Genomic DNA, 234,106 nt, shown 5'->3' with positions numbered 1-234,106 from the left:
GCGCTGTGAATTGTGCAAGACTGTTGAATCTCAGATCTGTACCTCTGAAACAAATAATGCAATATATGTTAAGAAAAAAAAAAAAGAAAAAGAAGAAGAAGAAGGTAGCAGGAGGGGAAGAATGAAGGGGGGGAAATCGGAGGGGTAGACGAACCGTGAGAGACGATGGACTCTGAAAAACAAACTGAGGGTTCTAGAGGGGAGGGGGGTGGGAGGATGGGTTAGCCTGGTGGTGGGTATTAAGGAGGGCACATTCTGCATGGAGCACTGGGTGTTATGCACAGACAATGAATCATGGAACACTACATCTAAAACTAATGATGTAATGTATGGGGATTAACATAAGAATTAAAAAAATAAAATAAAATAAAATAAATGCAGGAGCAGAGATGAGAATCCAGCTGTCTTCAATTAATCCAGAGATTTGCAAAAATGTGAAACACTCATTCTCACTAGTTTGTTTTGGAAGCTAGCTGTTTTTCATAAAAATATGTTATTTATATTAACATGCAAGAGTTACACCATTGTTATTTTAAAATGAATTAATATATGTACACTTTAAAAATTTCTCAGTTTTAACCTCTAATATGGAAATATTGCTAGACATAATCCACATAAACAAAAGCTCTCTGGGCTCATCAGTAATCTTTAGGAGTTCACAGGGGTCCTGAGACCCAAATGGTTGAGAACTGTTTGGCTAGATTATTTTGCAGTAACAAAATTGTCTTGAATCTCAGTGGCTACACAGAACAAATGTTTATTTCCCTCTCAGGCACAGACAATGAGGCAACTCTCCAAACACAGCTGTCCTCCATGTGCTGACTCAGCAACCAGGTTACTCCAGCTTGTGGTTCTGCTGTCTCCACATATGGCCTCCACCATGGCAGTTCTAGAAGAGAAAGCTGGAAGATGGCACATCGGCTCCTAACTCTTCTGCTGGGCGTCACGTCCATTCACAACCCACTCAGCAGAACTGGTCACAGGGCCTCACCCAACTGCAAATGGGCTGGGAAATGTGAGACAGTTTGTGAATACTTCGTGGTCAGCAAAAGGCTCCAGGCACCATGGAACCAAGACCTTATGGTGAGAAACTGAAGCTCCGTTGGAAGAAATGATAAGGCACATGTGGAGAGATGAAGCATGACGCAAGAAAAGGCAAGGGAGACCTGTAGGGGCAGATGGTGTAGGCTGGCCTCATAAGCCAACGGTGAAGGTTGTGGTCTTTCTCAGAGCAATGGAAGGCATTGGACCATTGGACGGTGACGGCCATCAGCTGTATCTGTTGATGGCCCACCATAGCTGCGGCAGGAAGTGAATGAAGGGGCCCGGAAGTGGAAGCAGCTAGGCTGGGCTGACAGATGGGACTGTCAGGGGAAAAACAAAGGCCTTGATTTGTGGCCCTTGACAATTTATGTTGTGTAAATAACATAACCAATGGCCAATTTGGTTGGCCAAATTCCACCATGGCCAATTTCAAACTTACCAATTGATGCCACTGGATGCAGAGTCTGGAGGAGACACGCACGATCAACTCTTATGAGACTGCAGAGTTGGGCTCAGTGACACTGAGATAATAAGGCGAGTTAGGAGGCTAGTCCAGAAAAAAGATGATGATAGGCTAAACTTTCCTGTCCTTGGAACACACAGCTGGAGCTAACCCAGCATCCTCTGCATGTCTGTGGCTGAAACCCCCTGCTCCACGCCAAGCACAACCACCACCACCACCGAATATCACCAAGATTTTCCGACTGTTGCTATGACACATGAGGGTGAGGGATGTAGCTGTCTCTCTCGCATTCATCCACAGTCTTGCCTCCAGTATGAAAGTATGGGCCTCCATCCTTGAAGAATCAGCAAAGAAATATCTCCTCCCCCTTTAGCTCATCTTCCCAGAGCCATGTTTGCATACACCCTCAGATATTCTGGCATAACATTCCTCCCCAACTGTTCCAAGGAGGGGGCAGCCCAGAAAGCTTCCAGAAAGGCCCTACTTGGGTTTTTAGCCTCCCCCGATTTACATGAAAAGACTCACAAGAATCAAAATAATTACGGTCTACAACTACAGGTTACAAAAAAACACTTTTGCACATTTGTGAACGGGATGAAAACCATTGGCTGGCTGGCTGGCTTAGAATGGAACCAGATGACTGTCTAACCAGGCCGGGGGATGGAGTGAGGGTCCGTACCCCAGGGCTCCCTCACTGAGTTACAGTTACCTGAGGCTTAAAGCAGCAGTTAAATGTGCCCCTTATCTCACCCAGCCTTGGGTTTAGTTAGCTCACCCAGGCTCTTTTTCCTTCTCCCTTCCCCTCTGCTCCTTTCCAGAGCAAAATGAGAGCTCGTGTGTACCGGAAGTGGCACCTGCTAGTGACGTAGCTCTGCCTCTCAACACAACAGGTGTCCCTCACAATCTAGCTCCCAGAGTCTACCTGGCTTTTTTTTTCTCCAGAGGGCCATATGGATTTTTTATTTGAAGAGCTTGCCTGGCTCAGATAATAATCTCCACCTCCTCCTTCCTTCCTGACCTTTCTCCCTTCCTCCTTTTCTTCCCTTCCCTTTTCCTTCCCTCCTTCCTCACTCCCACTTTCTCTTTCCTCCTTCCTTTTCTCTTCATATAAAGCCACAGACTGAAGTCTTCCTCAGCAGCCTCACCCATCCCTCCTGCTGGTTCTAGAAGTTCCTGGCCCTTAGTCAGAGTGACGCTGCTGCCTGGGTCTGAGGTTCCCTCCTCCAATCTTGACCTGCTGGACAAACCTCCCACCAGGAGCTAGAAACATCAACCAGATTCAGCCATAATATCTGCATCTCCGTGAAAGGTTTTACATAACCCAAATCACCAGACTCTGAAGGATTCAAAGAAGGGCAGCCAAGGTTGATGTGGTAGGCAGATGGGCAAGAAAATGCCACAAAAACCTGGATGCCACCAAATGCTAACATTCTCTCTTGAGACAAATTACAAGTATGAGACTGAAACATGGACATGTAATTTTCTATTTTGGAAATTTCCATTTTTATTCCTAAGTTAACTGAAATCACTAACTAAACAGAAGACCCAAATGCCAAAGAGGGTATACCTCTTTATTTCACTAGAGTTGCTTAATCCAAACATTCCTACCTATGCAGACACAAGTCCCAAGTAACTAGATGGAGAGATTGACTTCTTATATAGCTAAGTAAGAGCATTCTTTAAACAGATGATCTCTTATCACCATCATTTGATGAAATATAGGACACTTTAACATTAAATATTTCAATGAGTTCAGCATGATGAAAACACACTACATTGTCCTTTCTCACCTCGCAAAAGACTGGTGAAGAATTACAGTCCACTTAACAGCACCCGAGAAGCCAAATCTCAGCACTTCCCACACCATCCAAGAGAAAGAGACTATACTTGGTAGTTCTCCCCATTGGACTTACAGAGAAATGAAATCTCAGAGGGGCTAAACCACTTGTTCAAAATCACACAGCTAATAATGTCAGAGCTAAAATTCAAACCCAAGATGCAACTCTTTGTACGAAAAAAAGGGGTAACATTTTCCCAGCCCCAATATTGAATCAATTTTACTATGTCTATTCTTCCTGCTATATGACTCTCTGCCTATCCTATTGTGTTTTTGATCTCCCCAGCAAGCCTCCTACCAGGTAAAGAATTTCTGGAATAGACTGAGTCCCCCTTGTAAATGGAGTCCCCCTTATAAATTGTTAGCTTCTTGATTACAAATCAACCTCAGCAGAGTTCGGTTATCATAAGCCTATTTCCCTAGGCCTCTGAGGCACTGTTGGGGAAATGAAGAATAGGTTATGGGGTTTTTAGACTTGAAAAACCTGCTTTTCCTGCCCTAGAACTCAGAGACAATGAACAGGCTGACAAGCACTAACAGGGCTGTAGGGAACTGCTCTGGCCGGGTTGTGACCGAGTGGGATGGGTCCTCCACCTGCCAGCCAGGTGGGTCTCCAGCCAGGTGACCCGGGTACCGACTGTGTGACCTTGGGCATGTCACTACACCCTCAGCCCAGCTGCAGCCTCTTCATCTGTGAATGGCAAAGATTTGAATAGAATGATCTTGAGGGCTTCCTCCAGGTTGATAAAAACAACAGTAACCAAGGACATTCACAGAACATGATCCGCTGCTAACCATAGGGTCAGGCATTTCTCCCCTTTAAGCTACATACAATCTGGGCACCAAGCAAGGCTTCATTGTTTTTCCAGTACCCAGCCATTCACCTCAAGACAAATACTGGGCCAGTCAAAGCTATTTCCCTTTGAGGAGTTCTCACGTGTGGCTGAAATGTAATTCATGTAGCTCCATCATGCGCGGTATTCTACAGCAAGCACTCACTAAGTAGTAAAATTACCGTAGGTTTATATCTATTGCTCAATCACCTCTATTTATTTAAAAACGTGGACTGAGGTCCTCTTCCCCCTCTGGTGTCCCGTAGAGGTGACTCACAGCCCATCAGAAGAGTACCAGTGGGAGTGGACTCTGGATGTCCCAGTGACAGAACAAGGCTGAGTGGGCTTTACTGCAGCAGAGGAGGGGGGAGGGGCTCCAGGGTCTCACTAGTTGTATCACTTTGGCCTCTAACTTCCTGTCTCCAGAGGGGCCCAGGAGGGGCAGATGCCATTCATTCCATGGCCTCCATCCTCTTCTTCCTCACTCTCCCTTCCCTGTGGAAATTTCCCCATCTTCCTGCTCCCCCGTATACGTGTGGCTTAGGGGGAGGAGGGGACAGGCCAAGTTTATCCCTCACACACAGACCACGAGCATTGGAGCAGTGAATAGATCTTGGGAAGGGAAAGAGGGATGGGGAAAGAAGAATCAGTTTTCACTATACGCCCTTTTGTACAGTTTGAATGTTATACCGAGAGGGCATGAAATGCCTGTTCAATTAAATAAGTTGTTTTTTTTAAAAAGAATGATTCTTAAAATCATCCCACGGCAGGGGAAAAAAATCATCCCACAGGGGCCTAATTCTTTTTTTTTCTTTCCTGTTGGGGAACTCAGTGCTGCCCAATCCTTAGAGAAATCTTTTTTAAAAATTTCTTTTAATGTATATCAGACATCATTGCCAAATTTCTAATTAAAATTGTCTTTTCTTGGGGCACCTGGTGGCTCAGCTGGTTAAGCGCCTGACTCTTGATTTTAGCTCAGGTGGTGATCTCAGGGGTGTGAGACCGAGCCCCACGTTGGGTTCCTCCCTGAGCAGGGAGTCTGCTTTAGATTTTCTCCCTCTCCCTTTGCCCTTTTCCCCACTTGTGCTCTCCTCTCTGCCCCCCCATTTAAATAAATCTTTTTTAAAAATGTTCTTTCTGGGGCACCTGGGTGGCTCAGTCAGTTAAATATCTGCCTTCAGCCTCAGGTCATGATCCCAGGGTCCTGGGATCGAGTTCCGCATAAGGCTCCCCACTCATGTTCTCTCTCTCTCAAATAAATAAGCAAAATCTTTTTTTTTTTTAATTGTTATTTCTGTGTCCATCTAAAGCCGCTTTTAGTGGTCTGCCTTGGAGCCACTGAGCACGTCGAGGAGAAGGGAGTTTGTAGTGTTGAGAAGAGGGCAGGATTTAAAGTCAGGCCAACTTTCCTTCCAGTCCTGGCTCTACCACTTACTGACTTGAGTGGGACTCATATTCTCTAAGCTCCGTTTCTCCATCTCTCTGAAATAAAATCAAATTACCTGCCTTCCCATGAATCACAACAGTTAAGAACATACGCTTTGGAGTTAGTTCACTTCCTGCCACTGTCACACCCCAGCTGTCTCACATCTCAGCCTCTGCTTCCTCAACCGTAAAATGGGGCTAATAATAGTATTAGCCTGATGAAGTTGTGAATTTTAAATGAGATGATGTATGGAGAGTCCTCAGCAGGGTAACCTACATAGGGCAATAGTCACTAAATTGTTGCTCTTTCTATCATGATGATTTTGTGAGAATAATGTAAGATGAGGTGCCTGGTGCTCAAAAATATACATGCGGATTTTTTTTAAGTTTATTTATTTATTTTTATTATTTTTTTTTTAGTAATCTCTATACCCAACATGGGGCTCCAACTAGCGACCCCGAGATCAAGAGTCAAACATGTGTATTTTTAACATTACTTTTCCTCTAGGTTCTTTCTCTCTGTGGAGAAATTCCCTGTGGGGAATTCCCTGCTGCCTGGCCTTTGTAACTGCTCTCTGTATCAGCTAACGCACTCCTTTTTGTCTGCCCATTACGAAGCTCTCAGGTGAAGAATTCAACTGGAATGGCAAAAAAGGGAGGACTCAAACCTTCTCTAAAGTGGGAAGATTCTGTAAAGTTTCACCCATCCTTCCTTCCATCCATCCATCCATCCATCCATCTATCCATCCACCCACTGAAAATGCTAGGACCTGAGATTGCAGGACTGGTCACAGATATGGTCCTTCCCCTCGGGGGGCTTCTAGTGAGATGTGAGGAAGGCATGAACTCAAGCCTGTGTTGGTCTGGAGTTTCTTTGCCTTCCCAGACCAGAAGGCTTATAAGAAACCTGCATTTGTGCTCCACCAAGTCCCCCCTAAGTTTGGGCTAAATGTACCCAGGAAAATTCCAACTGGATAAATTACAGTTCTACAGACAACTGTGGGAGGGGCAGCCCCTTTAATGCCATATATTTAAGAATCAACCTTAAGCTGTGGTAAATTATGCAATTCCCCCCAGAGTTTATGTAACATACAGCAATTTGTTGGTTTTTCAGGCTTTGTGGGCCTGAATGAAGGTACCAAAGAAAAAGTTTACAACTTTTCAGGCTTCCTTTACTCCAGGCGGATGCTCACCCTGAAGGGATACTTGAGATTGCATGTGGCCAAGCAGGTGAATGGGTTTGGAAACAGCAAAGTGCCGTCTGAGTACAGGGCATCCTGGCCACCATTGCAGCTGCTGCTGAGGGTGGGAAGGAGCCCAGAGTTTCTTGAGGCTTTAGTGTGGATTTGTACGACTGGAACTAGATGGAGTTACATCCCACCCGTCCATTCAATCAATCAAGAGTGATAGAGCAGCCCGCAACTGCCAGGCGCTGGGACACAGCCCTGAACAGGAGAGACAAGGCTCTCTAGCCAGAAAGAAGTGGGGCTGTAAGGAATTGCTCAGGGCATGCTGACACAGCAGAGGGCTTGGGCCGGGGATGTCCAGAGGTACTCACAGTGGCCTTGGAGAAGGTCTGCTATGCTGTGCTGTCCTCATTGCTCACAGAGCTGGGCAGAAGGGCCGCAGGAGGGAACGAGGGACCCAGGGAGTCAGGAAATGCGGGGTCCAGTCCCAACATTTGAGGCCACATTGTACTGCTCTGTATTTCAGACTTTTCAGTCATTAAAGGAAGGATTTTGAAAAAAGAAAAACGGATGTCTAAGGACCATCTGGTTCCAATGGAAGCTTGGATTCAGGAGTCAGGGACTAGGCTACACCATGTGGGTCCTCACCGCTCGGAGAGTGCTGAGCTGGCTCTTGCACACCTGTGTGTGTACGCACACACACCCGCACATGCATGCACACAGATGTCATTGCTCCCAAAGCGAGGACACTGGGATCACTTGCTTCCAGTCATGTCTTCCCTCCCAGGCTCAGATACCAGCTGGGGCTCTCCTTGGCCCTGAAAATTCAGCTAAAATTGTATAACGTCTGCCACATACACATCCCCAATTCCCATGACCTGTGGAAGTCAAAAGCCCTCTTGAATATTTCTGAGAATGCAGGGGAGCCGTGGGGTGATGTTCCCTTTGCCAGCTCTCTGGCTTCTGAGCTTGAAGGCACTGGTTAGGGGACCTCCCCCGCTTTCCAAGTTTATCTTTGCCACGCAGGCACCAAATCCTCACACACATGCCTATGAATGATTCCCTCACCTGCACCCCAGGGTAAGGGATTGCATCATATTCATTTTCCTACTCTTAGCACCAGCCTACCCCTGGAATCTGGTAGGCGTTCAACAGTATTTGATGAATAAATTGAAGGAAGAAAGGAATGGTGTGAAGGGTGCCCTTGAGATTACTTTGAATGGCAGGTCAAGGCCAACTCAGGAGAAAAATGTGTTAGAGGCAATAAAAGTTGCTTCTCATTCAGGGTCATTCCTGCCCTGCCTGCTTCTGATGCCTTTCTGGGTCCCAGTCCAATCCCAGTCCGACCACAGACTGCTGAGATATTAACTGACAATGACACTGTTAATTCATAAAAGTTCAACACATTTCCATTTGCTCCCTGTCCCAGCCTGTTTACTTTAGGAGGCTTCCTCTCTCTCTGCCCTCCCCTTCCAACGCAGTCAAGTAATGCCAATATAAAAGGTCACCCCCACTCGGGCTAACCCAGACCTAGCCAGACCCAGAACAGAACTGACTCCCCAGCTCTGTAGCTGGGCTCCCTTCACCCTTTGTACAGAACTCGCTTCCAGAAATGATCACTCTGCACGCTTCTGTTTGTTTCTCCAGCTCACCCTCTGGATCGTGAGCATTTTTTGTGATTCCTTCCCTAACTCCAGTGCCTAGCTCAATGCTTGAAATATAGGAAGACCTTGTAAATGTTTGCAAAATGAACAAATAATGAAAACAAAAAGAGTATGGGTGCAGCCATTTTGAGAGTCAATGAGCCAAAATAGCAGAAATGCTTATAGCAAACAAAAGGCAGGGGGGAGTAAAAAATTTTTAACAAAGAAAAAGGTGGAATGTTCATTCAGCATTATTGAACAGATAAGTCATTTGGCAGAGCATGCTGAGGGAGGACCAGGTTTTCTAAACCCCAGCTCAATGTTTTTTCATACTGCATTATCATCTCTGTCACATTATTTTTGTTTGTGTTTTGTAGCCTTTTGGGAATTACAACATCGGCTCACTGTTTGCTGGGTTTCACAATTCTCCCTTCCCATCAAGCACATACCATGAGGCACATACAATAACTGCTTTTTATATATCCAGGAATTTAAATTATATTTTGTTTTGCAAACTTCATGATACCCCTTTGAGATAACTGGAAACACCTGGGGGTGTTGTGAAACCAGGCCTGAGAATGGCCATTTCCCAATGTGCTCAGCAGGGCTCCCACGGTGAAGAAAGAACACACAGTCCCAAGCTTGCTTGCAGCCTTCTTCTTCTTCTTCTTTTTTTTTTTTTTTTTAAGATTTTATTTATTTATTTGACAGAGAGAGAGAGAACACAAGCAGGGGGAACGGCAGGCAGAGGGAGAGGGAGAAGCAGGCTCCCCAAAGAGCAGGGAACCTGATGTGGGGCTCGATCCCAGGACCCTGGGATCATGACCTGAGCCAACGCAGATGCTTAACTGACTGAGCCACCCAGGCGCCCCCAAGATAGTTTATTTTAGACAAAAACAAAACTTTGCTTGAATTATTCTGCCATAATTTTCATTTCACAGTGCAATCCACTAATGAGCTAATACTCAGAGTTTATAACAAATGGAAATTCTTCCTTTTTTTCTTTTTAAAGATTTTATTTTTAAGTAATCTCTACATCCAACATGGGGCTCGAACTCACAACCCAGAGATACAAGAGTCACATGCTCCACTGAGCCAGCCAAGCAGCCCGAAATTATTTCTGTATTACAGAATTAATGGGTACAGTAAATATATCAAACTGCCATTTCCTCTTGAATGAAACACTGCACCTAAATCTTTGGATTGTCATGATTGCTCTACGTATTTTCCTACATCATCTCTAGACTATGAGCTTTTCGAAGACAGAGATGCTGTGTAGGTTATCCGTTAGAGTGACCAACTATCCTGGTTTGCCCAGGATTGGGGGTTTTTCTGGGATATAGGACTTCTGGTTATAAAACCAAAACAATCCCAAACAAACTGGATTGGGTTGGTCACTCTGTGTGGAAAAAATTCCCCCAAAAACCCTTTAATATTCCTTGTGCTTGATATGTAATAAGTGCTCAATAAATGTTTAGTTGAACTTGTCCTAAAAACTGTAAACTTGGGCGCCTGGGTCGCTCAGTCATTAGGCATCTGCCTTCGGCTCGGGTCATGATCCCAGGGTCCTGGGATTGAGCCCCGAATCGGGCTCCCTGCTCCGCGGGGGGCCTGCTTCTCCCTCTCCCACTCCCCCTGCTTGTGTTCCCTCTCTCACTGTGTCTCTCTCTGTCAAATAAATAAATAAAATCTTTAAAAAAAAAACCAAAACTGTGAACTTGTACTGAATGTTTTCCCATTTGTGTATAGAACTGAAGTACCTTCTAAATCAAAGAAGGATTAGTATTTTTTAAAACATAACAGTTGACCAGAGGTTATGTAGCTGGGCATCTTCCCAGGCAATAGCACTGCAAGAAATCTCTTTTGTCCCTGTCAATGGAACTTTCTTTCATCTTCTTCCCTTTGACCCCACCCGTACCAATTCCATCACAGCCCCCATCTGCACCTGCTGACTTGGGAAGCCCTTGTCATTGCCAAGGACACTACTCAGTTAGGGGAGACAGCTGGTTTCTTGAGCTCAAGGAGTTCCAATGTATATTGTCTGTCAAGCAAATGCAGCACAGTTGTGTGTTTGGCACAGGGGAGGAGCCAGGGGGATACGGGAAAGACTGAGGACTTGAGGGAAGAAAGGAGAATTCTCTGATCTGTTACTGGCTTCATCCAGGAAAAATATTAGTATATGTGGTACCAGAATTCTGTGATCCCAGCTCAGAAACTTCTCCACAACAGAGGCAATCCCATGGAATGATTAAGAGCCTGGGCTCCAAAATCAGAGTCCTAGGTTAAAACCTGGCTCCATATTTGCTGAATTTCTCTGGGCTTCAGTTCCTTATCTGTAAATGATAACAAGAGTACTCACCTCATAGGCTTATTGTAAAGAGTAAATGAGCTGATGGATGTAAAGTGCTTTGTGCAGTTCCTGGCACATAGGAAGTACTGGATGTGAGTGCCAACCATAATTATCCTGTCACTCAAGGTCAAGAGAAAAAGTTGGTACAAGGAAAGAGCATGGACTTTGGAGTCAGACCTGGAAATATTTCACTTTAGATCCATATGATTGTGGTCTCTTTGTGCTTCAGTTTACATATTTGTAAGGTAGAACTCCACTTTGAAGGATTGCTATGAAAATTAGATGGGACATAGTAAGTATGGTGCCCAGCACATGGTGATCAGTGAAGATAATTGGTAAGATTCTTTCTGTCTTCAACTCATCTTCTCCAACACAAGTCTAAGAGACCCAGCGGACTTTCTGTCTTCCAGTGCACCCCACACTCCCATGCCTAGGTTTCTACTATCTCAGTTCTAAAAACTGCCCCTGAAATGTTAAAAGCCTGCCTAGCACTCAAGATCCAGCTAGAACCCACCCGTTCAAATGTCCTTTCCTCTCACCAAGTAGAGAAGGTAGCTCCTTCCTCAGCCAAGTGTCCCCTCATTTAATCCATTCCAGTGAGTCAAGTTGCATGGCCTTCAATAAAGTCAGCATTCCACAGTTCTTATAAAATGTTGACATGGAGAAAAATAATGACGACCGTGAGTTTCATAAACCAATTCACATAGCCTTTCTCCTCTTTGAAAGTAGTACTAAAATATTCTTCATTTTATACATGGTGATAATAAATGATAGTTGCTATTTTTCGATGTCTTTGCTTGGCAAAAGAAAAAGGAGGCAGCCCTATATTAATCACAAAAATGTTTCTCATTTTGTTTGTTTGTTTTGCTATTTTACTGATAGGCAAAACCCAAAAAGTCTTTAGGAACTACTTGACAGTGTACAAATGAGAGAGGAGGGGGAAAGGAGATGGAGAAGGAGAGATGGAAGAGGGTTGGTCAGAATCTGCAGTCTCCAAGGGGCCACTTTCTGCTGGTTGAATGGGGGCCCCAGTGATCCTGTCTAGGTGCTAACTAGGCACCCACATAAAACAGGCTACAGTTAAGAGTAGATTCATTTGTTAGAATCAACGAGTGATCATCTGTATCTAATTCCAAGGTGTAATGGGTAAGATTCGCTCCACTGGTTTTATTTTTTTAATAATTAAAAAAATTGTTTTTAAGCAATCTCTATGCACCCAATGTGGAGCTCGAACCCATCACCCCGAGATCAAAGAGTTGCATGCTCGAGCGACTGAGCCAGCCAGGCACCCCTCCACTGGTTTTAAAGCAACGACTTTGAAACTGCATCAGAAATGCCTGAAAAGTTAGTGACACTCGGGAGTCCTGGGCCCACCTCCAGAGACTCTGAGTCAGTCCACCTGGGGCATCTGCATTTTATTTATTTATTTATTTATTATTATTTTTTTAAAGATTTTATTTATTTATTTGACAGAGACAGAGATAGCGAGAGCAGGAACACAAGCAGCGGGAGTGGGAGAGGGAGAAGCAGGCTTCCTGCAGAGCAGGGAGCCCGATGTGGGACTCGGATCCCAGGACCCTGGGATCATGACCTGAGCCGAAGGCAGACGCTTAACGACTGAGCCACCCAGGCGCCCGGCATCTGCATTTTAAACCAGCCTCCTCGGAATTGCTGATGCTGGTGGTCCTTAGGCCAGCCAGCCAAATTCTGACCATTCTGTGCTCTCCTTTATATCCAAAGGCTCACCCACCCCAAGCTTGCATCTTTTCCAGCCTCTGTCCTGATACTGCATCTGCTTTCACATAAGAGGAACTCCCGGGCGTCCGTAACACTTTTTCTCTTAGAACCTTAGTAATGAAAAGTCTCTAATGGTCCAAGATGGGTAAGTTGCCCTGAATCAAAGTGAGGTCTTATTTCAGTTTGGGCAGCCTATTTAAAATTCACAAGTATTGTGAGCGACTGTAGGTGCCGACAAAGCAGCAGGCCCTCAACCTCCCCCGTCGCTGCTTCTAATCCACTTCCGGTGAGAGGGAAATGCTTGTCCTCTGCCATACTGATGCTGTGTGAGAAGAATGTTCTGTTTCTTAGAGCAGGTGCTTAGCAGTTTGTGCACGATCAATTATCTGAATTCAGTACCCCAGGTTTCCGGATGCCAGGGGAAAGAAAATGTGGCTAAGAGAAGCTACCTCTGGTGGATTTAGAAAAAGCAGAGAGAGAAGCTAATGGGGAAACTGGCTCTTTTGTTTTCTCAAAATCACTAATTGCACTCACTTCACCTTCAGCATTGTAACACCTTCAGCACCTTGTAACATTTATCCATTTTCTTGTTTTAGTCACCACTTAGTGTTGCTGTCAGATTTTAATCATCTTTTTGCAAAACTCCTGACCAATATTCATGCAAATACCCCAAAAGAAAGGGAAAATAAGCTTTCCTGAGCCCCCCTCTGGCAGCCCGCATCCAGGTGTTTGTCTAGAATCATAAAGACTTTTGAAAGGACTTTACAGGTGTAAAAAGCTCTCAAAGAGATTGATTTACAAAATGCCAACTTCGGTCCAACCTCACTCTTCAAAAACTTGAGTTTCTGGAGGAGTGAATTTTAGGGGCCTAGGAACAAAGCCTTGTAAGCTTAGGAAGGAGAGGTGAAGCGAAGAATTTCTTTGCTTTACACACAGAATAATTGAAAAAGGAGGCATGTGAGTGAGGAGTGTGGGGGAAGGGTGTTCATTCCTGTGTTGAAAGAACAGAAAGGGACCATATTTTGCTCTTAATCTTTTTTTTGGTGCAAGGCAGATGGGCTGTGGAGTGACACTAAATAAATCCTTGAATAAATGAATCGCTCAGCTCTGGGGTGGGGGTGGTGTGGAGGGAACGAGGGGGGTTGGGGGGAAGGATGGTAGGAAGCGGCTCGTACATATGGAGCAGATAACTTTTTAAGGAAAGAGGGATTAAAGCAAGAACCTCAGGGCATTTAATAACTGTGGCATTTTATTCTTGCTTTATGTGGATTATTGGGGATTATCTGCTAAAAGCAAGAGCCCAGTCTGGTGTTACTGTTTGACTCACCCTTCGTTTCCTCTCATTTAAAATCTTCTGTCTCCTTCATGATTTTCGTTTGGTTAAAGACAGACAACTCTGGAGTGTAAAAGAAGTTTTCCTGATAAATGAAAGGCTCTACACAACCAACCTTCCCTAAAGAGCAGAAATGGGTTTTGCTGTCAAATGCAACCTTCATAAAATCGAAAAGCCCAATTAGAAGCATTACAAAGTAGATCCAAACACGACTTCTGCAGCCAATTGCAGGGGCCGGAAGCTCAGTAGAGCCAGTTGGTGGCAGAGCATGGCTCCAGCCCAGGCCTCCATGGGCACACCCCAGCGTTGTCTTTGCACCACGTGATCTCTGCGGGTTCTCAGGGACTCGTGCCTTATGAACCAGGCAAATGCTTATGCCTTGCCTCAACTATTACAAATCACCTGAGGGAGAAACTGTACTTCAAAAAGAAAAGTCTTTCCTTGGGCTTCATGGAGCCAGAAAGCAAGGAAATGCTAAAGCAAAGCACGGCAGAGCACAGTTTAGCCTCTTGAAGTTCAGCTGGGGGATTTTAGACGTTCGGAATCATCTGAGAAAGTTAGAAAGAAGTGGTAGTCCTAGCAGTCGCGGGAATTACGACCTCATGGAGCCATGGGCTTTGGAGCCAATTCCAAAGTGGGGATTCTAGTCCTGGTTCAGTTACTTATTTATAGTCTGACTTGAGACAAAGTAGTTAAATTCTTTAAGGCTCAGTATCTTTATTTATGTAACAGGAATAACAACATTTCTCTCACAGACTTGTTATGAGTACGCATGACATAATACACTGAAATCTGTTTCCTTTGGTATTTATATGCTCAGTAAATATTACTTTCATTTTCCTGCTGCCTCTGCCTTCCTCCCACCTACCCCCAGACTCCTTCGCCCAACCAAAACTTCTCACTGCTGCTGTGCCTACGTGCCTCAGGGATTTATTTCATAATCAGAGGGGGATAATTTGGTGAAACCTGCTAATATTGAAGAAATCTCTTAACGAACATACTGGCAAGGCCTGCAAGCTCTGAGGGCAACTGTTCCAGGTGGTGACCATAATTTGCACCTGATATGAAGGATTTCGCCACCAGAGAAACTGCCTCACAGTTTTGGTCCAGGTCCAGCTGGAAACAAGGGAAGGCGGGTCCCCAGCGAGAATGCAGTCAGAGGGTAGAGAGCCAGTAAAGAGAGAGCAGCAGATGAGGCAATGGGGAGGCGGGGGAGTTGAGTCCGGGAGAAATCCAGGCCAAGGGGTGAGCCAAGGGAGACAACACATTGACTTTGGAGGCAGAGTGAAGCCAGGGGAGGGGAGAGACTCTAAAGGCCCAGGAATTCTGTTGCAGGGACCTGAGGGCAGCAATCCTGACAGAAGGGTGATTTGAAGCTATGTTTACATAGCACTCAGTAATGATAAAGCTAATTCCTACACTGAAACCCGCAAAATGGAGGCTATCCCAGTGACCTGGCCCAAGTCACAGATCTAAACCTAAGTCAGCCTCCATTTACAGGAAACACCTCACTGCCAAGGAAACCTAACATACACCAATCAGAGAGTCGACTCTGCTTTAGCTAGCTCACCTTACCCTAGATATTAAGACCTGCTAGCCTTATAAGGAAATTCCTGTCTCCTAGCCAATCATGCTGTTTCCTGGTTGCCTCTTGCCCCAAAATCTCTCTGGGAACGAGCGCTCCACTGCTTGTGAGTTGTTTTCCCTTAAATGAAGGACATCAAATTCCTTACTGAATTGTTTCTGTTTTGTCATTTCGCAGTATAAAAATGGGGGGGGGGGGATGTATTAGACCTAACAAAGATTATGAGCGAAGGAATGAAGGAGTCTAAGGAAGGAGAGTGGCTGAAGCTTCTCCTCCTGAGCTTTCCCTGGACATGAAGGGACAAGATGGAGACTCTGGAAAATGAGCCAGACCAGTAGGAGGGAGGTGGGGCTGGGGATGAGGACTGGAGCACACAGAGAAATTTGGCCTAAGAATCCGTATTTTTTTAAAGCTTCCCCAAGGATTCAATTTGGGAGCTCCTCCATTAGTGGTGTCCTGTTTTGCATGACAGTGCACCAGCAGAACCATCTGCCCGAGCTCCTTTCCTTCTCTCATTGTTATGTAAAGCCCATGTCTCTGCTCCCTTCGTTTTCTTTCCACAGGGACATTAACAAGGCACTAGGGGCACAATTCCTAAGGATCTATAAAAAGGTTTCATACTTAAAAAAAATAAATAAACAGCTGGCTGTAAAAAAGGAAATGAAAAATTAACACATGTTTAAATGCCTGCAAAATTCAAGTACTCAAATATAACTCCGTTCATATTTTGTTATACATGAATTATAGTCAAATATTCAAACTCTGCTCCTCAGATTCTTCTTCTGCGTAATGAGTATCTAATAATAGCACCTTTCTCCTAGGGATTTTTTTAAATCCTCACTTGACACTGGTGGGCAGAAATGGGATGTTACATGTAAGGCACTGTACAGGGCCCCGCGACCCAGCATACCAGCTTAATTTATTAACGATGTTGTTAGTGATAATGAAGATGATGCTGGGACGATGAAAGCAGACTTTTCCCATGAAATATGCTGAAGAACTCTCAGTGTACTAAGCATTTGTGACATTGATATTCCGCTCTCCGAAATACAGAACTGCAGAACAGCAGGCCAAAGCCAAACTGTGGCTCTCTATAAATAGACTCCCACCTTTCTGTTCTGGTCTGGCTGATGAGGATGTGGCACGGGGCTTTCAAAATCCCAAAGTGGGCCAAGCACTTTCACATCCATAATCTTCTTTCCTCCTCAAAGCTGCCCTGTGAGCGAGGCAGCGAGGGCATGGCAATGGAAAGGAGAGCTCTGGAGGACTCTGGTTTGAGCTCTGTGATTTTGAACAAGTCCTTTAATCTTTTTAGGCTTGGTTTGCTCACAGGGAATCGAGAGAGAATTCCTGCTTTGGGAAATCCACAGTCTTGCGGGAATCAAAAGGGAAATTGGATGTTAAAGTGCTAAACCACATGCCCTCATATAAATATCTGATCTGCCCTTATTTTGGGAGATCAGGAAACTAACATTGACAGAAATGACCTGACATGTGCACAGTCTCTCAGCTTACAAGAGGGAAAGGCAGGACAGGAAATTGGGTCAGTGTGCCTTCCCTCACACATCACAGCTTCCTGAGCCGCTAACATTCCCTGCAGGCCCTTCACCGCAGAGGCAAAGTAAGGAAGGACTCAGGTCACACAGACCCTTGCGGGCAGGGGTTTGCAAAGCAGACTTGGCCGAGAGACCACCGCCCCCTGGTTCTGTGGGTCAGGCCACCACCTCTCCGTGGGAAGTGTGGCTTCCTGGGTCAGCCTCTCGCCAAGCCAAAGCCCTTTGGGGATATTTAACTCTTTGCTACAGCCCAATTTATACTAGGGTCATGGGACGTGTGGGGCCTATGGTTCCTGCTGATGCACCGGCAGACGTTATGAGTTGGATAATGAATATATTTCTGCCTGAATTCAAGACAACAATAGCTACCATTTCTTGAGTGTTTCATATGTGTACTTTACCCACATTCCCTCATTCAATTCTCACTATAGCTCTCTCAGGACGTAAGCTCTATTATTATCTCCATCCTTCAGGTGAGAAAATTGGGGCCCTTAAGGGTTAGGTTAACTTCCAAGGTCGTGCAACCATGTCTGTCAAAAGACAGGCAAGAAAGGAAGCAGTTGGATCTTCAATACCAAAGCATCTTTGGCAATGTTGTGGACAACAAAAGCCAAGTCCCTTTTCCCTTATAATTTGTTGAATAACCTACACAGATTCTCTTTAGTAGGTCTGAGTGGGACAAGGTGGTTCCTGTTGATTGACAAGGATTTTAGCATGAATATTTAATGGGCAGGGCAGCCAGTACACTTGGCTAATGTAATATTTCAGGCTCCACTTTCATACTGAAGGGATTTGCCCTCCCTTAATGCATGTCTACATCCTGTCCCAGTCCTTCCAACAGCATTTTTCCACACAGATAATGCCAGTTCAGGGAGCCTCTGTTTCCCAGCTCTCAGTTTAAGATAGCACTTACTCTTATCTTGAGATAAGGATTTTTGTGATGACAGAAAGCCACTGGGCATTGTCTTGATTTTTATCATTTCCAGTCCAGGCCCTCCATGCCTTCTTGGTTACAACCCATTGACAGAATCAGCTTGGCTGATGTCATTCAGATGAATTGTTCACACCTTTACCATTCTATCTCTATCTCTATCTCTACTCTATCTCCATCATATCTATCTCTATCTCCATCTCTATCCCATCTCTCTCTGTCTCTCTGTCTCTATCTCTTCTTTCAGCCAAGCCAATCAGAGGAACAAAGGACTCTGTCATCAAGGTATACACTCTCCTTTGCTGTGTTTCTGAAAATTCTTGAAGAGCAATTGCATACAACTAACATTATACTTTTAGTGAAAGATGAAATACTTTCCTTCCTAGATCAGGAGATAGGCAAGGATATTTTCTCTTACCCTCTCTGTAAGGCAAATAAATGAATGCATTCAGATTGGAAAGAAATAGGTAAAACTGTCTTCATTCACATGACACAACATTGTATGTAGAAAATCCCAAAGAATCTACAACAAACTACTAGAATTGATAAACAGGTTTGAGTTAGGTCCCAAGATACAAGAGCTATACACAAAAGCCAATTATATTTCTATATATGCGCACCCAGCAATCCAAAAATAAAATGAAGAAAACAGTTGCTTTCACGATAACATAAAAATATATGTAGCAATAAATGTAATTTAAAGGTGGAAGGCATACACTAAAAATGACAATACATAGATGAGACACATTGAAGAAGATCTAAATAAATGGAAAGACACCTCAGGTCCATGCACTGGATGACTCAATATTGTTAAGGTGACAATTCTCCCCAACTTGATTTATAAATTCAATACATCCCTATCAAAATCCCAGCCTTTTTTGTTTATATTGACAAATTGATCCTAAAGTTTATATGGAAATGCAGAGGAACTAGAATAACCAAAAAAATTGCTAAGAGAACTTCAAGCACTCACTAAGAAAGCTTACTATAAAACCACAGTAGCCACAGTGTTCAAGACAGGATAGTATTGCCTCAAGGACAGGCATATAGATCAATGGAACAGAACTGAGAGTCCAGAAATAAAGCCCACATTGACGGTGAACTGATTTTCAACAGAAGTACAAAAACAATTCAATGAGCAAACTGTAACCTTTCCAATATGTCCTGCTGGAACTGAATATCCATATGAGGGATATCCCTCCCTACAACTGGATATCCATATATAGAAAAATGAACTTACCTCACAAATACACAGACTATTTTAAAGACCTCAGTATAGGATCATAAACCTAAGTGTAGTAGTTAAAATTATAGAACTTCTAGAAGAAAATATAGGAGACAATCTTTGTGAGTTTGGATGAGGCAAAGTTTTCTTAGATACAATGCCAAAAGCAAAATCACCAAAATGAAAAACTTCACCACTTCAAAGAAACACCATTAATCTGACAAGGCCCTTGTATCTAGAATATAAAAGAACTCCTATAACTCAACATTAAAAAAATAATAAAATCAGAAAATGAGCATGACATTTGAATGGACATTTCTCCAAAGATACACAGCTGGTGAATACCCACATGAAGAACGGCTCTGCATCAACAGTCATTAGGAAAATGCAAATTAACACCACAATAAGGTACCAATTTACATCTGCTAGAATGATGATTAAAAAAGAGAAATAATAGCAAGTATTGGTGAGGAAGTGGAAAAATTGGAACCCTCACACGCAGCTGGTGGGAATGTAAAATGGTGCCGTCACCTTGGAAAACAATTTGGCAGTTCTTCAAAATGTCAAACATAGAGGTGTCATTCTGACCCAGCAATTCCAGTCTTAAATATCTACCCAAGATAAATGAAAATATATACCCACACTAAAACTTGCACATGAATGTTTATAGCAGCATTACTCATAAATAGCCAAAAAGTAGAAACAACCCAAATGTCCATCAGCTGGATGAATGGCTAAACAAAATGTGATCTATCCATGCAATGCCACATTATCATTAATAAAAAAGAATGAAGTACTGAGATATGTTACGATGTGGATGAACTTCCAAACCATCATGCTAAGTGAATGCAGCCAGTCACAAAAGACCACATACTGTATAATCCCTATTATAGGAAATGTCCAGACTAGGCAAGTCTTCAGAGACAGAAAGATTCATGATTGCCAGAGGCTACAGGGAAGAGAGAATGGAGAACAACTGCTAATGAGTACAATGTTGCCTTTGAGGATGATGAAAATGTTCTAAAATAAGAATATGGTGATATTGCACAACCCTGTAAGTATACTAAAAGCCATTGAATTGTACACTTTAAAGGGGTGAACTTTATGATATGTGAATTATATCTCAATAAACCTTAAAAAAACAAATAACAACAACAAAAGACACTATTAAGAAAATGAAAAGAAAAGACACAGACTGGGAAAAGATACTTGCAAATCACATATATGGACAAGAGCTTGTATCCAGAATGTATGAAGAACATTTGTAACTCAATAATAAGACAAATGACCCAATTATAAAATGAGAAAAAGATTTAAGTAGACATTTCACTAAGAAAAATATACAAATGGTTAAAAAGAACGTGCAAAGATGCTCAACAGCATTAGTTATCAGGGAAATGCAAATTAAAACTACAGTGAGATACCACTTCATATCCCGTAGAAGGGCTGCTATCAAAAAGACAGAGAATGTTCAGTGTTGGGAAGAATGTATAGAAATCAGAACACTCATACTTTACTGCTGGAAATGTAAAAATGATACAGCCAATTAGGAAAACAGATTGGCAGTTTCTTAAAAAGTTTAACATTAAGTTACCATATGATCCAGCAATTCCACTCCTAAGAATCTAGAGAAATGAAAACATAAAGTTACACAAACACATGTTTAGGAATCACAGCCCCAAACTGGAAATAATCCAGATATCTAACAACTGAGGAAGAGATAAACGTAAGGTTTGTACTACACAAAAAAATTTTCTTCTTTTCTACCATAGATAATCTTTTACTTAAATGGGATATTATTTCACAAATAAATAAACTTCTGAAATATTGTTTGGAGAAAACTCTCCCTGGTCTAAGGCACTGATTGTCTTCATCCTAGACCATTTTTTTCAAGGATGATTGTTAAACAAACAGGTGTGGAAGATTGAGATAGTGCCTCTCTGTGGAGCAGAGGGATGATTTGTTTGATGTCCAGTTTAATCAAGATAATGGCTCTCTCTAGGGCAAATGTCGAGTGGGTTTGCTTACAGCCCGTTACAAAAAACTGGGGTTTCCTAAGCTTAGAATTCCTCATCTTTGCTGTAAACCCATGGCATGTGCATCCATTCGGCCCCACTTGCAGCATACCCGTGGGACTTGACGGGCAGAGGGAATGAGCACAAACTTGAAGCTGCCTGTTGGGCCGCAAGGAATGAAGTCCTTTCTCCCTTATCCGGGAGTCTCATGTTCTCAGTCATGAAATTGTGGCAGGCTTCTTCTTCTTCTTTTTTTTTTTTTTTAAGATTTTACTTATTTGAGAGAGAGAGAGAGAGCTCGAATGGGGGAGGGGCAGAGAGAGAGAGACAAACAGACTCCCCGCTGAGCAGGGAACCCTATGCCCACCCGGTGGGCTCGATCCCAGGACCCTGAGATTATGACCTGAGTGGAGTCAGATGCCACCCAAGTGCCCTAAGACCTTTCATAGTCTTAGCATACAAACTACAGCTTTGATGAATCTCAAAAATATTGCAAGTGAAAGAAGCCAGATACAAAAGACTACCTATCACAGGATTCCATTTACATGAAATAGCCAGAAGAGGTAAATCTATAGAGACAGAAAGTAGATCAGTGATTCCTTCGAGCTGGGAATGGGAGCGGACTGACTGCAAGTGAACATGAGGAAACTGTGTGGATAATAGAAATATTCTTAAGCTGATTTGTGGTGATATTTACACAGTCTCTACCTTTACTAAAAATCATTAAACTATGTACACTTACAACAGGTGAATTTTTATGGTATGTAAGTTATACTTCAATAGCTATTGAACACACACAGTAAAATGCTATTTCACACTCAGAGAATCACAAAATTAAGAAGACTGGCCACCGTGTGGATCGGCCAGGATGGAGAGCAACACTCATGCAATCCTGGTTGAAGTGTAAAATGGTGCACCCACTTAAAAAAACCATTTAGCAATTTCTTGAAAAGTTAACACACATCAAACTTATGAGCCAGTAATTCTGCTGCCTAGGTATTTACCCATAAGAAATGAAAATATCTGTCTATAAAAGGGGACAAGTGTAGGCTGCCCCAAGATGTGTCTCTTTGGCATGAAGATTATTTTGAGTTAAAAAGCCATCAAAACCCAGCAGATTCAGGAAAAGCCCTTTACCTCTCCTACAATTGCCTAAAAAGAATTTAGATAGAGGACCTGCTCCAGGAAGAGAGCTATCACCATAGATAACTATATCATACTATGAAGTAGTATAACTATAGATAGGGAGGAACCTAGGAAGACCTGTCTGATCAAAGTGCTTCAAATCCCATTATTTCTGAGTGGCCCACTCAGAAACATTTGTTTACCAAACCTTTACTCGTTTTCATCTTCCTGTGAATTGCAGTCCTTCCCTTTGAAGTCCCAGAACCCTACCCCTTTCTCCTTAGTTCAGGATAACATACATACCTCACTTTGCCCTCCTTTGGAATTTCTGTGTCTGTGCAGATTCCCCATAAATACTCAATTAAATTTGATTTTCTCCTTCACAGGAGAAATGTGAAATGTCCATTTGATTCTCAGTTCAGTCAGAAGGACCTTGAAGGAAATAGGAAATTCTCGTTCCCCAACAACATATACTGGATGTTTATGGCAGCTTTGTTTATAATTACTCAAGATTGGAAACCTAACCAAATGTTCATCAACTGATAAAGGAATAAACAAATGATGGTGTATTCATACAATGGAATACGATTTGCCCCATCCCCCACCTCCACAAGTTACTGATTTGTGCAACAACATGGACGAGTCCCACAGCCATGACACTGAGCAGAAGAAACCAGACACAAAGAACATAGGAAGAAGTATAATTCTGTTTAGGTGAAGTTCTGGAACACGTAAAATCAATCTATAGTAATAGAAATCAAATTAGTGGTTGTGAGGCATGACGAGGAAAGGAAGGGACACATGGAAACTTTTGGGGGACCCACAAGTGTTTGATATCTTGATATACACTTGTCAAAAGTCAACCTGTGTGCTTAACATGTGTAAATTTTGTTCTAAGTAAATTGTACCTTAATAAGGTAAAAAAAAAAAAGTTAGCTTATTATCTTCCCTTGAAATTGCCTCTCTCTATCATGGATAATAACATGTTAACCATCCTTCCAAACTTTGAAGATTTTGTTGACCTTTCCTTCTTCTTTATCTTCCAAATCCAGTTAGCCATAGGTCCAGTAGGTTTTCCTTTGCAGTCTTTCCATTCATTACCACCTTCTCCCCCATCCTGTATGCCTATTGTTTTCATCAGACAAAAGCAGAGGCAGAGTGGGGGAAGGAGAGAGAGAGAGAAGTAGAAGGAGGGAGAAGAGGAAAACTTATAATAATGAATTCCTTGTTTGTTTTTTGTGGGAGGTAGGATTTAAACTTAGGCTCTATGTCATGTTTCTGTTCTTTGCAACAAATGTTGAGGCAGAATGTTGTGCTGGTTAATAGCTTCAACTCTGCAGCCAGAATGACTAGCCTCCAATGAATCCCTGCTCTACCACTTACTGTGTGACTCTAGGCAAGTTGCTTCATCATTCTGAACCTCAGTTTCCCCGTTATCCCTATACTACTGCTACTAATGAAACAACCACCCCTTTCTACTCTGTAAGCATTTTTATTGCCATTCCATAATTGAATATTTAAAAAAGACAAACAAAAAGAACAATGTGTTGGATGCTATAATAGAAGTAGTGACAGAATGCTGTGGGAGGATTGAAGAAGTGCACCACACAATTAGAAGAACTTTCAAGTTTGAAAGCATAGTCCCCAACACTGCCTTCATCAACTCCATGTTTGTCACTGTTAGGTTCTATAATTGGCTCTAAAGACTCAGAACTCACGGAAAGCGATCAGAGTTTAATTACAGGGAAAGGATACAGATAAAAATCAACTACAAGAAGAAACACATAAGGCAGAGTGTGAATTTGAAGCTTCCATTGTCCCCTTCCCAGAGAGTCAGGCTGTTACCCTCCCAGCATCAGTGAATGACAATGTTTACAAGGAATTGCCAACAGGGAGGCTTCCCTGAGCTTCAGTGACCAGAGTTTTCACTGGTGCTTCATTACATAGGCATGGCTGATTGATTACTATAAGAGTGAACTCAGTCTCCAGGTCCAATGACACTACATGACCCAAAACCCTGATCCTAAGTACATTGTTGGTCTTTCTTGTGTAGACAGTCCCTGCCCTAAACAAAGACACTCCTACCAGATATGACAGAGTGCATCCCAGAAGCTGAGAGCAAAGATCGGACCTTCTCTTTGGATAAAGCCAAATTTCTTAGTACACAGGACCTAACCCAGATTTGAAAGCCAGCTATGGTTTATGATTAGGGTTGAGATAAATTAAAGTTTTTGGAAGAATCTGGCAAAAGCCACACTGGATTGATTTGTTACTATTATTTTTATGTGTTTTTAAAAGGAATCACATTCTTGTATATTTAAATAGTAATGGCAATAATTCTTACTCCTAGACTTTTGTGTTATCTTGGCCACCTCTTTCCTCTTTTTCCCTGTTACCTCCTTATGAATATTTAATGTCTTCCTAAAATTTGGAAGTTTTTAAGGGTTGTAAGAAAAGCTGAACTGAAGTTTAAACACACATTTTACTTGGAAGAAAGTAACAGAGTGGCCAAAATCAAGTGTGGGAGTTTATCTGTTTTTATTTTATTTTATTATTATTTTTTTTAAAGATTTTTATTTATTTGACAGAGAGAGACACAGCGAGAGAGGGAACACAAGCAGGGGGAGTGGGAGAGGGAGAAGCGGGCTTCCTGCCGAGCAGGGAGCCCGATGCGGGGCTCGATCGCAGGACCTGGGACCATGACCTGAGCCGAAGGCAGACACTTAACGACTGAGCCACCCAGGCACCCCGAGTTTATCTGTTTTTAATAATCTATGCTTTATAGTCTATATTGCTGTAGATAATTGAGAGTTGTCCAAGACTGGTTTTTGTAAATGCTTAATTTTACTTGATTTTTACAAGACAGTCATTTAACAAACGAAGTTTCCAAATAATTCCTCATTTCAGCAATAATAGGCAAGAAAAGAAGATCAAATCCATGAACTATTTACTTAGATGAACAGAAATACCCTTTTTTGAAATAATGGATATGCAAGATTTAGCCATTAAAGGGTTAGGGTGAAATGAAAATCCTCTCAATAATAGTTGAAATCTGAGAAAATCTTTCAAGGAAATTAAACACTTGATCAAAAAGAGGAAAGGGTTATTGGTGAGAGCTGAAATTAAACAGCAGAACTGTTTGAGAAGAGGCCTCACTTATAAGAAGCAGGCAGTTAACAATATCCTCTCAGGGATCTGTGTTTCCTCAAGACCTCTCTTTGGGGAAATGCAATAGTTTCATTTTCTTTTCATTAAGATAGGAAACAGTGCCTCACCTTTGGAAAATGTGAAGACAACTTTAACATTTTGAAAAAATCAAAATCAAGAAAGAAGAATTTAGAAGTCTGTTTCCAGTATAATCTAAGAGTAAGAACCACCCCAAATTGGGGGTCTAGGGCACCATAAAAGCATACTTCCTTCAAATTTTATTTTGTGAACAGAATTAAAAAAAAAAAGCAAAATGATAGTGATTCACACTTTGTTCACAAAACTAGCTAGGCACTTCTAACATTTGAACACTTTTTGGCTCATAAGAATGTACAAATCTGGGGCACCTGGGTGGCGCGGTCAGTTAAAGTGTCTGACCCTTGGTTTTGGCTTGGGTCTGATCTCAGGGTCATGAGATGGAGCCACATATCGGGCTCCACGCTCAGCTGGGAGTCTGCTTCAGTTTCTCCCTCTCCCTCTGCCCACCCCCGCTCAGCTCTCTTTCAAATAAACAAATCAATCTTTTAAAAAATGTGCAAATCCCTAAAATGAGTTGGGTATTTGAATCCTGTCTTTGTTAGCCACTCATCACATGACCCCGAGGAAAAAGGACCACTTTCCCATGCTGTATTCGTCTATTGGAAAAAAGAGCATGAGACTACTTTCTAGTGAAAAAGTTATTGTTATCATCACCTACCGTCATCATCCTTAGTACAAGTACCATATAGTAAGTGCCAACTGTGTGCTTTCCATAGTTCCTTTATTTAATTCTCATAAAAGCACTAAAGGTTTAAACATGATTATTCTCACTTTATAGATAAAAACCTGGCACTCGGAGAATTCAGTTAGTAAGCAACCCAGTTAAATTAAAACCCGGTTCTGTGGGGCTCTAAATGTCCCCACTCTTTATCCCTTCCCCCGTGGGTCAATAGTGGAATATTTCCTCTGAGCAATTCTATCTGTACTGCTGCCAGTGTTCAGGACTGGCACTCATCATACTTGTGCTCACAGTCAGCTCACTACCTGGAAGGACAAGGGCTCTGCCATGTCTGTGGGCTTCAGGTTAACGGAAGATGGGTCCCCACAACTCAATGGGGAATGGGCAGTGTGAAGCAGTTCAGCTTAACCTGGCTGTGAAGAGAATTCTGATGCATCTGGGCCTGAGCAGCAGGCTGACCAATCCCTGAGTTGAGCTAAATGAACTTTTTGGTCCTGGGCCACTTCTCTCTCACACTTCACCCCAACACCACATGTCAATAATAGGTGCCTGATACTGCCCAATATTCAAAATTCTTTCTAATGTTATTTCAAAACCAACGTGCCTTCTATTACAGCATACTGCCTTTCAGGTAAATGCACAAGCAAAAAATATTTCACTGATATCTTCAGTCAGAACTTTGTTTGCATGAGACAAAACCCCAATTTGTGTCTAAGAAAATGGTTAAATCTATTGACTCACAGAGCTAAATCGTGGGACAGGCAGGACGAAGCTGACCTGAGGAAAGACTGGATCCAGAGACTCCAGCATCACCAGGTTGTCTCTCTGTCTCTTCATGGAAGGCACTGGTGGCTCCAGGCTCACACCCTCAGGGGGCCCAACCAGAAAGGAGAAAGTATGTGTGAATCTCTATAGCTCCTCTTTGAAAAGTCCTGGCAACTTGGATCATATAGATCGTGTGTCCAATATCTGGAAGCAATCACTGGGGCCACGGAGGCAGTCATAAAAGATGGCTGCTCCCATTTAGACCATTAGGTTAGAGTGCAGAGAGGAGGAGTGGTGCCCCCAAAGAAGCGGGTGATATCAATACAGACACCAGGAGAATTATCGGCAGCTTCCTCAGTCCTAGTCTACCACAGGGTCATATGCGGAGCAGGGGCTAGGTTCTAACATCAGCCTGAAGCTAAAACATCACACATCTCAAAATCATCCTTGAAAAAAATCTCTAAAATGGGAATGCAACCCTAATTCTTAGTCACACTAAAGATTAAAAAACACCCAGCTTGATTAAAGGAAAGAACAAAATAAATGTCTACAAACTGATATTTGGGCATTCAAATGAGCTTGCTTTTAAGACAGTAATCACACCTGTTCCCAAGAATGGGAGATAAAGAGAAAATTCTAAAAGTCCCCCTATTTATCCACAGGGCGCACTTGGTTCTTTTTAAATATGAAGCTTCTGTTACCTTCATGCATCTCAGTAAAATAATTTGTTGTGACAATTGAGAGGTCTGTGGAAGTACAGAGCACAGGATCTGATCATAGAAGGTACTCGGTAAATGTCTGCCGGAATCAAGTGCCAATCTTCCTCGAAAGTAAAGAGAAGTTTCTTTGTTCGGACTGGCATCTTGCGTTGTGGCCCCTCTACACCACGACAATGGCCTGCTACTTTGGGCTTGGTCTTCTGTCAATGGAATCATCCGCTACAGGAGCTTCTCACAACATGGGTTTTGTGCCAGGAGAGGTAGCTTGAGGGGTATAACCTGTGCTGGGATGGCCTGAGGAGCCTGAGTTCTCTGCTGAAATTAGCCGTGAAACTTTAATCAAATCCTTTCAGTTCTCCGGGTCTCGGTTTCCTCTCTGGCAAAACTGGGATTCTAATACCTCTCTGCCAATAAAGCTGTTGGAGGGATATTAAGTTAGATAGCATCCAGCTAACAAGCAAGCTCATATGAAGCACTGGCATAATGAATTTCTTTCCTTTCTGGGAAGGGATTGAATTGTGCCAGACCTCAGGACACCAATACCCAAAGAGAGTCTGGAACGCCCACGGGCAATCTGGCATGAAATGGTTAAAGCAGCAACTTCTGTCTCAAAAAGAGAAAGGTGGCATGCAGTTCTTCACTGCCCCTTTTTAAGGCAGAGTTAGCTTCTCCCTGTTTCTATCAAGTGGCCAAATGATCATTTTCAAATATATGGAATTGTGCCTCATGAGAAAAAAATCACTTTTGATTTGGATTTCTGTGTGTGCATGAGATGTGATGTTGGTGAAGAGACCCCGACATCCTACTGAGCTAGGAAAGTGTGTGGTTTTTAAAAGCATTCTGGACATATATTCATTTGTACTTGACCACTTGTCCTAGCAATCATTTTTTAATGTTTCACTGCTGGCAGTTGAATTTCTTCCTTTCCTGACGCTGGGATTAGACTCTTTAACCTCTCCTAATTGATGGCTCTACAATAGTTTACTATTGTTCATTATACCGCAGCTCAAGTAAACATATTTAATGCATGTTATGATTATGAGGACCCCTTTTGGCCCAGAGAAACCCAGATGTGGCACAAATATTCATAACACATGGCCTCCGGAAAATACCTGGCTTGGAGATCTAAGCCAACGTGGAATTAATTTGATGTAATTCAGTCTCTTGGAAACATTGTCTAATATAATTGCCTTAACATTATATTACTGACTGGTTAATGTGGATAGAAATGATTTTTTTTTTGATAAGCATAAATTAGTCTTGTGCTGATTTTGCAGAGGAGATTAGGTTATTCATTTCATTTTTAATGGCCTTCCGGGACTCCAGTTCAATTGTTGGTGAAGTACAGTTGCTGCCCAGTAAATCGACACCCGGGCTTAATGAGTATCTTGGGGTAATCATTCCAACATGACATAGACCTAAGCAGCAACCCTCATTTTTAAAAACAGAAATCATGTGATATTTATTTTCTTGGGCCATGAATTCCCTGGCATTGCACCTCATCTGGGAGATACATACTGTCTACAACAAATGGAACATTCGTGATCATTACGTATATTAAAACACCCACACACTAGCGAAAGGTACAGCATAGGTCCCCAAATTGTACCTAGAAGATGGCTTAGCACATACCCATCAGTTATTCCACTCGATTACAGACCCAGTGAGTCTGCATACACTAGAATATAGGCCAAGAGCATGCATATAGAGTGATAACTTTAATACATAGAAGACATGAAATTTGCCTAGGCTGAGACCTGGCCATTCATATGCTAGGTCCTACCACCTCCTTGCCTTATTCATGTTTCCAAGCAGAGCAACAGCAAGTGACTCATAATTTATTTGTTTGCCAGGGTGAGAGTGAGCGGTGGAGCATTCCAGAAGAGAGACCAGTAGACACAGAGACCTAGAGATGAGAGAGAGCATGGAATACTCACAGAAATAAGTCCAGGAGAGCTGGGAGTGCAGACTGAGGAGACGAGAAGGAGCAGGGCAGCATATAGAGAAGAGGACAAGGCTGCAGGGGTTTTGCCTCGTTCTAAGGGCAGTGGGAAGCACCTGAGGAGCATTAAGTAAGGAAGTCACATAATCAGATCTACATGAGCATAAGTGTTTTTTCTAGCTGCAGGACAGAGAATAGATTGTTAGGGGGTCAGGAGTGTATCCAGGGAACCCTTTGCAATAATCCAGGCAGAGAGCTAGGTTTCCATGAGTGGGAGTGAGAAGTAAGGGAAGATTTGGTGATGGGTGACTGACTTGATGTGGGAGTTGGAGGCAAAGGAGGCCAGAAGAACTCCCAGGTTTTCGACTTGGGCTACCACTGAGTACCTGGGGCCATTTATGGAGCAGGGCAACACCGGAGGAGTGGCAGGGTTTTCATCTGTTTTGTTCTTGCTTGTTTTCTTTGCAGGGTAGGAAATGTGAACCTGAGTTCAGTTTCAAGCCCGCTGGGTTTGAAGTGTCCCAAGCAGAGACTGGTTGAGGAGTCATGGGGGGCTGGGAGGGGCTTGGTGGTGGCCAGGGTCAGAGAGCAGGGCTGAGCAGGAAGTCCTGATGTGAGAGCCATTGGAATAAAAATGGCATCTTGAAGCTTCAGGAGTGAGTTGAAATCTTCTGAGGGGAGAGAATTTCAAAGAAAGAAAGGAGGCTTTCCAGCGTTTACCCTTAAGGAGAGGCTGACAAAGGGGATAGAGAAGGAATGGTCAAGAGAGTTGGGAAGAAACCAGGAGAATGTGGTAACTTGCAAACCTAGAAAAAAAGATTTCGAGAATATTATCCTGTTTCCCTGCCTCTGGCCTGAAAGGCCGGAAGTTCCCCTAAGTATAGCATGTCTGCTTCAGACTTCTGGATCTGACCCTGGTCTTACTCCTCCCACAAAGCCAGAGATGCAACAGTTGAACAAAAAACACTTACTGCAATTAGTATTTGAAAGCTCTACTATGGCCTCTGTGGAGGGCAGAATGAGGTAGAAGAAGTAGGTCCTGTGCGCAAGGAACTCACTACCTTGCAGAAGAGTCAAGAAATATTTTCATATAGAAATAATTCACAGGGCAGGGCCATGTGAGTGTTCACTTCCATAAGGCTCATACACTGAATGTTGTAAGAGTTTAAAGGAAGCAGCAACTGTTCTGGCCTGAGAGAGTCAGAGGAAATGGGGATTTGAACTAGCAAGGGCCACGTCCTTAAGGTCTGAGCAAGCTGGCATTTCAGGCAGACAGAAATTGCCCGAGCACAGAGCACCAAGGTGGCAAATCAGACCCGGCGGTGGGTCCTCTGCCAGGGCTCCCTGTTGCTGTCGGGGGACTCCCCACAGGCTTCCCGGCTCTGCTGGTGGCCCAGACACACTCTCACCCCTGCTCCTCCTGCTTGTATCTCTTCACACATATACACTCACACATAGCAAGCTGTTCCTAGCTTCCATGTCTTTGTTCGTGCTGTCCCCTCTGCTTTGAATACTCACCTTTCCCTCCGTCTGCCCCTGGGGCTGAGGCAGACCTAAGCTCTCACTGGGGGGCTCATCTGCACTCCACCTTGCCTCCCATACCCCCGCCCCCCGCCTGTTCCCTAGTAGCAGGAGCAAACACATTTCCATGAAGACCCCTAACGACACTCAGCTCTAAATGTCTAATTGTTCCTGTGGCTGTCGCCCCTCCCCCAAACGGACAGTTTCCCCAAGGCAGGAGTTGGCTTTCTTGTTTTTGTATTTTAACATTAACTCCAGCATCTAACCCAGACAATGCATTTCTGTTGACAATGTTAATAAAACAAATGAACTACAGATGCTCCGCTTTGCTGTGTTACATTCGACTTCACTGACAGTCAACCTTATACTCCTTCCGTAATGCAATAAAATGCAATAAAACATTAGAGGTATGGAAACACAAAGTAGCCAGGGGCAAACTTGAACACCACGGGGAGGGAAAGCATTAGATAACAGGCCCTGGCTTCTGGGAGCTCTCCTGCTTAGTTACTGCGAGCATGCTCAGAGGCTCAGAGCGGTTCTAGCTGATCAAATTTGCAAAGTGCCAAGTATTAATGAGAGCGTGAGAGCAATTTACAAGCATGAGAAATCCATTTTAAAACAAAAAGGAAAGGAGTAAAGTATAAAAAACCGTAATAGCTAATTTTTTGTGGGGACTTACTACGTGCAACCTATTCTTGTTTAAGTTCTCAGACCGGAAAAATTGGTGTCAGTGGGGAAAGGTATATGTGTGTGTTTCTGAAGGTGAGGGTACCAACATAAAGTCAAGTTCAAGTCATTAAAAAGAAATTATTACCAGTTTCTGTCATTATTTTTAAACGGAAAGATAGGAGGATGATAAAAGTAAAGAGCAAAAAATACTGAATGTTAGGCAATCTTCTGAGTCATATTTTATATTTATATTTTATTTCATCAGGTCAGCATGACCACTTGGGATGTACCTGTATCATTATCCTCCTTTTGAGAAGAAGAAACCTGAGGTTTGGAGAGGTTCAGTAACTTGCCCAAGTCCCTGGGTCATAAGTGGGTGTCAGGGCTGGGATTTGAACCTAGACCTCAGTCCTTTGAACCTAGACCTCTATTTTTTAAAAAATAGAACTGACATATAACTGTGAAAGTTAAAGGTATAGAACATGTTGGTTTGATACACATATATTGCAATATGATCACCCCCACAGCATCAGCTAACACCTCTATCACATCACATAATTATCATTTCTTTTTTGTGGTTAGAATAATTAAGATTTAATCTCTTAACAACTTTGAAGCTTATCATACAATATTTTTTGTCTGTAATTAAATACATTATAATTTGCCAACTGAATTATCCTGATAATCATTTCTATTAGAGGTCACAGCAAGAAAATCATTAAATAAACATAAGAAACTCATTAATAGGAGAGTTACTACAGATCAAAACAAAGATTTATTTTTATTGGTAATGTTATCAAACATTTAAGAAATAATACAAATCTTATACAAACTCAGAAAGTGTAAGAGGAGAGAATACCACATACATTATGAAGCCAGGATATCTTTGACACAAAAACTGGACAAAGATATTAAAGAAAAAATTTACAGACCAAACATTTCTCTGGAACATAGACACAAATGTCTTAAAACAACATTCACAAATCCAACTAGTAACAGCAACCAAAACAGTAGTGTTGACTTAATCACTACGCTGTGCATCACGTCTCCTCAACTTATCCACTGGTTGTAAGTTTGTACCCTTGAACAACATCTTCTCAATTCCCGCCCCCCAACCCCTGATAACCACCAGTCTACTCCCTGAGTTTGGCTTTCTTAGATTCCATATATAAGTGATGTAATGCAGAATTTATCTTTCTCAGTCTGACTTATCTCACTTACCATAAGGTCTATCCATGTTGTTGCAAATGGCAGGATTTCCTTCTTTCTCATGGCTGGATGCTATTCCATTAGATATTCATAAACCATTTCTTCTTTGTCCATTCATCCATTGACAGACACTTAGGTTGTTTCCATATCTTGGCAATTGTGAATAATACTTCAATAAACATGAGAGTGCAGATATCTTTTCTTTTCAATAACATGTTTTTATTTTCTTTGGATATATATATACCCAGAAGTGGAATTGCTGGATCATGTGGTAGTTGTGTTTTTAATCTTTTGAAGAACCTCCATACTATTTCCCATAGTGGCTGAACCAATTAATTCCCACCAACAGTGCACAAGGAATCCCTCTTCTCTACACCTTCAGAACACTTGCTATCTCTTGTATTCTTGATGATAGCTATTCTAATGGGTGTGAAGTAATATCTCACTGTTGATTTTGATTTGCGTTTCCCTGATTGTTAATGATGTTAAGCATCTTTTCATGTACCTGTTGGCCATTTGAATGTCTTCTTTGGAAAAATATCTATTCGGTTCCTCTGCCCATTTTAAAAATCTGTTTGTCTGGTTTTTGTTATTGAGTTGAATGAGTTCTTTATATATTTTGGATATTAACTCCTTATCCAATATATGGTTTGCAAATATTTTCTCCCATTCCAGAGGTTGCTTTTTTATTTTGTTGATGGTTTCCTCTGCTGTGCAGAAGCTTTTTAGTTTGATGTAGTCCCACTTGTTTTTTTGCATATGTTGCTTGCGCTTTTGGTGTCATATCCAAAAATCATTGTCAAGACTACTATCAAGGAGCTTAGTCCTTATGTTGTCTTCTAGGAGTTTTACAGTATCAGATCTTATGCTTAAGTTTTTAATCAATTCTGTTAATTTTTGGGAGTGGCGTAAGAGAGGGATCCAATTTCATTTTTCTGCATGTGGTTATCCAGTTTTTCCACATGTGGTTATCCGATTTTTCCAACACCATTTATGTAAGAGACTATTCTTTTTCCATTGAGTATTCTTGCCTCCCTTGTCAAATATTAGTTGACCATATATGCAGGAATTTATTTCTGGGCTCTCTATTCTGTTCCATTGGTTAGTGTGTCTATTTTTGTGACAGTATCATACCATTTTAATTACTATAGCTTTATAGCATAGTTTGCAATCAGGAAGCATAATACCTCCATCTTTCTTAAGATTGCTTTGGCTATTTGGGGTCTTCTGTGGTTTCATAAAAATTTTAGAATTACATGGAATTTTGATAGGACTTGTATTGAATTTGTAAACAGCTTTGGGTAAACTAGGCGTTTAAACAATATTAATTCTTCTGATTTATGATCACGGGATATCTTTCCATTTGTGTCTTCAATTTCTTTCTTCAAAGTCTTATACTTTTTAGTGTACAGGTCTTTCACTTCCTTGGTTAAATTTTTTCCTAAGTATTTTATTAGTTTTGATGCTATTATGAATGGGATTGTTTTATTTTTTTCAGATATTTCCTTGTTTAGGCCTGTGCCAGTTCTGAAAACCATGTTCTCTCCATTATGCCAGACTATACATAATCATAACTTTCCTCCCAATCACCCTCTTCTTTTTTCTATCAGAGCCACAGGAACGCCTATAGTTCTTTTTACTTTTCAAAGAAAACTGCCTTTTTAAACTGTGAACATCACACTGCCCTTTTATTTCTTTTACTTTTCTTTCTTTCCTTTTGTAACAAGATGTTAAAGTTTATGAAAAAGATTTATGAAATAGAAGAGAGAATCACTAAATTCTTAAAAACCCTCAAATCTGAGTGTCCCACCATGGCTCATGGAGATACTTTCACTACTAAGCCCTAAATGAGAGAAATAAAAACAATTTGCTGAGTTTTCCATAAACTAAATGCATTCTCTTTATTCAAAGATTCTTTTCTTACTATTCATCTAGTATTAAAATATCTTTCTTTTAAGAAATGATAATGACAGCAACTGGTAATTTCTTTTTAATGTCATGACTTGGCAACTCTCTGTTTGCCCTTCCTCCCACTTCCTACTCCCCCCTCACCCCCCATAATTTTACTGCTCTGGAAACTGCTGCCCTAACACATGCCTTTTTTTTTTTTTTATAGTGTCAACACATTTGCCTATTTTTCTTCTAGATCCTCCCGTTCTTGTTACTGCTTCTGAAATCTGATCAAATATAATAAAATCTCTAAATGTCTTTGTAATTGTGACTATAGCCTGAGCAGGCAGGCATTTTGCAGACAGGAGATGTTGACAATACAGCTGCTCTCTGAAATATCTTCTCTGAAAAGAGTGAAAATGCTGCCTGCTGAGGTGTCTCACACCAAACATGATTCCGAAGTATACCCGTCACGATAATGAAAGCCAAACTGATGCCATTAATGTATTAGCTCTTTTGTGGAAAGTGACTTTCCAATGCCAGAAAAGTGTACCGAGCCGAAATGAAGTGAATTTATTCTCGTACCTATGCAAAGAACTTTAAAGAATGACAACAAAAGGATTTCTCTCTAAGTTTATTTAGTAAGTTACTTGAAAGAAGAAACTTAGGTACGGGCATTCATTGCTATAGTGTAATTTTAGAACCCAAAAGAGCTTCCATCCCCCAACTATCTTCCTGCCAACCTATTACAAAGCACAGCTCGGGGAAACTGCCAACAGCAAGACTCCAGCTGGTTTTGCCTTTGCAGAGGTGACTTTCTTCTGACATGATCTAGGGGACCCAGGTTTCCTGTCCCTGGACTCTCAACCACTCTCTCTGCTCTTCCCCAGCGGCGCCCCTCCCCCACTCTGCGGCAACCTACTCCATCGGACCTTCGTGACTATTTATAGTAGAATGAGAGAAAATGGCCAGAAAATAGATACACACTTGGTAACTACTCCAACATCGAATTGTTTGACCCTTGATTTATGTCCCACCTAACACCTCTTATCCCTTCCCCAGGGTCAAGCTTTTTTCAATCATTTCCAGCTCCTTTACCCAGTGAACTCAAACCTTCCTCTGCCAGACCCAAGGGAGAGTCCCTTTGCCCGGGAAAGCAATCTTGTCACTTACGTCTCAGCTCCCTCCCCGCCCCCCGCCCCACCCAATCCCTTAGTGCAGGCCATTTCAACTTGGTTTTCTCCAACCAGTGGTACGCCCGGAGCAGCTCATGCTGTCCTAGAGAGCTGATTGTAACATTTGCAGGAATTTTGCAAGCCAGGTGTTAAATAGTTATTATTAAAAATTAAGTTATGTAAACTTACAATTAAGAAAATTATATAAAAACAAAGGTACTAAATAATCAAAACTTGTCACTTCTTAATTATTTTACTACATTGTGCTATTTTCTATGCCCTTATGGTTATTGACGTCTATTGGATCTGTATGGTGGGAATACTATGGAAGAGTGTGCCACTGGGCCTCTCTTCCCAAGCCTGAGTTCAGGAACATCACGTTGATAGCTTGAAGTCTGTCCTAGTGGGATTATTTACGCCACTGCTGCAAATCGGGGTTCTTCCCATCGCAACCCCTAAAGCCCTTGTGAGGTATTTACCAGCACCTGGCTGTGCAACATGACCGGAAAAGCCAGATACTCCCTCTACAGTGTCTGAAGAAAACCATGGAGCCCCACAGATCGGTGTTGGTATAAATTCAGAGTAATCGATTTCACACACGTCCTCAGCACTGCTCTGCCATCTTGCTGTGTTTCCCGGGTCAGTTTTCTCCTCCATACTCCAAATGGGTTTTTTCCTTACCTTCTCCACTTCCCTCCAACATCTAACCCTCACCCCCCTTCCTCCTTCCTCTCTGGAGACAACTTAAATTCCTACTTCACAGAAAAAAACAGAAGCCATCCAAGGAGTGCTCCCTCAAATTCCTGGCTCCGAATCTATGAGGGAACCTGTGTCCGCACCCTGCCTTCTCCTGTTACAATGAAATAGGAGACCTTCTTTCCCCTTGAGCCCTGGTCCCAGGCTCTTCTGCTTCTCCAGGAACTTCCCTCTCTCCATTATGCTCCATCCTCTGTATCTGGTACCTTCCCTCACCGTGGTCTCCTCTCCATCCAATATTTTGACTTCCATAGTTCTCTCTATCTAAGCAAACAAGCCTTCTCAATTCCATGTCCTCCTACAGCTACTGCCTTACCTCTTCCCTTCCCTTCATAGTTAGACTTGAAAACACTTATTCAAACTCTTCTACTTCCTTTTCTCGCTCTCGCTGCTCAACCTGTTGCAAATTGGTTTCCTGCTCAGTTCCACTGAAACGCTATTGCTAAGGCCACCAGGGTCCTCCAAGTCACTAAGTCAGATGGAAAGTTCTCAGTCTTTATCTTAATCTCTACCACATTTTGGGCGCCTGGGTGGCTCAGTCGTTAAGCGTCTGCCTTCGGCTCAGGTCATGATCCCAGGGTCCTGGGATCAAGCCCCGCATCGGGCTCCCTGCTCTGCGGGAAGCCTGCTTCTCCCTCTCCCACTCCCCCTGCTGTGTTCCTGCTCTCGCTATCTCTCTCTGTCAAATAAATAAATAAAATCTTTAAAAAAAAAAAATCTCTACCACATTTTAATCACTCTGTTTTTGAAAGTCCCTCTTCCTTTGGTCTCCAGAACATCACTCTCCACTGCTTTTCTTCCTACTTCTAGGGCCACTCCTTCTCGTTCCTCTTTGCATTTCCTTTCCTCCTCTGGTTTTCCTAGAAAACCAAATTTCCTTGATGAAAGCTGGCACTGATTTTTCTGTATTACTCTCCTCCTTACTGTGATTATCAGCAGCAGCAAACCAGCCACCAGCCTTTCCAGATACAAATTTGATAGGACAAGGGGAAAAAATTCTCAGATGTGTTTATATTATGAGAAAGAGGTTGGGGCGCCTGGCAGCTCAGTTGGAAGAGCATGTGACTCTTGATCTCAGGCTGGTGAGTTCAAGCCCCACATTGGGTATAGAGATTACTATAAATAAATAAATAAATAAATAAATAAACAAACTTTAAAAAAAAGTGGAAGCAAGGAAGGAAACTAACATTTATTGATATTTATTATTAATGGCAGGCATTATGTTAGATGTTACACAAATTCATATATTATTCTATTTATCTTCATGATTATACTGCAAGGCAAATATTATCAATCCCATTTTACAGATGATGAAATTGTTTAAGTAGCTCACAAGCTAGTAAGTAGCAGAGATTAAATTTAAACCCACTTCGGACTCCTAGGACAGTGCTCTTTCTGGAAATGGCATACCCTATCAGATCTGCTCTTGGCTTATAGTGATTATGTGGAAAACAATTAAATGCTTCTTTTGGGTGTGCTAACTTTGGGGGAAAATGTCCTATAGTTGTTTGGAAGCAATGGGTTGGTAGCTTGATTGGATGGCCTCCAGACAAGACTTCCCAGCACAGCAATAACTCACAAAGCACTCCACAGGCAGGTTATGGTTTTCAGCTCTGCAGGCTGAGAGACTCTATTCTTGCCCATGCACCCTGTAACAGTGTCTAGGGGACAGCTCATACCACTGAACTCAAAAGACTGGTATATAAAGAAGAAAGCCAATTTACATAACCATAAAAATTTTGGTCTTCATTTACTAATATGAGCCTATGGAAATATCTCTATGAGAATTTTTTTTTTCTTTTTAGAGAGGGAGAGAGAGTGGCGGGGAGGAGCAGAAGGAGAGAGAAATAATCTTAAGCAGGTTCCACACCCAGCAAGGAGCCCGATGGGGGCTCAGTCTCACAACCCTGAGATCATGACCAAAGCTGAAATCAAAAGTCAGACGCTTAACCGACTGAAACACCAAGGCATCCCTCTTTATGGGAAATAAATTTTTTGATCAGCAGGTTACTGAGTAAGAAACTGAGTAAGAAATCAGAGCCAGGTGAGTTACATTGATTATCATTCTTGTTGGGGCAATTGATCTATCATCTTGCTAATAGAAAGAAGGGTGGGGATGGGGCGCTTGGGTGGCTCAGTCGGTTAAGCGTCTGCCTTCGGCTCAGGTCATGATCCCAGGGTCCTCGGATGGAGTCCCGCATGGAGCTCCTTGCTCAGCAGGGAGCCTGCTTCTCTCTCTGCCTGCCACTCCCCCTGCTTGTGCTCTCTCTCTCTTTCTGACAAATAAATAAATAAATAAATTCTTAAAAAAAAAACACAGAAAATAGCACAAACACCAGCTGTGGCTACAAGTTCTCACAGAAGGGTCCTCTTCTCCTCCCCAACCCCTCAGAACAGGTCTATTTTCCTTTTTTACTCTAGCAGTGATCGTGGGGGAGTTGCTTCTGGGTTATCCTACCCTAAAGTCTAGCCTAGCCTAGAGTCTCAACTTTGCTGGGAGAGGGCTTCCCATTAGACTCCTTAGCTTGGGTGTCCCATAAGCCAAAACTATGAAAACTGCCCCTCAGTTTTTCCCTTTTTAGCATACACTCTCAGAGTAAAAGTAGCTTCATTTCTTTTCTTTTTTTTTTTAAAGATTTTATTTATTTGTTTGACAGAGAGAGAGACAGCGAGAGAGGGAACACAAGCAGGGGGAGTGGGAGAGGGAGAAGCAGGCTCCCGCCGAGCATGGAGCCCGATGCGGGGCTCGATCCCAGGACCCTGGGATCATGACCTGAGCCAAAGGCAGCTGCTTAACTGACTGGGCCACCCAGGTGCCCCAAGTAGCTTCATTTCTAAGCTACACCCAGGATTCCTACCTTCATCCAGATTTTGGCCTGATGACATCTTATTGAATGTTAAGATGCTTTTAAGAAGGTATTTTAAAACATATTTCATCCAGCATTTTTAGTTGTTTTTAGCAGGGGGCTTAGTTCAAATAACATGTCCTCCTATTACTAACAATAACATATAAGTGCTCAAAAAGATGGTCACTAATATTTTGTCCAGATGGACAAGGACCAGATCTACTAAGATATGCTTGGTCAAGCCTGAGTGCCACACAACTGGGACTTGTTCAACAGAGTCTCTGAAAGTGTGCTCTTGCACTGTCTGCATCCTTTGCCAGAAATAACAGATTCTGGACCCCATCCTAGGCCTCCTGATTAGAATTGGGGGGAGTCAAATCAGATCTGCATTTTTATAAGCTCTGTAGGTAATTCTTATGTGCACCGAAGTTCAGAACAATTGAACTAAGGCATGGTTACAAATTAGATCTCATACATTCCCAGAAATCCTTCTTTTCTACAGCCTTCCCGCCTGGAATATGCATTAGCATATATTTTTTTTATTATTTTTTTAAGCATTCATTTATAAGAAAGAGATTATTTCTCAGTACATCTTTTCATTTTCTTCATATTTATAATACATATTCATAACAGATTCTTAGTAGCATACTTAAATTACCATAAGGAGTGTATAAAACTTTAAAAATCCTAAGAATGCTTGACAGCATAACCTTCATAAAAATCTAGGAACTGGAAATCCAATTATCAGTTGAATGGGGAATTTAGACCACCAACTGTAATTTAAATCACAAACCTAGTATTCCTAACCAGCATAAGCCCTTATACAGTTGCAACAAAATACGTAAAAACAAAAATAACACAAAACAAAGGCACTTTCTTGATAGATGAAAGCATTATAGAGTATATGGATTATATTTTTCTATAATGGCATTTTTCTTTGTTTATTTAATACCACGAATATACCCCTAATTTCTTTATTTGAGGTCTTATAAAAAATTTATATTCCAATAACCTCTGATTCCCGTATAAGTTCAACTTTGGAAAGAACTACAAAAGACGGTAATTTATTACAGCCTAAAAATATCCTTATTAGCACATACTTTTTTTCTTAGCATTTAGAAATTCCTATGGATGGATACGTGATAAAATAGCATAGGAATATTAATGGTAGGATCTGGGAAGCAGTGTATGGGTGTTCACTATAACATTCTTTCAACTTTTTTTGTGTTTGAAAGGTTTCATGACTCAATTTTTGTGATAAAAGGGATCAATAGCCACATATATGGCTAAGGCCTCTATCTTGGTCAGTAACAACTCTACCACATGCCCTGCCACACTGCTCCCTGATCCTAGGGCATCCTTCTCCTCCCTTGTTCCCCTGACTAAAGTCTACACTTTAAGACTCTATTCAAAGATAGGGACTTTTCTGATACCCCCACCCCAGCCCATGGTCTGGTCACGGCCTCCTTCTTCTGTACTGCAGTGTATACACACCACACTTGTAGCTCTTATTAGTTTGTTAGTTAGTTTACATGGCCTAGATCCCTATGTCACTGTAAGCTTGCAGAGGGCATGGACTGTGTTGTTTCATCCCTATGTTCCCAGGGCCCAGGCCAGGTCTGGACTCAACTCTTTTCCCTACTTTCATTTTTCTTTTATCTTCTGATACCATATTGTTTACTCTGAACCAATTATCTACAGGTTATGCTGTTAACACAATTTGTCTATAGCTAAGTGGGTTTTTATTTTCCTTTGCTTTTAAAAAAATTAATTTAGATTTGGAACAATCTGAATTTTGTTGCTTTCTCTCTATCTAGAGATTATTTCAAAGTTTAGCTGTCAGTGACAAAGCTTTGTCTACATTTTGTCTTTATATTCTGAAGACCAGAGTTTCATGAAAGATAACTTGTTTGTTTGTTGTTGTTTTTGGGTTTTTTTTTTTTTGAAAGGTAACTTTTTATTTTTTTTTTTCCTTTTCTTCTTTGAACAGTAATTAGGCACAAAGGACATCTGAATGATCCCCTCAAATATTAACATTTATGCTTATAATTTAGTATGAAAAAAATTGCCCTGTCTAGAAAATAAAGTGAAGTCTCAGGTTTGTCCTATAAAGTTTTACAGTACATAAAAAGTGACAGCAAAAAACCCTTGAGATTTAAAATTTTCTTTATTTTTGCTATTTTCCTAAATGCTTGTTTAATGCAAAAACTCTCCTATATATTTGGTTGAACAATATAAAACTACTGATTGTCTACTATTTTTGACTTACAAAAAAATGGCAATTTCATATTGTTCAACCTAAAAGTTCCCTCATTTAATCACATATAATCTTGGTCTCTTTGAGAAATACTTTCCATTGTTCTGTTTGTTTTATCTGTCTTTTCTTGGACACTTTCTATGTGGTAAAGTGTTCATGGCTATCAAATGTATTTTTTGTTCTTAGTGGTAAAACGAACAAGTTATTTCTGTTTCTCCTTTACATTTATAAAATGATTTTTTTAATGTAAGCCATATGCGGTCGTGTAGATTAAATTCTAAGAGATTACTTTTGTTTTAAAACCTTTCTTCTTTAAACAGTTCTCTTATTTTTGCTTCCTTCTCTATGCTTGAATGAGGGACATCTGTTTCTGTTTTCAGTCTTCTTTTGTTACATGACAAAGTAGAATATCAAAGTTCTCCTTCTTCAATAAGAAAAGAATGCTTTAATTTTGTTTTTTATTTCCTTTTATTTATTTTCACTGCTTGAAGAATTACAAATATTATATGAAAAGAATGAACTGTTCCCTGAAAAAATCTAAACAATAAGAAGTACAAAGTGAAAGCACCTCTCTCATCTGCCCTGTTCCTACTTCCTAGGCGTAGCCACTGATAATAGTTGGGGTGTATCCTTCGAGACTTTTTCCTATGCACATACATTTATGTGCATATATGAACATATATATGCATATGTCTGTATCATAGAAAAGGGACCATACTAAACAGATTATTATGCAACTTGATTTTTAACCCACTAATAAATCATGAATACATTTCCAGGTTACTACACATAGATCCATTTTTATTGACTACCATTTTATGAGTGTGGCATAATTTATTCAATCACCCACCCCATTGATGGAGATTTAGATAATTTCCAATATTTTGCTATAACATTAAAGGCTGCAATGAACATTGACATACATGACGCGATTCTTTCTGTGGCATAGATTCCAAGAGATGGATTTAACCGAGTCAACAGTCTCTGTTAAACCTTTCAGAGGTGCTGCCAAGTTGCTCTCCAAAAAGGACATTGTACCAATTTACACTGCTTCCAACACTGTATAAGAGAACTCTTTTCCCCTGCACTTGCTTTTATTAGAAATTACCAGTCTTGGAGCGCCTGGTGGCTCAGTCGTTAAGCGTCTGCCTTCGGCTCAGGTCATGATCCCGGGGTCCTGGGATCGAGCCCCGCATTGGGCTCCCTGCTCCGCGGGAAGCCTGCTTCTCCCTCTCCCACTCCCCCTGCTTGTGTTCCCTCCCTCGCTGTGTCTCTCTCTGTCAAATAAATAAAATCTTTAAAAAAGAAAAAAAGAAATTACCAGTCTTTAACATTTTTACTAATCTGATAGGCACAACCTGATATCTCTTTGTAATTTTTCTGTATTGTTTTCCTAATCACTGGTGAGATTAAGTGTTTTTAAAGAATCATTTGTATTCTTTCCTTTATAAATTGCCTGTTCATATCCTATATGAGTTATCTATTGCTGTATAACAAATTAGCACAAATTTAATGGCTTAAAACCCACACATTTATCATCTCCCAGTTTCTGTGGATCTGGGCATGTCTTAGCAGAGTCCTCTCCTTCAAGGTTTCTCACAAGGCTATGGTTTCATTGGTAGGTTTATCTGAGGAAGGATCCACTTCTAAGCTCATGTGGTTGTTCGTGGAATTCAGTTTCTTGAAGGCTGCTGGACTGAGAGCCTCAGTTCCTGTTTGCTATTGGCCAGAAGCCATTCTCATTTCCTTGTCATGTGGGTCTGTCCAACATGGCAGCTTGACTGATCAAAGCATGCAATCTAAGAGGCAATAGAGGGAGTCAGCTAGCAAGATGGAAGTCACAGTCTTATGTAACCTAATCACAGAAGTGACATCTCATCATCACTGCTGTATTTTACTGGTTAATAGCAAGTCATAGGTCTGCCCACACTCAGGAGTTCACACAAGGGGTATAAATATCAGGAGATAGAGATTACTAGAGACCATTTTAGAGTCTTCCTGCCACATGTCCTTTGCCCATTTTTCAATTGGGTTGTCTTTTTTTAATTTTCTTTTTTTAAGATTTTATTTATTTGAGAGAGAGAGAAAAGAGAGAGAGCACAAGCAAGGAGGAGGGGCAGAGGGAGAGGGAGAAGCAGATCATGCTCCCCTTCCCGCCGCCCCCCCCCCAGCTGAGCAGGAAGCCTGAAGCCAGGCTCAATCCCAGGGCCCCGGGATCATGACCTGAGCCGAAGGCAGATGCTTAACCAACTGAGCCACCCAGACACCCTATTTATTGATTTTTCAGAGCCCTTTATATACTATAGAAATAATTGTGTGGTGGTGGTGTATGTGTCTGAGCATAAGTGTGTGGAGATGATAGATAGATAGATGATAGATAGATAGATAGATAGATAGATAGATAGATAGATAGACAGATAGGAAGGAGAGAGAGAATTTTCTCCAAATGTTTAGGTATTTAATTTTTATGTAGTTGGTCTTGTAAATCTTTTCTTTTATAACATCTTTTATTTCTTCTTTAAGGTCATATTGTTGCTAACAGTTTTTAAAAATGATCTTTTCTACTTTTTTCTATTATTATGTAATCTCTACACCCAATGTGAGGCTCAAACTCATGACCCCAAGATCAAGAGTTGCATGCCCTACCAACTGAGTCGGTCGGATGCCCCCATATCTTTTCTACTTTTTACTTTTGTAAAGATATATTTTGATCATTAAGTCAAATGGAATTGATTTTTTCATGATATGCAAAGCCAACATCTACTTTTGCCAAAAGAATGTCAATTTACCTAGCACCATTTACCAAACAGTCCATTTATTTGATTTTTAAGAATTAACTGCTTTTTAAAGGGTTTATATATATATATACATGCCTAACTTATTCATATTATAGGAAGATACACTAATAGTTTCTGAAATAAAGTTTGTGTTTTGCTTTCTGAGATATCCTTTAAGGTTAGTCTAAGTGCTTTTAACCAACTGACTAGAGATATGTTGGAGGGATAATGGGTCTGGGTTATCCTGTCTGATAGTTACAATTGTGAACCTGGGGTGAGTTACTTCCCATTTTTTGCCCAACTATGTTTAGCACTGTGCTTGGTCCATACTTAGTGCTCAATAAACAGCAAATGGTGCTTACTAGTGCTACATGCCCCTCTGCTTCTACTTGATCTCTCCCTTTCCTGTGCATTCATGGATTTGAGGAATATCCAATACATATGTTCCAACAATTGCCCATTTTTTTACATGATGACAAAATGCCAAGTTGAAATATAAAACCTCAACCAAGCCAGGAAGTTAGAATAAGGTAAATACCAAGAATCTTGACCCGAAATGAAGTTCTTTTGAATGATTACTCAAACCCAAACCTGTGTAGGGATAGTTAACTTAATTACCAGAGAGCAGGGTCTACCATTTTGCACAATTCTGGGAAACACACCACGCCCATTCTCTTCTATGCAGAGGAGTATATTTGGAGTTGTACATCACAGGGGCCCTTTGAGCATAGGTCTGAGATAAAGTTCCATTTGTGAGAATTGTAAAATTGCAATGATGTGTTTTCATAATTTTGTTCTAACAGATTACGTTGTGCTTTGAACATTATTGAACAATGCCACATTCCTGGAGAAGCAGTTATACCTGACTGGTTAATAGTTGGGGCCTCAGGAGCCAGTGTGCTAAGTTTGGAACCCTCCTCTATCACTTATTATCTATGTGATCCTGGGCAAATTACTTGCCTCCTTATACCCCAGTATCCTTTTCTGTAAAATCAAGAAAAATCTATTTATCTATCATCTATTTTTTTATCTATCAATTGGGGGAACTATCATATAACAAAAGAGAGTACAGACACAACACAATTCCTTGCCTCAAAGGCTTACAATCTTTTCAGAAGACACTCATGCAAAGACAATTACAAGATGGTATGGTAATTGTTGAAAGAGAGGTCTCTGCAAAGTTCAATTAGAGCATGGAAAAGAGTGCCTAAGTCTAAATACCATCCACATGCTAATGACTTCAAGTTTCACATTTCTAATCTTGACCTCTCTCTTGCTCCAGGCATATACAAAAAACTATTTGATATTTTCTCTTTGATGCCTCGAAGGCATAAATTCAACACAGTATAAACAGAACTATTGATTTTTTACCCCAAACCTGCCCCTCCCCCCAGCTTCCTTGTCTTAGTAAATGGCACCACCAACCATTCAAGCCAAAACTTGGAGCAAGCTCTGGGAAAGGAGTCAAGGAATCAAGAAATTAAGAAGAAGGGCTGGACCTAAGGAATATTTAATAGATTTTTATCTCCAGGCTAATCTATCAGCAAATGCTTTGATCTTACTTTCAGGATATCTTTCCAGTCTGTCTGCTTTGCTCCTTCTCCATGGCTACCATTCTCAGCCAGACCTCCTCCTTCTCCCACTGGACTGCTGGCATGACTCTTCCTGCTTATGCTTCTATAGTCTACTCTCTGCTTATGCTTCTATAGTCTACTCTCCGTCAGCAGCCTCATCTTGGTCCACAATTCCCCTCAGTGCTGCTCTCCCACTACACTGGCATCTTTTTATTTTTTGAAACAGGCTAAGTTCCAGGACCTTTTCACTTCTGACTGGACTGCCCTTCCATAGCTCATCAATATGGCCAGCTCATTCTCATCCTACAGATCTGCCCTCAAAGCTTTTTCAGGCTACCCTACCTAAAGTTGCTGTTTCTGCATCAAAACACTCTGTATCATGTCAATCTATTCATTTCCTTCATAGCATTTATCACAATGTGAACTTAATTATGTGTTTGCTTGCTTATTTATGTTCTTCCCCCTCTCCTCTCAACTAGAGTGGAAGCTTCATGAAAACTTGGGCTTTTATTTTTTTAAGACTTTATTATTTTTTTTAAGATTTTACTTTTTTTAAGTAATCTGTACACCCAATGTGGGGCTCAAACTTACAATCCTGAGATCAAAAGTCCCACACTCTACCGACTGAGCCAACCAGGCGCCCCCTGGGCTTTTAATGTCTTGTTCACAGCACCTAGAACAGTGCCTGGCACATAGTAGGTGCTAAATAAATATTTATTGAGTGAATAAAGTAGAAACTGCCCATGGGTTTTCAATGAGATTTTCACAGAGAAAGTAGCTTCTGGTCAGGACATGAAGGTCAGGACATGTGTGATGGATAGTTTGGGAACAGAGAATGTTGGCATTTTTACACTATGCTAAGGAGGTTAGATTTTATCCTTTGTATGACTGGAGCCACTGATTAGCTTTGAACAGTGAATCCTTGTGTATTAGTTCTCTATTGATAGCACAGCAAATGACCACAATTTAAAACGACACCTGAAAGTTAGATGTCCGACACAGGTCTCACTGGGCTGAAATAAAGGTGCCAGCAGGGCTGTGTTTCTTCTTGGAGGTTCCAGGGAAGAATCTGTTCTCAAGGTCATTCATGTTATTGGCCAGAATTTAGCCCTTTATGGTTAAGGGACTAACCTCTCCATTTCCCTGCCGTTGTTATGGGGGGGGGGGGACACCCTTAACCCCTAGAGGTGCCTGCTCTCAGAGCCAGTAACAGCATGTCAAATCCTTCTCTTGCTTGATATCTCTCTGATTTCCCCTTTGGTCATATCTCTCTTCTTTCTCTTCCAATCTATATCTCTCTGACCCCAGCTGGAGAAAGTTCTCTACTTTTGAGGGCTGATGTGATAAGATTGGGCCCACATGGATACTCCAGGACAAACTCCCTATCATGAAGTTTAAAACCTTAATTGCTTGCCGTGTAGTATGACATTCAGAGGTTCCAGGGATTAGGGCACTTTTCAGAGTTGACAGGGGGAGCACTCTACCTCCACATTTTGTGATCACATTTTTTTGCTAGCTTCCTCAGCAGGCTGTGTGAGGTAATCTCACTAAAATAGAATGGGGTAAGACTAGTAATCAAGTGGCTATTCCAGCTCAGTGATGATGAAGAACTAAAAAAAAAGATAAGAAGGGCTGAACATAAGGAATATTTAATAGATTTTATCTGCAGGCTTTGGTAACTGATTAGATGTAGGGGTTGTGGCCAGACGGACTCAGAAATGTCTCTCCGGTAGTGCCATTTGGTGGGATGGGCTTAAGGGAATGATGATAGATTTCCTGAGGCATTGAAGATACTCTTGCATTTTTCTGATGAGTCATTTAGATTAACAAATTACTCAAATGATTATGTTGATAATGTTCAACATAGTATCCTTTATGGGGATTCTTGGCATATTAAGTAGAAATTATTTACTTTAAAACATGATTAACAGTATTTATTCACTCCTTTCCAAACTTTAACATTTCAAGTGCTAACAGCCCTAAGTTTCTCTTTGTAAAGTCTGTAAAAAAATTTTTTTCTAGATATTTATAAATGGTGTTGTATAATGCTTTATTTCTGTCCTCTTTAAGAGGACAAATAATTGCAATAGCACAGAAATAACTGAAAGGCACCATAGGTGATACAAGAGGAGAAGGCACAGTGGTTCCTAGCCTTGATCTTTGTCCTGGTCTTCAAGGGTCATGACCGGTTTGCATTACACAATCGCTGGTTTATCAGAACATACTTAAAGCTGGCTGCTGCATTTCAAGGAAAAGGAAGACAAATCTAGGGAAGGATTGGAAGCTTGATATGGAAGTGACGTTTATCTGGGAAGTTAGAATGTAGGCTCTAACACAGGTTTATGTGTTTGTTTTTAAGAATAGCAACATTTTACTGAACATTTACTCTAAACAAACATCTCCCTTAATCTTTATAATAAACCAGAGAAGTAGAGATTTTATTAATCCCATGTTGCAGAAGAGGAAACTAAGTCTAAGGTAAGTTACATAAGTTGTTCTAAATCCCATAGCTGGTAAAGTAGTAGAGAGACTTCAAAGTGCAGACTGTCCAATTCCAAACGCCATGCTCTTTACATGGAGCCCCAGGGCCTCACTCTGAAACTCATGGAGAAAAGGGACCTTCCAAACTAGTATTTCATAGGACTTCACCTTGAGGCCTCTTCCTTGATCTACCTGATGACATCATTTTCTTCTACCTCTTCATAGCTCCACAAATACATCTTTTGGGGCTCCCCCTAGATAATAAGTTCCATAGATTAGGTACCTCATGGGTTTGGGTTTACCCTTGAATTCCCAGTTCTTAGCTCAGGGCATGGCACATAGTAGGTGCTCAAAAAAATTATTTGTTCAGTAAATGTATGCAGGCATGAATGAATGAGTGCCATTTAACTTTTCTGGACCACCAGTCTGTCATCTGCAAAATGAAGAATGGACAGATAAATTCTTTCATCCATTCAGAAACCTTATTAAAGGCCTACAAAATGATCTGTAGTTCCCTTCAGAAAGACAAAATATAGACCAAAAAATATGTCTAGCAGAAGTGTTATATATGTTTATCTATACCTATCGTCTATCTCCTTTCTACGTATAACATTTCTTTTTGACCTGTAATTGTTAGTTACTACTGGACCATTAATGAAACCTTTTAATGTTGAGTAAATTATTAAATATGCAGGAATATTTGAAGCCTAATATGTTCTACTCTAAGTAGCATTATCATAGTTGATTGTTTAGAAATGTATCTTTTTTTTAAAGATTTTATTTATTTATTAGAGAGAGAGAGAGAGCAAGCAGGGGGAGGGGCAGAGGGAGAGAATCTCAAGCAGACTCCAGGCTGAGCATGGAGCCCCACACAGGGCTGGATCCCATGACCCCCTGAGACCTCGACCAGAGTAGAAACCAAGAGTCAGACACTCAAATGGCTGAGCCACCCAGAAACCCTGAAATATGCTTTTTTATATTTGAGGAAATTTTTCAGATTTAAGAATGTAGTTGGGTTAGCTTTATATCTTTTTCCTTTTTTTACTGCCTAGTCTTATGTTTTCTTTGTAATTGAAGCTGATAACATGAAGCATTGAATATAAGAGATACAAAGTGTTTATATTTGTTGCATCTCATTTATTCCTTTCTTATTCTACAGTTCTGTAATTGGAGCTACCAAGTGTTACATTTTGTTTTCTGCAGGCTACTGCTTGCTCTTTTTTTTAGTTTATTTTATCTTAGTGCAAATGTGTTTTGCTTCCTCAAATAGAAAAATTGTAAAGAAAAAATTTTTCTCACCCCATGTAAAGGAAGATTTGCTGTTGTTGCCTTTTCTTTTATTAAAGATACTTTATACATCTAGTATTTTTAATATATGAACAGATAATAGTATTTTTAAAAATCTTCTAGTACATTTACTATATTTACAATTTGCTTATATTGGGATTGATATTTGAGTGACATTCCTTAATGTACACAAATTGTCTGGTTTAGACAAGAATACGCATTCCAAGGTAATTTACTTTATCAATAAAATGCAGCAAGAAAAGTCTTAAACAATGATCTCTAAAAAACAGCAGTGTTTTCACCTATTATTCTTCGTGTATTGAAAATGCTATCATGAACAACTCTTCCAGAATTTTCTAGTGATTATTCAATAACTAAAATTTATTAAGTATTTGAGTCCTTCTTTTCTTTTTTTTTTTAAAGATTTTATTTATTTATTTATTTGAGATAGAGAGAGAGAGGAGAAACAGCATGAGAGGGAAGAGGGTCAGAGGGAGAAGCAGACTCCCCGCTGAGCAGGGAGCCCGATGTGGGACTCGATCCCAGGATTCCGGGATCATGAGCTGAGCTGAAGGCAGTCGCTTAACCAACTGAGCCACCCAGGCACCTGAGTCCTTATTTCCTATAAGATCACATATTTAGTATTGATGTAGATGGACAAATTAAGTGACCCTTTCTTATAAGTATTTTAAACAAGTGGAAAAGAAGCAGAGCAGAGCAGGATTTTGACAGATTGACCTTTGCAGCCTACTCACCATACTTTCGTGGCATCTCTTTCTTCTGTAGTAAATTACCAGTGTCAGTGATGCTCTGAATAGCTTAGAGTACTTCCCTGACAGCAGCACCCCCCCCACCTGTGACAGTTACCTTCACCTGTAACTAGTTGCTGTAAGAGAAATCCATTCTCATTTAAGAATATATAGTACCAACAAAAGAAAAGCTATTTGAGGAAAGGGGGAGAAGTGTTGTTGATTTTTTTCTGATAATAAAAATAATGCACATAGATACCTAAATAGATGGAGAGCTATACTATATTCAAGAATTAGAACACTAAATATTGTTAAGATGGCACTTCTTCTTAGACTGATCTATAGATTCAATGCAATACTTAACAAAAACTCAGCAGGTGTTTGTTTTGTTTTGCGTGTGTGTTTTTGTAGAAATGGAAACTGATTCTAAAACTTATGTTGAGGGGCACCTAGGTGGCTCAGTCAGCTAAGCGCCTGCCTTTGGCTCAGGTCATGATCCCAGGGTCCTGGGATCGAGTCCCTGCATCGGGCTCTCTGCTCAACGGGGAGGAGCCTGCTTCTCCCTCTGCCTCTGCCCCTCCCCACGGCTTGTTTTCTCTCTCTCAAAATAAATAAATAAAATCTTTAAAAAAATAAAAAATAAAACTTACGTTGAAATGCAAAGAACCTAGAATAGCCACAAAATTTTGAAGAAGAAAAAAACATGTTGGAGGATCTTTACACCTTATTTCAGAACATACCTTAAACCTATAATAACCAAAACAATATGGTTTGGGCATAAGGAGAGACATATTGGTCAAGGAAATAAAATAGAAAATCTAGACATAGATATAAGGGTAATTGATGTTTTTGACACGGTAAGTCAAGATAAGTCAATGGGAAAGAAAATTCTTTTTCAAATACTGGTGCTAGTATAATTGGACATTTTTACATAAACAAAACAAAACCTTTGCTCTTACCTCACTTATACACAAAACTTAATTCAAAACAGAATGGTTTGTAATATATAACACACCTAAATATAAGAGCTAAAACTCTGGAACTTTTAGGAAACATGAGAAAAATCTTTGTGATCTTGAGTAAGCAAAGATTTCTTAGGACACAAAAAGCACAAATAATAAAAATTCTAAATTGATAAATTTAACTTCATCAAAATTAAATATGCTTGTTCTTCTAAGAATACCCTTTTAAAAATTAAAAGATACTGAGAGGAAATGTTTGCAAGACATGTATTTCATAAAGGAGTTGTATCCAGAATATATTTAAAAAACTCCTACGATTCAACAATAAAGACAAACAACCCAATGAAAGACACGGACAAAAGGTTTGTTTAGTCACTTCATTCAAAAAGATATACAGATGACAATAAGCACCTGAAAAGATGCCAGCATCACTAGTCATTAGGTAAGTGCAAATGAAAATCACAGTGAGATTTCATTACACACTCAAAGAGTGGCTAAAATCTCAGACTGATAATACTAAGTGATGACAAGGATTTGAAGAAACTGAAACCCTCACACATTGTTAGAGCCACTTAGGAAAAATTTAGCAGTTTCTTTAAAAGTTACCGCAGAGGGGCACCTGGGTGGTGCAGTCAGTTAAACATCCAACTCTTGATTTCGGCTCAGGTCCTGATCTCAGGGTGGTAAGATCCAGCCCTGCATCAGGCTCCATGCTAAGCATGGAGTCTGCCTGGGATTCTCTCTCCCTCTCCCTCTGTCCCTCCTGCTTGTGCTCTCTCTCTCTCTCTCTCAAATAAAGAAATAAATCCTTAAAAAAGAAAAAGTTACCACATAAACCAGAAAGTCCACTTCACTATATCTACCCCAAAGAAATTAAAGCATATGTCTCCACCAAACTCTATTCATAATAGCATTATTCATAATAGCCACAAAGTGGGGATAACTCAAATGTCCATCAATCTGTAAATGCATAAGCAAACGATGGTATATCCACATGATGGATAAGTAAAAAACTCAGCAATAAAAAGGAACCAACTACTTATATATCTAACAACATAGGTGAATCTCACAAACACCATGCTAAATGAAAGAAGCCATGTACTTTTAAAAGACTGTATGTTGTATGATACCATCTATATGAAAATTTGGAGAGGGAAAAACTTCAAAATGTAGATCAGTGGCTTCCTGGGGCTGAGAGTGAGAGAAGTTGATGTAAATGGACACAATGTAACTTTCCAGAGGAAGAAAAGTGTTACAAAACTTGAATGCACGGAGCGCCTGGGTGGTTTCAGTCGGTTGTCTGCCTTCAGCTCAGGTCAGGATCCCAGGATCCTGGGATTGAGCTCTGCATTGGGCTCCCTGCTCAGCGGGGAGTCTGCTTCTCCCTCTCCCACTCCTTCTGCTTGTGCTCTCTCTTTCTGTCAAATAAATAAAATCTTTAAAAAAAAAAAAAACAAACTTGAATGTAGCGATGTTTGCAAAGTTATATAAATCTACTAAAAACCCATTCAATTGTGTACTTAACATGGGTAAATTTTATGGTATGTAAATTATACCTCCATAAATCTGTTAAAAACCAAAGGACGAACACAGTTAAAGGAGTAACTGTGAGAAAGTATTTGTAATATACAATCAACAAAGTATCAATATCCACAAAATATAAAAACTCCTTTAAAACAATAATAGAATAATGAGGATATTTAGGACTTAGATCTACAGGGGAGAAATCACCCTCATACTATCATGAACATGTTACTGCATTTCCTTCCGGTCTTGTGTTAGTGCATATTTTGACATAGTTGAAATTATGATTTTGTGAACCAGATGTATCTGAGGGAGGCTGAAGATTTTTTCAAATTATTTGATGAGGGGTTCCATGCAATCAAATAATTATAACAACAAAAGAGAATAGTTCTGGCTAATAATAATGGTTAAGAATGTACATTTAGTCAGTATGAAATGCAGTGAGTAACAAACGTGCATTTCTTCTCACCACCCCCTCTCTCTTTATGCCTGTAATTAGTGCTTACCCTAAGAAGTGCTATCAGGCTTCTCTTTCTCAGGTCTTTTTATCAATAAATATAGGGGTAGGAAGTCAAAAGATATGGAGTCCCTACTTTGTTCTAGGAATTGTGCTGTTGAATGTGGCTAAGGTTTCAGCAGTGACCAAGAAATGAGAGTTGTGCAAAATCTTTATCTGGAGGGGAAGCCAGGCATTATACAAATCACGATAAATAATTAAATTATTACAAGCTCTGAGACTAAATCTGAGCCCTATGTTCAATGTCCAAAGTATAAGCCACCTTTGGTCTTCTATCTCTATGCATTATCATCTTCATAAGGCTCTGTGTTTTCTTGCCTCTTGTTCAGGCCTCCCCCCATTGCTGTCTTCTAAATTCTTCTTCTCTGGCTTCTGGAACTGCTCCAATATCAACAAACTGGCCTACATTCCCAGACTCATCTACCTCAAGCTGGATATTTACTATTTAGTTCATTGATGCTCAGGCCTAACTTCTTTCCCTTCTGTATAATCTCTCCCCAGGTGAGTTCATCCATGCCCATGATCCTGACCTGTGTGCTGACAGCTCCCAGATTTCTATCTTCAGTCCAGGCTGCATCTTTAAGCCCCAGACCTGTATATATAATTGCCTACTTGACATTTCCACATTCAACATGTTATCTCAAATTCAACATGTCCCACAATTTGAATTTGTGAGTTCTGACTATCCCATCTGAAAAAAAGAAAAGGAGGAGGGAAGGAAGGAAGGAAGAAAGAAAGAAGAAAAAAACGGCACCATAAATTATTCAGTTGTATAAGCTAGAAATTGAGGAGTCATCATTGTTCATTGTCTCCTCCCTCCCACAAACCCCAACTGAGATCCAAATAAATTAAGGAGTAGGTTAAGAGTCATGAAGACAGAGATCAGCTTTACTACTGATGAAGGCCAGGTTGAAGAATGTTACTTAGGTACATGGCAAAAATTAGTTTCCTAACTCTGAATCCCAGCTTTAGGAAGATTTACCTACCCTGTCCCACATAGCACCAGACCACTGTAGCCTTCTTCTCAGAAGGACAATCTGTCAAAAAACTTGACCCTCTGCAGACCAAGAGTACATGCTCCCTGTAGACAGGCCAGTTCTAAAGAGAAGGCAGGAAGGGCTGAGGCTTGCAAACACACTCTCCCAAACTCATCAGTCATGTGGAAGGAGTATGAGATGAGGCAAGAAGCTAGGAAATTTTAAGGAAAATCCCTCTTCATGGAAACCAGAAGAGTATGGAAGCATCCCCCTCCTAATACAATACCAAAGCTTATTGATTTCATGTCCAAAATATCTGCTATTACCTTCTCTTCATTTCTTTTCCCTCTGCCCTGACCCAAGCTAACATCATCTCTTACCTAGACCTCTGCAATAGCTTTCTCACCATTTTAACTATTGGAAACATCCATTCTCACCTATTTCCTATCTTTTCTCCACACATTATCGACGGTGATATTTTCACAGTGCAAATCAGATCATAATTTTTCTTCCCATCCCTTCTACTTTCCCCCTTACCCTTAACTCTTAGCATTAAAACCCCAAATCCGGGGTGCCTGGATGGCTCAGTCAGTTAAGCATCTGCCTTTGGCTCAGGTCATGATCCCAGGGTCCTGGGATCGAGCCCCATGTTGACCTCCCTACTCAGCAGAGAGTCTGCTTCTCTCTCCCTCTGCCCCTCCCCCCACTCATTCTCTCTCTTCTCTCTCTCAAATAATAAATAAAATATTTTTAAAAAATAAAAAATAAATAAGAACCCAAGTCCTTTGCACAACCCTGAGCACCTTGCAAAGTCTGGCCCCCTCTTCTGCTTCAGGTCATTTTATAGGTATTCCCTTGCTCTTTGCTGTCCAGTTACACTGGCCTTCTTTCTGTTTTTAAATGCTTCTAAATCCCTCCTGCCTCAGGGCCTATGGTATGCCATCCTCCAGAAGGCACCTCACTTCCTTCTTCCAGCTCACCATTAACTCCTCTTCAACCTTCACATCTGGATCAATAATCACTTCCTTGGGGATGATTTCCTGTCTCATCAAGTCCTTTCAAAGCATCATGTACTTCTGTTTCATAGCCCTTTTCTTAGTTACAGTTTTCTGTTTACATGTGTGATTGGTAATTTCTGTCTCTCCCATAAGGCTCTGAGCTCTGTGAGAAAGGTACCATATCTCTTTTTCCTCACTCATGTATATCCTGGGCTCCAGACCCAGTACCTGGCCCATAGTAGTTCTTGCTGAGTGTCCGTAATATTGAAACACTAGCGTGAGAGGGAGTAAACCTAGAATGAGGGGTTGTGAAGTTTCAGGGAAGAAGTGACCTTTAGGTGAGACATGGAGGATGACTAAGGCCAGTTAGGTGAAGAGGAGGACAGCAAAGCATTCCAGGCAGAGGGAACAAGTGAGAAAACCTATGAGGAAAGCAGTAGCTCGGATAGTATGTCCCGGGAAATGAAAGTGGCAGAATGATTGGAGCTTGGTAAAGAGTTTGGAATTTATCCTAACGGCAAGGAGAAGATTTTGAAGTGTTTAAGAAAGGTAATGACAGATATATTTGCATTTTCTGGCTGCTGTGTGGAGACTGGATTGGGTGGGGATGGAGGAGGTTAAATGTGGGGAGATAATCTGAAGGTCTAGGAAGACTGTGGTGGTTGTAATGAACATAGTGAAATAGACTTGAGACACCCACATTGAAGATGGTAGAAGGAATAGAGCTGATGACTGATTAAATGTGATGATTGAAGGAGAGGGTGGAGTCAGGAATGACTGCCAAGTTTTTAACTTTGACAGTACTTGAGTAGATAGTGGTATACTTAATGAAAGAGGGAACACTGGAAGGGACTTTGGGAAAGAGGTAAATTAGTTTTGAGTATTCTAATTTTGAGGTGTTCTTAAGACAACCAAGTGAAGATATTCACTAAATAACTGGAAATATGAGTCTATTAGAAATAGGAGGGGCTTATAAGAGAGATCTGACATGGATATAAAAATTTGGGAGTTATTGTTTGGATGGTAATTGAAATCCCTAGGGTATTATTGGTAATGAATGAGATGCCTAAGGGGAGTATACAGAGTGAGAAAAGCATCTCAGGCAATCTTAAGGAGCTCTGAAATATAATGGTAAAGGAGAAAGATGCCACAAAGGAGACTGAGACAGAGAGATTGCAGAAAAACCAGAAGAATGAAGTACCGCAGAAGCCAAGGGAACACACTATTTTTAGGAGCAAGTATCCTCTTATATTGACGGTCCAATTTCTACCATCTACATCTGTTTCTAGGAAGAAATGATCTAAAACATTTTTCATTTACTGGGCCTTTTATGTTCCATCTCCCTGAAATGTCGTCCCTCCCCTCTCTGCTTTGGGAAAGAGAAAAAAAAGTTTCAATGTATTACTGTCTCTTAGGACACCTTTCACATTTTATTATAGTCTGTTGCTTCCATGACTATCTTTCCTGCTACATCATGACCAGCACAGTATCTGGAACATAGTGGGAGTTTGACAAATGTTAGTTGATTGAATGAGTGAATCAACCAATATAAATAATATTAAGAATATTTATCATTTATTGAATATTTCCTGTTCCTGGGCACCTGCGCTAGCACTTGATCTATAATTACTCTTTTAAGCCTCATAAAAACTCTATGATGGGGCATGATTATTCCCATCTTAAAGATGAAGAAACTGAGGCTAAGAGAGAAAAGTTCTCCAAAATTACATAGTAAGTTGCACAGCTGCAATTCACAAATAAATCTGTCTGATTCACAAGTCCATGCTTTTAACCACCACCTCTCCCAAGAGAAGTAAACATTCACATTTTCCAGACATCTGTGGAAGAGACGTTTTTGAACTGGCAGCTTTCCCAATTTGTCTCAAATCATACCACATACGCAACAGCCTGTTCTCACTCCAAGAATGCTTTATTCTGAATCTGAATGAGCCCCAACTGAGTTGCCCACCATACCTGCAACACAATAGGTTTTTCCTTCATTCCCTCCCTTGAGCCTGTCTGCCTGAGCAAACCTTGGCTTCCCAAGCAAGAGGTCTGTCTTGGGATCAATACCTTAATTTCATTTTTTTCCCTTTCCTAACAGTTCTTATCCCACTTTATTCACAGGATTACTCACGGATTCTTTGCTTGAAGTGCCCAGAGTGATTTCTTACAGTTCCGCTCCTAATGTTGAGCTATAGTCAACACACTAGAATGAAAGCTTCATGAGGGCAGGGAACTTGTTGATCTTGTTTATAGAATTATGCCCAGTATCAGGAACAGGGTGATTCCCAATATTCAGTAGCACACGATAGGTGATAGCTGACTGAGTCAGGCTGATGGTGATGCAGCCCCAAATTTGGCTGACTATCACAACAACACAGACATGCTGTGCTCTGGCACTTTCAGGGAATAAAATCATAAATTCATGGGTGCCAAGTACCTATCAAAAGCTCAGCTGAGTAAAACTGTTTTCATGAAGATTGCCTAAAAGCTCGGCAAGCCAATCCTTCTAGACACAAACCAATGAAGAAGTGAGGAGGGACAGATCAAGTTGTCTTTGGGAGAAGGGGAAATTCTTCACAAGTCACCATAAATAATTTACAAAGTAATCTGTCTTAAGAATGATTTAGAATTGGGGCGCCTGGGTGGCTCAGTCAGTTAAGTGTCTGCCTTCGGCTCAGGTAATGATCCCAGGGTCCTGGGATCGAGCCCCATGTAGGGTTCCCTGCTCAGCGGGGAGCCTGCTTCTCCCTCTCCCTCTGCCTGCCATTCCACCTGCTTGTGCTCTCTCTCTCTGTCTAATAAGTAAATAAAATCTTAAAAAAAAAAAAAAAAGAATGGTTTAGAGTTATGTAAGTATTCTGATTATTTAAACAAAAATACTGAGAATATACTTATAACAATCAACTTCTAAGAATTCCCTATCTCAATAGTTAAGGTTCTGAAAAGCTGGGGGAAATTATGAGTCCAGCATCAGTCTTCTTCATTTGGTGTGGATGTGTGGGGAGAGGCCGGGGGGAGGGGAGATGATAAAATCACAGGAAACTCATGGATCATCTCTTATTTTCTGTTACCATTTCAGCAATTTCTTCTGCCAAGTATATTTGCAGGCAAAATATTACTAGGCGGCTAGATGTGACTTTTACACTTAATTATGAATGGTGATCATCCTGGAATCTACTCAAGATTCCTTATCATGGATAGCTACATGGAGAATCTGTGCATTGACCTGATGATTTAGGGAAATATCTGGCACATGATTACTTTTCCTATAAAAAAAGTTCATTATTACCCGTAGGGATAGAGAGAGATTAACTGGATCTCTTTAGAGATATTGTAGGCAGAGTCCCCTTTTTCCATTTTGTTCCTTTGGAAAATTTCATTGTCACAAGAAAGCTTCCCTGAGCGACAATTACAAGACCATTTTGTTTTCCTGTACAACTGAAAAAAAAAATGTTGCTTTTTTGGTCCTAGTGCTTCTTTGCAACATTTTTTTCTTATTAGTCAGGTTGGCTATCACTGTTCTTTTCCAAAGCCTACTGCCAAATTCATCAATTTCTATTCCCAACCCTTAGGGATTCATTTTTCCCCTTTTCACTAAAAGAAACATCTCTTATGCATCTGTGCATATTTTTAATTTTAATTTTTTTGGATCACAGCAGTAGAGGAAATAACATGCATATATCTTTTTATACCTTTTTTTCTTTTATTACTGTTTAGCTGTCACTTCTTGGTGTCTCACAGAGTATTGACAGTCAGCTAGGTAACCACTGTACACTGGATTCTGGCCCCAAATCATAGTCCCATATAAGATTTCTTGCTCTACTCAAAACAGATTTACAAAAGTAGAAAGAAACTCTTACTTCTCTATCTTCCCTCAAAGCAATGTAAAGGGATTCCTAAGTCAATGTTCAATGTGTATAAATACACGGTAGGTAAATACACACTTGCATGTATTTGACTATTATGCATCTCATATTTCTCTTTTAAGAAGATAAAGAACTAATTTAATGTATCACTTTCATTTTATGCAGTAGAGCCACCTTATTTAATATGTAAAGATTTCATAATAATCTGTTATCCAAAGTGAGTGAGATAGCAGGTTAGCATTCATCTTTAATGGAAGATCCTTGTGAAGGTTTATTGAATTTCAAGCGAAGAAAATACCTAAAGCTGTTCCTGACAGTGTACTAGATATCCGTGTACATCTCCTTTTACCCTTGGGTCTTTAGTTTTAGATCTTAGGAATTCAATATTGGCCACATACTTATCCCAGCTCCCAATACTCACCCTAGAAAGAAGGAACATGATTGGGTCCAGTTTGAAAATGGGGACATGCAATGGAAGCACCCTGATTATAGATGGTCAAGTGATCTGTAGCTGGTATGAGTCCCATGGTGACCTATACTTGGGTAGTGTGTGGTCCCCTGTGGTCTGCAAGGGGTCAGAGTAGAGCCTGGGGGAGCAGCTTGCTCATTTAGGCACGGAAGCCTGAAAACAGGGACCACATGTATTTAGATTATTGTATCTTCAGTGCTATTAGACACCTCATACCTGAGTCAAAAGGATCAATATATGTTTACTGGATGAACGAATGAATGAATGAAAAATGTCTCGATATCCCTGGCAAAACGGTGGAACAGCTGCTATAGAAATCTGAGGACTCAGAAGATTGAAGAAGTTTCTGAAAGATGTGTTCAGAGAAGTGAGAGAACTGTTCCTTCACTTGTACTGCTGACTTGTGCTAGAGAAAATTACATAATGATACAGAAGTGGGGTTGCTACAGACTCTTGTTCTCTAATATCAACGGAAACCCCAGTGCTGTCCAAATGCTAAGGGCTGGGCTCACCCACTCTCCACAGCAGCTGTTTCAGACTTGTTCCACTACCCTCAAGCCTTCTGCCTGCCTCCTTCAGGTCACTTAGTACAGAAAGATTTGCTGCCAATTTTACAGAGAAATTGGACAACATCTAGCCAGAGAAATAATCTCATCTGCCTGACACCTCATGTAGAAATGTGTCAAATGGGGGTGTTATCTCTCCCTGTTCAAGTCTAATCTTAATTTTCTCTTCCCTTCCTTCAAGGAACTCACTCCTTCCACTGTCTCTGTCTTAGAAAATTTTTAGAGTTTTATTGAAGCTCTTGATTGAAACTCTTTTATGGAAGCAATAAACTGTACATATTTAAAATGTGCAATTTGGTAAACCTTGATATCTGACTGCACCTCTAAAGCCATCATTACAATCAAGATAATGAACATATCCATCACCTCCCAATATATTCTTGTGTCCCTCTGTAATCACTTATCCCCACTCTTGTCTCTTTTTCTCCCCCTCCATGGCAGGCAACCACAGATCCACTTTCTGTCACTGTAAATTAGTTCACATTTTCTAGAGTTTTCCATAAAGAGAGTCATACACTACGTATCCTTTTTGGGGGCTGGCTTTATGCATTCACTCACTGATGGACATTTGGGTTGTTTCCTGTTTTGGGCTATTACAGATAAAGCTGGTATGAACATTCTTGTACAAGTCTTTGTGTGGATGTATATTTCTTCTATCTTGGGTAAATACCCAGGGGTGAAAGCGATGAATCATATTCACTAAATGGTATGTATGTTTCATTTTTTTTTTTAAGATTTATTTACTTATTTGAGAGAGAGCGCAAGTTGGGGGAGGGAGAAAAAGAGAGAATCCCTAAGCAGACTCCCCGCTGAGTGCAGAGCCCTACAGGGGGCTCTATCCCACAACCCATGAGATCAGGATCTGAGCTGAAACCAAGAGTCCCTCACTTAACTGACTGAGCCACCCAGACACCCCATATGTTTCATTTCTTAAAGAAACCGCCAAGCTTTTTTCCAAGATTGTTGTACCATTTTACATTTCCACAAGGAATGTAGTAGCATTCTAGTTGCTATACATCCTGGACAATACTTGGCACGGTCAGTCTTGTTAATTTTAGCCATCTCACAGGTGTATAGTGATATCTCATTTGTGGTTTTAGTTTACATTTCCCTAATGATTAATGAACATTTTTCCTGTGCTTATTTGGCATCAGTATATCTTTTTTGGTGAAATAACTGTTAACTCTTTTGTCCATTTTTTTAAATCAGGTTATTTATTTACTTACTGAGTTTTGAGAATTCTTTATATATTATGAATATAAGTCCTTTATCAATTATGCAATTTGCAAAAAATATCTCCCCATCTGTGGGTTTTTTCATTCTCTTAACAGTTTTTGAAGAGCAAAAATTCTTAATTTTGATAAAGTTCATTTTATCATTTTTTTCTTTTATGAATAGAGCTCTTGGTGTCATATTTCAGAAATCTTTGCCTAATTAGAGCTCACAAAGATTTTTTCCTAGAAGTTTTTTGGTTTAGGTTTTATATGAGCTCTATGATTTGTTTTGAGTTAATCTTTACATATGGCTCAAAGTTCAATTTTTTGCATATTGGGTATTCATTTTTTCCAGTATCACTTATTGAAAAGACTATTCTTTCTCCACTGAATTGCCTTTTGTCCTTTGCTGAAAGTTATTTGATCATATATTTGTGGATCTATATCTGGACTCTCTAATCTCATCCATCGATCTATTTGTCTATCATAATGCCACACTATCTTGATTACTACTTTCCATGCCAGTTATGTCATAGGTCACTTGCCAGCGTACTAATTGGTTTTCTTTGGATCAGGTTCCCATCCCTGGTCTAGTCACTGCAGCCAGGTGTTAGAGGGAGCAGGCTTGCAAAGTACAAAGGAGAGTTGCGGAGGACTATCCATGTGGGCTGACAGCAGGGCAGTTTCCTTTAACATGGGGCTGTGGTTATATGTAGGCACGAGGTTCTAGCCTGAAAATATCCCACTCTTTCTCTGCCTCAAGTTTTATACTCCCTTCAATAAATTTTTTACACTGTAGACCTTTCTAAAATGCAAATCTGATCATATAATTTCCTTTCAAACCTTCATCAATGGTTTCCCAATTACCTTTATGGTAAAGTCCAAATTTCTTGACCTTTGAGACCCAACTTCTGCTTTCCCTTCCAGTTTCAATTCTTAGCATTCTCCATTCCTCACTTATATGCTGTATTCTAGCCATGTGAATTACTTGCCATTCCCCAACATACCACACTCTTGCTCTTCTTAGGGTTTTTTCATGTAATCCTTCTGCATAGAATATTTTCCCTCCAACTCTTTTCTCCAAGCTAGCTTTTAAAAGTCTCCTAGGTCTCATGTTAGATATAACATCAGTTCAGTTCAGCAAATATTTATTAAGCAACGACTATGAGTTAAAAAACATGTTCCCTGATAATGCAAAACCAAGTATAACACATCTGGCCATTAATCCTATCCTCTGCCCAGTTCCCAATTTCAAATGAGGTGGGCTAAATTTCTTAAATTGGGGTGGAGAGAGGCAAGGTGAAGTGAGGAAGTGGGATTCTGCATTCCCAATATTCTCCCAACCCAATCTTCCTGGATTAGGCAAGTGAAGTGGGTGCCAAGTAACTGAGAGATTCCTGGAATCAGCACTGTGATTCTGGAATTCCTAGCTGGTCATAGGACCTAGAATAATTCCTAGTATATTTAAGCTGGAGAAGTCAAGTACCAGCAGATTGGTCCAAACTCTAGCTGAGACTAGGATGGCTTTTAATCACACAGCCAGACCTCTGGAACTCTAGCCTGCAAACTATGTAGGCTCACTCCAGTCATTTCATTAATCTCATAATAATATGACCTTCTAATTAATGAAATTGAATTTGGGGGCCCTGTTTGTTCTGTCACAGTGGGGTTTACTGTACGGGGAAGACAAGTGTAACGAAGGGAAAACAAAGAGTGCTATGTGGGTAAGGTAAGGGGATGGGGCAAAGCCTCTCTGAGACAGGGATATTCAACTGAAACTTGAAGGGTGAGTAGGAGTTAGACCAGGTGAGGGAGTAGAAAGATTGTTCTAGGCAGCAGAGCCTTCTCTGATCCCCCCAGACTAGCGTAGGCCCTCCTCCTTGGTGTTTCAAGCCCCTACTGGCTGCCTACTCCTGTCTTATATTTATTGCACATACCACAATGGTGCTTTTCTTTGTTTATCTCTCTCCATTAGACTGGAAGCTGCTTGAGAGCCAGGACTGAGTATTTAGGATCGAATAGCCTACCAATTCCCTTTGTGTGAAGTAGGATCAAGGACTCTCTGGGCAGAGGAATTAAAAAGGTGATGCTCTGTGTAGAAGAATTAAAAACAGGCAACGCAGGCCCACAGGCACAAGGATGGCTCCACAAGGAAAGGCACTTTTGTGGGAAGAAAAGTGGCATCCTTTCCTGAAGAAAGATTCAGCCCTGCACTAGGGGCATGATTTGGTGAGTGGAGAACAGGTTGGATTTTAACCTCCATTCACTGCTTGACAGTCTCTGCAGCACACAAACCCCACCACTGTACATAGGGAGCCTGTGGATTTTTCACTACAGTCTCTGCGGTGACTAGTAAAGGGCCTGACATATAGTAGGTAAATATTTAAAAAAATAGTCCATAGAAATGAAAGCTTAGACCAGGGATCCCGGTGCTGCCTTAGTAACACGTGTAGTCCAGACTGTCAGCTGTGAGTATGGAGGTGCCCGGTAAAAACGGTGGTGCCGTGTGAGAGGCAGTCATTTCCAGTGGGAGCCTCGCTGTAGCCACTGCAGATAGCTTGTCATATCAGGGAAGTAATGGGATAGTTGGTAGGACCTGTTCTTGAGTACACATGAAAATGCCTTAAGGAACTTTCCAGGGGTTTTAAGGGTCCTGCAGTAAACAGGGGTAACAAAACCCCAGAAGGTTATTTCCGGTTTACTTTAGTAGCACAGAAAGCACTTAGGTATGAACTATCCTCCAATATTCTATATCTTTCGGGAACATAGCTCATATATAACCGCCTGATCAAATACGCATTGAGAAGACAAAAGCTTGATCTAGCTTTTGAACTTAGGCAATAAGTAATGATATATTAGGGCAACTAAGTTTATGAAAGTCAACTTACTAAAACAGAATTGGAGGAGTCTCTAAAAATGTCAGTTATTCTAAGGCATTGTTGTTTGAAAGATTACGTCATTATTTTATGAACCCTGAAGAATGAAAAAAATGCCAATTACAAAGTAGGATTTGGAAAACACATCTTGATTCAGAAATGTTACAATATTTAAAAGAAAGCGTTATAGAACTGATGGAATTTGGATTACAAAATACCTCATCTTTTTCCTTTTTGAAGACTTTATTTTTAAATAATCTCTACACCCAACATGGGGCTTGGATTTACAACCCTGAGATCAAGAGTGGCATATTCCACTGATTGAGCCAGCCAGGCAGCCCTCCATCTTTTTTTTTTTTAAGATTTTATTTACTTATTTGCCAGAGAGAGACACAGCGAGAGAGGGAACACAAGCAGGGGGAGCGGGAGAGGGAGAAGCAGGCCTCCCGCCCAAGCAGGGAGCCTGATGCTGGGCTCGATCCCAGGACTCTGGGACCATGACCTGAGCCGAAGGCAGACGCTTAACTGACTGAGCCACCCAGGCGCCCCACCCCTCCATCTTTTTTGTTTGTTTGTTTTAATACATTGTTATATATCTTTAAGGAAAATAAGAGTAATTTTCCTGGTGAGAACAGACTAACAGCTTAAGTTCCCTTGACAGGTACATCTTCATGGCAGAGTGCAGTTTGCTATCAAAGTTTCATGACACCATCTGTTAATATCATTTTCATATCATTCCATGCTCATTGAGCAAGTAATTTGGCGTTCCTGGCACCCTTCTCTACAGGGGAGGGAATGTGTTGATCAATCTGTCTGAGTATTCTATTATGGTTGGCAGTCAAAACTTTTCCTGTAAATTAATATATTAACATGTGATTTATACACTTGTCTCTTATATATTTCATGCTTCTGAGCTTGATCAATTCTGGTCTAATTGATTCTCAACCTGCAAAGCTAAGAGCCAAACCCTAGAGGAAAATGACTTCTTGGCATTATCGTTACCACATGAGGCACTAGTTGAACAATGAGCTGACCTCTTTGTCAATTTTAAATGCAAACAGCACTCTGAGCATGTGACTTTTGATCTATTTGACCATAAGACATTTGAGAGTCAAGAGTGTCCTATTTACCTTCACATCTTCCAAGAGGCCCAGTACAATGCCTGGAATATTGTAGGCACCAAGTGACTATTAAAAAAGAGAATGACTCTATATTTTCAGTGCACCATTCAGGCCTAGATAGAAAACGATTAAATTCATCAGCTACCTGGAGACCAAAGCCATTTTATGTTGAGGGTGAAGTATGGCAATCAGGAATAAATCTGACAGAGTTTGTAAGCAAAAATTTAATGTCTTGGAACAAAAAGAGAAATGGATAAGAAAAATAAAGATGACATTATTGTATCACATTTTTAGAACTGTATTTTTATTTCAGACTTAATGTTTCCTAAATCTATTTTTTTAAAGGTTGTAAGTACTGTTCTTTTCCTTCTTCAACATATTTAGAAAATTTAAGTAAATATATGATACAGAAAATTTTAAGTTTCATTTTGAAGATATTTAATTTCATTTACAATTAAACTAGAGATATCAAAGTCTAATTTCCAATTATTAGAATGTAGTTAATGGAACACACTTGTACAGTTATAACTCTTAATTATTGATTACAAAGGAAATCAATACATATAGTGGAATATATTGGCTTACTTTTTAATGTTCATTTTCTATTGTAAAGCACATGGGATGGCTGAAATTGCAGATGCCCTTTTTCCTTGGATGGATCTCAACCAAATATCCCGGAACATCTGGAATCTTTCACAGCGGAAAAAATAAACAATAAAGGCATTTCTCAGATTTAATGTGTGTGGAAATTTGATGAAGTCCTGGTGAGGGCTTTCTTCTAACCAAGAGAAGGCTGGCTGGTTAGTTGCCAAGAATCCTTGAGCAGTGGCATTTACCTAGAGTCTGAGATTAGTCTCTCAGCCTTGTGAGTCCAGTGGCTCAGTTGCTATTTCCCCTTCTTTCTTTTCCATTCACTCCTGAACCCACTGCAGTGGGCTGAGTCACTCCACTGACCTTGCTCTTATCAAGGTCACCAATGATCTTGTATACCCAGTGGACACCACTTATCTTTCATAACCTCTTTGCTACGTTTACTCAGGATGTGCAGAGCCCCTGCTTTGTGTTCACCAGTCCCATTTCCTTTTCCTCTAGGGCACACCGCCTAACTACATTTCCTAGGCTCCGCCTGCCGTTAAGTGGGACCATGTGACTAAATTGCTGACTAGTGGAAAGTGAGAAGTGATTTGTGCCACTTCTGGGCTTGGCCACTTCAACTTACTGCACTGGTTTCCCCATGTGTACTCTCTGTCTCTTTGCAGAAGACTCTTCTCATAGAAGACTCTAAGATTTTAGGGGATGGCACAGTCAAATGGTGGAAGGACCTTCGGTGCTTTGGGGCCTCCCCTCTCCTTCCCATTGACTGCAGTGGAGTGTGACCTGAATAAGAATGAAACTTTACTGTGTAAAGCCTTTGAGGTTATTTGTTATGGTAGTCAGCTGTTACCAATACTTCTTTGGCTTCTGTGGGGTTACTCTCATGCCTGAATCTCCTTTTTTTACCTCTGTCCCTCCATTTCTTTTTTTCTTAGACTTCTTCACTTATTCCTTAAATATTTTTTATTTAAGTTTCTATAGCCCACTATTTTCTTTCTCTACATGTGTTCTGTGAACAAACATATACTCTCATGGACTCTCATGGTCTACTTCTGATATGCTGATGAGTTAAGTAGTAAATGTGTTCCTAAATATTAAACATAATTCTTACTAAATATTAAAATATATATATGTACTTAACCTATTTTGTACCATGTTTTACAAGGTTTTGTTTTAAAAAGCTTTCTTTTTCTTTTTTTTTAAGTAGGCTCCACATCCAGCATAGAGCTCAAAGCAGGGCTTGAACTCAGGACCTTGATATCAAGAGCCAGACACTTAACTGACTGAGCCACCCAGACACCCCTTATGAGGTTTTAACTATGATTTTGAAATCTTTATTACGTATTTCCTCATCTTCCTCATTCCGTGGTAAATTGAGAGTGGCTTGTATTTTTTGTCTAGTTCTTTTATTGGACTGTAGAAGCTCCTCTTGCATCCAACTACGATTTATTAAATATGTACAACAAACTGTCTTATTCTTCTTTTTGTTCCAATCCTAGTACAGCACTTTCCATAGAGTAAGTAATCAGTGAATATTGGTTGAATTGAACAAAATTGTTTATTGCATACCTGCTATGCATAAGGCTCTGTGCTGGAGTAAATGTGAGACAAAAATAAATATAAGACTTGATTTCTATTTACTTCATTTTTCTCCATGCCAAACATCCTCCTACCCCCACCCCAACTGACAAACATTATAATATTTGCAGTTCCACAAATGAGACTGCCTTACAGTCTTCATACTCAGAGGTGGGTCTAGAACTAGTGAGGATGTAAGATAAATCCAAAACTTGACTTTATTTCTAAGATAGTAGATTAATGAGGTTTCATTTTTTTCTTTTTGCTTGGAATTCAGAAGTATTAGAATGTGGAGAATCACCTGCTTTATCCAACATCAAACTGCGTTTTCTTTTTGATTAGGTCATTTGAGACCACAGTTTACTTTGAATCTTTTATTGGGTAATTCCATTCACTGGAATAACTTTCTTCTCTCTGTCTTTCTTTTAAAAGATTCTTAATCAGGTGCATTTATCAGAGCATTATTTTATTACGGTGAGTAAATGTGCTTTGTGAATTTTCTCCCAGGGTCAAACCGTTTTCTACATCTTTTTTTTTTTTTTAAAGATTTTATTTATTTATTTTGAGAGAGAATGAGAGAGAGCACATGAGAGGGGGGAGGGTCAGAGGGAGAAGCAGACTCCCTGCTGAGCAGGGAGCCCGATGCGGGACTCGATCCAGGGACTCCAGGATCATGACCTGAGCCGAAGGCAGTCGCTTAACCAACTGAGCCACCCAGGCGCCCCGTTTTCTACATCTTGATATTTATTCTCAACTGCCATTTCCTCTTAATGTCTTTAAATATTTTGGCATTGTATCACATAACTGGTCCTCGGATTTTTCTAGTTGCCTACATTTTTTTTTCTTTTTGTATTACCTTTTTCAAGCTTTCTACCCTTACCAAGTTTTTTGACATCTATTTTGTTTATAGTTTCATCAACTATTTCTACTTTTACTATATAATTACTACTAATACTTGTACTCCTATATGTATAGTACCACATTTTAGTTGCTGGATTCTAGTATAAACAAACAGCTTCATTAGTAAGACAAGTTCCGGATCATGGTCGAGTTCTAAGTGGTTCTATTTGCTTATAGTAGGATCTGTCTGCACATCAGCCAGTCAGTAGTGTACACTCACAACAGAGGTTGGGTTTTTTTGTTTATTTTTTGTTGTTTTGGTAACTGCTTTTGTAGTGATCCAATGTTGGGAGAATTTTCATAGTACAAAGTATTTTTATTAACTGTAAGTCCAGTAGTAAATGGAGATGGTCCAATTTTAATGATTCTGCAGATGAGATGACCCAAAGGGATCCCCCTCAATTGGCTGAAAAAATATACACGTTTATATTTTATTACTTACCCATTTGTGTAAATAAGGAAGGAAAATTCACATTTTAAAGAGTCTAAAGAGCTGTGTGACTTTGAGAAAATTACCTAACCTCCCTTTGCCTTATTAGGTTGTAATGAAATTCATTGAGTTAGAACAATATTTGGTACCTAGTAAGCGCTCAAAAGTGTTAGTTATTTTTTAAAAAAAGTGTTAGCTATTATTATTAACTAATGCAGCAAGTGTAAATATCTGTTTTTGGGGATCTATTTGTGCTGCTGTTGATAGTCACTAGAGTACAGGAAAGAGAATTTTCCTCATTCTTGTCAAGTAAGTGCAATTATACTGTATTTCTCTGAATATCAATAACATCTTGAGGGTTTGGAGGAGCACAGTTTATGATAGTTGCTAAAATAATGAAACTTTTTTTTTCCTTTTAAATTGAAAACAGAGATTCAGAAAAGCTGAAGAGTTTATTAAGACAGGACTTGCAGATTCCTTGGGAACTTTTGGTTGTCAGACATTAGCAACTTCTCGTTTGCTCAGTTCAAAAGCAAAGAGAACAGCTCCAAGTCAGTGTTTCTCAAAGTGTAGTGTGTGAAACTCTGCCCCCAGAATCTTGGGGTGGATGCTTGTTAAAAAGGAAGCTTTCCAGAACTCTCTTGGGACCTACCGATTCCTTGAAGTGTTAACCGGTATCTCAAGTGCTTCTTATACAACCTTAATTTGGAGACTCCTGGCATATTGAGTAACGCAGGGAGAAAATATCCTCCCTGCACTTGAAATTTGAAAGAATCAAATTGGGCCAAACCCTGGGCACCTTTTAGGGTAGGCTGGTCTGCTGATCAAGTTGCCACATTTGATGCTTTGCCTGGCCATCAAGCATCTCCCAACAATTGGTTCCCTTAAGATCCAAACCTTCCTCTGCCATTACAGTTGTGACTGGCAATCTTGAGTTCCTTAACTGTTTTCATCAACAGTAGGAAAAGAAAAGGAATTCTGGCACGCTAGTGGTTATGGAAATCAAATATGGGCCTGTTCCACCTTAAAGGGCCTAGGCTTGCCTAAGTGCTTGGGTCTTGCAGAGTTTGGGCACCACCATATTTGGAGCGTGCCTACTTTGGGGCGGGAACCTCCTTGAGAGTGATTAGGTCAGCGCTGGGGGAGGTGACCTTGTTTGGTTTCTGGCACCCGAGAACAGTGGTGCACTGTTTCTACTGCCCCCGTTTGCCTAATTGGCCCAGGCGCTCCATCAGAGCAAAGCCGCCCAAGAGCTCCTCGCTGGCCGCCCCCGCGGCCCGCAGCTCGGTAGAGGCGGGAAAGCAGCGCGCCTGCGCCGTGAGAACCGGGGCCGGAGGCGAAAAGCGGGGAGCGGAGGGGGGCCGTTGGAGCCGAGTAGCGTACAGAGCGGCGTGTGACGCGGGGACGCCGCGCGCTCCCAACGTCGCCCCGGTTTGACGCACACGGCACCAAACTGTGAGTTTCAGGGGTTATTTGGTCGGATTCTCCGGGACTCGAGTGGGTTTCGGACCTCTGGGCTGTGGCGGCGGCGGGACTGAGGGTGGCGGAAGAACTTGGGGGACCCGACCTTCGGCGCTCGGGCCCGGGGAGCTACGCCCTAGGCTGGGTCCCAACCATCCAAAAGGACGCGTTTTGCCGCACAGGCTAAGATGGCGGCGGCGGCCGAGGAGGCGGAGTTGGTGCTACACAAGGAGCCCGGGTCCCGGGTTCGGGGAGGCGGCGGCCGCAGCGGCCGCGGGGGGCGGCGGAGCCTGAGGTGAGCGGCGGCCGCCGCCGCGGGGCGGGACTCGGCGGAGAATGGGGGGGGGGGAACCTTTCTACGGCGGCGTCGGAGGATCCGGTAGCGGACACAAAGGGGCTGAGCTGGGCACTAGACTTGGGGGTTTTGTTTAGTCACATGCAGCCGAGCAGCCAGTGAGCAGTAGGGGGAAGGGGCCGAGATCAGGCGGCTTGGGGAGCCTGGCGGTCGCCATTGCAACGCACTGAGTAACGGGGCGGTCCGAGAGCAGTCACCAACCCCTCTCCGGAGCTGCTCGGTTTTGGCCAGAAGCGCCAGCTCTGGCATTAACTGTACACACCCCTCCCCTAACGGGGGACCAGGACCGCAGAGCCGTCCCCTCCCCCTGTTCTGCAAGATCTTATGCCGCTAGGTGCCTGGGAAGTAACGGCAAGAGGTAAATGGCCCAAAGTGTTTGGGTTGCCAGGGGCTTGGTGGGTGTTCAGCTAAAGCTTTTTGCTTCTCCAGGTCTGATTCCCTGGCCTTTGTGTCCCTGGGAGCTTAATCTCTGCCAGAGGAAAGCAGGTGTGCTCCACTTCTCCCGTGAACCTGAAGATGAGTTGTCCCAGACCCTTCTCAGTGATTGGAAACTTAGGTGGTGGAGCTAAAGGTTTCTTGTTACGAGACTTCCACAGACGACTCTCGTGTTGGGATCCATCCATGGTTTAGCAACATTAGTGGAAAACTTTTCTTGAACTGTCTGAGTAATATTGACATAAATTTAGTTGTTATAAAACTTTTATGTTTAGACTTCAGATTTTGTGTGGTCATTAAGAAGTACTCAACAAGGGGGTAAACACAATGAGGGCCTAAATGATGATCCTGTTTTGTATACAAGTCAATAATTACAACAGAAATACCAAAACACCATCATCTCTTCTGGCCAGTTCCGACTAATGCCTGTCTTGTTGCATCTGGATGATAGATTAGGTTTGCCTTAATAGTATATTGCTTCTCTGCAGTAGTTTAGTTACATTTCTTTGGTCCAAGAAGGAAAGCATGTCAAAAAATAGACAACTCAAGTTACTCAAAGGAAACCTGCTCTTTGCCTACAGTGTCGTGTGTAAGTATCCAGGGAACTTGATGGCAGTAATCCTGCCTTGGTAGCTTTGGTGAGAAAAAATTAGTTTTTATGAGGAAGTTAAAATTTAGACATTTTAATGGGTGAAACATGAAGGCTTGACCACTGTTGGTGCAGTGATAAGTATATTGCTGTTAAAATCATGGCAGTGTAAATTTTAGAACTCTAATATAACGTTATACTGCACTTACGGCTACATCATAGTTTGTATATTGTATTAACATTTGAAGTACAGAACTTGGAAACAACTAATGTTTTGTTTTGGCCAGGTCATACTAACAGAGTAAATAGTGTGATTGAAGGGATAAACACATTTAGATCGTTAACTTTAGATCTCTGTTCAAATTAAAATTTGAGTTTTTTAATGTAACTTAAAACTTTCATTTTCCTTGCTTCTTTCAGATATATATTTTCCCCCTTTTAGCTAAATTCTTCTAATAGAGAACAATCTTACTGTATTAATGAATGGAAGATACATTAACATTGGCAAAATGTATTACTGAGTCATGCAGTGTTAGAGTGGAAGGAATCTCAGGGAACAGCTAGTTATACCCACTGTTTTATGATATATTTAGGGCCAGATATGATTATGTTAGTGCATAATGGAAAATTGTCTTTTCAACTTCTACCCCATTGCTCTTTTCATTGGTCACATTGCTGGGATGAGAAGGTGACTCTCTGTAACTAATAATGGTTGAAAAATAAAACGAGAGTATGTTTGAAAGTATCTGTTAGATACTATTATTTTAATGAGAACTTCTGTGACAGTAAGTTAAAAACTGTTATTTAACATGATATGGCGATGTAGTTTTTAAAGTGACTTCCAGTGAAATAATTCCAGATACAAAATACAGACATTTTAAGTAATTTTGGAGCAATGTTTTTGAATTTGGAGTTTTTCAAAAAGCAGTCTTGACCCCCCAAAATTTAAAGAAACAAACAGCTCGATGAACTTCTTGGTAAGTTTGAAATAACTGTCATTACTACCAGTTATTACATAAGAAATGAGATGCCAAAAACAATGATACAGTGCCTTCATTTTGTAATAGTTTTTTTTTTTTTTTTTTTGGTAAATGGACATGCCACTTAGATTGGCCCTTGTTAAAAACAACTTGTTAAGATTACTACGACCACTGAATAGTAGATCTGTAAGATCTGTTAGGAAATTCAGCAAGTAGCAAAATCATTTATGGTAGGACCCCACAGTTCTTTAACTTCTTTGGATATCAAATATAACAAAAACTTGTTAAATTGTATTGAGGTTTTAAAGCTTTTATGGGTCATTTAAAGTGCATTTAAATTATTGAATTTTTAAGAAAGTTCATAAACTATTTCTTAATTTTCAACACTGTGCGAGTGGATTTACTTACATTTTAGTCTTATGATAATTAGGATTACTCTCAGATGATTTTTAATTACAAAGTGAGTCTGTTACCTGCAAACCTTAAACATTTTGCAGTTTTAATTTGTTATTCAAGTTGTAAGAGGGAGAGTTTTTGAAATGTGGTTGAGTTGAGACTGTATTGGGTAGCAGGAGGAGAAAAGAGAATCAAGGACACTCACTAGAAGTGGTGGGGATACCTGCAGTTTAGAGAAATTGATAGAAAAGATAAAGGTTTGTCGGAGATACACTGTTAAGAGTTAGGGTTACTTATTTCGATTCTTCTCAGGGTGTGATTCCAAAGGAAAAGAGTGGATCTTATTCTTGTAGGAATACTTTTCTCATGATTGCTTTTCAGACAGTCTTAAGGTAGGAGTTTGCCCTGAATTCAGAAATAGGTATGATGAATTATCCATTCCTAATTTTTAGCAGTCCTTTTAAAAAAGTGCTTTTAACTTTTTAATTGATAGCCTTATACAATAAAACATGAGAATAAGGGATAGCTACTATGATATTTTGGATAGGTATTCAGATGAGCTAACTTTTTACATTTATTATCACTAATCCCTATACAGACTATTTTGTAGATGGAATTTGTAAATATTTACAAAGTTATGAGATGTAGCAATGACTAAAGCAGTTCTAGAAGTACTGTCTTTTAATTTGGGTTTATTAGAGGGAAATCGTTGCTTTTAATATTACAAACCATTTACATCTTTGAATTTTCAGAAAATCGACAATAATCAATCTGATTCTAGCACTAGCTCACCCTGCTGGTTGGCTGAAGTATTTCTATTCTTCTCTTAAAAACAAATATAAAGATCACTGGAGACCTAGAAGGTAGAACAGCAAATTCAATTCATAGTTTTTCTTTAGGAAGGTGGGGGTCTCCATGAAAAAGGTATTTTCTCATCTCTAGGGTCTTAGTTGCTCTATTGTTAAATTTTTTCTAAGAGCTGCCAAATCTGAATTGTGGAGTTACTATTCTCTGAATATACTAGGAACTCTTACGTAATTATGAGGAGTTACTATGTTTTTGTCCTTTTAAGTTCAAGGTAGGAGATCCTTTGACAATTGAGAGATGTTAGCAAAGAAAACAAAAAGTCCTGTGGATGACTTTCCAGGAGGAGAAAAGCAGAGGATTTCAGGGGGAAGAAAAGAAGCATGCCAGGATAGAAGCAGCAGTGCACACTTCTCCCGAATGGAGGAAAGTGAGGCTGGATTAAGATGAGTGTTTCTAAGATATTTCCTTTATACTCTCCCTCTACTAATTTTTGCTTTACCCCTTCTTTTTGCAAAGTATAGCCTTCCCATTTCTTTTGGGATTCTAGGAACTGTGATCTTGTAAGTAACTTTGTAAAAAGTATAGATGAGTAATTTGTTCCTTGCAATTTAATTCTATTAGTCTAGATTGTGGTACAGTTGAAGTTGGTTAGAGTGATAAATACGATTTTTAGATATTAAGCCTTTTAGTATGTGTATCATTCATTGAAGTTGAATATATAGCTTTTAAAAGTTTTTAAAACACTTTTTGTACGAAGTCCAGAAATTTAAATATTTGGAAGCCAAATGGATAATTTAAAATAAAATCCTAATAAAGTGTTAGGATTAAAGTACTTTACAGTTCACAAAGCATATATATCTATATTATATCAGTTATTTATCTAACTTTTATAAAAGATTAACATTTTTATGCTTTCTTCCATGGTGTTTATCCTTTTACTGGAAAGCTTAATGCAAATCTTTTTCATCAGTTTCTTGAGGAAGAAGTTAAATGTAACTATTATTTTCAAAACACCATTTATTGGGGAGGGAGTGGTTGCCAACCGTTGAATGGTTTGTGAAGGTGGGTTAAACCTTGCCAAAGTGGGAATTAATTGCCTGCTGCTTACTGTTGATTTACTGAATAATACATACATACACACACACATAAATGTGTATACGTACACAAACACACACACACACAGGAAATCATAGTTGCATTTGCAATTATGAATAAAGAGGCAGGATGAGATAAGGTTTAAAAGTGTAAGCCTTGAAGTAAAACTGATGAGGTTAAAATCTAGCTGTGTGGGGGTGCCTGGCTGGCTCAGTCGGTGGAGCATGTGACTCTTGAGTCGGGGTTGTGAGTTCAGGCTCCACTCTCTACATTGGGCATAGAGAGTACTTAAAAAAAATCTAGCTGTGTGAGCACTAAGCAAGAGGATTTAACAGTAATATCTTCATAGAAGCTTAAGATTTACATTGCACAATTCATGTAAAGTCCTTAGCTTTCTGGTACACAATGGGTACACAAATGTTATCTTTTATAATAATAGTTATTACTGTTACTATTGTTTAATATTTTTTTTATAGTAACTTGGAATTTTCACCTACAAGTGATTTGGAATTGTATATTTTTGCTGTTGTTCCTTTTTTAGACCCATGTCTACAAAGGTAAGGTTGTTAGGAAGTCAGAGGCAGGCAACAAAGTTTGCCTTCTCCAGTTCTAGCAGCAAAAGCTATTAATCAGGTTCAGTATTTCAGGAACACATTCCCTTTTGTTACTGGTCAGCTGATGAATAAATGCACTTGGGAATGAGTACATTTTTAGTGAAGTTATTTCCCAACCAGTGTGTTGGTTTATCTTTTTTAAAACATCCTGAATTTCTTTACTCTCCTTTAAATTTTTGACGATGAGGATGGTGGTCATTAGGAGAGAGAAGAGGGTGAGTGGCTGTGTATATTTGTACAGAATATACATATAAACCCCAGATAGGAGAGAAGAGTAGCTTCAGCAGCAGCTAGATTGAGGAGAGGCATGTTATTTTTTCACTGCTTAGTCTGAGTCAGGGGAATTTCCTCAAACAGCATTTCCTTTTGCTGTTTTCCTCTCTATACTTTGTTTTGTATTTGTCTGTGCTGATATAGTCTTAAGCTTACTTCTCTCTTTAATTTTTCTTTTACCACCTACTTCTCCCACCACCAACACAAATTTTAAGCTTTTTAAAAAAAATTGTAAAAGGAAGCTAGTAAATATTTTTAAGTTCACATGCAGAGGGGTGTGAGTATGAAAAATTAGAAGTTTCATATATGCTTAAAAATAGTTTCAGCAGTTTGGAAAATGAATGGGGGAAAAGTCACCCATAATCTTATCACCATTATGTAGTCATTAGTATTAAAGGAAAAGGATATGAGACTGACATTAATTAAATATCTACTGTGTATTCCTTATAATAATGCTTGATATATATATTCCCATTTTTTATGCAAGGAAACAAACTGAGACTCTGGTCACATAGATAGTAAATGGTACAGCAGCCAAGTTTGAACATAGGCATATCTTGATTCTATAGAAAAGTTCTTTCTATTCTGTCTTCTTCTCCTTTCTATCTATATTTTAACCTAATTATTACAATTTGTAAGTTTTATTTCCTACTTATAAAACAACATTATAAAAGCATTTTTCTCCCTACCCTTATTTCAGGCGGTGTCTTATTGCCCACATTGTTTATTCATACCACCATATAAAGGCTCTTTGTCTTGGCTACTAGATATTGGTACAATGATATTGGTCAAAGTGGAAGCTGCCTTTTCCTTTACTGAGTGACCAAGAAGAAAAATAATGTAGGTTAATCAGAACTAATACTTCCTGGTATTAGAAAAGCTACAGGTTTAATAATACTATCTGATGAGACATTTAACTCAAAATTGGATATACACAAAATGTAGATGACATTTTCAATTTATAGCCATCAGAGAACAACTTTTTAAATAACTTTTTAAATATTTTTATACTTTGAAATGCCATAAGCTTCCTTGTTAGAAATATTTTTAAATGATATTAAAATTAAATAGGCACTTAATTCTCTTTAGTTATTATCTGTAATTCCTAATGTAATAATCACTATAAAAGGGAAAAAATAATTGAATTCTTACACTATCGTTGGGTGAATGGCATGTATTAAAAAATAATTTGTGGGACTTTTATAGATTGTATAGGGCAGCACTGCCCAATAGAAATATGTTGAGCCACAAATGTGATTTCAAATTTTCTATAGCTTTGTTAAAAAATAAAAAATAGGTAAAATTAATTTTATTAATGTGTTTATTTAATGCAATATATTCAAAACATTCTTTCAATATGTAAATACAATTGAGATATTTTACATTCTTTTTTTCCCCCCATGCCAAGTCTTCAAAATCAAAAGTGTGTGTTCCACACTTAAAGCACATCTCAATTCAGATTAGCTAAACCTCAAGTACCTAGTAGTGACATGGCTTTCATATTGGACAGTGCAGCTATAGATAGTAAATTCTATACAAGTATGGAGAAAGGATGAAGTAGAAATTGAACTGAGCCTTAAAGAATAGCTAAGAAAAGAGTATGCTGGAGAACAAATCTGTAAAGTGATGGGAATTAAAATAGGAGATATAATTTGAAATCACATAATAGAGTGGCTTGAATCTAGGGAATTTGTTTTGTATGGGGGATGTGTATGTGAGAAATATATGTTAGAGGGTGCTTAATCCATGTCTTGTACATGAGCATTTGATAAATATTGAATTAATATTTAAGTGAATTAATATGAGGCAGAACAAGAAAAATGCCGGAAGAATACTAACAAAGCCTCATAGGTCTCCTTGTGCTTAGGGTATATTGGTGTTCTGTGATTAGCAATATGATGGAGATTAGCAATATGATGGAGAATGATCAAAACGGATGAGATTTGAGAAAAGGTTTTAGATTTGACCATTATTGGTAAGTTATTTTTAAATGGTTTATTTATTTTTATTTTTAAATTTTATTTATTTATCTTTATTTTTTTTTTAAAGATTTTATTTATTTATTTGACAGAGAGAGAGAGAGATAGCGAAAGCAGGAACACAAGCAGGGGGAGTGGGAGAAGGAGAAGCAGGCTTCCCGCGGAGCAGGGAGCCGGATGCGGGGCTCGATCCCAGGACCCTGGGATCATGACCTGAGCCGAAGGCAGACGCTTAACGACAGAGCCATCCAGGTGCCCCTATTTATTTATCTTAATAGATCTTATTTATTTATTTATTTGACAGAGACACAGTTAGAGAGGGAACACAAGCAGGGGGCAGTGGGAGAGGGAGAAGCAGGCTTCCCATGGAGCAGGGAGCCTGATGCAGGACTCGATCCCAGGACCCTGGGATCATGACCTGAGCCGAAGGCAGATGCTTAACGACTGAGCCACCCAGGTGCTATTTTTAAAGATGTATTTAGTTATTTGAGAGAGAGCAGGAGGGGAGGAGCAGAGGGAGAGGTTGAGAATCTCAAGCAGACTCTGTGCTGAGTGTGGAGCCCAACATGGGGCTCAATCTCACGACCACAAGATCATAATCTGGGCTGAAATCAAGAGTCAGATGCTTAACCAACTGAGCCACCCAGGCGCCCCTATATATTTTATTTAGATATAACTTACAGACAGTGAAGTGCACAAATCTTATGAATACAGCTCAGTGAAATTTTACATATAGGTACACATAACTTCTACTCAGATCAAAATACAGAACACTGAGAAAGGTGCTTTTTGCCCCTTCCTATTAATTCCCCCTCCAGAAGTAACCACTATTTTGATCTCTATCACCATGAATAAGTTCGGCTTATTTTTGAACTTGTTTATGGCATATTTGTCCTCCTTTCCAAGGGTAGTGAGAATTGATGGCTTGAATCTCTTTCTTTTCTATCCTTGTTTGGCATTAAGTGAATTTGGAGGTAATGAGATGGTAAGTAGTTGGTTCCATGGCTCTTCCTTTTTTTTTTTTCCCCCAGTGTGGTTTATGCCAAAATCAGAGAGGTGTTTCTTAGTTTTCATTAATATTGACCCTTTAGAAGTTTTATGGTGAGAAAATTTGTTTAGAATGCAGAGATTTGAATTGCTTCTAGAGATAACATAGTTACCTGGCTTGCTTTCATTACAGTATTTTCTAGGCATATAGCCAAGAGGTAGAGGAGGTCTTGGATTGCCTCCTTATATAGAGGGCTTTTGGAACCTCTTTAATAGTAGCTTCTAAGCATTATGTGAGTTAGCTTTCAAGCATCGCAGGTTACTTAATAAGGCGTTTGAGTATTTCTGATTGTGATTGTAGGAATAAGAATAAATTGGTATATTTCTGTTTACAGCTCAGTATCCATTCTCAACCTGAAAGATTTTGACATTTATGTGTAAAGAACTAAAATGTTACCTTAAGGACAGTTACACAAAAATTTGAATGGTTAAAATCCATGAGGTACACTTTACTAAATGAGAACTGAAATGGAGTTAGTGATCATGATTTTACTTCTAGCGCTTGAATCAATTTTATTTTTCAAATGGAATTAATGGTTACAACATCGTGTTTCATAAATACTGAGCAGCGGAAGCCCTGTTTACTAGTGTAACAATTGGTGCTTTGGGAGAAGGATTTTTATTTCTGAAATATGTATTATAATAAAGTTGTAAAAAATATATAACAATGAAAATATGTATCTTTACATTCTAGTATGCCTAGTTTTGAGGACTAGATATGTTTTATAAATTGTGCAGAAGTGGACATTTAGCTTAGATGGTTAAGCATCTGCCTTCCGCTCAGGTCATGATCCCAGGGTCCTGGGATCGAGTCTCGCATTGGGCTCCTTGCTCAGTGGGGAGCCTGCTTCTCTTTCTCTCTCTCTCTCTTTGGCAAATAAATAAAATCTTAAAAAAAAAAAAAAGAAAATACCTTTCTCGTTAACGTTGGGTTATGAATACTTTTGAATTTATGAATGAAAATATTTAAAGTTTTGGTTTTTTAAAATGTATAATAACTTTGCTTAATACACTCTTGCTCTAAGAATTTTAATAGTTGTCTTGAAGAAATAAAACCTCATCTATCAACTTATGTAGGTTTTGTATTTGTGAAGTATAGAAGGCTAAAGCAAAATTGGTTAGATTAGACCTTGAAAACATATGGTTATTATCTACAAAATACTAATTTTATATAATACCTTTTGGGTAAGATTTAGAAAACCACAAACAAAACAGTTCAAATGTTACTAATTAACAGCCTTAAGAGCTGACTTCTCTGGGTAGAAAAAACACATTTAAGGGTATGTTCTATGTTTTTGTGTTGTTTTGACAAAAATGGCTATTATATTTGAATTTAGTTTTGGGAGATTGGATTTTTTTGTATGCAGAAAAACCTTATTGTATGGTTGTATTTTCTCCAACCTTTGCTTGTTTTCATTGGGTTAGTTATATAGAATTCATGTAGTATCTCACTGGGGGTAAGAATGCTGAAATAATAGAGCAAAGGATATGGTTCCTCCTCTAAAGAGCTCATGAGCTAAGACACAACTTGAGGAGTACTTAATAATGAAATATTTGAATTACTGAGTTGACACAAAATAAAATGAGTGGTATCCAGTAAGATTGGACTAATTAATTAAGCTTCTTGGCAAAAATATTTTTATAATCTAGGTTTTGAAGAAGTATGAATAGATTAGTGGGGAGGGAAGGGAGTATCAACTAGGGAGAAAGGTATGTTAAAAAGCACAGAGATGGGAATTGTGGAATGCAAGCATTTTCCTTATTCAAAGTAGAATCTATTTTAAATGAATGTAATGAAAAATAAATTTGATAAGATTGTGGCCTGAGCTGGAGGAATCTAAAGAAATTTGAATTAGAAATTAGAAATAAGGGATTCAACTAAAGTCCACTGAACAGAAATAAATGAAGAAAAATAAAAAAGATTAGCAGCCACATATAACATGACTGAGAGAAAGATTGAAGTGAGGAAGTTAGAGGTTATTATCTTGGTGGGAGGGAGGGAGTAAGGATGGGTAGTTTTAAAATCAGGCAGGTGAAGTGTGTGGCTCCTGTTTGTCATGCAAAGTTAAAATTAGAATGGAACAGTCTTGTTATCTCTAGCTATTGAAAATAAATTTACTTGGACACACAATTTGCAAATAAGTTACTAACACTAATTGGGATACATCTGCTTTGTTCTATAAAAAACTGATGACCTTTTAAGTTTGATTGGAAAACTAAGTAAAACTCAAGAAAGTTATGCTATAGTGGTATTTTCTGAAATGCTAGTACTTTGAACTAAAAAAAAATGCTTGAGATGAATAATAAGAAGAGCTTGTTTGTAATTGTAATGTTGTATTTTGAGTTATAATAGTATATTGTAGCCATGGTTTAAGAGACATTCTAATTGGTATAGGAGCTGGTGGGAAAACAGATAATAAAAATTAGTCTGGACTTTCAGTGTTTAAATTTGTTTTAAAATAAATGCTTATTTTAAAATTTAGGATAGTTGAGAACACACTGCTTTTATTGGGGGAAAAGATTCCTATAGTTCCCTTGGAACAGAAGTATTTTTTGAAATTTAAGATGTAAGTTGTTTGTCTTTACTGGAGTTTTTAAGAGTTCTTGAATGTGTACCATGTCTTAAAGTGAGTAAGATTATTCTTAAAACTGAAGAAGTTTTTTAAAAGAGTTATTTATTAGAGAAAGAGAGAGAGAGCACTCGCTGTGGGGAGGGGCAGCTAAGAGCAGACTGTGCGATGAGCACAGAGCCTGATGTGGGGCTCATTCCCACGACCCTGAGATCACGACCTGATCCCAAACCAAGAGTTGGATGCTTAACAGACTGCACCACCCAGGCGCCCCTTAAAACAGAAGAATTTAAAAACTATGAAAAAATTATACAAGTAATACAATTAAAAATTGTTTTCTGCCCTTTTTAGAGTTAGTAAATAGAACAGAATTTGGGAGTTAATAGAGTCTAGGAACTTAAGATAGTATGTTAGTCTTATTTTAACAAGTTTACATTTTAATCATTCTCACAGTTAATATAGGGTTAACTTCAGTTAGTAAAGAAGTTAGGTTTCTGGCAACATGATAAAATAGGGAGGTACATTTGACTGTGTCCAAGTTACCTGTTGAAATATCAGTTAAAGCAAAAGAAAATAGGCTGTTCCCTACTGTCACTGGAAATAGAGATTTCATCCATCCTCTGAAGTTTGGCATTTTGGTATAAATAGTATGGGTGAGAAGGGATGACAGCAGAACGGTCTACTCTCTGATTATCATGATGAACTATTGGTATGGGAATAGGAAGCTTCCCTGAAAGCCCTCCCCTGGACCTCTTTTCTTCTTCCCTTTTTGCCTGTAAACTTCTTGGAAATGGATCCACCCCCACCTCTTTGTTCTCCTTGGGTCTATACAAGCTGAAAAACAACGAAAAATCACCATGTGCATGAGGAGAGGCCGCAGTTTGAGAGGGATGGGGACTAGGAAACAAAATTGACTATTCCATACACATTGATCCTACCAAAAAGTTCATACAGGAAAGAGGTGGAGGAGATGGAGATAATTTCCAGTTGCTGTGATGGAACCAAAAATCTTATGCTAGGTCAGTGAATGCCTTAATGATGGCAGTGCCATTTAGAGTGATACAAATGGCATCCTACGTAGGTGTCCTTTAGTATGATATTCCTTGTCTAACTTTCTCCTGGTTCATATTATTTTCCAAAACTTATTCACCAACTTCCTGTCAAGTTTGGTTACCTTAAACCCTTCCAATAGCTTTTTCTTCATGTAATGGGAGTTGGTCCTCCTCACTCCCCACCTTTACATACTGAATTAAAAATTCTTGGTGTGTGGTTTTGAGTTTTATCTAAGACATAATAACAGAAATCTTAAAAATAAAGGAATGGCAAAAATACGAAAACTTACAAGTTCATCAATTCAAGCAAAGGAGAAAACCTTTCTAGGGTAAAATGGATGAAAAAAGGCATTTTTTAATTAATAAAAAGAACTACTAAACACTATCAGGCTTGAACTTTTGTGTGATAAACAGCATTGAAATGAGAAGTGTAGAGTAAGTAGCCTTTTTTTAGAGAAATTAGTAATATCAACTTTATCTCAGAATTTAATAGAACAAATAAACAAAAATTAAGGCTATAAAGATTTGAGTAGCAGTATGTTTTACTTACTAGATGTATGTCAAACTTTGTTCCAAATAGAGAACAGACATTCTTTTCAAATTCCTGTGAATTTTTAAAAAATTGTGTCTTGGGCTTCAAAGAGAATTTGAAGTTTTAAATTAGAGAAATTGAATTGTATAGTCCAATGTTTTTTGACTAAAGTAATAAAACTAGATGTTAAAGCCAAATGATTATAACTCCTTGGATGATGAAAACTCTGTGTACTCCTGGGATTTAAGCTTAAATTTAATACTGATTAGAGGTTAACGACAATGAGCACATGACACAAAAAACAAATGAGATTAATATTCATTTAAACATCATGAGTTAAACTACTTTGCTCTCAAATTCCTAATAGAATTATAATAGTGGTTTTCTTTTTTTTAATAATTTTTTTTAAAGATTTTATTTATTTAATTGACGGAGAGAGACAGCGAGAGAGGGAACACAAGCAGGGGGAGGGTCAGAGGGAGAAGCAGGCTTCCCGCTGAGCAGGGAGCCCGATGCGGGGCTCGATCCCAGGACCCTGAGATCATGACCTGAGCTGAAGGCAGTCGCTTAACCAACTGAGCCACCCTGGCGCCCCTATAATAGTGGTTTTCTTAAAAAGGCATTGGGTGTCAAGGACAAAGAAAACTGGAAAGTTGATCACAGAAGTAAAACTTTGGAAGCTTGAAAGCAGCAAGTGGTAACTAATTTTGTAGATCTGAGAAAACTGAATTTTCTGCTCTTAGTAGGGGAGGCCTAGAATTGGTACTGTATACTCTGGGATGCTTCAGAAATTGGTGGCTTCATGTACTTTGAAAGAATTGCCCAAAAGTGTATAATAACAAGTAAGCAACACTTGTGGTACTAGGAAAGGGTTTCCTACCTTCAGGTTTCTTCTCTGATATTCAAATGGAGGATTTCTGTATTTGAGAACTCCACACACAGCTTGGGTTAGGGTGTCATACTAAAAAAACAGAATTACACAGCAATCTGTATGTTGAACCAGGAATCATCCCCAGCCTCTTTTTCTCTGTTAGTTCTGAGAATACTGGGGGTCAGGCTCATAACCCCAGATGTGAGATTGGAAGATTAATCCTGTTATAGCAAACTAACAATCAGGAAAAAAGACCAACAGATAATAACAGATGTGGATCTACCCAGGGAAATGGCCCAGATGGGCCCAGATTGATCATCTTGCAATGACACCTACCCATTAACACAGGATTTCCAGATAGCTTTTATATGTTTCATTTTAAGATATGACAATAAGGATCATTAAACATTTGAGGATAACCCCAGTATGAAAGCAGAGATAGAAACAGCAGTCCCCCCCACAAAAAAAACCCCAAACTTAAAACGTTACTGAAATATGTTTGGAAGTAAGATAATTGTATCTTTGAAACAAGAAAGGATGCTTGCTATAAAAAGTAAAAAGGCAACCCTCAGAAAACAAAAGCTCTTAGACCTTTAGAATGTGAAATAATAGGATTGGAAATATAGAATATGAGATACTTAATAGAAGAGTTAGAAGTTTAGAATATTAAATTCTTGCAGACGGTTGGAAGATAAAGTTGAAATCTTCCAGAAAGCAGGACAAAAAGTGATGTAAAGTAGAAGATAAGGAAATTAGAAGATCATATTTGGTGAGTTCAACATATGAAAGATAAGAATTACAGGATGGGAGGGCGCCTGGGTGGCTCAGTTGGTTAAGCGACTACCTTCGGCTCAGGTCATGATCCTGGAGTCCCTGGATCGAGTCCCGCATCGGGCTCCCTGCTTGGCAGGGAGTCTCCTTCTCCCTCTGACCCTCCTCCCTCTCATTCTCTCTGTCTCAAATAAATAAATAAAAATCTTTAAAAAAAAAAAAAAAGAATTACAGGATGGGAGAAAATGTGTGGAGGAAATTAATATAATTGAACAAAAAACTTGGGTTTTCACATTGAAACGCCTTACAGAATGCTCAGCATAGTGATCGAAAAACAACACATCAAAGTACATCATGATGAAATTTCAGACACCAGAAATAAAAGGAAGATCCCAACAGCTTTCCCATATGAAGCATATAAAAGAGATTAGGAATCAGTAACAATGGAAAGGAATTGTTAATGGAATAATGCCTTCAAAACTCTTGAAGGAAAGGTATTTCCAAACTACTAATTCTGTACCTTCCCAAGCTATCAAGTGTGGGAATAGACTAAAATTATGAAACATAAGAGGTTGTTAGAATATTTCCTTCCATTGCACTGTATCTCAGGAAGTTACTAGAGGACATGGACTTTATGAAAATGATGGGTTAAGTAAAAAAGAGGAATTCTCCAGGAAATAGAATTTAGTATAGGAGAGAAGTAAAGAGAACACATAACTAAAATTGTGAGGGAAATCCAAGAAGGGTGGGCTGTGCAGCAGGTCTGAAGAATGATCAGTTCAGATTGGGACAAGAAGAAAAGAGGATCTAGATGGTATGTCTTTAGAAACACTTGTATGCGAGCACACGTGAAATAGAGGGGATTTTTGTGATTTTATTCAAAAGGGACATTTATCTATAGTTTTCTTTTCCTGTGATGTCTTGGTTTTGGTATGAAGGTAAAATAATGACTTCATAAAATGAATTAGGAAATGTTCCTTTCTGTTCTATTTTGGGGAAGGTTTGAGAAGCATTGGTGTCAATTCTTTAAACATTTGGTTTAAAGGTAGATTGCACCAGAGAATCCATCTAATCCTGTTTTATTTTTGGTAAGTTTATTCATTACTTAATCTCTTTAATTTGGTATAGGTCTATTTAGATTTTCTGCCTCTTCTTGATTCAGTTTCAGTAGTTTTTTCCTAGAAATTTGTCCATTTTGTCTAGGTTATTTAATTTGTTGCTATGCATTTGTTCCTAGTGTTCCCATATAATCCTTTTTATTTCTTATTATAACGCCAGTAGTAATGATCCTTTTATCATTCTTGATTGTAATAATTTGTCATTTTTTCTTGGCCAGCCTTCTGAAGGTTTGTAAATTTCATTGATACTTTCAAGGAACCAACTTTTGATTTCATTGATTGTTCTGTATTTTCTGTTCTCAGTTTCTTTCATTTAAGTTGTAATCTTTATTATTTTCTCCATCTGCCTGTTTTGGGTTTAGTTTTTTCTTTTTTTGTTTTTTTAAGGTCAAAGGTTAGGTTATTGAATTGAGATTTTTTTTAATGTAGGAATATATAGCTATAAATTTCCCTTTAAACATTGCTTTCACTTCATCATTTAAATTTTGGCGTACTTGTGCTTTTGTTTTAACATATTTTATAATTTTCCTGTGTGATTTCTTTGATCTATTGGTTATTTAGTTGCTTAATTCCCACATATTAATTTCCCGTATTTCTTCTGTAACTGCTTTCTAGTTTGATTCCCTTGTGTGTGGAGAACATACTTTGTATGATTTTATTTCCTTAAAATTTTTGAAACTTGTATTATAGCCCAATATATGGTCTGTATTGAAGAATGTTCCATGTACACTTGAGAAGAAAGTGTTCTGCTGTTTTGAGTGGAGTATTCTGTAGATGAATGTCAAGTCTAGTTAGTTTATAGCGTTAAAGTCTTCCGTTTCCTTGCGTTTTTCTGTCTGGTTCTATCCATTATTGAAAATGAGGTATATAAGTCTCCAACTATTTTTATTTGTTTTTATCTGTTTATTTTTCCTTTCAACTTTATATGTTTCTGTTTCATATATTTTGAGTCTTTATTGTTAGGAGTATATATGTTTATAGTTGATCTATAATTTTTGATGAATTGAACCTTTTATTATTATAAAATGTCCTTCTTTGTCTCAACACTTTTTTTCCTTAATGTCTATTGTGTCTGATAAGAGTATGGCTACTCCAGCTCTCTTTTGGTTACAGATTGCTTGGTATATCTTTTTCCATCCTTTTACTTTCAGCTTGTTTGAATCTAAAGTGTCTTTGAACCTACAGTGTATCTCTTTTAGATAACATCTAATTGGATTGTGGTTTTTTGCCCATTCTGTCAGTCACTGGGTTTTGATTGGAATGACCAATTAATTTGCATTTGATGTAGTTACTGATAAGGGAGGATTTATGTCTGCTATTTTGTTGTTTTCTGTGTCTTAAGATTTTTTTCTGTTGTTCCTTTATTCCTCAACTGTTGCCTTCCTTTGTACTAAATAGATTATTTTCTAGTACCGTTAAAATCCGTTGTTCCTTTTTTTCACTATATATTTTTTTCATTGTGGTTGTCCTGGGAATTGCAGTTAATAACTTATTTCAGTCTAGTTCAGATTAATATCAATTTCAAAAATATACAAAAATTTTGCTCCTGTATAGCTCCATTCCTTCTCCTTCCTTTGTGCTATTATTGTCATGTAAGTTACCTCTATATGTCTTTTAAATGATAGAAGAAAAAAGTTACAAAATTAAAAATTATACTGTCTTTTTTATTTACCTATCTAGTTACCTTTTTTATGCTCTTTATTCTTCAGGTGGATTCAAGTTACTGCCTAGTGTCCTTTCATTTCAGCTTTTAGTATCTCTTGTATAGCAGGTCTTCTGGCAACCAGTTCTGTCAGTTTTTGGTTATCTGTGAATGTCTTAACTTTCATTTTTTTGGTTGGCAGTATTACTTGTTCAGTACTTTGAATATGTCTTCCTATTGCCTTTTGGCTTCCATGGTTTCTGATGAGAAATTAACTATTAATTTTATGGAGGATCTCGATACGTGACAAGTCACTTATCTATTGGCTTCTTTCAGGATTCTCTGTTTTTTGAGTTCCTTGAGCTTTTTGGGTGTTAGGGTAATATTTTTCATTAAATTTAGGGGAATTTTCAGTGATTATTTATTCAGATATTGTTTCTGCCCTTTCCCCTCCTCTCTTTCTGGGACTCCCATTATGTGTATGTTGGCATGTTTAATGGTGTCCTTCAGGTATCTTAGATTCCTCTTTTTTTTTTTTTCCTTCATTTGTTTTTCTTTCTGTTTTTGGAGTAGATAATCTCGATCTTCACATCCACTGATTTCTTCCTTCTGCCTGCTCATATCTGCTGCTGAAAACTTCTAGTGAATTTTTAATTTTATTTAAATTTTTTTAGTTTTCAACGCCATTTCTGTTTCATTCTTTTTCATGATTTCTTTCTCTATGTTTTCTGTTTGTGGGACATCCATCTCATACTTTCCTTTAGTTCGTTTGACAAAGTTCCTTTAGTTCTTTGAACATGTTTAAAGTAAGTGATTTATGAATATTGCCTAGTAAGTCTAATGTCTGTGTTTCCTTGGACAGTTTCTGTTGACTGCTTTTTGTTTGTTTTCCCATGTGTATGAGCCATTCTTTCTCATATAGTTAGAAGTTTTATCATTTTTTTGTTGAAAACTTCATTTTAAATAATGTGGCAGCTTTGATAATCAGATTCTCCCCTTCCCAGTGCTTGTTACTATTTGTTGTTTATTAAACTAATAAAGAGTTTTTTTAAACAAATTCTGTAAAATCTGTATTTTTTTTTTTTTTAAGATTTTATTTATTTGCCAGAGAGAGACACAGCGAGAGAGGGGACACAAGCAGGGGGAGTGGGAGAGGGAGAAGCAGGCTTCCTGCGGAGCAGGGAGCCCGATGTGGGGCTCGATTTCAGGACCCTGGGATCATGACCTGAGCCGAAGGCAGACGCTTAACTGACTGAGCCACCCAGGCGCCCCTGTAAAATCTGTATTCTTTATCATGGGTGGCCCCTGAAGTTTCTATTCAGTTAGCTTAGTGGTCTAATAATTCAACAGAGATGTCCTTAAATGCCTGAAATCTCCCAGTCTCAACATTCAGAAAGGAATTTTATAATTTTGCCTTACACTTCCTGCTTGTGCAGAGCCTCTGGTTAGCCAGAGGTGAGTGCTTAGGGTCTTCTCAGGCCTTTCCTGAGCATATGCACATCCCTATGCTTACATGTGACCATCTAGATTCTCAGGAATATATTGCAGCTTTTCTTAGCACCCAGTTTTTCTTTTTCAGCTCTTTTGGTTAGCCTGTTGTTTGTCTTATCCACTGCCTTGGTCAGCTGCAATATAAAAAAGTGGCCTCTGATAGTTTTTTGACAAACACCCTTGGGGAAAAGTTTTGTTTTGTTCTCTTTCTGCATTGGGTGAGCTCCAAGGTCAAATTAAGGTAACTTTAGGAGTGGGGTCTTCCAAGAAACCACCAAACATGTCAAATAATGACAGTCCTCTGGGAATGTAGTAGAGGTGATCTCATCATCTTCTGCCCCCCCCCCCCCACCAAGTATAGCTGCCGGGCTATTAGTTTTCACCAGGTTTGTGGACTGTTGAGTTTTAAAGCTACTATAGAGCTGGAGTGGGAGGATGGGAATAGGGCAAAATAAAATGCCACAAAATTTGCTGGTCTTAATCAAGATTTAGCCATCTTTCTTGAATAAGAAAGTCTTGCAGCAAGACTTTGGTTAATTTCTCGTTTGGAAAATGTTGACTCTTTTTTTTTTTTTTTTTTGCCATTGTTCTTGTTGATTTAATGGACATGATGTTTTTCAGATGTCCTTATTTTGATATTTTTGCTGTGTCTTACTGTTGAGTTCTGAGAGTTCTATTTTAGAGTCTTGTTATGTAGTTTGCAAACATCTTCTCCAACTCTGTCACTTGTGTTTTAATCCTCTTAATAGGATCTTTCACAGAGTAAATAAAAGATTTTTGATTTGATGAAGTCCTGTTTATCAATTTTTTTTTATGGATCATGCTTTTGGTGTTAATTCAAAGAATTCTTTTTCTAGGTCTAGATCCTGATGATTTTTTTTTCTATCTTCTACAGGATTAATAGTTTTACATTTTAACATTTAAATCTATAGTCCACTTAAAATTAATATTGGTATAGAGTGTGAGATTTAAGTTGGTATTCTTTTTTTTCTCTCTTTATATTCAGTTGCTCCAGCACCAGTTGTTGAAAAGACCTATTTTTCTCCATTGAATTGCTTTAACACTTTAGTGAAAAAGTCAGCCATCCTTATGTAGGGCTTTGAGGAGGTTATAGAAAATATAGAACGAATACTAGAGAGTTAATTCATTTTCTTATGTAGGAGGCAATTAAATCCAAAATGAAAAACCAGTATAACCAAATTGTTTAGAAATTGGGTGGGGGAGGGATGGTTAGAGAAGAGGTGGGGGGTAATGCTGATTTTCATAACAAGCTTTATTTCATTCTTAAAATATGCGTTTATATAATTTTAATTAAAATAAAAACAAATACTGTAGGGTAGGTAATGCCAGTGCTTAGGGGGAAAGTTTAAAACCTTAAATGTCTATATTTTTAATTTTGAAATGTTTTTAATGTGGAAAAAATACTCAATGCATGGTAAAAAAAATGTACAACTTCAGAATTCAAAAGTGTGTACCTGCTTAACCAACCCCTAGTTGAGAATTAAAACATTGCCAGTTCCTCCATTCTTTTCCCTTCCAGTCAAACCTCTCCCTCTGTCCTTGAGAGACTACCGTCTAACCTTTATGGTTTTTGTTTTGTATTTTTATATTTATTTTTTTATATTTTTACCACATTTTGAACTATATATTTTTTCCTGTTAATGAAATGTATATAAATGGATCTTGGCTTTTCCAGCATTGTTTGTGAGATTCATATCTATTTTTGCATGTAACTATAGTTCATTCATTTTCATGGCTGTGCAGGCATACCTCATTGTATTGCACTTCACTTTGTTGAGCTTTGCGAATGGTGGTTTTTTGTTTTTTGTTTACAAATTTAAGGTTTGTGGCAACCCTGTATCTAGCAAGTCTATTGGTGCCATTTTTCCAACAGCATTTGCTCACTTCATGTCTTTTTTATCACATTTTGGTAATTCTTGCAACATTTCAAACTTTTTAATTATATTTCTGATGGTGATCTGTGATCAATGATTGCTGATGCTATTATTATAATTGTTTTGGCAATTATAAGATGGCAAACTTAATAAATGTTCTGCTCCACTGACTGGCTGTTCCCCTGTCTCTCTCTTTTGACTCGGGCCTCCCTATTCCCTGAGACACAATATTGAAATTAGGCCATTTAATAACCCTATAATGGCTTCTAAGTTTTTAAATGAAAGGAAGAGTTGCATGTCTCTCACTTTAAATCAGAAGCTAGAAATGATTAAGCTTAGTAAGGAAGGCAAGTCAAAGGCTGAGATAAGGCCAAAAGCTAGGCCTCTTGGACCAGTTAGTCAAAGTGTGAATGCAAAGGAAAAGTTCTTGAAGGAAAAGTGCTACATCAGTGAACACATGAATGACGAGAATGTTAAACAGCATAATTGCTGATGTGGAGAAAATGTTAGTGGCCTGGATAAAAGATCAGACCAGCCACAACATTCCCTTAAGCCAGAGCCTAAGGCAGAGCAATAGGCCCTAACTCTCTTCAATTCTGTAAGGCTAAGAGAGGTGAAAGGCTGCAGAAGAACTGTTTGAAGCTAGCAGAGTTTTGGTTTACAAGGTTTAAGGAAAGAAACCTTTAGAACATAAAAGGGCAAGATGAAGCAGCCAGTGATGATGTAGAAGCTGCAGCAGGTTCTTCAGAAGATACCTAGCTAAAATAGTTAACAAAGGTGGCTACACTAAACAACAGATTTTCAATGTAGACAAAGCAGGCTTATATTGGAAGAAGATGCCATCTAAGACTATCCTAGTTAGGAAAAGCCAGTGCCTAGCTTCAAAGCTTCAAAGGGCAGGTGACTCTTGTTGGGGGCTAATGCAGTTGGTGATTTTAAGTTGAAGCCAGTGCACATTTACCATTGTAAAAATCTTAGGGCCCTTAAGAATTGCACTAAATCTACTCTGCCTGTGCCCTATGAATGGAATAACAAAGCCTGGTTGATAGCGTATCTTTTTATAACATGGTTCACTGACTATTTTAAGCCTACTGTTCAGATCTACTGCTTGGATAAAAAGATTCCCTTGTAAATATTACTGCTCACTGACAACGTACTTGATCAAGAGCTCTGACAAAGATGTACAGTGAGGTGAATGTTGTTTTCATGCCTGCTAACCCAACATCCATTCTGCAGCCCATGGATCAAGGAGTAAATTCAACTTTCAAGTCTATTTAAGAAGTACATTTTTTAAGACTGTAGTTGCCATAGATAGTGTCTCCTCTGATAGATCTGGACCAAGTAAATTGAAAACCTGGATTTACCATTCTAGATGCCATTAAGAACATTCATAATTCACGGGAAGCGGTCAAAATAAAAACACAAACAGGAATTCGGAAGAAGTTGAATTCAACCCTCAGAGGTGACTTGGAGGGGTTCAGGACTTCAGTGGAGGCAGTAACTGCAGATGTGGTGGAAATAGCAAGAGAACTAGAACTAGAAGTGGAGCTTGAAGATGTGACTGAATGGCTGCGATCTCATGATAAAGCTTGAACCGATGAAGAGTTGCTTCATAGGGAAGAGCGAAGAAAGTGCTTTCTTCAGATGGAATCTACTCCTGGTGATGATGCTGTGAAGACTGTTGAAATGACAACAAAGGGTATACATATTACATACATCCTTAGTTGATAAAGCAGCAGTAGGGTTTGAGAGGATTAGGCTCTAATTTTGAAAGAAGTTCTGCTCTGGGTAAAATGTTACCAAACAGCATCACATGCTACAGAGAAATCATTAGTGAAAGGAAGAGTCAATACATGTGCCAAACTTCATTGTGGTCTTATTTTAAGAAATTGCTACAACCACTCTAATCTTCATGAATCACCACCCTGATTAGTTAGCAGCCATAAACATTGAGGCAAGACCATGACTTGCTGATAATCCAGAAAATGGTTAGCATTTTTTAGCAATAAAATATTTTGAAACTAAAGTGTGTACTTTTTAAAAGACATACTGCTATTGCACATTTAATATACTATAGTATAGTGTAAACACAACTTTTACATGCACTGGGAAACCAAAAAATTCATTTGACTTGGCTTTATTACAATTTTGCTTTATTGTGGCAGTCTGGAACTGAACCCACACTATCTCTGAGGTGTGCTTGTACAGTACGGTACGTTATATGAATAACCCACAATTTATTCATTGTTACGGATGGAAATTTGGATTATTTCTACGTTTTAGGCTTTCATGAATAAGGCTGCTGTTTATTTCCTTGCACATGTCTCCTAGTGCGCACACATGCACACATTTATATTTAGTAAATAGGAGTTTAATAGCTTAGTTTTAGAGTGTATTTATGTTTAATTTAAGAAGATATTAAAAACTTTTTTCCCAAAGTGTTTTGTATCAATTTATAATCTCATCAACACTTTTGTACTTCATCTTCACCAACATTTTGTATTGTTAATTTTTAATTTTAGCAATTTTTGTGGATGTGTAGTGGTTTTATTTCCCATTTCCCTGATTCCAGATGTGATTGTACCTTTTTAGATATTTATTGGCCAGATTTTATAAATATTTTGTGTATTTTTGGAAAGAATTGTGTTCTGCAGGTTTTTAGGTATAGAATTTATATGTGTCAAGTCAGTTGGTTAAGCACGTTGTTTAAAACTTCTACATCTCCCCACAATTAATTGCAACATGTTGGTTCAATTAGAGATGTATTAAAATCTTCTGTTATTATGGATTTGTCTTTCTTGTGTTGCTGCCCATTTTTGCAAATTTAGAATTGTTTAATGTTTCTGATGAGTTGAACATTTTATCATCATTATTTCTCGTTGTCTTTGGTAATGCTCTTTGCTTTGCAGTCTACCTTAACTAATAACAATATGGCTACACGGGCCTTATAGTTAGTTTTTGGGTGGTTCATTTTCTCCCCCCAACCTTTAAGTTTTTCTGTGCCTTTTTGTTTCAGAATTGTTTCGTGTATCCACACCATATCATTGTTTTTATTTCAATCTGATCTAACACTTCATCATTTAATTGTAAAGTTTATTTAGATTTCATGTAATTATTGATGTCTTGGGGCTCAAATGTAGAGTCTAATGTGCTTTCTATTTATTCTGTTATGTTCTTTTTCTCACCTTTCTTGCTGTCTTTTTGGATTAAGTATTTTTATTCTCTCTTCCCCCATCTTTTTTTTTTTTTAATTCTGTTTTACAGTCTGCTAGACACAAATCTCATTTTTATCTGAAAATATCTTTTTTTATTCACCTTCATTTTGAGCGATAGTATCACTGGATATAGAAGGTATTGCTCTAGCATGTCCCATTTTTTCTGATGATGTCAGCCATTACTTGTACTGTCATTTCCTATATGTAGCCATTTTTCTGTGGCCACTCAAGGTTTTCTCTACAGCCTTTAACAGCCTGACTATGATATGTGTGTAGAAATGTTTCTTTATGTTTATCCTACTTGGGTTTGAGATTCTTGGATCTGTAAATTACTGTTTTCTATCATCTGAGATGTTTTTGGTTATTATTTCTTCAACAAACATTATTTTGAACCTTTTTTATTCTTCTCTTCTGTTGCATCTTGTACATCAGTGTTGAATTGGGTGATATTTATGTTGGACTGCCTGATACTGTCCTACTGGTCTCTGAGACTGTTAATTTTTCTTCATTTTACTTTGTTTTCTGGACAGTGTTATTGCCATGTTTCAAGCTCACTAATTCTTTGCCACCTCTAATCACCCCCTTCAGTTGAATTTTTTATTTCAGTTATTTTACCTTTCAGCTTTCTTTTTCATGGTTTCTCTCAATTCTTTGAGTTTATTTTCTTTTAATATTTGTAATATAGTTAGAATAGCTGTTTTGAATTCTTCATATGCTAACCCTAACATTCAGGGTGCTCAGGATCAATATCTGTTGACTCCCCCTTTTTTCCTGAGTATGGATCACAGTTTATTGTTTCTTTGTGTATGATATAATTTTGCTTGAAAACTGGACATTATGAATATGTTTTAGTGACTCTGGTTTCTATTCATGTTCTGGGAATTGGATGAAATTTATATTCTGATTTTGACGTTTGCCCTGTGATTTTCTTGCTCCTAGGGATTCCAATAATTTCCACCTGTTCTCCTGGGTTTGGGTTCTGTCCTCAGTCACTTCAGCCTTATAAGGCTTCAGCTCCCTATTGGCCAAACTGTGCACACTTGAGAAATACACTCTGTTGAAAAAGCATCAATAGTACAGCTCTGTTTTTCAAGTGTAAAAATACTGACCTCTGCTAACTTTTTCTCCTTGACCCTTTCAGTTGTTCTCTGTGCATACATAGTTTATCAGTCATCCAGTGATTTGGGCAAAATTTATACAGAGAATTTTTGTTTGACTGCTTCTCTGGTTCTCTTACTGCCATGTTCTTTCATTTAAATTCCATTTAAATTTTCAGCTGCTTTTCCAGGCTTAAATTCTGAGCCCTATGGTAATGTCTTTCCAGAGATGATTTTCATTTGCTTGTGTCACACCTGGGGTCTCCAGCAGTCTGGGATTACTTTAATTAAATTTTAGGGATTGAGTTTTTTTTATTTGCTCAGCTAAATGTCTTTAGGTAGGGCTGCAGTACGTGCAAGGACTTGTTTACTTCTGGCTCACTGGAGTTTAGTCCTTTGGGGTCTCAGCTGAAATAGTGGGCAGCATTTATATGGTTCCCACCGTTTCTGAACCTTACATTCCCCTTTTAGTTCTGTTAACTCTAACAATGTTAGAAATAATGATCAGTTTCTCAGCTGCCTCATCTGGATTGGCAAAAACCCCCAAGGCAAATCATCCTTGGGTGCTGGGTTGTTTTCTGTTTTTTGTTTTTAAGATTTTATTTATTTGAGAGAGAGAGAGAGCATGAGCAAGGGTGAGGAGGGCGAAGGGCAGAGGGAAAGGAAGAAGCAGGCTTCCTACTGAGCAGGGAGCCCGATGCGGTACTCAATCCCAGGACCCCGGGATTGTGACCTGACCTGAAGGCAGCCACTTAACCGACTGAGCCACCCAGGCCACCCAGGGTATCTGTAGGTTTCCATCCTGTCTTAGATCCTGGCCTGGTCATTCTTTACTGTTGTGTTAGCTTTTTGGTGCCTTCAGATTGATTGTTTTTAATATTTTGTTCAGTTTCTCTAGTAGGTTTCAGTAGGAGGATTGAGAAATATTTACTATTCTGCTATTAACTGCAGTTATTTCAGGCATGTTTGGATTGATAGGTGCATATGATATTATTGTGATAATGTTTATATCTCGTGGCTTGGGTTTTTTCTGTGGTGACTTCATTCCTAAGTACGTTAGGAGGTGGGCAGAGATGGCTGCCTGACACATATAATTCTCATAGCTGTTATTTCCACTGAAGAGTATACCTTTCCTAGTACTTGCAGACATCCTGAGAAGGATTTTTAATTTCCCACTCTAGCCCACGTTCTCATCCATGAATAAATTACTGTGGCTACCTGAGGAATTCTCATCAGCCTGGGTGTCACTTGTTCATCCCTCAGTTCAGGGCCCTATAATTGGTACCACTTTAACAGTTGAGTAAGAGTGTTTTATTAATGGGCAGTCAGGGTGCTATTAACATAAATAAGAAAAGGAATGATAGCAGATTGCTCTATAATAGTTTTCATCGATTTTTGGAGGATCCTGAAAAATTTCATTATATGGTTGAATCTAGTAAAGCTGTCTAGCAACAGAATTCCACAAAAAATAATAGTGACTGGTAACATTACTTATAAAAATGATTTTGCTCGGTTTATATGTCTCTTGAGATTGACAAACTGACAAGCTGTTTTGTAGAGTCACTGCTAATAAAACAGTAAAATAGACCTCTATGTCTCTTTTTTCCCTTGCCTTCAAAATTAAGATCTAGACCAATTGTTAATCTAAAATAACTCTTCTAGGGATAAGAATAATTTAATATGGTATCTTTAGGATAGAGTTATATCAGTTAGCTATTACTGTGTAACAAACTACTCTAAAACCTGGTGGTTTAAAACACATTTATTATTAAAACAAGTCTATGAGTCAGCTGGGCAGTATTTCTGGTCTTGGCTGGGCTCATTGATGAGTCTGCATTTAGCAGCAGTTCAGGAGGGTGGCTTTGCTTCTCTTGGCTGGGTTCTCTAGGATGGCCTGTGGTGGGACATTTGGGCTGTCTTATTTCCTCCAGCAGATTAGACTGGGTTTGTTCTTATGGTGGAGGCAGGATTCTAAGAGCAGAAACATGCAAGGTCTCTTGAGGTCTAACTCAGAATTGGCAAACTGACATGCATTGCATTCCATTGGTCTTCCTTATAAGGAAGCCTAGAGTTAAAGGGCAGGGGAAAACACTCTCCCTCTTGATGGGTGAAACCCCAAAGCCTCATTGCCAAATGCATGGATAATGGAGTAGAATAGAATTGGGGCTACTTTGCAGACAGATTTTTTTTTTTTAAGATTTTATTTATTTGACAGACACAGTGTGAGAGGGAAACACAAGCAGGGAGAGTGGGAGAGGGAGAAGCAGGCTTCCCATGGAGCAGGGAGCCCGATGTGGGGCTCGATCCCAGGACCCTGGGATCATGACCTGAGCCGAAAGGCAGACACTTAATGACTGAGCCACCCAGGTGCCCCATTGCAGACAGAGTTTTGATTCATGCTGTAAAATTAATTTCTATGTTCTAGGGTGAGCAGTATTCTATTTCAGTAGGAATTGTGTTTGAGTACAGAAGTTTAGGCAAGTATAAATTGAATACATCAATCTGTTTGAAGGTCCAGATGACTCTAGTTTACTTGTTTTGTAGGATATATCCTATGACATTTTGGAAGCATTGCTCGTGCAGTGAATTACCAATTGTAGAGTAATTGTAGTACCAGTGGTAGATGTTGAGAGATGATTCATTTTGTGTCTGTTCTTTTTTGGTTATAAATGACAGTATTATTTTTGTGCTCATTATTATTACTCTGACTTCTTTAAGATCTCATTGTTTTCCCAAGTTTATTAATATTTGCCTATTGTGATCTTACGCAGATTTGTTGAAGTATAATCGACATATAATCTTATGTTTTGTGTATATAATTTGAATAGATTTGATATCTATATATACCCATGAAACCATCACCACAAACAAGATAGTAAACATATCCTTTACCCTCAAAACTTTCCTTGTGCCCCTTTTTAATTCTTTCATACTTATTGCTCCTTCCCTTATGCAGTATATAATCTGTCTACATATTTTTCACTCATCATAGTTATTTTCAGGTTCATCCACGTTGCATGTGTAATTAGTTCACTCTTATTCCATTTTAAAGTTACAGTGTAAGGGTTCACATGTCTGTGGATGTTTTTTCCTTCAGCTTTTGGCTGTTACAAATAAAGGTGAACATTGGGCACCTGGGTGGCTCAGTTGGTTAAGCAACTGCCTTCGGCTCAGGTCATGATCCTGGAGTCCCTGGATCGAGTCCCACATCGGGCTCCCTGCTCGGCAGGGAGTCTGCTTCTCCTTCTGACCCTCCCCCCTCTCATATGTTCTCTCTCATTCTCTCTCTCTCAAATAAATAAATAAAATCTTAAAAAAAAAAAAAACAAATAAAGGTGAACATTTATATATAAGTTTTTATATCAACATATGCTTTCATTTCTTTGGGTAAATACCTAGGAGGGTGGAATGACTGGATCATACATGTAGTGATGTATATTTGACACTTTAAGAAATGGTGAAACTTTTTACAAAGTAGTTGTGCCATTTATCTTCCTGTATGATTGTATGAGAGTTTCAGTTCCTTCACACATTTACCAACATGTGGTATGGTTGGTCTTATTAATTTGAGCCATTCTTATAGTTGTGTAGTGATAACTCATTATGGCTTAAATTTGTACTTTTCTAATGACAAGTGATAGTGTATTTTCATGTACTTAACATTCATATATCTTTGGTGAAAGATTTCACCAAAAGATTTGTTGCTTCAAATCTTCTGCCCATTTTGTGATTGGGTTGTTTTGTTTTAATTGCATTTTTAAAATGGATTTATTGAGAAATAATTGACATGTAGTGAAGTACACATATTTAAAGTGTACAGTATAAGTTTTGAGGTATGTATACACCTAGGAAGCTATCACCACACAAACAAAATACTGAATACATTTATCACACCTGAAAGTTTCCTCATGCTACTTTGTGATTCTTCCCTTCTGAGCTACATTCCCCTTTTGGGTCTTTCTTTCAAAAGCGTTTAGTCTAGAGTTACTCTAGTCAGTGCTACCTGAATTAAGAGGTTTTCCACTCTGTCTGAAGGAAACAGGTCTTATTTTTGTCTTTGTTTGAGACTAGGGCAATAATCCTTGTCATCCTTTTGAGTGGCTCTTTCCTTGGTCTTGGGTTTGTTTTAATAATACTTAATGGGTGTTCTCACTCTGTGCAGTTGTCTTCTCTCTAGTACTTTGCCCTGCAGTCCCTAGCTGTCTTAGCTTTGGACTTCCAATTCAGTCTCCTTAACTCAGGGAAACCGCCAGATTCTGCCTGGGTATCCTGTCCCCAGGTGAGGGTCTGTAGTAAGTTGGGATTGTTGGAGGGTTTACCTCATCTGTTTCCCTTCTCTTAGGGTTCAGCCTCTGTATTTGCCTGTCTAATATCCAAAAACTGTCATTTCATATATAGTTCTGGTTTTTTAGACTTTTCAGATGGAGGGCAAACTCAATTCCTGTTAATCCATCTTGGCCCTTGTATGTGTTTTTTTTTCTTGGTACTTACATATTTTTTAAATGTTAAAAAAAAACATTAAATTTACCATCTTAACCATTTTTAGTGTACAGTTCAGTGGTGTTAAGGATATCACATTGGGGGCGTCTGGGTGGCTCCGTCGTTAAGCGTCTGCTTCCGGCTCAGGTCATGATCCCAGGGTCCTGGGATCGAGCCCCGCATTGGGCTCCCATGCTCAGCGGGAAGCCTGCTTCTCCCCCTCCTACTCCCCCTGCATGTGTTCCCTCTCTCGCTGTCTGTCTCTCTCTCTGTCAAATAAATAAATAAAATCTTAAAAAAAAAAAAGGATATTCACATTTTTGTGCAACAGATTTCTAAAACTTTTTATTTTGCAAAACTGAAACTCTGTACCCATTAGACTCTAATTTTATCACACCCTCACTTCCAACCCTTGGGTAACAACCTTTTTACTCTTTTTCTGTGATTTTGACTACTATAAATACTTCATGAGTGGAATCATACAGTGTTTGTCTTTTGTGATTGGCTTATTTTACTTAGCATAATGTTCTCAAGGTTCATCCTTAATGTGGCTTGTGATCGGATTTCCTTATTTTTAAAGGCTGCACAGTATTCCATTTCAGTGTTCCATGTATATACCACATTTCCTTTATTCTTCTGTCAATGAACTTTCAGCTTGCTTCTGCCAGTTGGTTATTGTGAATAATGCTGTAAATCTGTCTTTGAGATCCTACTTTGAATTCTTTTGGATATATACTCAGAACTGGGGTTGCCGTATCATAGGGCAATTCTATTTTTAATTTTTTTAAAGATTTATTTATTCATTAGAGAGAGAGAGCGAGCATGTGTGCAAGCAGGGGGAGGGGCAGAGGGAGAAGGAGAGGAAGAGGGGAAGCAGACTCCCCGCTGAGCGCGGAGCCTCACATGGGGCTTGATCTCACCACCCTGAAATCGTGACCTAAGCTGAATCCAAGTGTCAGACACTTAACCAGCTGAGCCACCCAGACACCCCTGTAAGTTAGATTTTCATAATTTTGTTTTCCAGTTTGGTCATTGTTAGGATATGGAAATGCAGCTGATCTTCACATGCTCATATTCTGAAATTTTGCTAAAATCGTTTATTAGAGTTTTTTTTTTTTTAAGAATCTTTAAGATTTTCTACCTAAAAGATCATGTTATCTGCAAACAGATAATTTTACTTCTTCCTTTCCAATTTGGAGATCATTTGTTTCTTTTTTCCTATCCTTTTGCCCTGACTAGTACTTAAGTACCATGTTGAATAGAAGTAGCAAGAGTAGATATTCTTGGGGTGCCTGTCTGGCACAGTTCGTGGAGCGTATGACTCTTAATCTCGGGGTTGTGAGTTAGAGCCCCACACTGGGTGTAGAGATTACTTAAAAATAAAATCTTTTTTTAAAAAAAAGAGGAAGCATCCTTACTTTCTTAATCTTAGAGGAAAAACTTTCCATCTTTCACTATTGAGTTTGATGCTAGCTGTGAGCCTTTCACATGTGGCTTTTATTATGTTGGGGTAGTTTTCTTCTATTACCAGTTTGTTGAGCGTTTCTGTCATGAAAAGGTGTTGGGTTTTGACAGATGCTTTTTCTGCACCGATTGAGATGATCATGTGGTTTCTGTCCCTCGTTCTGTTAATATGGTATATTACATTGATTTTCATTTGTTGAACCATTCTTGCATTCCAGGAATAAATCCACCTTGGTCAATGTGTAGAATTCTTTTAATGTGTTAAGTTTGGTTTTTAATATTTTGTTGAGGATTTTTGCTCAGTATTCATCAGGTATATTGATCTGTAGTTTTCTCATTACTCACCTAGACAGTATCCTAATTATATTTTTTAGGTGTGGATTTAAAAAGTACTTCCTATCAAACTTCATTATAAATTCCCCTTTAAAAAATATAGTGTTTACAGTGACCTGGTTTGACTCTGGGGAACAAATGCAATTACAAGTGTTTTTTTTCTCGGACTTTGAAATATAACTGAAAAGAGCAAAATAAAAAAGAACTGAAGTCAAAGTTAGTTAATGTCTTTGTGTGGTGTTTATGGATTGTGGTAAAGTATACATATAATGTTTAACAGTTTAAGCATTTTAAAGTATAGGAAAGTGGCATTAAGTGCATTCACATTGTTGTGCAAACATGTATATCCTTTGTATTAGTCTGCTAGGGCTGCAATAACAAAATATCACCGATTTGGTGGCTTGAGCAACAGAAATTTATTTTCTCACAGTTCTGGAGTCTAGAAGTCCAAGATTGGGGTGTTAGGTTTATTTGAGGCTTCCTTCCTCAAGGTGGCTGTTTTCTTTCTGTGTCCTCACGTGGCATTTCCTCTGTGCATGCATCCCTGGTGTCTTTTTCTTCTTATTAGGATGCCAATTGTATTGGATTAGGGCCCCATCCTTATGTCCTTATTTAATCTCAGTTAACCTTTTTGAGGGCACTTTCTCCAAATGCAGTCACATTGGCAACTAGGGTTTCAACATATGAAGAATCTGTTCATAGCACCTTTTATGTAGTGCTTCTGGTTTATGTAGTGCTTCTGGCTTCCTAGAGAACCTGCCATCATCAGTATATTCATTTTTTATTGTTGTTCTAACAAATTATCACAAACTAGGTGGTTCTAAATAACAAACTTATGTTTGACATTTGTGAAAGCCAAAAGTCTGAAATCAGGATCACTGGACAGAAATCAAGGTGTCAGCAGGGTTATTCTCTCCAGAAATTCTAGGCGAGGATCCATCCCTTGCCTCTCTCAGTTCTGGTGGCTACAGACATTCCTGACTGGCTGCAATCTTCAAGGCCAGTGTTTTCAAATCTCTCTCTCTTCTGTCTCACGTTCTCTGTGTACAGTCAAATTTCCCCATCTCCCTTTTTATAAGAATACTTAGGGCCCACCCAGATAATCCAAGATAATCTCTCCATCTCAGAATTTTTTAACTTAATCACATCTATAAAGACTTTTCTTTTGGGGGGAGGGGTTATAGAAGGTAATATTCGCAGGTTCTGGGGATTAGGATGTGGATTCTCTTGCAGGGCCATTTTTTTTCATCCCATCACACTCAGCAATTCATAGTAGACTTTTAGTGTTCTCACTTTGATTTTTAGTTTAGCTTGTAATAGGTCACAGTATCCAGTCCTGGGTAGGTAAAGATTGGTGGCATTGGGTGGCTGAGAGAATATTCTCATCTCTTCTAGACATTATGCAGAAAACTCCAGGTCTGCAGTTCCTAGTGTGTGGTCCTGGAACTAGCATCACCTTAGGAACTTATTAGAAATGCAAATCATTGGGCTCCAACTTAGAATTACTGAATCAGGAACTCTGAGGGTGGGGGCTAGCAGTCTGTATAACAAGCCCTCTGGGTGATGCTGATGTGTGCTAAAGTTTGAGAAACACTTGGCTAGGTTGTTGACATTAGTATTAAGACCATATTCACCTTCTTCTCTAGCTCTTTTTTGCTTAAGTCTAATACTTCAATGAGTCTAGGATTTATAGTCCACAAACTTTGTTTTCAGTAGGGATGCAAACATTTAGTACCAAAATCTTGGTATTGATGATCAGTGAAATTGATTAATTTACTCAATAAAAGTTTGCACCGGGCTGATTTTTATCGTTGTCTTTTTACTTAGATGTAGTTATTTCATAAAGTAATGTTACCAGATTCAGAAGTGATATGGATTTTTTTTCTCGAGTCCTGGAAATGTGAATTAAACTCATTAGCCTGAATTTTACTTCTTTATCTTCTATATCCCTGTGTACATTTTGGGATACAACACAAAACTTCTAATCTTTGATTCAGCCTGCACTGTTGTACTTTTACTATGTGCCACCCAGTGAAAATGCTGAAATGAGATGAATGAATTCTTGTCCTTCGTGTCCATACTGTAGTTCAGGAGACACATAAGTAAACAGTTGATAATAGAGCTATCAAACAGTTATGCAATTGAGAAACACCATAGCGGAAGAAATTGAAGAAGGATCTTTCAGGGTGACTAAGCTAAATATTGCAAAACTAGTAAGAAAGGCGTTAGCAAAGTTAAAGAGAGAGAAAAGGTAGGTATAGTTCACCATGTGAAGCAGCATGAAAGCTGAGAGGGCATGGGGGCTGTTCTGGGAGTTGAAGGGGTTTAGTATTAGAAACCTGGAGTGAATGTGAGAGTAAAGATTGGGGATAATCGATAAGGATGAGATCATTGATGAGTAAGTACTGTTGAAGGACTTGAAGCGTAGATGTGACATCCTCACAATAGCCATTGCAAAATGATAACTTACATGATTCTGGGAAGAAGAAATTTGAGACCATAGTCTGGAAATAGAATAGTTACAGGAATCTAGGTGAGAATGGCAGTAGGTATGGTGGTGCCATTTTTTGTGAATAAGAATTCAAAAGAATAACAAGCTAGTTTCAGGCTGGGGAAGGAGATTTGTAGAATACAGGATAAGACATACTGAGTTTTTAGAATTTGTGGAATGTGATAAAATTAGGGGTAGGTAATTTTTCAAGTCAGTTTTCAGCAGAATGTTGGGGTAGCTGTTACATTATACTAGATTGTGAATTAAATTGAGGAAGCAGGAAAGTATCAGTGTGTACTATCCTCTAGAATAATGGTCCCTGGCATTTACTAAGTACTTAATCATTGTTAGCCATTATTATATTTACTGTTAGTATATACTTTCATGCCATCTCATACTGTATTTTTTTTCTTCAGCTTTTTGGTGTACTTTTTGGTGTATATATATATATATATATATATATGTATATATATTTAATAGTATTAGATAAACATCTAGATAGAAGTATGTGTTTTATTAACAAATACTGATTTTAATTGCTATACTATTAAAATTAATGAAAAGTTACTGTAAATTTTTTGAAAGAGAACTAGAAAGTTTAAGTTTCTCATTTGAATAGATTATTGTTCATAAAAAAATGGTACTTAGCAAGTTTCCTAAAAGTTTAAAATGGTCGTGTTTTAGTTGAACCACTTTTGGATACAGGTTATGTCAAAATAATTTGATTTGCAGTTTTTAATTTCAAAGAATAAGTGTATCATAGATGTACTTATTCATACTTGACACAAAAACTAAATGATGGTCTTTACATGTATTCTTTCAGGTTTGAGTTAATTTCGAATGAGATTGTTTTTGCAACGAGATGTTAATAAGACAAAATCTAGGTAAGTAGAAGACTACTTTGTTAAATGTTACATATCAAAGTAGGAGTAACACAAAAAACTTATGTTTTAAAAATGTGCCTTCAAGTTCAGAATTAATGAGTTTTTCAATAAAATTTTGAAATATGAAGAATTGGTTTTGATGTACTTGCTCCAGTTGATTTGGTGGGAGTAACAATAGAGTCATCAAACTGTGGAACTAAATTCTTAGTTTTCCTTCTTTTATGTTGAGTTTAACTTAAGTATGTAGTTTCCCGTGACTATTAAACATGTTAGAAAATTGAGTTAGTGGTTGGTTTAGCTATTCAGAAACCAGTTCAGTAAGAGATTTGCTGGATGCTTCAGTGTTCTCTTAGTTGATTATAGTGCTTAAGTAGTTTTTGCCTTTGCGAATTTTACTTTCTTATTTCTGTTAATGAAGCACTTCTATAAATTGATTAAATTTGCCAAATTATGACTTCTTTATGTTAATATAATGTTTGGAATTATAAATGATTGTTTCACTTTTTTTCTTATGAGTATCTCTACTGAATGACTTTTCTAATTTAGCATTCTGATTTGCTTTAATATTTTAAAGACTGTTGACTTTCAGGAAATTGAATTATGATCATGTACTTTTTTGGTCTGATATGTGAAAGAGGGTTTTTTAATAATATTAACTGTTGAGATGTTAAAAAGATAGACTTACTATCTTTTGGCAAGTGAACATGGTTTCAGGATATAAACAGATTAAAAAGAATACTTAAATTGTAGTTAACTTGGTCTTTCTCTAATCTAACCAGATGTTTCAGCTGTCAGAAACTTGCTGATCTCAAAGTTAAAAAAAGAAAATAAAAAACCTAGAATGAGAAGTGCTGTAGTTGAATAATATGTAGTTAAACAGTGTATTCTCAGTAAGTGGTTTAGGCATAATTTGAAGGAAAGTTTCCCTTTTATTGCTATTATATAATAATAATTGTAGTGGTAGTGTGAAGAGTACTTACTGTGCTCTGTATTGTGTTAACTGCTTCTCATGCCTTGTTAATCTTTATAGTACTTTCTGTAAGGTAGGTACTGCTGTGTAGAAAAAATTTTTTTTTTTTTTTGGTTTATAGTGAGCTATTTCTTTTCTTTAGGACGAGTACATTATCTTCACAGCATTTATAAGGAACACTTGTCTATATATCTTCTTGTAGGGAAGAAGAAGCTAGACTTTTGTACTTAAGGTCTTACAGGGATTTTGTTTCCTAATTGAATATATAGTGTGTTAGAACCTTTATTCTGATTTCTTATAAGTCAGATATTGCTTAAGGGATGACACTGGTTTAACTTATTCTGACCCTGTTCTATCACAATTATGCATTTTTTTTCTTTTTTTTAATAAGATATAACTTACATTTTTATATAAATTAAGTTACAACTTATGTATGATAAAATTTAAAGTATAGAGCTGAATGAGGCTTTTACATACATGTTCACACATGTAACTACCATACAGATCAAGATGTAGAACATTTTCATTGCCCAGAAAGTTCCTCAAACTCTTCCCTTTCCAGTCCAATAGCCTTTTCCCCCTGAGGTTTATCTTTCTGAATTTTATCAGCATAGCTTAGTTTTGCCTGTTCTTGAGTTTTATATATATAGAATTATATAATATGCACTCGTTTATATGTCGCTTTTTTCAACCAACATACATCTTATTGTGTGAGTATCGTAGTTCATTATTTTTTACTGCTGAGTACCGTTCCAGTGTATGAACATGCTACAGTTTTTTTATGTATTCTCTCTGTAATTTTATTGGATTCTCCAAGTCTCTGACCTCACTTTGCAGCATTCTACACTGCTTTCCTTCCTCTAGTTGTCCCCTTTACTGTTCCCTAGCACCTGCACAATAAAATGTAAACTCCATAACATAGCATATAACAGTTTCACTGCAACTATTCCAGAATGTCTAGAATTACCTGAATAAATGAAGTCTGATGTTTCATATATTTAGTTTTAGTCCTAATTATATGTTGTCACTCTTCCCCAGCCTCTCACCTTGTCCTTCCTCTTGCTCATCAGCTTATCTCCTGAAATAGTCCATCTCAAGCATTATCTTATCCTTTGAGCCAGACCTAGTCATACTGTAGTAGAGTGTTTTCTTTACTGGACTGTGAGCTCTTTGAGGGTAGACACCATCAGTGTCTTACTTATCTTAGTAGCACAGTGCCAGAGTACTGTGTGTACTTAGTGAATGTTTGTAAAATATGGAACAATGAGGGACGCCTGGGTGGCTCAGTCGTTAAGCGTCTGCCTTCGGCTCAGGTCATGATCCCAGGGTCCTGGGATCGAGCCCCGCATCGGGCTCCTTGCTCTGCGGGAGGCCTGCTTCTCCCTCTCCCACTCCCCCTGCTTGTGTTCCCTCTCTCGCTGTGTGTCTCTCTGTCAAATAAATAAAATAAAATCTTTAAAAAAAAAAAAATGGAACAATGAACAGAATTCTCTCTCAGTCAACTAGGGATTCAGAATATTGGCTGGAATGGGATGAGGACATGGGTACTTCAGTTGCTATTGGGCTGTAGGAAGGAGCCAACGAGGACAATACAGCATTATAGATATTTTGGAAGGCAATAAAATATTACCCAAGTCGTCTTTGAATCCAGTTTTTAAAAACGGCTAGTAATGTTCTTAGTTGAGACCTTAAGGAAAACTGTTGATTTTGATTACTCTTTTCAAATGATGAAGGCATTAATCCATGTTATGGAAATTGGAGTGTTTGCTACTAATGGTATTCTTTTTGTGAGTTTGTAATAGTTATTTCTTTAAAAATTTTAAAGGATGTATTAGATTAATACAAGTAGAAAATTAGGAAGACTGGTTACATCTATAAAGAAAACTTTTTCTCATTTTCCTGAGGGTAGAAAAATAGTGGAGTAGAGAAGGAAATTGAATCATAGTCTGGAAGTGTGATAATATTTTTGATTTTTATAGCTTAGGAAGCTTGCTGTTTGATGAAAAGTATTTTTAAAAATTTTGTTTTTATCATTGTAGGCCTGTAATATATAAATAATATGCTTAAGGAACTTAAAATATTGTGAAGTATTTTATACTAGTTTTTTTCTTCCATATTTGAAATTAGGCTGGTTGGGTTGGCCATTGTAGTCACCTGGGGGATTTTTATGCCTTCTAGCAAGTCCAAAGCAGGGAGAGGTTCTTCCCCACTGGGATCAATTTGTTGCTTTTCCTCTTTGCAGCTTCTGCCATAAAGGTTGAATACAGAGTTGGACATTGACCCCATCTCATGCTGTTTCTTCTGATCCCTACAAGGATTTTCTTAGACATAGATTCTTATCAAATGTCAGAACTTCAGTTATTTGTTTTATTTCATCATGGATGTGAAGTATGTTTAGTTTTCTTGTTGATAAATTTGAGTATTCAGAGAAATATAACCTTGAGGTTGTTTGACTTACATGTATTTGAAAGATTTTAGGTTAGTTTCTCTTCTCAGAGGCTGATAGGTATACCTTAGTTTCAGACTCGTCTTCATTCTGTGCTTCAATATTTTATATGGTCAGCCACTGCTTTTTGCATTTTGCAGAGTTCCCGAATCCAAGGATTTGAAGTTCTTTATGAATACTTACCTTGTATTAGCTAATTTCCTTTATTTTCAAATTAAGTTCTCTGTACTTCACTCTTTAGTAGCAATGTAGATGTGTGCTGCCCTTTGTTGTAATGCAAAAAAGAAAAGACTTTTAAATTAATAAAAATATTTGTTCTTCATTATAGATGAGATTGCACAATGTACATTTGACCTTTTTCAGATATATTGCCAAGTAACATTTAGTATTTTTGAAATTTTATTTTTTTATGGGAGTCACATATACTTATTTACTAAGTATGAGCAAATAGTATGGAGATGTTTAGAGTAAGTAAAACTGTCCTCTTTCACCCAGCCCTGTACTCCCCATAAATTATCAGAAATAGCTGATATGGATTCTACATCTTTCGCTTTCCATTTGCCAGTATATCTTGGACATTTTTCCATATATGGATTACATTTAATATAATTGTTTCCTTGTTGATAGAGATACTTTGGTAAATCTCAGGGTTTTTTGCTTATATATGCAGTGCTGCAATAAATATTCTTCACTACATTATTGGAATTGTGTGAGAGTGTAGGATAATTTGTAGCAACGGATTGCTGGGTCAGTGTATATGTGCAGTTTAATTTCTGATATTGCAAAATTGCAATGAGATTATATCACTTAATGTTTTTGTTAGCAGTGTTTGAGAATATCTCTTTCCCCACACCTGCTAAATATTAACTCCTGTCTTAATCCATGCCAATGTGATCGGTGAAAAGTGGTATTTATTGGTGCATTTTTTTTTAATTAGAAGGATTTTAAATTTCCAAGTCTTTTGAGAAAGTAAAATTAATGCAATGCAAATCAGAACATCCAATTAATAAATTTAACAAGCCAAAGTAATTTTGTTAACAGAATTAACCCATTTATTATGGGCTAGCAATGTCTGATGGCAGACTTCACTGTGACGACAGGAGTGGTGTTGTAGTTGTAGGTCCAGGCACCACTGGCTACCGTTTTCATGTAGGAACCACAATGCCAGGTCCTCACAGCTTGTCTTTTCCTCTTGGTTTTGCCACAGAAGGAGAAAGTGTATTTGGCGTGCTGACTTGTTTCACTCTTCTTCACCATTTTCCTGAGGGAGGGATCATATGGGTTCTGTGTTTACCGATGATTCCGACCTTCTTGGTGCGTTTAACTATACTGTCGCAAACTTGGTCTGAGCCCAGAGAGCTCTCATTGTGTTTTAAATTTACATTTCCCTAATGACTAATGATGCTCAACATCTTTTCAAGTGATTATGTGCATTTTTACCTTCTTTTAGGTGAAACGTCTTTTCATGTCTTTTGCTCATTGTCTAGTTGGATTGTTTATTTTTTTACCGTTGTCTTGAGAGTTATGTATTGTAGCTACTGGTCCTTTGTTAGATAGGGTTTTTCTAAGTACTTTCTCCCATTCCAGTCTGCAACTTGTGTTGTCATCTTCTTAACAGGGTCTTTAAAGTTCTAAATTTTCATGAGGTTCAGTTTATCATATATTTTGATTTTTTTGGAGATAATATTGTGATTTTAATTTCAGATTCTATATGTTCATTGTTAGTATATAGAAATACAATTGATTTTTTCTAAGGTAGAATTCACCTAAAATATATTATTAATTTTAAAGTATAAAATTCAGTGACTTTTTAGATTTACAATATTGTGCAATTATCACCTGTAACTAGTTCCATTATATTTCATCACACCCAAGGAAACCCTGTACCCATTAAGCAGTCAGTCCTCATTCCTTCCTCTCCCCCAGTCCCTGGAAACCACTAATCTGCTTTTTATCTCTATGACCTTGCCTGTCCTGGATATTTCATATAAAAGGGATTATATAGTATGTAACCTTTTTGTCCAGCTTCTTTCACTTAGCATAACACTGGTTTTTTTAAAAATATTTTATTTATTTATTAGAGAGCACACGAGCAAGCACGGGTGGGCTAAGGGGCAGAGGGAGAGGGAGAAGATTATTCCCTGCTGAGTGGAGAGCCTGATGTGGGGCTCGATCCCAGGACCCTGAGATCATGACCTGAGTGGACGTTTTAGATGCTTAACAAACTGAGCTACCCAGGTGCCCCAATAATAATTTTTTTTATTTTTATTTTTTCAGTAAGCTCTACTCCAACATAGGGCTTGAACTCAAGACCCTGAGATCAAGAGCTGCACGCTCTATCTACTGAGCCAGCCACATGAAGCATAACATTTTTGAGGTTCATCCATGTTGTAGGATGTGGGTTCTTTCTTTCGTTTTCTTTCTTTCTTTCTCTTTCTCTCTCTCTTTTTTTTAAGATTTATTTGTTTTAGAGTACGTTCATGAGTGGTGGGGGGAGGGGCAGCGGAAGAGAATCTTCAAACAGACTCCCTGCTGAGCTGGGAGCCCTACCCGGGGCTCCATCTCAGGCCCCATGAGATCATGACCTGAGCCAAAACCAAGAGTCGGACACTTAACCAACTGAGCCACCCAAGCACCCTGGTACTTCATTTCTTTTTATGCCTGAATAATATTTTATTGTATGGCTATGCTATAGATTCTCTACCTGTTCATCTGTGGATGGACATTTGGGTTGCTTACACCTTTAGGCTATTTTGAATAGTGCTACTGTGTGCATCTTAATCATTTTTAAGTGTATGGTTCAGTAGTATTAAGTATATTCATACTGTTATGAAACAGATATCCAGACCTTTTTCATCTTGCAAATCTGAGACTCTATACCCATTAAACAACAAATTCCCTTTTTACCCCTCCTTCCAGCCTTAGGTGACCACATTCTACTTTCTATTTTCATGAATTTGACTACTTTAGATGACTCCTATAGATGGAATCAATCATACAATATTTGTCTTTTTGTGACTGGCTTATTTCACTTAGTGTAATGTCCTTAAGGTTCATCCATTTGGTAGCATGTGACAGGATTTTTTTTCCTGTTTAAGTCTGTATAATATTTCATTGTGTTCATATACCACATTTCCTTTATTGATTCATCCATCAGTAGATGTTTGGGTTGCTTCCATCTCTTCACTATTGTGAACAGTGCTATTATGAACGTGGGTGTGCAAATATTCTTCAAGACTCTAAATTTTTTTGAATATATACCTCAAAGTGTTATTGCTGGATCATATGATAGTTCTATTTCTGAGTTTTCCAGGAATATTCATACTGTTTTTGCACCACTTTACAATCCTACCAACAGTGCATACACCTTCACCAACATTTGTCGTTTTCTGTTATTTTGAAAACACAGCCATCCTGGTGGATGTGCAGTGATACCTCATGGTTTCGATTTACATTTCTCTAGTGATGTTGGGCATTTTTTCATGTTTGTTGGCCATTTGTAGATCATATTTAGAGAAACATCTATTCAAGTCCATATTTTAATTGGGTTGTTTGGGGGGTTTTTGTTTTGTAAGAATTTTTAATATATTCTAGACATTAATTCCTTATCAGATCTACAGTTTGGTGATATTTTCTCCCATTCTGTAGATCACCTGCCTGTTGACTCTGTTGATTGTGTGCTTTGATACACAGAAGTTTTTAAGTTTGATATACTTCCATTTGTCTATTTTTGTTGTCTCTGCTTTTCGTATCCAAGAAATTATTGTCAGGTTTGATGATGTCACAAAGCTTTTTCCTCTATGTTTTCTCCTAGGAGTTTTATCGTTTCAGGTCTTATGTTTAGGTCTTTGATTCATTTTGAGTTAAGTTTTATTTATGGTGTAAAAGAAGGATCCAACTTCATCCTTTTGTATGTGTTTATCCTGTTTCCCCAGCACCAGTTGTTGAAGAGACTATTCATTTTTCATTGAGTAGTCTTGGCATCCTTGGCAGAGATCATTTGACCATTTTGTGAGTGTATTTCCAGGGTCTGTCTTCTGACCTTTGGTCTGTTTGTCTTTATGCCATTATCAGAGTGTTTTGATTACTGTAGCATTGTAAATTTACTTTTAAATTAAGAAATATGAGACATGCAGCTTTGTTCTTTTTCAAAATTACTTTGCCTTGAGATCTCTTGATATTTGAATTTTAGGGTGAATTTATCTACTTCTGCAAAAAAAAAAAATGCCACTGGGAATTTGATAGTGATTATGTTGACTCTGTTAATTGCTTTGGATAATATGGACATCTTAATATTAAGTCTCCCAATACTTGAAGACTGGATATTTTTCCGTTTGTGTTTTCTTTAACTTTTTTCAGCATTGTATTGTGGTCTTCAGTGCGCAAGTCTTTCATCTCCTTGGTTAAATTTATTCCAGTTTTTTATTCTTTTTGATGCTTTTGTAAATGAGATTGTTAATTTTTTTTTTGAGGTTGTTTATTGTTAATGTATAGACACAACGGATTTTTGTGTGTTAATTTTATGTCCTACATTGGTTGAATTTGTTTATTATAACAGTTTTTTGGTGGTATTTTGGGGTTTTCTACATAAGGTCATGTTGTCTATGAAGAAAGATAATTTTATTTTTTCCTTTCCAATTTGAATGCTTTTATTTTTTTTCTTGCCTGACTGCTCTGGCTAGGATTTCCAGTACTGTGTTTGATAGGAGTAGCAAGAGCAGACGACCTTGTCTTATTCTTGGTGTTAGAGGAAAAGCTTTCAGCATTTAACCACTGAGTATGATTTTAGCTATGTGTTTTTTTGTAAATGGACTTCATTATGTTGAGGTAGATTTCTTCTATTCCTAGTTTATTGAGAGTTTTATTTATCATGAAATGGTGAATCGCTTCTCGGCCTTTTGGCTAAGATCAAGTGTATCATAAAATGGTGTCACATTTTGTTAAATGTTTTTTTCTGCATCAATTGAGATGATTTATGTTGTGTTTGTTCACTCTGTTAATGTGTGGTATATTACACTGATTGATTTTCAAATGTTCAATCATCTTTGCATTCCAGTAATAAATCCCTCCTACTATGGTGTAATAATCCTTTCAATGTGCTGTTGAAATCAGTTTGCTTTTAGTTCAGAATTTTTTGGTATCAATATTCAGAACAAAGATACTGGTCTAGACTAGTTTTCTTGTGTCTTTGTCTAACTTTGGTACCAGGGTAATGCTGGCCTCATTTAATGAGCTTGGAAATGTTTTCTCCTCTTCAATTTTTTGGGAAGAGTTTCGAGAGAATTGGTGTTAATTCTCTAAATATTTGGTAGAACTCTCCAGCAAAGCCATTTAGTCGTGGACTTTCCTTTTGGGGGGAATGGGGTTTGATTACTGTTTCAGTCTCCTTACTAGTTAAAGGTCTGTTCACAATTTTTTATTGCCTCATGATTCAGTCTTTGTAGGGTGCATGTTCCTAGGAGTTTATCCATTTCTTTTTGGTTATCCAATTTTTTGGTGTACAGTTTTCATAGTATTTTTTTATAATCTTTATTTCTGTGACATTGTTTATACATCCCCTTTTATTTCTGATTTAATTGAATCTTCTTCCTTTTTTCTTAATCCCTAGCAGAGGACTTGTCAATTTTGTTGATCTTTTCATAAAGCCAACTCTTTGTTTCATTGTTGTGGTTGTTTTTTTCTATTGTTTTTGTGTTCTCTATGCCATTTATCTCTGCTCTAATCTTTATTATTTGCTTCTTCTAGCTTTGGGTTAATGTTTTCCTTTTCTAATTTCTAGAGTTGTAAAGTTAGGTTGTTGATTTAAGATCTTTTTTCTTTTTTAATCTAAGTATTTACAATTGTACAGTTCCCTGTTAGCATTGCTTTCATTGTATCCCTCAGGTTTTGGTATGTTGTGTTTTCATTTTCATTTGTCTCAAGGTATTTTCTAATTTCCTTTTTTCTTTGTTTTGACCCTTTGGCTGTTTAAGAATGTTGTTAAATTTTCACAGATTTGTGCATTTCCAGTTTTCTTTGTGCTGTTGATTTCTAGTTTCATTCCATTGTGGTCAGAAAAGGTATTTGTATCATTTCAGTCTTGAATTTTTATGGCTTGTTTTGTGGCCTAACGTGGTCTATCCTAAAAAATGTTCCGTGTGTACTTTGAAAAGAAAGTATATTCTGCTGTTGTTGGGTAGATTATTCTTTATATGTTAGGTCCACTTGGTTTGTAGTGTTATTCAGATTCTCTATTTCCTTATTCAAAATTTGTGTGGTTGTTCTATCTATTACTGCTTTTTTGGGCGTGTTAATTGAGCTTTGTGTTGTGCATCATTTTGACTTCCTTATTTCCTTTTATGTCTATTTTTTAGTTATTGTGTTTACCTTGGCAATTACAGTTAACATTTTACAATTATAATAGTCTAGTTTGAATTAATACCAGCTTTGTATCAATAGTGTAAAGACTTTTCTATACAGCTCCATCCCTCTTCTGTTTTGTGTTACTGTCCCAAGTTACTTTATACAGTAGTAGTGGCTTCTATGTTTACCCATGTAGTTGTCTTTATTGTTCTTTATTTCTTTTCATAGCTTTGAATTACCATTTGGTGTGTTCTTTCATTGTAGCCTGAAGGACTCCCTTTAACATTTCTTGTGGGGCAGTTCTACTAGTGGTTCACTCTCTTCAGCTTCTGCTTTTCTGAGACTGTCTTAATCCCCCCTTTTTTTTGAAGGATAATTTTGCTGGGTATAGAAATTTTGGTTAAAAATTGTAGCCTCTATGGTATTTGATGAGAAATAAGCTTTTTATCTTCTTAGGGCCCAATGTATGTGACTAATTGCTTCTCTCTTGCTGCTTTTATTATTCATTCTTTGTGTATGGGTTTTGACCATTTTAGATTAATGTGATAGTCTGGATCTATTTGGAGTTTTCCTACTTGGAGTTTGTTGAATTTGTTGGCTGTTTAGTTTCATGTCTTTTATCAAATTTTGGATATTTATCGTCATTTTTTGAAATATTTTTTACCTCTTTCTCTCCTTTGTCTCTCATTATAAATAGGTTGGTACACTTGATGGTGTCCACAGATCTCTTAGGCTCTGTGCATTTTCCTTCGTTCTTTTTTCTTTCTACTTCTCAGATTGTAATTTCAGTTGACCTACTTTCATGTCCACTGATGATCTATTCTGCTTGCTCAAATCTTTTGAGATTCACTAGTGCATTTTTCATTTTAATTATTGTTCATCTCCAGAATTTGTTTCTGTTTTATAAATTTATAAATTTATAAATTTTATAAATTTTTGTTTGATTTCTTTTTTATCTCTTTATTGATGTTCTTTATATTGAGTCATTATTCTTGTGGTTTTCAAGTGGCTCTTCTAACACAGTCATACCTGCCACAGGTGAGTAGGAACGTTTAATCTGCAGGTTGGAAATTACTTTAAAGGTAAATGGTATAAATATATCAAAGAAAATGACAGAGTGGATAAAAGACACACAACCATAACTATATGTAGCTTACAGCAAATTTACATGGGCTGAAAAAGATATTAAAGACTATACCATACAAACATTAACCTAAAAAAGAAGCAAGAATGATTACATTAAATTCTGGTAAAGTAGACTTTAGAACAAAGAAAATTACCAGGGACCAAGAGGAGATTAAATAATGATAAAAGCATCAGTCTATTAGGAAGATGTAATGAACCTAAATGTGTAGGTACCAAACAATAGAGCCATAATCTACACTAAAAAAACACAAAAAACTGATAAAGCTGAAAAAGGAAAAGATGAATCCACAATTAAAATTGAAGACTTTAATACTCTCCTCTCAACAACTGATACAACTATTAGGCATAAAATCAGCAAGAATATAAAAATCTGAACACAGTAAACCAACAGGATCTAAATGACCTAAATAGGGGCACCTAGGTGGCTCAGATAGTTAAGCATCTGCCTTCAGCTCAGGTCATGATCCCAGGGTCTTAGGATCAAACCCCGTATTGGGCTCCCTGCTCAGTGCAGAGCCTGCTTCTCCCTCTCCCTCTGCCATTCCCTCCGCTTGTGCTCTTTGGCTCTATCTATCTCTCTGTCAAATAAGTAAATAAATCTTTAAAAAAAAAAAAATGACCTATATAGAACATTCCACCTAGCAACATGGAATACATATCTTATTCAAGTGCCCATGAAATACTCATGAAAATAGATGACATCTTCAACAGTAGAACAAACCTGAACAAATTTAAAAGAATGGTTATTATACAGAGTATATTCTCTGACCATAATGGAATCAAATTAGAGATCAATAGCAGGAAAATCTGTCGACTGAAAACTAACACACTTCTAAATAATCCATGGCTAAAAATTCTCAAAATAAAAAAAGAACTTAATGAAAATGAAAATATATCAAAATATGTGGAATACAGCTAAAGCAGTGCTGAGAAATTTACAGCATTAAATGTTACATTTGAAAAGAGAAAGTGTTCATATAATAGAAAATGAAAAGCAAAATAAACCCAAAGCAAGCAGAAAAAGAAAATAATAAATTTAAGAGTAGATATAAAGGAAATTAAAAAGAAAAAAAATCACTGAAACAAAAAGCTACTTATACGAAAAATCAATAAAATTGATGAACTAGAAGGACTGACAAAAAGAAAGTAGATAAAAATTACCAATTTAATAATGTAATGGGGTATCACTATAGACCCTTATAGACATTGTGAGGACAATAAGAGCTTACTATGAACAACTTACAGACAATATTTAACAATTTGGATGAAGTGGCCCAGTATCTTGAAAAACACAACCAACCACAACTCACTCAATATGAAATTTATATTTAATAGCCCAGTAACTGTTAAAGGCATTGAATTTAGAATTGTGAAACTCCCCAAAAAAACAAATCTCTAGGCCAAGATGGAAAGTTTCATGGGAAACTTTTCCAGGATTGAAGTTTCACTGGAAAATTTCAAGCTGGAGAATTATTTTAAACAATTTTAAGAAGAATTAACACCAATTCTATCTAATCCTTTCCAGAAAATGGAAGAGGGAACACTTTCCATTTCATTTTATGAAGCTAATACTACACTGATATCAAAACTAGATAGAGATAGTACAAAAACAAGAAAACTACAGACTAACGTCTCTGATGAACTTAGATGCAAAATATTCTCAATAAAATATTGGCAAATTGAACCAAACAATGTATAAAAACAATTATACACTATAAACAGGTGGGATTTATCCCATATATGTGAAGTGGATTCAACATTTGAAAGTAAGAGTCCAATTTCATTCTTTTGCATGTTTATTTGGGTTTCTCAGCATCATTTGTTGGGAAGACTGTCTGTGTATTTTGAATGTTCTTGGCATCCTTGTCAAGAATCATTTGACCTTATATATGAGAGTATATTTCTGGGCTATCTATTACAGTCCATTCATCAGTATGTTTGTCTTTATGCCACTACCACACTGTTTAATAGCTTTATGGTAAGTTTTAAAATCAGGAAATGTGAGATCTGTAACTTTGTTTTTCATTTTCAAGATTGTTTTGGCTATTTAGGGTCCTTTGAAATTCCATGTAAGTTTTAGAATGAAATTTCCTATGTCTGCAAAAATGCTACTGGGATATTCATAAGGATTGCATTAAATCTACTTTGAGTACTATTAACATTTTAATGTTATTAAGTCTCCTAATCCATGAACACTGGATGTCTTTTCATTTGTTTTTGTCATCTTTAATTTCTTTTGGCAATGTTTTCAGTATACAAGTCTTTAGCCTCTTTGGTTAAGTTTATTCCTAAATATTAACTTCAAAAATATTAATTAATTAATTAATTTTTAAATAGGCTCCCCCGCATGGAGCCCAGTTCTGGGCTTGGACTCATGACCCTGAGATCGAGACCTGAGCTGAAATCAAGAGTTGGACACTTAACTGACTGTGCCACTGAGGAGCCCCAATATTATATTCTTTTTGATGCTTTTGTAAATGGTATCATTTTCTTAATGTTTTTTCAGGATGGCCATTGTCTATTTATGGAAATGCCATTGACCTTTGCATGTTGATTTTTTTCCCTCTATTGTTATTTTAAATTTTTTTCCTAGTTTTATTGAGATCTAATTCCCACATACATCACTATCTAAGTTTAAGGTGTACAGTGTAATAGTTTGACTTTCACATCCAATAGATCCTTGAATGATATGGGGGTTAGGGGTGTTGACCCCCTGCAGTAGAAAATCCATGTATAATTTTTGACTCCCCAGCAACTTAACTACTAATAGCCAACTGTTGATCAGAAGACTTACCAATAACATGAAGAGTTGATTAACACATACTTTGTGTGATGCGTGTTAGATACTGTTCTTAAAATAAAATAGCTAGAGAAAAAATGTTATTAGGAAATTCATAAGGAAGAGAAAATACATTTACAGTACTGTACTGTGAAATAACTGCTTAAAACTGGACCCACACAGTTCAAACCTGTGTTGTTCAAGGATTGGCTGCATTGTGAAATGATTACTGCCATTAGTTTAGTTAGCATCCATCATCACGTAGATTAAAATAGAAAAAGCAAAAAAAGAAAAAAATTTTTTTCCTTGTGATGAGAACTCTTAGGATTTACACTCTTAGCTTTCCTGTATATCCTATAGCAGTGTTAACTGTAATCATCATGTTGTACAGTACATCTCTAGTACTTAATTGTCTTGTAACTGGAAGTTGTACTTTTTGGCCACTTTTCTCCAGTTTCCCCCTCTCACTACCACCCCACCTCTGGTAACCATAAATCTGATCTCTTTGTGAATTTGTTGTTGTTGTTGCTGTTGTTTTCCTTTTAGATTCCACATGTAGTTGAGGTCATACATTATGTGTCTTTCTCTGACTTATTTCACTTAGTATAATGCCTTTAAGGTCCATCTAGGTTGTTGTAAGTGTCAAGGTTTCCTCATTTTTTATGGGTAAAGAATATTCTATTGTATATATTTACCACAATTTCTTTATTCATCCATTGATGGACACTTAGGTAGTTTCCATATTTTAGCTGTTTGTAAATAATCTGCTATGAACATAGGATGGCAGATATCTTTTCAAGTTAGTGGTTTTGCTTTCTTTGGATAAATACCCAGAAGTGGAATTGCTGGATCATAGGGTAGTTCTATTTTTTGAGGAACCTCCATACTGTTTTTCATAGTGGCTAAACCAGGTCATTCCCACCAGCAGTGCACAAGGGTTCCTTTTCTCTGTGTCTTTATCAGCATTTGATCATGGCCATTCTAACAGGCATAATGTGATACCTCATTGTGGTTTTGATTTGCATTTCCCTAATCACTAGTGATATTGAGTATCTTTTCATGTACCTGTTGGCCATTTATATGTTTTCTTTGAAAAAATGTCTATTCAGATTCAATGCCCATTTTTAATTGGGTTATTTGATTTTTAGCTATGGAGTTGTGTGGGTTCTTTATATATTTGAGGTATTAACCCCTTATTAGATATATGGTCTGGAAATATTTTTCCCCATTCTGTAGGCTGTCTTTTCACTTTGTTATTTCTTTTGCCTTGCTGAAATTTTTCAGTTTGTTGTAGTCCCACTTGTTTATTTTTTATTTTGTTGCTTGTTCTTAAAATGTCTTATCCAAAAAGTCATTGCCAGGGCGCCTGGGTGGCTCAGTTGTTAAGCGTCTGCCTTTGGCTCAGGTCAGGATCCCAGGGTCCTGGGATTGAGCCCCGAGTCGGGCTCTCTGCTCAGCGGGGAGCCTGCTTCTCCCTCTCCCTCTGCCTGCCTCTCTCTCTCTGTTTCAAATAAATAAATAAAATCTTAAAAAAAAACAAAACAAAAAACCAAAAAGTCATTGCCAATACCTATGTTAATAGCATGTTTTACTTCTAGGGGTTTCATGGTTTCAGGTCTTACAGTTAAGTCTTTAATCCATTTTGAGTTAATTTTTGTAAGTGATGTAAGATAGGGTGTGTGTTGATTTTTGTATGCTGTAATTTTGCTGAATTCATTTATTTCTGACTGTTGTTTTTGTGGAATCTTCAGAATTTTCTACCTATAAGATCATGTCATCCACAAAGATAACTATTTCTTCCTTTCCAAATTGAATGCCTTTTATTTCTGTGTCTTGCCTAGTTGCTCTGTGTAGGAATTCCAGTACTATGTTAAATAGAAACAGTAAAAATGGGCATCCTTGTCTTGTTTCTGATCTTTGAGGGAAGGTTTCTGTCTTTTGCCCTTGAGTGCAATGTAAATTGTGGGCTTTCCATATATTGCCTTTATTATGTTGAGGTGGTTTACTTCTATTCCTAGTTTGTTGAGTGTTTTTATCATGAAACAATGTTGATGTCAATTTTTTTCTGCATCAACTGAGCTGGTCATGTTGTTTTCGTCCTTTCATCCTTTATTTTATTAATGTATGTTACATTGATTGATTGTCTTATGTTGAACTATCTTTGCATTCCAGTAATAACTCCCACCATGGTCATAGTGTATATACTTTTTAATGTGCTGTTGAATTCTTTTTGCTGTATTTTGTTAATGGTTTTATTCCCTTTTCTACTTAGATAATTGAAGGCTCACCGATACCTTTCATAATGAAGCCATACTGTAGTATATAGTATTCTTTACTCTGTTTTTACTACTAAGGAAAATATGTTCACTGGAGTGTGATAATGTATTTTTCAGTAATTATTCATATACACCAATATTTGGTTGCACATACATCACATTAATCACAACATGTAATAGCCATATGGATCCTGCACTGTGGTTTTCAATAATGGCTGCACATTTAGCTCCCTAGGAGTTTCTCTTACTGGTGTGTGTGTGTGTGTGTGTATGTGTGTGTGTATTCTTTTAATAATGAATCCTTTTAACTCTTTAAATATATTTAAAATTAACAATGCCAGAGCCACATTCCTAAATTCTTCAGAGGGGAGCTGAGCATCAGTATTTTTTAAAAGGTCTCCGATTGTAGACATGGTTGAGAAACCTGTTTTAGATGATTCTGACTACATATTAAGAGTTTTCTGGGGGTACTTAAAAAAAACTGTGGAAACTGAAAAACTGTAGCAAATTTGAATCAGAAACCCTAGGGAAGAAGTTCTGGCAATCTGTGTTTTTTTGAAAAGACTTAATTTTGCATAGTTATGGTTTTGACCACTAGTTCACAGTTTCCTCAGCCACAGAAAAGAACAGTTAGCAAATTATTTAATTAAGATTATTTGCAAGGACCTCGAATATGAAGTTTTTTATATTATGGGCTCAAAGGAGATCCACATGTTTATTATTTCAGGTATATAATAGCTAAGTTGTTCTCTTCTGACCATTAAGGAAATTGATGTCTATAGCTGTTCCAATAGAGATCCATCTCATTGCTGCATAGAGTGCAGTAATACAAGTAGGCAGGACCAAATTTTTTCTTAGACAAATATGCCCAAACACATACTGTCTTTTAAGTCCCAACATTTAGCATAAAGCATGCTGGAGATGACCTTAGTTTGGTGTATTCATAGGGCAATAATTACTAGTCATTCACATATATTACAATAGACTAGAACCTTCCTATCAGTATGAGATGAGTGTATTAGTCTACTAGGGCTGCCATAAGAAAATACCATGGACTGGGTTGGCTTGAACAACAGAAGTTTATTTTCTTATGGTTCTGAAAGCTGGAAGTCCAAGGCAGGTTTGGTTTCTCCTAAGGCCTCTCTCCTTGGCTCTAGATGGCCATTTTCTTGCTTTGTCCTTACATGGCCTTTTCTCTGTGTACGTGCATCCTCGGTGTCTCTTTGTATGTCATAATCCCACCTGTTAAGGACACCAGTCAGATTGGGTTGGGGCTTACCCTAATGGCCTCATTTTATTTACCTGTTTAAAGGCCTTGTCTCTAAATAGAGCCACAATCTTAGTATTGGCGGTTAGGGCTTCATTATATGTTTGGGGCAGGGGGTGGGAACACAATTCAGTCTGTAACACTGAGTTCAGAATGTTCTATATAACTGAATGAATTGAGTTGAATGAAATTATGTGGAATTGTTTTTTGTAAGAAACATTTAACCATACCCTTAGAGTGCAATAACAAGATGTAATACATCAAGTGCAATATGTAACTTTTGAATTACGGTGGTAAGTACTTTTGCCATCTGAAGGTATTTTAAAGTATTTAGAAAAAAATGTCATAGATCTGGGAGGGTATTATAGTCTTACTTTATATCATTTATGGTATGAATTTATTTTGAAAATTCATTATGACCCATTTTATTTTTTATCATATTGTCATAAAGAAACAGTAAAAGTTTGTTCTATTGCTATTTAAAGCAACCTGAAAGCTAATGATACAATGACAAATGTTGTAAAGATTTATGTTACTCTTATATTCCAATTAGTAGAAATATTAAATAAGTTTTCTCTTTTGTGCACACACATGGCTGGGGAGAGGCAGTTACCCAGAAACAGGCAACGTGTCTGGATAAAACAATTAAAGTTAATAAAAAACAAAGTTTGCTTTGTTGATTCCCATAATTGACTGATTGCAGGCTTTATTATTCACTTATAGTTAGCCTGCTTTGTCCATGTCCCTTCATTTAGGTATCCAAGCACCTTCTAGTTGCTCAAAACACAGTGTATACAACAAAAACGTTGTTCCTATTCTGTTGGAACTTGGGTTCATTGGGAGAAATACGTTAATCAAAAGTGATATAAATTAAATATTTTAAAGACATTAGAGCTCTGAAAGGAACAGTTCTTCAAAAGCCTATGACAAAGGAACTTGACATGGGGTGTTTGAGGAAGGCTTCCCAGAGTAAATGACATTTAGAACTGTGATCTGAAGGAAGCTTAGGAGTTAAGGTTAACTAAATTAATGTGATGGAGGGCTGGGGAGAGGAGAGCTGAGGATTCCAGATCAGAGGAACTACATGTGCAGAGGCCCTGTGATGAGAAGGGACACACTGGGGAATTTGAGAGAGGGCCAGAGTGGTTGAATCCCTGAGAACTGTGAGACCAGATGGAAAGGTAGGCAGGACCCAGCAAAGCCTTTCCAGCTGTGCTAAAGATCTGGGACTATGTCCTGTGAGAGAGAAAAATGTTGCGTTCCATAGAGGAGTGGTGAGCTTGAAAAGGTCACTCTGCCTCTAGATGTGAAGAACTGATTAGAAAGGAACCAATAGATCAAGTTAGAAAGCAGATGCATGAATTTTTAAAAATTCATTCTGCTTGTGACACTATACACATATGGTAGTCATAGTAGGTACTCTTTTAGATGTCAGGGGTACATCAGTGAACAAAACATTAGTCTTTGTCCTCAAGCTTACTTTGTAGTGGGGGAGAGAAAATAGATAAATCATAGCCTGCTTTGTCCGTCGGTTATCAATAAGTACTGTGAAGAAAAATAAAACCAAATAGGGGAATAAAGAGTGACTAAGGGTGCTGTTTTATTTAGGATGGTCTAAGAACTAACATCATTGGAACTGAAGGAACTGATCTCCGCATATACTTGGAGGAAGAACTCCAAGCAGAGAACATTAAATGCAAAGTACGTGGGGCCTGGTCAAGGAACAGCAAGGAGGCCAGCATGGCTGGGTTATAGTGATAAATGTTAGGAGATGAAGTCTAGGACTGAGTGCATTATAATTGGGTTGGCCATGAACTATATGGCACTTACTACTTTGATATTTTATATATATAACTTTATACTAAAATTTAGTCATTTATTTTGCTGATAATAGAGTTCATGAAAGTAAAATAGTATCTTAGGTTCTAGACCAATTCCAGTGTATGGAGGGATAGTTTCCGCAGACCACCAAGCAGTTCTCCACATACCAACCTTCTGTCCTACAATTCAGCTCAGTTCTGATACTGTTTCACAGGTTAATGTTACAGTCCTTCAAGACTCCTCCTATCCTTGACTTCAGATGCTAATTGTAAGCTCAGGTTGTCATCTGTGCTTCTGACCAATTGACTACCAATTAGAGGTTCCCATAGCCCTGTCCTTAGACTTAACGATGCCAGTTGCAAGTCCAGGTTGTTACCTTGATACCTGTACTTCAGACCCACTGGCCATAAATCAGAGGTTCCCATGACTCCCTCCTTGGGTTTGATTAATTTGCTAGAGCAACTCACAGAACTCAGGAAACCAGTATACTTTCTAGATTTCCAGTTTATTATAAAAGGATATAACTCAGGAACAGACAGAAGAGAGTCATAGGGCAAGACATGTGGGAAGAAGTGTGGAGCTTCCATTGTCTTGTCTAGGCGCACCACTCTCTCAGCATATCCCTATGTTTACCAATCCGGAAACTCTCCAAACCCCATCCTTTTGGGGTTTTATGGCAGCTTCATTATATTTGCAGGATTGATTAAATCATTAGCCGGTGTCAGTTGACCCAGCCTCTAGCCCATCTCCCCTCCAGAGGTCAGATGGGTGGGACACATAGTTAGCATGGCACCCTCTGGCTAGCAGTCCCCAACTTTAGGGGATTTCCAAAAGTCATCTCACTAATATAACAAAAGACATCTTTATAACTACTCTTAGGAAATTCCTAAGGGTTTATGGGTGCTGTGCCAGAAACAGGGAGGAAGCCCAAATATGTTTCTTATAAATCACAATATCACAAGTATCCATCATTTAATAATTTTTAAAAATATTTATTTATTTTAGAGAGAGAGAAAAAGAAAGAAGCTGTGAGGGGTGGTAGGGGCAGAGGGAGAGGGAGAGAGAGTCTCAAGCGGACTCCATGCTGAGCTTGGAGCCTGATGTGGGGCTTGAGCCCACAACCCTGAGATCACCACCTAAGCTGAAACCCAAGAGTTGGATGTTCAACTGACTGTGCAACCCAGGTGACCCTTATTTAATAATTTCCAAGAGCTGTTTTGTCTTCTTTTTATTTTTTGAAAGACTTTATTTATTTGAGAGAGTGAGAGGGAGAGAGCACAAGTGGGGGGAGGGGTAGAGGGAAAGGCAGACACCCCACAGGGCAGGGAGCCCGACGCGGGGTTCAATCCCAGGACCTTGAGATCATGACCTGAGCTAAAGGTGGATGCCCAATGACTGAGCCACTCAGGCACTCCATATTTTTTTTTTAAGATTTTATTTATTTATTTGGTAGAGAGGGAGAGCGCGCACACAAGCAGGGGGAGTGGCAGGCAGAGGGAGAGGGAGAAGCAAGCTCCCCACTGAGCAGAGAGCCCGAGGATGTGGGGCTCAATCCCAGGACCCTGGAATCATGACCTGAGCTGAAGGCAGATGCTTAACTGATGGAGCCACCCGGGCACCCCCTGAGGTGCCCCGTATTTTGTCTTTTTTTTTTTTTTTAAAGATTTTATTTTTTTATTTATTTGACAGAGAGAGAGGGAACACAAGCAGGGGGAGTGGGAGAGGGAGAAGCAGGCTCCTGGCTGAGCAGGGAGCCCGATGCGGGGCTCGATCCCAGGACCCTGGGATGATGACCTGAGCCGAAGGCAGACGCTTAATGACTGAGCCACCCAGGTGCCCCCCGTATTTTGTCTTTTTAAATAAGAAAATACAGTCATCAAAAATACAAATGATTAGTGTTACTGCTGAATTGTTGTACCACCTCCCCCAACCCTGAATTCACCCCCACTGCCTCAGAGTAGGACCTGAAGTAAGTACCTCAGAGTACCTTAGAGTAAACCTTATTTGGAGATAGGGTATTTACAGAGGTAATCAAGTTAAAGGTAGGTCATTAGGGAGGATGGGGCAAATCCACTTATAACTAACTGATGTCCTTATGAAAAAAGGGATATTTGGACACAGAGACATGCACATGGAGGGAAGACAGTTTGAAGAGACATAGGAAGATGATCAGTAAGCCAAGGAGAGGCCCGGAACAGATTCCTAACAACTCTTCTGTCTCCCTATACTTAATGAGGGTAATACTGTTATAAAACCTTCAGGTTGAGGGGTGCCTGGGTGGCTCAGTAGGGTAAGCCTTTGAGTCTTGGTTTCAGCTCAGGTCATGGTCTTGGGGTCGTGGGACTGAGCCCCAGGTCAGGGTCTGTGCTCAGTGGAGAGTGCTTGGAATTCTCTCTCCCTCTGCCTCCCCCCACAAAAAAATTAATAAAAATTTAAAAACCCCTTCAGATCTCTTACTGTGTGTGTTTTACTAATTTCTAAAGCAATTTAAGTCTTTCAAGAAAATTTGGAATTAAAAGACAACAAAAATTAAACACTGCAGCATTGTATTCATAGTTGTTTGCTTTCTAAGGAAAATTTAACTTTGAAACTATAGGTTCTTCAGGGCAATACAAATGTTTTCCAAAAAGATTGACCTTTTTCTGTTTTGTTTTTAAACTTTTGTACCAAATATTTCAGAAACTTATCTACTTAAAATTTATTATCAGATTGATTTTTTTTTTAATTCCATTCCAATATTATATTTCAGTGTAACTTTCTGTTGCTTCAGAGTGGTATGTTAAGAAGAAAATATGCCACCACTTGGTGGCACTACTTGGCTTAAAAATGAATCAGATTGTCTGCTGTTAACTGCTATTCTACATAAATGATTAAATGCAGAGGGGATCAATTTGATATTAAGCAACTTAATATAAATATTTGATTCTTTTGTAAACAAAATAATAATTGGTGTTGTAAACTTGAGTTGTAGTTAAATGCCATATGGAATATAAAAATATAAACCAAGGCTTAGTTTGGTAGGGAGGGAAGCATTCCAATTTTTGATAGAAATATCTTTTTAGTTCAGGCATCATTTATATTATGCCTTCATCTTCTTTGTGTCTCAGTGTCAGAAAAAATATTTTTAATATTAGAAACAAACATCTTCAACTTTTCTTTGTTACAATTTTCCAAGATGTGTATTTTATATAAAGCTAAGAAATTGGATTTTTCTCTTTAGGTGATCAAGGCAAATTAAACATATAGGAAAATAGAATATATAAATGTGTTATGTTTTTCTGCAGCATACTGAAAACTCAGGCAGTCCTTTTTAAGATATTGTATTTGTTTTATTTAAATAGAGAAAGCATCCAGAAATGTAAGATGTAGAAAATTATTATGCCCCGGACATGACTTTTACTCCTAAATAGTTGATATCTAATATCATAATAGCTGTATTGTAATTATTGTATTCTAGGTTGCATATACAACATATAAAAGATCGTGATCCATGTCTTTAAAATTCAAGTGTAATACATACAGGAAAGTGCACAAAGTGTAAGTATACAGCTCAGTGAATCACCACAAAGTAAACACCCCATGACCACCACAGATCAAGAAATAGAATACTATCAGCAACCCAGAAACCCCCTATGTTTCCTTTCCCAATCATTCTCTCTTTCTTACTTCTTGGAACAACCACTGGCCTGACTTCAAAGAATATGTTTTTTAAGACCTGCTTTTTGTACTTTTATATAAATAGAATTACATGGTAGTGGTATTTTGTCTCTGCTTATTTCATTTAACATTATGTTTGGGAGGTTCATGGATGTTTTCAGATGTAGTCGTAGCTCACTTGTAGTATTTTATCACTTTCTTTTTACTTTTGGACATTTGGATTGAATAATACAGTCATAACATTCTTGTACGTGTTTCTCAGGGCACATGTACAATATTTATGTTGAGTATATTCCAGGAGTAAAATAGCTGAGTCATTGGTGTATATGTGTTCAAATTTAGAAGATAATGCAAGAATTGTTTTCAATATGGTTGTACCTATGCTGTCAATAGAATATGAGGGTTCATGTTACTCTGTATTTTCACCAGCACTTGGTATTAATAGCCTCTTTAATTTTAGCCCTTCTAGAAGATGTATTTCCCTGATTCCAAATAAGATTGTACTTTTTCATAAATATTTTGGCTGTTTGTATATCCTGTTTTGCGAAGTTTCTTCTTTCCCCTCACCTTTTATTAATTATTATTATTAAATTTTCTATATTCCTAATTTATAGGAATTACATACTTCATGGATATGAGCCCCATTTTTCCTACTGGTGTTTATGTCTTTTTGTTTTTAGGAGTTTTTATATGTGCTAGATACAAGACCTTTGTTAAGTTATATTTGTTAGAAAAATATATCCCACTTTGGCTTGATTTTTACACTCCTTTACTATTTTTGATGAAAGGAAGGTCATAATTTTAATGTAGTTTAGCTTATCATTATTTTCCTTTATAGTCAGTGATTCTTGTGTCCTGTTTAGAAGTCTTTCCCTGCTCCAAGGAGATGAATATATCTCCTGTGTTATCTTCTAGAACAATGGTTCTTTTTTTTTTAAGATTCTTTCTTTATTTATTTAACAGAAAGAGATACAGCGAGAGAGGGAACACAAGCAGGGGGAGGGGAAGAGGGAGAAGCAGGCTTCCCGCGGAGCAGGGAGCCCGATGTGGGGCTCGATCCCAGGACCCTGAGATCATGACTTGACCTGAGGGCAGACGCTTAATGACTGGGTTAGAACAATGGTTCTTAACTAGAGGCAGTTCTCCCTTCCCTCACTCCCACACCTTCCACCCCTGTGCAGAAAATTTGGTAATGTTCAGAGACATTTTTAGTTCTCACAACTAGGTGAGTGGAGCACTCCTGGCATCAGGTGGGTTGGCTAGGGATACTTACTAAACATCCTACAGTGCACAGAATGCTGAACATCCTATAATGCACAAAACAGTTAACCTAACCCAGAGTGTCACTCGTGCTGAGGTTTTAAGACACTGTCCTAGAGACTTTATTATTCTGCTTTCTACTTTCTGCCTAGAAGTGATTATTGTATATTATTTTGCATATTGTTTATTCATTCAGATTTACTTTCTACCTAGAACTGATTGTGTATACACTTGACCCTTGAACAACATAGGGGTTAGTAACAGGCACTGACCCCTGCATAGTCGAAAATCAGTATATAACTTTTGACTCCCAAAAAACTTAGCTACTAATAGCCTACTGTTGATTGGAAGCTTTACTGATAAACAGTCAAGTAACACATGTTTTGTATGTTATATGTATTACATACTATTTATTCTTACAATAAAGTAAGCTAGAGAAAAAATGTTAAGATCATAAGAAAAATACATTTTTGGTACTGTACTGTTTTACTGAAAAAAATCCATATATAAGTGGACCTGAGTAGTTCAAACCCATGTTGTTCAGGGGTCAGCTGTATTAATGTAAAGTGTAGAGGTCACGGGCGCCTGGGTGGCTCAGTTGGTTAAGCGACTGCCTTCGGCTCAGGTCATGATCCTGGAGTCCCTGGATCGAGTCCCGCATCGGGCTCCCTGCTCGGCAGGGAGCCTGCTTGTGCCTGACCCTCCCCCCTCTCATGTGCTCTCTCTCTCTCATTCTTTCTGTCTCAAATAAATAAATAAAATCTTTAAAAAAAAAAAAAAGTGTAGAGGTCACTTTTTTTTTTCCTTAGGGATATGTATTGTATGAAGCACCATTTTTTGAAAAGATTGTCTCCCCACTGCTCAACAGGATCACCTTTGCATAAATCAAGTGACCATATATATACATGGGTCTGCTTTTGGGCTCTGTTTTTTTTTTTTTTTTTTCCATTGGTTTACTTTATCTACCCTTACACCAAAACCATGCTGTTTTAGTTTATATGGCGTTATAGCAAGTCTTCATATTCAATAAAGCAAACCTTTCTGCCTTGTTCTTCTTGATTCTTTGCACTTCCATATAAATGTTTATAGTCACATTGTCGGTTTTACAAAAATTGAATTTATTCATTAATTTGAGATAGAGTTGACATCTTTATGGTATTGTCTTCCAATCCATGAATGTCGTATTATCCTTTCATTTATTTAGGTCAGGAATCTCAAATTCTGTGTTCTCAAGACCCATTTAAATTCTTAAAAGGAACTTTGTTTATTTGGTTATATCAATGTTTCTCATCCTTGGCATAGTTGACATTTTGGATCAGATAATTTATTGTTTGTGAGAAGAGTTTCCCATTAAATGTTAATATAGATAACATAATTTTGTGAAGAATATACTTTCTAAAACAAAACTTAGTGGGAAGAGTAGCATTGTTTTACATTTTTGCAAATCTCTTTAGTATCTAGCTTAGTAGAAAACAGCTGGATTCTTACACCTGCTTCGGCTTTAATCTGTTGGAATATCGTGAGTCATGTAGACTGTGAATAACTCCATTGTACAGCTTTGAGAGAATGGGAGTGAAAAAGGCAAATCAGGTCTTCGTGTTATTATGAAAATAGTTGTGATTTTAAAGATCCCCTAATAGGGTCTCAGGGACCCCCCCCCCGCCCCAAGAGGTCTGGGCACTTTGGGGAACTGCTGCCCTAGAGATTACAACATGCATCTTTGACCTAGAAGAGTCTAATTAAGTTATTTTATATTTTCCAGACGATTAAAAAACACTTCAATTCCATTAATTCTCTCCCCTTTACCCCATTTATTTTCTGTAATACTCATGTATTTTTAACTCCATGTGTATTTTGAGCCCCAGAAGACATCATCACTGTTTTATCTGATTATTTTAGATATACCCACATAGTTACCTTTTTAAAATTTATTTTAGAGAGAGAGTCTGAGTGTGGGGAGGGGCAGAGGGAGAGGGAGACAAGCAGACTCCCCACAAGCAGACTCCCCACTGAGCGGGGAGCCCAACATGGACCTTGATCCCAGGACCCTGAGATCATGACCTGAGCCAAAATCAAGAGTTGGACGCTTACTTGAGTGAGCCACCCAGGCGCCCCATATAGATACGATTTTTACCACTTTTTATTCTTTTCCTGCATCTTCAGTTCTCCATCTGTGATCACTTCCTTTTTTTGAAGAGTACCTGTGCTGAGAAATTGTCCATATTTGTTGTCTCATCATGTTCTGTATTTCACCTTCATTTTTTTTTTTTTTTTTAAGATTTTATTTATTTATTTGAGAGAGAGAGAATGAGAGACAGAGAGCATGAGAGGGAGGAGGGTCAGAGGGAGAAGCAGGCTCCCCGCCGAGCAGGGAGCCCGATGCGGGACTGGATCCCGGGACTCCAGGATCATGACCTGAGCCGAAGGCAGTCGCTTAACCAACTGAGCCACCCAGGCGCCTCACCTTCATTTTTGAATGATAGTTTTTACTGGTTAGAATTCTGGGCAGGCAGTTGTTTTCTTCTAACTATATTATCCCTTTATGTTCTGGCTTCTGTTCTTTCTTTTTTTTTTTTTTAAAGGTTTTATTTATTTGAGAGGGAGACCAAGAGCATGTGCAGTGGAGAGAGGGAGAAGCAGAGTCCCTGCTGAGCAGGGAGCCGGTTTGGGGCTTGATCCTGGACCCCAGGATCACGATCTGAGCTGACGCAGACGCTTAATGGACTGAGCCACTCAAGTGCCCCCTAGCTTCTGTTATTTCTGTTGAGAGGTTAGTTGTTAGTCTTATCCATGCCTTCCAGCCGAAAAGACCAGTGAGAACACTTAATAGTTTTTTTATACTTGTTGCAGTGAGGGATTCAGCATGTATTTATAGGGAACCTTTAGGTGTGTTTTTTTAAGAGGGTATTAGAAAAAACCTATTACAGGATTTAGACTTTGGTTGAGTAATTTTAGAGACAATCTAAGGAAGTAGAAGTTTGCTGCAAATTGGATGTTGTCAGAACATGGGAACATTTTAATACTGCCATCTTTTGTTTAATTGAGGTAAAATTCATGTAGCATACAATTAATCATTTTAAATGTACAGCTCCTTGTTATTTAGTATATTCATAATATTATGGAACCACCAGCTCCCTTGTTTCAAAACTGTTTTGATACCCTTACAGCTATGTAATTATTTCCTATTTCCTCCTTCCACTATCACCTGATACCCTTTACTTTCTGTCTCTTTGGATTTGCCTATTCTGGATATTTCATATGAAGGGAATCATGTAATATGTGACCTTCATGTCTGACTTCTTTCATTTAGCATAATGTTTTCAAGGTTCATCCAAGTTGTAGCATGTACTTTGTTTCTTTTTTTAGCTGTTATGAATAATGATGTTGTAAACATTCATGTACCAGTTTCTGTGTGTACATAAGTTTTCATTTCTCCTGTATATATATCTAGGAATTGAGTAGCTGGGTCAAATGGCAATTATCTGTTACCTATTTTTAGGAAACACCAAACTGGTTTTCCACAGTGGATGCACCACTTTACATTCTCTCCAGCAATGGACGAGGGTCTCTGTTTCTCCATATTCTCATCAACACTTGTTATTTTTCATGTTTTTCTTTTTTTTTAATTAAAACTATCCTAATAGGTGTGAAGTGGTATCTCATTGTGGTTTTCATTTTCTTTATTTAATTTTTTAGAAAAGGTTTTATTTATTTGAGATAGAAAAGAGCACTCACTCCCTTCTGGCCTGCAAAGTTCTGCTGAAAAATCCACTGATAGCCTTATGTAACTGTTTCCTTAATGTAACTGTTTTCCTTTCTCTTGCTGTTTTTTAAATACTCTATCACTTTTTGCCATTTTAATTACTATATGCCTTAGGGTGAACTTCCTTGGGTTGATTTTATTGGGGGTTCTCTGTGCCTCCTGGATCTGAATTTCTGTTTCCTTCCCCAGATTCGGGGAAGTTTTGTTCTTTCTTCAAATACATTTTCTGCCCCCTTTTCTCTTTCTCCCCCTGGGATCCCTATAATGTGAGTGTTACTACATTTGGTGTTACTGAGTTCCCTTAATCTATTTTCATTTTTTTTTATTTTTTCTCTCTCCTTTGCAGCGTGATTACTTTCCATTAGTCCTTCAGATTGCTGATTCATTCTTCTGCTTCTTTTAGTCTACTATTTATTTCCTCTAGTGTGTGTGTTTGGTTTTTTTTTTTTTTTTACCAATTTTATTTATTTGACAGAGAGAGACACAGCGAGAGAGGGAACACAAGCAGGGGGAGTGGGAGAGGGAGAAGCAGGCTCCCCGCAGAGCGGGGAGCCCGATGCAGGGCTTGATCCCAGGACCCTGGGATCATGTCCTGAGCCGAAGGCAGACACTTAATGACTGAGTCACCCAGGCCCCCCTCTCCCTAGTTTGTTTTTAATTTCAGTTATTGAGTTCTTCATCTCTGATTGGTTTTATGTTTTCTATCTCTTTGTTGCGGGTCTCACTGAGGCCTTCCACTCATTTCTCAAGTCCAGCGAGTATCTTTATGACCATTACTTTAAATTCTCTATCACACATATTACTTACCTCCATTTCATTTAGCTCTCTTGCTGTGATTTTATCCTGTCTTTCATTTGGGACATAGTCCTCTTTCTCCTCATTTTGGCTAACTCTTCTGTCTGTCTCTTCTGCCTGAACACAGAATATTCAATCATCTATTTCTCCTGCTCTTAAAAGAAGTGGCCTTATGAAGAAGAGGTCCTGTGGTGCCCTGCAGTGCAATATCCCCAGTTCACAAGAACCTGGCATTTCAGGAGTGTCTTGTATGTGTGTTGCTTTCATCCTACTGTTGTGGCTGAACCACATTTGCCTTTCGTCCAGTCATCTGCAATGGCTCTTTTCCTGTTGTGGGTGGGATTTGGTCCCTGTGGTGTTAGTGGGACAGTCTGGGCCTCCTTGGGCTTGAGTTGAGTCAGACCAGGTGTTTGCCAGAGCTGTGGTAGCACTGATCTGCAGGACACTTTCTCTTTGTTGCTGCTGAGAAGCTTTTGTTGGTGGGCAAGGCCTGCAGTCAGACCAGATGTGTGCCCTATCCCACTGCTAGGGCCACAGTTGGACTGGTGTGTGTGGTTATCTTTCCCTGTCCCTGGGGCATAAGTCATTTTGGAGTTGTACTTGTCCCTGGCAGGGTTGCTTACACACCGCCACCCTTTGGCACTGCTTTGGATGGACTCCTCTGGGTCTGCAAGAGAGCATGGGGACAGGGTACAGGGTGCCAGCAAGGTCTCTGCCAGTGTACTGCAAGAGGGGACCTGTAGCTGGCCAGGAAAACTTTTGTCCAGTGTGGGATGGAGGGACTGAGTCTGCAGAAGAGCATGGAGGGTGGGGAACCGTGTTAGAAAGCAAGGTAGAGAGTGTTTATGCTGCACTGGTTCCCACAGGTATCCCTTGTATGGAGGGCACGGGAGGGAAGTGCCACCTGCTAGCTTTTTTGTTGTTGGAGAAGTCTTCCAAAGATCCTGACCCCTCCAGCACATGCTCTGAGATTAGTAAACCAATCTCCCTCCTGTATATATCCCAGGCATTTTTCAGACTGCTGCTTTTATGTTGTATCTCATTAGGGCTGTTTGTAGTACTGTTTTTTGAAGGGCAGGGACTCAGTTTCCTCTCACCCTGCCTGCTGATTTTTAAAGTTCCAGTCCCTCTGGTTTTCAAAGCCAAATGTTATGGGGATTCATCTTCCCAGTGCATGTCCCCTGTGCCTGGGGTGCCTGGCATGGGGTCTTTTCATCTCCCTTCTTTGTGCCTGCAGTATCCCTCCCTCTTGCAGACAGTCCCATTGGTCACTTTGGCCCCCTACCACGTCTCCACCCTTCCTACCTTCTTCTTTACATTTAGCTGTGGACAGTCTGCTCTACCAGTCTTCAGGTCATTTTCTGGGTTATTTACACTGATGTGGGTGTTATCTGGTTGTATCCATGGGACGAGGGGAGCTTAGGGTCCTCCTTTGTCATCTTCCACATTAGTTCTCGGCTGAGAGCCTTTGTCCATTTTTTAAATTGGGTTGTCTTTTTGTTCATTTGTTAATATATTCTGTATACTAAACCCTTATCAAATACATCTCAGTAATGCTCTTTGATGAAGAAACTTGATTTTGGTGAGTCCAAATTATCTATTTTTTCTTTTGTTCATCATGCTTTTGGTGTCAAATCTAAGAATTTATTGCCAAATACAACATCGTGAAGATTCATCCCTATGCCTTCTTCAAAAAGCTTTACTGTTTCAGCTATTATATATATATAGTGTTGATCCATTTTGATTTAGTTTCTGTATGTGATATGAGGCAGGGTCCAACTTCATTATTTTGCATGTGATTGTCCATTTGTCCTAGCATCATTTGTTGAAAAGACTATTCTTTCCCCCTTTGAATAGTCTGGCACCTTTGTTAAAAATCATTTGGCCACAGGTGTTTGGGTTTATTTCTGGATTCTCAAATCTTTCCAATGGTCTCTAGGTCTACAATTATGCCAGTACCACACCTGATAACTATAGCTTTCTAATAAGTTTTTAAATCAGAGTGAGAATTCCTACTTTATTTCTTTTCAACATTGCTTTTGTTCTTCAGAGCCCTTTGCATTTCCATATGAATTTGAGGATCAGCTTATCCATTCCTGCAAACAAAGGCCCTTAGAATTTTCATAGGAATTACACTAAATCTATAGATCACTTTGGGAAGTTTTGTCATCTTAATAATATTTCATCTTCAAATCCATGAACATGGGATGTCTTTCCATTTATTTATACCTTCTTTAATTTCTTTCATCAGTGTTTTGTCATTTTAAGTTTATAAGCCTTTTACCTCCTTGGTTACATTTATTCTTAGGTATTTTATTTTGGATGCTTTTATAGATGGAATTGTTTCCTTAATTTTCTTTTGGATCATTCATTGCTGGCAGTACGTATTCTTTTCTCTGTTGCAGCTCTTAAGATTTTCTCATTGTTTTGCTTTGTCAACACTTTACTGTGATGTATCTAGGTATATTTTTCTTTTTATATATCCATCTTAGAGTTCTTGGTGCTTCCAGAAACCATGGCTCGATATCTTTGGTCAAGTTTTAGGAAGTTCTCAGCCATTATCTTTTCAAGGATTGAGTCTGTCCTATTTTCTCTCTCCTTTTCTTCTGGGACTCCCATTAAATATATGCTAGATCTTTTTTACTGTATCATCTTTTGGCTCTGTTCCTTTCTCTGTTTTCTATCTTTTTGTGTCTCCTTTCTTCATTCTTAGATACTTTATTCTGACTTTTTTCTAGCTCACTAACTTTTTGTTTGTTTTGTTTTAGTAGATATTCTTTTCCCCCAGTTTTATTGAGATGTAATTGACATGTTAATTAACTCTTTAATTGTACTAATTTTTAGTTTTGTTGCTTGGTGGCCAGAGAATATGATCTACATTATTTCTATCTCTTGGAAATTTCTCTGTGGTTATTATAATATATAGTCAGATTTTATAAATGTTCTATTTAGGTTTTGAAATAAGAAAACCTATTTATGTTTAAAATAAGAATGTCGGTTTCTGGTTATATAGTGCTCTATGTTTGATCATGGTTTTTAGACTTTTTTCTTTGTGTATTTCCTAATAGAATTTTGAAAAACTGGCATCTTTAAGTTGGCATTTGGATTTAACAAAGTCAGTCTTCCCAGCTGAATCAAAGTAACCCTTTGTCAGTAAAAATGTGGCTTTAGTTTTTAAATTCAAGTATCATAACTGTCACTGTTGACAACTTTTTCATTTCTGAATTTTAATTCTAAAACTGGGAAATGGAATGAGGGGGTATATGAAAGAAGGGAAAGTAGGTATGGAGGGATAGAAGGCAAAGTGAGAGAGACAAGACACTGGAATCCTGCCTTGAGTTTTTCAGTGAACTAAGACTATATAGCCTTTCCATATTGCTTGCTTTGCTGACATGGCAAGGAAATGTGTATTTCCCAAACCTCCTTTTATTTGGTACCCAGAGGTTTTTATACATAAAGCATTATCAAAGCAATGCACAATACCAAGGTTCTGAATGGTGGCACTCTTCTAGACCCTTGAGAGATTCTTTTAACAAATACAAAGATCTATGCCCTTGAAACTTAGTTCTATAGGAGGGATATACAAACAATAACCATAATAAATATTACACAGTATATTAGAAAGTGATTAGCTTTTTGGGGTAAAAAAAGGATAAACCAGTGTAAGTTTATTTGAGAATGCCCACAGAGTAGAGAAGATAAGGGAGTTTGGGATATAATTTTGATCAACGTGGTCCAGGTGGGCATTATTCAAAAGGAAATGGTTGATCAAAGGCTTGAATTAGATGAGGGAATTAGCCATGAGTACCTCGGAGCGAGAGTGTTCTAGCTGGGGAATAATCAATAATACTAAGACCTTAATATGGAAGAGAATGTGTTCAAGGAATAGTAAAGCCAGTGTGACTTGAACTGAGTAAGTGAGTTGGGGGAAGGAGAAAGAAGTGGGGCCAAAATGTTGCTGGAAAGGATCTTTGTAGGGCATTACAAGCTATTATAAAGATGTTGGGTTTTTTTTCTCTAAGAGGATAAGACCAAGAGGTATTGAAGGATTTTGAGGAACATTATCTGTCTTAGGTTTTAAAACAATTCCTGTGGTTGTGCTGTTGAGAATAGACAGTAGATTGGTAAGGGTAGATGCACTAAGATGAATTTAGGAAGCTATTGAAATAATACAGGGGAGAGATAATAGTGGATCTGGATGTAGCAGTAGTGTGAAGTGATTGGATTCTGGATGTAATTTAAAGATAGTGGCAATAGGATTTCTTGATAGTTTTGATATGAAGTGTGAATAAATGAATAAAGAAGATTGCTCCAAGGTTATTGAGCTGAACAACTAATGGAGATGGGGAAGGTTGCAGATTTGTGTTTGGGAACCTTTTTAATGTAAGAGAAGGGTGATCTTGAAAGAGGAGATAGATAAAGAAAACTGGAATATTGTCCTTGATCTGTTGACTTTTGGGGAGAAATTTTAAAACCTCCCTCTGTGACTCTCAGTTTCCCTTAACTTGTAGATGTTTACAATTCATGTATTTTGTAGCCATTTTGTTGTGTGCAAAGGGATTCATGAATACTATATCTTCTTGGTGAATTGTATACTTTATTATATATAATATTCATCTTTAGCAGGTGTTGTGCTTTTTGCCTTAAATTCCATTAGATTGTTCTGATAGTAGTTACTAAATTTGCTTAGTTTATCTTTGTATCATCTTATTTTTAACCTCAACATTTCCTTTTCCTTTATAAACAACATATAGCATATTTCAAAACAAAACCAAGTATGAATGCCTTTTTCTTAATTTATAAACTTCTACTATTTGTTGAGAAGACTGATGCATTTGGACTTCTTTCTGCTTTTTGTTTTCTCTTTGCTGTCTTCTGTTGTTACTTTTTATTTTATTTTAATCAATCAAATTTTCTTTACTTTTCAATTCTGTGGATTTGAAATTTATATATCTTATTTCACTATTTTATTTGGTCACCCTTAGCTTTTTAATACTTTTTTAAAAAGGTTTTCTTTGAATCAGTGTCCACTAGTCTAACCTTCCATGCTGAAATCTTTTGGGCTTCTTAGTTTCCGTATTATTACATACCATATAACTCTCTTTTCATGGTAATCCTTTTGAACAATCATCAATAATTACTACATTTAGTTGCCTTGTTTTCAGGGGTTCTAAGGTATATTGATTTTCTTTTTTAAGATTTTATTTATTTGAGGGACGCCTGGGTGGCTCAGTCAGTTAAGCACCTGCCTTTGGCCCAGGTCATGATCCCAGGGTCCTGGGATCAAGTCCCACATCGGGCTCCTTGCTCAGCAGGGAGCCTGCTTCTCCCTCTCTCTCCCTCTGCTTGTGTTCTCTCTGTCAAATAAAATCTTTAAAAAAAAAAAATCTCTTAAAAAAAAAAAGAGGGGGAACAGCAGGCAGAGGGAGAAGCAGGCTCCCCGCAGAGCAGGGAGCTGGGTGCCGGGCTCGATCCCAGGACCCTGGGATCATGACCTGAGCCAGAGGCAGACGCTTAACCGACTGAGCCACCCAGGCACCCCTGTTTATTGATTCTTATGTCTTTCTTTTTATATATTCTTGTCTCTGTGCTGGAGAATTAACTCTGAGTGGATGACAAACTTTTGGAATCCTTGCTTGTCCAAAATGTCTGTATTTTATTGTTATGTTTGAGTGGTATACTTTAGTTACAGAATTCTGGGTTGAAAAGTATTTTCACATCTTTCACCATGATGCTGGCAAAAAATTGTAAGACTGTGGGAAAATAGTCATTCTTACACGTTGGAGGTAGATATGCATATTGATAGAAATTTGGGGAATGATTTGGAAATGTGTATTAAAAATACACATGCAACTTTGAAAAATCTGTATCACTGAAATAAAAACACTACTATAAGACTATCTATACAAGGTTATTTATTGTAGCATGTATATTGTATAATCCCATTTCTATAAAGATAAGCATAAAACATACATACATGTCATATGTTTGTATGAATAAGAAAAAGGAGTAGAAGGATACACCAGACTATTATTACATTGGTAACTGAAGTGGGAGAGAGTGGAAAACGTAGATGAGATAATTTATTCAGACAGATTTGATTTTAAAATATCATTAAAAGTCTGATGACACAGGTGATGAAGAATTGTGTATTATTGTTTTTTAGGTAGTCTAGTTTTTATCTTGTTTTCTGGAAATGAGTAAAATCTACCTTTTATTCTTAGAGTTCTGAAATTTCCCCAGGACTTGTCAAGAGGCATGTTTTTTTCTTCATCCACTGAGCACTGATTGGGCCCTATTAATCTAAAGACTTCGGTATTTTTTGAGCTCTGGAATTTTTTCTGTTATGTCTTCTTCTTTATTCCCCTGGGTTTTGTTTTGTTTTGTTTTTTCCCCTAATTCCTACTTGATATAATCTGTGGATCTAAATTTCATGGGTTTTTTTTAACTCTCTTTTTAAGAAGTCTTTGTTCTGTAAGAATACCTCATTTCATCAGCCATATTCACTCTGCTTTTCAGCTCACCTACTGAGAGTTGTTTTGTTATTGTTGTTGCTGTGTAGTAATTTTTTATTTCAAAGTTCTTTGTCACCCTCTTGCTCAGAGCATGCTATTCTTCTTTACTTAAAACACAATAGTTTTGGGACGCCTGGGTGGCTCAGTCGTTAAGCATCTGCCTTCAGCTCAGGTCATGATCCCAGGGTCCTGGGATCGAGTCCCGCATCGGGCTCCCTGCTCCGCGGGGAGCCTGCTTCTCCCTCTGCCTCTGCCTCTCTCTCTCTATCTCTCATGAATAAATAAATAAAAATCTAAAAAAAAAAAAAAAAACACAATAGTTTATAAAAGAATTTGAGGATCTTAAGTATGTTTACTTTTTATTCTTCTAGTGATTAACCTTATAATTTTGATAAATTTATATATTTCAATCACTTGTATGAAATAATAAAAATACACTTAACACAATAGTTTTAGCCATTTTCAGGACACACCTCTCCCCCACATTCAACTTTTCAGAAAATCTTTTCTGAGATGGTAGGTGAGTGGTGAACTTAGAGGCCCTGTGCCGTTACACTTGAATATTATGTAATCCGTCTCTGTATAGGATTCTATACTCAAAAGAATTTTAATGCCAAACTAATGTTATTGCACCTTTGACTTAACACTTACTCTTGACAGTGAAAAATCTGTTGCTTTTCTGATTCATATTTTTTGCCATAAAACCTATCTTTAATTTTTTTTTGTTTGTTTTATTTGGGATTGCCATCTCCGTTCTTTCCAGCAGTCCTCGTCTATCACTGTTCAAGTTTATGGCTTTATCCACCTTGGTATGTCTCTCTATTCTAGTTCATCTGCTTTCATTTCATTGACATTTTATGAGAGACAAATTAAATTCATGTCCTGGTAGACCCTAAGGAATCAGAAACTCTTAAATCCTGAGTGGCCACTTCATGTCCTTTTTCCTTGGAGCACTCGGTTAAGCACTGTAATTCCCCTCTTTATTGCTTATTGAATATTGTTTTACTGAAGCCCTGCTTTATCCCTACAAGAGTGTTATTCTTATAGCCCCAGCAACTCCTAAGACATGTTTCTTCTGATAGTTTAGCTTCTGCCCATTTATTCTTAGGAGTGGTTTTAAGGTGCCAGGTATCTCCTCCCAGAATAAATTTCTGCTTGTAAGGGCCTCCTTCATCAGTAGGAGCAGTGTACAAATTCAGTGTCATCATTCCGTAAATGAAACAAGTTTATGGCAAGGGTCAGAGGGAATTAACATTTAATGAGTAATTATTAAATGCCAGGCCTTATGCTGCATGTTTTATATTGTCTTATTTAATCTTCACAGGCCTCTTAGGAGGTTTCATACTTACTTTATTGATGAAGCAACTGAAATTTAAGAAAAGTTGGAGTAACTTTGTCCCAAGTGGAAGTTGTGGAGCCATTCTTCAGACTCAGGCATGTCTGCCACCAAAGAATGATTCTCTGGCTCAGTACACTATAAAATTTAGCTAAAACCCTCATTTTTCTGAGGCTTTTCTTTTCCATGCTATTTTATAGAACCTTTTACTTCCTCTGAACCATAGAAAGTATAATCCATATTACTCCCTGGGGACATAATTTATTGCCTTTTACTAATAATGGTTTTTTATACATATGTGTCCTATATATAGTCTTCCTTAGTTAGATAGCAATACAGTAAGAAAAAAAAAAAACTGCCAGCAATACTATTTGATTAATCTTAAGAATAATTAAAATTTTCCCTGAAATAATCTCAGTTTTAAATATGCTTTAGTCACCTTCTATAAAACAGTAATATACTATTCATAACATTTTGGTGTTAAAGATACTGGATAAATTGGAAATCATGGGTTCTGTAAGTTTCTTATGGTTCAAAATTGCTATTCTTGACCTTGCCATCTTTCTCTCTTTATATGAGTAAACTAGAAGGAAATTCTTTTAAATCACACTTGTTTGAATAGAGCTATGTACATTTGATTATTAATAAGTACTTGCATTTCTTAAATATTAGATAGTGTTTTCTTTAACATTTTGGAGAAATTTTGTAATTATTTATATTCACAATAAATACATGTCTTTGGTTTTATAAATGAAACTCCAGAATCGAACATGTAATAAGGAAAACTTGTTAAATCAGAAAAAAGTCATGGCTGGTTTGTGATTTGCCATCACAAAAATATGTTCTTTTTTTTTTTTTTTAAGACATTGGTGCAAGAGAGATGCATCTTCCTGCATATTTTGTTTTAAGGAAAGCAGATTTCTGTATTTGAATTTTTACCATCCTAAATGAAGATTATTGTAGAATAATGATTACTTTGGAATATTTTTCTTAGAAGATAATTGTATTTGTGGGGGCTGATTTTAGAGAAATAAAAAAAGGTAAGTTGAATAAATGATATCAGTAAGAGAGTTCACATTTAATGAAAATACTTTATAGAAAGCAAAACTTCTGGTTGTGTTTCATTTTTCTAGTTCTCAATGAGCATGTCAAACTTTTCCATCTATATATAAGTTTTGAATTTACCTACTAGAGTTTAAATGTACATAATACAGGTAGAAGGCTAAGTACTCATTACAGATTATTACAGAATTGCAGAATTTTTCTTTTTACAATCTTAGCCCCTGTTAATAAAATTAAATTACAATTCAGTGAAAGAATTTATTCTCTCACCCTTATAATGTTCAAGTTTACTTCTCAGACCATAAACAGCTTTGTACTTTATAAATATGACTAATATGTGATTACTAAATGAATTAATGGAACTTTTATAATAAGAGTTTTACTTCATAAAATCTACAAAAGTTCTTTAAAAATGTACATACAGTTGAATATGCGAGGTTTCGAATTTGAAAGAGCAAAATTATTGAGTATCAGAAGGAAACGTTTGTTACGTTCCAGGCAGTCTTTTGAGGCCAGATTATCTCTTCTACTCTTATAAGGAATTTCTTCGAAGCCCAATTGTTTGCATTTGCAGTAATGTCACTAACTTTGATGTGCATAATCTAATGGACCTTGGTCCTGTGGAATCATATGTGGTTGGGGCAGAAGTTTCATCTGCAACATTTGAACATTATTAGCTTTTAAGTTCTTGAACAAATTCCTAGCCTTTCCTGAAAACCATTAAGCAAATAGACATCTAACATTGATGCTGATTTTGTACTTAAGAACTTCTTTTGTCATATTTCCTTATCTCTTGCTGATTATTGTCAGATATATAGGCACAGTAATTTCTTAATGGTGAAATCTCTTTGTTCTTCATAATTATTTCAGCTTTCAAGCAGTTCATTCCATATGCATATATAATATTTATATTACCACTTTCGGTGTTTTTATTGTCTCTGTTTTCACTTCTAATATAATTATGTTTGGTCTTCCTAGGACTTTCAACGCACTTCTTTTGCATTTATTGGATACGATAGGTTAATGTTTATAAAATATTTCAAAACTAAGCACAAAGAGCAAACTCATCATAGACTGAAGAACACTGGAAGACCCAAAGTAAAATAACAGTTAATGGCAGTTAATACTCTGTTGGTAGAGGGCAGAGTTGACACACTACCTCTGGAGTGTGAAACTGACACATTTATGATTCATGTTAATTATACAATTGTGGTCACAAGTTTGCTCTGTTTGAAAAATATATAAAGAGGTTATCACTCATTTTATTTAAAAAAACCACTTGAATTGTTCTTGTTGGAATCATGTGCATATATACATTATTTACGCTATCAAAGCTGTGATGATCACTTACCTTTTTTTCTTCAAGATAAGAAAGAGAGGGAGAGAGAGCATGAGCCGGGGCGAGGGGGAGCACAGGGGGAGAAGCAGGCCCTCTGCTGAGTTGGGGAGCCCAACGTGAGGCTCAATCCCAGGACCCTGGGATCATGACCTGAGCTGAAGTCAGATGCTTAACCAGCTGAACCACCCAGGTGCCCTGATGATCACTTACCTTGTTCTGACTCTATGAAAGCAATAAGCAGTCATTCCATGCTGAATATGATTTAACATTCTCCTTTGGTTGCAACCACAATTCATTGCCTTGCCTCTTAAAATTACAAAGCTCTTCATTAGGAAATTAGCCTTCGATAAGTGAATATCCATTTGTTTTTTGACTACTCTTGCTTCTCATTATTGTATAATTTTGTCAAGTTGATAAAATTAGGCCTTTGTAGCTTCCCCACCACCTTTTGTTCTTGTAGTTACCTGCTTCTTGAGATGTGTCAGATTATGTTAAGTATTTAGTACACTCAGCATTAAGAATCACTTTGTGTTATTAGGTGTTTATGATCTAGTACCTTACTGTTTGTAACGTCCTTCTCCTATTAAATAATGAGGATAATGCATGGCATCAGGAACAAAACTATTTGGCAAGTTCAATGTAGTTTGATGGTAGATGGTAAAATTACATAAAGATCATTAGTTTGTAATGGCAGTGCTGCATGCTGCTGGGAAGAAAGCATTATGTGCCCAGTGTATTCTTGCTTTATTTTTCTGTTCATTATTTATGTATTTTCTATTTATTTGAACTCATTGACCATTTTTTTTGTATTACCAATAAAAAAAAAAACTTTCTATGTAGTTTTCATGATTGCAGATAGTTCTGTGGCCTCAGTGTGTTAGTCATTTAGTGCCATATCATTGTTCAAGAATCAGCTTATCGGGGCGCCTGGGTGGCTCAGCCGTTAAGCGTCTGCCTTCGGCTCAGGTCATGATCCCAGGGTCCTGGGATCGAGCCCTGCATCAGGCTCCCTACTCTGCGGGAAGCCTGCTTCTCCCTCTCCCACTCCCCCTGCTTGTGTTCCCTCTCTCGCTGTGTCCCTCTCTGTCAAATAAATAAATAAATAAAATCTTTAAAAAAAAAAAAAGAATCAGCTCATCAACACATTACAATTTAAAGGATTATTTCAAGTAATTATGAATTTAGAGGATCTTTTTAAAGTCCAGTAGTATAATTTTAACTTCCATTTTTAGCTCATTATTTCAAATAATATTAAATGTTAATAATGTAATAACCAAAAATTTAACCTATATAGTACATATCAGAGAGGATGTTAGAAATCATCTTACCCAATCGCCAGTGCCATATTATCTTCTACAGTGTTCCTGACAGTAGTCCAAGCTGGTGAGCCATTCAGTTCACTGTTGTGTAAAACAACCCTTTGCAATGTTGAGTGGTTCCTGTTTTCAGTTTATTTAATCTTGAGATGAAATCCATCTTTACGATTCAGACACATTGATCATATCTTCTTTTATATGCCACACCTTCAAACATTTGAAGATTGTTAATTTTACTGGCTAATTGCTAGACTAAGCATACCAAGTTTTCTCTTTATTTCATCATGTGGCATGCTGGATACCCTTACCAATTTCTGTATTTTTTTTAATATTTTTCTCTCAATGATATATCCAGAGTAGGATACTGCCTGGATGATATGGTTATATAGTATACTCTGTCTTCACTTGCATTATATACTAGGTGAGGCTTGGGTATATATATTTGTACATTGTGTACAGTATATATAGACTTAAATATCACAGTAATTGTAGCTGTAGTATTTCAGTTAATTAAGATTTGTTTTGTAATTGGAATGACAGTTGTGAATGTTTTTCTCTTCTTGACCCAATCTCATATATGACTAACTGAAGTTGTCATGTGTTCTCAAGGATAATTTAAATGAACATGGGGTTTGTGAAAATCTGACAGATCTTAACTGTAACTCAGCTAGTGGGCAACATTATAATTTATTTGTAGCTGTGTAATAAAGCTGTTAATGAGCTAATGTGGAATGAGGGCAAATTATATTATATTTTTGTATGAAATTATACTATATGACAAAGGTTGGTATTATGTAATAAGTGCCCACAAAATATTAACCTACTTGCAATAAATACAATTAATAATGTACATAAAAGAATGAAATTAAGCTAATTTTCTATAAAACATTCATGAACAGAAAGTGGACAGCATAGATTTGATGACAGGAAGGTTGTATCTAATCTGAATTACTGAGTGACCTAGGAAGCTTGCTCAGAGGGATTACAGAATAATTATGTTAATATGCAATTATCACCTCATTTCTTCTGTAGTAACCTCAAGATGTAGTGTAGTGAGGGTGTTATGGCAAGTGCTGATAGTTTGCAAAAATACTGATGTTTGAAATTTCTAAGACAGTAAGTCTAGCTTGAGGCATAAAAGTGATGATCTGTCATCTTGAAGACAGATCTGACCTTTGTACTATTTTTTTTTAATGCTCACAGTATATAACTACAGGCAGTTATAGCTGTAGAACTCATGATTTTCAAGGAACTGAAATATGTTTTATGTAGATTTAAAGTTCCATTTGCAGCTTTTTTATAAAGTGTGTGAAGTTTTTTAAAGAACATTTTAAAATTCATTTAAAAGAAAAATTCTGTGGTTATATGATTACATGGAGGAGGACATAGTAATAGTATCTAAGCATTTTATTAATATATCCTAATTAGTATAGCAAATTCACTGAAATTTAAGGAGCCCAAGCAATATAACATTAGTTTGATTATTTTAATTTATTAGTTTTCCTTTTTTGAACTTAATGATTAATGTCAACCTTCAAATATGTCCCCTACTTGGTTATATTAACATAAACTGGTGTTGATGACTCTGTTACATATATTTGACTACATAAAGATAGTTGGAAAAACTATTTGAAACAGTGTGAAATTAGCTTATAGGTTAAATGCTTTCTTGCCTACATGCTACATAACTGTCCATGAATGTAGGGAAATAATTTGTGATGTCAAAGTTCTAGATCCATTATTCACTGCAACAGATTTTGATGGTTCAGTGTTCTGCGTTGTATCTCACTGCAACAGCTATGAGTTTTGAATATTGTTAAGAAAAAAATGTATTTTTAACATTTTTTTAGTTAAGATATACTCTGAAAATTAAACTAGGGAAAAATTTTTATTGTTGTTAAGATACCAGCTTACGGAGCCATTTCTTATAGCATACTTTTTAACTGATGGGGTACATTTTTAATATTAATGTGCTAATAAATATTCTGGAAAAGAATAACCTCTATTTTTGAGTAGAGGTAATCATTAATTTGGGCGCAAGTAAGGCATATTTCTTTAGGTGTGAAGGAAAACTTTGTTAAAGACTTCATTTTATATTTTAACAATATTTAATTTGATCTTTTGTTTCTCCTTCTGCTAGATGTGTTTTATAGATAGAAGATATGTCATATACATATATTCTGTCTATGTTTTTGAGCAAAATAGTTTGGTATCTTTAGAATGTGAACCTTTGGAAGGCTCATATAAAGCCATTCTGGTAATGAGAATGCAGTCTCCAAGCAGACATGATATTCTCATAGTTTGTCACCCTGCTGTTCAGGGGGTACCAATGAAGTTGCTTTAAATGGGAAGCGTCTGTTCCATCTCTGAACCTCTAACACCAGAACAGATGGGTGGAACATGGAACATAGAAGGTTTTACCTCTGAGGTGGTAACAGTGAAGCCACTCATTAACACTGAATTTACCACTTCGTTAGCAACATTGCTTCCTGTTGAGAAAAGCTAATAAAGGCTTTCAAATTGACTGAGCATATATTTGTCTACCTCTGTGATTATAATAAATAGGAACACAAAATAAGTGTCTTTCAGGCTAGTTTTTTAAAAATTCTGTTGTCCATTTCAGATTTAATGAGATTGTTCCTTTTTGGATATTTTACTTTTTCTGTGTAATTTAATGAGAAATATCAGGAATGGGTAATAGTATAGCATCAGGGTTTGCTTTTCTTTTCATTGACATTTGCACGCTCTTCCCTAACACATGTTTATGTGCTGCCCATTTTTAACTTCTGTGTATGTGATGTAGAGACTCCTGCTGGGTGCTGCATTAGCACCATTTTGGGGTGATATCATTGAATATGATCTTATCGGACGTCTATTTTTATTACTTTGGAAGTTTGCCAATCTCAAGACAGAATTCTGAGGCATACAAGGGGCAGAAAAATTGTTGGTATAAATAATAATGCCAAAGACAGATATTTATAGTATTTATTTGTAATATTTATTATATTAACACATCTTACGGAAAGAGTAAGCTCGTATTTATAAGCACTTATTCTAAATTGTGAAATAAGAAAGTAATTAGAAACAATTCTTTTATTCTTTAACTAGACTCAATGTTTTACAGAGCGTGTATTTGGTACCATAAAAGATAGTAGAAATAATGAACTGTATTGAAAATGTTTTTATTTCTAAATATCAGATTCAGTTCCTCCTATCTTAAAATAGTATTACTTGTTATACAAATTAAAAATACTGTGAGGGAAAAATGGAAGACTTTATTCTTTATCAGAGAGCAGGAACCTAGTCTGTCTTGTTTACTGCTGGTATTCCTAATAATAAAGCAGTGCCTGGCACATGGTAAGGGCTCAGTAAATATTTGGAGAGTGAATAAACTGTACTTGCTACCATTTACAAAAGGAAAAGAAATAGGGAATTTTATGCCAGCACTTCAGATAGTTCATACCTAGGGTTGCCAAATAGCAGATTCTTTAAATTGTACTTGAGGATTATTGGATATTTTCAAGGCCTTGCTGTAATTGCTGAGTCAGGAAGTCAGAACCATGATGATATTTGCATTATTTGAATGGGCTGTCTATGTTTCATAGGAAGAAAACGGTTTTTCCTCTTACACACTTTGGCTTTGATTTTGCAGTGGTGTTTTTATTCATTCAACATGTTAATACTTTATTCACCAAATACTGCCTAAGCACCTATGCCATGCACTGTGCAAGGTTCTAGAGATATGAGAGTGACTATATAGGACCTGGCCTCAAAGAGCTTACATTCTTCCAAGGAGACAGGCAGTTCCCAGTATAATGTGGCCATTTCTAATGGTGCTGTTCCCTAGATGTTTTGTAGATATGCAATATGGGATTGTTGCCTAGCAGAAAGAAATTAACCTTTGAGATACTTTTGAAGTCTTTCACATTTTTTAAAGTGCTTCTTCATTCTTGGAAAATTATTAAGATCTTGATATAAACAGTGAAGTTTCAATAATAAAAATGTGTGCTTTGAACTCTCCATACATTCTAATAGAATTTTTTCTTTCATGCAAATCTAAATTTTTTTTCTTCCATTTTCTAGACTAAATGTGTTAAATGGGCTTGCCAACAATATGGATGATTTGAAGATAAACACCGATATTACTGGTGCTAAAGAAGAACTCCTAGATAACAACAGTTTCATCTCAGACAAAGAGAGTGGAGTTCATAAACCAAAAGATTGTCAAACATCATTTCAGAAAAATAATACGCTAACTCTGCCTGAAGAACTGTCAAAGGACAAATCTGAAAAAGCCTTAAGTGGAGGCCAGTCTACTCTATTTATACATGCTGGTGCTCCTCCTGTTTCTAGTGAAAACTTTATCTTGCCTAAAGGAGCTGCTGTTAATGGACCAGTTTTACACTCCTCCTTAGCTAAGACTTCCAATATGAATAAAGGCAGTGTTTCATTAACCACTGGACAACCTGTGGATCAGCCAACAACAGAATCTTGTTCAACTTTGAAGGTGGCACCTGATCTTCAACTATCTACACCGCAGAAAGCAAGTCAACACCAAGTTTTATTTTTGTTACCAGATGTAGCACATGCTAAAAATCCAACCCATTCCATTAAAAAACTACCTACCTCTGCTTCCGTTGGTTGTGACATTCAGAATTCAGTAGGGAGTAGTATAAAGTCAGATAGCACTTTAATAAATCAAGTAGAGGTGGGTGAGGATAGTGATGATTTATTGGTAAAAGATAATTGTGTTGATACATTGACAGGAATTTCCTCAGGTACAGATGAATTTAGGTCAGAAAATGATACAAACTGGGATCCCCAAAAAGAGTTCATTCAGTTTCTTATGACTAATGAAGACACAGTGGATAAAGCTCCAGTTCACTCTAAAGTAGGTCTAGAGAAAAAGAGAAAGCGAAAAATGGATGTAAGCAAGATTACTCGTTATACTGAGGATTGCTTTAGTGATTCTAATTGTATACCCAATAAGTCAAAAATGCTAGAGGTAGACTTTCTGGAACAGAATGAAGAACTGCAGGCAGTAGACTCACAGAAATATGCATTATCAAAAGTGAAGCCTGAATCAACTGATGAAGACTTGGAATCTGTAGATGCTTTTCAGCATCTAATTTATAACCCAGATAAGTGTGGAGAAGACAGTTCACCCGTTCATACTAGCACTTTTCTTTCAAATACCTTAAAAAAGAAATGTGAAGAAAGTGATTCCGAGTCACCTGCTACTTTCAGCACCGAAGAGCCGTCATTCTACCCCTGTACAAAGTGCAATGTGAATTTTAGGGAGAAAAAGCACCTCCACAGGCATATGATGTATCATTTAGATGGGAATAGCCACTTTCGCCATCTTAATGTCCCAAGGCCATATGCTTGTAGAGAATGTGGACGGACATTTCGAGATCGTAACTCACTTCTAAAGCATATGATTATTCACCAAGAAAGAAGACAGAAGTTGATGGAGGAAATACGTGAATTGAAAGAACTTCAGGATGAAGGAAGAAGTGCACGACTACAGTGCCCTCAGTGTGTGTTTGGTACCAATTGCCCTAAAACATTTGTGCAACATGCTAAAACCCATGAAAAAGATAAAAGGTACTACTGTTGTGAAGAGTGTAACTTCATGGCAGTGACAGAAAATGAATTAGAATGCCATCGAGGTATTGCCCATGGAGCAGTGGTAAAATGCCCTATCGTCAGTTCTGATGTAGCCCAGAGAAAAACGCAAAAAAAGACTTTCATGAAAGATTCTGTTTTAGGATCATCCAAAAAATCAGCCACCTACATATGTAAGATGTGTCCTTTTACTACTTCAGCCAGAAGTATTTTAAAAAAACACATGGAATACTTGCATTCATCATCATGCATTGATTCATTTGGTAGTCCTCTCGGACTTGATAAAAGAAAAAGTGACATTCTCAAAGAACCTATAGATATTGATAGCACGAAACCATTAATTAAACAGCAGTCAACCACATTTCCAAAGAACTCTGCTTTAAAGCAAGATGTAAAGCGAACATTTGGATCATCCTCACAATCAAGTAATTTTTCCAAATTCCATAAGCGGCCACACAGAATACAAAAAGCTCGGAAAAGCATTGCCCAGTCAGGTGTAAATGTGTGCAATCAAAACAATTCTCACAAGACTGTTATGATTAAAAGCAGCACTGACCAAAAACCTAAGTATTTCCATCAAGCAGCAAAAGAAAAATCTAATGCCAAGGCAAATAGCAACTATTTATATAGACACAAATATGAAAACTACAAGATGATCAAAAAATCAGGTGAATCATATCCTCTACATTTCAAAAAAGAAGAAGCCAGTTCATTAAATTCTTTACATCTGTTCTCGTCATCAAGTAATTCTCACAACAATAGTTTCATTTCAGACCCTCAAAACTCTGACACCAAAAGGCTGGAAAGCTTCAAAGAGCATAGGCGTGTAGCTGTAAAGAGAGTAGTTAAGGAATCTAAGAAGGAAAGTTCTGTTGGAGGAGAAGACTTGGATAGCTATCCAGATTTCTTGCATAAAATGACTGTTGTTGTTTTGCAAAAACTTAATTCCGCTGAAAAGAAAGATAGCTATGAAACAGAAGATGAAAGTTCCTGGGATAATGTTGAGCTAGGTGACTACACTACACAGGCTATAGAAGATGAAACCTATAATGATATTAATCAAGAACATGTAAACTTATTCCCGCTGTTTAAAAGCAAGGTGGAAGGTCAAGAGCCCGGAGAAAATGCTACCCTTAGTTATGATCAAAATGATGGCTTTTATTTTGAATATTATGAAGATGCTGGAACTAATAACTTTTTGCATGACATACATGATCCTCAGCATTTAGAAAATGCAGAAACTTCATTGTCAAAGCATAGTTCTGTTTTTCACTGGACTGATTTGTCTCTTGAGAAGAAATCATGTCCTTACTGCCCAGCAACATTTGAAACAGGTGTTGGGTTGTCAAATCATGTCCGAGGACATCTTCACAGAGCTGGATTAAGCTATGAAGCCCGTCATGTTGTATCACCAGAACAAATAGCCACAAGTGACAAAATGCAACATTTCAAAAGAACTGGCACAGGGACACCTGTTAAGCGAGTTAGAAAAGGTAAGTTTCCATGTAGATAATTTGGGTTAATATGTCTGTATTCAAATTCAAAGGATTCAAAGGTTATGCTCAAATTTGGTCTTTATTAGGATCACATAATTTTATATTTCAGAGTTAATTGGCTTTAAGATGATCACTTTATAAAAAATTCTGATGTTATTCTTAAAAAATTTTTTTTAGCTATAGAGAAATCTGAAACCACTTCTGAACACACTTGTCAGCTCTGTGGTGGTTGGTTTGATACTAAAATTGGATTATCGAATCATGTTAGAGGCCATCTGAAAAGACTTGGAAAGACCAAATGGGATGCTCACAAATCTCCAATCTGTGTTTTGAATGAGATGATGCAAAATGAAGAAAAATATGAAAAAATCTTGAAAGCATTGAACAGTCGTCGTATTATTCCCAGACCATTTGTAGCTCAAAAACTTGCATCAAGTGATGACTTTCTATCTCAAAATGTTATACCTCTTGAAGCATACCGTAATGGCCTAAAGACTGAAGCTTTATCAGTGTCTGCATCAGAAGAAGAAGGGCTGAGTTTCTTAAATGAATATGATGAAACAAAACCAGAACTGCCCAGTGGAAAAAAGAATCAGTCTCTTACACTGATAGAACTGCTTAAAAATAAAAGGATGGGAGAAGAAAGGAATTCTGCTATTTCTCCTCAAAAAATTCATAATCAAACTGCAAGAAAGAGATTTGTTCAGAAGTGTGTTCTTCCATTAAGTGAAGACAGTCCATTGATGTATCAACCACAGAGGATGGATTTGACTATGCACTCAGGTAAGAGGGTGTTTATGACTGTCGTATAGAGTTTAAACACAATTTAGTTATGCTTACTTGTATGGAATATTTGTAGAGAATACTTTATTAGAATCTTTTTACTTAAGCTGCTTTTTTTGCAGAGATTGGTTATACTGTCATTTCTATATAAATCATCAGTTGATGCTCATCAGCACTGAATTCTCTGTGCCTCATTTCTTGGTCAGAATGTAAGGTGAGAACAAAAACAAACAAACAAACAAAAAGCTGATCTGTAAAAATAAAATTTGCTATGGCTGGGGGATGGTCCTGTGGATGGGAGGTTAACATTGTTCAAAAGCGTAGCATTCCTGAAATGGCATACCTGTCCTATATTTGCCAGTGCTCCAGGGTGATAATGTTTTCAAGATATAGCTGTTGGTTTTCCTTCTGCTTAGGTCAAACGAATAAACAAACAAACAAACAAACAAAAAATAGACTCTTTAAACCGAATGGATTGGTGTCTGTTGTGTGTTGTGATTAACTCAAAGAAACGTCTCCCTCTCCAGTTCCTCATTATATTGTGGGATAGTTTGGTTTTGGAGAACTGTTGTTAAGTATAAAACATTTGTTTGGGGTTTTAGATTTTGCAGTGGTGGTCTAAAAGAATGGAACAGATGATCTAGGTTAGTGCTTGTGCACCAGTAGTTTTTCATTTCCAAAAGAATAGTTTGTGTGTGCTGGCAAATGATGTAGCAGATAAAAATAGCCAAACTATATGTGTTCTTGCTAAGTATGGCTTATACTTTTAGACTAGAAAAATTTTAAATGTCTTTGTAGGTTTCTTTTGGAGGTTAAGAATGTTGAAGATGAACTTAGAGGGTCTCATAACTTAGCCCTGAGTTGAATGTGTCTAAGGTAAAAGTAACTCGTCAGTGGATTAATAATGAATACAATTATGGTAATGTTGATTTGTTTACTTTGGCAGACATTGGGATAGCCCAGATATTTGTATGCAGTTTTGATTTAAGGAAAGATTACCTTGTGTTGTAAGTGGTCTGTAAAACTGTCTTGTATGGGTTTCTGGTTAATAGGGTTCTTTTCTTTTGTATGAAGAGAGTCTTTCAAAGTCAAATCTTCAACCTTTTTGAGAAGGAGAAAATGTAAGAAAGGTGTATCAGCTGTGTTGACTAAGGTGTAGTACACTTGAGAGAAGGAAAGTGTATTTGTGGCTGATTATCATAGTTACTGTTGAAGAAACCAACTGAAAGGAGTTGGGGGAGTGAGGATTGTCTTTGAAGTTAGGAGTTTCTTATTGTTTCAACATGTTTTCTTTCCTGTGATGACTAAGATGTTAGCTTGTTGATCATTTATTTAGCACAAAGATTTTAGCAAAAACTTCAAATCATTAACTTTCATTATTGATTGCGCATTCAGAGTAATGAACATAAAATGCCCTGGATAAAATGTTGTGTCTAACAGCTGCTCAGTGGTGTGTTTTACCACCTTTTCTTCCAGCCTTCATCAGAAAGCCTAATTTAGTATTGAGCCTTATACGGTTTTGTGGGTAAAACACTTTAATTACCACTTTGTCAACTAGACTTTTTAATTCTTTTTATTGGTAATGTTGTAAGCTTTGAAACTTCTCAACTGAACTGTGCTCTTCAAATCACAGGATTGTATTTTAGGTTTAGGAAATGATCTGCGTAACACAGAAATCTGCAAGAAAGTGATAATAGGTGTTAAATCCAGAGGAGCTCAGAGGTTCAAGGCACTCCTCTTCCACATTTCCAAAGAGCATGGGTTGGCTCTAAATACTAACAACAAACTAATAGTTAACTTAATTCCCCCTCTTTATTTTAAGTTAAGCTAATTCAATGAACGTTTTTTAAACCATCCTTATTGTGGTACTTTTCTTCACGCTTTTAGCTAAGAAAATTTCACTTTTTGAAGTGAGAACTGGATTATAGTTTTCTTTTGAATGATAGGTATGCCTGTGAAGCTTAGAACATGTGTGCATTGCAATACGACGTTTACAAGTGCTGTTAGCCTGTCCAACCACTTACGCGCTTATGCACGAAAGAAGAGTGCTGGACTTTTGACTGGTACAGGTATGTTTGAACAGATAACACAGCAAGTCTGCTTGGTACAGTACACTTTTTTTCTCACCAGACTGGTGCTAGTTCAGATGATATTTATAGCTTTCTTTGGTAAGCACAGTTGAGACTGAATATACATTAAATTTCAGCAACTTGTAAACTGTTAGATATAATTTTAAGCAAGTTATTCTTTTTCATTTGGCTCTTATTGACTTGATTTGGGGAAAAAAAACCCAATAGAGGTGTGAAACTTTTGAGTCTACATAATTCCCATTGATTTTTAAATTATACTATTTTTGATTTTTAAATTTATTTTTGTTAGTGGATTCCAGTAAAGCACCTCTCTTTGGTAAAAAAGATTGTAGTTCTAGCTTGAGGAAATGCTTTATTAGGAAAAGGAATTATTGTGAAATTTCAAACATGTAGCTTGATTAGAAAACTAAGGAATTTTCATTAATTTATAGATCATATCTTTAAAGGGGCAAGCCTTAATAATGGCCCATGTTGACAACTGAATAGATTTTTCTTTTAATGCTCCTAAACTATGTTTAGGATTAATAAATATAGCCAAGCACATAAATGTTAGCATGCACATTTCTGTGTTATTTTTGGTTGGTTAGCCCAACCTTGCAGATACCTCTTCATATTGCTAGCCTGTGAAAAATTGTCTTAACTTACTCACATGTAATACTGCTTTTTACCTTACAAAATGCCTTGCTCTTTTCATTTGTAGCCTTTCAAGCTACCCTGCTTTAGCAAATCCCATTTCTCTCACGTCTTAAAATATACCCTCTTTTCTAAATATATCCACATAAATCCTTTTGCCTAAAATTCTCCTTCCAATCTTTTTATTTCTCTTGCTCTTTTAGATCACTGCCTTCTGCTTTCTTCTAGTTGTTGTTTTCCCAACTTTTTTTTCTTCCTCATGTCTTCCTATGGCTTACATCCAATATGTTCTTGCTACCAAAGAAACACTTGTATTCATACTAATGTCTTTCTTTCTTCTGCTTCTTTGCTTTATCCTTTGACTTGATATACAAATGACCAGACATGACCGTTGACTGTATTAAAAGGAGAATAGAGTGAGTTTTACTTTTGGATTAGTAACCTCTTACTGTGAGGTTTTAGTTTTTATGATATTACTCCTATCTTCATCAGGCTTGGAAGGTGATTGCTGACATTAGAAGCAGGGAGGCAGTGAAAATAAAAGACTATAGAAACAGAAATTCATTGTTGTTACCATAATCACTAACTTTTATTGAACGCTTACTATGTGTCAGGCACTGTGCTGTGCAATTTTCATGCGTAACATTTAACTTCACAACCACCATATGAGTTGTAGGTACAATAATTGTCTCAATTTTACAGGACACTGGGGCTTAGAGAATTTAAGCAAGTTACCCAAACTTACGTAGTTATTCATAGCAAAATTGAAAAATCAAGGCTGTCTTATCCTAGACCTATGTTTGTAATACTATTGTCTGCCACATACAGAACACAAGCAATTGGAAATCCTAAAATGAAGTTCACTTTAAGGTAGGGAGCATTCTGGTGAAGACTGAATAAATAAGACTCTTACAAAGAATGGGGACCCAAGAAACAAGCCTGGATTAGATTTTAGAGGACTTTAAAAAATGCTTCAGTCTGACAGTTCAGACAAATAATTGCAAATACTCCATGAGGCACATCTCTCGAGTACAGATTTTGTAGGCCATTAAAAAATGGTTTTACATCATCTGAAAATCTTTCAAAACATAGGATTAATTATTTATAAATAACTGATCATAACTCTTCACTGACCAAGGGTGCATTCTAATGAATACTTTATTATCAAAAAAAATGTCATTATTAAAGAAAAAAGTAATATAGGATGAATGGGGATACATTTCTTAGGGCATCAAGAAAAAAAAGAGGATATTACTTTTTAAATACCTTCAATACTAATCAAAATGTCAGAAGTGTTAGAAAATATAAATTGTGTGTTTGGCAGTCCTAAGGCAAAGAGAAGGGAAATGAAAAGCTGAAGAAAGTCTAGTGTGGTATTTTCCACAGCCCACACCCACTTTAGGAAAAATAAAAAATTCATGCACCCTTTTCTTAGAAATTCTGAAACTTTCCTCCTGATATTTGAAAGCTTCTTGACCAGTAGAGCTACATGGAATATGTCTTTGCTGCTTACTTATGCCAACTAAGAAGTTTTTTTTTAATCAGCTTTATTAACATTTTTAATTTTCCAAATGGGAACGTTCTGTATTATAACTCCACGTGCCTATTTTCTTCCCCCATATTAGTTTCAGAGATGTAAGTCAATGGTCCCAACCTGTAGTTTCTGGAGGGTTCCACTGGGTTATTATAAGGGATTCATCAATTCATATGAGCAACAAGCATTATTTTTCAAGAATATGTAGATGTTGTTTTGATGAAAGAAATAACAAAATCCTTTTTAAAAAATCTTACCTTAATCTAAGTAGATGACAAAGCTGGAACAATGTAAGGGGAAAATAGGTAGGACTAAACCCTCCATAAGAATGGCTGGTACCTAATTCAAGTAGTCTTTATTCATGTGGATTTTATTTATGTGGCCTCCTCTTGAAGAAAAAGCTTAGGTATCCCTAGAGTAAATGCTAAAGGTCTGCATGGTTACCTAGGATAGAATAAACCCCCACGCCTTCTTAGAAAACACCACCTCCTAGCCTCTTCTGTAGGAACTAGCAGTCTTTTGAGGGAGGTAAATATTCTAGCTAGCCTGAATAGATCAAAAAGGATGCTCCTCTGTTTCCCCAAATAGCTATTTACTTGATGACTCACGTAATTCTAATGTGATAGTTCTCAGTCTTTTTTGGGTCATTGACCTCTTTGAGAATTTTATGAAAGCTGTGGGCCCCATCCCAGAAACATGCACTTATTCATCTACAGATAAAAAGTTTTCTATATATAGGTTTTGTATCCCTTGAAGGTTATCATCCATAGACCCTTCTTCCTCTGGCGGAAAGCTGAGAAAGAGGAGATGACAAAAATGAAGTAGAAAGAACACAGAGCTAGGAATCAGGAGCCCTAAGAAATCTTTTTGTGTGTGTGTGTTTGTGGTAAGAGTTAGAAAATGCTTAGAATGCTGGAACTGTGTAACATCAAAACTAATTTATATGGTCACAAATATAAACTAAAATATAATACGCTTCATAATTTTAGTAAAAGGACATAAAGTAGGAAAGCTTGGAATTGAAGACGTGGAAGGGTAGCCATACTTGGGACAGAGTTAAACTGTCAAAAAAGAATAGACTTCATTTTGCCCAGAAATTTATAATCCATTGGGCAAGTTCAAATAATTATTTAATAATTTCCATGTGCTTGTGGATAATCATTTATGAAGCATTTTTTTTACCTTTTTTAAAATGAATTTTTGTCTAAAGAGGCTAGTGCCAAAGGGTTTACTTTATATCATATATTGTAAATTCAAGGCATACTTCTAAATAGGAATTTATTACAGTTAAGATAGACCACACTATTGGTGGACTTCTTTTTCAGGTTTTGTTCTCTTTAGATTAACTGCTCATGCAAATTTTTTCCTGGTTAATTATTTATACAATCTAATAAGAACATTACATAATTTTCATTAAAAATCAGAAATCTTATGTAGTTCATATTAAATGCTTTTGGACTTTTAATTTTACTATTGATTTTTTTGTGTTTAATATTTAAATGATAGCCTTTTTATACTGGCAGTATTAAAAACACAGCATTACTAAGTTATTAGTAGAGTGACTACAAACTGGGTTAGCCCTGTTGTCCCAACTGAGTAATAGAAGATTGCCTCTTTCATAAGTGTCCTGGATTGGACAATAAATTATATGGTCACCTTGGTTATTAAAGTTTCTAAAATATTTAAAATTATTTAAGGCCGAGTATATTCTATCAAGTTAATTTGCAATAAGGAACCAAAAAAAAATATTTTGAGGTCAAAGTAAGAGTGAATTCCAACAGGTAAAGAAAAGGAAATAATTAAAGTCTGAGTAGGTTGTTGTGAAAGGAAATATATCAGTAAGATGAATGAATGTTTGCACTATGCTTCCCTGTGGTACAGAGCCATGTTATCTCTTAGAAAGGAGAAAGAGTAATAGTGGTGTTCAGCATTTTTATTGGAGCTCCATTTTACATCTTGACCCTGTATACAAACTCACTTTAATACACATACTCACTTGTTCACTCATTACTCACCTGGACTGAATGGGATATACTCTAATATTTCTGTTTTATTCTTTTTCATTAAAAATAATGCTAGTCATGACCCAGTAAATTGATTTACTACCTACTAAGAAGTTACTACCCACAGATTGAAAACGCTCCCCTTAAGTGACTTTTTCTCTTAGGGAATAGTACTGACCAGAATCAACAGTAGTAAGATTTTAGAAATCATAATACTTCTTCTATGGCAGCAAGTAAATTTTCTTTACTCATTGTATTCAAATGTTTATCTGTAGATCGTATTTTATTTATTTATTTTTTATTTGTAGATCATATTCTTTTAATAAAATGCTGGCCTCCAGTATTTAAATTGGAGATTTCTAGTTACTTAAAATTAATGCAAGAAAAACTTTTTTTTTTTTTTAAAGAAGGGGTGAGGCAAAGGGAAAGGGAGAGAGAGAAACCCAAGCACGCAACCAGTGCACCCAGTGCAGAGCCCGACGAAGGGATTGATCTCACAGCCCTGAGATCATGACCTGAGCCAAAATTGAGTTGGACACTTAACTGACTCAGCCACCCATGTGTCTCCGAAAACATTTTTATTTGCAAGTATATTTGGGGGAAGGGCTTCATTTCATTACCTTCAAGAACACTTCCATGTCAACATTTTAGAAGTAAAGCAGGATTATTGCTGTTCTACACCAACAGACTCACCACCATCATAATTAGTAAATAACTTCCAATGAGAAAAAGAGAACTTAAAAATTGGTACTAGAGAGTCTTTCAGTCAATACCACCAGTGCAATATATCTACATTCTTTTTTTAGTAAAGTCAGTGTTTTATTTTTCATACCATCCACTTTTAAATGGAATAGTAGATTGTGTGCTAACTTAATAGGGTCTTTTGCCTGTTTTCAGCTTTAATGATATAATTGGCCATAGAGGCCTGCAACACCCAAGTGCTAATGAATCTGTAACACAGTGCCAGGTGCTGAGCGTGCAGATAAGCCACCAGAAGAGTAATTCTTTTTTTTTTTAAGATTTTTTTTTATTTTTTATTTTATTTATTTGACAGAGAGATAGCGAGAGCAGGAACACAAGCAGGGCGAGTGGGAGAGAGAGAAGCAGACTTCCTGCTGAGCAGGGAGCCCGATGTGGGACTCGATCCCAGGACCCTGGGATCATGACCTGAGCCGAAGGCAGACGCTTAATGACTGAGCCACCCACGCACCCCAGAAGAGTAATTCTTGTATTGTGGAAAGTGCTCTAGGAACACTTTTCTCCTGTGGTGGAAAGAAAAAAATAGTATTGTGAAAGCTTCTCAAGATGCATTAAATTATTTGTCTTTTCGTGAGTGTCTCTGCAGTGTCTTTTAAAACATTATTATAAAATTACATCTTGAGGAAATTGCATGCTTTTATAGTGATTCATTCAGCCTGAAAGAGTAGTACAAACAGAACATTTTATTTTCTTAATATGATTAAACTTTAAAGGAGCAAACTAGCTTTTAGTTAAAGCAGATACCTTGATAATTACTCTAGACTAGGCTATATGGACGATACATGAGAAGTATGAAGCATATCCCTGTCATCAAAGAACTTAGGAGAGCATTATTGGCAACACATATAAAACTATCAAAATTAGAGAACTGTGCAAGATAGTATACAAGTAAATGGAAGTAAAGTATAAGTGCTGTAGGATATAAAGGTGTTTATTTTATTCTAGGCTGGAAATTAAGTTGGGTTCTTTTTTCCTGCTGCTCTCACAATTTTTGACTCATTATTTAAATAGAGGCTCAAAAAGAAGGAAAAAGGAAAAGTAAGAGTGGTTCATGCTGCTATGTTTCTTGTCATTATGTTTAAAATGAGAGAGAAAAATAAAACTGGTAGTCAAAATTTTCATTCATTCAACAAAATTTTTAGCTACTATATCATATACCAGGACAGTGCTAGCTCTGAGGCTGTAAAGACCCTGCACTTCAGCTGCATAAACATACACATGATCCTGTGGGATAGTACAAGTGTACTAAACTGGAAAAGTTTATAAGGTTTCGGCTAGACCCTAAACTTGAAGGATGAGTAGTTTTAGGAAGAAGAGATGAAGTAGAACATTCTAGGTGGAGAGAGGGACATAGTTTAGGCACAAAGGGATGAAATTTTGAGTTCAAAAGGTACTAGGAGATTGAATTACAGGTATTTGGGAAGATGGTAATGCCAGAAAGGTGGGGTTGATGCTTTGAATGCTTGCTAAAAAAATTTGGAAATCATGGAAGAATTTTTTAAAATAAGGGAATAATGTGGTCAGACTTGTATTTTAAAAAGCTATCCCTGATAAAATGAAAGATGTGTTTCTATATTTTCCTGGCTACAGCTTATCTCTGTAGTACTGTTCTTCATTAAAAGTGCATCTCTGTATATATTTATCTGCACAATAATGTGTCATCATTCAGCATTAGCACAATAATAAATTATTCAAATTGAATAAATTTTCAAGGTAATCGAAGACTAGTGTCACACTTGATTTTATCCTAACCATTTTGATGATAATGTTTCTAAAATGTTGTTCTTATTTCTGCCTTGTGAAACTGTAGACTGACTATAATTTAATCATTTGATAAATAAGAGTCACCCTTATGGATACTAAATGTTTTATTATGCGAGCAAGAAATGGGCTATTTGCCCACAATACTAAAAATTGATTGGCTGATTTATTCACAAATTCAACAAGCAATTTTTTTTCGGTTCCTACTTGGTTTATGCATTGTGCTAAGTACTGCAGAGATAAATTGGATCTTATAGTAGAAGCACATAATACATAACTGTAATACAAGACAAATTGTAAGTGCCATTGGAGAGTTACACCTCTCCTCATGAAATACTGTGAGGAAGAGGAAGGTACTTTCAGCTGGACCAGGACCCAGCAAGGCTTTTGGAAGTAACATTTGATTTGGACCCTGAGGATAGCTAATTGAAATGGAAATAGGGATCAGGGGTAGGGAAGAAGCATCCCTATAGGAGGGAGCAACTTGGGACAGTGGGAAGTTTATTGAAAATACAAGGAAGTAGGAGGTAGAGGCGGACAGGTAAAGGATATGGAATGCTAATCTATGGTGATGGAATTAACTTTTTAGTGAGGAACAAGTGAAGTGTTTTTTGTTTGTTTGTTTGTTTTAAGAATTGGAGAAAAGTTAAAGGATTTGCTGGGGAGGTGGAGAAATTGTAGGTGAGGTCATTTTAGGAGTCCTGAACCAGGACGATGACAATATGAATGCAAAGGAAAGATAATAATTAAAAGGTAATACTACGGAAGGAAAAATAAGCAGAGCTTGGCAGATTAGTTAGAGGTAGAAGAATAAGAGGACAGAGATAGAGATGACTTAGGTTTTAAATCTTGTTACCAGGAGGATGGTTACACCAGTCAGTATAGTTAATGAATCTGCTACCATGGTGTTTCTAAGTAAAGGATAGGCTTCATTACTTACCCAGCAATACGTTATCATCTAGCTATTCACTGTAACAAAGCAAATAACCACACTGATCGAATCAGTAAATTTGTGTTTAGGAGAGTGGAACTCGGAAGAGTTTTGTACCGTTGTAGCACAAAATATTTACATTTTATGATGCCTGCTTTTGATATCATTAGTTATAAAATTTAGAAATTCTATTTGGTTGATAATCTTTTTTGACCATTTGTTTTTCATAAAAATCTTAACTAGTCCCCTACCATTCTTGTTGGTTCTGTTACTAATTTTCTGAATTTTGCTTTTTATATCTTGTTTGATCTTTTTAACAATTGTATTAACCTAGATTTTTATATGTTTGGATTTTTTAACGTGTCTAATATCTTTATATCCTTTGTTGTAATGTTTTGTGTGTGCTATGATTCTATTCTAACATGAATTTTTTAATGCTGTTTATAATCTGGATTAAGATATAGTTAGACCTTATAAGTAACAAGGCATGTTCTGGCCAGAGCTAACTTGTAAGTAATCTGCATTAAATGACTTTATGGAAATAATAAAACAATACACAGACTTTCTCTGTTGGAGGTTAGGGTGAGAGGATGAATGACTTGATGGAGACTCTTGGTCTCTCATGTATCTAAGAAGTGGAAAATAGTATTCAATAGTTTCTTTGTTGTGTCTGGAATTTGAGGAATAAGGTTAATTTTTGCTGTGCAGTGTTTAGAACATATATTTAATTGTGGCCTTAGCTGGAAGTTAACTCAAAGCAGAAGGTGCCTGATCAACACCATGTTTGATTGTAGTTTGGATTTTGACTGGAATGTGTAAAAACTTCAAAATTATAAAAAAAAATTAGATCTATTGGGATTTGTGCATTTGTGACCTTTAGATATACCATTATAATTATTGTGCGCCCTATGTAACTTGAACATGATTATATTAAAGATAATTTATGGCAATATTAAAGTAAGGTTGTTTCCTTACCTAATTTTATAATCAGAAACATTTATTTAATTACTCCTACTAAATATGAAATGATATTTTGAAAATACTGAGGCTTTTAGGGGTCAGGGAGTGTGATTACATGCAAATAATTCTAAACAAAAGTGTTTTATAGCAGATAGGTATTTTAATGTTTATTCCAATTTTAGATGTGTCTTAGTTTTGGAAAAGTGGTTGATATTGGTAAGTGCATATTTTGCTTTAGAAAACAGCATGCAAGTCAAACCCATCTTAAGAAATTTTAAATGTTTTTTCCTAACCTGTTACCACAGAGAAATAATACATTTGCTATCCTTATTAACTCTTAACTGACCAGTAAACAACTTGTAGCCAAGGTATTGTTAGCTTTTAGCTTTTGACAAGCTGGAAAAACTAGTCTACTTCCAATTTCTTTGTTTATAAAAATCTGTGATAAAGTATACTTATGTTTAGCTTTTCCCTTCACTCTTTGGGGGAATATTGCTCAGAATATTCTTTTACAAATATCCCCTGTACTTTGAAATAGCAGAGACTTCTACAAATTGTACCTTTTTTTCTCCCAAGTAGACCTAAGTTTAAATAAAGGCTACCTTCATTTGCTTGAACTCATTCTCTGAACCAAGGATAGAAGGCTATTCCTACCCTTAATATAATCCTTAATTTGTAGGGCAAACTCAAGCTACCTGCCTCTTCTAGACTAATACTTTAAGCAATAAACCTCATACTTAAAGCAAAGGAAATCTGCTTTTCAGGTATTTTGCATTCCATCCTTTTTAGGTAAAATGTTAAATCTTGCAGGATCTAATTAACTTTGCCATGATTGCTCTGTGATTCTGGGTTAGTTATTACTTTTAGTCACTGAGAATGGAAACTCTAAAAATTGATGAAAGTAACTCAGGATACTGAAAAAATATCCAATTTTGGAGTGAAAATATCAAGAGAAAATAATGGTGACAATATACTTCTGAGTTGCTAATTATATATCTATCTATATGCTTAGTTCTGATTGGAAGGGGAACATTGCTTTTCATGACAGTAAACCCCTTAAACTGCTTTATATGTATCTTGGGAATAATGGCTGGTTTGATTATGGTAGTATACCTAGAAACAAAAAATTGGTATTGGAATTAGGGAAGTCTTTTCCGTTTTAATAGGCTATAGAGAGTGGGATTTAACAATTTTTCTCTTAATAGCTATTTTTTTTATGAGTCAAGAGATTAAGAGGTGCACCTGAGGGCTGGCTTTCTCATTTAGAGTGGTAGGTACTCAGGACCCAGAACTGGCAACATATTTTGCAGGATCCAGTGCAAAATGAAGATGTAACGTCTTGTGTTAAAAAACTATTAAGAATTTCAAGATTGCGTATGACAACAGTCTTTAAGCAAGTATGGGATCCTATGTGACTGCACAAGTCATATACCCATGAAGTCTGTCTTGTAGGCACTTTATGCAAAGAGAAGAGTGTACACTGAAGAAATAAGAATTTGGCTTCCTCTATCCCCCATCCCTGTTTTATACAAGGTAACATGTTTCTCCTCCCATTCCTCCCCCCCACCAAAACCGATGTTCCCTTTTCAGCTGGGGTGAGGGAAACAAAATGCTCTTTGCACTGTCTTTTATATGCTTGGGACTTAAGAACTTTGAAGGACTAATGACAGCAACCAGAATTGAGTTTATTTATCATCTCACATATGTGTACCCCTTGGGACATATGCATTCTCCTCCTACCTCTCTCCACTGCCACTACTTACCTCCACCACCAGTGTGTTAATGGTGGTGGAATGATGACTACCTCTTTCCATCTTTTTTATCCCTACTGTCTTCCTGAATGAGTTCATAGCTATTATTGCTGCCTACCCATCTTATACAGGCCAACTAGATGGAGAAGAAATTTTCTTCCCTCTAGTAGAGCTTATACTATACCTCTTATTTTGGATGTGTATAACCTGGCCATTGTATTAAGTTTCACTTTACTCCAGAGATGCCAAAAACCAGTTAGGAACAAAACAGATGAGATGGGACTTGGAATTGACTGGGTAGGGGAAGATGATTGCAAATAAAAATATTTTGGAGGTGAATGTTAATTTAGTTATGATGTGCTTCTTTACCACACTGAAGCTTCAGATGTTTCTAAGAAATAAATACTAATTTTTGGAGGTCATTTGTGTAGTGAACTAAAAAGAAAATGAAATTCATTGAAATAGTTGTATGTAATGGGCAGAAAGGTAAAAAGGTCAAAAGGACTTATTAAATAATGTTGGAGCCCAAAGTAAATTATTTTTCTTCCAGGTATAAAACTAAATAAGGCTCAGAAAGCAAACTCGAATTTGTATCTCTTGTGTTACTCATTGATTTGCTTTTAACTGATCTGGTTTAATGCTTTAAACACATTTTGTTGTTGTTGTTGCTGTTGTTGTATTTTGTAGCATAGCAGTGTGGTGTTCTTTTTGAGGGTTCATAAGTCTACTGTATTTCTCTTTCATTCCTATTTGATCAAACAGCTGTTTTACTGAAAGGAAAGGTATATTCTAAAACTTTGTGTATAACCTTACAGCATAGTTTATCCTCGTTATAAGTAAAATACTCCCAGTAGCAGATTAGATCCTTTATAAATCAGGTAACTGCAAAGATGTTTTTAACAGTCTTCTGGTTAAAATTGATCACTTAAACATTTTCTGCCCCCCTGAATAGGTACCTTAGGAAGGTTTGAATGACTGAGTTTGTTCCTTTCTAAAATGCAGTTATACTCAAGGAGAAGAAAATTAAGATTCTAAAACCAATCTAGTATTTTGTGTAAATTTTAAGTATAGAAACAGTGTTAGATTTAAAATACTTTGGAAGAGATAAAAAGTGTGTGTTTTTATTTTTTGACACTAAGTGCAAATAAAATCCTTTTACGAAGAAATGCTTTGTATAAAGTTATATATTTGGCAGATTATTAATGTAAACAACTTTGTTAAAGCTTTGGCTATTTATCACAAATATTGATATGCCCCATTATATTAAAACTGAATGTGTTAGTGTTCTGCTTTTAATGTTCTAGTGACTCCTGGTACAGTCCAGAATAAAACTGCTTTTCCCTTTACATATAATAAAAACTGTTGAATGAGAACATTTGTGTAATAGATATGTTTGTACATCATCTTTTTCATTTAGTGGAACATTTTGTGTAAATCATCTTTTTCATGTAGAGAATACCATATGGATGTCCCCTTTGTGTGCATATTAATAATATACTAAATACTCATTTTTTTGCAGATTTTTCTAAAACGTTTGAGCAATAATGCAGGGGTGAAGTTTGGATGTTGGTATTAGAAAAAAACTATTCTTGTAAAATGTATTCATGTTTTACCATCTAAAATAAATACATGACATTTCAGGGGATAAGAAATTTAAAAGTGATTATGGAGATATTAAGACACCAAGGTACTTAAGTATAATTACTAGAGGTCCCAAGTTTTTAATATCCTTACTTTATGGACAAACTTCCAAGGATGCCCAATGCATGTGGTTCTCTAAACTTACTTGGAATCCTGGGTAATGGAGAATCTCAGTCATATGCTGGCAGAGTTGTCCTACTTTCCAAAGTCATGATACCTTCAAATATTAATTACTATAAAAGCTTATGGCATTGTCATTTAAAATTGAGATCTGATCATTTATAAAACAGCCTAAACCTCAGTTTCTAGAGTCTGTACAACATCAAAAGTCAGAAAAATTCTTTTTCCTGTATTAAAGTCAAAAACATTTCTATATCTCAAAGTAAACATGTCCAGTTCCATTTTTAAAGAATTATGGCATCTAAATATAACTGATAAAACATTCTATTGCATACTTGCCCATCACCCTCTGCCCTTCTCCCTCAATTTGCTTTACACACTTAACATTAGCATTCTGTGAACAAATTTTTGAAGTATTGTTATAATGCATTCTGTTTGTATCCTACAGTAATTTATTTACATTTTAAAAGGAATTTGAATACAGTGTGGCAATTTTGACAACCAGCAAGCTCATCAAAGTAAGATTCTCCCTATAATCTCATGATAAACCAAAAATGCTTATTCTGTTCCACATAACAAAGACAGGGATTGTGTGTGGTTTACCTTTTAGATAGGGAAAGAATAGCTGACATCTAGTAGCACTTAGCCCTTTGAGTTCCCTAAACTCTTTACTTCTAGTGTATGAATTGCTTTATGCTTTAAAATCCACTTAAATTCAAATTGCTCACCAGTGCAACTAGGAAAAAGAAGGTGCTAATTACAAAGCACTTGGTACCTCACTCTTCCTAATGGTTGTGAAGAACTTAGTTTCTACATCTAAGCTAGACTGATCATTGAAGAATTTCAGTGTGACTGTTAGCAACATATTCATTTAAACAAATGACGCACAGGTGTTCTACAGGAATGCTACCTGTATTGCATAGTGGTAGAACAAATTTCCATTCATATGCTGCCTAAGTGTCAAAGGTTAAATTATTGGGTTTTCCTTTGTTTTTTCACCAGAAGTATTTGTTGAGTTTCTACTATGTGCCAGGCTCTTGACTGAGATAACTAATAATTTATAAGATTTTTCTATTCCAGATTTTGGTTATTTAGTTTTTTTGAATTAGCCATTCTTAACTTGATTTCCTGCAGTTCTTTACTTATTAGATTCTTCTTCTGAGCATAAGCAAAGGAATACTCTGGACCCAAGCAGGATTTTACTTTTAAAGAGGCAGGTTACAAGAAGCAGAAACCAGTGGCTTGAATGAGATTTATCTAGGCTTCTCATGGTTTTTAATTTTCTATATGACATTTCTGTTAGCATTGCCACTTGACTACTGTAAGGAACTGTGTTCACTGGTTTTGTAATAGTAGCATCTGTTCTTTTGGAATCTGGACTTTGAACAACTCATTTCACAGAATCCTTGAATAGCCAGTTCCTATTCTCTCTTACCTGGAATTTTTCAAGGGATTTCACATGACAGGTTAACAGAAGAAAAGCCATTTGTGTAACTCTTCTGTTACATTAGTTTCCCTCCCCCTTGGATCCCTAGAGATAAACTCTTACCTTCTCTTCCTGCTAATTGACCAGCAGCACCCTGGAATATTGTCATCCCTTTGTCCAAAGGAATGGTGTAGTTGTATTCAAAAACCAATAAAATGTTATGTCCTGTCATTCCTACCTACAAAAAATAGCTTTTTTCCCTTTATTAAATTATATTTTTTAGAATAAGTGATTAAAGGAGAAGTCAAGTAATTGAAGTAATTGCAAGAACAGCACAAAAATTTTGATCCACTTTTAATATAAAAATCTTTTTCCCTTTTTAATCACATTTTAAAATAAGTTATAGGAGAAAATGTAAAATTCAAAAAAAAATGTGAAGAATAGTTAGCATTATGTTTCCGGTCCATTTGTAAAGTTATGTGAGATATTCTGGATTTACATTTATTTCTTAGTAAAATAAAAATTGTTGTACATGCAATACAGGTTGAGTTAAAAAATGAGAATTGAGCTTTTTTGCCCTTCCATATGTAGGGCCAGCATATAATTTTAAGAGCTATTTATTATGTATTTGCTATAAAATTGATTTCTCATTGACTTTTTATTATGTTGTTGTTGATTCTTTACTAAGTTTTCAAAGCATGTGAGAATAATGGAATAGTAATCAGATGGAAACTTAATTTAATGATCTTAAATAAAAGGTTATAATTTTCCTGGAAATAAGGAAGATTAATAGATATGAAAATAATGTACTTAGGATTGTAAGACGAAAGATTACCATTGTAAAAATTGGCCAATTTAGTAATTTCAAGTTTAGTTATATTCTCTCAGTTCTAGTTTGGTATATGATAAAGCATTTGAAAAGTAGTACAGGAAGAATGTTACTGTTGTTAAAGACCCAGCTGCAAGTTAGTGCATGCTTCAGGGAATACAAATGAATGTAGACTTTTTCTAACTTGGTTTAGACGGTCTGACCTCTCTAGAAGTATGTATTTATATTTTAGAATATATATGAAATGTTAAGTCTTTCTCTTCCCTTTTTTAGCCTTAGATTGTAAGCAAAAGAAATCAAGGTCAAGATCTGGAAGCAAGAAGAAAATGCTAACATTACCTCATGGTGCTGACGAGGTTTACATTCTCCGATGCAGGTATATGCTTATATTGCCATATCTGCTCAGTTTCTTCAGATTTTGCTTTGAGACATATTAGGGATTTTTAATTTGTGGCAGAAGGTGCATTCTCAGCTATCAAGTTATAAATGAACTTTTGGAGACAGGCTTAAAATATTACTTAGCTCATAATACACTATTTCATAACTGATGAATAAATTTTTTGTATCTCAGAACTTCAGTGATACTGTGATTTATGAAAGTAGCTTTTTTTGTTGTATCTTACTTAGTTGCTTTGTTTGGTTTACTTTGATTTGGTTTGAATTTTTTTTTATTTGGCTTGAGTTTCTGCTTCTTGGGACTACATTTCTCTCCACTCATACTTTAAGTATAGCTATGCAAACTTATTCCCACCTCCTTGTATTCTCATCCTCATGAGGTTTATGGAATTCTGAGTTGGGGAAGGGTCTTTTGAAAAGAATGGTACATTTGGAATTATAGTTGTTTTAAATGTATTGAGATGGATAGGTATTAAGACCTTTTAATTAATTTTAATTTAATAGTATTTCCACCTCTACAAATATTACTACAGGTAATATAGCTGTTAAGCGTGTGAATTGGCAGTTTTATATTATATTAAATCATTTTGACTTTATATGTATTTAAAAACTGTTGTCAAGTACTCCAGTATATGATAGTATCTCCAAGATATAGTAAAGTCTACTTCTTATGTTTATGGATTTTATGTGAATTGGTTTTAAATAAAGGGAATTGGTCATGTTAAGAGAACTGTTATCAACTTCTTCTATAGGTTTTGTGGCCTAGTCTTTCGTGGACCATTGTCTGTTCAGGAAGACTGGATTAAGCACTTACAACGACACATTGTAAACGCTAATCTTCCACGGACTGGAGCTGGCATGGTGGAAGTCACGTCACTACTTAAAAAGCCTGCCTCCATTACAGAAACTTCATTTTCTCTACTAATGGCAGAAGCAGCTTCATAGAACAAGGAAACCTTTTAAATAGCAAATTTAAATTGGATGTAAATTTGAAATTCTTTGTCTTTTTTTTTTAAAGCCACGTTAAATTATCCGTTTATAAATACTAAAGCAGGAAAATGGGGAAAAGTGAATTACAGTGACATCAGAGCAAACTGAGTACTTCAAACAGTAAGTAGTCTATATATTTTATATAGGATGGAAGATGTGTTTTTAAGGCTTACTAAGTTTTTGTCAATTAACTATGTTCACTCAACGAAAAATCAGTACATGTAAGCAGTCATTAATAAACTGTTGCACATGGATAACTTAAAGACAGACTTATTGGAAAATTACATTTTCTGCAGTGTTACCGGAATCAAGGTTCTGTTTATTCCCCACAAGACTTGCATTGAAAAATAAGATATTATATTTTGTTTGTATGTATTTAGTGTTTTGTATAATACCAGGAACCGCTAAACTAAATTTACTCAACTTAGGGCATTAAATATCATGTACTTCATAGTTTGAGACTGTTCACTCAAATAGGGCAGAGTACTATTCTATCTAGATGTGTAAGTGTTTTTTTAAAATCACATGGAACGGTTTTTTTTATACTAAAAAGTGGAGGGAGATTTGTTTAAACAAGTATTTCTAAAAGAAATATGTACATAGTCCTGGAAATTATTTGTGGTAAGGAAATATTCTTTACTCCAGTTGCATTTCTCAGACAATAAAGTGGTGCATCCATGCTACCTCCTACTTTGTCAACAAAGATGCTATTTACCCTTTACATTTTTGTATCATAATAGATTTAAAAAATCTAATGTTCTTTATTGCAAGACATCCTTTTGTTAACAGATTTGTTTCTTTTTAATGTTTTACCTAAAATCTGACATGCTTACAGGACAGGTTTGCCTCTTACTTTATTTAACATTGTAGAAATGTAATTAATAAACAATGCTCACTACACAACTTAGAATAGGCTTTCTCATTTATATTCCAAATTTGATCAGTTAGCAAAACTTAATACACCAATTGAAATATTTCTACATATGATGAGAATGTTTACAATTTAAATTTTAGAACTTGTTTTGGATGTGATTATATGTACGAAAATCGTGTAACACTATGCTCATGCTAAGAACCGACATAACGGAATTACTGAAATAAATGTGCTGTGAGGAATGGAAAATATGGTGCAGATGTCTTGGTCATGATAAATTGTGATTCTTTTAAACTCTTTCCAAAAACAAATTATTTCTTTTAACCTGCAATCAGATTCCTTTACAAATAACAGTTTTGTATGCAAGCACCATTTCATTTTATTTCATGTAGTATGGCTAATACTATAGTTGAAACAAGGATATGCATTGATAATTTTCTTCGTATGTAAATAAAGTTAAAAACAGTTAAAATAAGGAGTATTTTGGTAGAGTATATACATACCTCACTGCCAGTGAAATTGCTTTCCTATGGTATATCTCCTTACCAGAAAAATCTCTAAATAAAAAAAGACTTAAAGAAAATTATAATGTCTATATTGTGAAACATTTCTTATTTTTATCACTGGTGGAAATAGTCCACTTGAGGTTGTGTTTTATTTTATTTAAATTGTGTATACTTAGCAGGTTACTTTATTCATATACTTTATACATGAAATTCGGAAGTTGGATTAGATGGATCATTCTCAACCAAGGGTCTCCTGATCTCTGGGGTACCAGATAAGGGGAAAGTACTTCTAAGTTATTTTTATTTTTTGAAATGCCTAACAGAAACTGTATTTCTCTATGAAGATGAGACTAAAATTTCAAATTTCTTTACTTCCGACTGAAATTATACCAAGTCTGTATATACTAGTTGTCTCTTACTGAGCATGTTTCATTGATAGTTATAAATGAATATATTTTTTAAATTGGAAGAGTTACTTACATAGCAAGTAGAGTTCAGAAATTTAAAAAAGCTACAGTTTTGGGGGGACAAGACTAGCCATCACTACATCCCCTTTCAGCTCTAATTTTTATAATTCTGTGATTTTATTAAGCAAACTATCAAGATATAAGAATACAAGTAGACTAGGTAGTTTGACCACAGATTTTATAAGCAAATCTAGATTAAATTTTTTATATTAAGCTATTTAAAACGAGAATTTCTTTTTCTACATGTGAGAAGAATTAAATAGAATAATTCAAATTAAAAACAGTAAACTAGAGGGATTCCTGGAAAGTAAATTAAACAAAAAACATTTTTCATGGTAAAGATATTTGGGTTTCAAAATTTTAAAAATTCTTTGGAAGCAAAGTTTATCTTTTATTTGACAACTAGAGAGTTAAGACTTATTTTCATTTGGCTTCCACTAGAAAAGAAATTATATTGTCTCAAGTTACATGGTATCAAAATATGGCATGATTCAATATTAAGTATTGCCTAATTTTCTTTTAATTCTTTTTTTTTTATCATTACCTAAAATATTTGAGCTTCTTTAGTATTAGAGCTTTTTTCTTTTTTAAAAAATCTGGTTAAAAGTGTTTATTTAGTAGCATCAAGACAAAAAAGTTAACTTCTCTAAAACTAGTATTTTCTACTGTGCTTCTTTAGAATATATTAGAACCTTGGTGTAGCTAATATCTCTGTTTTGGAGTTCACATTTAATTATGGGTTAAGGAGATGATTGTTTTTCAGTAGTAATTTAATAGACTTTTCTTATAACCTCTCAAGAACTGTATAGTTAGAACCTATTAGTCTAAAAGATAGCTTTGATTTTTTTTTCCAAAGAAAGTTTAGTATATGCTCATTTTGGAAATATTATGATAATGAAAAAGTAAAAAATGGGGGACATTACCTTGGTAAAATCACTCAAAGACATTTACTTGTAACAGCTTATTATATTTCTCTTGTCTTACTGTTTCAGTGTACTTGTGATTGTATGTATTACAATGTATACTGTTTTCCCAGTTTTAAATTTGAGTGGTGCGTTGTCTAGGCTAACCTTTGAATATTAGATCTGGAGCATTTTCCAGTACCAACAACAAATTCTCTGATTCCCCAGGTACCAACTAGGTATCCAGGAATGGGATTCAATTTTGACATTAACTACATAGAGTTAGCAGCAGACTCATTGGGCTAAAGAGCTCAGTCCCCACACTTCAGATGCCAGTCACAAGTACCAGGTCACTTGTACTTCTGACCAACTGGCTATAAGTTGGGGGTTCCTACGACACCCTCTTCAAACTCAATAATTTGTTGGAAGAGCCTGCAGAACTCAGGAAAACACTTGACTATGCCAGTTCATTATAAAGGACATAACTCAGGAGGTGCCTGGATGGCTCAGTCAATTGAGCGTCCAGCTCTTGATTTTGGCTCAGATCATAATATCAGGGTCCTGTGATCGAGCCCCACGCCAGGCTCTGTGCTAAGTGCAGAGGTTGCTTGTCCCTCTCTCCCTCTGCTCCTCCCCTCCTCCCTCCCCGACACTCTCTCAAATGGATAAATAAATAAAATCTTTAAAATAAATAAAGGACATAACTCAGGAATAGACAAATGGAAAGAGATGCAAGGTATGCAGGGAAGAGGGTGGCATGGAGCTTCCCTTCCCTCTCTGAGTACACCACCCTCCCAGCATCATGATGCTTTTACCAACCTGGAAGCTCTTTGAAGCCCATTGCTTAGAAGTTATTATGGAAGTTTTGTTACATAGGCATGATTGATTAAATCAAGTAAATTGATTAAATCATTGGACATTGGTGGTTAACTCAATCTCAAGCTCTTTTCCCCCTCCCCGGGGGTCTTGGCGGGGCCAGGGTATGGGTAGTGGGGAGGGGTGCTAAAAGTTGCAATCCTCTAATCATGCCTTGGTTTTTCTGGTGACCAGCTCCCATCCTGAAGCTATTTAAGGGCCCCCAGCCACCAGTCATCCTATTATTCGTCCAAGTTCAGCTGTTACTCATTTTAAAATAAGCTGTTCTATATTTCCTGATTACTTTTAATATATTTACTTGATTTTATCTCTAGTTTTCTAAAGTTTTACTATATGGATGGAAATTTCTTTTTTATTATTGTCAAGTTTGGGATCTCTACTGGGTGTTAGAAATTTCCTAGCTATTGTCTCCCAGCTATTTCTTCTGCCTCATTCTCTCTTTCTTTCGAAACTAAATGTATGTTAAATCCTTCTCACTGTGTCCTCTAGGTTTTTTACCATTTCTTCTCAGTTTTCTGCCTGTTGGTGCTACATTTCAGATAATTTCTTTTGACCCATCTTCCAGTTTACTCATTTTCTCAGCTACTACTAAACCGCATTTACTGAAGTCTTAATTTTGGTTGTAATATTTTTCAGATCTAGAATTTCTCTTGGTTCTTTTTCAGATATGCTTTTTATTGTTTCTAGTAGCCTATGTGGCTGTTACTTCCTTAAATATGGTCTGCATAGTTATTTATATATTCTCCCACTGATAATTCCAAATAATTGTGGGTCTGGGCTTATTCATAGCTGCTTTTCCTGCTTCTTGTTTATGGTATCTTGTTTTCTTATGTGCCTAGATGCTTAACAATACATTATTTTAAGACATTATATTTGGAAACTATTCTAGAACTGTTTTGAAGCCTAGGATAATATCTTTTCCCATAGGATTTTCATTTACTTCTCTTGTTTTTTAATTTTATTATGTTATGTTAGTCACCATACATTACATCATTAGTTTTTGATGTAGTGTTCCATGATTCATTGTTTGCATATAACACCCAGTGCTCCATTCATACGTGCCCTCTTTAATACCCATCACCAGGCTAACCCATCCCCTCACCCTGCTCCCCTCTAGAACCCTCAGTTTGTTTCTCAGAGTCCATAGTCTCTCATGGTTCGTCTCCCCCTCCGATTTCCCCCCCTTCATTTCATTTACTTCTGCCAGATGAGTGGGGGTTCTACCAGTTTAGGACACCTTAAACCCAAATTCAAGATTTCTATTTTCCTAGTCTACCAGATGACCCAAAGTCAGGCTATCTATAAGAGCTAGATCATGGGAAAGTTCATATACCTCTGGTTCACCTTTTACCCTATGAATATAGTTTGTTCTACTAGCTCCATGCAGCCATCAAAATTGCAACTTAGTTTCATAGCTATTTCTTCTAGATAGGATATACCCTCTGGGCAAAAATAAAAGGCTTTATTACTGGGTGGTCCCACAGGGTTTCTTGTCTTCTCTTAGAGTGTGACTTGGCTAATTCTTTACTCTCATGTTATTTCTTTGTTTGCTTATATGATATTTTTGTTTTTATTAATCCAACCTTTTTAGTTGACCTCAGTGAGAGAAATTATTGAGATGATGTAGTCTACCATTTTCAGAAGCAGAAGTCCTTATATAAATTTCTGGGAGAGGGGGTTTTGTGTGTTTTTTTCAATTCTGTTTTCCTATAAGAGTTCTAGGGGCACCTGGGTGGTTCAGTGGGTTAAAGTGTCCAAATCCGTTTCAGCTCAGCTCATGCTCTTAGGATTGTGGGATCAAGCCCCACATTGGGCTCTGCACTCAGCATGTAGTCTTGATTGTCCCTCTCCCTCTGCTCCTCCCCCTGCTCGCAAGCGCTCTTTCTCTCTCAAATAAATAAATTTTTTTTTTAAAAAAAAAGAATTCTTATATATAGTGTACATCCAGTCACACTGAATGATTAAATGAATAAGCTATTATTTTAAAGCAAATGTAAATACTTTATGGGATACATCCTCCTTGTTTTTCTTCTTAAAAATAAATTTGTGTTATTTTTTAAAGTTTTTATTTAAATTCTAGTTAGTTAACATACAGTGTTATATTACAGGTGTACAATATAGTGATTAAACACTTTCATACAACATTCGGTACTCTTCACAAGTGCCCTCCTTAATCCCCATCACCTATGTATTCCATTCGCCCACTCCCCTCCCATCTGGTAACCATCAGTTTGTTCTCCATAGTTATGAGTCTGTTTCTTGGTTTACTTCTCTCTTTTTTTTTTCCCTTTCCTCATTTGTTTTGTTTCTTAAATTCCACATATGAGTGAAATCATATAGTATTAAGTGTTTTGCTCTTCCAGATGTATTTTAGAATTAGTTTGTCAAAAAAAGAATTAGTTTGTCAAATTCCTTTTGAACTCTGAGATCTTGCTTAGACCTGTACTGAATTTATGAAGTAATTTGTGGAAAATGGGAAGATAAGGGTCCTTTTTAGGAATTTGGTATTTTTAGGAATATGGTATATTTTTCCATTTATCTTCATGTCTTACAGGAAAGTCTTACAGTTTTCTTTATAAAGAATTACACATTTAAAATTTGTTTCTATATATTTTAGTTTTTTTGTACCAATGTGAATGGATTTTTCTCAAAATTTTTAGTTGAATGTTGCTGATATAAAGGGAAAGTACTGATTCTCTGTGTGGCAGTCATTTATATCCTCTCACATTGCTGAACTCTTTTATTCTAGTATTTTTTCATCTTTTTGACATTTCTGTAGCCAATCGTATCATCTGCAAATTGTGATATTTTCTCTTTCTTTTCAGTATTTATCCTTAGCCTTTTTCTTGTGTTCTCACATTATCAAGGACCTCCAGTACAATATTGAATATTAGTGGTGATAGTTCGCATTCCTGTCTTGCTTCTGATTGTATTGGAGATACTTTTGTTTCATCATTAAATATAATTTGCTGGGAGTTACTTGTAGACACAGTTTATTGAGTTAAAAAGAGTTTATTTCTTATTGGATAAGAGCTTTTTATTTCTTTTAAATAAAAAGTGGACTCTCAGTGTTAACACGTTTCTTCAGCCTCTGTTGAGATTTGCATGGGATTTTTCTTGTTCAATCTGTTGATGTTAGTAAAAAAACATTAATAGACTTTTAAACATTGAACCATCCTTAAATGTCTCCTTAGTCTTGATGCTTTGCTTCATACTGTGAACTTAATTTGCTTCTATTTCATTAAAGAATTTTTTGATGTCTATCTATTAGTGATATTGGACTTTAGTTTTCTTCTGCTGTATTTGTCTGGATTTGGTACTCAAGTTATGTTAACCTCATAAAATGAGTTGGGAAGTTTAAATTTGCCTATGCTCTGAAAGGATTTTCTTAACATAGGCAATTTTGCTTTCTTAAAGATTTAATAGTACTCATCCATAAACTCATGGGCCTGTTAGCTTTGAGAGAGATATCTTTTGATTACTTTTACTATTTCTTTTATAATCATAGGTTAGTTTTTTTCCCTCTCTGAGGCAAGTTTAGTTATATTTTCCTAGAAGAATACCTATTCTAGATTTTCTAAAATTTTGGAATAATTTATACATAGTATTCTCCTACAAGTTGTTTAATCTCCATATCTGTCATTGTTTCCTCACATTACTAATGTTTACTTCAAGCTTAGCTTTTTTCCTTAATTAAACTTACTGAAGGTTTTATCTGTTTTTGTTAGTCTTTTCAAGAACGTCTACTTGGTATTTTTTTTCATCACCTCTATTTTTCTACCTTCCGCAACTTAAGGCGTATTTTCATTGAGCCTTTTGGTTTCTAATGACCATACATAAGGCTATATGTTTTCACATGCACATCAAATTTGATCATGTCCCGTGGATTTAGATATATAGAGCTATCTTCGTTATTTATTACTTTATGTTTCAATTTCAATTTCCTTTTTAGCCAATTTCTACGTTTGAAGAATTTGTTGAAATTTTCTGTGTGGCCTAAGATACATAGTTACTTGTTGGCAATATCGTATGTGAGAAAACAATGTATAAACTCTGAGTTTTGGGGTACAGAATTATATAAATATATAGATATATTTGTGATACGAATCATATATTAAAAACATACTATGTACATAATGTTATGTGTGTCTATATGTACACAGGATGTATATATATGTATATTCAGGATTTAAATGATGCCATTTAAATTATATTGTACTGATATGTCATGTACTTCACCTGCTAGATTCTGTGAAAGGTATGTTAGGATCCCGGTATGATTGCTACTATGTCTCTTTCTCTTCATTCTCAGTTTTTGCTTTCTATATTTCCTGTCACTGTTCTTGAATATAACAAGGTTCATGATGATTATTGAATCTACTTGAATGCAATAGAAGCACCCCAAAAAAGCCCTATTTTTAATTTTTATTACTTACCTGATATGCTTTTTTCCCGTCCTTTCTAATGTCATTTTATTCTAGGTTTGCCTTTTGTCAATGATATATAGCTTGATTTTCTTATTATTTCACCCAGTTTGAGATGAATAGATGAATATAACCATTCATATTTTTATGCTTATGTATATTTATACTTTTCTGCCCATATTATCTTATACTTTCTATGTATTGTATTTTCTTAATGTTTCTTTTCCTTTCCTATCTTTTATTGAATTTGAGTATTCTTTGTTAATTATATATATATTACATATGATATTTTACATATATATTGGTATTGAGGTCATATAGGACAAAGAAAAATATCTCTTTCATTTAATACAGTTTCTAGATTTTCTTAGAATTTTTTTCTTTTTTCAAAATAAGTCTTTGCTATGGTCTCTGTTTTGTTTCCCCCACCCCACCCACCACCACCAAATTCTTACGTTGAAATCCTAACCACCAAAGGTGATGGTATGAGTAGGTGGGGCCTTTGGGGCTGATTAGGTCATTAGTAGAGCCCTCCTGAGCAAGATTAGTGCTTTCATAAAAAGATTTCTAGCCCCTTCCACCACATGAGATATCTGTGACTTGTAAGAGGGCCCTCACTACAGTCTGACCATGCTGGCATCCTGATCTTGGACTTCGAGCCTCCAGACCTATGAGCAATAAATGTTTCTTGTTTGTTTATAAGCTGCCCAGTCTGTGGTATTTTTTTATAGCAACCGGAATGGACTAAGACTTTAATTTAAACTAAGTCTTTAATCCATTTGAAATTTATTTTTGCTTATAGTGTAGTGTAGGAGTCTGTTTCTCTCTTCTTCCAAAATGGATAGATAGCTATACCAACACCAATTTTTTATACTGTTTTTTGTCCAGCAGAATTGAACTACTACTTTTGTCACATATCAAATCTCAGGTAACCTGGGATCTGCATCTGGAATCTCTGTTCTGTTCAACTGTTTTTTATTTTGTTTTGTTTTTGTCTTTTTTCTAAGTCTATACTAAACAAATACCATATTTATTTTATTACAGCGGTTTTTTTAGGTTTTATTCTGATAACTGGCAGAGCAAAATTCCCTGTCCCTCTTTAGAATATACTTACCTTCTTTACTCTTCTCTCACAGTGAGATCTTTAGAGTGATTTTACTGCCTTTCTCTTCTGCTTCAGAAGTTTTAATTCCTATTTTCATAACATTGAAAAGTCTGACCTTATCCATTTATGTTTAATTTAACATGGCTAGCCAGTGTTTCCATTACTCTTATTCCATCTTGAGGTCTCTTTTTAGTTTCTTTTTTACTTTTCCTCTGAAAGGTGAATAATAAATTTACTGAGTAAAGGCTCCTCAGAGGCAGTCCTCTTCTCTCAGGATGGATAGATGCTATTTGTCTCAGGGTGCATAGATGAGCTATTTCGTTGCCAGTCTGAGTTTTTTTCTATTAGTTAACTTGCTCTTTCTACCTGGATGTTTATAAGATTGTCTTTTATCCTTAGAGTTCTAGAACTTTGCCAAGCATGTCTAAATGTGTGCTTTTCTCATCAGTGCAACCTGGAACTTAGCAGAATCCAGGCTTTCTCTAACTCAGGTAAAATTTTCTACTTATCTGTTGAATAGTTTTATTTTTTCCATTTGTTTTTTTTCTCCTTCCAGAATTCCTATTATCTGCATTTTGTATTTCCTTGACCTATTTTTCAAATCTTCACCCTCATGATTTCCATTTACTTATGTTTGTCTTGTACTTTGAAATATTTCTTGCACTTACAGTGAATGACATCCCCTTAAATTCATTTAAAATTTTGTTTCAAAATAAAGTAAAATTTTGTTTTAAAAATAATGTTACTAAGCTTTTAGACCTGTGTGTGCACTACACTTGAATCTCCTTAAATGTTGTGGTTTATTTTCATTTATGTTTTCATCTTCTCTAGTATTTCTGTTTTACTGAGTACATGTTTTGATTACTTTGCTGATTTCCTCTCTGGTTGCTGGGCTCCTTAAATGGGTTGTTTTGTTTTTCTTTTTCTTTTTGTTTTTTTCTTAGCTCAGGGGGATCAGATCTGCTTATTGAGATATGGGGATATCCTTTATATTAATAGTCCTCCAAGTAGTGAAAAGTGAAGTGACAATCCCTTGCTGAGGTACCTGAAGGATATCCCTGATGTCTCTCAGTTCTCTGTAAATCTCTCCATCTCCAGGGCAGGGACGATTCAGTCTACCATTCAGTTCCCTTTAGGCTTGAAAAAGATATAATATGCTTATATAGGGGCCAGATATCTCTGATTATCAAGCTGTTCATAGAATCCACTGATACAGAAGAAAGTTCTGTATCAGTTCCCTTTTCTTTCAGATAGGATTCCAAGCGAGCCTCATGTCTCACATTTACACCAGTTATCTCTTAAGTCTCAGCAGTCATCTGGCTTAGAAAAAACTAAAAGTTTTTTAATGGTGTTGAGAGTAGCGGCAAAGGAAATTCTGTTAAAATCACACCTATTCTCATAATTTCCTAACCCTTAAAATTTTTAACAATTATTAATTTTTAATTAGCATTTCCTAATTTAATTAGCATCTACTAATAATCCATATCTGTGTCTCTTCCTCCACCGCCACAAGAACCTTAACATACTTTATTTTCCTCCTATTCAGCAATCTATATTTTTTCGACCCTCTGAAGTTTGGCTTCCATGTTTATTAAATTTTATTAATTATATTAAATCTCTATCCCTTTTTTTAAAAAAAGATTTTATTTATTTAGAGAGTGTGTGAGCGGTGGGGGAGGAGAAGAGGGAGAGAGAGAATTTCAAGCAGACTTCATGCTGAGCACAGAGCCCGATGCAGGGCTTGATCTCACAACCTTGAGATCATGACCCGAGCCGAAACCAAGAGTTAAGACGCCCAACTGACTGAGCCACTCAGGTGTCCCAAATCTTTCCTTTAGTACACATATTTTTATAGTCTGTGTTATAGGAATACATAAAGCACCGTGTATTCAAGTACAGTGGTTGGGTTAAAATTTCCTCTTTCAGGCAGATTCCATTTATCATCTGTTTTTTTTCAGGGATTACTCATAGTTTCTGATTAATCAAATACACTCTCTTCTTTCCCAGCACTGTTAAAGACATTTTTTTCTCTGTGTCAGTTTTTTAGGGATCTTGATCCAAACTTAAGAAACTAATCCATAAATTATTGTGAATGTATAACCTTCCTAATTTACCCAAATCACTTCTCCAGTGATTTCTTAGTCACTGGTAAACTTCAGTATGTTGCACAGTCTATAAGACATATATTTACATGAAAGCCCTTTTTTGATTACTAGGAGAAAAGTTCATATAATTGGAGTGGTATATTATTAAACCATTATGAAATCATGTTATAGCACATGGTAGTTATGTTCAAAACACTGTTCTTTTTAGCTGCCTCAAATCTTTTTTTTTCTGCATATAACTTTTATAAGTCAGTCCTTTCAGAATATCAGAACAGTGCTTCCTACTCACAGCAGTCACTAGGTATATATATTTTATAAAGATGCATAGAAAAAGATAAGAAATGAAAGTATTTTATTTTTTTAGAAACTAGTTTAAAACACAGATTTTTTTTTAAGATTTTATTTTTTTCAGTAACTTCTGTATCCAGCATGTGACAGAAACCCACAAACCCCCCCGAGATCAAAAGTCATATGCTCTACCAACTAAACCAGCCAGGTGCCCCAACAGATGATTAAAATGAATAAATTATATACCCTGTGATTTAAATATTATATTCTACTTTTTAATTTTTGTTTTTAGAAGGTGACATTTATTGTGCTCATTTTTCTTTCCTGACAGTGACCAAGCTACTAATTTGAAATGTATATTTTGGTGCTGTTTCAGAACCAAAACATTTACCAAAGGTGAAAAATATTACGTGAATGTGGTTTCCCAAGACCCCTGCTATCATTTTACATAGTATATTTAAGCCCTTTGAGGTCCGAATATTATAGATCATAGCTTATGAGACCTCTTCTCACCCAGAAGGCCAATACAGTAAGGACTTAAGGCCATTCACTGAGAAGATGGAAAAACTTATGTTCTCTCATATATAATTTTAAAGGTCCATTTTCTGTATTAGATATCTGCTACTGCTACATTTCCTATTTTGACACAGGAGGCAAATGTCCTTAAGTCTAAAGCTAACATGGCTGTTTGAATTGATGATTGGGAGCACTAGTAGAGTAGAGTGGTTTTGGGCCCATGCAGTTTAAAAGGAAGTTAATTCCTCACATAATTACTGCTAAAATCACAGGGTTCTAAATAGTAATACTGGCACAACAGTAAATTTTACTTTCGTGACCCATTTCCTGGATGATCCTCTGAATTGCCTAAAAACACATGCAAAATGTAGTATGTGCAGTTAGCAGTAAATAGAGGCAGTTAGGGCTAATTTTATGTAAGATCTACCAGTATCCTTAATAAATTCCATATTTTATTTAACTTTTCAAAGGAAAGAAAAGTCTGATCCTATTTGTTCTTCATTGCTTCTTCTAGACTCCTCCCTCTGTCCTCCCTAAAATCCTCAGCTTTGAAGCTTGTACTATCAGACCGCTCACTCCTCATGCTCGTTGCAGCCATCTAACAGTTCCCCCGGATGCCACAGCCTTGAAGATTTTTATCTCCTGGTCTGTGTCTGCAACACTACACATGTTCTAAATCTTGAAGATTTCAGTGTCCATGAGAAAGTGACACTAGAGAAAATTGCCAAAGAAGGTGAGGGAGCTAGTTATGTAATTATCTTGGGGAAGAGTGTAATGGGCTGAGGGAACAAGTGCAAATACTGAAGCAGAGCATGCTTGGTGTGCTGAAGGAACAGCAAGACGGCCATTATGGCTGGAGAAAAGCCAGGGACAAAGGAGGAGATAAAGTCAGAGAAAGAACAGAACTGGGTCATATATGGCCTCTATGCCATTGTAAGGCATACAGGATGATAAGATTTTTCTGGGAAATTTATCCTTCACTCTATTTCAGTTCTCACTCATGTCCTAAACCTTGTGTGTATCCATAATTACAGCCCCATCTTTTTTCTCAGTTCTAGTATTCCTAGTATGCGTTACCATTTCCGGTATTCCAATTTTACTCTCTTTTATACCCTGATTTCAGTAGTTCCTCAACCCCACCAGGGCCTACAGTCCAGTGACCTTATATCATTTTTTATTGACTCAGCCTCCCCAAGCCTCCTTGTTCTCCCTTGCTCCCTTATGGAAATTATATCCATCAGTCCTTCATCAAGATCACACCATTGTAATCACTCATCCCTTGTCCCTCTCTCACTTTGTGTACTCTCTTGACAAAATCTCAACCCCAGCTAAACCAGCTCTCCATGCTTATGCTTTTTTTCTCCCAATATTAAAAAAATTGTTTTTAGTAAAAACTTTTGGCCTACACTATCCTCTCCAGCTACCACCCATTGCTATTTCTCCTTTTTAAAGCAAAACTCCTGTCAAAGCTATATATAATGATCATGATAACAGTAAATAACATTTATTAAGCACTTGCTGTGTGCTAGGCACTCTTCCAAATATTTTACATATATTAATCTTATTTCGTTCTCATAGCAATCCAACGAAGTAAAAAATACCAGTTTTTACAATGAGAAAAAGGCATGGAGAACTTATTTTCCCAACTACTCACTGGCAAACAGTGAAGCTGGAATTAAAATCCAGTCAGTCTGTCATCAGAGCCTGTACTAGCCCAAAGCAAAATGTTCTAAATCTCAGGTCTCAGACACATTAGCAGCACACTCCAATTTCCAAGAGTGAGTATACCCTACCCCAAGCCTCATTCCTCATAAGCAGTAGTGTAATAGGTTGTTTGCAAAGCCATGATATTGTTAGGTGGAACTTTTCATGTAACCAGAAGTTTAAAAGTGATTTCTTCTGGGGCGCCCAGGTGGCTCAGTTGGTTAAGTGTCTTTAGCTCGGGTCATGATCCCAGGGCCCTTGGGATCGAGCCCCCACATCGGGCTCTCTGCTCAGCAGGAAGTCTGCTTCTCCCTCTCCCTCTGTCTGCCGCTCTGCCTACCTGTGCTCTCTCTCTGTGTCAAACAAATAAAAATCTTTAATTAAAAAAAGTGATTTCTTCTAGGTGAAGGACTCTTTCTCTCATGTAACCTTTTGACTTTAGTCTTTTTCGTTTCCTTGTGCTTTGCATTTCCCTCTTACTTCTGCTGTGAGTTCATTGGTAAGGGGCTCAAGGCTGCCTCTCTCTTTGGTAGAAGCTCTTGCTCATAGTGTGCCAAACAGGAACCAGATTGGGGTCCAGGGAAAAGGAGTCATAAGAAAGACTTTTCTGATCCTGATCTCTAGTTAAGAAAAAAAAAAAATCCCTAAACTGAATCAGATTAGTAATAAACACAGTTTCTTTGTCTGAACTGCCCCCTCTGCAGTTGCTACTTCGGAATCTGTGGTGTCGATAGATGGCAAATTAAAAAAAAATAAAAATAAAAATCAGGGAATCTTTGCACAATTTTCAAAGAGGAGAAAAAACCCTAATGACATGATTTTAAACTCATCAATTGGAGTTGTTTTCTTTTTAAACCCTAATCTAACATTCCTAGAGAACTTCTTACTCAGAATTAATCCATTATTAATTTGTCACTTCTTTCTTATATCATCTTTAAGAAGAGAGGAATTCAGTTAAACATTTAGTATGTTTTTAAAGTAACTACTGATTTAGAAAATTTCAAATAGTAAATCCTCAAAATCAGTTTTTAAATTTTAAGAACAAGGAAACATCAGCTGACTAACTGCCTAAAGTCATTCTAGCTGACTAACCTCATTCTTGTTGGCAGGGGTCATGTGCCCTTTCCTAAATAATTGCTGGCGAAGAGAAGAGATTTCTATGATTGGCTTTTCTGTCTTCCTGTTGAAAGAGGTTGTAGAGTCAACCACCATCCCGAAGGGGAGTGATGTTTCTTATTTGATTTTTCTTTGGTTGTTTTTTTTTGTTCCTTTTTGGAAGTTATCCTCTGGTCAGAAATAGTTTAAATCTCAGTGTAAAGAACAGGCAAGCTTTTTCCAGCTATGTTGTTGCCCCTCATACCAACCCCCTTTACCATTATAGTGTATATAGTATATAGTTCTGCCTTCCTGTAGCCACATGTTTTGATTATATTCAGCTTGCAAAAATGTTAAAATTTTATTCACACTGAATGGTCTAATATGTTCAAAGGAACTGATATTAATATGAAATCACTAAGAAAGAACAAAAGAGAATTGACCTATAAACAACCATGGCAAAATGAAGTTCTGAACATTTCCCACATGATTACTTTTCACTGTGGAAGTTTTATTTCTCAGAAAATATAAAGCTGAATGATCTTGCCAAACCAGCCTAAACTTGATGAACAAACTCCATTAGCCCCTTAAGACTAATATCTGAACCAGTTACCTCTTCAGTTCTAAAAAATGTATATAACTTGATAGAGATTTGGCTTAAGAGTCTTAAATCCTATATGCTTTGGGTGAGTTGATCCCTTTTACTAGAATCTCTCTGCCTCAGGGGTTTAGTCTTAATTACTTTTAGTAAATAAACTATCTTCATATAAATGGTTTAAAGAAAAGCAATATTATCAAGGATTGTGAAGATAAGGAATATAATTTAACAATCTAAAAACCCAAGGTTTTACTGTGATGTATCCAGTTGTACCTGTGTTGGATGTTGCTACTTCCTACTGCTGGAAAAGGCCTTTTATGTGTGTTCAATGTAAACACTAATCCTTATAGCAAGTCCTTCAGGTTAATGCCAATAGTGTGTATGAGGATAAAATCATATTTATAATATGTAATACTCCAGAAGGATTATGTATTGAGTAGGAGCTGTAGAGTACATGAGAGGTTTGACAAGGCTGAGCAGGTCAGAGAGTCTAACTTCTGAAAGTAGAGATCATAGAGTTGAACTAGCACTACAGAGTATTAGGAAGCAGATTTCAGTTTAGAGCAGTTTCAGACTCAACCTAGTGGGGATGCTTAAAGAGCCAACCAGGAGAAAAACAAAAACGAAAATCTTTGCTTCTTTATATGGACTTAAGGGAGGTGTTCCAGGAAAAAAATGTGTTAAAACTCATACCGGAAGGAAGAAGACTTCTGATCCTATGTTTTCTCTGTCTTTGCCACTGGTTTTCACACAACTACTTTCTCTGGTACTAACTGTCAGAAATACCCAAATGACAAATACAACTTCAGTTGACTTTTTTTTATTGAATAAATACAACTTTTTTCCCCTGACTGTAAGAAAGAAGAAAATTCTGCAGATAGAAGACCTTTTCCCATGGTTTTAGAAAAAAGAAAATGGGTAGTATTTCTCACTATGGTCAGTTGATGATGGTGAAATGAGGAGGAGGAGGAGGTGGACAAAGACGGGGACGATGATGATAAAAGCATTTTGAAGATTAGTGGCTATTAGGGGAAGGAAGTTGGGAGTAGTGGAAAGAATACTAAAGCAAATATTGTAACTTGATTTTTAGGTCTGGGTTGTTCCCTACCTTAGTCAAACATAAGACTGAATTCATATTAGTTTTCTTATCAGTAGGAAGTGGACTATATGATCTCTTGTCCTGCCCCTAAAATTCTGTAATTACAACAGCAAGTGTCTGTGCTAATGCTAATAAAATAGACTGAACAGTATCAAGAATATGAAAAACATTATATAGAATAAGGTGTCCTTTTATAATTAAGTTAATGTTTAATTAGAGTAGGTTTATGTAACAAAATTTTTTTTTCTAGAACCTCTCTACCTCAGAGAGGGTTGCACAGTTCATTTTGGCGAAGAAAAGGCAGAACTGATAGCACATCATATTGCCACATGGAGGCTAACAATTAGACATAAAGCCAGACAAAATCACAAGGAGAGCCATAAATAAAAGAGAGTCTTAATGTGATTTAAATACCGTGACTGAGTTGCATTCAGTGTCAGCCTGGTCACCAAGTCCAATGCGATATCATCCTCTATAGAGATGTATTCTAGCAAAAGACTTCTGCATCCACCATCTGGCCCCTAACTCAGGGAGCACATCTCACTGAATGACACATAACCCAGTGGGATGCACCAAATTTGCTTAAACATGAGCACATCCTCTTCTCATAACAAAGGCTGAAAATGACTCTAATTTTATATTCTGTAGACTGTTGTGGAAATTACTAAAACAACAGTCTTCTGGGGAGGCCTATAAACATTCAGTGGTCTTGTTTTCATTGTCACAGCCATAATTTCAAGAAATATTGTAAATTTCAGCTTAAATTGAGAAGCAAATTAGATGTGCTTTAAATTTAAAAATTCATTCTTTATGTGGTTAAAAGAACCACATAAAGAGGTAGAAAAGAACTAAACTGTTTGTGACTAGACAGTTTGACCTTCCGAACAGAAGAGTTTGAGCAGAGTTCCTAGAGTTTCTATTCTCTGTCACAACCTTCAGGGAAGTGTGCCAGGTGAGAGCTATACTCAAGAGAAATTTCTCTGAGGTTCTGGTTTTTTTTAGTTTATACCTTAAACTGTGATTTCAGACATGTTCAGAGTAAAAGCAATCATATCCAGTATTTCCTGTCTCTAAGATAGTCTGCTGGGCTTCTTTTACTCTGTATTACTTTAGAATTATTTTACACTTGAGAAGGAATATTATGATTTGCCTAAATGGAAAGTATTTTTCCTTTTAGTACATGTTTGGCATTCCTTAGAAGGTTAAATATTTTATTAGCTTTTGGGAAGGAAGGATACTATTTTATAGCCTCTTCTCAATTATTTGAAAAGCACCCCAAATCTACAGATCCCAAGTTAATCCTGAAGACTTTTTGATGGTCTGGGGTACCCTGGCCGATAAATATAAATGCTACAGAAGGGGCAGTATGTGGAAATAGGGATAAAATTTAAAATAACCATTTTTCTTCAAGTTATATAAAACTATAATGCTTTGTTGGAAAACCTTATGCAAGAACTGAGCCACAATTAATAAAAGGAAAAGGAAACAGAAATATCATTCTTTAGACACAGCAAACTCAAAGAGGAAGGAAAAATAATCTCTTTAAAGATGAGAAGAAAAGGTATGGAAGTGTTGAATCCCTATATTGTACACCTGAAACTAATATTACACTATAGAAATTAACTAGAATTTATTGTTTTTAAAGATTTTATTTATTTGAGAGAGAGCAAGAGAGACAGGAATAGGGGGAGGGGCAGAGGGAGAAGCAGGCTCCCCGCTGAGCAGGGAGCCCTATGTGGGGGCTCGATCCCAGGACCCTGGGATCATGACCCAAGCCAAAGGCAGACGCTTAACCAACTGAATCACCCAGACACCCCAATTAACTGGAATTTAAATAAAAACTTTTTTAAAAGTTTAAAATGATATGAGATGGAAGAAATATTCATTAAGTGCTAATGCTAAATTTCATGTAAACTGTTAATTAGAAAGTAGAGTAAAGGGTACCTGGGTGGTACAGTCAGTTAAGGGACCAACTCTTGGTTTCAGCTCAGGTCGTGATCTCAGGGTCATGGGTTCAAGCCCACGTCAAGCTCCAGGCTCTGCGTGTAGTCTGCTTAGGATTCTCTCTCCCTGCCCCCCTAAAATAAATAAATATTTTTAAAAAAGAAAGAAAGTAAAAATGGAGCATGTCACTGACTAATAAGGTAAGAAATAATATGAAATTCTGGGGAAAACTAGTTAACCTGGACTTCTTTAGGGCTATAGGATTGATAACATTTTCTCAAGTTTAAAGAATTGGCCTGAATTATTATGGAGCCAAATGATAGTGGAGTCACTATCATGAAGGGTAGTGAAGTGAATGAAGACAAGAGAGCATCATAATGCTGAGATTGTCAGATGCCCAGTAAGTGGACTTGCTATCCTATAAAACTGCTGAAATTAGTATAGGGGGAAGAAATCTTTTTTTTTTTTTTAAAGATTTTATTTATTTGAGAGAGAGAGTGAGAGAGAGAAAGAGCACAAGAGGGGGGAGAGGGAGAAGCAGACTTCCTGCTGAGCAGGTAGCCCGATGCGGGACTCGATCCCGGGATTCCAGGATCATGACCTGAGCCGAAGGCAGTCGCTTAACCAACTGAGCCACCCAGGTGCCCTAGGGGGAAGAAATCTTAATTTATAAATTTATTTAAAAATAAAAGCTGGGGTGCCTGGGTGGCTCAGTCAGTTAAGCATCTGCCTTCAGCTCAGGTCATGATCACAGAGTCCTGGGATCAAGCCTCATGTCGGGCTCCCTGCTCAGCTGGGAGTCTGCCTCTCCTTCTCCCTTTGCCCCTTCTCCTGCTCCTTCTCTCTCTCTTGCTCACCCCCTCTCTCTCTCAAATAAATAAAATCTTAAAAAAAAATAAAAATAAAACAGTAGGCTAGATAATAGCAGTTTTAACGTTTTTTAAGAATAGAGCCTATTCAGCCAGTCTAATACCAGTCCCTAAGCTTCTGTCTTGAATGTATGCTCCACCTGAATATTAAGGGCCATTATATGGAAGATGTGGACCAGCTGTTCTCTTTCTCCCCTGAGTTCCAAAAAATAAGAAATGGGCATACTCTTTAGTGTGAAGGATTTGGGCAAGAATGAGAAAGAATATTGTGAATTGAAGTGCATTGCTGAGTGAATTTTATTCTATGGAAGTCTTTTAAAAAGTCTTGCTATCTCTCAAAACACTTTAGTCTCTCTGTGACATACATAGGTAGCCCTGCAATAAGAGATGTGAATGATTACACAAGAATTAGAAAGTCTTTGGGGCACCTGGGTGGCTCAGTTGTTAAGCATCTGCCTTCAGCTCAGGTCATGATCCCGGGGTCCTGGGATCAAGCCCCGCATCGGGCTCCCTGCTCCACGGGAAGCCGGCTTCTCCCTTTCCCACTCCCCCTGTTTGTGTTCCCTCTCTGGCTATGTCTCTCTCTCTGTCAAATAAATAAATAATCTTTAAAAAAAAAAAGGGAATTAGAAAATCTTTGAGTTGGGGAGTAATTAGCCCAAACACCCAATAACACAAGAGAGAAGCATGGAAATACATAACCACAAAAAAGAGAGGGAGGGGTTGCCTGGGTGGCTCAGTTGATTAAGCAACTGCCTTCAGCTCAGGTCATGATCCCGGGGTCCTGGGATCAAATCCCACATCAGGCTCTCTGCTCAGCAGGAAGCCTGCTTCTCCCTCTCCCTCTGCCTGCCGCTCCCCCTGCTTGTGAGCTCTCTCTCTCTCTCTCTCTGTCAAATAAAATCTTTAAAAAAATTTTTTTTAATTAAAAAAATGAGAGAGACATGTACAGATCAACATAATGACAACATTTAGCTAATTAAACTCCCTGGAAATGTTCTGCTTTTGGAAAGCAAAGAAGTCTTCGTTTTTAGCATTGTCATTTGACATAGTTTTGAATTGAGTCTGATTCTCATTGGCATCTATGATCTATGTATACAGTTTCTGGAACAGCCGTTTCCTGGAGAAAATTTTCAAACAGACATTTGGCATCAGTGGAATATTTTTTTATCACACTGTCAGTGTTTTTCATAGTATAGTGTTTGACTTCCAGAAGATTCAGGCTGTCTTAGAGGCTCTGAGAACCCTAGGGTATTAGGTGAATGCCACATCTATTACACTGAGGGCTTGGATCCTGGGGAACTAGAATTCTGAGAACTAGGATGCCTGACCGAGATTGAACTGTCTGTTTATGCTGGTATAGATACAGGAAGATACCGATAGCATTTTAGCATGGAATTTTTCAACTTCATCCAAACAGCCTGTTAAAAGCCACATTCTCTTGTATCTGTAAAATCATAGATTTCAGTGTAAGAATAATATGTTCAAGAAGATATCGAGTTCTGTGCAGTGGCGTGCTGGTAAATGTTTTAAATACCTGGTTTTCCAGGCAAGGAGTGTGTGTTGCTGAGGGTGGAGGAGTGGAAGTGGGGGTGATAAGCAAGTGTCTGATTTGTAGCATTTGCCAATTTCTGTGATGTAGATACCCCCACCACGGCCAGTTGCAAGCTACCAAAATGAGATCACTGAAGCAGAGTTGGGAAGAGGTGCACAGTTGCCTCTTGCACATGAGGGGTCCTATGTCAGGTATACAATAAAACACCAAAGTTCAGAAACCTCACTCTGTGTTATTCAGTGACAGCCACCATTGTCATTATGAAGTGGAACTTCTTACTCTCACCTTGTGGCAAATGGTCTAAAAGCACGCCTAACAAACACATGGCTTCTTTGAGAGCTGTGATTTTTAAATCCTACTGAAGACTTTATTATATAACAGAAGATTCCCCCATGATACTGGTCTTTGTAGTAGTATCACCCAGCAAACTGGGTGATATTACTATAAACAGCAAATGAAATGCTTATAGGTCAACTGAACTGGTTCTTAGAAGCAGTAAGCACAACCTTCAGAATGGGAAAATCGTTTGGAGGCATGTTTATGGTATTTTTGGTGGATTTTAGTATTTTTGCACTGAGAAATAGTGTTTACTGTTCAGTTAAAGCCTGGCTGGAAACACATTTCATAGCAGTTCAGAATTTCTCTATTTGCTTATTTTTCGAACCAGAACTATGACATTAACATATCAGTTTATGGCCACTACCTCCTTTCTTCATTCCCAGACCTGCACATATTTTTGTAACCCCAGGATACATTTTATCTCATATCTTCAGTCTCTCTGTAAAAGACTCTTTGTAAAATAAAATGACACTAACTTCCCCAGTGCCAGAATTCCCAAATGCCTCGGGCTCCTGACCATAAAACAACTCTTGGGTAGGGACTGGAAAATCTAGTTGCTTTAATACTTACTTAAGAATGCCTGCTCTTTGTATTTAAAAGACAAAATCATTTGGCAAAAACCCTCCTAAACCTTCAGAGAGAAAGTAAATGGATTCTTAGAACACAGTCATTCCAATCATGGTATGGTTAATATTCATTCTAAACTGATAATGTTCAGGAAAACACTTATATTGCTATTTACAGTGAACTTTCACATGGATGTCCTCCCCACTACACAACAGTGAGTAACATTGGTAACATGAAGTGTCACTGTCCAGTTTCAGAGCCCCTGCTAATAATTAATATGTATTTATTCAACAAGTAGGTGATAGGTGCTTTCTATGGTGAGCCATTGTGGAGTCTGTCAAAATGAATTAAGACCAGTCCATTAGTATTTGACTTAAGCTGGGCAGGGTGTAGAAATGCTGACACATGTTTAGACTATATGAAATTTTTATTTTCTCTTATCACTGGGAAAGAATTTAAATTCAAATAGGTCATCACCATGGTCCTAATAAAATTTTTGTTGTTCGATTGTTTTGTTGTTTCTTTTTTTGGCTAATTGTTTAATGTAAATAATAATCACAGTTGATGAATACATCAGTAAGTCAGTGAATTTTATATACCACACATCTAAGGTCATTCTCAAGATTTACTTCTTCACTGAATTTTTTTCCTGACAGTAACAGTTAATGATAGTGTGATCCCATTCTTAATTACTGTGAGTTAGCACAGCTATTCTGCATTGCTATTGGCTAACGAATCAGATTCATTGGCTGGTTCTTACAGGGCTGACATAACATGTCACTGACAGTGACAGAGTAGAAGAGGACAGGAAGAAGGATGAAGAGGAAAGCAAACTTTAGTCAATACACTAAGACACACTAACACAACATCACAATTTGTGCCTAAGGAAGAAATGAAAAAAACATACAGAGGTCCTCCTGATCATGAGGGAGATCTTAATAAATTAAATATTAAGTTGGGGTGGGCCGGGGGAAAGCATCAGAAGGTAAGTAGAAATACAGAAGTAAATTGGGTTTTTCCACCATGTACCAATCCATTTATTTAATTCTTATTCACAATATAATTAGGTGGAACCATGTGAAATTGCTGATATTCAGCCATTTTTGACCTACAAAAATGGTCGTGGGTGTAGTTCAACCTAATAAAACTACAAATTATTGGAAACAAGGTAAATTTGTAAAATACATAGAAAAGCACACTAAATTATCCCATTGCTTCTAATAGTAGGGAACTAGAAAAACAATAATCCAGAAAAAGTTTTTTTTTAAATGCTGTAGTCAACTCCTTAACTTCAAATACCTATGGACTTTTAATCCAAAATACTCTCCATATACTTGGGGAAGATTTGAGAAAACTACACGTTTGCAGGGGTTTTTTTGGAAAGAAAGTAAGCTAGTTAAGCAGACGTTTTCTGTCAGCTCCAGAGGAATGTAACACCAAGCAGTGTTTTTCAATTTTTAAGAATCTGGAGGATGGCAACTTTAGAAAAGATCAACAACAGTCACATGCTGGTGAGTATTAGCCAGTCTTTCTGCAGTGACCATGCAAAATTTCCTCAGCTTTGGAGTCTCCCATCCATAATGTAACTTTGACCTGTGTTGCTGTTCACAGGTCCTCCACCACCCTATAGCAGGAGAGTCAATGGGGGTCTTCAAGCAAGCATTTGGGCCTGGTTGTGTCAGCCTTGCCCTGACCCATCCCCTGGGCACAAGTGGGATGTGGACTCTGAAGAGAACCACTGGGCGTGTTATTCCTGCCACTTCTCATCCATGGTTTCTGGGTCATTTGAGACCAGCTTTTTGTGTTTGCTAACAGATCTTAATATATATGTATACATGTTAATATATACATTTTTGTATGTATATAAAATACTTTATATATATATGTATATATAATGGAATATCATCTAACCTTAAAAAGGAGATCCTGCCATCTGCAGCAAGACGGATGAACCTGGAGGACATTATGCCAAGCGAAATAAGCCAGACACAGAAAGAAAAATACTGCATGATCTTATTACATGCGGAGCCTAAAAAAGGTTGGATACATAGAAGTAGAAAGTGGATTGGTGGTTAGCAAGTGGGGAAAATAGGGAGATGTTGGTTAAAGGGTACAAAATTGCAGTCCTATAGGATCAATAAGTCTGGAAAGCTAATGTACAATGTGATGGCTATAGCTAGTAATACTGTATAGAATACTGGAAATTCGCTCAGAAAATAGATTTCAGGTGCTCTGACCATGAAAAAAAAAGGTAACTATATAGAGAGATGGATATGTTAATTCGCTTGACTCTAGTAATCATGTCACTATGTATATATATGTCAAAACACCAAGTTGTACACCTTAAATATATACAATTTTTATTAAATGATAAAACAGTAACATTGTTTTTAGCCTTGAAACTACAATTTGAGCAGGGCCCAGTAGGGGAATACTCAGCCCTCTCCTACTTACTGTTAACTAGGGCTGCTCAATGACAAATCTGCTGAAAACTCATTCACTCATATGTCTGGTGGTTAATACTAGCTGTCAGCTTGGACTTCAGCTGGGCTGTTGTCTTGAACATCATCATGTGGCCCCTCCATATGTTCTGGGCATTCTTCCAAAATGGTGATTATCACCATTTATCACTCATTCCAAAAATAAGTGTCTCAAGAAAAAGCTGGATGGGAACAGCATCACCTTTTCTTACTCTGCAGCTTAGCAGTAGCCTGAAAATAACAGCCCACATTCTAGGTACCTTCGGGAGCAGAGTGGACTCTATTCACAAAGAATTGTCATTATGGGAACTGTCTGGTGGCTTTGTGGAAAAACAGAAGTTTTACATATATTACCTGACTCAAAACTCATCCAGTGCTAGAGATGCTATACAGATGGTATTTGTTGAGATATTTACAAGGAGACATTTTAGTTGCTGCTGCAAGGGGTAATAAGTTGGGGCAAACAGTATCTTGATGAAAAAGCTTGGGGGAAAAGACTGGGGAATGCAGTGTCCATAAGGGCTTAGAAAAGCTCTTGACATGGAAATCTAGAAGGCCACACAAATGCACAGCGTTGTGTGCATGCGCAAGAAGACCCAAGAAGCTCCCTAAGCTATCACTTCTGGCTGACTTTGAGGCTCTGCACAAGCAGAAAGAAAGCAAACACAGAGTTGTAAACTGCCTGATTGTGTGCTGTAAGTATGCCTCAACACACATTCAAAGCCCCTTGGCAAAAGCCAATATTCTATGGGTTCCAGGCATTTAAGGAAGTCTCTATACAATTATTAGCTGACCACTAAGCCAGCCAAGCAGAAACTGCAGTGGCCACACATAGGAAATGATACAGTTTTATGGGATTAGTTCAGAAAAGTCACTAAACAAGAGACCCTAAGGGGAGAGAGAAAGAAACTAATTTCCAGACTTGCCACATTATAATAGTCAATATATCCAGTTTTCTAAAAACAATGAGGCATGCTATGAAACAAAGTATGACTCCTCAAAAAAAAATTTTTTTTAACTAATAGTGTCTAGAAATAGCCCAGGTATTGGACTTTGTAGACAAAAACCTCAAATCAACTACTTTAAATATGTTCAAAGGAGGGGCGCCGGGTGACTCAGTTAAGTGTCTGCCTTCAGCTCAGGTCATGATCCCAGGGTCCTGGGGTCAAGTCCCGCATCAGGCTTTCTGCTCAGTGGAGAGTCTGCTTCTTGTCTCCCTCTGCTGCTCTCTCTCTCTCTCTGTCAAATAAAATCTTTTTTAAGAATAATAAATGTGTTCAAAGGAAATCCCATTTAGATAACTAAAGAAAATATCAGAATGATGTCTCACAAATAGAGACTATTAATACATAGAAATGATAAGTAAACAAATGGAAATTTTGAAGTTGGAGAGTATAATAAATTAAAAATGCACTTGGATGGCTCAACAGATTTGAGCTAGAAGGATGAAAGATTCAAGAGAAATCAGTAATAGAAGGAAAATTGGGAAATTCACAAATGCAGAAATAAACAGATTTCTAAATAACCAATGGGTCAAACAAAATTGTAAGGGAAATAAAATACTTTGAGATAAACAAATGAAATCACATTATAAAAAAATTTAAAGGATGCAACAAAAGCAGTAAGTAGTAAGAGGTTAGTATATAGGGGCACCTAGCTGGCTCAGTCAGAACATGTGACTCTTGATCGCAGGGTCATGAATTCAAGCCCCATGTTGGGTGTAAAGTTTATGTGTATATATGGGGGGAGGGCAAACATAAAGGTGTCCATGCTTACAGCTTACATTATAAAAGAAGAAAGATCTCAAGTCAATAACCTAACCTATCTTAAACTAGAAAGAGGCCCCTAGGTGGTTCCATCAGTTAAACATCTACCTTTCGCTCAGGTCATGATCTCAGCGTCCTGGAATCGAGCCCCACATCAAGCTCCCTCCTCAATGAGGAGTCTGCTTCTGCCTCTGCCACTCCCCCTGCTTGTCAAATAAATAAATAAAATTTTAAAAATTAAGAAACTAGAAAAAGGAAACTAAACCCAAAACAGGCATAAGGAAGGAAATAAGATAATAGATGATAAAAATACAATAGAAAAAATCAACATAACTAAAAGATCCTTGACAAAAGTCAGCAAACTTGACAAAACTCTACATAGATCAAGAAAAAAGGCTCAAATTACTAAAATCAGAAATGAAAGAGAGGACATTACTACTGACTTTACAGAAAAAAGAATTATGGGGGGGTACTAGCAATTATATGCCAACCAATTAGATAACTAGATGAAATGGATAAATTCCTAGAAACACAAACAACCAAAACTGATTCAAAAGAAATAGAACACTTGAATAGAACTATACAAGAAAAGAGATTGAGTTAGTAATTTAAAAAAAAACTTCCAATACAGAAAAGCCCAGGACTAGATAGGTTCACTGGTGAATTCTTCCAAACATTTAAAAAACAACTAACATCAATCCTCAAAACTCTTCCAAAAAATAAAATAGGAGAGAACATGTCATAACTCAATCTAATAGCCCAGTGTTACCCTGAAACTAAGACCAAAGACATCAAGGAAAGGAAAACTATAGACCAAATCTCTTATGAATATAGATGCAAAAATCAACAAAATACTTGCAAAACTAATCCAGCAGCACAGAAAAGTATTACCAACCGGAATTTATCCCAGGAATGGAAAGTTGTTTCAAAATTTGAAAATCTGTGTATTACACCATATTAATAGAATAAAGGGGGGGGCCCCATCATTTCAATAGGTGCAGAAAAGAGCATTTGGCAAAATCCCAACATCCTTCTATATAATATAAATATATGTAAATTGTGACAATAAGAATATATAGTGGGGGGAGGAGAGGTAAAAGTTTTTATATGCAAGTGAAGTAATAAGCTTAAAATAGACTATTTTAAATGTATTTCATGTAAATCCCAGGGTAACTATGAAGAAGATACCTATAGAAGTTACACAAAAAATCAAAGTCTATCAATTCAAAAAGAACACGAAGACAACAGAAAAAAAAAGGATAAAAGAACTACAAGACAATGTTTAACAAAATGGCAAAAGTCCTTCTCTATCAATAATTAAATGTAAATGGATTAAACTTCCAACCAAAAGACAGAGTGACTGGATAGAAAACCTGGATCAACTATATGTTGTTTACAAGAAACTCACTTTAGGACACACATAAGCTTAAAGTGAAGGGATGAAAAAAGATTAACCCTTAGCCAGAGTAAGAAAAAAAGAAGACTCAAGTAAAATCAGAAGTGAAAGGAGAAGACATCACAGTGGAGGTCTCAGAAGTAAAAAGAGATTATTATAAACATACGTCAGTAAGTTGGATATCCTAGAAACAATGGATAAATTCTTAGAAATATACAACCTATCAAGCCTGGGTCAAGAAAAAATAGCCTGAATGACAAATAACAAATATGGAGATTGAACCAGTAATCAAAAACCTACCACAGAAGAAAACCCCAGGAGCTTTACAGGTGAATTCTAACAAACATTCAAAGAATTAATACCAATTTTTTTTAAACTCTTAACAAAAAATAGAAGAAAGAACCATTCCAAACTCATTTTATGAAGCCAGCATCACAGTGATATCAAAGCCAGACAAAAACACTACAAGAAAAGAAAATTATAGGTCAATACCTCTAATGAATATAGATGCAAAAATAACAAAATCTAGCAAATTGAATTCAGTAGCACATTAAAAGGATCACACACCATGATCAAGGGGGATTTATCCCTGGGATATGAGGATGGCTCAACTTAACAAACCAATAAATGTGATACAGCACATAAACAGAATGAAAGGTAAAACCCAAATCATCTCAGTAGATGCAGAAAAAGCAAGAAGAACAAAGTTGGAGGTATCATACCCCCGGATTTCATAATATATTACAAGCTACAGTAATCAGAACAGTTTGGTATTGGCATAAAAACAGACATATAGGCCACGGGAAGAGAATAGAGAGCCCAGAAATAAGTCCACACATTTATGGTCAACTAGTCTTCAACAAGGGTGCCAAGTATGCACAATGGGGAAAGGAAGGTCTCTTCAATAAATGGTGTTGAAAAAAAAAAACAATATCCACATGCAGAAGAATGGAATTGGACATCTCACACCATATACAAAAATCAACTCAATGGATTAAAGTCTTTAAGGCCTGAAACTATAAAAAAAAAAAAAAAAAGATAACCTAGGTAAAATGCTTCTTGCCATTGATCTTGGCTATAAAACACCAAAAACAATGGCAACAAAAGCAAAAATAGGTAAGTGGGATTGCATCTAACTAAAATGCTGCAGAGCAAAGGATACAACAGAGTGAAAAAGCAGCCTGTAGAGTAGGAGAAAGTATTTGCAAACCATGTATCTGATAAGGGTTCAGTGAGGAACTTATATAACTTCGTGGAAAACAAAAACAAAATATTGTTTTTAAAATGGGCAAAAGACCTGAATAGATATGTCTCAAAAGACATACGAACATATAAATGGCCCAAAGGTACATGAAAAGATGCTCAACATCCCTGATCAGCAGGAAGTGCAAATCAAAACCACACTGAGATTAGAATGGCTGTTACCAAAAAGACAAGAGATAACAAATGTTGGTGAAGATGTGGAGAAAAGGGAATCCTTGTATACTGTTGGTGGGAATGTAAATTGGTATAGCCATTATGGAAAACGATATGGATGTTCCTTTAAAAATTAAAAAATAGGGGCACCTGGGTGGCTCAGTCGTTAAGCTTCTGCCTTCGGCTCAGGTCATGATCCCAGGGTTCTGGGATCGAGCCCTGCATTGGGCTCCCTGCTCAGTGGGGAGCCTACTTCTCCCTCTCCCCCTGCTTGTGTTTCCCTCTCTGTGTGTCTCTCTCTCTGTCAAATAAATAAAATCTTTTTTTAAAAAATTAAAAAATAGATCTACCATATAGATTCAGCAACTCATCTTCTGGGTATATATCCAAAGGAAATGAAATCAGTATCACAAAGATATCAGCAATTCCATGTTCATTGCAGCATTATTCACAATTGCCATGATATGGAAACATAAGTGTCAACAGATAAATGGTTAAAGAAAATGTCACACACACACACACTAGAATATTATTCAGCCTTAAAATAAAAAGAGGAAATCCTGCCATTTGCAACAACATAGATGAACCTGGAGGACGTTATGTCAAGTGAAATAAGCCAGACACAGAAAGATAAATACAGCATGATCTCTTATATGTGAAATCTAAAACTCATAGAAGCAGAGAATAGAACGATGGTTGCCTGAGGGTAGCATAGTGGGGAGGTGGGGGAAATGGGGAAATGTTGGTACAGTTTCAGTTATTTAAGATGAATGAGTTCTAAAGTTCTAATGTATAGCATGGTGACTACAGTCAATAATACTGTATTGTATACTTGAAATTTGCTAATATAGTAAATCTTAGATGTTCTCACCACACACACACACACAAATGGCAACTAGATAGGGGGAATAATATGCTAATTAGTTTGATTGTGGTGATAATTTAACAGTGTGTACCTACATCAAAACATCAAATTATACACTTTGAATATATAGTTTTTGTGTGATGATCATACCTCAGTAAAGCTAAAAAAAAAAAAAGTCCTTTTATGATAAAAAACATTCAACAAACAAGGAATATAAGAAAACTTCCTCAATCTGATAAAAGACGTCTATGAAAAATCCACAGCTATCATCATACAGTAAATATATGCAGAAAAGACTGAAAGTTTTGCCCTTAAGATCAGAAATAAGACAAGGATGTTTACTTGCTCTCAAAACTTCTATTCAACATTGTAGTGGAGGTTTTAGCCGGAGTAATTAGTGAAGAAAAATAAAGATATTCATATTGGGGGGAAAAGGAAGCAAAATGATCTCTCTTTGCAGACGGCATGATCTTATACATTTGGAAAACCTTAAACCCTTGACATGCATGCCAAGACCATTCAATGGGGGAAAGAATAGTCTTTTCAACAAATGGTAGTGGGACAATTAGGTATCTTCATGCAAAAGAATGAATTTAGACCACCGCCTCACACCATATACAAAAATTAACTCAAAATGGATCAACAACCGAAATGTTTTCAGAGCTAAACCAAAAAAATCTTAGAAAAAACACAGGTATAAATCTTGGTGACACTGGATTAGGCAACAGTTTCTTAGACATAACAAAACATAAGCAACAAAAGAAAAAACATAAATTGGACTTCAATGAATTGAAAGCTTTTGAATCAAAGGACACTATCAAGAAAGTGAAAAGACAACCTACAGAGTGGGAGAAAATGGTTGCAAATCATGTATCTCATAAGGATTTAGTATCCAAAATATATAAAGTTCCCTTACACTTCAATAATAACCCAATTTAGAAACAGGCAAAAAATTTGAGTAGATATTTCTCCAAAGATTTTTAAATGGCCAATAAGCACATTAAAAGATGCTCAACATCATCAGTCATTAGGGAAATGCAAACCAAAACCACAGTGAGATACCACTTCACACCCACTAAGATGGCTGTAATAAAAGACCATAAAATGTGTTGGTAAGGATGTGGAGAAGTTGGAACCTTTATATATCAGTGGTGGGATTGTAAAATGGTATGGCCACTTTGGAAAACAGTTTGGCAGTTCCTCAAAAATGAATTGAAAACATGTTCACACAAAAATTTGCACATTAATTTTTATAGTAGCACTATTCATAATAGCCAAAAAGTAGAAGCAACCCAAATATCCACCAACTGATGAATGGATAAACAAAATGTGGTATATCTGTACAATAAAATAATACCCATAAGAACAAAGGAAATACTAACACATGCTTAAACGTGGATATATCTTGAAAACATGATGCTAATGAAAGAAGCCAGACATAAAAGGCCAAATATTGCATGATTCCCTGTATGAAATCTGCAGAATAGGCAAATCTGCAGAATAGGCAAATCCATAGAGACAGAAAGTAGATTGGTGGCTGCCAGGGAATTGAGGGGAGGGGCTGTGCAGAAGGAAGAACGGGAAATGGGAGTGACTGCTAATAGATATGGAGGTTCTTTTAGATGTGACAGAAATGTTCTCGAATTACTGTGAGTATACTAAAATCCACTGAATTGTAAACTTTAAAATGGTGAATTTTATGTATGTGAACTATATTTCCATAAATAAATTACAAAATAAGAGATGAAAAGGGAGTCACTAAATCCAGCCGCATTCAAGGAGATGGGAATAAGACTCCACCTTTTGATGGGAGGGAGTGTCAAAGAATTTGTTCAGCAAATGTTTCCAAACCACACATACTATACATTCATCAAAATGGCTAAAATTAAAGACTGGCAATAAATGTTGGCCAAGAGCAACCGAAACTCTCACTGTTAGTGAGAATGTAAAATGATACAAACACTTTGGAAAACATTTTGGTAGTTTCTTATAAAATTAAATATATGCTGGGCGCCTGGGTGGCTCAGTTGGTTAAAGTGCCTTTGGCTCAGGTCATGATCCTGGAGTCCCAGGATCGAGTCCCGCATCGGGCTCCCTGCTCAGCAGGGAGTCTGCTTCTCCCTCTGACCCTCCCCCTTCTAATGCTCTCATTCTCTCCCTCTCAAATAAATAAATAAAATCTTTTTAAAAAATTCAGTATATCCTCACTATGACCCATGACCTACTTAACGTGACAATCACATCCCTGGGTATTTATTCAAAAGAAAAACCTATATCCACACAAAGGCTTGTACATAAGTATGTATAGCAGCTTTATGCATTATAAACCAAAGCTGGAAATAACAGTATTGAATAAACTGGGGTTTATCCAAACAATGGAATACTTCTCAGCGATAAAAAAGAGTGAACTACTGATACATGCATAAACACAAGTAAACTTCAAAAACAAGCTGAGTGAAAGAAGCCAGACACAAAAAAGAAAATAAGATATTGTTCCAGTTTATATGAAACTATAGAAAATACAAATCTAACATATAGTGACTGAAGGCAGGTTGGTGGTTGCTTGGGTTGGAGGTGGAACACTTTGACTTCAAAGGGACACAAGGAAACTTTTTTTGGGTGATAAAATTCCTGTATCTTGATTGTGGTAGTGGTTACACAAAATGGTCAAAATATATAGAAATGCACACTTAAATGGATATATTTCATTCTATATAAATTACCTCTTAAAAAAGTTAGGCAAAAAATTCATCCAGAATCTAACCCTCTCTTAATTGTTTCTATCCTGATCAAAATCACCATCATTTTTCACCTGGTTTATCACAACAGGCTTCTAACTTTTCTATACTCTTGACCTCTTTCAGCCTATTCGCAACATAGCATTCACGTGATGCTATTAAAACACAAGTCATATGACACCATTTTTCTGTTTAAAATTCTCCAGTGACTTCCAATCTTACTTTAAGCAAATGTCAAGGGAAACTAATTTACAATAACTCTTTATGTGATCTGCCTCTATCCTCCATCCCCAACATCTGTCTGCCTCCTTTTCCACTCCAGCATTCTGGCCACTTTGTGGCTTTTTGAACACCCCACGCACGTTCCTATCTCACACCTGTACATTGCTGTTCCTTTTGCTTTGGATGCTTTCCCCCAGGATTCCTACATGGCTCTCTTTCTCACTTCCTTCAAGTCTTTACTCAAATGTTACCTTTTCTGCAAGGCCTTCTTTGATCACCTTATTTAAAATTCCAAGCCCTTGTCCGGGTTTAAAAACATTTTGGCAATTTGGTGATTTGCAGAGATACTTTACAAAGTAAATAGTAAATAATGTGAAAATAATTGATTTTTTTTTTTCCTTCGTGAAGGAAATGTTTGTTAGGTCTGCTCAGCAACTGTATGGGGCTCAAATTCGTGCTAACTCAATTTGTTGACCTGTAAATGCAGGGATGCCTCTAACACACCCTTAATGAACCTCAAACAATTTTACCAGCTTGAAAATCTCCAAGGTAAGAACAGGTATTTAACAGTGAAGTGGGAATCTTGTTGAAAGTTGCCAAAGCTATGAACAGCATGGCCTAATTGTGAGAGACCAAGGACTCCTGTGCCAAATAAGTTGGGCTGTTACTTCTAAACAGAAAGGGCATAAATTGACTAGGGCCTGCTTTTTGTAAACAAAGAGGTTTCCAACATATGCATAACTAAAAAGAACTGTTTGTGACAGAGTCCTCTGCTTCCTGTCCCTCTGCCCCTTATCCCCCTAAGTTTTGGTCATCAGCCCAGGTTTTTTTATTTTTATTTTTAAAAATTTTTTATTATAAAGTTTTTTTTTTTTTATTTTTAAGTAATCTCTACACCCAACATGGGGCTTGAACCCACAACCCCGAGATCAAGAGTGGCACGCTCCACTGACTGAGCCAGCCAGGTGTCCCATTAGCCCATGCTTTTAAAAAACAAAACAAAAAACAAACCTTCAGGGACTGAGTGGGTCTCAGAAAAACCTGTATATTGGAAATTTTAGAGAAATCCTTTGCCTTTTATTGTGACAAATAGAGAAAGTGTGAAGGCCAGACTTTCCATGGAGACTGAGAATAAGGTTAGGCTTAAGGCCGGCTGAGAAAAAATTTATGCTGTTAAGGGCATATTTAATATGAGTGATTTCTGAAGTGTTTGTCATTTCTGTTTTCTCCCCCTGAATTGTATAAAGTGCTGACTGGTGTTCTCAAGGATAGAAATTATTCTCAGAAGACCATATCTCCTTCTTAGGGGAAGAAGGGCCCAGCATTGCTATGGCAGGAGTTCTTGATTTGGAGTGAGGTATTAAGTGGAGGTGGTGGGGCCTTCACATAAAGTGACCTGAAAAGGGGAGAGAGGAGGGCACGAGGAGAAGAAGAAGGGGAGGGCAAAGATTCTCGGGCCAGGGAAGAAAATGACTTGCTCAGCATTATGTGTGTATGTGCCAGGATTAAAATATATACGTATGTATATTAAATTCAAAGTGTTTTCTCTCCTTACCAACTTGATTTTGCTTGTTACTACTGGACCTTTCACCACTGCTGGGCCTGGAGGTGAAATGATAGGAACTAAAGGAGGCTGGATCACTCCACCTGGGAAAAAACACAGAGCCCCCAAACAGGCCCTGGAGGTAAGGCAAGTGAGGAGAGAGCCACAGCCCAGAGCTCTAGGAGTCTGAGGGGAGGGGAAAGAAAGGAGGTCTGAGTGTAGTAGACAAAGAGGAGTTTAAAGAGTATTCCTATGTGTTCTGAGGTGTAAGTGCCCTCTGCCTCTCAAACAAAAGCTTTCCATAATGATGCACATTCTTCTCAAAGCATTTGGAATTGGATTGGGCTGCATCACTGTGGCCTTAAGATAACATTTAATGGCAAAACTGAGATTAGAAGTCAGTCTTCCTGTCTCCTTTGTTAGCTACTAAAGAATTACCTCCTTGGATAATGTAAAGATGTTGGTCCAGCCCCTGCTTCCTGAGAGCTGCAGAGTTTAGGAGATGAGCAGAAGGTTTATCTTGGTTCCTCACAACACTTCACAACTCATGCCTGGGCGCCCTGTGGAGAAAGACTTACCCCTCACCCAGGGCTCTCTTCCCAAGAGGCTCTGTGAAACTTGGGGAAAAGAGCAGAAGTGCTTTACTGCCCCGGGAGGCAGAGTGGAACACAGCCAGGAGAAGGACAATGTGTCCCATGGAACACATTGAAACTCTAGCCCACTATGAGCCCCTTTTACTATTCTTGCCCCTGCTCTGAAATCAGCTTTTCCTCCAAGGAACTAAATTATTGAAAAGACTATTTTTATCAATTGAATTACCTTGTGACCTTCTTTGAAAATCAAATGACTTTTTTTTTTTTTAAAGATTTTATTTATTTATGAGAGAGAGAGAATGAGAGACAGAGAGCATGAGAGGGAGGAGGGTCAGAGGGAGAAGCAGACTCCCTGCCGAGCAGGGAGCCCGATGCGGGACTCGATCCTGGGACTCCAGGATCATGATCTGAGCCGAAGGCAGTCGCTTAACCAACTGAGCCACCCAGGTGCCCCGAAAATCAAATGACCTTATATATGACTCTATTTTTAAGACTCTCTTCAGTTTAATTGTCTATGCTTATAACAATACTATACTGTCCTTTATTAATGTAGCTTTATATGTAGTAAGTCATAAAGTCAGATAATTTAAGTCTTCCTGTATTGCTCTTTTTCAAGATTGTTTTAGACACTGTAGGTCCTTTGCATTTTCATATAACTTTTAGAATCAAGGAATCAATTTCTATTTTAAAAATCTGGCATTATGATTGGGATTATATTGAATCTATAGATCAATTTTGGGAGAATTGACACCTTAAGAGCATTGAGTCTACCAGTTCATAAATGTGAAATGCCTCCTTATTTATCCAGGCCTTATTTAATTTGTTTTAGCAGTGTTTACTAGTTTTCAATGTAGACAGAGTGCTCACATACATTTTGTTAAATTTATTACTCAGTTACTAAATTTTATGTTATTTGATGCTATTATAAATGGAATTTTTAAATATTTCATTTTCTAATTGTTTTCTGCTAGTATATAGAAACAAAGGAAATATAGTTGACCCTTGAACAATGCAAGGGTTAGGGTCAATGACTCCCCAAAAATTTAACTACTAATAGCCTACTGTTGACTAGAAGCTGTGCCAATAACATAAACAGTCAATTAACATATATTTTGTATATTATATGCGTTATATACTTTTTTTTACAATAAAGAAAGTTAAAGAAAATAAAATGTTACTAAGAAAATCATAAGGAAGAGAAAATACATTTATAGTACTGCATATAAGTGGACCCACACAGTTCAAACCCATGTTATTTAAGGGTCAACTGTACAATTGATTTTTATATTTTGAACTTGTATCTTTCTATTTAGTTGTAATAGTGTTCTCCAGAGAAACAGAATCAATCAGGTGTACATATATATAGAGAAATTCATTTTAAGAAATTGGCTCACATGATTATGGAGGCTGGCAAGTCCAAAATCTGCAAGTTGGGCCACCAGGATAAAGACCCAGGGAAGAGCTAATGTTGCACGTCAGGTCTGAAGACCATCTTCTGGCAGAATTCCTTCTTGTTTGGGGAAGATCAGTCTTTTGGTCTATTCAGGTCTTCAACTGCTTGGATGAGGCCCACCCACATTATGGAGGGCAATCTCAACATACACCAATTTATTTATTTATTATTTTTTTAAGTAGGCTCTATACCCAATGTGGGACTTGAACTCAGGACCCTGAGATCAAGAGTTGCATGCTCTACCAACTGAGCCAGCCAGCTGCCCCTCAACATCCACTGATTTAAATGTTAATTTTACCCAAAAATACCCTTACAGAAACATCCAGAATAATGTTGGACTAAATATCTGAATACCATTTTCCAGCCAAGTTGACCCATAAAACTAACCATCGTACTTGTTAACTTAGTAATCAATTAAATTCATCTACAAATAGAGATGACAAAGCTATTTATATTCCTTTCTTTCAAATCTTTATGCTTTTCTCCCCCTTGTTGTATTGCCCTCTTAGGAACTCCAGAGCCATGTTATAAGAAGAGTGGGCATTGTGGCCTTATTCCCAATCTTCCAAAGAAAGTATTCAACATACTACCATTTTGTATGATGTTAGCTATTTATTTATTTTTCGTAGATACTCTACCGGAAAAATACTTCTGTGTTCTGTTTATCCACAGAATACTCTCATTACTTCACTTCTGACAATTCTAATTACCAAATATGTGTATGGATTTTTCCTTACACTTAGCAATTCTCTGATTCTTCAGATACCAGCTGGGTGTCCTATAACTTAACTCAATTCTGACACTATTTACTATCTGCCCTTACTTCAGATGTCAGTTGTTAAGTACAAGGTTATCATCTGTGCATCTGACTGACCAGCTATAAATTGGAGCTTCCATCAACCCTCTGCTCAGGTTTGATAATTCACTGAAATGGCTCACAGAACTCAGGAAACTTACTAGATTACCCGTTTATTATAAAAGGATACAGCTCAGGATTAGTCAGATGGAAAAAATGCATAAGGAAAGGTATGGGGGAAGAGGTGTAAAGCTTCCATGCTCTCTCTGGGTACACTGCCCTCTCAGTACCTCCATGTGTTCACCAACCTGGTGAATTTTGTAGAGGTCTCCAATCCCCCTCCACACACACATACTCCCAATCCCCCATGCTTTGGAATTTTTATGGAGGTTTCATTATGTAGGCATGATTGATTGAATGCATTGGCCATTGGTGAATGATTTAAACTCCAGACCCTCTTCCCTCCCTGGAGGTGGGGGGTGGGGATAGGTGTGGGAGATTGAAAGTTCCAACCCTCTAAACACATGGTTGGTTCCCTGGCAACCAGCCCTCATCCAGTGGTTATCTAAGGACTTTCCAAAAATTGCCTCATTAACATAAACTCAGATGTGGTCAAAAGTATTTTGAATAACAAAATACACTCATTTCACCTTTATGCTCTGGAGCTATTTGAGGAACTGGGAACAAAAATTAAATGTGTAACAAAAGATGCCCTTATGCTCTTATCACTTAAGAAATTACAAGTGTTGCAAAGATTCTGTGCCAAGAACCATGGGTGAAAACCAAAATATATATTTCTTATATCACAATAGTTGCTATAGTTAGTTTGCTGAAAATTTTTAGTATGAATGTGGGTTAAATTTTATCAAATGCTTTTTCCGTATATATTGAGATGTTTAAATGTTTTTTTTTCCTCATTTATTTTGTTAATGTGCTGAATTACATTGATTTTCAAATGACAGGCTAACTTTGAATTCCTGGGATAAATTTTGCTTGGTGATAATATGCATCCTTTCTATCTATTTCTGGATTTAATTTGTTAATATTTTGTTAATGAATTTTGTATCTGTGTTCATAAGGGGTATCTAGTTTGTAACTTTATATCTAATGTCTTTTAAGGTTTTGGCATCAGTTATGTTGGTCTTATAAAAGGAATTTGGAAATGATTTCTCCTCTATTTTAAGATTGATATCATTAGGGGCGCCTGGGTGGCTCAGTCGTTAACTGTCTGCCTTCAGCTCAGGTCATGGTCCCCGGGTCCTGGGATTGAGCCCCACGATAGGGCTCTCTGCTCAGCAGGAAGCCTGCTTCTCCCTCTCCTACTCCCCCTCTTTGTGTTCCCTCTCGCGCTGTTTCTCTGTCTCTCTGTCAAAACAAATAAATAAAATCTTAAAAAAAAAGATTGATATCATTATTTTTAAGATATGATGGAATTCATCAGTGACACCATTTTTGTAATAATTCAACTTCTTGGATAGATAGATATTCAAATTTTCTATTTTATTGCACATCAGTTTTGATAAGCTTTTTAAAGAAATTTTTCCATTTCATTTATGTTGTTAAATACAAAGTCTTAATGGTTGTTCATAATACTTCCTTACTATCCTTTTGATATTTATGGGATCTGCAGTGATATTCCTTATTTCATTCCTGATATCTTAAATTTGTGTTTTTTCTTTTTTCTTGGTCAGCTTAGCTAGAGTTTTGTCAATGAATTTTTTTCAAAGAGCCAAATGTTGGCTTTGTTAATTTTCTTTATTTTATTTTTCTGTTATTGATTTCTGCTTTTGTCATTTTCTTTAGTATTTCCTAAATAAAACTACTTACCCTAGATTTAATTTGCTCATCTTTTCCCACTTTCTTAAAGGAGAAACTTAGATAATTGATTTTAAACCCTTATTTTCATTATCATCCAGTTCAAAATATTTTCTAATTTTCCTTTTGATTTCTTCTTTGACCATGGGTTAGTAGAAGTGTGTTATTTAATTTCCAAACATTTGGGGGCTTTTTGAAATATCTCCCATTGTCATTGATTTCTAATTTCATTTTTTTTTTTTTAAGATTTTATTTATTTATCTGACAGAGAAAGAGACAGCAAGAGAGGGAACACAACCAGGGAGAGTGGGAGAGGGAGAAGCAGGCTTCCCTCAGAGCAGAGAGCCCAATGTGGGGCTCGATCCCAGGACTCTGAGATCATGACCTGAGCTGAAGGCAGACTTAACAACTGAGCCACCCAGGTGCCCCTCTAATTTCATCTTTTGTGGTCAGAAAACATACTTTGTATGATTTCAGTCTATTCAAATTTATTGAGACATATTTTATTGCCTGGCATATGGTCTATCTTGGTGAACATTTTATGTATCCTTGAAAATAACGTGTATTCTGCAGTTGTTTGGCATAGCATTCTATAAATGTCAATTATGTCAAGGTGGTTGATTGTGTTGTTCAGTTCTTCTATATTCTTAGTGATCTGGGGGCGTCTAGTTGTTGGGGGGCATTATAATCTTTAATTATAATTCTGAATTATCTATTTCCTTATTTCTGTCAGCTTTTACTTAATGTATTTTGAAGCTGATTTAGATACATATATTCATTAATTGTAATGTCTTTCTGATTAATTGGCTGTTTTATTATTATAAGTTATTATTCATTATCTCTGGTAAGACTCCTTGTCTTGAAGTCTATTTTGGTCTGATATTAATGTAGTAATCCCAGTTTTCATATGCTTACTGTTTTCATGGTATATTCATTTTCATCTTTTAATTACAACCTATTAGCCCCTTTATATTTGAATTGTGTCATCTTATGGGATGTTCTAGTTATCTATTGCTACTCCAAATCTTAGAGGCTTAAAATAACAACCATTTTATCTCAAGATTCTTTGGGTCAAGAGTTTGGGCAGGGATTGGTTGAGCAGTTCTGCTCCTTTGTCTTAGATTATTGACTTGGCTGCATCCACTTGAACAGACCCGGAAGGTCCAAGAAGGTCTCATTCACTTGCTTGTCTGGTGCCTTCTTTAAGCTCAGGCTTCCTTTAGTATGGTGTCCTCAGAGTATTTGAACTTCTTACATGATGGCTAGATTCTAAGATGGAATGTCATCAAAATAGTTTTTCTAAGTTTATGTATCCTGTTCTCTTCCTTGTTAAGAGAAACTTACGTTTTTTCCAGCTAATTTATTTTCAGGCTTGGTATCCTTTAGGGGAAGCTGTGCCCTTCTCTATTCCCAGAGGATGGATAAAGACTAGTTAATAATCCAGTCATGATAAGTCTATTCCTCTTGCCCCACTAGGCCTGTGACACTACTCTGGAAGAGGCTTGAGGTAAAGTCAGACTTTTGGGAAGGTGTTCATCAGGTCTTAAAAAGGATACAATAGAGGAATGTTCCCTTTTACTGATGCTGAACATTATCTGTATGTGACACATGGAACTACATGGCCATATTGCCACCATGAAGGAAAGACATAAAAGGAGAAGCCAACATGCTGACATGGCTGAAGAGAAATATAGAAAAAAAATCTGGGTCCTTGATGATATTACTGAGATATTAAATCAGTCAACCCGGGAACCACAAGATTCCCCTCCCCTGCCATTTTATTGAGATATAACTGACATATAACATTATATTAGTTTAAGATATACAGTATAATGATATATTATGTTGTTATATTGCAAAATTATTGCCACAATATGTTAGGTTAACATCTATCACATGGTTTCAAAACGTTCCTTTCTTGTGATGAGAACTTTTAAATTTATTCTCTGAGCAACACTCAAATACACAATTAAGTATTGTTAGCTAGATATTACATCCCCAGAGTTTGTACCTTTTGACTACCTTCACCTATTTTCCCCACTTCTGACCCCCCACCTCTGGCAACCACCAATCTGTTCTCTGTTTCTATGAGTTTGGTTTTTTAGTTTCATATACAACTGAGATCATATAATGTTTGTCTTTCTCTGTCTGACTTATTTTACGTAGTATAATGCCCTCAAGTTTCATCCATGTTGTCACAAATGGAGGGACCATGAGATTTTTGCCCTTCTGTTTTGTGGAATGACTTTTATTTGCAACCTAAAGCATTCTGAAAGATAAGAGGCAGAGGTTAAAATAGAGGTGATAGTGGACCCAGAGTTATTAATCCTTTATTATTCTTAATGTTACGATTGATTATTGGAGGGAAGATGCTTAATACATTTAAATCTACAGTACAAGTTATAAAGCACAGCAAAGCATGTAGTATGGATTTAAATGTGTACTTTATAAATCAAATTAAAAAACAAAGAAACAAAATTATTTTCTCCTCCAAATGGCATCATTTCTGTGGAGCTGCTGTTGGCAACAGACCTGACATTGCATAGAGCTGGAGGTAAGAATCATGTTGTCAGAAAAGATTATCTTGAAGTTAAAATTATGATGACTAAGATCATATTTTTTGGCATTTCAATCAAATCACAGATTTGGGTTTAAAAATCCATAACTTCTTTGTAAAGATAGAAAATAGAAGAGAAACTAACAGAAGCCCCAAATGACTTGATCTTAGTCCAGTGTGGTCCACTTATATCACAATTAGTGCTGTGTGTCTTTTTTTTTTTTTAAGATTTTATTTATTTGAGAGAGAGTGAGAGAGCATGAGCGGTGGGGGGAGGGGCGCCAGAGGAAGAGGGAGAAGCAGACTTCCCGCTGAGCAGGGAGCCCGATGCGATGCGATGGGGGGCTGCCCCAGGACCCTGGGATCATGACCTGAGCAGAAGGCAGACACTCAACTGACTGAGGCACCCAGGTGCCCCAGTGCTATGTGTCTTAGTCACAAACACTTCTATTTATTGACAGTCATAATCCTGTAATTGTTTTAATTTTAGTAAGGTATATGAATAAGTTATTTGATTCACTTATCCCTTTGGCTTTCACAGAAGTGTAATTTTTAAGCTACTGGGACCAATGAATGATTTTGCCCACTTTTATTTTGCCTTGTCAAGTGAGGATATGAATTAAAAGCATCTTTCACCTACAATCATAATTATTTGTGAAAAGAAACAGTGTTCAACACCACATAAAGATATAATTTTAGAATTTCTAAAAGATTTAGTTTTGATATATAAAATTGCACTTATTTAGTTTTGTTCATATATTTACCAGAGACACGTGAAACTTCTTCACAGACTGGCACGAACCTGCAGACAGGCACATGGACAGGCACCACTGATTTCTCCTAAATCTATATAGACTGGAAAATGCTGACCTTCATCCTTCTATACTAAAAAGTAGCTTTTTGCCTCTTTATTCAGTGACTATTGTGTCTGTGACATGTAAGACCTTGTGACAGCCACTCTGAAGAACCCCAAAACATGTAAGACCTAGCCTCTGACCTTTAGGGGCTGATACCTTGGCTGGGCCATAAGAACATGTCACAGAATTAGGCAAATCCTGTGTTCTCTGCACCAAGTGTTTTATATTTAGTGAAGTCCAAATGCCAGTGGATTTTTTTTTTTGTCTAGCTTAATTTCTTTCAGGTCTTAACCTCATGTATCTTTACTAATGGGCAGCCAAACAGTTAGCAATGTTGATTTTGATAGCTCTAGGAAACCAGAAAAGTAGTGTTATAAGGGGTGAAGCTAATCAAAGGCCATAGAGGGACCATTACAGGAGAGTGTGAAGATTGCAGCATCCTGTGACTAGGAGCCCAGCCACACTTGGACTTGTCACCTCTGGGGTCTGTTCTTTCCAGCTCCTCACTGAAGCTTCTCTCTCTCTCTCTCTCATTCTCTCTCTCTCTCTCATTCTCTCTCTCTCTCTCGCCTCTATGAGTAAATGGGTGAGGAAGCACCCCGGTTACTTCTGTGCTCTATGATTTCATCTAGCCCTCAGAACTGTCTTCTAAGAATGTCTGAATTTGATCAGGACCATAAGATGATTATGTTCTCACCACAAGTGAATTGTGAACTAAATGTGTATCGAGTTGGCAGCCACGATCAATAACCTTCCTTCTTTCTTCTTCCTTCTTCTTCTTCTTTCTTCTTTCTTCTTCCTCTTCTTCCTCTTCTTCTTCTTTTAAAGAAAGTTCCCTTCAGCAGAGGACATTACCAGACATTCTATCCATAACTCAGCACAGAGTCCTCTGGACTGTCTAGTGGGCAAAATTAGCTCTAACCCATTGCTAATTTAGCTCGGAAAGAAAGAGCTCTTGTTTCTGAAGAATACACTGAGCGATGTTTGAGAATTTTGAAATGATCAACTAAGGAGAAGAGGGTTTTAAAAACAAACTAAATAGTGACTTCTCCCAACACACACCCAAGGCACGTCTGCATTATTTTCAAGCCTTTCTTTCTACCAAACAAATCAACTCAGGTAAGCAGAAGCAGTCTAAAAGTTGTATCCTAATTTCATCTATTAAGATCTTTGAAAGCCAATATATTTTGGTTTAATCCCAACCTTTTTCTTTCTTTTCTGTGAGCTTGTTTTATAATAAACATTTGAAACATTTCCTTTCCAAAGTGCCTCTCCTCAAATATCTTGCCTAGATGGTCTATCAGGTTCCAGTTTGGCTAATTTGGTAATGCTAACTCCCATTTTATTTAACATGCGAGGCTAGGTATCGAAGCCCTATCTAATTGGGGTCATTTAAGGAAAACACCCAAGAAATGGGGTTCTTCTTACATATTCCTAGTGAGATTTTGAAACACTATTGTCAGGAAATACAAGCAATCCCTGAAACTTTCCCTTGGGTTATCAGAGTCCAAGACAATTGATGACATTACATCGGTCGTTCATTTTAGATTCGTGGAGCCTACAAAAATCAATAGTTTTCCATTATCAGGTCCAGCTGGGTCACTAGCCTGTCAATGAGCTGTTACAATTGCTGTACAGGGGTGAGCCTGACCAGTCAATTGCTGCTGACAAGAGGAAAACATGCTGACAGCCACAGGAACAAGTCAGAACACAGATTTGCACTTCAGTTTGCCATCCAAAGAGACTCAGAGCAACGCCATTTTCAAGACATGGGGCACACTCTGCGGGAAGCCTGGGGGAGGAGCTACCCCCTGGTTTTAGAGCACAAACGCCAAAGGGCCTGTCCTACCTCCAGCCAACCATCTCCTGTAAAGACTATCCTATGGTCACTGTCTTTGTTAGTAAGAGGGCCTATACCAGCCAGAGTTGTCCCTAAACACCATCTTCTTTCCCATATTGTACCCAGAGTAAGAGTAGGAGGAAGGAACACTGCTTTTACTACCACCAACTCAGATGTAATCATACATATCTTGGAGAATATAAAAACTTAAAGGAGGACATAAACGGGCAAAGGCACCAAATATAAACAGATATGACTAAACCTCTTGTAAGTATTGATTGAAGGACAGAAGGTCCTCCAGAGTTGATATATAGACTCCATCATTATTTATAATACTATCTATCCTTTGGTCGCAACTTGAGATATTTTACTAAACCAAGAATCCCTCATTGGTGTCTCATTCACAGCCACTCCATCTGATGCAATGAACAGCAAGCAAGGGGAACTGAGTTCTACTTGCCCTACCTATAATTAAATGGAAGTGGGGTGTAGAGTAGTCAGCTTCAGTAAGTATTTTAAATGCCCCAAATTAATAAAATGGCAACTGGCTTGCCTTACCTACTGTGTCACAAGGTTGTCATGAAATTCAAAATGAAATCAGTTGAGAGTAATCTCTGTCCAACCAAGTGACCGTGTATATGAGTGTTCGTGTGTCTCTTGCTCTCTAGAAACTATCTATGCAGCAAGAAGTTTAGAAGCAATGGAAAGAAGTCCTTCTTTCTCCAGAACAATTCATTTTTGGTTTAGATAGAATGCTTTCTTTTTTTAGTTGAATACATGAATAATGTATCACATATTCCATCATGAGTGAAAGCCAAAATTTAGAAGACAGCTCTGAAGCCTTACTGGGTTTGGTGGCTCTCCTTAGTTCATTAGAGAAGAGGATTGAGATGCTAGCAGAGTAGACAAAACTGTCTGGGTTCCTGCACGCTGAGGGACTTCTGAAGCAATGGGAATTTGTGCAGTGCTCTGGTCTCCTCATGCTGGTTTTATTTCACACATCAAACTTTTAAGCTCAAAAGATAAATATTTTGAATTTGTTTCAATATTATGATTTTTAATGTTTCACTTTTATTAACATCTTTCAAGTATTAAATTCTAGCCTTTTTTTAATGCCTCCAGTCTTGGGTTTGATTCTTTTGGAAGTCAACATTCACTTGTGTTCTATCATCAAACAAAACTGGTAATCAACTGTATTACTGGAAGCCAAATAGCCAGGCTTTTCTTCTTTTTTTATTACACCACCAAAAAAAAAAAATCATTTTCTTTAAATGAGTAAAAAAAAGTAGTTTTAACAAGAGCAAATTTGCTAGTAATTAGATGAACCAGTCTTATGTCTTCCAGCACTCGGAAGCATGAAATTCATCAGAACTCTCATAGCATTAATTAAAAAGAATTTATGTTTTTTTAATAAAATGCTTCATGTTTTAGCTCCTTTATTCCTCCACCAAATGTGATTATGTGGGGGCTGAAGGGAATTCAGGTTAATATGTTGACACACTTAACAATGCAGGGTCATGTTGCACAATACGCTTCACTGGTTTGGTTCAGTACACCCCCTGACAGGGCCTAATCATCCCCTGCCCTAAAGGCAGAGGGAAAGAGGATTTTAATTACTGCTCTGTATGCAAGTTTGCCAGCATTAAATTGAGACATAATTAGGCCTCTGAATTTTAATAATTGTCCTAGCTAATTGGGCAGACAAGTACGTTATGCAGCATGGCGTGATTAGATAATTAGTATTTCCAAATGACAAAATTGGGCTCTGGATTACAAATTCTACATGAAGGGGGAAAAAGGTAGCAAGCAGATCTTTACAAGTCTATTAAGGGAGAGTTTAGCGATGTTGGTAATTTAAAGTCCATCAGGAGGCAACATTTCATTCTCAGAGCTGGGGGTCTGGGACAAGGGCCTCTGGCCAATTCTGGCTCCCACTTAAGTCTCTTCCCCAGGGTGCTGTGATTTCTCTGGGGTCTGTTCATCTCCCCTATCCCCCACCCCCATCCCAAGCCTAGCAGTCCTCACTGACCTTGGGTAAGGTCTCTTTGGCTACACACCAGATGGCAGGTGATAACTCTGAAAAAGAAATCATGGGATGTAGGAAGGATAGAACAGAAAAGGGGTAACCTACCTGGTGAGGGTATATGTATCTATTGTGTCTTTCCTTTGCAAGCAGCTGTTCTTTCATTCTTCTTCCAGAATTCACCACTGTCATTGTGTCATTAGCTCCTCTAAAATCTTTTTGGAGGAAAATCTTAAGACAAAATCTTAAATTTTTGAGATATTATGTTATTGGGGTAAAAAGCATGGGCACTGGAGACTGACCTGGGTTTGAGATCATCACTTACTAGGAGTATGCCCTTGGAGAAGTTACTTAATTTTGCCAAATCTCAGTTTTCTTATTGGCAAAATGAGGAAACTTCGCCCATAAGTTTGTTGATAGGATTAAATAAGGTAATGCATATAATTTAAAGCACAATGCCTGGCACAGAGTAAGTGCTCAATAAATATTAGCTATTAAATGCAAATTAAATCAATAACTTTAGAAGCTACAAGGTAAAGATGCTGGGTCTGGCTCTTTACTATGCTTTTTACTAACAAGTGAGGCAAGGGTCCCTGGCTCCTTTGCTTTCTAAGAGAGGAACATGGTGCTCCACTTATGCTGGGGGAAGCCCAATGGCAACAGCTGCCTTTACAGCTCAAATGCCCAACCAGATTTCTGTCCATTCTTCAGAGGCTGGCATTGCAGGCAAGCCTGGCCATTCAGAAATCATGAGGGTAGTTAACCTAAGAAGAATGTGGTATAAACTCTGTATCTTACTCCATCTTGTGACTCACTCTTCACAGATGTCACTTTATTGCCCACAGAGGCATACTTCTGGCTTCTAAATTTTTCTCACAATAATGAGTAGGTTGGGCTTTAGAGTTAGGGTTTTCAGGCAAAAGGAAAAACAATACAAACCAGAATCCTTCTAAAAAATGATTGATAGGTGGTTGGTGGATGATAATATGATGATAGCTTGTTATAGGAAACTCAGAAGTTCTGGATGTATTTCCATGTATAGTCATTAAGGATGACTATAAGGAAAATAACAATGCTTCCATAGCTTGGTCAGGACAGTCTACCAGACTGAGAATTTCTTATGACTTTCTCAGAGTTTGTGCGTTCTGGCAGAGATTCCAATTCAGAATGCAGAGTTCTCTCTGTGGGTAAACTTTATATCACCATGGCATAATCTCTACAGTACGTAACACCTAAATAACAGAGAAAGAAAAGGCACTTAAGATTAAGTATAGAATGCATACATTCAGCTAGAAGCTTAGAAGGAAGAGTAAGATACTGTTCTCCTGGATGAGAGTAAAAACAGAGACGGAGAGTGAGTGAGTGATCTTTATGCCTGACCTCTAAGGAAACCACTCCTCTTGGCTGTCTCTCTTTTGTTCACAGGGGTCACACGAGTGGCCTGTAGAGTTGGTGCAGGGCTCTCGCCTCACTGCACTTCCTAGATGCCAAGAGGAAATATCACCGTGGGCAGAGGGTGGGAGAGGTAATAACTGTCATAAGATTTTCTTCCTCGCCACACAATGCTAGAGCTTCTCTCCCGCTCTTTTGAAGAAGTGCGTTTATGACTGATCGCTCAACACCTTGTTGGTTCTGATTGCAGAAAACACACCTTATAAATATATGATAACCACCCTGTAATAGAGGGTGTGACAATTTACTTCACAGTGCGTTTCGGGCTGCTAATTGATCGTTTCAGTCCAAGGACGATTTGGAATAAATTATAGCCATCAAAAGGATATCACAGCTCATTTTAGTGGAAGGCGTTCCATGTCGCTTCGCGTATGTCTCCGGGAGAGCGCCGATTGCACCCGCGGGCTGAGAGGAGGGGTGGGAGCCGACAGAGAAGTAGGAGGCTGGCGGGGCGGGGTCGGCGCTGCCTGTGGCGCGCGCGCGCGTGCGCGCGCGGCAGCTGCAGATCCGAGGCCGGACGGTAGAGGCCTCCCTTCTGAGAAGGCGGTGCGGCCGCAAGCTGCTAAGGTTCCGCTCTCGAACCCGTGCGTCCTTCCCGACGAGGTCCCTGCGCGGCCCGACCCAGTGTGAGTATTCCCCACCCGCTGTCCTCCTCCCGCAGGTGGCAGCGCCTGTTCATTTGAGGTGAGAGTGCCCGCCGGGCAGAGGGCCCTGCTTGGGGCGGGAATGCTCACGTGCGCAGGGGCTCACCTCCGGCTCGTCGCTTCCTCTCAGCGGGGCTTCCCCGGGCGGGGGTGGGGGTAGAGGTGGTAGCGCGGGACGCTGCTCGCTGAGCTCCGGGAGCGGGATTAGCGAGGCTTGGAGTCGCCGCGGCCCCGTTGGGGGCTTTGTGCGCAGTTGGGGCCCGCGGCTCGGGTAGCTCTGCTTCTCACGCCGCAGTTGGGGAGGAGGGCTTGTGACAGACCCAGGTTCGGGGTGGCGTGGGAGGGGAGTCTTGCCCACCGCAAACCCGAGGAGAGGGCGTGTCGGGCCTGTTGGCGACGCGAGGCCGTGCCCCGATCTCCAGTTGTCCAGGTCGCGAGGGCGGCGGGTCGCGCCCTGGGGGACGCGGCCAGAGCGGCGGCCCGAAAGCCTAGGTGACGGGACCCTGTCCACCCCTCAGCCGGGTCTGGAGCCGGTCGCTCCCCCAGACCTTCGTCTTGTTTTCATTTCCCAGCAAAGTGTGTGCCGTTGTGTGGTGGTCATGGAGAAGGGAGACCCAAAGGCCTAGCCCTGGATGGGATTCGAATTCGGAAAAAAAAAGTTTTTCCTACTTCTGTCGCAGGCACTTGCCTTTCTGGTCTCCCCGCCTCGCCCACGAGACCCCCAGGCAACTTTCATTCTCCTCCTAAGTTGAAGCGTAAGAAAGGTTGAGGCCCTTCAGCTGACACGTAACATACCCCTCTATCCCAAGTGCTCAAAGTCGGGGCTTCGCGCGGTGTCCTTAGTTGTTTAGTCCTTTGTCACGCTAATACATTATGTCAATCTAGGGCACGGATGTTTCCATGCAGGCGATTTTGACAGCAATCATCATACCAAGCTATTATGAAGTGCGATGTCAGTGCGTTCTGGAGGACGGATAGTATATAAGCCAGTTCTTGACACGCTATCTTACAAGGAAACATCTGAGACCATCAGTAAGAGGCATTTTAATTCACACACCAAAAATATTTTGTTTGGTTGACATCTTTCAAAATGCTGAAAGGTAGTAGCATTTATCATTTTGTAGGTATTTATCAATATACTCACAGAAGTCCTCCTAGGAAGGAGGAGGGTTTTGTTTTATTCCTATTCTATATAAACTGAGGAACAAAGATGCTGTGTCCTACCAAATAGTCCATAGTAAGTCAGTGAGAAGGCTCTATTTATGAAACCAAACATCTTGTAAAACTGGAATAATTGGAAAAGTGAGGAAGCTAGTTGTGTTTATACCTTTGTTGTGAAAGAAAATCATCTGCTAGCTTTAATGAGAGACCATATGCTTTTAGCACAAGTGCTGGGTGTGTGAAATGATCAGTTTATCTCAGGTATGGAAGTCAGGTAAACATTCTGTAAAACTCCAGTCTTAATGACTACTACAGCTGTCCTTTGGCAGCTACTCTTATTCCAGTGGAGCTATACATTCTCTTTGATTGTCCATTAATGTACATTGTATACAGTCATATTCAGAAAGTTGTGTTGTCGAGAATTTGGTTGATCTGGATTTTATGAGAGTTCAGTTTTGCTGCTATGATTACAAAAGCTCTTAAGTTCTAGAATATGGAAATGGGTAGGAAAAATTCAAGATGTCATAAGCTAAAATCAGGATTGCTCTATATAGTTCTACAGAATTTGTGCTCCACATTCCTTGAAATATAAAAGAATTATACTCAGTTAAGAAACCAAACTTCACCTGTATTCTATTTTGTGAGCAAGGCATTTACCATTAACAAAAAATTCAGTGATCCTTAGACTGTAGGTTAAATGTAACCTTTGGGTCGAAACACTTGTCATTTTTAGTAGTTGGTTGTGAACATAGACCCCAAAGTAGATGTGTCATAGAGCCACTATATACTGCTATAAGTTTAACAATATACTATCAAAATACAGAATCATGAAACTCCTCACCCAGTGAATTTAAACTCTTATGATATTCAAGACCAGAATAGGGAAAGGGAATAGAAAGACAAGGAAAAGAGAGAGAGGGAGAGGGTAAGAGGTAGTTCATGGGGTTTTTGAATTATAATTAGTTGAATTCATTTGAGGGAAGAGTTTATAAGTGCTTTCCAAAAACCACCAGCAAACGATTTAAAATCTGAGGGAATAGTTCAGATTCAACTCCAGCTGAGACTATATGGAGAACCAAGAAAAGCAGAAAGAATGTAATTAGCTGAGTAGGAATTTTTATATCAGCTCTGGTCTAATACCTCAGTATTATATAAAGGGCCATGGGATCACTGGTGATTAGCAGGCATCCAGACCATAATGATGAGAGATCAAGGCCAGGGGACAAAGATGAAAGGGCCTTCCTGCTTAAACTGAATGTTGCAAATGCTGGTGCACTTATATAAGGAAGGTCAGCCAGCAGATAAAGAAATAGGGAAACAGTCCCAAAGCAACAAATGTATTCTTCTCTTTCACCCCAGAGTTAGATTGGATATGGAGATTAACCAAGCTTGAGCTGACACAAAAAGAATGTCCTTATTGCAGCCATTTATAAGGCCTGGAAATTTGAGTCTTGTCTGCTTTAATGAGCTTAGATATTGCCCAGAAATTGGGGAAAGGGACCTGCTGGGTCCTGGATACCAGGGTTACATAACCAACTAAAAGGTCAGTGAACAAGGTGGACAGATCCAATTCCAGATATTTTCTGGGTACACCCTGGATTGTTTGTCCATTAGGTAGACAGAACAGCTCCTAAATTTTATAAGTACAAGGGAGTATTAGGTACCTAGTATACTCTCAATCGATATGACAATTGTGGAAAAACAGGTGACATGAGGTTAACCTTTTTTTTTTTTTTTAAATGGATAGTCTAACTATCATGTCTGCTCATCTTCTATAGATTTAAGAACCATCCAAATATTTCTTTCTTTGAGTCTACTAAATTTTTGTCTATAGTGTTTATAGCTTCTGGATTGGAGTAGGGGGCTCTTAGTATGGCCCTAGGTAGTTGTAATAGAACTAAGTGTGGTTGGTATAGTTTGAAGTCCATCTCTTTCATAGAGAGGCTTCTGGTTTTAGATTTACAAAGTTTACATGTGGACCCAGAATATAGAAAAAGTGGGAAATTGCCCTGAGTATTGGGAAGTATCATGTAGTAGAAAGAATCCTGGGCCAGGAGTGGGGACCAGGTTTACCATGTGCCAATTGTGTTACTTGAAGCAAATTTTAGTTTCTTTATAGGCAAAACGTATATTGTAGTAATACCCATTGGGTCTACTTCAAAAGGTAGTTTTGAGCCTCATCTGAGATGGAGTAAATGGAAGGACTGGTTTATTAAGTACTGTGCAAGTACAGGATTTTGTGTGCCACTACACAGGTTTTGTAGGTAAAGGTGTAGGGGTCATAGGCCCTGAGCTGTAAAGATATTTAAACCAAAATATAAATGAAGATGGAAACCTGCCTTTGGGAACTTGGGAGAATAGAGTAATTTTAGCATGGATACTAGAGATGAGTGAATAATACAGTCCTTATTCCTCCTTTCTCAGATTCATAAAAAGTAGTATTCTGTTGTCAGAGTATTCTCTTCTGCAAGAGATTGATTTCTTGATTTGAGAGAGAGAGAAAAAACATTCGCACAAGGGGGGAGGAGAGAGAATCTTAAGCAGACACCACACCTAGCGTGGAGCCCAACGTGGGGCTCAATCTCATGACCCTGAGATCATGACCTGAGCCAAAATCAAGAGTCTCATGCTTAGCCAACTGAGCCACCCAGGCATCCCTGCAAGAGATTCTTTAAAAATTGCTTCCTAAAGGGGCGCCTGGGTAACTCAGTTGATGAAGTGTCTGACTCTTGGTTTCGTCTCAGGTCATGATCTCAGGGTCACGAGATTGAGTCCCACATTGAGCCCCCCATCAAGCCCCCCATCAGGCTCTGTGCTCAGCAGGAATCTGCTTGAGTTCTGTCTCCCTCTCCCTTTCTCTCTGCCCCTCCCCCCATTCATGTGTGTGTGCCCTCTCTCTTTCTCTCTCTGAAATAAATAACTCTTAAAAAAATAAAATAAAAATGCTTCCTGTTGGATATAAAGAAACCTGCCAGCTTGCTTAATACTATCAAGTCCAGATCTTCAGCATTGGCACTGAAGGCAAGCTCTACATGTGGGGAAAAGTAGCCAGACTTCCAGGCCTTGATTCTTGTACTCTCAGAAGTTCTTCTTAGAGATTTCATTAATTTCCATTGCTACCTTCATGTCTTAGGGGAGGACAGAAGCTGGCTGGAGTTCATATATTGGCTTAATTGGTCAGCTGTGAACATTTTTAAGCAATTGTTATTCTTCCCACAGCAGCAACCCATTTTTGCTGCAGAGATAGCAAAACTTCCCCCCAGTCCCTTGCAGGCCATTTAAAAAAAATTAACACTCATATCTTTTATTTTTTCCTACTTTCCTCTGTGTATTTAAAAGTTGCTGAGGCTGCTGGGGAAAGAACAGTTTGCCTCTCTATCTCACAGACATACCAGTACAGATACAGGCAGCATCATTGGCTCCCACCAACATGGGCCGATGGCTCCAAGCAAGGATGGGAGAATGGTCTGGGACCTTATGGGGTGGTATATACTCATTCTGAGTTTTAGAGTCTACCCTACTAAAGAGTAAGACACAGTGCCCCTTGTCTGAAGTCATTGGTTAGAGGGATGTTTTCTGGAGGCTTGTTGAATATCTTCGACACAGTGATGCTTCATAAATTCACATTCTGTGAGGCACAGTGTGTTTGAGCCAGTATAGTATATTGGGGCATTTGATTCAGACAGTCCGTGTTTGCATATCACATCTGCTGCTTACTTGCTGAGTGGCTTGGGCAAGTTTCTTAATCTCTTTGAGCCTCAGTTTCTTTATCTGCAAAATGACAATAATAATAGTATCTACTTTAGGATTGTTGTACCTGAGGTGTATGCTCAGCAAATGGGAGCTATATCATTAGGCTCTGGAGAGTGAGGGAGGAGTATAAAGAAATTTCCATTTTCAAGGATATCACACTGTGGTTGGAAGGGACTGAGTAAAAGAAAACTGACAAGACTGTACAGGGCAGAGAATAGGCATGACATGTAAGTGCTGCAGATAATCCGCCAAGGACTAGGATGATGATGAAAGATTTCAAGATAGAGGTGGGAATTTCTCTCTGGGATTTACAGTCTGGGTGGGATTCAGATATGTATGGTGCAGTTGAGAAGCAGTGATCAGAACACACACTACAGCAAGGGTGGGAATATGCCAGAGTAGAAAGTAAACCAGCTTTTGAGCCAGATAGATAAGCATAAGAATCTTATCTCTGCTGTGAGATTTTGCTTGGACAAGTGTCTTAACTTCTTTAGTCTCAGTTTCTACAACCTTAAAATGGGTATAATCATATCTCATTTAGTTGAAGGGATTAAATAAGATGATGTTTGTAATGCCTAACATGATGCCTGGCACCTCACAAGTGTTCAATAAAATGAAGATAATCCGTGTGGTATTTTCAGAGGACAATTGGAGAGCTGTCTGTCTGAGGAGCTGTCTTGCCTTGTGTAGGCTAGTAGTGGGAAACAAACCAGAAATGTCCAGTTAGGGAGAGTGGGGAGGAGGCTTAAAGCCAGTTTAAGGAGCTGGGGCTGTTAGAGGCTATCAGAGCTATCCAGGGCTTTCCAGTAAAGTAGGGGTTTAGGGTAGTTAATATCAAGGCATTCTGAAAGCTGTTTTGGAGGAAGGAAGAAACTCACTTTGTACATGTAAGGTGACAGGGATATAGATTAGGGATAGTGGAAGGGTGATCAGATCTGGTTGATGTGGTCTCTTTATAAAGTTTCTTCCATAGAAGGAGCTAAGGACTATAAACAGTGTGGAGTTAGAGAGTTGTTTTGTTTTGTTTTCTTTTGTTTTGTGTGTAGACTCCTAATATTTAATGTCAGTTGACCAAAATAAAATTAGTATAGTTCCATAACTTTGGAAAATAGAACTCACTCAATATTCAGGGACTGTAAAAGGTGGGAAGTAACTTTAATGCTAAATACCCCTAGAACTTGCTTCAGCTCAAATAATAGCCCTTTAAAAGAGCTCCTTTCCCCTTCCTGTTAATGAAGATGAGTGTGGGGCGCCTGGGTGGCTCAGTTGGTTGAGCGACTGCCTTGGGCTCAGGTCATGATCCTGGAGTCCCGGGATCGAGTCCCGCATCGGGCTCCCTGCTCGGCAGGGAGTCTGCTTCTCCCTCTGACCCTCCCCCCTCATGCTCTCTCTCTCAAATAAATAAATAAAACCTTTAAAAAAAAAAAAAATGAAGATGAGTGTGTGCCTTTCACTGGTTTCCAGGAAGGCATAAGTACAGATCATTTGTAGCTGTATGAAGTTTGAGGTTAGGATTGTAGTGGCATTGGGTTAAATGGGGAGGATGGTGCTAGCAAAATGGTAATTTTGATGACTTTATTTGGTGACATTGTGATTTGGATGAGAAAATTCTGTCCTTTCCTAAGTCATTAAAATGATTTAATTAAAGACACAAACCTTGTAAATAGTTTTGGATACTAGGGGATTTATTTATATTGTCTCTCATTTTCTCCTCATCTCTCTTTTTTTTTCTGCCCATTGTAGTTTTGTAGTGGGAGAATACATGGTAGACAATTGCATTTCTAAAGGGAGTCACACTCATTATATGGACACCAGTTTTTTAAAACATGAAGAAATTGCAACCACCTATTACTGTTCAGTGGTAGGCCTTAAACATATGAAGCAGAAAAGGATAACTGACCTAATATTGATTTCATGAATTTTTCTGTTCTCTTATTTGGGGGGCAAGGGGCAGCATGGTGGTAATAGCTCTGGGGTGTCTGGGGTGTCATAGTAGTTAACTAAAGCCAAGGATTGCTTCCCTTGGAAGGAGGATGCACATGCCAAGAGAATTGTACACAGTGGTTGGCAAACACAGGAAGGGGATAAATGACAAAGGAAAACATAGGCCCTGTGAGGTTAGAGGCAAAACAAGCTGGCTTAGTCCTGTTGCTTCTGAGCAGGGGCAAGGAGTGTATTTCTTTTCTCATCTCTTGAGTTTATTTAAATTATCTGTTGGTTTGGGGGTGGAAAGAAAGTATGATGTTATAAGGCTGATTAATATTAAGATGCAAACATGCAGATTATATCCAGCTCCTGACACTCCTTTTCACTCCAGTTTAGAAACCGAAGACTATAAAAGAAACCTGTTCTAAGGGAAGGAAGGAGAGAAAGCAAAAGACATTTCCCTACTTTTTAACGAGAGGTGTTTTTGGAATATATATTATTTTTGGATTTTTGGTGTCCATGCCACCCTAACAGATCATCTAAAGTAGCTCCTGGGGGCGCCTGGGTGGCTCAGTCATTAAGTGTCTGGATTTGGCTCAGGTCAGGATCCCAGGGTCCTGGGATCGAGCCCCACATCGTTCTCCCTGCTCAGCGGGAAGCCTGCTTCTCCCTCTCCCACGCCCCCTGCTTGTGTTCCCTCTCTTGCTGTGTCTCTGTCAAATAAATAAATAAAATCTTTAAAAATAAATAAATAAAGTAGCTCCTGGCTGAAAACTGCCAGGGGGTTTGAACTAGGGGTGGGTTGCATTGGGCAGGGGTATTCAGGGTGCTGTTGTCATTAATTTTGCCAAAAGAGCCTCATCAGAGACCAATTCTCCCCTCCTTGGTGGGTGGCATCGAGCCTTGGAGAGGGCCTCCACGCAGATTTCAGCCTTGCCCCCTCCTCCAACCCTTTTGCCTTCTGCTCCTGCAGTGGGACTTCTCTCTCTCTTCCCCTTTTTTTCAATTAAATGAATTAATTACCAGGCATTTAACTTTTTGCCAGACTCTTTCATTATGCCCAGAGTTGTTGCTGAGCGGCAAAGGGAAGTAATAACATTCGCAGTGAGGGGCAAATCCTGTTAATGAACAAATTAAAGTTCAAACAGTGATTCAAGTTCACAACCTCTCCGTGGCTCTTCTCTTTAATAAGAGTTATACATGTTACTTTCCTGCTCTTTTCTCCCTTTTATTACTTTTTAAGCTTTTCATCAGCACTGCCGGGGCATATTTGAGGCTCCCAGCCTTTCAGCCCTGACAAGGACTGGAGCAGTTATAATCCCATCTTAATTTGGCAACTTTTGTAAAACACATAAAGGGCCCAGGGCCACCTTTGGTCACCAGGACCGGGTGACCATATAGCTTCCACCTCCTGCCAGGGTTCTGTGGGTTGCTCCTCTCCCTCTGCATTCCTCTCCCTACACATTGCTCCTCTCCCTAGGAATTCCTCCAGCTGTCAGGATCTGATCACTCACCTTCCTGCCCCCCAGGCACCTCTTTGCTGAGCGAATGAGACACAACTGTCTGAGCCCTTGCCCTTCTGTGTTCCTTCTCCTATCATCCTCTCCACCTGCCTGGTTGCAGCGCTAGGGAGAAGGGGACTCTGTGAGAAAAGGGAGGAGTCTCCAGACTAAGAGCTGGGAACCTTTATGGGGAAAGGAGTTTGAGGTAGGAAGGAAGCCTGATCCCCTCCTGACTACCATTATTACCAAGTGCTACTAGCTTCACTTGGGGGACCATGTCTGCCGAGGCACTGAAAGGCCCAGCCTCATTGGCCCAAACCAGAGCAAGGCAGGCGCCTGGGTGGGAAGGAGCCCAGGAAGCGTCGGGTGCCCGCCTACTTCTCTTCCCTCTTTTTTTCCCTCCCCATACTGTGGATTGCGTGGGGGTCTTTTCCATCTCCGTGCCTGGCTTCTCACCACCATCTTCTGAGCGTGGTGGCTTGATATAATCACCATGACAACTGCAATCTACGAGCATACACATAATAGAGATGAAATAGACAAAAGATTAGCATGCCATGAAAAGTACAATAAGTTTCTTATTTAGCATTTAGATAACTGTCTTTCCTTCGGAGCAAGCTTCAAAGTTGAAGCCAGTTTAGACCAAGAGGATTAATTCTTTCTCCCGCATGCTTCATTGAATCTCTCATTACCAAACTTTGTCTGTATTGATGTAAGATTTGATTGAAGATTAGAGCATTTAGCAAATCTTGCTTTTCTGCATGTATCAGGTCCTTTCAAGCACGGATCGCAGTGCCCAGTGGTCAATACCCTTACTTTTATCCAGTGTCTGCTTCATTTAAACTTAATCAACTCCATCAACGAACTGGAACAGGGAAACGTCCCTGCGGTAAGAATGTTGTGCTTTTGTGGGATAATTCTTTGCTCTTTCCCGATCCGTTGCCATTAAACCTAAAATTGCACTATGATGAACTTTTTTTTTTTTTAATCAATATGATAATGACAATTGGGCCTGAACACTCTGGTAGGACCTAGACTACAACTGAATCTGGCTTCCATCACCAAAACAACTTCTGGTCCTAGGATAGTCTGCCTCCTTTTGTGTGGCTTTAATACCTTTTCTTCCCTGACATTGAATATTGCTCAAGCTGGAAAATGATGCATCTTTGTAGGGAAGGCTCATATGTCACAGCCAGAAAGTGAAGCAGACCGATTGGTTGTGTGAATTATCTGACTTGCTGCAGTGAATTATTTGCACTGTTTCCCTACCTAGTCAACAAGTTCCTGAGGTATAGTAGAGATCAATCAAAACTGACAGCCCGCATGTGAAGGCTTTACTGTGTAAATCTGGCGTGCTCATCCTGGCCATGCCAGCCCTGGCATCTGTATATCATTTTTATACTGCTACCAGTAGAGCAATTTCAAAAGTATTTGCAAGGAAAATGCGTGTCCCCATCTGTTCCTAGAAGCATAAATGTGCCACCTTCAGAGGATTTTCACTGGTAATCATATCTTTAATGATCAACAGACTGGTGATATATATTTTTCCATAAAATGGGGTTTTCTTCACTTTATTGTGATTGGCTAGAATAAATAGCTTTTCCATATGTTAGGGAGATAAAATATAAGATTAGCAGAGGTCGTTTGTTGGATAGTAAACAAAAGAAACAATTCATTCCAAATAATCTTTGAAAAGAAGCAATAACAAAATTAAGTTGCAGTAACAGAGCATCTGAGGCCCCACATCAGAAAACAGACCTTGTTCCTCCTTGGAAAAGGAGCCGTTTAAGAGTAGAAAGTTAGAGACTTCTAGAGGACTCTGGTGGCTTATTTTCATGAGGCAGGGGAGGAAAGGAGCAGGGTAAGAAGGAGAGGCTAGAATAATCCTTATTTGTTCTACTTCTAAGGTCATATTTCCTATCCCTTTATTTTAAAAATTTATTTCTCAAATTCCCTTCCCTTTATTTTACCTGCTATTTTCCCGTCTTCACTACAGCACCCTCGGTAAGTTGGTGGGTGGTGTGTTCAGAAAGTAGGAAATGCCAACCCTGCTGTATTTCTCTTCAGGCCTACAAGGAGATGGGGACTTTTCATGTGCTTAAAAAATCAAAAGGCTGGCTCCCTCCCTGGTAGATTTATCTTCTCGCATAGAAAAGGGTGACTTTGGAGAGCCAGGCACAGTACCTGCCTTTAAGTGAAATTCCAGAGCCATGCAGAAGGTACCTGAAGATAGCCAAGACCCACCAGAGAACCCCCAGGAAGTGTCCTTAGCAATCTAATTCCACCTGTATAGGTTACAGTCCAAAGATACAACCAGGCCCTGATCTGCTTCCCCCCACACCCCCATGCATGTATTTACACTCAGCACCCAAGAGGTCCTCCCTTTTCAAATGCAGACACTCTTAGTTCTGTAGACAGTTAGCTCTTGGGGAAATTTGGAAACAACTTCTCCAGGATCTCTGTGTAGAGGTTTCCACTGCCTGCTCAGGAATCTCCAATTCTGTTTTGTTTCCAGGGTTGGGAATCTCCTGTTCCACAAAGGACTGACAGTTGTAAGATGCCTGAATCTGTCTAAACAATGTCTTCAGCCTTCAGGCTCTCCAGAAAATAGGTGTAGAGCTATTCAGACCTGTTTTCTATAAGTCAAGAATTGAGAATGAGAAGTTGGTGTGGGGGGTTTCCCTCTAAACATTGAAAATAAGACCAGTAGTAGGTTAAGTGTTGATTCTTTATTGTTATTTTTCCCCCCTTGGGATAGTGGGGGGAAAACTCCGTCTTTTCTGTATATGTTACCCACTCCATCCCCATAGTCCATAGAAATTTTTTTGCTCTTTCTGAATGCCTACTGCTCTCACTGCAGCAGGAATGTATGGGTATTAGTTTGAAAATTGGAAATGTGGTCTTTAGGCTGGTCCCACGCAGAAAGTCTACTAGCATCTTAGACCTAACTTGTGTTAACTTCCTGGCCGCAGTGAGGCTTGGGAACACTGACAGAAGTAGAAAAATAGCTTACCCAAGTCTCTGGCAAGAAGAAGATCGAAAAACCGCCATCAAAAGATTTTAACATTTCCCTTTAATTGTAGAAACGTAATCTTGTAGGCTAGGTTGCACATAGGCAGGCATAGACTGTATAGGATTTACAGGTAGATCACATTTTGCCTGATCTGAAACCAGATTTGCTGTAGTATTGCAATTAAGACTAAAAGAAAGGGAAGTCACGCTTGTAGTTGCCACACTGTATTGTGATTACACTGCAGATCTGCAGTCTTCAATGAATTTGCTTGCCACAAGGAAATTCTGGCATGTGTTGTATATGAAACAATTTACACTCAATTCAAAAAACAATTTCCTGATTTCTGTGTATTTTAGTTTGAGACCCATTTTGTATTGAATTTTTCTATGTTGTTTTCATAAAATGAAATTAAAAAAAAAACAACTGATTTTATGTGGGAGAAATAAATGTGTAATGTTTGCTCCTTTCATTGTCCAGGAGGATGAGGCGGTTACTACTACAGGTGGGACATTTCCCACTCTTTCCTCCTGTGCCCAGGGGTACTGTCTAACGCACAGGCCTCTGCCAGGAATGTTGCTGTCCACAGCGGAGTAGAAGACCCTGCAGAGCTTACCTTTGGGGCTCATGTTGGCTGGGGCTCTGAGCCATAGAACTGCAGGCATCCAAGTTTTTCCTAAACCCTAGATTGGAGCCATTTGCAACACATAGTCCTTTGCTGCTTCAGAACCACAGACCCTCTACACATTCATATCCATAACAGAGATGGAAGTCTTGGCAACTATAGGACAAGTATTGCAAATTTTAAAAACAAACATACTGAGTTCAGGGTGAAAATTACCTGCAGCAACAATGCTGTCTCTTTCCCTGCACAGCTTCACTGCCACCAAGCAACCTCATCAGTTTAGGCTTATTTCACTGAAAATGTACTTAATTCCAGAAAAACTACTAGCTATCTATATGTAACTATTATTTGTTAGTCAATTTTATGACAACCCTCCTACCTTAGAAGAAAATATTGAACCTAAACTCTAATTCAGATATTTGAAAATGTATAATAAAGTGTTAATGTGCATATAATCTCTCATGACTGTAATATGCATAGTATTTGTTTTTTTAGATAAAAGTCAGGGTGGGCAGGCAGTGTGGTGTTTTGAAAAGAAATTCAGATTTTAAAAATAAGCTTAAGGAAATGCCTGTTTTAAGGAAAATAAACTTAACTGATCGTTAAGACAAAGTGAACTATTAAAATTTAGTGTCAATTAACAATCTTTATGCTAAATTACTGATAAAATGCCAAGGTATTTAAAGTTAACAGAAAATGAAAAATTTGGGGGAATTGAAGTTTCTTTTTTGTTCCCCCTTACTCTGAACAGCATGCTAGTAATACTTACCGTCACTCTTGGCTTTTATTAGGAATTTTCATCTCGTTCCAGAAGGAAATACCAGAAAAGCAACTTATATAGTTCATAGCCTCACTGTAAAGAACATTATTTCTAGGCAGAATTTCTACAGTCACCCTTGTCTGTGAACACTTGTTAAGGGATGTGTTTTAATTTTAGATCAGAACAACTGGGTTAAGATGTAGAGAAGACACTGAGTTTTCCCTATGGGGGAAGAGGGAGGAGAAAGGAAGCTAAATTAGTTTTACTGTTCGGCAAAAGGACTACTCCAGGCAGCAGTGTGGTAGGGAAATTTGGATATCTAAGCAGTGCTCTTCTGCCAGTCCATTTCTTTTTTTTTTTTTTTTAAGATTTTATTTATTTGCGAGAGAGACAATGAGAGACAGAGAGCATGAGAGGGAGGAGGGTCAGAGGGAGAAGCAGACTCCCTGCTGAGCAGGGAGCCCGATGTGGGACTCGATTCCGGGACTCCAGGATCATGACCTGAGCCGAAGGCAGTCGCTTAACCAACTGAGCCACCCAGGCGCCCGTGCCAGTCTTAACACTTAAACAAGAGTGTTTCTTAACACTCTTGGAGCCATTCACCTTTGGAGCAGGTTGCAGGTGGTCGCTGCGAGACCTCCGTCTCTTCCACCCCCTCGCTGTCGCCTTTTGCCCAGACTTAACGTACCTTCTTCCTGGATTCCCCTCCCCCATCCCAACGCAAACGCCGAGGGACCCGACAGCTGTTTGAAGAAGCCTGCTGGTCGCCCAAGGTGGGGGGAGGGGCGATCTCGTCCCCTCTAGGCGTTCAAGATCCGGATTTAGGCTCCTACCACACCCCTCCGAGCCGCTGGGCGAAGGGGCATGTCAGCGGGCTGTTCTGGGCCGCGCATCGGGGCACGTGACCCGCGGCAACTACGGGAACCGTCCGTGGGTGACGCCAGGCGCGACTTTGTTGCCGTTGGCCCGACGCCTTCCGGCACACCTGTCCCCAAGCGCGGAGCGCAGGGGCCGAGTGACCCTGGACCCAGGTCCTGTCCGACCCCAGGCAGGAGGTGTCAGCCTGAGGACGCGCGCGCCCTGCCCTGGTGGGGCTGAGGGTCGCCTTTTTTATGCTGGAGAGGTTGGTTTGAGAGCACAGGCCGATCGCCAGTTACTACTCGCCTTGGGTTAACCCTGAGGCAGACGCGCGGGGAAAGGGAGAAATAGGGACTGAGCCCTTGCTGCCCGCCCTCGCCCCTCTTTGTGTCCCAGGACACCGCCTTGAGAGCGCAGTCGCGGCTCCCGGCCCCCGGGGCCAGAGAGCCTCGGGTTTCACTTCCCTTGGCCTCAGGCCGAGGCTGAGATAGTCGGGGTAGGCCTGACTCCAGCGGGAGAGGCCCTGCCAATGGGAGGGGGACGGGGAACCTCTGTAGGGTCCTGCGGTTTTTCCGTCAGACACTTATTTCCAGACATTTCCGACGAAACGCCCTCGGGGAGAGAGCCGCTGCTCCTCTCGAGTTCCCGGCGTTCGCTGACCCAGGTGTTGGGGGGTTGCGCCTCGCCTGCCCCTAGGCTGCTCGCCTTCGCTCGCAGGTCCCTAGGGCCCGGCCTGGGCGCAGCGGCCGCGTCCTCTCTGGGTCCGCCCCTTCACTTTCCCCTTCCCCTCCCACCCTCTCTGGACTGAGTTGGAAGTTGTGGGAGCCCCTGTTGGGGCGCCCTTTCCTAGTGGGCCCAGCCCGGGCACCGCCCGGGGCTTCTGCGGCCGAGAGCTGCGAGTTGGGGCCTTCGCGCCTCTCAGCGCCGGCTCCTCGCGTCGCTCGAAAGCCCGTAAGAGTAATAGTCAACTGTTTTTGTCACTTTCTTAAGATGCATCATCCCTGGTCTCTCTTGTTTCATTACGAAAAATCCCAGA

General features: G+C 37.9%; 1 protein-coding gene, 2 long non-coding RNA genes and 1 pseudogene across 26 annotated transcripts in view; all 4 read left to right on the top strand.

The window, feature by feature from the left end:
* The first annotated feature begins 70,589 nt into the window (after positions 1-70,589).
* On the top strand, positions 70,590-172,354 carry ZNF644 (zinc finger protein 644). 17 transcript variants are annotated; one of them, XM_081818764.1, is made up of 9 exons: positions 105,305-105,365; positions 118,607-118,749; positions 141,727-141,836; positions 142,602-142,778; positions 149,539-152,576; positions 152,757-153,362; positions 155,309-155,431; positions 170,074-170,176; positions 170,949-172,354. In XM_081818764.1, the coding sequence occupies exons 5-9, from the start codon at positions 149,570-149,572 to the stop codon at positions 171,139-171,141; spliced, it is 4,032 nt and encodes a 1,343-aa protein (XP_081674890.1). In that variant the 5' UTR covers positions 105,305-105,365; positions 118,607-118,749; positions 141,727-141,836; positions 142,602-142,778; positions 149,539-149,569; the 3' UTR covers positions 171,142-172,354. The 17 variants fall into 17 exon arrangements, 15 of the variants coding, with proteins under 15 accessions (XP_081674888.1, XP_030876994.1, XP_081674894.1 ...); XM_081818762.1 differs by lacking the exons at positions 118,607-118,749; positions 141,727-141,836; positions 142,602-142,778 and adding exons at positions 70,590-70,884; positions 71,675-72,269; XM_081818765.1 differs by lacking the exon at positions 142,602-142,778.
* Positions 113,664-113,746, top strand: LOC115938148 (U2 spliceosomal RNA; annotated as a pseudogene).
* Positions 172,355-172,722: 368 nt separating the features above from the next.
* On the top strand, positions 172,723-195,647 carry LOC145721314 (uncharacterized). The gene is made up of 2 exons (XR_014144983.1): positions 172,723-194,530; positions 194,631-195,647. It is a non-coding gene; the product is annotated as an uncharacterized LOC145721314 (long non-coding RNA).
* Positions 195,648-218,846: 23,199 nt separating this feature from the next.
* LOC115943511 (uncharacterized) overlaps positions 218,847-234,106 on the top strand; it is a 62,816-nt gene continuing 47,556 nt past the window's right edge. Inside the window, exons 1-3 of one of the 8 annotated variants that reach the window (XR_014144981.1) lie at positions 219,301-219,457; positions 220,361-220,507; positions 228,588-228,706. This is a non-coding gene — a long non-coding RNA (uncharacterized LOC115943511). Of the gene's footprint in view, positions 219,516-220,360; positions 220,508-228,587; positions 228,707-234,106 lie in introns of all 8 variants that reach the window. The other 7 variants (XR_014144979.1, XR_014144978.1, XR_014144980.1 and 4 more) reach the window with 7 other exon arrangements.

This window comes from Leptonychotes weddellii, chromosome 4 (genome assembly GCF_054177405.1).
Source record: "Leptonychotes weddellii isolate Sample4059 chromosome 4, ASM5417740v2, whole genome shotgun sequence".
Taxonomy (NCBI): Eukaryota; Metazoa; Chordata; class Mammalia; order Carnivora; family Phocidae; genus Leptonychotes; species Leptonychotes weddellii.
The sequence above is the reverse complement of the archived record's forward strand: the minus strand, read 5'-3'. Positions and strand labels throughout refer to the sequence as shown.

Coding starts and splice junctions, on each gene's coding strand:
- ZNF644 (XM_081818761.1), top strand. CDS start 127,903: ATGTCTTTAAAATTCAAGTGTAATACATACAGGAAAGTGCACAAAGT. Junction 155,432..170,073: donor TGGACTTTTGACTGGTACAG/GTATGTTTGAAC, acceptor TCCCTTTTTTAG/CCTTAGATTGTAAGCAAAAG. Junction 170,177..170,948: donor GTTTACATTCTCCGATGCAG/GTATATGCTTAT, acceptor CTTCTTCTATAG/GTTTTGTGGCCTAGTCTTTC.